Source organism: Lissotriton helveticus, chromosome 12, assembly GCF_964261635.1.
Source record: "Lissotriton helveticus chromosome 12, aLisHel1.1, whole genome shotgun sequence".
Lineage (NCBI taxonomy): Eukaryota > Metazoa > Chordata > Amphibia > Caudata > Salamandridae > Lissotriton > Lissotriton helveticus.
Genome location: NC_136073.1, coordinates 89403597 through 89691954, shown reverse-complemented (window position 1 = coordinate 89691954; position 288358 = coordinate 89403597).

Here is a 288358-nt window from a genome sequence, read left to right as displayed (position 1 = left end):
AGAACCCAGAGCCAAGGAAGCGTTAAGAAGGGCAAGAGGAGGGGCAGGACAGCTGGTGAAAAGAGTTTTGAGGATCCGTGCAGGAGCACAGTCCGCCGGAGAACCAGACTTGACTTTTGTAAGCAGATTAAGGAAACGGTCCATGGAAAAGGGTGGAAAATGATCCAGATAGGAGGAGGGCAGAGGGAGGGAGCAGGAGGCACCAGATTGATGCACCGTAGCCGTAGGAATATTGGCCTTTATGTTGGCGATCTTATCAATAAAATAATCATTGAGTGAAGAGCAGAGGATCTGAGATGGGACAAGACTAGTGCTAGTGAGGTCAGAAGTAGCAAGGTTATGGACCAGGGAGAACATTTCTCGAGGTTTATTAGCAGAGAGGGCAACTCTTTCGGTGAAGTATTTAGTTTTGGCCGCAAGGATCGCTCTTTTGTAGTCGTTAAGGAGAAGTCTGTATTTAGCGCGAAGAATGGGACAGTAGTTCCGTCTCCAGTGGCGTTCCGACCGCCTGAGATCGAGTTTGAGGTCCTTGAGCTCACTGGTGAACCATTTGTGCGCGTCATAGGGGCGGACGGATTTGACCTTCTTGAGCAGGGGGACCTGATCGCAGGAGAAGAGAGCCAGGTACTAGTGGCATCTGTCTGCGAATCCAAAGAGAGGTCAGTAAAATCAGGAGCTGAAGAGGCCAGGAAGAACGAAAGAGAGTTAAGGTCAGTTTGGTTCTAACTGTGAGCCAGAATATTTTTGGGTAGAGGCAGCTTGTCGGCCGAGGCCGAGAAAATGGAAAATGAAATAATGGAATGATCAGACAAAATGCAAGGGAGTATAGAGGGGGATGAAACATCACGGCGCAATAACCAGATTTGGTCCAGGATGTGACCCTGGACATGGGTGGGGGCCAAGATGTGGGACGAGAAGTTCAAACACTGAAGGGTAGCAGAAAAGTCTTTAGAAGACAGGTCCTCCCTGGGGTCACCTGGCCAGAAGTTAAAATCGCCAAGCAGGATAACCGAAGAGTTATTGACCACCAGTTTGGCCAAAAGATCCTGTAGAGCAGCTACAAATAAAGGCATGGCTTGAGGGGGACGGTATATAAGGACAACGGTGAGAGGTACGGAAAGATTAAGAGATCGGGCCACCAAGTAGTCCACGTTAGGTATGGGGGGGTGAGCAAGGAGTTGAAATTTCAAAGTGGAGCGCATAATCATCGCCACACCACCCCCAGCCTTTCCAACTTTCCATGCCATGTGATAGACGCAGGTGCAGAGGCATTGTAGCAATCAGGGGAGGCACTGACTGTGCACTGCAAAGAGGTGGAGCATAGTCAGTTTGTCCACAGTGTGAGTCAGTTGGAAGAAGAGAAAGGAGAGCCTTTTGATCTACCAGGCACCTCCCTGTAGGTGGGTGCAGTGATTTATTGCACCCATCTGCATAGGGATCTCTACCTCCCTTTAAATTGCAGGCCAGGTTGTCACCGGTAAAGTAAAAAGTAGACCGTAAGCTAAAAACACCTTGTCCTATTTTCACAATTGCACTGCCCATGAGCAGGGAGGAATTCTCAGCTGTGCTGGGGGAAGTGCATTCCATGTGATAAGGTTCATTGACCCGGTCTTTGCCCAGTGTACCCTGTTAAATGTGTGCCGCAGGACAGACCAGGACAATGAGCTCTGCTTTTGGTTATCACCTCAATCCAAAACAACACACAACATTTGAACACAGATTCAGAATACAGAGTAATGTGGTTAATGCAAGTAATATTTGTTATGTATGTGATTCAGGGACTTCAGCTGGGCATCTGTAATATATTCAAAAAATATACAGGAGTCTTGTATAGCTGTTCTCTCTGTTTGTGACTAAAGGTATGATTTGAACATTGCAATGGGTCTACAATAGTGGTATTGCTAGCACTCTGGGGAGAACTACCACAAAACAACTAAATATATACAAACAACCCAAGTCTTATTGATGGTGTGGCAGTAATAGGTCATCCTGTAAAAGCCAGCAACTATTCAGCTTCACACTTTTTGCCCCAGAGGCTCAGGAACCACTTGGTTTCTGATGGTGAAGTCTAAGCTGGCTCCCTGCCTGAAACTGCTACCCAGCCCACAATTTGCCAGAGGCTTTCCATTTAGGCTGGGTCTTAGGGTGTTTTTTTCTGCTCATGACCACTAAGAAAGACATAGTAGGCATTACTTTTTTCAAGTTATATAAACATCCCACGGTTTGGGTGTTTGATTCATTCCGACTCAGTTCTGACCAGCATTCGGAAACTGCGATTCGGTCAGAACACATTCGTACAGCTCAATGGACAGTGTTTCTGATCGACCAAATACGATGTTGCATTCGACAGCCTTTCTGACCCGGTTGGACCGACATAAAAAGGCTGTTGGAAACTGACTTTGGGGGCCCCTAGCAGGCCCTTCTTCATCCACAGTGGAGAAGTGTGGCTCACTGGTTAGAGCGATTCAGAAAAGGGGGTGGTGATGGACAGAGCATCTGAATTAAACAGAACACTCATACCCAGTCAAAAGATCAGGGCTTGATCCATCACTGTTTTTTAGCTCACTGGACCATCCCAGCTCAGAACCTGGCTATATGCAAATTAGTCTGACCCTGGCCCAGTGCATCATGGGAACAGGGCAGACCAAACTACCAAGCCAATTCTTTACTGGAAAGGAAACAAGCTTCCGGGGACCGGTTTCTGGCATTGCAGCCGTCTTCGGCCCGGCTTGCTTGAATCCTGATGGTACAGTGAGCAAGGGACTCATGTCTGAGCATACCTTGCCACTCCGATAGTTGCCAAAACAATTCAGAAAAGGGGGTGGTGATGGACAGAGCATCTGAATTAAACAGAACACTCATACCCAGTCAAAAGATCAGGGCTTGATCCATCACCGTTTTTTAGCTCACTGCACCATCCCAGTTCAGAACCTGGCTATATGCAAATTAGTCTGTCCCTGGCCCAGTGCATCATGGGAACAGGGCAGACCAAACTACCAAGCCAATTCTTTCCTGGAAAGGAAACAAGCTTCCGGGGACCGTTTTCTGGAATTGCAGCCGACTTCGGCCCGGCTTGGTTGAATCCTGATGGTACAGTGAGCATGGGACTCATGTCTGAGCATACCCTGCCACTCATATAGTGGCCAAAACGATTCAGAAAAGGGGGTGGTGATGGACAGAGCATCTGAATTAAACAGAACACTCATACCCAGTCAAAAGATCGGGGCTTGATCCATCACCGTTTTTTAGCTCACTGCACCATCCCAGTTCAGAACCTGGCTCTATGCAAATTAGTCTGTCCCTGGCCCAGTGCATCATGGGAACTGGGCAGACCAAACTACCAAGCCAATTCTTTACTGGAAAGGAAAGAAGCTTCCGGGGACCGGTTTCTGGCATTGCAGCCGTCTTCTGCCCGGCTTGCTTGAATCCTGATGGTACAGTGAGCAAGGGACTCATGTCTGAGCATACCCTGCCACTCTTATAGTGGCCAAAACGATTCGGAAAAGGGGGGTGGTGATGGACAGAGCATCTGAATTAAACAGAACACTCATACCCAGTCAAAAGATCAGGGCTTGATCCATCACCGTTTTTTAGCTCACTGCACCATCCCAGTTCAGAACCTGGCTATATGCAAATTAGTCTGTCCCTGGCCCAGTACATCATGGGAACAGGGCAGACCAAACTACCAAGCCAATTCTTTACTGGTCCCCGGAAGCTTGTTTCCTTTCCAGTAAAGAATTGGCTTGGTAGTTTGGTCTGCCCTGTTCCCATGATGCACTGGGCCAGGGACAGACTAATTTGCATGTAGCCAGGTTCTGAACTGGGATGGTGCAGTGAGCTAAAAAACGGCGATGGATCAAGCCCTGATCTGTTGACTGGGTAGGAGTGTTCTGATTAACTCAGATACTCTGTCCATCACCACCCCCTTTTTGAAAATATTTTGGCCACCACAAGTGTGGAAGGGTATGCTCAGATGTGAGTCCCTTGCTCACTGCACCATCAGGATTCAAGCAAGCCGGGCCGAAGACGGCTGTAATGCCAGAAACCGGTCCACAGAAGCTTGTTTCCTTTCCAGTTAAGAATTGGCTTGGTAGTTTGGTCTGCCCTGTTCCCATGATGCACTGGGCCAGGGACAGACTAATTTGCATGTAGCCAGGTTCTGAACTGGGATGGTGCAGTGAGCTAAAAAACGGTGATGGATCAAGCCCTGATCTTTTGACTGGGTAGGAGTGTTCTGCTTAATTCAGATACTCTGTCCAACACCACCCCCTTTTTGAATCGTTTTGGCCACCACAAGTGTGGAAGGGTATGCTCAGATGTGAGTCTCTTGCTCACTGCACCATCAGGATTCAAGCAAGCCGGGCCGAAGACGGCTGTAATGCCAGAAACCGGTCCCCGGAAGCTTGTTTCCTTTCCAGTAAAGAATTGGCTTGGTAGATTGGTCTACCCTGTTCCCATGATGCACTGGGCCAGGGACAGACTAATTTGCATGTAGCCAGGTTCTGAACTGGGATGGTGCAGTGAGCTAAAAAACGGTGATGGATCAAGCCCTGATCTGTTGACTGGGTAGGAGTGTTCTGATGAACTCAGATACTCTGTCCATCACCACCCCCTTTTTGAAATTATTTTGGCCACCGCAAGTGTGGAAGGGTATGCTCAGATGTGAGTCCCTTGCTCACTGCACCATCAGGATTCAAGCAAGCCGGGCCGAAGACGGCTGTAATGCCAGAAACCGGTCCCCGGAAGCTTGTTTCCTTTCCAGTAAAGAATTGGCTTGGTAGTTTGGTCTGCCCTGTTCCCATGATGCACTGGGCCAGGGACAGACTAATTTACATGTAGCCAGGTTCTGAACTGGGATGTTGCATTGAGCTAAAAAAACGGTGATCGATCAAGCCCTGATCTGTTGACTGGGTAGGAGTGTTCGGATTAACTCAGATACTCTGTCCATCACCACCCCCTTTTTGAAATTATTTTGGCCATCACAAGTGTGGAAGGGTATGCTCAGATGTGAGTCCCTTGCTCACTGCACCATCAGGATTCAAGCAAGCCGGGCCGAAGACGGCTGTAATGCCAGAAACCGGTCCCCGGAAGCTTGTTTCCTTTCCAGTAAAGAAATGGCTTGGTAGTTTGGTCTGCCCTGTTCCCATGATGCACTGGGCCAGGGACAGACTAATTTGCATGTAGCCAGGTTCTGAACTGGGATGTTGCAGTGAGCTAAAAAACGGTGATGGATCAAGCCCTGATCTGTTGACTGGGTAGGAGTGTTCTGCTTAATTCAGATACTCTGTCCAACACCACCCCCTTTTTGAATCGTTTTGGCCACCACAAGTGTGGAAGGGTATGCTCAGATGTGAGTCTCTTGCTCACTGCACCATCAGGATTCAAGCAAGCCGGGCCGAAGACGGCTGTAATGCCAGAAACCGGTCCCCGGAAGCTTGTTTCCTTTCCAGTAAAGAATTGGCTTGGTAGATTGGTCTACCCTGTTCCCATGATGCACTGGGCCAGGGACAGACTAATTTGCATGTAGCCAGGTTCTGAACTGGGATGGTGCAGTGAGCTAAAAAACGGTGATGGACCAAGCCCTGATCTGTTGACTGGGTAGGAGTGTTCGGATTAACTCAGATACTCTGTCCATCACCACCCCCTTTTTGAAATTATTTTGGCCATCACAAGTGTGGAAGGGTATGCTCAGATGTGAGTCCCTTGCTCACTGCACCATCAGGATTCAAGCAAGCCGGGCCGAAGACGGCTGTAATGCCAGAAACCGGTCCCCGGAAGCTTGTTTCCTTTCCAGTAAAGAATTGGCTTGGTAGTTTGGTCTGCCCTGTTCCCATGATGCACTGGGCCAGGGACAGACTAATTTGCATGTAGCCAGGTTCTGAACTGGGATGGTGCAGTGAGCTAAAAAACGGTGATGGATCAAGCCCTGATCAGTTGACTGGGTAGGAGTGTTCTGATTAACTCAGATACTCTGTCCATCACCACCCCCTTTTTGAAATAATTTTTGCCACCACAAGTGTGGAAGGGTATGCTCAGATGTGAGTCCCTTGCTCACTGCACCATCAGGATTCAAGCAAGCCGGGCCGAAGACGGCTGTAATGCCAGAAACCGGTCCCCGGAAGCTTGTTTCCTTTCCAGTAAAGAATTGGCTTGGTAGTTTGGTCTGCCCTGTTCCCATGATGCACTGGGCCAGGGACAGACTAATTTGCATGTAGCCAGGTTCTGAACTGGGATGGTGCAGTGAGCTAAAAAACGGTGATGGATCAAGCCCTGATCTGTTGACTGGGTAGGAGTGTTCTGATTAACTCAGATACTCTGTCCATCACCACCCCCTTTTTGAAATTATTTTGGCCACCACAAGTGTGGATGGGTATGCTCAGATGTGAGTCCCTTGCTCACTGCACCATCAGGATTCAAGCAAGCCGGGCCGAAGACGGCTGTAATGCCAGAAACCGGTCCCCGGAAGCTTGTTTCCTTTCCAGTAAAGAATTGGCTTGGTAGTTTGGTCTGCTCTGTTCCCATGATGCACTGGGCCAGGGACAGACTAATTTGCATGTAGCCAGGTTCTGAACTGGGATGGTGCAGTGAGCTAAAAAACGGTGATGGATCAAGCCCTGATAAGTTGACTGGGTAGGAGTGTTCTGATTAACTCAGATACTCTGTCCATCACCACCCCCTTTTTGAAATTATTTTTGCCACCACAAGTGTGGAAGGGTATGCTCAGATGTGAGTCCCTTGCTCACTGCACCATCAGGATTCAAGCAAGCCGGGCCGAAGACGGCTGTAATGCCAGAAACCGGTCCCCGGAAGCTTGTTTCCTTTCCAGTAAAGAATTGGCTGGTAGTTTGGCCTGCCCTGTTCCCATGATGCACTGGGCCAGGGACAGACTAGTTTGCATGAAGCCAGGTTCTGAACTGGGATGGTGCAGTGAACTAAAAAATGGTGATGGATCAAGCCCTGATCTGTTGACTGGGTAGGAGTGTTCTGATTAACTCAGATGCTCTGTCCATCACCACCCCCTTTTTGAAATTATTTTGGCCACCACAAGTGTGGAAGGGTATGCTCAGATGTGAGTCCCTTGCTCACTGCACCATCAGGATTCAAGCAAGCTGGGCCGAAGACGGCTGTAATGCCAGAAACCGGTCCCCGGAAGGTTGTTTCCTTTCCAGTAAAGAATTGGCTTGGTAGTTTGGTCTGCCCTGTTCCCATGATGCACTGGGCCAGGGACAGACTAATTTGCATGTAGCCAGGTTCTGAACTGGGATGGTGCAGTGAGCTAAAAAACGGTGATGGATCAAGCCCTGATCTGTTGACTGGGTAGGAGTGTTCTGATTAACTCAGATACTCTGTCCATCACCACCCCCTTTTTGAAATTATTTTGGCCACCACAAGTGTGGATGGGTATGCTCAGATGTGAGTCCCTTGCTCACTGCACCATCAGGATTCAAGCAAGCCGGGCCGAAGACGGCTGTAATGCCAGAAACCGGTCCCCGGAAGCTTGTTTCCTTTCCAGTAAAGAAATGGCTTGGTAGTTTGGTCTGCCCTGTTCCCATGATGCACTGGGCCAGGGACAGACTAATTTGCATGTAGCCAGGTTCTGAACTGGGATGTTGCAGTGAGCTAAAAAACGGTGATGGATCAAGCCCTGATCTGTTGACTGGGTAGGAGTGTTCTGATTAACTCAGATACTCTGTCCATCACCACCCCTTTTTTAAAATTACACTGGTTAGAGCAGCAGACTCTGAAGCAAAGATCAGGCCCGGGACCAGGGTTCAAGTCTCGACGCGGCAGGGCTTTGGGCCCAATGTCCACGGACTCGATAATTCTCGCATCGGCACCTACTCTAATCATGGGTCCCACGCTGCAACTCTAGGCAATAGCTTGCTTAATCTCCACAACGGCCCCTACAACACTGGGATGCCTGGCTTCACCTTGGGGGCGCCCAAGAGAGGCATCTCACAGGGAGAGCCAGGAAGGGGTCCACAGCGTTATACAGCGCCGGGACGCCCCGTTGGGGCAGCTGTGCGCTTTACAAAATACAATACATTTTACATTTACATTTACATTGTACCAGACTGGTGCTTTCACATCAGCTCATGCACCCAACATACATTTTTCCGTCTACTCTGATCATTGGATGTGGATGTGTGCAGAGTTTACATGATGCATTGAGGTGTGACATGTACAGCAGATGGGAATGATACAGCCATGGCCATTTAAGACAAATTGGCGGATGGTACAGCACCAGGCTTGCACAGGTGAAATGTGTGGTTCAGTATGTGTGCATTCACATTGACCTATGTGTTGTTTGCGGCACTTGTGTATTGTAAGAGGAGAGGTGTGCCCTCTGTGTGTCTCAACTGGCCACCCATGTAACCTGGTGTGCCATGCATCTCTCAGGGCAGTGTTTGTTTTGCCATGACATCGTTGATGGTGAGTCCTGTGGCCATCTCATGATGGTTGTCACTGACATGTGCACATTTACATCTCAACTAGAAGGAGGCCAAATCTCCTACGTCACCTCACAGTACTGGAGGACATGGAGAATGTTGCAATCATTCAGAAATTCCGCCTCAACAGACCAACACTGAAGACCCTGTGTGATCTGTTGGCGCCCCACCTGCAGCCACCACTATCCAACAGCATTCCCACCCACATGCAAGGTGACGGCAGCCCTCCACTTTTTTGCAACTGGTTCCTTCCAGGAGACCATGGCCAGCGCTGGAGGGATATCGCAGCCCATGTTCAGCCAGGTGCTGAGGGATGTTCTTGCAGCCATGATGCGATATAAGAATTGCTACATTCATTTCCCCAGGGTAGCAGAATTAGCCGGTGTGAAGGGTGACTTCTATCCCCTTGGGTGCATCCCCCATGTTGTTGGTGCCATCGATTGCACCCATGTAGGTCTGGTACCCCCACAGGCAACTGAGCACATTTTTAGAAATCGTAAACATTATCATTCTATCAATGTGCAGGTGGTGTGCCTTGCGGACATGACCATTTCGCATGTGTGTGCAAGATTTCCTGACTCTGCACATGATTCGTACATCTTGAGGAACAGCATGGTGCCACGGATGATGGAAAATTTGCATCCCGAGTGTGCTTGGATTGTGGGTGAGTATGCCTACTGATATGGCGTGCTGTGTGTTACCTGCTGCACTCTGGCTGTGCGACATTGCAATGGGTGTTTGTCATTCACAGGTGACTCGGCATATCCCAGTCGGCCATGGCTGTTGAGCCGCTAAGGAATCCCAGGACCCCGGGTGACGTCCGGTACAATGAGGCCCATGGCAGGACCCGACGTGTAATCGAGCGGACTTTTGGCGTGCTGAAGTCAAGATTCCACTGCCTTGACAAAACAGGAGGTGCACTGGCATACTCGCCTGGGAAGGTCTGCAAGATCGTTGTGGCATGCTGTATGCTACACAACCTGGCCATTCACAAGGGGATCCCCCTGCTCATGGACGATGGTGAGGAACCAAGGCCACCGCCTGCTCAAGGACCTGAGTCCAGTGATGAGGACGGTGGAGAGGAGGAAGGAGTTGACCTGCGCCAACAGCTCATCAACCGCTACTTCACTTGAAGGTGGGTGACGAGGTACGACTTGTACATTGTCTGGTATTTTTGCTGTGGTTGTGAAGGGCTATGTGCGGATGTAACAGACAGGCACATGTGGAGTGACCTGTATGCGAAAATGTGTCAGTGACATTTCACATGTGACCATATGCAGGACTCAGTTTGTTGGCACTTGCTGTACATTGTGTTGTCTGCCTGTACAGTTATGTTGATGTTTGGTGTTGTGTTATGTCTGTGATAGCACACTGACACCAGTGACTGTTGTTCTGTTGTGTCTCCCTAGGTGCTATGGAGTCATCCTGGCCTACATAATGTACATCTATTGTATACATCATGGACATTTTGGACACAGTCAAAATAGCACTAAAGACAAGACTGCACACATTGTAGTGTGTAAGGTTTTTATTCACAAAGTTGACATGTGAGGGGTGCGTGTATTTTCACATGTAGGTGGTGATGGAGCAGTGAGTTGACAGTCATAGTAGATGAGATGCAAGAGTAGAGACCACATGGATGTGGTGACCCAGTCCAACAGACATGTGCCATTCATGGATGTACGTTGTTACAACGCATGCTTTTAGCACGCATGCTGTAACAATGCGGTTTTTATAACGCATTCTTTTACTACGCATAACAGAAAGGGGTGTTGGATAGTGAATATTTTAATTTACTATTCCAACACCAGTCCCCGTTGACACTAGGGAAGGTGTTGGATAGTAAATTAAAAGTATTCCCTATCCTTGAGCGCCCCCCAGAGTCATGCGTTGTAATAGAATGCGATTTAAAGACCGCGTTGTAATAGCACTGCGTGCTAAAAGTTGCGTCGTCAACAACGTTCCCCGCCATTCACAAGGCAGTGTGGGGAAAGACAGTTCAAAGAGTCAATGCAGTGGGGAAGAGGGTTGCTATCAGGGCTGGCTCTGTGACTGGCGTGTGGCTGGTGCTTTGCCTCCAGAGACTCCCAGGCTCTTCTTTGGACGCCCCCTTCATCTCTTGGGGTGGGGGGACTGCTGCTTGGCCAGCGGCGTCTGAGGACTCACCCCTCTCTGTGGCCACAGGGGAGGATGTTGCATTGTCATCCTGTGGCACAACAGAGGGGGGTGGAGGTGTTGTTTGGGACGCTGGCCTGTCCCTCAGTAGCGCCATCTGTCCAAGGCGGTTGTCGATGGACCTCATCAGCAGGAAGAGCTCCCGTAATAGTTCATCAGACCTGCCACTTAGTCACTGGACCTGTTGGTATGCCTCCACAACTCTGGTGAAGTGATCCAGGGATGGTGTCCACTCCTCCTGAGGTCTGGTGGTGACCCTGCCCCTCCCACCTCCCCTGCTGCCACGGACCAGTTGCCTCGCCACTCCTGGTCCACGCACACTCTCCCTACCCTCCACAGTTGTTGGTGTGACCTGGTCATCCCCTGGGACAGGGAGGGTGCTGCAGGTGGTACTGGTGGTGGTGGCGGTGGTGGTAGCGGTGGAGGCAGAGGCCGTGACTGCAGGGGTCTGCTGTGCTGTTGTTGTTGCAGCAGACGTGGTGGTGGGGAGGATGGGGTCTTGGGACCTATGGGTCTGTGGCACACCAGATGGGCCGGCCTGCAGCTCATCGTCCAAACTGACCTGGGAGTCAACATCTGAGAGTCCATGTACAGGGGGTGGAGACTGGCTCTGCTCTTCATTGTCGTGGTCCTCAGCAGTAAGTTCTTCATCACCTGTGGATTAGATGGTTAATGGTCAGTGTTGGGAACTGTGCAAGTATTGTGTCATCTGCGTGTCATCAACTGTCTGTATACTACACAATTTTGAAGTCACGACTAGTATTATTCATTGCAACACTGTGTAATTTCATGGTGCAGAGGAACATCATTTACTCATACATGTCAGGTGTCAATGCATTGTATGCAATTGTTGCTGTGTGTAGGGATGCAGGTCTCACACACACACATCAAGAAGAGTGAAGATGGCTACCTACCTGTTAGGTGAGGGAGAACATTGCAATGGCTGACACATGCTCCTGGGTGGGAGGGAGTGCTCCATGCTGCTTGAGTGAGGGACAGGGGGCATGCTGGGAGTAGAGATACAGGCCTCCCACCCCCAAACAGTCCTCCAATACAATATGGCTACCTACCTGTTAGGTGAGGGTGAACATTGCAATGGCTGACACATGCTCCTGGGTGGGAGGGAGTGCTCCATGCTGCTTGAGTGTGGGACAGGGGGCATGCTGGGAGTAGTGCTACAGGCCTCCCACCCCCAAACAGTCCTCCTATTCAAGATGGCTTCCTACTTGTTAGGTGAGGGAGAACATTGCAATGGCTGACACATGCTCCTGGGTGGGAGGGAGTTCTCCATGCGGCTGGAGTGTGGGTCAGGGGGCATGCTGGGAGTTGTGAGACAAACCTCTCTCCCCAAACAGACCTCCCAGTGAAGATGGCTACCTACCTGTTAGGTGAGGGTGGACAGTGCAATGGCTGACACATGCTCCTGGGTGGGTGAGGCCTCCATGCTGCTGGAGTGTGGGACAGGGGGCATGCCGGGAGTAGGGATACAGGCCTCCCACCCCCAAACAGTCCTCCAATACAAGATGGCTACCTACCTGTTAGGTGAGGGAGAACATTGCAATGGCTGACGCATGCTCCTGGGTGGAAGGGAGTGCTCCATGCTGCTTGAGTGTGGGACAGGGGGCATGCTGGGAGTAGTGATACAGGCCTCCCACCCCCAAACAGTCCTCCAATGCAAGATGGCTACCTACCTGTTGGGTGAGGGAGAACATTGCAATGGCTGACACATGCCCCAGGGTGGGTGAGGCCTCCATGCTGCTGGAGTGTGAATTAGTGGCATGCTGGGAGTGGTAGTGCAGGCGTCTCTCCCCAAAACAGGCCTCCCAGTGAAGATGGCTGGCTACCTGTTAGGTGAGGGTGGACAGTGCAACGTTCTTTGGGTTGTGAAAGGAAGTACTTATCAGTGTGATGTTTGGCATTTGTTTGTACTTACCAGCCTCCGTTCCCCCGGGTACTCCTGTGAGACTCTCAAGATGCAGTATGGCAAGCACCTTTTCCTCCCATGGTTTGAATGTTTTCGGTGGGATGGGAGGGCCACTGCCAGTCACGTTCGCCAGCTCCCAGTTCTTGCTCATCTTCTCCTTGCAGTCCCTCTTGAGATCATGCCACCGCTTCATGATCTCCTTCTTGGATCTTGGGGTGGTCCCTACTGCATTGACACTTTGTACTATCCTTTCCCACATTTGTGTCCTTGTGGCTAATGGTGTCTGTTGAACCAGGCTACCAAACAGTTGTGGCTCTACTCTGGCAATCTCATTGACCATGACTGTCAACTCACCCTCTGTGAATTTGGGCATCTTCTATGAGGTCATGGTGTGTGGTGGTTGAAGTGTTTGTGGGTGCAGGTGTGTGGGTGGTGGGTGTGGTGTTGGTGTGTGAGGTGTGTTGTGTGCTGGGGGATTGTTGGTGCTGGTGTGATGGTGGTAGTGAAGGTGGTGGTGGTTTTGCCTCTCCTGTCAGATAAGGTGTATGGCCTTCTCTTCTGGAGTGTTGCAAAGGATTGTGGTCAGTGAAGGGGCTGGTTTTATACTCAGCTATGTGGGTGTGTCCAAGTGGAATTCGGCTGTCAAGTGTGTTGTTGGAGTTCTCCTGTGCTTTTAATTTTTGATTTTGCATTTATTTATTTCATTTGTATGTTTTTATGTATTTGGGGGGCATGGCTACTTTGATTTGAGCAATGTTTGGCATCACTGAGGTGTTTTTGCATCGTCCGCCATTTTTTTCATGTACCTTCCGTTTCGGTGGCTATGCTGCAGCTCTTCCGCTATCTTTCCCATTCACTCCTGTGTGCGACCGCGGTGGTCGGAAACTGCGTTTCGGACCGCGGGACCCGCGGGGATATCCTAATTTCCCGTGAGGTGTCTCCGCATTCCTTGCAGCGGGTTGTTGCTTTCCGCTGCTTTTCTGACCGCCGCGGTCGGTTTTTTGCCATCACCGCCCGCGTCGGGCGGTTTTAGTAGGCCCGCTACCGATGCAGTCGGTATTTTTGGGCGGTTGATCCTAATTTGGCCGCCGGTTTATCCGCGGTCCTGGCGGGCGGGTGTTTCCCACCTCCATGGTGGTCAGGGTGATTTTCCGCCCGCTATCCTAATGGGGCCCTTAATTTTATCTTTTACGTCAGAGAAAGGGAAAAGCAATGTTTGTTTATATGTTTACATACAAACTTATACATCTTTAAAATGCAAAAAAATACAATTCCACAATACATATGAAATAATTTGTTGAAATTAAATCACAATATCAAACCAGTCATCAATTCATAAAATACAGCAACAATTATGATGATTTTTTTTGTCAATGATAGATTTCCTTAAATGCTGTGAAAACTGGGAACTAATATTCGAAATACTAGGGTTGGGAATTTTTCAACCAATCCTCTAACTGAATCCTAATCCTATGTGAATGTTTCCCAGATGCTGAATGATACAGATTTGTTTCATGACTCAATCTTATTCACAGGGTTCTCCTCAGGGCTATGCCTGGGGGTGATCTGTAAACCAAAAATAAAAGGGATGTTATTAATTCCTATGCCCCTTCTGTACTTCATTTAGCTTTATTTTAATCTGCACCTGCCAAATAGTTCACAATACCTGCTCTATCTTCTTATTTGTTATCTCTTTTTACTTGAAGATTGCAGAGAAATTGATTAAATGCTACACCCGTATATTTAATCCCAGTGTTGCACGTTTCTTTATAGCTGTAAGATCTATAATATAAAAATGGGCAGCAATAGTTTATTTTTGGTATAATTATGTGTTCTATTGAAAAAAGCTGTTTTGCTTCAGTGTGAAGTTCCGGTTTCCAGTCAACAGACAATTTGTATCAAGAAAATCATCAGCACAACTTACTTTCAAGCAGTTATATGTTGACATTGTTTTATCGACTCCTTGTCTGTTTTATTTGCACGATCTTTTGATCAATATTCGGTCAATGTGTGCTACAAGTTATGTTCTTTCTAGAATAGAAGGAAAAACACTGAGATTTGTAAAAGTCTATTTGGTGTTTTTGCAGCTACGTTTATTTTAGCAGATTATAGGTTTCTTAGAGAGTTGCGGTCTGACAGGGTGCAAACATTCTTTGAACTTACTTCATGGTGGTTCTGGCTTCGGCGTTGTCTTTACAAGTTTCTCACCAGCTGATTCAATCATGATGTCTTCCAGTTTCTGATTTTTTATATTCTTCCAGAATCCGTGTTATTTACGATGCATCTTGGGAATCGTACTTATGAACAGCATAATTAGCAGACCTGCTGTAAACTTTACTTGCCAAAATCTTCATTGGCTAGATGACTCATATTATCTTATGGTATTCAGCAGTTTGAATTCTTGTAAGCTCACCGGATTACTATTCACTAAATTTCTGTAATCTGACCAGTTTCCTGTAAGGTTAAACTCTACCAACTTTAGACATCTCATTTAAACCCATTGTAGCACTATTACATTTCAAAAATAAATAAGCTTTTCTTTGTAACAGTGTGCTGCCTCTGAGTCTCCCCCTCGTAGGTTTGGTTTAATAACACTTAATATGGTCCATTTTAGTTCTGTCTCACTGTGGTTCCTTTCCATAAAGTGGCTCACCATTGGGGTAGTGGCTACCTTTGTTTTGATTCTTGATCGATGCTGAACAATGGGTCGTTTTACCTCCTGGTTTGTCTTACCAATGTATAGTTTTTGACATGGGCATACAGTTGCATGCATGACATTTTTCATTTTGGAATTTCAAAATTCCATATGTGTTCATTGGAGCTTGTTATGCTAAAACACTGTTCCCTCAATCGTTAAGTCACAGACTGAGCAGTTGCCGCACTCATGGTGGCCTTCGACTGGTTTCAGATTTCATGGTGATCCTCATCATCAATAAATCTTTATTTGGCTTGAGCAGCCATAAAAGAATACAACAAAAAGACGTTCGGTGCATCACCAACAGCTAGATCAAATTCGAACCTAGGTCAGTTTGACCATGCAATTATGTAACATTCTTCACAAAAATTCACTAGCTGAATCGCAAACAATGGTTTCAGATGCCACCATACAATAAAACATGCACTTAAAAACATCACAAAAGGGAACCATGAGACACTTCAATTCGTAGGAAAGGTGCTTTTCTAGTGGGGTTTATAGCAGCTGAAGATCCTCCAGAATGTCCAGGGTAATTCAAATTCAAGCCTTCAAATGAGCACAATTCATAAAATTCAGCATCTGGTACCTGTGATCTTAAATCCTTCATTTTGGTAGACGGGGCAATATTAGCCCATACAATTTGTTTGTCAAAGTTAGCATTTTTCTACAATGCGAATATCGTTGGTTGTAAAGGATGTTCTGAATTATGTATAAGGTGCCAATTTTTTAGAATAATTTGACAGAATTTATTTGTATGTGGACCATAAGTGGAAACATATCCTAATTTCTCCATAGGTTGTGTTGCTCTCTTTGTCAAGAGACATTCCCAGGGTGTGTACCATGCCCTTTTCATTTCATGTTTCAGTGGTTTATTAGGATATATATAGTTGGTCCCGTAATGACCTAGCATGCACTTCATAATCTTTTCAATTTCATAGGTCCAATCTAGCTGCCTACCCAAGGGCCTACTCCCTCTCACATGGTGAACTTTTAGAAAGTTTGCATTTTCCTGCCCTAGCTATTTTATGCCTGCAGCCTGTTCCTGGGTCACATGACAGGGTGTTTGTTCATTCCTCCCAGACAGACACACAATTGAGGGATTAGGTGTGCCTCGAAGGGCCATCACTGGCAGGATAGCGGGGCACAGCTGGGTACAGACCCACTTGCAAAACATTCGGTTGTGCCTTACCTACACACAAACAAGCCAGGTTGGATCTAGGGCATGGGAAACAGGAAACTCTAAGCACTTCAATTGAATTCTGTTGAAACTTCTCCTACTTCAAAGAAGATATCAAGTATCAAAGTAGGAACCTCAAGCCACTCTTCAGTTCACTTTCTGGTCCTGTGGAAGAACTCTCAGCGTACAGCCTGCTCCTGTGTCTTGCTGTGTACTTCCAAAGACTGCGTTGATGCATCTGGAATGACTGCTTTGCTACCTCAAGCCTATCTTGAACTCTCAGAGGCCGTTCCTGCGTCTTGAGCCTTATTCCACTTCTTCCACCCAAGACCATCAGTGTGATTCCATGGGCTAGTTTGTTGGCCTCCTGATCAGACTCTCAGGGACAGAAAAGGATGTAACCAACTTGAAACCCACACTGGGACCCAACTGGAGTGAGTCTCAACCTTCCTAATAGTGCATCCATAGTTTTGGGCCCTTTGAAGTGGTGCTAAAGGTGGCCAGGTAGCCAAAATCCAAAATGTGAGACTTCTAATATTTTTGACTAAACTACTGCTCTAAAACCCAAGAAGAGATGAGGACCAACCTGCCTGTCTAACCACCCAAGGTGCATCACCAGTCGGCCTGACTTTGCAGGAGCTCCAGCTGCATTTTTCTATGCAGCCGAAAATCCTGTACAGCAGTCCTGCACAGAAGGGGTAACTTAGGTGAGCTCTTGTTGGCTACAGCCTCCAGGTTCCTACCCCTAGAGATTTTTAACATTTATCAGACATAGGGTTTGGGGAGGCTTGGCCCAATCAGATTCCGCCATCCAAACAAGATTTAAAAAGTGCATACTGGAAATGGGTACAGGAAGAAGAGATGTGTAATTCCAATATGTGGAATCTCACTGAGCGGTTCATGGAACACAAACCTGTCCGGAAACTTGAACCCTTTTTAGATTTCATCCAAATTCCAAGGGACAGGGCGCTCTACATGAAGTTGAGAATTGGGACCATTCCACTAAACGAAATGACAGCAGCCTGGAAGCGGCGTAATCCATCATCTGCTTCTTGTCCAGGCTGTGCAGCTCCCAATGAGTCTACCACCCACTCTGTCTTCGCGTGTCCAGCGTACAGGACGGCTAGAACCAAATGGCTTAAACCCGTTTGAAAAAAGATTGGTTCCAATAATCACCGGGTGGCACTACGTAATTTAAAAACTGACACCTCCTCCCTCACCTTGGTCTGCAGTGTAGCAAAATATTTGGGCTGCGCATGGCTAATAAGATCTAAGCTTCTAGCGAAAAGTAGCAGCCAGGTAGTGCCCATGTTCGTCTTTTGATGCATTGCTTTTATGGCTATTTAATTTTAATGATTCTGTAGTATATATTTTTAATATAATGTATAATGTTCAGTCGGATTCATTTATAATGTTTTATTGTATAATGATTCTTTCAAAAATATGAATTTAGGATGTACATGCTTTTATGATCATTTTTATCGAATAAAGTACATACAACAACTTTGATTTTCAACTTCCAAAAAAGAGACTAAACCCAACATGAAATGCTTCATCCAGCAGCTTCCTGACAACACTGCCTCCTCCTTGGACACCACCTCCTACCTTGCCCACAGAACTTCTACCTTTTAACACAATTTGAGATTTCTTTTAAGTCTGAAGGTAAATGCTTACTGGGCTAATTTCACTTCTTGTATATGAATTGCGCTCCATATTTTTATGACTTTGGTCCGGTTTTATGCGACTAGATGGCCACAGTTGGTGCCTAGATCTTTTAAGCATTCGTTTTTAACTAATAAAGTAAACATTAATAACTCCAGTTCTACTGATTGGAAGTTTGTTGTTTTGGTGTCAAATAGTTTATTAAAATGTACTCTATTGTTCTTAAAGGGTGTGGAATTTCTGTAGTGTTGCTTTATCACTTTATTACTGTGTGTGTGCTGGGTAAATGATTTACACATTGCCTCTAAGTCAGGCCTGACTGCTTTTATGCCAAGCTACCAGATGGTTAAACACAGGTTCATTTAGTTACTTTTGTGGTTCACCCTGACAGAAGTCAAGGCTGTTGCTTTAGCAGAGCTAATACCCCACTCAAAAAGAACAGCCCAATTTTTAAGAAGTACAAACTGGAATGACATTGTTTGACATATCAGAAATAAACCTGTTAATAAGGGCAGAGAAAGATGACACCAATCACCATTGTGCAATAGTTATTACAGCAGCTGCAGCAATGATAAGCAAGATATAAAAAGAACTAGGAAAGGCAATGTGTGGTCTTGCAGGAAAAATGTTAAATTAAACACTACTTAAACAACTTAATTCATTCTTTTGATTTATTTGGCTTTTTTTCTTTGTAGACACCAGTCTCAGTTTGCACTCCGAGCTGTCCTTTTGGTTTGAGAAAGGCTGCTACAGAAGGACAACCTGCCTGCTGTTTCTCATGCATTCAATGTTCTCCAGGAGAGATAACCATCCAAACTGGTATGTACATAAATGTGCGTCTGACTTCTACATAAAAAAAGAATTCATAGATAACTGAAAAACTCTTCTTGATTTCAGACTCGGTGGAATGTTTCAAATGTCCCTGGAATCAGTGTCCAAATATCAAGCAAAAGCAATGTATCTTGAAGCCTACCAAGTTTTTTTTTGTCCTATGAAGAGTCATTAGGCACCAGCCTGACAGTAATCAGCCTTATTCTCTCAGCAGTCCCTATTGCTATCTTGGTACTCTTCATCTATTACAGGAACACTCCCATCGTGAAAGACAACAACCACAGTTTCAGCTACCTCCTGCTTCTTTCCCTCACGCTGTGCTTTATGTGCTCATTGGCTTTCATTGGTTATCCCACAGAAGTCAAATATCTCATTTGTTAGGTCACCTTTCGAATTTCTTTTGCACTGTGTATTTCCTGTATTTTAGCCAAAACCATCATGGTAGTTGTTGCCTATAATGCAACCTAACCCAACAGTGACTTAAGAAGATGGGTTGGTCCACAACTGTCCTACTAGGTCATTGGTAGTTCTACACTCATTCAGGTTCTCTTGTGTACCTCATGGTTAATAATCTCTCCCCCTGCATCAGAATTCAACATTGAATCTCAACCTGATTTTATCATACTTCAGTGCAATGAGGGGTCTCCCATGGCCTTCTGGTTTATGTTAGGGTATCTTGGACTTCTGGCCTCCATTAGTTTCATAGTAGCCTTTATGGCAAGAAATTTGCCTGACAGTTTTAATGAGGCTACATTCATTACCTTCAGCATGCTTGCCTTCCTCAGTGTTTGGCTCTCTTTTATTCCAGCTTACCTCAGCACTAAGGGAAAGTACATGGTGGCCTTGAAACGTTTTGCAATTTTGTCTTCCAATTTTCCCTTGTTTTTTGCATATTTTTACCCAAGTGCTACAATATTTTGCTGATGCCTGCAATGAACACAAAGGAACTCCTCATGGGCAGAGAAGCAAGACACAGGGACAAAATTAAAGAGACTTAGACATATAATTGTTCCTTTCAGAGTGTGAAGTCCTTATTCTATGGATTTCATAGTTTCATATTTTCATGAATTTCTGACACTAATTTACTTTTTAGCCTTGTGATATCCAATGTGACTTTAGTGTCAAATAACGTCTACAGGAGATTTAAATTTCTAGAGTTCAGGTGAATAAAAACAACATTAATCATTGCCACAGAAATCTAAAATATTCAAGATATGATCTAACTCCTTAACACGCATTGTCTTTTGTTTATAGCAATAATAGCCCATACCATTAGCTATAATGTGTGCTTTATATACCCCATTGTTTTAATCTAGTGGGATTCTTTTATTTGGTGTTATAGAAAGTTGCATTTGATTTTAAGTAATTCATTTGTGATATGTATGCTTATAAAAAATATGTGTGTATATAGTTTGTTAGAAATATGATTAGCTCAAAAATATCAACATATCACAGTCAGTAGTGAATATAAAACAATTACTTCCAACAAATTTTGCTTAACATAAATATCACAGGAGACATACTGGAATGGGCAAATATAAATATACATGAAATATTAAATTTGAAGGTCAAGGAAATGATTTTTTTTTACAATCTTTATTGAGCAGTCGTTTATACACATAGTGAGACTTCTTTCCCTATGAAAAGTCGCATCCCCTGTTGCCCCCTCCTACCCATACCTGGATGTCATCTATTTATGTCTATACAGGTCCCAATGGGCCCACCTCTTTTCCCATCTTTTGGGGACTTTCTCTGCTTTGATAAACAATATTCTCTGCCAGCTGGCACGAGTCTGTGTTCTGTTCCCAGTCCCTCATCCTTGGTGGGGCCCCTACTCCCCATGCCTGAACAATGTTTCTCTTTGCTATCGCTAAAGCCAGTATAAGCCAAATTCAAAGGTATTTGGTCCATGGCTTCTCCCCCTTTATTACCAGTATATGCCTCTGTTCCGTTTCTGGTAGGTGGCAGCGCAGAGCGTGTCACAACTGTAAATATTGGAAGCACTCGGCATCTGCCTTCTGGGATTCGTTCTTTAGATTGTCAAACTAGATCATTGCTTCATCTCGCCAGATAGCCCTCAGGTTATCAAAAGCTATTAGGCTCCAGCAGACAAAACCCTGTAAGTGTCCCTCTTCAAGCAGCCCATCACAGGCCCAGAGAGGGGTCTAAGCTGTCACTTTGTTATCCTATCCCAACAGTTTCTTCACCTCTTGCCACACTCTCACCACTGCCTGCGCATGGGCCGGGAGCTCTTTGTCATGGTTTTCTGATAGAGCGCTGCTGGATAGCCTGTCGATACTGATAAAGCTGATATGTTTGTACCGTGGTGTCTATAAACACCCAGTTGTTGATGTTTATAAATTGGGATGCCAGGTAATAGCACCTGATGTCTGGAACCAATCAACCGCCCTTGTATACTCGAAATCAATCATGTGGAAGACGTCATTTAGAAAGTTGTAGGTGGTGTTCTGGAGCACATGCAGTAAATATGGGAGGGCCATCATCTTGATCTGGACGGCCCGACCCATCAAGGAGATCGGCAGCCACCTCCAGCGGGTAACGTCCTCCCTCACCCTCCTTAGCTGCGGGTATATGTTGAGGGATATAAGTTCCCACTCTAAGTGAGTGATCAATCAATCAATCAATCAATCAAGAAATTTGTATAGCGCGATACTCACCCGGAGGGTCTCAAGGCTCGGGGGGGGGGTCTGCTACTGCTCGAACAGCCAGGTCTTGAGTTGCTTCCTGAAGGAGAGGTGGTCTTGGGTAAGACGGAGGTGGATGGGGAGGGAATTCCAGGTCTTGGCTGCCAGGTAGGAGAAGGATCTTCCTCCCATGGTGGCTCTTCGGATGCGTGGAACGGCGGCGAGTGCGTGGCTGGTCGATCGTAGTTGGCGGGTGGGAGTGTAGAAGGTCAGGCGGTCGTTGAGGTACCTGGGGCCTAGGTTGTGGAGGGCTTTGTGTGCGTGGGTGAGGAGGTGGAAAGTGATTATTTTGCTGACGGGGAGCGAGTGCAGGTCTTTCAGGTGTCCGGAGATGTGGCGTGGCGTGGGAAGTCCAGGATGAGTCGTGCGGAGGCATTCTGGATGCGTTGGAGTCTTTTCTGCAGTTTGGCTGTGGTTCCGGTATAGAGGGTGTTTCCGTAATCTAGTCGGCTGGTGACAAGTGCCTGGGTGACTGTCTTCCTGGTTTCGGTGGGGATCCACCTGAAGATCTTTCGAAGCATGCGTAGGATGTTGAAGCATGAAGCCGAGACAGCGTTGACTTGTCTGGTCATCGACAGGGAGGAGTCCAGGATGAAGCCCCGGTTGCGTGCGTGATCCGTTGGTTTGGGTGCGCTGCCTAGGGCCGGGGGCCACCAGGAGTCGTCCCAGGCCGACGGTGATGGTCCAAGGATGAGGACTTCCGTCTTGTCTGAGTTCAGTTTCAAGCGGCTGTTCTTCATCCATTCGGCTACCTCTTTCATCCCTTCGTGTAGGTTGGATCTGGCGGTGGCGGGGTCGTTGGTGAGGGAGAGGATCAGCTGGGTGTCGTCGGCGTAGGAGATGATGTTGAGGCTGTGTTGGCGTGCGATGGCTGCGAGGGGGCTCTTGTACACGTTGAAGAGGGTGGGGCTGAGTGATGATCCTTGTGGCATGCCGCAGATGACTTCGGAGGCCTCGGATCTGAACGGGGGGAGGCGGACTCTCTGGGTTCTTCCGGCGAGGCTCGAGATGATCCACTCCAGGGCCTTCCCTTGGATTCCGACGTTGCTGAGGCGTTGTACTAGGGTGCGGTGGCAAACAGTATCGATCGCTGCGGAAAGGTCCAGGAGGATGAGGGCCACTGTTTCCCCGTTGTCAAGCAGGGATCGGATGTCGTCAGTGGCTGTGATGAGGGCGGTCTCGGTGCTGTAAATGTACAGGAATTTATATAGCGCAAATCACCGAACGGTTTCTAAGCGCTTGCTTAGGGAACCCGTCCTGGTATTCCCCTGTGAGATAACCCCGGCAGGGTATCCGCAAGGTGAAAGCCAGGCATCCCGCCGCGAGGGGCCGTTGTGGAGATTAAGCAAGCTATTGCCCAGAGTCGCAGAGTGTGAACCCGTGAATCGAGTAGGCACCGGAGCGAGAATTGTCGAGTCCATGGACATTTTAGGACTCAAGACCCCGCCGAGCCGGGAATTGAACCCTGGTCCCGGGCTGACCTCTGCTTCCAGGTCTCCCTCCTCTAACCAGTGAGCCACACTTCTCCACTTGATTGTGATTGGCTCGGAAGCCGGACTGTGAGTGGTCGAGGGATCCGTTCGTTTTGAGGAAGGCAGCCAGCTGTTTTTTGACGGTCTTCTCGATGACTTTGGCAGGAAACGGGAGGAGCGAGATGGGGCGGTAGTTCTTGAGGTCGGTGAGGTCTGCCGATGGTTTTTTCAGGAGGGCGCTGAGTTCGGCGTGCTTCCAGCTCTCCGGGAAGGTGGTGGTGTTGAAGGAGCATTTGATGATGTCCTGGATTTGGGGTGCGATGACGGAGTTGGCCTTGTTGAAGTCGTGGTGAGGGCATGGGTCGGTTGGTGAGCCAGAGTGGATGGTGTTCATCGTCCGGATGGTGTCTTCTGTGTTGACTGGGGTCCAGTCGCGGAGGGTGGTGGTGGGGGGTGTCGGTTCTGTGGTTGGGTTCGTGGACTGTTTGCCGAAGCTGTTGTGTATGTCTGCAATCTTGCTGTGGAAGAACGTATTTGAACTCTTCTTTTCGTATTAATGGCGCACATACTGATTTCAGGTGGGAGTTCACTGAACAGCGGAAAAATCAGGCATTTATCCCACTTTATCGGATATCCTGAGTAGCTCACAATCAGCCAGAAAATGTGTATGAGTGGATGGTTTGACTTCCGGGGCTTATTCACATATAGTAAAACATCATCTGCATATAAAGAAATATGCTCTTCCTAGCCTCCCCATACTCACGAAACAAAGACAAGTGGGTCTTGGTGCACCCCTACTATATGGGGCTGAAGTGCCAGCACGAAAATCATGGGGGAGAGGGGGCATCCCTGCCAGGTACCCCTGTGCAGTATGAATGACCTAGACCTTTACCATAACAGACAACTAACACCCTTTGACACACTAGTGGAAGAGGATGGACTGCCTCGAGGACAGTACCTACTACATGCCTCCCTGCTTGCAGTGCTGATGACACTGTGGGGGGCAACCTGCAACACACCACACTATCCAATACATCCATATTGAATGTATGCGTTTTTCATGCATGTCTTAGGAACTCCGTCATTCAAACAAATGCATCTTTAGCGAACGTTTGTTCTACATACAAGTAGTTCTAAAAACTTGACTTGGGGGGCGATGGATATTGGAATAGTTTAATTTACTTTTCCAACTACAGCCTGCGCAACAGTTGGGAAGGGGTTGGACTTTAATTCAAACACCACTCCACCGTTGTGCCCCATAGGGCAACAGCCTTTAGATTGCATGCTTTACATTGCATGCTGTCACAACGAGATCATTACAACGACTGCATAGGGACACCACAAACCATTATATCGCAAGTCATAACAATGACTTGCTGTGGGGGGCGGAGAGTGTTGGATTTAAAATCCAACACATTTCCTGATGATGCAAAAACTGGAGTAGGAATAGTAAATTATACTATTCCTAGGTCCAGCACGCCCCCTACAGCAATTAGTTGAAATTACTTGCGATGTAATGGATTGCATTGTAACAATGCCGTTCTTGTAACGACTGGGTTGTAATGGCATGCAATGTAAAGCATTGGTAGTTAAGGTAGATATTTGTCCCCCTAATGCAAGTCATTGTAATGACTTGTGTGCAGAACGATTGCGTGCTGAAGATGCATTTCTTCTGCTTGTGGCACTGTGAAGGCACAGCGTGATTGGGGCTTCATCCAAAATGATTTTTCCCCTACATATCATGGGCACAAGGAGGCATCAAATCAAAAGTTTCATTGAAACCCTGCATATGCATGTGACGCACAGACTGACCCTACTCAGAAACCACTGGGATGATGATCTCTGTCGCCATAGCATGGATAAGAATTGGAGGGAATCCTGACAAGGCCTGTACTCATACCCAGGAATGCCAGGTTCCACCTCATATAGCTCTACATAATTTACAGGGCACACCTCACAGCAGAAAAAATAAATAGATACTTTCAGCATGCCAAAGCAAACTTTCTCCATTGAAAACAGGAAAATGCAGACCTAATTTATATGTCATGGGGCTGCACTGCTTACTGGCTAGCAGTCACCACTCACATGGCAAACTGCACCAAACACTCAGTGGAAAACACTTGGGAAGTATGCATCCTGGGCTTATTCCACAGATGTAAGAAATATAATGTGAAGTCCTAGTTCATAGACATTGTCCTAATCACTGCTAATCACCTGATCACCAGACGATGGAAATATCTCGAACAACCAACATGAGAAGCTTGGTATCGCTCACTCACTAAGTGGGTGAAAGCAGAGAGTGTGGCACTGAGGCAAGAAGATGCCCTAGTTCTCCACCAAAATACCACCTGGGGGTCCCATTAGGTGCTATACTTTTCGACCTTCTGAAGGTCTGGTGATGACCCCAGTCCCTGCGTTCTTAGGCTAAAAGGACACTAGAGGCAAGCGGAGATGATGCACAATTGGCGCACTTATCAGATTCAGTGACCAACACGCAAATTTGCACCCCCAACTCTCAGCTCCCCTCACGCAAAACCAACATGGGTGGAACACCAACCAACAGCGTTGAGGCAATGGGTAGATGACAGAGATCAAACAGCCAGGGTATTTTGGCAAGTTCACACATTTAGTACCCCGTTAAACCCCCTTGTTCCCTACCTACCCCTCCCTCTCTCCTTCCTCCCGGCTGGCTCAATCCTACCTGCCCGACATACGCAGTACATGAACACCAAGACTGCTACTATGAACAGTCGTACTCAGTCATCACACGCACAGTAATCTGAAAAAGTGGTCGTAAGGCTTCCATCTCATCAACCTGGGGCACTTCACAACTATAGACATACATTAATCACTGTCAGTAACACTATTTAAACTGCAATTTAACCTGATGTGCTTGTGACAACTGTAACGGCATATTTTATGCCATTGTTAAATTGCAAGAAAAATTAATAATGAAATTTAAACAAAAAAAATGAATGACCTGGATACCACCCCATTGACCCTGACTCCTTCCATTGGGTCCCAGGACAGAAGTCTGACCTAGTCACAAATGTTTCCCCCATATCCCATTCGCATCAGGACTGCAAACAAGTATGGCCAAAAAATTATTTTGAATTCCATACGTGCATCCAGAGTAGCGCCACTGACTCAGTTGGACGGGCCGCCATCATTTGCATGACTCAGTATAGCTACCCGAGATTCAGCCTGGTATTCCGCGGCGGCATAAAACCAGACTGGTTGGGGTGAATAACAGAGGAGATGGCTGAACGACATCTATTATCTAGCACCTTAGCCAGAACTTTGACTTTAAAGTTGAGCAAGGAGATGTGCCTATATGAGCCACATTGGACCAAAAGTTTATCCTTTTTTGCGATGATTACTATGATGGCTAGTCTGACATCTACAGGCAACTGCACGATTTCCCTTGCCTTCTGAAACTTGTTGAGCATCGGTTGTGCCACTTTATCTGCCACACATTTATACAGATCCATGGGCAGCGCTTTCAGACCTGTTGCCTTACTGGACTGTACATCTCGTATTTCGAGCCCTATCTCCTCCACCATCAGGTCCTTGTCTAATTCTTCTCTGTTTCCTACTGTTAACTCCAACAGGGAGATGTCTCTGATTAGGTCCGTAGAGCCGTCCCTGTTGGCAACAGAGTGGACAGCACCTCTTAATACCCTGCAAAAGCCTCAGCAATGCCCCTCCTCATGGTGCATGGAGATTTGCCTGAAATTATTAGCTCCCACATCAGTTTCTACATTGATCTCTCCTCTCTAGCCATTCTATTGGCTTATTTGCATTGTCTACCTGACTAGATATATGCTGCTGCTTAGCGATGATATGCCTTTGAGATGAATTTTCTTCCAGATCTCTCAGCTCTGGCTGCATAAGGCACAATTGGTGTCCCATTAAATGGTCAGGGTCCACCTCCCGCTCCATTTCAGATTCCAGCACTACGACATCTCTTTCCAGGGCCTCACACTGGGAGCATTGTGCTTTCCATGCCCCCCTATCACCACCTGAGTGTGGCTCCTAGACGCTACTTTTTAAGCCTCCCACTGGATAGAGGGTGAGTCAACTGATCCTATGTTCCCCAGGAAATAATGATCTGTCCTGGCCCTTAACTTGTCCCTGAACCCTTGGTCCTTGAAATGCCAGGGATCAATGTGAGGCGAGAGAGTATAGTCACAGGTCAGCCCCAGAAGTTGTACCTCCATCAGGGAATGGTCAGAGATGCCCCTTGCTCTCTGACACAACCCATGAAATCGCTCTGCATTTGTGAATTGTGTAAAGATTTAGTCTAGGCGGGACCCACTACCATGCACCGCCAACTAGTGTGTGTACTGCTGGGCGATAGGATTATAAGCATGAGAAATTGTATAGCTGACAACTTGTTCTCAAATAATTAATTATATAAGAGTTTATATTTCTTTAGTTGATGACAACAATAGCCAATCACTGATACCAAAATACTAAATAATGTTTCAATATATACAAAATGTGTTTATATAAAACTCTATCAATAGTCAAAAGTCCCACCTAAGTGAGCTACTGGGCAGTACCCTCGGTACGGAAGAGTATATAAAATGAGTTTTATGCTACGTAAATCCTAGTAGTTTGCTACGCAAACCTGCATAGAGATAAACAGTTGAGCCAATTGAGTAAATTGCCCAAATCTAAGACTCCAAAATATCATAATGCCAAATTGAATCATGTTTTCATTATAAGCCATTCAAAGTAGAGAGGAAGTGGCCCCTCTATCCAAAAGATTGGGTACCAACTACAACAAGTGTATAAACAAAGATTTCTCTTGGATAACAACTCACAAAGGGTCAATTTACCACATTCAACCATACAAAGGACATGCAAGTATACTTAATCCACAATTGTACGGAGCCCATAAACCAATTATAAGCATAACAAGTGGGTCTTCCTATTGCAGAGCGGTACCGGATGTTCTTTGAATCGGCAGACCTATCTTTCTATAGAATCCAGTGAGGACATATCGTGTGAACGTACAGAGATACAACCTTTATGACTAAGTGAGATTTGAAACCCCTTTATATCAGGTGGAGGACTGATTAGCCTCTGGTTAGAAGTTTGATATCACTGGAAGGCTGCCAAACCCCATTTATATTGGTCAGTCATTCAAAATATTGGCATAGAAATTCCTGCTTTATTAGCGGTTTACGATCCGTAAAAAAAAAAACCCATCAAAGTTCCGGAATCTACACTTTCAAACAAGATGATAAGATGTGCCAATAATATACCACGATTGAGCACTTATTTCTTCTTGGTGGGACAGTGCCATTACGAGGCACATATGACACTGTGCTAACTCTAAGAGAGACACTAAGATTAAGAGTCCTGAAGAAGGTGGCGTAAAAATATATAACTCACCGAAATGTGTCAACACTTTTTTTATATTGATAAATTCGAGGAACGTTTGAGCCTAATTATAAAAGGATTGAAAGACTCCAACGCAACAGATTCAATCGAATTAATGCATTTATGATGATTCTTATTGTGTCACTTGTTTTTGTCTCACATGCATAGGGAAATGTATTCGTCATATTTACAGGTCTGTCAAAATATATTTGTTAACCTTTTAGAAATAATTGGTTGCATTATTGTGTTTTATATTATTGATTGTGGTTTTCATAAATGAATTTTTTTAATAATCACGCAATATTATTGTTATGTTCATAATTGGTTTATGGGTTCTGAAACAATATTGTATTAAGTATACTTGCATGTCCTTTGTATGGTTGAATGTAGTAAATTGACCCTTTGTGAGTTGTAATCCAAGAGAAATGTTTGTTTATACATTCATTATAAGCCAAACACATTACAATATATAGTTTTCTCCCAATTTGTCATGAAGAACATCCTCTCTGTAAAAAGAAAATAATTGTGATACCTAATTGTGGTTTAAAATCATACACTAAATTCATAGAAACAAGATTAACAAAATTAAGAAAGAAAAATAGATAATCAAATAATGGAATACATGTACCAGCAATTCTTCCATTTTATTTAGCCATTCATTATGCATATATCTAACTTCAAAGAAGTACTTTAGTTCTACTCTACTTAATTCTGAATCTATGGTTTTGCTACACAATCTGTCGAACAAAAAGACAACAACTTTGGATCCTTATAGTGAAATTGAGCAAAATGGTGTGCAACAGAGTAGCTTGTGTCATTTGATCTTATTTCCCTTATGTCTTTACATATGGGCTTATATACTTGAAAGATTGTGCTTCTTATGTAGATCTTCATGCATAAACATTTTAGAACATTGACTGCTAAATCTATTGTGCATTATCAATATTAATATTGGGACAAGTCATTTCAGATGCAGAATATCAAATTTCCATATTTCTGAGCTATTTTCACGTGCTGTACATTTCTTACATCTGTTAAAGCCTTTTGGTTTAAGCCAACTGTATTTTAAAGGTTTCTCTAGATAACTGGAATAACAAAAAATATAAACAATGTCTGAATGATGATGTTGATGACTGCTGTTCTTTATTCTATATCTAACATATGGATCACTATCATGTGTGGTTGGGTAAATGGGGCCATTGTGCACTATTGCTTAAGTTATAGAACATTCGGCAGTGAGTTGGTGTTGTTCTCACCACATGCGCTCCACCAAGTGTGTCGATCATTTATGGTGTAAAGTAAGTCACACCTCAAGAAATCACACAGCCTAGGGGATGAGGGCTAGGGGTTTGATGAATAGATGGGAACAGGGACATGGGGAAAGGTTTGACAAAGACAATGCACAAGGACAACATTCATCTGGGCGATGAGCAGTATACCATTTTCATCAATCTGTTGTGGAAGGAAACAAAGGAACGAGTATGCCACAGTACAGTTAAATGAATTGCAAACAGTCTTTCAGCCCCAAAGACCAAGTTATCAGATATCTAAATGTTCTGTCTTCTGGACAAAGTTGGAAAAAATAAAATTATGGAAACGTTTACCCCCACAGTTCTCCAAATATGATTGTTAAAAGAAAAATGATAATGTATTACAAAATTAAGTTTTGCATCTGCATTCTCGTCAGGAATGTCCATCACACTGGGGTGCCTGTCTGAACTGATCTGTTAGGTACACAGGAGTATTGAGCTCAGCTTTTGCCATTCGTTCGTGCAGGAGCCCTGAAGGCCTGGGCATTGTACAACACCCTCCACATGCTCCGCAGGATCTACAAATGGATCCCGACCGAAACAAGAAGAACGGTGACACAGGCCCTCGTCAGCAGCAGACTGGACTACGGCAACGCACTCTATGCAGGAATCCCAGCCAAACACCTACGACGAATATAATGCATCCAAAACGCCTCCATCCGACTGATCGTCAACGTCCCCCGCCACAGCCACATCACCCCCCACTTGAGAGACCTACACTGGCTCCCCGTCGACAAGTGGATCACCTTCAAGCTCCGCACACAAAGCACTCCACATCGCCGGACCAGCCTACCTGAACAGCAGACTCAGCTTCCACACCCCCACCCGCCTGGCACGCCCTCGCCGCTGTCCCCCACATCTAACGAACAACCTACGGTGGCAGATCCTTCTCCTACCTTGCTGCCAAGACCTGGAACACCCTCCCTACCCACATACGGCAGACCCAAGACCTACTCGCCTTCAGAAGACTCCTCAAGACCTGGCTCTTCGAGCTGTAGCAGCACCCCCTCTCCCCTCAGCGCCTTGGGACCCTCATGGGTAAGTAGCGCGTTTTACAAGTACTCTCATTGATTGATTAATTGAAACTGTATTTTAGAGTCAAGGAGAAAGACAGAAGGAAGGTAAGCTTCATGAGCAGTCTACCAAGAAGACTCAGAGGCAGAGCATAAAAACTCACTCAAACACACTCAGTAATATTTCACAAATCAACGCACCTCTCTCCATTCCACATAGCTGAGTACTCGGCCTCAGAGTCATGGTTTCCCTTTGAAGTCGATAAATTCTAGCTTCTAGCTGTTGATGAGGTAGTTAAGCCCTGAGTTCTTCTATCCTCCTCCTGACTCTGAGAAACCCGTCCCAGTCATGACCCAAGCAAGTCTGACGTCTAGTACACTGATGTTCAAGGACAAGTAGAGAAACAGAATTGCGGTATTTAGGAGTGGACCCTGCAAGTAAATCTGGCTAAGTGTGTAAGGGCCAATAATATTCAGGAAAAAAAATATCACCCATCTTTCAGCCCCCAACCATTGCAAACCATCTCAAGCAAGCTCTCAAAATATAGTTCAGCATCCTCCCTCACTGTCTTCCACCACATGAATCATAAATCATCATTCACAGTCACTCAATAATCACTTTTCTAAGCAATGGTCACCTATTCTAATACATGCATGGTGGTAGGCACACTATTTACTCTTTAATGCAAGCAACAGAATAGAATTTGGCAGTCTTTTAAATGAAATGATCATTTGGGGCAGCCATCCTAGGTGATGAAGAAACAAAAAGGATCATAGGATTGACCGTGCAGGTTAATTTTTCTTTAAGTAGATTTGTAAAGGCCAATGTAAAGGCCAATAACCACCAGGAATAAAAAATCATCTATAATTCAGGTCCCAAACATTGCAAATCACCTTAAGCAAGTTTCTAAATTACAGTTCAACATCTTCCCTTACTGTCGGCCTCTACATGATTAATCAATCTTTACTCATACAATCACTCAATAATTACTTTTTGACTCAATGGTTACCTGTTCCAATCCAAGCACTGTGGTAGGTGCAGTATCTCCTCTTTGACACATGTAACACATTTGGGATTGGTGCTCTTATGAATCATCCATCTCCTGGGGCTGCCCTGCTAATTGATGCAAAAAAGATAGGCATGCAAAAATGTAGGCATTATCTCCAATGTCATGAAGGAATTGTGGAGGCTTATTTACTGCACACTGCTCCAACTGCAATCCGGCAACATATAGAACTAAAAAATGGTGGGGTATCAAAAAGCTGATACAAACATAATGTTCCACTTTCTACTTTTTTCGAAGAAAGAAGTTCAAAGAAATAATTTAAAAGTTATATGGTGGCACTGGCATACTCAGTCCAGGAATTAGACTTTGTACTCAAACTAAGGTGGCTGACCCAGAAGTTGGTCAGATAATACACTTAATTCTGACCTATTGTCCTCCTCCTCCTCTGCTGTTTCAGGAATGGTGTAATTGTGTGGTATGGCATGTTGGTTCATTCTGATCATAGTCAGACTTGCCAGGTTTGAGGTGAGAGACTGGTCACCTCACTGTAAAAACTGCACCAGCTACACAAAACACACGCTCAGCAGACACACTGGCTACAGGACAGGCCATATAGATTATAGCCAGCCTGCTTTAGCTCTGGCTATTGGTGCATCTTCCCATACACATACATCAATGGGTTTTGATCCACATAGACCTCTTTTGGATCATCCAGATACTCCTGGAACATCCTCCGGATATGCATTTGTGGTGCCACTTTCTCAAACTCTTTTTTTATTTCCTCTGTACTGGATTTAAGCCCTGCCGCTTGAAACCAATACAATGCAGAAGTTGGGTCTAGTCCTTCTGGTCCTGTTGTTGTAGGTGTTCTGGTTGATGATGCTGTTCGCTGCTGCGACAAGACTGCCCTCTCTGGAAGTTGAAGGTGGCATTTTTCTGTACTGTGAATCAAGTTGTTTGGCACAGATTTACTCTTTTAGACAAGATGATGTCGGGTTACAGCCTTGTAGTACAAGCCGAGAGAAGGATTAAGCTTTCAACCAAGGCATGTGTTTCTGTGTTTTCAATCACACCTTCCTGGGTCAGCATTTCAGACGCCTTCTTTAGCTGGTCCTGTAGCAGATGCAACAATGGGATAGCTTAGCCCATTACACTGTGTTCTTACTAACATCCCATGTGAAAACCTCAACAGGGAGTATCAAATCTGTCAGGCATTTGACTAGGCCCCGTTTGTCTGCATCAATGTTCATAGCTTTCCAAACTGCACCCTCTCTTCTTTGAATGACAAATTCATTGATCTGTTTAAACTACTCAAAGAGACGTTGCAACATGTAATAGGTAGAATTCCATTGTGTTGGCAACTCCCATATCAGGGCTTTAACTGGTGCTCTGTTTGCAAGCTGAAAATTCTGCAAATACTTCTGGTCCTTAAAAGAATGGCAGAAATAAGTGCAGATTCTTCTGAAGGTGGTCAATATGTTGTTTTTTTACAAAGTCCTGCAGCAACAGATTGGTGCAATGGGCCAAGCACGGGTCTCTGAAATAGCCACTGTCTAACATGGCCTTAACTATGTTACTGCCATTGTATGTGAAAACAAATCCAATTCGGAGACCTGTGGGTAATAGCCATTCATCATCTTGCTGTTAAATGTGTCCAATATGTTTACAGCTGTATGTGGTTTCTTCATGGCAAACATGACCACTGTTGCATGCCACCAAACACTCTTAAAGGGCCAATCCCTGTAAATATCTTTTGCTTTACCCCCGCAAAGGAGGTCCATTGTGCAATGATGCACATGTAATCAGTCAACTGACAACTGGTTGACATGTCTGTCATCAGGTGGATAGTGTGAACAACACTTCGTTTTAAAACTTGTCCAACCAAATGCAGCACATCATGATGCAGTGCTGGAACAGCAAGTCTGGCAAAATAGGTCTGACTTGAAATCTTCCATGTCTGTGTCACCTTCCACAATGACTGGCTTGTTGTCATCATCCTCTTCCATAATTATAAGGCTTTCAAGAGCTTTTCTTTTCCCTTACCTGTCCTGGCATCTCCTGTACTCTGCCAGAGTCCACTCCAAGTCCCCATTATCATCATCACAAATGGTGCTTCGAGAAGATGGTGGAGTAGTACCCTTCCTTTTCCTTGCTGGAAATCTGGGAGCCAATGATTCTAAAAGATAACGTTCTTACTCTGAAGGAAGCTCAACCTCCTGTTCAGCCCCAATTTTAAGAAGATGTACTATTGCTGTCTGCTGCCCACTTTGCGTTGATTCCTTATATATTTTAGTGCTACTTTGCAAACGGGACAAATCAAATTCAGTGTCACTGCTTGTCGGCGTTGCCATGATTACAGTGGCTGCCTCACTGACAGACATGGTCTGGGGCTTAGGTTGGGGTGCTACTGTTGATGCAGGAGTGCTGCTCTCAGCTTGCTCCCCTGAGGCTGGTGTGTCAGGCACACACCATGTTCCAAAAAGGTTTTAGGGTGACACACCTCTGGTGGGAAGCTGCTTCTTCTCATTGACCACTTTCTTTGAAGCATGTTTCTTTGGGGCCATCTTAAAACTCTCAGTTGGCAATTGCACTGAGCTGCACGAGTGGAAGAGGTTGGAGGACTGACATGTGAAGTCACTGTACAGGCCTTCTGTGTGTCAGTTGTGCAGGTGATGTCTCTTCTCTGGTGCACCTAAAAGCAAACAAGCAAGAAAAAGATTCAGTGAAACATAGCATTATTCAAGTTGCATTAGTACAGACAAAGGCAATGTTGGTTACTTAGGTAATAACCACTAACCATAAAATGTAAATACCATAAGAATAACACACAATATACAGAATGATAGGGCACTCTCCTTTATTTCCATACATTCCAAAGGAGACTCATGAGCCACTCAGAGAACTGCATTGGTAAATGGAATATTAATCTTTTAAAAAATGGAGGTTAGTGTGCGCATATGGCAGGCAATGTGGTCCAGGGGGAAATGAAATAATCATGATTATACAAATGAATGATGCTGATGTGTCTAAAGTGCACAACAGCCAGGGTGTCCAGGAGGAAATGGAATTATATACCTAAAAAAACCTAAATGCTGTAGCGCGGTTGTGTTCCTATGGTGGACAGAGTGATGGACCACGGTAAAATTGAAAACAATTACAATGAAATGTAAATGAAGATTTTTTTAATGAGTTAAATAAAAAATAATAAAAAGAATAAAAAATAAAATAAAAACAAAAGATAAAATACAAATTATAATAAAAAAGGTTAATTCCTGATGTTTATATGCGAGGATGAGAAGAAACCTACTGGAGACGCAATATGAAAAATAATCTGGAAATGTGCGTAATGCTATATAAGCACTGTTTATCAAAATCATCTTCTTAATATACATATACTACAATGATCCTCAAGCACATTTTTAAATTGAAAGCTAACATCCATCCATACAAGACTATGGCAAAAGCACACTGGCTGGATACACAAAACGGCTGCCAGCCAGTGCCACATGGTAAACTACAACACTGAGCAAAGAGGCATGGGGAAAATAGAACACATGCAAACCTATGGCAAAAGCACACTGCTGGATGCACAAAATGGTTGTCAGCCAGTGCCCCATGGCCATACCTCAACTCTGAGCATGGATGCATGCTGAACAACGAACACATGCAAGCCTATGGTAAAAGCACACTGACTGAACACAGAAAATGGCTGCCAGACAGTGCCACAAGGTCAAATTATAACACTGAGCAAGGAGGCATTGGGAACTGTCACATGGCCGATCGGCTCATTGTTGACATCGCTAAGTTAGCATGAGCCCAGCAACCATGATGCTGCTTTTGTGCACGTTACTACATGGCTTTATTTTTGCAAGACTCTGTTTATGACTTTCACACGAGAACCATCTGCTTGGGTTATTCTCTGCCTGTTCCTGGAGTTTAGTGTGAACACTGTGAGCAAGGTGGATAAACAATGCTCCTGGTTATTCTGTTCTGGTCAGTCCCTAGCACATAGACAAAACATGCTAACACTGCTGCTGTTGTAAACTCGTGTTTTGGTATTATGGGGATGCATGTTTAGGTAACACGCACTAGGAGAGGGAGATTTCCAGGGAGAAGAGCCATGTCATTCCTGTGATGCAGATATACCATCTAGGCACTAAGGTCTGCTGTAAAAGCTCAGAGATCTTCTATTATTTAATAATACTTCTTCTTACCAAGAGGAGGGTGTTTAGGCCTTCTAATCATTTATCCACTGTCCTTATATGATGACATCTCCCTTTATGATATATGGCCTTGTTGCAATGCTAACTGTATTGATATTATGCATTTTGCTGCTATTTGTGGCTTGTGTGCTGCATTTTAGGGCACAATAGTTAAAATAAACATTTTAAACTATAATCGTGTTTCAGTCAATTCCTATTGTGGACATGTACGAGTGAGTGAGGGCAAAGGTGTTTCTTGTTACCGCGATTCCCGAGAGATCCGGGAATGTTGTGTTCTGAGGTGTCTAATCATTTGCTTCTTCATGAGAGCGTAGGAAAGCGAGGGAGACACTATAGCTAGTCTGTCCTGGGTACGTGGTACTCCGGTGGTAGGAAGACTTAGCCCCTATACACCGAGGTCCCATATTCCTGCGCATAGTTCTATGTAAGTGCAGAATCCCAGCAACAGAACAAAGAATAATTGCAAGCCAATGGCCAAAGCACACTGACTGCATGTACAAAATAGCTGCCATCCAGTTTCACATGGTCAAACAACGACAGTGAGCAAGTAGGCATGGGGAACAAAGAACACATGCAAGCCTAAAGCAAAAGCATACTGGCTGGATGCACAATTTGGCCTATGGGCATAGACTTTACAAAATGGCCCCCGGCCAAGTGGCATGGAGAACAAAGACAAATCAATGACTGCCAATGGCAAACACACATACACACACACTGGACAGACAAAGGAAGCATGGTAAAAGTTAAGAAAACCCCATCATTAATTCAGCAATGCCAAAAATGGGAATTAATTGACCTATAAAAATGTAAACACCACACATCCTCCCAAGGCATCAAATATTAACCAACATTTACCCTTTTTGTACACAAATCAGTCAAATACGAGCCCTAAATAACATTTTAAAGGAACATATACCACAGAAACAGTTGTTTCATGTACCCATGACTAGCACTGGCCTGGGCCTACTGGATGGCTCCTTTGCAGACTAGGACAAATAGTAAATAAATAAATATTAAAAATTTAATAAACATGGAGAAAATGTACCAAACTGTGCAACATTGTTCCTTTACAAACAAATAAAAATGTTATTAAAAAATATAACTAGGTTCCTACTGAAAAAATGCAGGCCACTCACCACAATAACTTTGAAAATCAAACAAATACTGGTGCATGCCCTCTATTAAGAAAAATAACACCCTTATACAAGGGTTTTTTAACTTACATGAAATCTAAAATACAAAGTCCTTAAATCCATGCAGCAGACAAGGCGAGTGATCCTCCCAGCTCCAAATGAAAAGAGACGAGGAGATGGACAAAGCACTGGGAGGAGCCTGCTGGACAAGAACATGAAGTTATTCATCCAACTCATAGGGTGATGATGATTCCCTTTCACAGTGGTCTTTGAATATTTAGTGGCTATTTGTTTGCCCGTACTTACCTTATTTTTCATTATTTCTAGGAAAATAAATTGTGCCCACTTATTGCATGTTCCTGTATATTCCTAACTGGTTAATTTTCGCCATTACCAGGCAAGTGTGGCATTCTTTTCAAATAACAGTCTAAAGGCAGGATACTTCTCACATATTTCTGACTGTTGCTTCTCTTTGTTCTCTAGGTACCAGGTGTTCTTGCTCTTGTCCTGAGGAAGACCTTTCATTAAACAAGGGTGAAACGCCACTGACAACAGACTTATATAGACTCCTAGCATAGTGTTAAAATAACCAAAGGAGTCATTTGTCTTTTTAATTGTGATGCACTTTGTCGTTTTACCTTCTCTCTTCCCTGCACTTTTCTTCACCACAAGCATGAGAACTGAATCTTTTAGAAGACTAATTTTACTTTGATACTATAATATGCAATTAATAAATTAATTGCAAAATAAGCCTGCCTACATTGTACTTCTTGGTATTGTATAAAGTAGACATAGTCTCGGTCTTCTACTATGAGAAACAAGTTCTTCTTTGTTTAATATGGAGATCCAAATCTTAGTAAACCATTGTTTTCTAAAGAATGCAAATACAATTGTGCTTGCAGGTGCGAGCCCTTCCCCCTCCCCTCCAAACTCCTGGCCTCATCCAACTCCATTCTTAAATGGAATGGTATTGTATTCCACAGTTTTGGAGAAAGAAAGGAGAAATATCTTCTACTCCATTTAGCCTTTTGAATGCTTGGAACTTTAAGAAGACCAGTGTTGGAGGATCTTAACGTCCTGTTTGGAATGTTCCCCAATACCAGCAGCAGACATAAAGGCCTAAAGTTCCCTGGGAAGGCGGGGTCCAGAATCATTTTATTTACTAGGTTCTTGACAACCGCATGCTTCCATTGCCTTGTAACTATGTCTGTAGAAATTGAGGTATTCAATATCCTGAATATAAGCTGGATTTCTAGGCTCCCTTGTGAAAGAATCTGAGGAGGTGCAGGATCTACCTAGGAATTGGTGGACTCGTATGTATATTTAGGGAGAGTGTTTTCCAAAACAGGTCGAGACTTGGAGCATACTAAACACTGCGTTGGTAAAGCCGTCTCCCAGGCAACTGCATTAAATAGATTCTATAAAACCTGCGGGAGACGCCATTTTAGCCATGTCTTATCTGTTTTCAAGGTTAAAATCCCACCCTCATTAATATATGCTGCCGAGGTGGTGGACATGAGTCATTGGCATATGTTTGATAAGGCAGAAGGACGAATTATGCGCCAAATCTGTAATTTAAATTCTTTGGCTGCCCCACATGTTCTGCGCCTTGAATTTGGATTAGTCTCGTCCTTTATTTTAGCCCAGGCAGCAGTTCTTAGGTGAGGTAACTCTCTCTTCTTGGGGCAAGAGGGTGTTCTTAGGGCTGCTCTGAGAATAGAAATCTTTTGCAATCTAAAAGTACAATCCACCTTTTTTAGGTCTTTTTCATGTGCAATTAATTGACAGTTTCGGTCTTAGTTTAACTCCCGCTTCTCCAATGCCTAAATCTGGTTTGAAACAGTTCTTAAAGAAATTTAGATCCCCTATTAGTTTAGCCAGAGACATTGCTTTAAGTAAATCCAGGCCCAGTAATGTGGCGGTCAGTGGGAGTACATTGGGGAATAAACCACAGCCTTATTTAACTTGGAATATCCCTCATGGGATTAGAACGCTGATACTCCTACTGAGATTTAATCTGCTGCCTTTAAGAGAAGTCACTGGCATCTAGGATAAAACACCTAGAGAAAAGAGTATCTGTGAACTCTGCCAGTTGCAAATCTAAGATCTTAATCATGTTTTATTTGCATGTTCAAAGCTGCAAAGTGCCAGGCGGGTGTTTTTAAAACCAGTATTTATCAAATGTAATATTCACTCTGCTCAGGACGTTGTCTGATTTTGTCACCCCCAAGTGAAATGGTTTGTTTTAAGACATACCAATTTTTTAGAACATTTTTGCCTATTTACTAGAATCTTGTCTAACAGTAGTACCCTGGTTTTGTTTTAATATCTTTGGTTGGCTATTTAATAGTTTCATGTATTCATTGCACCATTTGCACATTACTTAGTATGTATATAAGAAATGTTATTGGCCGGTTATGTGATTGTTTTACGTATCATAGTTTATTTGCACATTTCACACTATGTTTGATATCATGTTATAGTAATGTATAAGGAAGGAAATTTGTACTGTATGCAATGTCTGTCTTTTTAAATTGTCAGTGTGTTTTTGTGGACCTCCGTCGGAGTTCCGAAACAAAATAAATAAATTGAATTGAATACCTAGGTTTTACTTCCCCCAAAAAATCAGAAAACCTTCTTTGGTGATAGGGTGAATGTTCTGTAGATTAACTGTTCCTTGAATCATTGATGTAGTTTCCGTACTGATGACTGGGGAGTCCCTACTCTTTTGTTGTTTGCAGTAGATGACTGCCACCTTATTTTGAAAATAGGCTGCTAATTCATTTTCTCGGAGATTAGGCAATGAAATCCCGCTGTTGGAAGCTGTGAGAGAATTTAAGAAAACTCTTTAGGAGCTTTAGTTGCCTTTCCAAATTGATCTTCATAAAATAAGGCCTGCACCATTTTTATCTCTTGGTGATAATGCCAGGTTAATGCCCGATAGGCAAGTTTTAGATTTTCATGATTATTATGACTCCATTGTCTTTCCAAATGTTTGCTTCCCATTTTCAGGGAAATTAAAGATTTATTAAATCAGGTGGCCAATTTTTCTTTGCATCCCTTTCTTGGGTTACATATAGGGATCATTGAGGGAACTATTAATGCACTCATTCACCCTGACACTAGGACCCTGAGGGTCCTTTCCTAAAGTCGGTCTGGTTTTGGCAAGTATGGATAGCCAGGTCTCATTCCTAGGTTTTGACCATCTCCTGCCTTGTCTGGTGGGAGGTTTATCACCGGACCCTCCAGCATGAATAAAATAACAGCATGATCGGTCCAAGCTATTGGACGAGGTCTTTTAATTGAAATATTAAGCTCATTACTGAAAACTGGGTCTAAGTAATGGCCTTTCCCATGGGTAGGTTTCTCCACCCTTTGTGTGAGGAGCATTAACCAGGCCCTGTGGAAAGTTTGAAATCAATAGGTTAATGGTTTCATCGAGGTGCAGGTTAAAATCCCCTAATATGGTAAAGTTTGATATTTTGTGTTATGTGGCCGGCTACTCGCTCTGGTAGTACTTCCATGTGCCCCTTACATTGACCAAGGGGTCTGTAAATTAAAATTGCAGAGAAGGAGAAGGTAGGGGAGAGGTTTATAGAAAAGCTTATGTTTACACATTCTGGTATATTAAGGGGGCCATAGATACTATAAGACGCAAAGCCTACTTGCCCGTAAAAACACCACAACATTTCCCTAAAACTAAAGGGCATTTATTGTGTACACTACGAACAAAATAGTGGGTGGCAGCCCAAAATGGAGACATATAAATACTTTGGACTACATCCTTTACTGGATGTAGCCCAAACCAGCCCAGTCACCTAGACTGTGTTTGGTTCCACCAATACCCCCGGGAGACAGACCTCTCTTTGGTCAGCTGTCCCCCAAAGTCTTATTGTGAATTTGTTCTTTTGAGAGTTAGCATTTCTTAGGGATTTCACAACCTAATGATAAACAGTTATACATTAAGCCCAAACCCTTGATAACTAATCAAGGGAGGACAAATATGATATTTAATATCCACAACTCTTCTTCCCAGTAATTTAACTCACACCGGCTAACATGATAATGAGATGGAGATTAACTTCACATGCAATAAGGCACTCTTATCCAAACAACACAAACGGAAAACCTCTGCCATATAGAGCAGGAAAAGGAAAAAGGACCTGTCATTTGCATGAGTATGAGTATGGGCATGGGCATCTTAAATGCCCATGACTCTAGAATGTCATCCCATAATGCTTTGCAGGGCTTATGGTTGGGATTGTATTTTTGCCCATAACTGTGCTTGGGGTGGTCCTAGACGGATGGGACCACCACCGAATCGTTCAACAAGATGTGCTATTTCTGTTCAAGGCATCTTGCTTGGTTCTCTCCCTAGGTTAGGGAGGACCCCAATTTTATCACCTCTCTCACTGCTTGCTATATTTTCATTTTCACTTTCATGAGATGACTATATGCATTTTAGCATGTGAAGATAGAGTTACTTGTTGATATACCAAAATGTATGTGTGGTTTCTGTTTTATTAAGTGGGATAAGATGAAACAGAGTTGGGGAGCGGAGTTTCACAGAGTTTTAGTTCAAGTCTACAGAATTCTGCATAGGGTACTCAACATACTTCACCCACCCTTAGTCTAAACATTAATTATGTAGTGCTGCTGATACTGGGAAGAGACACACTGCATTTGCTGGAATCACAATGACTCATAACACTAGGCAAGTGCACAATAAGTGACCCGACACAACAAAACAACCAACTAAGTAGATACAGAATATGTTTCAACGGATGTCCAAGCAAAGGATTTCACTTGATTTCTGGAGAGGGTTTATCTTTTGAATACTTTCCTCAAGATAATTGAAATTACTCAGCACTACATTCATAAACACAAAGTCCAATGTCATTAAATCTTCACATGTAGGATTCTTTTAATTACCCACTCCCGACTCGGGAGGTAGTGACAAAAAAAATCAAAAGAGGACTGGAATGAGATTGGAATGAGTAAACTTTAAATCCTTTTATGAGGAATCTATTGTTGGGCAAATTTGGTGCCAGCAGCAATGGTAATTCCAGCTCCAATGGCATATATTAAAGTTTCTGTAGTTAAAGATCTCATAGTTTGGTCTTAGGATCGAGCTGACAGTTTGCCGCAAGGTAAGCTACCTCCTGTCCTAGCCCCTGCCTCTCGGTGCCCCATTGATGCTCATGACTGAGTGTCCAAAGCGTTTACCTTGAAAAAATTAGAGTGTTCAAAGCAGGTCAGTCACCTGTGTACTTTATCTAGGAACAATGTAACAGGACTTCAATACTATTTTGTTGTTTTTTGGCACTCGGGCCATGATTAAGAGGATGTCTGGGGACATTCGCATTGTGTCATTAATGGTGAAATTCTTGGACCGATGCAAGATGAACCAAAGCAAAAGCATTTTTCAAGAACGTTTTCATTATTTAAGAATGAAAGTTGGGGGCTCTAAGTTGATCAGATATCATCAAAGTTCCGACCATAAACAATGCCAACTAGCAATCCAGCTGCGTTATTCCCATGATTCACCAAGCAGCTTCAGGGAAAACAAAGTCTTTGGGTTCCAGGGAGGGGAAGTATGGTTGGAAAGCTGACACTTAAATGAATTGATGGAATGCCACCACCATGAGTGGCATGGAAAGGATTGAGAGATTGATAGATCTTTATCGAATCCATGAGTGGTGGTGCATGGCTGTTCTTGTCGGTGGAGCAATTGTTCTGGTTAATTCAAATAATGAAAGAGACACATCCATGCTAACTAGTTACACAGGCAACAATCAAATTGTTTAAAATGAAGATTAAAAAAAAAGAATTGGAAATGTAGCATGCTAAGGATCGTCCTTCAATATTTTGAGTGCAAAAGAACAGGAGGATTTGAAAATGTTTAAATAAGCCTACTCGTGAAGATTTAATGACATTTACCTTGGTGTTTATGAATGTTATACAGAGTGCTGAGTATTTTCAACTGATTTCTAATCAGGGTTTTTTTGATAGAGGGTTTGTGGTGTCCAGTAGTTCCTAAAAATACATAGGATTTGTGCGTTTTGACAACATAAACTAAGGGATTGGTGCCTAGACTGATTCCGGACGCCACCGCAGGATATATCAGCCTATAGACCAGCTAGCTCACTGTGCCACTATATGCCGCCTAACCTTACCAATGACTGAATAGTTTCTGGCAACCATTGAACATGACAATCCTTGACCCTTCAGGGATCGTGGAAACAGTTCAGTAGTTTTGGCTCAGTTAATCGTACTCACGTAGTCTCAGTGAGATTCACAGAATAAATGTTGGGGACATCTTCAACAAGCATTTATTCTAGTACAAAACATGTTTGCTGTGACACTCATTAGACAGAAGCAAATGCAAAAGATTACAAGCAACAACAGTGTAAATATAAGGTGGAATTCTACCATGGTGTTATAACAGTGAATGTATGCAGGCATATAAACATGACAGTAATCAAGCGTACTCCTGCTATGCAGACCCTACCTAAGTGTACCTAGCATGTACGTGGGTGTAAAGCCAAAAATACACTAGGAAAGAGTGAACCTCATTACCGGATGGGAGAGAATGAAGGACTCTGTCTTGGTCACGAGTTGGACACCCCCAAGGGATGTCTGACCACTGCATGTGGAAGGTTCAGCCAGCCGGGACCTCGGTTTCTTGTGTCAGCGTGGAAACGTATCCTCTAATTACCTAGTGAAGGTGCGGTTCTTTTATACCACAAAGATATCCTTGGGGTTCTTACCACAATTGATATGTTGAGTATGATTATGTAAATAAGCCCAAATCAATAATTGTAATTATGCAAAGTAGCCTTGTTGCCCTAGGATGAAAGATAACAATGACTTTTGCACAGAGTATGTTAATCCTGTTATATGCGTCATGTACAGGGGATTTTATTAAGAATCCTCATGCATAATATATGAGACTAGATTCAGGGAAACAAATAAATATTTATTCAGCACACAACTAGGTAAAAGGTTGATGCTAGAACAGATATGTAGAGCAAGGTAAGACACATATAGGTAAAAGGTCTCTTTGCTACTTAAGCCTAGGTTGAGGAACATAACACCCACTTCTCTTCTGAAGGCCGATAAGGTCAACTAATACTAAAATATGGCCGTTAAAATCATAAAAACATTGTTATAAAACCAGTGTCTGAAAACATCTAAAAACAGGGTATATGTAAAAAAAGATGTTATTAGAATCCAAAAAGCTCTATAAGTCCACGAAAGAGTCAATATATGATCAGACTGACTGAGCACATCAAAAGCCATGGTGCTCAGTGAGACCAGAAGAAAAATAAAACAAAAACGTTGTTTTACATTCCAATTTGGTTTTGTTTTGGAAAAAGGCTGAATCGTTCCCATCACACGGAGAGCAAAATGTTCATGTGTCCTGTTTGGGAGACAAACCATCACTTTCTCTTGCATTTTCAGATGACAGTCCCTGTAATACCTCCTGTATCATGTCAATGGAGCAAACATGATCTTCTCCTGTTCCCACAGCAGCCGCTAAGGAAGCACTCAACACCTGCGAGCCTGTTGTAGAGTCGTTGTCTAGTCAGCCTGGAGCTGAAGCATCCCATGGAGGCTCTAAGAATGCCTTCATCAACATGGGAATACGCTGAGGACATTGATACACATGGGCCTTTAAGGGGTGCGGTAGAACGCCTATGTCTGGTGGCGCAACTGAGGAATCGGTCCACACAAGTCCAACATGCATTCATATCTGCAAAATAGGCAACGGAACGCAGGCAAGATGTAGTCAAACCAGACTCATCGGAATGATGGGAACCAATGCTCGCTTAGATCCCAAAGCAGAGGTGTGCTCAGATGAAACACCATGGTTCACTACAATGTCACCCCAGCAGTGCTTTTCCCATCTCTCGATGAACTGTGACGTCCATTGCATAGCAGGAAAATTAAAACCAGGATACCCACTACAAGAAGAAGGACCAGCGGAAGCCCTCCAAAAACGCTTCCCAATATAGAGTCTATAACTGCTGGAATAACCCTGAAAGGTGCACAATAGTCTAGAACCTATATGTTTAAATATGTGCACAATCTCTCTCGTATCGGACATGTTAAAGATATGATGACCCATTTCACAGAAAGGGAGTGGGGAGTTTGTATGGACTAGTGCCTGTACCTTAGATGTAGACCTTGAAACCTGGAGATCAAATGTTTCTCGGTCTGAGGTTAATGCCACATTTTTCTGAAAAAGCATGGCTTTCAGTCTGCTCAGGGAATCAAACCATATAAAGGAAGCATTCAATGAAGGCCAGAGCGTTGCCTCCCTAACTGTGTGGGTTGGTGGAAACAATACTTGCATACAATAAGTAACCCTGGAACTTACTGTGCCCGGTACCATGCCACAACAGCCTTGACCATTCAGCATCATATAGCTCTTATTCAAGAGCAGCTAGAAAACTAGATGAATCACGGCAGCTGGGGAACCCTTCAGGTGACAGGACACATTTGCAACCAAACCATTACAGGCCCGTGAAGCGAAATGTCCTTGCAAAGTAGGGATCTACTTAAAGCACTTTCATAGTTTGACCTGCTGAGAAAAATGTCAATATCACCATGCCTGCATCTAAATCTGTACAGTAAATCCCAGTACTCATGTATGTATCCGTCTCCTAGTGCTTCATACCTGCCTACCTTGTGATAATGGTGACAATACTGAAGTTGGAATGTCGTGACTGGCAGTGTAATATAGCCATGGATTAACCATTCTGTGGAAGGTGACGTAGCCAAGGTGAAAGGTAATTGGTCCAATTTTTCAATATGCAATTTGGTATATTTTGCATCTCTTTGTGCCATTACCATCTGTCTTTTCATAAGAATGTACGCAGGAAACAGAGTAGTACTGTTGATGTAACACCAGGGCACGTGGCCAGAGTGCAATGATTGCAGCGTCAAGCTCAATAATACAATGGACCGCAATTGCGATTGTCCATGGTGTAGACTAGACAAATTCTGTTCCATTATATCTATTGCAGAAGACATAATGTTGCCCAGTGAATAAATCCTGGATGATAGTGTGGTCATATCATTGTCGACCATAGCCACGGCCTTTTCAAGGTTAACCCTATCTATTTCACATAGTCTCTCAGCAGCCTCATTTTGAGAGATTTTCCAGAGCTTGTTGTATATAGCATAGAAGTGCTTTTGACGTGGCTTCTAGGGACCTGTTGAAACATCCCTAAGATCCATGTCATCCAAGGGAAGGCATACGTGTTTTTTCACTTGGGACAGTGTTGAGGTCTTTAGCCACTCTAGGCATAACTTTCCAACACTGTAAGATGTCACCATCCTGTGAGTTCTGATTGTAAAAAGTGCTGATCAGGCTTATGGATACTAAAACCTTAAGTGGCACCCCTGAATCTTGAGTGACACCATTTTGAGTGGATAGGCCAAACCAACCATCCCTTAAAAATGGGGTCTGATGAATTGTAAGAACCATTGTGTAGTATGGCATCACATTCATCCTCACTGTGTAGTGTATAGTTTTGCCAACCCTCAAAGTGTGTAAGTGAGGGAATCTGAGGTGTGTACAAGTCCTTGATCTTGGCTAGCCCAAGACAGGTGGGTCTGATGCACTGTGTTGTTCAGGAAAATCATTTAGTGTTGTGTGAGGCATGCTCTAAATAAGGCCTCTGTTCCCTGAACCTGCTATTCTTTAGTCCCAAGACAGATTTTGTGTCTAGAGCACCTTTCCAAAAGTCGAAACCATGTACAGATAGCTGGGCAATAAAGAAAGCAGAGCATATCAGGTTAATGTTAGTGAGCATATTTTTTTCTTAGGTGTAGGTGCATGCCTATAATATTAAGAGGTTGGGTCTGAACTGTTAAACCCAGAAAAATAGGCAAACTTCTATGAAAATGTTGTTGAACTACCTTTCGGCAGTGTTGGCCAATGTTTCCATTGATGGTAAGTAAAAACATTACATGGGATACTTTCTTTATGCAAAACATGGTGACCATTGTGTTGGTAACAAAACATGGTGTCAAAATTAGATGTACCATCATACAATTAATCTTTTGAAAGTGCAGCAGATTGTTTTAAATCAGACAGCATAGTATGCACAGTTCCAATGTCCCAGTCATCAAAGAAAGTAGTAGAGGAGATGTTATCACTAAGAGAAATTTGGATTAAATGAGGATTTCTTAAAAGTTCAGAAGGACCATACACATCATAGTATACTCTTTCCCAAACTATTCCTTCAGGAACTGGAACTGCTGTAATGTTCACTAAGGACAGGTCCCTCTGTTCTCGGTGTGATGACGCATGCGGTTTCATGACCAAGTTCAAATTTTGTACTGCAGAGGGTTTTGGGAGGTAATGTCGATTCAGGAGCAAGAACAAGACAGTCACTATACCAATCCAAAGGACTGAGAACAGTAGACCAATTTCAATCCAGAGCTGTAGCCAGGGAAAAACAAAGTAAGTTGTTTTCAACCAAAGGTAGAAATCAAAAATTCATTGTTTGTGGGGAACAGGGGCTTGTGGTAACTCAGGTTCACTTGGATCCAATGAGAAATTGTCAAAATTGATGAAGTAGCCAGACACAGTCCGATCTATCTTTGGTAGCTCAGCAAGTTTTGTAGAACTGGCAGATGCCTCCTGTCGAGACATATTCACATCGATGTCATTATTAGGCTGAATTGAGATCTGTGTTTCATGTAGTTTGATGTTGTTCAATTTCAACAGGTACAAGTTGCATTCTAATGTTGGTAACTCCTACACCTCGAGGAGTGGAGTCTTTGAAAGGTATTAATCTTTACATCTGAACTTCCTGTATGGTAGCGAGAGGAGATCATTGACTACCCAGGAGCCTACATGGCTTGTCTTTGCAGCTAGCAAGGGGTGGAAGAAGCACTGTTCTTTTTCCTTTGACTACCAGGACAGGTACAGGCGCTCAAGAAAAAAGTGAACAGGATGGGCTTAATGAACTTTTGGAATGGAACAAAATGCATTGAGTATCCCTGAAGGTTTTTTCTTCGTTTATTGGTAACACATAGGCTGCCCTGCTGTACGCCACATATTTCTCGAGGTATTGGTATTAGTGAAGAAGTGTACGGTTGTGCTGATGTTACCTCATTTGCCACTAGTTCTTTGGGATTGTATGCCATGACCAGTCCTTGTTAAAGACCTATCACGGGTGAGGTTTGAGATCATTTTCACCACTAGTGAAGAGTACCTTTCCAAATTTCCAACTACATTCAATAATAGCGAATCGGGTGCTTTCCAGGCAAACCTTTATTAGAAATGCATTGGTCATTTATTCTGGGTATATCCCCGTTTTTGGAAGTGGAATTGAATATGTATATAAGAAAAATCATTCTTTTTTTAAAAAACAGGGAGTGCTGTGAGGACTGAATTTATTTGTGAGTTACTGGCCCGCACAGTGGATCTTTGGTGGTGTGGATGATCCACAATTTGTCGCTATGTAATATAACAACGAGTTAATGTGTGTTATAAATAAAGTTTCATCTGAAGTTTTACCTTGGAGCAAAAGTCGCATCCTCCTGAGAGAATGGACTTGCCAGAGACTTGCCATTGAACTCAATGAGAATATCCCATTTCAAAATGGCGGATGCGTCCTCTTGCGAGAGGATTTGCGTCAACTAAACGAGATTACACACGGAGCCAGAGTGTAAATAAACAGAACAGTGCAAACGGCGGCACACAGGACGAGTTAACGCCGGTGCTTTCTCCCGGAATTGGTAAGGAGAGGGGGCCTGCGAATGCATTTGTTTAACGGCGAGTCCCTGATGGGGGACTTTTATTGTAACAGCGAGCCCACCAATAATTCTGTTTAACACAACGAGGTTAAACATGTATGCATGAGCTAATGCCTTTTTTTTTTCATATGGCAAAGTTATGCGTGCCCTTTACAAAGATTGAATTTGTCCCTTGCAGTTAAAATAAAGACAGGAGATTTGAGACAACTCACGTGTGGGGTTGGTCGCTACGTTTTTATTCCGAACCTCATGGCCGGTAGGAGTCACATTGGCCTCGTGGGGGTAAATATTACAATTTATGATGTTTTCTGTACATTTTTGGTTGTCTGATGGAACACATGTCTCTTGGGCAAGTGGTAAGGATTTTTTATATTTTTATATTTGTGTTTTCGAACAGTCGTGAAGATTGATGTGTCCAGCTTCAATGCAGTGGCTAAATAATTAATGCACTGAAGATATTGCCATCAAGTCGCACGGCAATGAAACATGTTGGTGAGTGGTGTGAGGTTCTATAGGTAATAGCCACACCCAGCTTTTTTATCAGATAAGCTGCACGAAGGAATAGAATAAAGGTCACAGATATCATTTGTTTGTGTGTTACACTGTCTGTATTGTTTGTGTTGTACACAGTTTTTCCACTGCACTTTATTTTCACACACACTTCTATGTTTGATTTGGACACATTTCATTTAAAAGCCTGATGACTGCCGATGATGAGAACAGGGCAACACTGGTGAGTACCTACCAGGTTCCCCGATGGTGGTTGGCCCGTGAGGGGTCATCTCGCTTTCACACACTTTTTTCACAAAGACATTTTGGTGTGTTTTGTCGATGTATCACGACTGTTCAATAAGGGACCGAGGCTTATTTTTATATCTGGCATGTCTAGGATGTACTTTGTACCCCGTGAACCTTTAAGATAGGGGAGTTAGTTGTAAATATTTGCAACGCATAGTTCATCTACTAAAGGAACTAAAAAGAATGCCTCTTTTGGACTAGGTCATTGTAGTTTGAATGACTTTATGAGTGGAGGGCGACCTAGGTCCTTTATTCCCTCTGTGCTCCTTTTTGTTTTTGGTGGTTGATGGCTCTGTAAGATGGCCCAAATTATTTTTTGTCCATTAACTTTTCTCTGACCAGGTCCCCAATCTTCAGGACCCAGGCAGGTCTTGCTGGAATAGCTTTTACTTCTCCAGTGGCAGTGCGTTTTACTTGGACGTTGCTTTGTAATGCCCGGAATTCATTGAGTTTCTGTAAAACAGTCAAACAATATTTGTTGTCAAATGGTTTTTCATCCACCGCTACACTGCCACAGTCTAGGGCTGGTACCCACATTCTTATCTCAAATGGGATTTCATATGGAATATGGCCCTCCCCCAGGGATTTTCTTGGCAGGTTGCTAAGTGCCCTCTGGACCCCTTATAGGTGAATGAACCAACTGCTACCCAAGCCTAATACCCTAGTTGTTAAGGATTGCTTTAAGTTCTGGTTCCTCCTCTCCACAATAGAATTTCCCTCTGGATGATATGGGGAGGAGTACCACAATGTTACACCCAAACTTCCCATGGCACATCCTTTATAATAGTTTGGGTATCAGCCAAGCGCTGAGGCCAAACCCACAGGAATCTAGAGCATGAATCCACAGCTACCAAGATGTACTTGTAAGTACCGTCAAATTGTTAGGGGCCACAGTGGTCCAAATAGACACATGAGAATGGGTGGACGCTCCTTCTCTTGCATTGCCCCTAGGCTGTGGAACTCTCTTCCGGTGACATTGAAACTCAAACCATCTTTGTTGAAATTCCGCAGCGACCTTAAAACCTGGCTCTTCCCTCAATAATAACTGTGATTTGTAAGAACTTTTCTACTGGCGCCGGGAGACCCCCTGTGGGTAGCTGCGCGCCCTACAAATTCAACTACAATACAATACAACAAGGAGAGTGGTCTGTCTGAAACCAGTAGTGGTGTTTGAGGTAGAAGTGCTACGATGGAACCTTTTATCTGCTGACAGATGTCGCACTTGAGGACAAAACCTTTGGTCTGTTTAGTAAGACCTGGCCACCAATAATGGTGCTTCAGTAGTGAAACAGTTGAAGCGAAACCAACGTGTGCTGAACCCACACCCTCATGTGCCTGCTAGACAGAATCCTAATCTGCGATTCGTGTTTGGTATTACTCTATCCGCAACTCCAGGAATTTAAGCATACGGAATGTTTTACACATCTAACTCGTTGGAGTACTTGAGTGGAAAATCTTTTGGCAAGGTTGAGCTGTTTAGTGTAGCATTTACAGCTATTATTATCTGTCCATCCATCCTCATGCTATAATGAGTGATTGGAGCAATTGCAGCAGTTTGTACTGTCGCCTTGGTGGCTTCATCAGCCAATGAATTCCCTTCAATGTGCACACCAACATACATATGACTCAGTATGTGAATCACATGAGCCTGTGGCAAGCATTATTTTAGCTCTGCCAATTGTTCCCAAAGCAGCTTCTGCTTTAATGTGCAAACTTTGGAATCTCTAGACCCATTTTGTTCCCAATAGTGTAGATATTCATTGTATGACTGGACACAATAAAACAAATCACACACAATGAGTGTGGGGAATTCCCGATCTGTATTTTTAGTGCCAGTTTCAGGCCTTTCAGTTCTTCTAGCTGTAAAGTGCAATCTCCCAGAGACTGGGTCTGATTATTTCTAGGATAGAACTTGCCATCCAGCATACATCCCTTCAGAATCGCACATGCTGTGCTGTATTGCTGTTTACTTCCGACAGCAGGCTGGACTGGTTCATCAGTGTAAATGTTGGATTCATACTGGTCTAGAGGCAATATTTAATTCGGGAGAGAATATTCTTGTTCATACTGCAGGAATGCTTGTGTGGTTTCATGTAGAATCAAATTTGTAGTCTCCATCTGTTGCAGTGGGAGAACTAGCCCATTGTATCCATCACAGATGTAGTGTTTTTGTGTTTGAAACTCTTGTTTAGGTAATAGACTCTAAGGTTGGTACTTGAGTCATGACAGTTATGCATTTCCCCTGTGCCAGTTCTCTTTCTCTCACTGCAGCAGTTTGCATGGCTGTCAGCATCTTTTCCATTGATGCAAAACGCATTTCAACATTTGTGTACAAATGTGATTTGTATGCTATGGGCACCTTTTCACCGTGATTAAAGGTGATGTAAGTGTACCCTGATCAACCTGTGACTACCTGGATCACTAAATTGGTAATATTCACATGTGTGCGTAAGTGTTTGGAAGCTTTCATGTCAGCTTGTATGGAACAGAGAATTTCTGTGTGTTCCTGTGTCCAATGTTGGACTGAAAAAATTAGTTCTGATTAGGTCGTTGAAAGGTTTACCCCTTTCTGCCTAATCCAAAATGTATGTTCTGCCAACATTTAGGAATCCTAAAATGGATTGTAAACTTTAAAGAGTCTTTGGAGGTTGGAGGTGCACATATGTTTCTAAAAAAATAGCTGCCAGGCTTTTTCTTACATGTGATAGTTCATATCCCGAAAATATGATATTGGGGTGGGCAATTTTTGAGTTTTGAAAGTTAAATTGTAACCCGCAGTGATAAACCCCAGAATTATGTTGGTCACCCCATTCAACTGTTCCAATAACCCATTGTCCGTCAAATAAATATCATTTATGTAGGACAATGGTTCCTCATCACAATTTTGAAGTAACTCTGTTAGTCTTACAGAGAACAACCCGGGGCTATTCTTATACCCTTTGGGCAGTCTACAGAATTGGCATTGAGAGCCGAGGGCTGAGAATGCTGTCAAATATCTGCTTTCATATGCTTTCTTTTGGCAAAATATTCCATTTGAGATATCTAATTTAGTTTTGTATTTTTTCCGCATTATGTTATTCATTAATGCAGCACTGTGTGCATTTCGTACTGCCAATTTTCAGGTGCACGTGCTCAAATGCATGTTGTCTAAAACTAGACGGTATGAATTGTCGGGTTTCATTGCGGGGGACAAAAGATTATTCATGGAAGAGGTGCAATTTTCAATCATTCATTGGTATTCAAGTTGATCTAGGATCTCTCTGACTTGTTTCATGAGTCATGGTTTATTGGTTACTGTGGAGGAGTAGTAGTTTGTTTTTAATGATATTTCCTGCTGAGGTGGCTCAGCATCCTACCCTACATTATTGCAGAAAGTGCAGTAACTAGCGCTAATACCCACCCCTGCTCATATGAATGTTTAAATGACTCTGGAACATGGTCAGAGAAACCGGTAGAATTATGTATTCCCACTTAGGACACTCCATAATGAACTCAGGGGGCCAATATCTTTTAGCCAAAAGGATGTTGTATCCATATGTCAGGTTCTCCTAAAATAGACATTTCACTTTGCTGGGTATGTCCCCCTCCATTTGAAGAGTAATTTCATATAAACGATGTGGGAAATTTACCCTTGTATCCCGTGTCTCCACCATTCAATGTTGCTGTCACCAGAAATTCCATCAGGTTCAATCAATCAATCAATCAATGAACTTGTAAAGCGTGCTACTTACCCGTGAGGATCTCAAGGCACTGAGGGGGGGGGTGCTGCTACTTTTTGAAGAGCCAGGTCTTGAGGAGCCTTCTGAATGTGAGCAGGTCTTGGGTCTGCCGCAAGTGGGTGGGGAGGGTGTTCCAGGCGTTGGTGGCGAGGAAGGAGAAGGATCTGCCACCGGAGGTTGTTCTTTGGATGCGCGGGATGGCGGCTAGGGTGGCAGGGGTATAGAAGTTGAGTCTGTTGTTCAGGTAGGCTGGTCCGGTGTTGTGGAGTGCTTTGTGCGCGTGGGTGAGAAGCTTGAAGGTGATCCTCTTGTTGACGGGGAGCCAGTGCAGGTCTCTTAGGTGGTTCTGGTAAGCTATTGTTACTTCTACAGTGCTATCCAGCATTGTCAAATTCCATTCCCTCTTCAGTAGTAGAGTCTTCAGTAGCCTGGGCATTTCTTATTTTTAGGCCAGCTACCTTCTTTTTAAATTGAGGTTTAGTTTTGGGTTTATCTTCTTGTTTGATAATGTAGCCTGAAGTGCGATGTGTCTCCCTTGGCAGCATGACTTGCTTTTTTGATTTGTATTCTGACCGTCCTTCCCTCTCTGAATCTTTTGATAAACTCTGAAAGGAACAAGAGGAATGTGTATCAGTATCCTGATACCTGTCAGGTTTTTTAACATTATCATGGTTTCTAAGATTATATCTTTTTTCAGAGGATTTCTGTTGAGGAGACCCACCCCATGATTGTGAAGTATTCTGATTATTATTTTTTTTAATCATTTGTTACCCTGTTTCTTTTTAGAAGAATCTGGTGCTTGCTTCGAGTTATCCTTTTCAGGATTACCCATTATTTGTGGTGTATCAGACCTAGCTCTCCAGTTATCTCTACCCAGCGAAGCATAGGTTTCTTTGATAATGTTTGGTAGTTCTTGCTCCTGTTGTGCAGGAGTGATTTCCCCCAGGCATTGGCATATAGCCACCCCTTCTGCCTCCCCTTTTATGTTACCTAACATAATTGCTAATACCTGCCCATCAGTTTCATCCACAAGTCCAGGGTAGGTTCTGCCTCGTACTCATTCAGTATGTGTTTCAATACATCTGGTCTAACTGCTATTAAGGGGGTACCATGAGTTCTGGTATAAACAGTAGCGAAAACTGTCCACAAGTGGTACATTCCTCTATTGGAGGAGACAGCCCCATTGAGAAGCAAATTGTTATTATTCTGTGTTTTTGCTGCAGGCACATATGGGAAAATACTCCTTCAAGCTGTGCTATTTTCCGTGCTATACAAAGCGGCATTTCGTCACGTTTAGGGGCATACTTCCCATAATCACATTCAGTGTTTGTGGCCTAATATTTGTCCCTCCCGGGACCCGAGAAGCAGAGACAGCACAAGTCGTGCATGACCTGCAAGGAGCAGCCTTCTCTGAGTGCCCGAGGAGGCTATTTTCAGAACTTACAAAGTACTGACAAGACCTTATGAAATTTTGGAACATTTTCCTAGAATTTAACCTACAAGACAAGGTCACCATTTCACTTTTTCTTATTTTTTCATTATAGACTCAGGTCCTGAAGAAAGCCAACCTGACCCCTTATGGGCACTTAATGGCTGAAACATGTCGACCTTTTCACGGACTACAATAAGTGTGGAAGCCCCCTAACTCCAGCTTCCTATGCACGCACAATTCTTTTAATACAGGCTCTCCAGTATTAATAAAATTTGTACCAACTGGTCATAGAAGCCTTTTTAATAAACACCCCATTTCCTCAAATTACTAATCACTACTGCATTAACCAGTGCTTAACCTCCGGGTGGAGGAAGCATACTACTAAAACCCAATGATGATGCTGTCACGTCGCTAACAAGACGGAGAACCAAGATATACCGCCACTCGAGCCCTAGTACGTGCATGAGGGTTTTTTTATCGGAGCAGGAACCAATTCAATTACAAAACCTTGGTTACTCAGGACATGTGACCCTTCCCCCATTGATTATTTAATATTTGTCGTAGTCATTTGACGTTGACCAGCTTAAGTAATCCACGCAGGTTGAATTGTAAGTCTTCGCATTACGAACTGTGTAAGGTTTCTGTGAAGGTTATCTATGTCTCTGTAAAGTGTACATAATTCTGCTGCTGGCAATGTATCAATCTCTGGATGTAGTTTGTAAACAGTTAGGACTGGCCAGGTCGCTCCTTCTCTGCTGAATGGACCAAATCTCACATTTCTTGTGGTGTGGGGGAGGGTGCCTTTAAACCAATGAATATTCTCCGGGTATGTTAACGGAAGTTCTATGTCCATGTATGGGAAATATTCTTCATGTGTGTCATCTTCAATGTAAGCACAAAACAAATGTGAGCGTGTATCTGTAGGCAGGAATTTGACCCAAGATTAGAATACCTCTGTTCTGAATGCCTTTTGTGCCTGAATCATGAAGGTAACACCACCACCTGTTGCCAAGAGACTGTATTCCATTAATTTCATAATAACTTTATGTCTGCAATTTTCTGTAATGTTAAGAGCAACATTCTGAACTTCTTTCACTGCACTCACAATACCATCACCAGCAACAGATATTGTGGTGGGAAGCAGTAAGGAAAAAGAGATAAGGTATTGCACAATGTAGGAAACTTTAATCCTTCAAGCTTGTATAACCTACAGCCAATACATAGGGTATTACCCACTCAGCTAAGGCAGATTTCCCTTCCCACTCCAGACGTCTCTGGTTAAATGTGAGTAGGGATCTCTGAGAAAGCACAACTGAACTACTCGGATGTGACCGTTGAATAAGAAACAAACCGACATTGTGCACCATGTCATGTAGTTCCTAAAAATACATAGGATCTGTGCATTTGGACAACATAAACAAAAGGATAGGTGTCTAGACCGATTCCGGACATCCCAGTATATTGCTGCCCTAGAACAGCTGGCCCACAGTGCCAGTATAAGTCCCCTAACCTTACGAAGTTCCAAATAGTTTCTGGTAACCATTAAATATGACGACCCTTGACCCTTCAGGGATCTTGGAAACAGTACAGTACTTTTTGCTCAGTCAATCATACACACTCAGTCTCAGAGAGATACACAGAATATATGTTGGGTCGTTTTCAATAAGCATTTATTTAAGCAGCGTCATTCTAGTATAAATAGAAGGTACAATTCTACCACGGTGCAAAAAAACAGTGAATATATGCAGGCATGTAAACATGACAGTAATCAAGCGTACTCCTACTACGCAGACCCTACATAAGTATACCTAAGTGTACCTAGCATGTACATGGGTGTAAAGCCTAGAATCCCATAGGAAAGAGCCAACTCCCATTACCTGACAGGAGAGAATCAAGGATCCCGTCTTGGTCACATGTTGGACACCCCGCAAGGAATGACTGATCACTGTGTGTTGAAGCTTCAACAGGCCTGGACCTCAGTGTCTTGTGTTAACGTGGACGCATCTCCTCTAGTTACCTACTCAAGGTGTGGTTCTTTTATACCACAAAGATAGCCTCAGAGTTCTTACTACAATCAATATGTTGTGAGTACGATTATGTAAATGAGCCCAAATCAATAATTGTAATTATGCAAAGTAGTGTTGTGTAGTTCCTCTATATCCTATGCAGGATCTGCGCGTTCGGATAACATAAACTGTGGGTTTGGTGGCAAACTGGTTCCGTGCACCCTCACCGGATATGTTAGCCTGCTTTGCACAAGCTTGCTCACGGTGCCACTAGAGTCTCCTCTTCACGGGGAGAGAATACTTTCTGGCAACCTCAGAACATGTCAACCTTAAACAATATACTACTTTTTGCTCAGTCACTCGTGCTTACTTCGTTTGTCTCAGAGATACACAGAATAAACAGTCTGGGCATTTCAATAAGGATTTATTGAACAGTTGTTATTCTAGTGTAGAATAGATTTGCTGTAACAACCATTAGACAGTAGAAGAGATACATGATTAGCAGTACTACGAAAGTAAAGGGATGGCACAGCTCTACCATCTTGCAGTACCCATAAATATATACACGTACATAAAACACATTATAAGAAAGCGCGTACTGCTACGATGTCTCCCTAACTAGACGTACCTAAATGTCCCAAGCATCGGTGTAGGTGTTATGTGTTAGGCCAAGAATCCCTCTAAGGTCAACCCCATTACCTGAGTAAGGAGAGACTATGGGACCCCATCCTGGTCTCAAGTTTGACACCCCGCGAGGGATGTTAGTCCACTGCTAGCTGGAGTGTCTGGAGTGTCTGCAAGCAGGAACCTCAGCATCTCAGGTCAGTGTGTCAGCCGGGAAGTCACGGTCTCCTCTGTCTGTCTAAGAAAGACATGATGTATATATACCCACAGGCCTCCCAAGGGGTCCTACCTTGCTGTGTTACTGTGTAGGCCTAAAGGATGACGTCAGGCTTGAAATTTAGCATAGATAATATATAGTAGATAATCATCCTGCTCTGAGTCCTGCTGTGCTTCCAAGAAGCCTCATGCATAATGTATGAGTATCGAACCAGGGAAAAACCTGTGTTGTGAATGCAGTGTTGTATCTAGGTAAAAGGTCAGTCCCTATGAACCGTTATGTATGAAATGTAGTGAAGGATATAGGTGAAAGGTTGCAGTGTTTACCTGTACCTTTATAGGGGACCTATATGGAATATAACAGTAGCCTGGTCACCCTAGGATGAAAGATTGTGATGACTTTGTACAGAGTATGTTAATCCTGTTACGTGTGCCATGTACCCGGGATTTTACTAAGAATCCTTATGTATAATAAATTAGGCTAGTTTCAAGGAAACCAATCGACATTTATTTAGCACAAAAATGGGTAAAAGGTCAGTGCTAGTACCATTATGCAGAGCAAGGTAGGGCAAATGTAGGTAAAAGGTTGCTTTGCTAATTAGGCCTGTGACGCTCATTGACCAAACCTGACTGCTCGAAGGATTGTTTCTGGCCGCTTGTTCCCTGCACGCTCCCTGAGGCTGCCTAAAGCTGGTGTGAGCGGTTCCGCAGTCGGCGGATTTCTGACGCGCTCCCAGTGACGGACAGCCCAGGTCGAGGACTACTGCCTGCAAACTTTGCCAGGAGCCTACCGGGGGACTGCGAGGCCCAGCATTCTCCACTTTGCACAGCTGGTGCCTCTTCCCCCGGCGGCCACGCCCCTTTGATTTCAGCTTGTAATATCTTTCGCACCACCCGCTCCGCGGGTGACGCTCATTGACCAAACCTGACTGCTCGAAGGATTGTTTCTGGCCGCTTGTTCCCTGCACGCTCCCTGAGGCTGCCTAAAGCTGGTGTGAGCGGTTCCGCAGTCGGCGGATTTCTGACGCGCTCCCAGTGACGGACAGCCCAGGTCGAGGACTACTGCCTGCAAACTTTGCCAGGAGCCTACCGGGGGACTGCGAGGACCAGCATTCTCCACCTTGCACAGCTGGTGCCTCTTCCGCCGGCGGCCACGCCCCTTTGATTTCAGATTGTAATACCTTTCGGTCTCTTAGGTGGTTCTGGTAAGCTATTGTTACTTCTACAGTGCTATCCAGCATTGTCAAATTCCATTCCCTCTTCAGTAGTAGAGTCTTCAGTAGCCTGGGCATTTCTTATTTTTAGGCCAGCTACCTTCTTTTTAAATTGAGGTTTAGTTTTGGGTTTATCTTCTTGTTTGATAATGTAGCCTGAAGTGCGATGTGTCTCCCTTTGCAGCATGACTTGCTTTTTTGATTTGTATTCTGACCGTCCTTCCCTCTCTGAATCTTTTGATAAACTCTGAAAGGAACAAGAGGAATGTGTATCAGTATCCTGATACCTGTCAGGTTTTTTAACATTATCATGGTTTCTAAAATTATATCTTTTTTCAGAGGATTTCTGTTGAGGAGACCCACCCCATGATTGTGAAGTATTCTGCTTATTATTTGTTTTAATCATTTGTTACCCTGTTTCTTTTTAGAAGAATCTGGTGCTTGCTTCGAGTTATCCTTTTCAGCATTACCCATTATTTCTGGTGTATCAGACCTAGCTCTCCAGTTATCTCTACCCAGCGAAGCATAGGTTTCTTTGATAATCTTTGGTAGTTCTTGCTCCTGTTGTGCAGAAGTGATTTCCCTCAGGCATTGGCATATAGCCACCCCTGCTGCCTCCCCTTTTATGTTACCTAACATAATTACTAATACCTGGGCAAAATTGCCCATCAGTTTCATCCACAAGTCCAGGGTAGGTTCTGCCTCATACTCATTCAGTATGTGTTTCAATACATCTGGTCTAACTGCTATTAAGGGGGTACCATGAGTTCTGGTATAAACAGTAGCGAAAACTGTCCACAAGTGGTACATTCCTCTATTGGAGGAGACAGCCCCATTGAGGAGCAAATTGTTATTATTCTGTGTTTTTGCTGCAGGCACATATGGGAAAATACTCCTTCAAGCTGTGCTATTTTCCGTGCTATACAGAGCGGCATTTCCTCGCGTTTAGGGGCATACTTCCCATAATCACATTCAGTGTTTGTGGGCTAATATTTGTCCCTCCTGGGACCCGCGAAGCAGAGACAGCACAAGTCGTGCATGACCTGCAAGGAGCAGCCTTCTCTGAGTGCCCGAGGAGGCTATTTTCAGAACTTACAAGGTACTTACAAGACCTTACGAAATTTCGGAACATTTTCCTAGAATTTAACCTACAAGACAAGGTCACCATTTCACTTTTTCTTATTTTTTCACTATAGACCCAGGTCCTGAAGAAAGCCAGCCTGACCCCTTATGGGCACTTAATGGCTGAAACATGTCGACCTTTTCACGGACTACAATAAGTGCGGAAGCCCCCTAACTCCAGCTTCCTATGCACGCACAATTCTTTTAATACAGGCTCTCCAGTATTAATAAAATTTGTACCAACTGGTCATAGAAGCCTTTTTAATAAAATTTGTACCAACTGGTCATAGAAGCCTTTTTAATAAACACCCCATTTCCTCAAATCACGAATCACTACTGCATTAACCAGTGCTTAACCTCCGGGTGGAGGAAGCATACTACTAAAACCCAATGATGATGCTGTCACGTCGCTAACAAGGCGGAGAACCAAGATATACCGCCACTCGAGCCCTAGTACGTGCATGAGGGTTTTTTATCGGAGCAGGAACCAATTCAATTACAAAACCTTGGTTACTCAGGACAAGTGACCCTTCCCCCATTGATTATTTAATATTTGTCGTAGTCATTTGACGTTGACCAGCTTAAGTAATCCCCGCAGGTTGAATTGTAAGTCTTCGCATTACGAACTGTGTAAGGTTTCTGTGTAGTTTATCTATGTCTCTGTAAAGTGTACATAATTCTGCTGCTGGCAATGTATCAATCTCTGGATGTAGTTTGTAAACAGTTAGGACTGGCCAGGTCGCTCCTTCTCTGCTGAACGGACCAAATCTCACATTTCTTGTGGTGTGGGGGAGGGTGCCTTTAAACCAATGAATATTCTCCGGGTATGTTAACGGAACTTCTATGTCCATGTATGGGAAATATTCTTCATGTGTGTCATCTTCAATGTAAGCACAAAACAAATGTGAGCGTGTATCTGCAGGCAGGAATTTGACCCAAGATTAGAATACCTCTGTTCTGAATGCCTTTTGTGCCTGAATCATGAAGGTAACACCACCACCCGTTGCCAAGAGACTGTATTCCATTAATTTCATAGTAACTTTATGTCTGCAATTTTCTGTAATGTTAAGAGCAACATTCTGAACTTCTTTCACTGCAATCGCAACACCATCACCAGCAACGGATATTGTGGTGGGAAGCAGTAAGGAAAAAGAGATAAGGTATTGCACAATGTAGGAAACTTTAATCCTTCAAGCTTGTATAACCTACAGCCAATACATATGGTATTACCCACTCAGCTAAGGCAGATTTCCCTTCCCACTCCAGACGTCTCTGGTTAAATGTGAGTAGGGATCTCTGAGAAAGCACAACTGAACTACTCGGCTGTGACCGTTGAATAAGAAACAAACCGACATTGTGCACCATGTCATGTAGTTCCTAAAAATACATAGGATCTGTGCATTTGGACAACATAAAGGAAAGGATAGGTGTCTAGACCGATTCCGGACATCCCAGTATAATGCTGCCCTAGAGCAGCTGGACCACAGTGCCACTATAAGTCCCCTAACCTTACAAAGTTCCAAATAGTTTCTGGTAACCATTAAATATGACAACCCTTGACCCTTCAGGGATCTTGGAAACAGTACAGTACTTTTTGCTCAGTCAATCATACACACTCGGCCTCAGAGAGATACACAGAATATATGTTGGGTCGTTTTCAATAAGCATTTATTTAAGCAGCGTCATTCTAGTATAAAACATGTTAGCTGCGACAATCATTAGAGAGAAGCAAATGTAAAAGATTACAAGCACCAACAGTGTAAATAGAAGGTACAATTCTACCACGGTGCTAAAACAGTGAATATATGCAGGCATGTAAACATGACAGTAATCAAGCGTACTCCTACTACGCAGACCCTATATAAGTATACCTAAGTGTACCTAGCATGTACATGGGTGTAAAGCCTATAATCCCATAGGAAAGAGCCAACTCCCATTACCTGACAGGAGAGAATCAAGGACCCCGTCTTGGTCACATGTTGGACACCCCACAAGGAATGACTGATCACTGTGTGTTGAAGCTTCAGCAGGCCGGGACCTCAGTGTCTTGTGTCAACGTGGACGCATCTCCTCTAGTTACCTACTCAAGGTGTGGTTCTTTTATACCACTAAGATAGCCTCAAAGTTCTTACTACAATCAATATGTTGTGAGTACGATTATGTAAATGAGCCCAAATCAATAATTGTAATTATGCAAAGTAGTGTTGTGTAGTTCCTCTATATCCTATGCAGGATCTGCGCGTTCGGATAACATAAACTGTGGGTTTGGTGGCAAACTGGTTCCGTGCACCCTCACCGGATATGTTAGCCTGCTTTGCACAAGCTTGCTCACGGTGTCACTAGAGTCTCCTCTTCACGGGGATAGAATAGTTTCTGGCAACCTCAGAACATGTCAACCTTAAACAATATACTACTTTTTGCTCAGTCATTCGTGCTTACTTCGTTTGTCTCAGAGATACACAGAATAAACAGTCTGGACATTTCAATAAGGATTTATTGAACAGTTGTTATTCTAGTGTAGAATAGATTTGCTGTAACAACCATTAGACAGTAGAAGAGATACATGATTAGCAGTACTACGAAAGTAAAGGGATGGCACAGCTCTACCATCTTGCAGTACCCATAAATATATACACGTACATAAAACACATTATAAGAAAGCGCGTACTGCTACGATGTCTCCCTAACTAGACGTACCTAAATGTCCCAAGCATCGGTGTAGGTGTTATGTGTTAGGCCAAGAATCCCTCTAAGGTCAACCTCATTACCTGAGTAAGGAGAGAATATGGGACCCCATCCTGGTCTCAAGTTGGACACCCCGCGAGGGATGTTAGTCCTCTGCTAGCTGGAGTGTCTGGAGTGTCTGCAAGCAGGAACCTCAGCATCTCAGGTCAGTGTGTCAGCCGGGAAGTCACGGTCTCCTCTGTCTGTCTAAGAAAGACATGATGTATATATACCCACAGGCCTCCCAAGGGGTCCTACCTTGCTGTGTTACTGTGTAGGCCTAAAGGATGACGTCGGGCTTGAACTTTAGCATAGATAATATACAGTAGATAATCATCCTGCTCTGAGTCCTGCTGTGCTTCCAAGAAGCCTCATGCATAATGTATGAGTATCGAACCAGGGAAAAACCTGTGTTCTGAATGCAGTGTTGTATCTAGGTAAAAGGTCAGTCCCTATGAACCGTTATGTATGAAATGTAGTGAAGGATATAGGTGAAAGGTTGCAGTGTTTACCTGTACCTTTATAGGGGACCTATATGGAATATAACAGTAGCCTGGTCACCCTAGGATGAAAGATTGTGATGACTTTGTACAGAGTATGTTAATCCTGTTACGTGTGCCATGTACCCGGGATTTTACTTAGAATCCTTATGTATAATAAATTAGGCTAGTTTCAAGGAAACCAATCGACATTTATTTAGCACAAAAACGGGTAAAAGGTCAGTGCTAGTACCATTATGCAGAGCAAGGTAGGGCAAATGTAGGTAAAAGGTTGCTTTGCTAATTAGGCCTGTGACGCTCATTGACCAAACCTGACTGCTCGAAGGATTGTTTCTGGCCGCTTGTTCCCTGCACGCTCCCTGGGGCTGCCTAAAGCTGGTGTGAGCGGTTCCGCAGTCGGCGGATTTCTGACGCGCTCCCAGTGACAGACAGCCCAGGTCGAGGACTACTGCCTGCAAACTTTGCCAGGAGCCTACCGGGGGACTGCGAGGACCAGCATTCTCCACTTTGCACAGCTGGTGCCTCTTCCCCCGGCGGCCACGCCCCTTTGATTTCAGCTTGTAATACCTTTCGCGCCACCCGCTCCGCGGGTGACGCTCATTGACCAAACCTGACTGCTCGAAGGATTGTTTCTGGCCGCTTGTTCCCTGCACGCTCCCTGAGGCTGCCTAAAGCTGGTGTGAGCGGTTCCGCAGTCGGCGGATTTCTGACGCGCTCCCAGTGACGGACAGCCCAGGTCGAGGACTACTGCCTGCAAACTTTGCCAGGAGCTGACCGGGGGACTGCGAGGACCAGCATTCTCCACCTTGCACAGCTGGTGCCTCTTCCCCCGGCGGCCACGCCCCTTTGATTTCAGCTTGTAATACCTTTCGCGCCACCCGCTCCGCGGGTGACGCTCATTGACCAAACCTGACTGCTCGAAGGATTGTTTCTGGCCGCTTGTTCCCTGCACGCTCCCTGAGGCTGCCTAAAGCTGGTGTGAGCGGTTCCGCAGTCGGCGGATTTCTGACGCGCTCCCAGTGACGGACAGCCCAGGTCGAGGACTACTGCCTGCAAACTTTGCCAGGAGCCTACCGGGGGACTGCGAGGACCAGCATTCTCCACCTTGCACAGCTGGTGCCTCTTCCCCTGGCGGCCACGCCCCTTTGGTTTCAGCTTGTAATACCTTTCGCGCCACCCTCTCCGCGGGTGATGCTTATTGACCAAACCTGACTGCTCGAAGGATTGTTTCTGGCCGCTTGTTCCCTGCACGCTCCCTGAGGCTGCCTAAAGCTGGTGTGAGCGGTTCCGCAGTCGGCGGATTTCTGACGCGCTCCCAGTGACGGACAGCCCAGGTCGAGGACTACTGCCTGCAAACTTTGCCAGGAGCCTACCGGGGGACTGCGAGGACCAGCATTCTCCACCTTGCACAGCTGGTGCCTCTTCCCCCGGCGGCCACGCCCCTTTGATTTCAGCTTGTAATACCTTTCGCGCCACCCGCTCCGCGGGTGACGCTCATTGACCAAACCTGACTGCTCGAAGGATTGTTTCTGGCCGCTTGTTCCCTGCACGCTCCCTGAGGCTGCCTAAAGCTGGTGTGAGCGGTTCCACAGTCGGCGGATTTCTGACGCGCTCCCAGTGACGGACAGCCCAGGTCGAGGACTACTGCCTGCAAACTTTGCCCGGAGCCTACCGGGGGACTGCGAGGACCAGCATTCTCCACCTTGCACAGCTGGTGCCTCTTCCCCCGGTGGCCACGCCCCTTTGATTTCAGCTTGTAATACCTTTCGCGCCACCCGCTCCGCGGGTGACGCTCATTGACCAAACCTGACTGCTCGAAGGATTGTTTCTGGCCGCTTGTTCCCTGCACGCTCCCTGAGGCTGCCTAAAGCTGGTGTGAGCGGTTCCGCAGTCTGCGGATTTCTGACGCGCTCCCAGTGACGGACAGCCCAGGTCGAGGACTACTGCCTGCAAACTTTGCCAGGAGCCTACCGGGGGACTGCGAGGACCAGCATTCTCCACCTTGCACAGCTGGTGCCTCTTCCCTCGGCGGCCACGCCCCCTTTCATTACGTATTTTATTGGTGTAAGCCCCACCGCGACGCGGGACGCGCGCGGGTCGGAGCTCGGGCGAAGACCGGGCAAAGAGCGGGCCGTTTGAGGCCGTTCGAGGACTATCGAGACTGGACTGGGCTATTCCCTTTGCATTTTTATTTATAAATTATTTCTTGTTCTTTTTTATGTTATCTCAGCAAGATGGTAGTCACCAGAGGGAATAAATCCAAGGCCCCGGGCAGCGTGGGTAAATTGCTTGGTCCTATGGATGAGTTTATAACTAAGGCGAACACATTCATAGACCAAAGCATTTCACTGATAGAAGAGAGAGTATCTCTAGACCTTGCATTTGCCAAGAGATCCTCCCTGGGTAATCTGGCTGATGCAAGAACCCCAGTCGCTGTAGGGAAAAACAAGGAAGGGGAGAGGGAGAGCTGTGGGAGGCAAAGTCTTCCAAATAATGTGGATTTATCCGTCTCTCAACTTGCTGACTCGCAGCTAAGCACCGATCTGGAGAGATCCCCTGACCTACTTCCAAAACCCCCCACTCAAATGACCTCTTTAGAGAAATCTTACGAAAGGGGAAGGCGGGAGGGCGCGATAAGCAAGAGAAAAGACGATGAAATAAATTCTAGCGTGAATATGTTACATCACACATTAAGCGCCCCCCAGAACCCACCCCCCAGAGCAGAACCTTTAGTAGTCACCGCTTTAATACACCATAACGAGCATGAAACCCCCGCCCGTATTGACTTGGAATCCCCAACCCCATTACCTACCAATAGGGGTTTAGGAGATGGCGAAAACAGCCAGCTCTTAAAGAAGATCGCTGATTTATTCAAATCATCCTTTCAACCAATAGAAAAAAGATTAATTCAACTGGAGATGCAGATAGGTAAACTTGTGAAATCTCAACAATATAACCAACCAGTAGGGGCTCAAAATACACCCGGAAAAAATCACATAAATCACCCCCCCATACAGCCTCTAAATGTTCCTCAGAAACCTGTATTAGACCAGAACAAGGTAACCCAAGCTGCAACATCCTCTCGCCCGATCCCTAAGAGTATCTCGAACATAGTGATCAACGCCTCTACCTCCTTGTCACAAGAAAATTCCCAGTCATTAATTTCACCTGCTCCAAATTTAGTGGCTACAAACAAGACTACAACCAAGGTAACATCAAAAACACCGGCCTCTCAATCATCCGCTCTTGATCCTACGGTCCCCAAAGCTCATAGAAATATCCCCAGAGGTGCCGGGGAGGGTAGACCCCAAGTGGATCTACCACCCGAGGCCTCGCCGTATGTAGCAGTCATGACCGGAGTTCCAGTAACCGCAGATCACAATGTGGAACCGGGTTGGTCTCTCAAAAATAAGGTACAACACTGGCTACAGAACAATCGCCCCCTCCCTCCAACTTGGAACGGAAGGATCCTGTCAGTTCGTAGGATTCCATGGGTGGGTAAAGTGAGAAAATCGATCCCCGGGGACTGCATTCTGATTACCTTTGAGGACCTTCGTATTGCAGACTATATCTGCTCCTGGGAAGATATGAATGGAAATGGAGGCATCAGTGTCAAACCACTCTCTTTCTTCTACCCCTCAAGACAACCGAAGGGCTCCTTTCAGGACTACGATCCCTTATGGTCTGCTCCTGTTCCCCGACACTTTGATTTCCATAACACTGGATATCAAGGGCCCCCAAGACATTACGATCAAGATTACCCATGGCAACTAGTGGGACCTCGTCAGCAGGGTGGTGGATGGGGAGAATGGAGGCCCCCTATTCAAAGGATGACATATAGAGAACCGCCCCGATGGGAACCATGGTATAATATCCCGACGACTAACAGATTTAGCGGGCTCGAGATGGTCGATTGACCACCAACTGATATAGAACCTGCTAACCCAAGCTCTCTCCATCAGAGCTCTATAATAAACCCTTCCCCGGCACTAACAGATCAAATAGAATTAAAAGTTGACACATTATCTATACCCATTCTCTTTTGGAATATAGCAGGCCTGCGCACTAAGATTGAGGACGGGTCGGCTCAAAACTTTTTGGAACAATATAATATAATTTGCTTGCAGGAGACATGGTCTGCTACTGAGCTTCACCTTCAAGGATTTAAAACATTTTTTGTCCCTGCGGTCCGTAGCATAAAAGGTAGGCCCAAAGGGGGGCTAACAATGTACATCGCGAATACCTTGAACCAATTAAAAGTGACCACTATCCATACTGATTTTAATTGCCAAATTCTTTTACTTACCTTTGCGAACAAGGAGACTATTCTTCTGATTAATTTCCATAATAATCTAGATGAAGATCAATTTATGACTCTTCTCAGCGACGTTCATGGGAGACTAGCTCAACTCTATTTGTGGAAAGGCACCCATGGGGCAAACCACGTATTATGGGGAGGGGATTTCAACCTGCACCCGTGCCCACTGGCGAATTCACACTGCTGTGGGATTGTGGATGAATTCGACCTCCCATTAGTACATCTTACACATAGCAAGGCGGGGAACGCCTTAAACAACGTGCTTTCCGAACTGGACTTGCAAATTGCAAACCACCCAAGCTCGGATTCATGCTGTTTAGTCCCGACCTATGTGGGCAGAGGTCACCAAACCACAGTGGATTATATCTTCTTGTCACCTGGATTGTTAGAGATGGCTAATGACTTTCAGGTTATTGATAACTCTCTGAGTGACCACTCTGCGTTGAGGCTGTATCTTCAATTATCTAATTATAAGCATCAAAATATAGAAATAGTAAACACTCTCGCTCAGAATAATTTAGAAGTAGGCAAACAGAACGGATATACAATAAAATGGGAAAAAATTAACCCGAGTGAAATCACTAAAAAGTTGGTTAAGCTGGCATATCCTAACATCATCAAATGCCTGGACCTTTCGGTAAAACACGAAGAAGTCCTAGACAACTTTAAGCAAATCTTGGATAAAATCAGGGACTACTTTCGTCTAAACTAACGTCCAAGCAACCCGGCAATAAAGGGTGGTTCAACCACAATTGTACTGTAGCCCTCACTAAATTCAAACTTGCGCTACACAATAAACCTAGAGACATGGGACAAATCCAATCTCTCAGACGTGAATATATTAGGGAACGAAAGCAAAGAACTAAAGAACTGAAGCAGAAACTGTGGGAAGACCTGCATAAGAGTGCGTATTAAAAAATAGCGAGGCTTTCTGGCGCACAGTCAGAGCACCGTATCTCACTGATAATAACATCCCCAAGATTGAAGTAGCCATCGATGAAGAAACTTGGGTGGCTAATTTTTCCAAGATCTTTAAAAACGGCTCAATTATTGACAGCTCTGAGAGCATCCTCTCGAAAGTACAGTACCCTATGCCGCTCCTCCTTGATATACCCGACTTGCTTTTGGCCTTGGAAGCAAGTAAAACGGGGAAAGCCCCGGGCCCGGATGGGGTCCCAGCCAATTTCTTTAAATACACTCTGGACCTCTGGGCGCCCATCCTTACAAGAGTATGCACAGCGGCTGCTAATGAGGGGGTCTTGAATTCTTGGACTAGGTCCATCATGGTCCCAATATTTAAAAAAGGGGACCGCCAAGATGTGAAGTGCTATCACCCCATCTCATTGCTGGACTCGCTTGGTAAGGTCGTGGGAAGAGTAATTCTGGAACGTCTTCAGCAATGGGCCGTGGAGAGAGGCATTATCTCTGCCCTCCAATTCGGCTTTCGGGAGGGGTTCGAAACCGTTGAGCAGGCCCTTAATCTTAGCCTGATAGTGGGCAAATACACACAGGCTAAGGAGAACATGATTTACATGGTCTATGTAGACCTATCCGCACCTTTTGATTGCGTGTCGCGTTCAAAGCTGTGGATGGTCCTAAGTCAAATGGGCGTGGAACCCTCCCTCTTAGACTTTGTAAGGGAACTTTACTCAGGAGCCTCGGCTAGAGTTCGTTTTGGGAAGAATGGTGAGCTGACGGCTCCGTTTGGAGTGGAGCGTGGAGTCAGGCAAGGTTGTGTCCTGGCCCCCTTTCTCTTCTCACTCTACACCAATGGTCTGGAGGGGGAGATGTTGAGAGGGGCCCAGGACCTTCCTCGTATAAAACAGCGCCTGATTCCCGCCCTGCTCTACGCGGACGATGCCGTCATCCTCGCACATACTCCGCACGAGCTACAGAGCTCGCTGAAGAGATATACGACATTCATGGGAGGCTTAGATTTACAAGTAAACATCAAGAAAACGTTTGTCATGATAGCAGGTACTAAGAAAAAAGGAGTAAAAGAGATCTACCTCGATAAACAAAAGCTAGAGGTTACTCCCCAGTATCCGTACCTTGGTATCATGATAGACGGACGATTGACATGGAAGCCAGCAGTGGAAGATGCCACCTATTTAAGGGATCAATAGCGGCTCTGATGAGTTTCTCTCGGAGATTGGGGAGAAGGGCTCCAGTGGAACTATTGAAGATCTATAGTGCCAAATGCCAGGCCATTGCTCTTTATGGAGCGGGTTTTTGGGGACACACGGACACCAGCTCCATTCAAGTAGCGGAAAACGCCTTTTTGAGATCTCTTCTAGTTACCCCCAGAGGCACTTCAACCTATGCCTCACATCTAGAATTAGGAATTCCCTACCTGGAGGATTTGATCAAGATCCAACCGCTGATGTTGTGGTGGCGTATCTGGACATCCGTGAATAACGCCCTGTCCCAGTCCATCATCATAGATACAATGGCTCTTGACAAGTCTTCCAAGGTAAGATGGCTCTCCTATATCAGAAATTTCTTCAAAGATCTTGGCCTCGAGAAATATTATGCCCATCCTCGGTCCATAGTCAACTTTCCGAAGAAAGCACTAAAACAACAAGCTCTTCGGCACCTAGAGACGTTGAGATTGGCTTCGGAATCATTGAAATGCGCTACCATTCACGCGAATATGGTCCAAACAACACACAGCATTGAGCCGTATTTAACTCTGTCGGTGACGACACACGACAGAATGCTGTTGACCAGATTCAGACTGGATACATTCTTTAGATTGGTTGCTTTTCTTATGAATAACGGATGGGTTTCAAGTTTTCCTTGTTGCCCCTGTGATGAGAAATCAATCCAATCTAACCTACACGTTATATTGTTCTGCAAATTCCATCATGCACACAGGAAAATCTTGCTACTGACCATACTGAGGAGTTGGCACCTTAGACAATGTAGGCCGGCATTTCTTAGACTTCAAATGCTCGAATCTGAGTCTGTCTGCTACTTTGTTCTTAATTTCCTAAAATGTATTATGAAGCACAGGAAAAGCTTATAGTAATCATCGTTTAAATAGTATTGTTTAACCACGACTTGAGGAAATGAAATGGACCGAAAAACTTACTTTTTAATGTATTTGTATGAATTCCTATTTATGCTCACAAAACGTAAACTTCACTTTATTTGTTTCTTTTATGGTTTTCACTTGTGAAAAAAACCGAATAAAGAAGTTTATTATTATTATTAATTAGGCCTGTGTTGGGGAACATAACAGTGGTGGCTTTTCCCTCAAAGTTGTGCACCTGGATACCTTTTTCTGGTATTCAGTTATATGCCATACAATTTTTATTTGTTATTTTTGTTTGGTGACGGTGGTAGGTGATTCTTGACCCAGCCATCTATTTTGTTGTTGCCTTCCTCAAGACCTATATCTCCAGGGTTCAATGAGGTTTTGTGTTATTATCTAACAAGATAATGATTATTTAATTATCCTGTTCCATCCTGAGAAGATGTAACAAGGTGTTAGGTACTGTCTGACTAAATAGCACTGTATGACCAGTTTGAAAACCCAGCAAAAGCACTACTCAGTGACAATTTGAATCTCACAGAATCAAGTGAAACTAAGTTTCACAGGTTGAAAGTCCTCACACCTCCCAACCCCTTCCCACCGACCAAGGCATGCATCAATTAAATTGAAGCTGGCACAAAGTCAGTGATACAGGGGCAACCCTGTTTTGAGCTTAGTAGCCATCACATAATTGGCGATGATGACTGCGTCTGCAATCACCAGCGCTTTCAATAGACTAACAGAAGTGCTGATACTCTCCATTTACAGGACCTATTTGCTTATGAGAAGTGTTGGTACTCTCCCTTTAAATATACTGCAGCAGAGCTGAAAAGTGCAAGTACTCTCCCTTTCAAATTAAAGAACTACAGATACACCGTACCGGACAGTGCATTCCCATTTAAAGTACTGACAATCACCCTTTGGTCCAAACACAAGTTAATAATCCTGATTTAACCAGTAGCAAGAGGTGCCAGACAAAATAAGATTACAAATCCTGCAGGGACACCACAGTTCAGAACTGTTTCAACTTGGCAATTTATAAGCAGGTAACATTTCTGCGTGAAATTACATCCAAAAAATGATGTATACCCTGCAGGAACTGACATGCAAATACTGATTCCTGTGTGTTATTTCCCATTCCAATAGAAACACTTGGAATGGCTGGGCAGAGAAATTGGAATAATGCACAGAGATGGTAATACGGCACCTTTTTACTGGGCCATGCATGATCTGCCCAGAGTGAGAATATAGTAGCTTAGAAGGGCATCCTAGGAAAGCTGCAACTCCTTATCTCCTTCCTATGCCACAGAATTAGTAGGGAGCATCGAATTACAATTCCGGGAAGGCACCGGGCCTGGACGGTTTGCCGGGTGACCTTTTCAGACACGAACCGGGAATCTGGGCACCCTATCTCATGATTTTATTCAATGCAGTGCTGGGGGGAATGAACATACCAGATACTTGGCTGGGTGCGGAGGTGGTCCCGATATACAAAAAGGGGCCGCCCCTGCACCCATCCAACTATCGCCCAATCAGCCTCATTGATGTGTCCCAAAAGTTGTTTGGAAGACTAATTCTTAATAGGTTATTGAGCTGGATGGAGGAGACTCAAATTTTAAGCCCCTTGCAGGCGGGATTTAGAAAGGGAGTCTCAACAGTTGACCAAATACTTAGATTGAGCGTCATATATTGGAAGACAGTGTACTTAGAAGCGGGGACACTGTACGCGGTATTTGTGGACCTCCGCGCCGCTTTCGATTTAGTCCTTAGGGCTAGACTATGGGAGGTGCTGTCTGACTTGGGCGTCCCGAAAGATATCCTTCACATCCTAGTCAGGCTGCATTCAAACAACTATGCCCGAGTCAGATATGGAAAGGGAGGTAAGCTGACTGATAGATTCCCAGTTCTTAGAGGGGTGAGGCAGGGCTGTGTACTGGCCCGACCCTGTTTTGCTTATTTGTGAATGGGGTGATAGAGTACCTGAACAGGATCAGTAACATCGACGCTCCAAAATTGAATGGCAGCAGGGTGCCAGCAATTATGTTTGCAGATGACACCCTGCTGCTGTCAAAAACATCAATGGGGCTTCAAAGGGTCCTGAACGGGTTCTTGGGGTTTTGCAATGAGAGAGGTCTAGAAATAAACCCAACTAAGACCAAATTCATGATCCTCAGCCCCAAACCCAAAAGTTGCCCAAACCCTCGTCTGGGATCTACAACTTTAGAGAGAGTCCAATTAATAGAATATCTTGGTATAACACTCAACCAGGATATGACCTGGTTGCCACACAAAATTAAAGCAACAACCAAACTGGTCCAGCGGGCAGGTGCCATTACAAGAATTGCAAAAAATCATCTTTACGTCCATTGACACCTGCCATCCATATCTATAAAACACAAGCCAGGGGGGGAATCATCTATGGGGGTGAGTTATGGGGACATATATCTTTACACACGGTTCATGTTGCAGAAAACAATTTTATCAGACAATTGGCTGCTCTCCCACCGAGTACCCCACTACTCCCCCTAAGAATGGATTTGGCTCTACGACCTATTTCGGAGGAATTGGGCTTAAAACCTCTGGCCTATTGGAGGCGTCTGTGGAGCAGTGAGGACCTGATACACTATAAAAATGAACTGCAGGAACTCCTTAGATCAATCTATGCCACTGAAATTCCGTGGCTAAAGTACATCAGGGATATGTGCTTCCATCTTGGAGTCCCAGAACTATGGTCCAACCCGGACGCAGCGTCTGTAAGGGTTTCTAGGAAAGAACTCTCAAATTTATTCTACAGCGCTATGCTCCAGAAAACTATGACTTCACTCCGGGAAGGATCATTATCTGACTCATTTATTAAAATAAAAGACTCTTACAGCCCTGAATATGTACTGGACAGTATGACACCTGTGTCTGTCCGGAAGATTTATATGCAATGGAGGTACGGTTGTCTCCCACTTAGATCCCTTACTAAATCTTGGGAAGGTAATTTGGAATCTGGGGCATGCCCTGCGTGCAATTACAAACTGGAAAGTGACCTTCATGTGGCCTTGTTCTGCAGAGCCTACAACAGAATTAGGAGGTACTGGTTGGTCCCTTACCTAAGGAATTTGGGCTTTAGAACTTTTGCCCCCGCCTATAGAGTCCTTAAGACAGATCTAGCACCCCCTACTGTGTTTGTAATGGCAAAATTCTTGATGGCAATGTGGCGAACACGTGCATTGATTATTAGGAATACTAAAGCTGTATGAAATATTTCTATTTTCCCTCTCTTTACCCTTTTTGTATTATGAATGTTTTTTAGTAATTAGTTTTAATCATAAGTCTTTCTGTATAAGCCCAAATGTTTTTATGATGGAAATTACTTGTATACTTGCATATCTTTTATGGTCTTTTATGACCGAAATAAAGATTACTGAATTGATTGACAATTATCTACATGCCAGAATACTATAGAAAATGTATAGTGACTCAACTTTTGGGATTTTACGACGAAATTCTGTTGCACCAATATTTGGGATTCGATATTCGCAGCCTACACCAAGACAGAGCATGTTGGCTGAGTCTGTCCAGGCTCAGACACGTGCCTGCCTGGTCTGCTGTCCTTCCACCAGGGGAGGAATCCTACATCTCAAAGGCACAGAAGCAACATCTCGGGTGTTAATGTGGAGATGGAGAGGGAGGTCCCTAGGCGCTCCCTGTGCAGTCATGTGTGTCTCAATGAAGCAGAAGGCTGCAGTCACCTTGTCTGGACATTCCCGAGTGATTTTCTTGAGATGTATAAGAGATCTGTAACGGCACTACAACTCATCTCAGACCTGTCGGTAAGAATACAGAGGCAAACCCAGGGCCAGCTGCTGAGAAGGAGACGAGAGAGACAGACCTAAAGCAGCACCAAATCTACTGCTACAAGAAGACGTGCTCCCGCCACCTAAGCCAATGAGTAGCCAGCTCCGCCTCACACCCACAGCCAACCATGAGCTTCTGGACACCTATCAAAATGGACTCTTCTACAATATCCAAGATCCTCTCATTAAAAAGCCACGTCCTATCTCCAACCAGGTGGCACATGGAGTGGTATCTGCTCCTGCCCTTGCTGATGCCGCCGTGTGTCGGGCAGTTTGCAGCACCAGGGTGCCACTTTAGTGCCCTCGGTACAAGAGGGCTCTACAGAGCCGGAGACATCCAGATTGGAGGGGTCTTTCCGCTCCACGTGGACTGGGTCCACTCCCAAGCCTCCTTTGAGGCAGAACCGGAGCCCATCACCTGTCGAACGTAAGAGGCATGCCAAAAAGCTATCGGGGGCTTTTTAAAATGATGGATTTTCAAAGTAGATGCAAAATCTATCATCCACAAACGGCTAGATCAGGATATAAAATAAACTGCCACCTTATGCACAATGTTTTGACGTAAAAAGATTGGAATAAAGAAAGTTCGTCCTATGGTTTACTCGTAAAAACCTGTCCATTAGCGCCCGTTCCGCATCAGGGACAGAAATGCACAGGTGACGTTTGTTAAATATATGTAGAGCAGAATTTGAATGGAAGGGTCAGTAACTTACTTAGATAAATGCATTTACCAAAGACACCACACCTACATATTAAAACAGCTGAAAGAATAAATCGTGACTGGAAAGAAAAAGAGCAACATTTATATGTAGAATTTGCCCACTGCCCCTACACTTATTTTGTGGTTCACAAACCCTCTCGAATTGTAGGGCTTATTTATTTACAAGCCTCTTGCGCAGCCGGTGCGTCACTTTTTATATAGGAAACAGTGACGCACCAGCGGCGCAAGAGGCTTGGAAATAAGCCCCTGGATGTGTATCTTTCTTCGTGGTGGCGCACCACATGAGAGGACTCATACCCTGGGTGAATGCAAGTGTGGGCTGTAGAGCACCTCGGAGAGGCCGGTGTCTTAAAGGGTCTTTGGAGCATGCGCTTTCCATTAATTTGATCCTCTCTGTCCTGGGGGACTTATTTATGGAGGCCGTGCGCCGCCGGTGCGTCAATTTTTCCCATTTTAAAAGTGACGCACCGTGGCGCAAGGTCTTCATAAATAAGGCCCCGAAACCCTGGAAGTGGGGGTGGCCGGGGTTAAAGCTTTATGCCGCTTTTGTTGCTGGGGCCGATATGCTGCAAAACCGGACTCTGGTAATAGAAAAACCAGCCTCCGCCCTGGCGGCCCACCGGGGAAACGCCCAGTTCGGCTATGGCCAGTCCGGCCCTGCCGTTCCGTCTGAAGCCTATGGATAGATATCTGTAACTTGTAGAGGGCGTGGTTATCCACCCAAAGGTCCATGGACACACACACAACATAACGTTTATGACTGTTTTAATAATTTTACACAATCTTCCTTTGAAAGCCACTCTTTCCCGTCCTAAACCTGGGCCGGTGCATGGCCCGCCACAACGACAGATTTTAAACTGACATTTGCACTTGGTATTTAAAGCTGGGTGCATTTTTGCACTCCTACGTTACAATTCGCGTCCCAAAAATCCCCGAGGTAATTAGGCCAATTATACTCAGCTCTAGCGTAGAGTGTACTTGAGTTGACTTTTCTTGATTATCAGTGCGTGTTTTAATTTACCTTGCGAGTCAGCACAGATGGTTGAGGGCCTGCTGTTGAGTACTGTCCATGTCCCAAGAGTTTGATTTCAGTTAAACCGATTCACTCTTACATATTTTGCTGTTGACAAAATGAGTGTTGTTGGGTTAGACGATTGGATCATCTTTTTATTTTATTTCATTCATTTTGCTCAGGCAGTGCACGTGTTCAACCAGACCCACAGCTAAATCTACCATGGTCAGCGACTAGCTGCCGCCCCCCCCCCAATCCGGCACCCAACACCAAGGAACGTGGACACGAGACGTGTTTACTCTTTGGAAGGCGGGCGCTAGTCGCCCGGCCGTATTTATTAAAGTATGAAATTAAAAAAGGGTTTTAATTGCATAATCAACAATGAAATACAAAAATCAGCTGGACATTCAGTTATACAATCATTATCAACAATTTTGAGAGCCTGACCTTAACAAAACTCTAATACAAATTGTTCCTAGCTTAACTAAACATCCTATCTTGATTTTTGTACATTTCTGGCCATATGGCAGGGTCACTACCGGTGTCAGGTCCTACAAGCTGCGCCTTCCCCTTAGAAGTGCGCATGCGCAGTGTTACCCCGGGAATTGCCCGGTCTACGCCCCAAACTCCATTTACCCACTAAAGGAGGGCCCTTACTCTGCGCCGGTGGCGTCATGAGTCCACGCGCGCGGGGTGGCTACCAGCCTAAGGAAAGCGTGAACTACTCCTACCCGCGCTCCTTTGCATATTAACTTGCCCCTGGAGTACTGGGAGTGGCCCGCAGGCTCCTCCCCCTGGGCGGGAACCTCCATAGGATGATGCCCGCCCCCTCAGACCTCAAATATGTGCTCACCGATAATGACCTTACCGCATGCCCCATACCTAATAAATACGACGACCTATGGAAAAATTCTAAAGGACAACTACACTGGCTAATAAATAACAGTATCCACGCATAGCTAAAGGGGAAAAAAGGCCTAACGACACATGGCATAAATTACAACTCGGTTCACGCATGCTGCCCATAATCACAATAACTACGTATATCTACAAAGGGAAAAAAGGCCTAAAGACACATAACTTCAAATCTAGTTCACTTCACACTTCATTTTTCTATAGAGGGAAAAAGTCCTGACAACAGATCACAAAATACCACAACACCCTACTCTCTCCCGCGGTCTATACCTATGAAACTTACCATTAGACCGGACATAACGCTGCTTAAACTTTGTACCAAGGGATGGTGGGTGGGAAACAAAGAAGCCCCGAACGCGGGGCACAACGTTCCGTGAGGGAGCGTCCAGGGACAAGGGAGTCTCCTGGGCGCTCCCTACCTCTTATTCCCGAGGGGCCGGGTGGCCCCTCCTCACGCCCGCCCCCCCCGACCCGGAACCAGTCCATTGATTCCGGGTCAGGAGGGGCGCCGGCCAATCGGCGGTGGGCCGCGCCCCCAGGGCACGCCCCCACCGTCGAAGGACCCGAGGGGAGAGGGGGTGAGGCGGTCGCCGCGCCGCCATGCGTGCGGGGGGGCCGAGGGCCCCCCCTTTTCACATGGTCAGCGACTAGCTGCCGCCCCCCCCCCAATCCGGCACCCAACACCAAGGAACGTGGACACGAGACGTGTTTACTCTTTGGAAGGCGGGCGCTAGTCGCCCGGCCGTATTTATTAAAGTATGAAATTAAAAAAGGGTTTTAATTGCATAATCAACAATGAAATACAAAAATCAGCTGGACATTCAGTTATACAATCATTATCAACAATTTTGAGAGCCTGACCTTAACAAAACTCTAATACAAATTGTTCCTAGCTTAACTAAACATCCTATCTTGATTTTTGTACATTTCTGGCCATATGGCAGGGTCACTACCGGTGTCAGGTCCTACAAGCTGCGCCTTCCCCTTAGAAGTGCGCATGCGCAGTGTTACCCCGGGAATTGCCCGGTCTACGCCCCAAACTCCATTTACCCACTAAAGGAGGGCCCTTACTCTGCGCCGGTGGCGTCATGAGTCCACGCGCGCGGGGTGGCTACCAGCCTAAGGAAAGCGTGAACTACTCCTACCCGCGCTCCTTTGCATATTAACTTGCCCCTGGAGTACTGGGAGTGGCCCGCAGGCTCCTCCCCCTGGGCGGGAACCTCCATAGGATGATGCCCGCCCCCTCAGACCTCAAATATGTGCTCACCGATAATGACCTTACCGCCACAGGCCAGTATTGTTAACCGACGATCTGGCCTCCCCCTCTAGCCCCTATCTCAGGACACATCCTCCTACCCCAGCCCTCCAGCCAAGCCCAGATATTGTCAGCCCATAGGACATTACCCTCTTCTGTCAGATGAACCCCGTCTTTCAAGTAATACTTTTGACCCCAGATGCACCCGTGAGGTATTGACTGTAACACGGGGGTTCGGAACAACCTATCCAGCCGTGTGTTGATCCTCTTTACCGAGTGATTCAACGCCCTGACTGAATCGCCCCCCCGCCACTGAAGTCGAGGTATTAGTTGTGACCATACTAGTGTGCACCCGGGGCAGGTCCTAGCTATCCAACCCGCTGTTGAGATAATCTCCTCAATCAAGGTGCGCCTGCCCAGTGTTGCCAAATCGTTCTCCCCAAGGTGAAGTATCACCACTGACGGTGGAGCCCGCTGGCGTGCTAACAGCCCTTGGAAGAATCCCCTAAACTCGTGAAGACACAACCCTCCTCTGCCAAAGAACGTGATATTCAACCCTAGTTGTGCCGCCCTTTCCTTCTTGTCACCTGACAGGAAAACACATTCCGCTCGCTTAACATATGAATGACCAACAATCCAGACATTATTCTTTGTTGTTTCCTGGTCGCCGCTCCGTGCCGATGAATATTGGCGGTGCGCGACGACAAATTCCTCCCCTGCGTAACAGGTCTGAGAAACTGTAAGAGAGCGGAAAAGAGACCAAGCGTGAGTGACAGGTAATCATAGCATGTCAATCCGAACATAACGTTTATAGCAGTCTGACGACCACCTCCCAATTGTCTTCACTCTTTCCACTGGGAGGCCCCCCGCCACCGCCTCAGTTGCTGCCCCAATCCTGAAAGAATGAGATCCAAAATCTCTAGGATCAAGACCCGCTTTTGTAACCCCAATTTCGAACACTCTCCTGAATTGATACCTGGTCAAGGGGCTCCCGTCGGCGTGACAGAGCAACGCCCTGCCTACTGAACCGACCAATAATCCCAAGAGTGATTCCACGTGCCTCACCGGGCAGCACGGGTTGGCGGGGGCCCGTTGCAGAACTATGGTGTGACCCCTAGCTTCTTGATCGGTCTTTGATTTCTGGATAATCACCCACATGGTGTCACCCCTTATCGTCACCCCAGCCTTCTGCAAGCCGCCTAGTATGTCAGCCTTAGATCCTGCCACAAGTTCACTAATTCTCAGTGCCCCATAAAATGCCAGGGAGAATGCCGCCCTAAAAAGAAGCACTTCCCACTCTGAGTTACAAACCATCTCCAGCTTGCCCAGTAAGGCTGTTAGCCGGGCCAACCCCATGGGCTTCCTTTTATCCTTCTGGTGTCCTTGAATACGGCGCCATCCCCTTAAAGCCTTGCGTATCATAAAGGTATTGGTGGGATCCCGAAAGCCCCTAGCTTGAGCGAAGAATGACACTGCTGCCCTATGTCTGGTTGCCGCTGCTACCGAGCGCCCCTCTTTGTGCATCCATTCTAAATATGCTGCAAACCCATCCTCCTTTGCCCAAAGCACTTCCCACTTAGGCCCCAAAAAGGAACAATAAGACAGAAACGCCCCTTCGTAAGCCGTCTTGGTCCTGGGGGCTAGGCTAGCGACCACGAGGTCTTGTAATCTGGGGCACCAATCTGCCAAAGTACTGCTGGGAAGTGTGCTGGCGAGGGGTCTGCTGTGGGGAGATGCTCCCTGAAAACCTGCATTTTGAAGCGAGAAAGGGCGTCAGCAGCATTGTTTAAAACACCAGGGACATGTTTGGCTCTAAAATTGGCATTCAGTTTAAGGCAACGCAGAACAATTTCTTTGATCAGACGAAGTATGAAAGGACACCGCGCCCCCTGCTGATTAATACATTCCACCACTGTCATGTTATCTGACCAAAACACCACTGATTGGTTACATAGGTGTTCGGGCCAAACCATCAGTGCCACCCATATTGGAAAAAGTTCCAGGAAGCCAATGTTGCCGAGCAAACCCCATGTGTTCCATTCCTCTGGCCATTGTTGAGCGACCCACCTATTCCCTAGGATGGCACCAAAGCCCACACTACCGGCCGCATCGGTCCATAGTCCTAACTCCGCTGATGTAGTGAGCGGGCCGGGCCAGACCACCCTACCGTTAAAATCCTCCAGGAATGCCATCCAAATAAGCATATCCTGGCGAATTTCAGCCGATAGGCGCGTGCGGTGGTGCTTTTCCCTCAGCCCCTGCATCGCGTGCGCGATGGAGCGAGAGAAGGGGCGAGCCATTGGGATGATTCTTAGTGCGAAATTCAGTTGCCCTACCACCTCCTGTAATTGCTGCAAAGTGACCTTCTCCTTCCGGAGGCATAACTGTAGCGACGTTTTGAATTTGCGCACCTTGTCCTTAGGTAGTCTAAAACATTTCTCACATGAGTCAATCTCAATGCCCAGAAATTCCAAGCAGGTGGTCGGGCCCACTGTCTTCCCAGGCGCAAGCGGGACCCCAAAAGCCCGCATGAGCACGCAAAATTCCTGCAATGCTAGTGCGCACTCCTGAGAACCCGCTGTACCGAGAAAGAGGAAATCATCTAAGTAATGCATGACCCTTTGATGGCCTGTCACCTGTCTCATGGCCCATTCAAGAAATGAACTAAACATCTCAAAGTAGGCGCAAGAAATAGAACAACCCATAGGCATGCATTTGTCCATGTAAAACCTATCCCTAAAGGTGAAACCTAAAAGATGTTGGTCTGCCGGGTGGACTGGGAGGAGGCGGAAGGCGGACTCTATGTCTGATTTCGCCATCAGCGCCCCGGGTCCAGTGGCCTGTAATAAGGTCACAGCCTGATCAAAAGAGGCGTACTTAACACTACAGATACCCTCGTCAATGGCATCATTCAGGGAGGCCCCCTTTGGCGCTGATAGGTTATGAATCAATCTGAATTGCCCCGTCTCTTTCTTGGGGACAACTCCCAGTGGGGAACACACAAAATTGTGTACTGGCACTGTAGAAAAAGGGCCAGATATCCTGCCTAAGGAAAGCTCCTTGTCAATTTTGGCGGCCACAACAGCTGGATTGTGTGTGACTGATAATTGATTCCTACAGTGCGCACTGCCTGTGTATCCCCCGGCCGGGATCCTAAAACCTTTGGAAAAACCTTCCTGAAGTAGGGTGGCCGCTTTGTGGTCAGGGTATCTGTTCAAGAATGGAATCATTGCCACCACATCCACTGGAGTGGGGGGGCGTGACGTGTCTGACTTATAGTGGCCTTCCCCTACCCCTCTGTCCCGTGTTACCTTGCTTGGACCTACAGGTAGATTCTGGGTGAGAGGGGTGCCCACAGGAGGCACATGCATGCCTAAACTTACACGCGGCCCTTGTGCAGGTACGCTTATTAAAATCCCAGCACACCCCTTTCTTTTCTGGCCCACCTGCCCTAAATTTCCCAGGCACTTCACTCGTTTGGGGGGGCCGAAAGGGCTGCTGTGGTCTAGTGAACACCCTGCCCGCACCGAACTGAGGGGGAGGTGCAGTGTCAGAGAACTGTTTGTGCCAGGCCATGGAGTCTACCGTGTCCCATGGTAATGCTCTATTGAATTCCAACGCCTTCCTAAAATTCACATCATAACCCTTCCATGCTTCCCCAGAATACTGTTGACTCCACCCCACAATCCTGCTCGAATAGCAGGCCAATGCAGCCTGCAGATCTGGAGGACGCTCAGCCTTAACTGCAGTGAAAACGGCCCATGCTTGCATCCAATTATTGAGATTTTCTTCAACCCTGAATCTAGTACACTGCGCCCTCCATTCACTCGGGAGCATCCACTCTTTCAGTGCTTTTGCTTGCTCCATTTCCCTATTATCCAATAATAAAGAATAAATGTACACGTATTTATCAGCCCAAATCATTTCTTTGACAGCTAAAGACACATGTTGAGCTAGATTTTCGCTCCTGGAAGGTACTACGCCGTCCCCCAAGAGCGGCAATGCCACTTCCTTACCAAGTGCGGGCACCGGGGGCGGCTGCCCTTGTACTCCGTCCAGCTGGGGAACACTTGAACCTGCAAGGGGAGAAGAAATTGGCAATGCAACACTGTCGGTGATTGGTGCCGATCTGATTTTTTCCATGAACCTTGCCGCCTCTGCCGCATAGTCTGCTGAATTCGGGAAGGCTCCTCCTTTTTGGAGCCATGGCATCATGGCCGTCAAGTGAGCTAAGAATTCGGGTGGCATTGAATCTACGTTACCCCCCGGGACAACAGGTACCACTGGGGTTATGCCCATTGGTCCTGGCACCGCTGGCAGAGCGGGTATCGGGTGTGGCCCGCCTGTACCCGGGATTGTGGGCACCGGTGCGGAAGCAGCCCCAGCGTCTACTGGTTGACCTGTCGGCACCGGCACCACAGGGGCAATGGGTGTAGGCACCTGCGGGGGTGGGACCACCGCGGGCGGTGCGGCGGGTAACACTGGGGTAGGTACCGCCTCCTTGGGTCTTTTGGACCTAGGTTTCCCTTGTGGGGTGACAAATTCACCTCTTGGCACTGGTGCCACCCTCTTGCGGACTGGTCTCCCGGACGGGCCTGGTGCCTCGCCATCTCTATCCTCCAACCGGGCTTCCCGCTCCTTAATTTGACCTAGCTGTTGTTTAATGTCGCTCATCTCCCGCATCATAGCCCGCATCATAGCCTCCATGTTGGACCCCCTTTTTCCACCCCTTGGACCTGGCATGACGCTTAACCTCACAAAACACCCGCTGCCTACTTAGTTCCCAACAGGTCAACTGTGTGTACCTTTCAGATGGAGGGTCACCAGGGGGCTTTCAGCACCATGCAACGGCGACCGCAACACTAGCGGCTTGTCCGCTTATGTAAGGGGTGAGTAAACCTAATGTAGACCCACCCGGCGGCCACCAGGAGCGATGAATGCTAGCCCCCCGTACCCCTCTTACCGACCAGTCCCGTGTACTCGCCGGCGATATTGTTCTATGATCACGTCCCCCACCAGGCTGCGCGTTTAATCTCCTTACGTCCTCTCTGAAGAATGAATTGGACCAATAATGTCGTTAGCAACCTGGAATAGAGAAACGCATTAACACCGTGTGACAAAGCAGGGGCAAGATCAGGAAAAAACTTGGTTCAGATACACTGGAGGTTTGAACCCCCCTTGTTAATAGCAAAAGACCAAGGCCTTACAGAACAGTTATAAAATCTCAATTCACCATCACTCCTTATTAAACAGAACAGTAATTTTCCTTCAGTCCACGATCTTATACCGTTCCCCCAATCCAGGTGGCTCTTATCGAATAATAGTTACACAGGGCACTTCGCTTTATCTCTTTGAACAGTCATGAAAAGAAAACAGTTGTCCAATACTTATTAACTTTCATAAGACAGTTAACTTTTCTATCTGTACAATATTGCACTTTATTCCATTAGAAATATGCCCCACTAACTTCTGGGCTCCCTCCCAGGTCCTGCCCTGGTCGACCCTGCTTAGCTTCAGAAAGTGCTGCTTTTTGTTCCGCCGGAACAACCTCCACGTTCTGCCCTAAAGTGGCGGGAAAAACCTCTCTTTGTACCGCGTTATGAAAACCTCTCTTTGAAATACGCTGTTAAATCAACAGTGAATATCGTCCCCACCAACAGTCGCTCACTTCTGCCCCGCTATGCCCGCCGCTTCTTTCAGCGCGGCTCCTCTCGTTTACCGGCTGCCTGCAGGACCCTAAATCCACCGGCCGACCGGTGCGCCGTTCCTGGACCACCCGCCCTTTACAATACCTTGCGGGACCTCGAACCGGCCCGTACCACGCTCACAACCCGATCCGGCCACCGGCTCCCGTCGAGCCACAGCTCCTCGGAAAGCTCCCCCTCACAAGACGGCTGACTCCACGCGGCGGATATCTGCAATCCAAGGGACTTCGTAACCTGTAACAGGAAAAGACCCGATCCTGCCACCGGCTCCCAGCGAGTCACTGCTTCCCGAAAAAACTCCCCCACACACGACGGCTGACTCCACGCGGCGTCTGTATCCAAGGGGACTCCGGAACCTATAACAAGAAAAGACAAGAAATTAATCAAACAAAGAAGCCCCGAACGCGGGGCACAACGTTCCGTGAGGGAGCGTCCAGGGACAAGGGAGTCTCCTGGGCGCTCCCTACCTCTTATTCCCGAGGGGCCGGGTGGCCCCTCCTCACGCCCGCCCCCCCCCGACCCGGAACCAGTCCATTGATTCCGGGTCAGGAGGGGCGCCGGCCAATCGGCGGTGGGCCGCGCCCCCAGGGCACGCCCCCACCGTCGAAGGACCCGAGGGGAGAGGGGGTGAGGCGGTTGCCGCGCCGCCATGCGTGCGGGGGGGCCGAGGGCCCCCCCTTTTCATTTTCTTGCTTTAAAAGTCAAATCAGAAGCTCGACTTGTCCACTTGCCCTTCCTTTGAGTGTAGCAGCCATCTTTTCAACAAAAGGTATTCTAGATGTGCCTGTGGAGTATTTAATTTTGATGAACCAGGCACCGTCGTTTCTACCTCTCAAACGCTCCCGCCGCAACACTTCAAATGGCGGCTTTATTAAAACGTAATGTAAAAAAACTAAAACAAAAACAAAACATGAATAACCAAAAGGGCCTGTATCAAAATATTTATAATGAAAAACTCCATACCTTATGCAAGTTGCAAGTTACGCATGCATCTATCTGCCAGACATAAAAACAGTAAATTAAGTCGGATTTCTATCCTCTATAGAAACATAGGAAATCAGTGAACCTTTTTACTTCCTTTACCTTTTCCCCCCCATTTTTTGGTCTTAAGTGTACTCCTTCCACACCTACCCTTTACTTTACCTATTATGCTCATGATATGCATGAACCTGTCATGTTCAACTTAGATGTTCTGATAATTGGGGAAACATGATAGTGAATACCTACATATCTGTACTGTCATTCCAAATAGAACACCTTCTAGTCGAAACTATTTGCAAACCTACAAGAGCATAGTGCACATAAGAATGCCTGCACGATGCAGGCCTGCATCACCGAGGAGCTTGACGTCATCTAGGAGCTTGACATCAGATAGGATAGAACTCCAGGCCTTCGGTGTCAGACTGAACCGCCCTCTCTCAACTTAGAATGTGACACATAAGACGTCATCCTGTGACACAATTCACTCAAATCAGCCCAGCTTTGTGACATCAGCCCTCCTGCTGGGAGGAGACATGTTGAGGCCCTTTCATATTGAGATAGGACAAAGCATTGCCTTGCTGTCTCTTGATACCTCCTGATGATGGAGAGGGCTAGGCGCATGATGTCGAATTCTAGTGCGGGGCCCAATACTACAAAATCACAGGGGGCTCCCAGAGACTGCCCCCCCCATGCACTAGCACCCTGAGATCTTGTGGTCCAAGATCGTACCCGTTCTTTATGAAAGCATAGGGTGCTCTTAAAGACTTTGCCCCCCTCACACACAAGCACTTTGAGAATTCATGGACCAAGATTGTATTTGTTGACTTTTGCGATTCTTTTTATTGAGTTTATTAAATGTTTCCGCTGTACTGATTTTATCTAATAATGTCTTTTATAAAGCTGTCTTTTAAACAGGTTTTGCTGCTCTTTTTGGTGTATGCTTGTATGATTTTAATGTTTTTTCAATGCTATATCATGTCTTCTCGTACTTTTGTGGCTTGTGGCCGAAATAAAGATTTGAAATGGAAACAGAATATGCCATCCAATAGAAGCTAAAATGTGACATCACTGACATTTGCCAGTCTCTAGAAAATAAAGACTTCTCTACATGTAAGACGCTGAGGGATGCAAAATGCTTACTAGGATATGCATCCGTTTAGTTACACAGAAAAGCATGCAAAAAACACATAGCAAAACCAACAGCATATCATGATGACACATTGTTGTTCAAAAAGGTAAGGAAGGCATTAACTTTCTGTAATTTCTGCCCTCTAGGTTTGTCTTGCAGAATTACCTCTGGCTCCAGGCATTTGTGTTTGCCATTGAGGAGGTCAATAGGAACCCTGCCCTCCTGCCCAACGTGACCCTGGGCTTCCAGATCTATGACCCCTGTACAAGTCTACTGCTGTCTCTTCTGGGCACCCTCTGGATGCTGACCGGGCAGGAAATTCCCATTGCAAACTACCGGTGTCGGGTCAGCAGCCCCCTAGCGGGAATAGTGGGAGACGCCAGCTCCTCATCCTCGATCCTCATGGCACGAGTGCTGGGAGTGTACAGGCAGCCCCAGGTAAGAGCCAGTAAGTCAGAGGCATAATGAGGCGCGTGTTCATGCACAGTCAGGGTGGCCTGTGGAATCCCAACAATAGCAAATCCTGCATAGCTTATGCAGTTTTCCCCTACCCAGATATCTCTTACAGCATTACTATTTGTAAAACAGAAGCCTAAAACATTTGCCTCTTAGGTCTTTCTTGACAGCGTTCTGCCAGATATTTAAACATATGCAGAGCAGGGTCTTTTGCTCTACGCAGACGAGTATTACTGTCTCACTTTGCGATTTTGTCTATTTGTTGTATCATTTCCCTTTCCTGGAAATGCTTCCTTTGGAATGTGTGAGGGACTATTTTACATCTGTAGAGTACACCCAATCAGCCTGTTGGTCACAATCAGTTATTTGGAAAACAGACATAATATTCAGTTTTTATTTCCGACCTACCAAATTATCGAGTTGGAAATATCGTAGTTAAAGAATATCGGCATCAAGAATATCGGTGACCACAATATCGACATGAAGCTAAGAAATATTTGTTAAAATAAAGTTGTTAATAATATCAATATTTATATTATTATTTTGTATTTTAGTATGTATGTTAAAAGTATGCAATCTAATGTTTTTCATATAAATATATTTGTGTGTGCCATTTTTAGAAATTATTTATTTTATGTATATTACATTTTAGGTATTTTAGTTCTGTTGCAGGTTGTGGGTTTATAGGGGCATAGGGTGGGAAATCATTTCATTTAAAAAAAGTAATCAATCATTTTTATTGATTAGTATTTAAGAAGACATTTTTATTAATTAAATATTAATTGCGTATTAAAATGCATTAATTGATTAATTAATTCATTTAATTGTGTTATTTTTTAGGAGCTGGTTGTGGGTTTATAGGGAAATATGGTGGGAAGTAATTTAATTATAATTCATTAATAAATAAGTTTGATAAATTAATATTTATGTATTTAATATTTTATAATGTTATTTGTGGTAATTAATTATTTATTCATTAGTTATTCATTGGTTGTTAATTATAAATAATGAATGTACAAATATGTTAATTGTGTTTTGTTTTTTAGGAGCAGGTTGTGGGTTTATTGGGGAATAGGGTGGGAAGTGTTTTAATCTAAATTAATTAATAAATAATGTTGAATAATTAGTATGTATGTCTTTAATATTTTATATTGTTAATTGTGGTAATACATCAATTAGTTAATAATTGGAAGTTAATTATTATTAATTAATTAGTAAATATTTAGAAACGAAAAATAGGAGCGGTCTGTGGTTTTATAGGGGAATAGGGTGGGAAGTAATGTAATTATAATTAATTAATTGATATTTAATTTGTTATATTCTTAAAAAAATAATTGTTTTGATATTGAATATTTATTATTTGGTTGGTAATTAATTGGTAAATATCATAATTGTATTACTAGTTTAGGAGTGGGTTGTGGGTTGATAGGGGAGTAGGCTGTGGAATAATTACATTTTTATAAATCTTTAAACATGGTTTATTATGTTTTTTTAATTTAAATTGTTTTGTAGCGTTAATAGTGTAAATGAATTTATTTTTGATTATTTTTCAAATGCTTGTTCATTTTTATCAATTAAATAATCAATTAATTAATTATAAATTAATTATATTAATAGTGTAATATCTTACAATATTGGTAGTGTCCTTTATATGGAAATATGGTGGGAGCCAATTTTTTTATAATTACTTAATATTTTGTTAATTATTTTTACATATTTTGTTTAAGTGGAAATAGTTTATTATTCCCCTCCCCTATCCAATATTTTCCCTACTGTTGCACTTGCTGGAGTGTGAATAGTAATTTTTACCACTCCGCTATCCAACACTTTCCCTACTGTTGCACTTGCTGGAGTGGGAATAATAATTGTTACCCCTCCGCTATCCAACTGTTTCCGTACTGTTGCACTCGTTGGAGTGGGAATAATAATTTTGACACCTACACTATCCAACACTTTCCTTACCGTTGCTCTGTGTGGAGTGGGAATAGTAAATTATTCCCCTCCACTATCCAACACTTTCCTTACTGTTGCCCTAGCTGGAGTGGGAATAGTCATTTTATCCACTCCGCTATCCAACACTTTCTCTACTGTTGCACTCTATGGAGTAGAAATAGTAATTTTTACACCTACGCTATCCAACACTTTCTTCAATGTTGCACTCCTGAAGTGGGAATCGTAAATTATTACTTATGCTATCCAACACTTTCCCTACTGTTTTACTTGCTGGAGTTAGAACAGTAAATTATTTCCCTCCGCTATCCAACATTTTCCCTACTGTTGCTCTCCCTGCAGTGGAAACAGTAACTTTTATCCCTGTGCTATCGATCATTTTCACTACTGTTGCTCTCCCTGGAGTGGGAATGGTCATTTTTACCCCTACTCTATATAACACTTTCCCTATTGTAGCACTCATTCTATGGAGGGGTAATAGTAATTTTTACACCTATACTATCAAACACTTTCTTTAATTTTGCACTTGCTGATGTGGGAATAGTAAATTATTCTTATACGCTATCCAGCACTTTCCCTACTGATATATTTGCTGGCGTGGGAATAGTAAATTATTCCCCTCTGCTATCCAACACTTTCCTTGCTGTTGCATTCTTTGGAGTGGGAATAGTAAATTATTATTCCCATCAGCTATGCAACACTTTCCCACCGTTGCACTGTCTGGAATGGAAATAGTAATTTTATCATCTCCACTATTCAATTTTCTGTTTACTGTTGCTGTTAATGTAGTATGAAATGTAATTGTAAAATATTTAAATATATAAATGTTTTAAATTATTATATATTTGTATATATATATATATAAATTATTTTTATTTTACTGGTATATGCATATGTGTGTGTTTATAATTTTTTATATTTTTCTATTATTTTATAATTTATTATAATATTTTATTTGTAATATTATAAATTAAATGTATACATTATATTTTATGAAGGTAACTCGTCACCGGGACAAGGCTCCTGCCTATTTGAAAATGACGAAAAGCAGACCCAAAGTAAAGTGCTTAATCAGAGTGCTTTATTGTCAGCCAGCCAGCCTGCCGCCATAATGCATTTCGCTTCCAACGAGGCTTGATCACATGGCAAGTTGCGTTTGGCGCAGACCAGTATTTAAAGTGCTAGTACAAGATATGTCAGAGCCAAACAGACAACGACATAGACAAAATACTTTGAAATAGTTATTAGTGACCTTCATATAATCAAAGGATCCACAGGGCTGATATATAAATAATTAATAAATAGTATAAAATCATTCAAAATTCATAATATCACATCAATTGCTAAAAAATCACATGGTAGATTTTTAAAATTTTTTTAAAAAAGTTACTTTTCAAACCAGCAAAGATATGAAGTACACACATGCAGAATACAGATCAATGCTACAGCCCTTTGAACAAAATATGTTCATAAAGTAACCACCTAAAATAGAATTTACAACAACGTCTGTTGAATTTGATGATACTGCCCAATTATATTTTATATATATGTTTTTTTTAATTTGTTTTAACAATTATATTTATTATTTATAAATTTGAACATTTTCTAATAAATCTATCTCTATTTTTTTAATTGTTAGAATCTGGGGTCTCTGGTTGGCACAGGTAGGTACTTGTGACGAGCAGGGCTCTCCTTTCATCAGGGCAAGAGAATTACTCTCTCCAAATAACCTCTGCTCACCCTCTAGGCGATGTGGCGCGAGCAGTCAAGGCTTATTTCAGAGGCGATGTAAGTTAAGCAGTTGTGACCACATACAGTAACCCAGTGACAACACTACAAATGGACACCACACAAGTTTTATCAAAAATAAGTATACTTTATATAGAGTCATCACAAGACCAATAAACAACAAAAAGAATCCACAGTACTATTAAGTTTCAAGAGTTCAGGTTAAAAAGGCTTAATTCAAGGTTCTGTGTGAGTCAGTAGCCTTGTCCAGCTACAGCGTTGCTGAAAAGAACACAGAGTCTAACAAATCCAGCGGACTGCGGCGGTGCGGGCCCACTCAAATGTCGACATACTCAGTCACAGTACCTTTTCTTTGAGGTTGCCGGCACGGATGTGCGAGCCGGTTCCAGGGGTCGTTGCGGTGTAGAGAAAGACAGCGTTGCAGGTCACAGTGTCCTTCCAGTCGCGGTGCAGGCTACGGCTTGTTGACGGTGTTGAGACGGAGTCGGTGAGCTCAGAGCTTGCGTTGTTCAAGGCGGACGTTGCTCGATGCGGTGCTTCTAGCTTTACGGTGCGGCAACAGAGCCGGAGTTCGGGAGCTGGTGTCGGTCAGTTCGGACAGCGGTGCGAGTCGGGCAGTGCGTCGCAAAGTGTGCGAGGCGGTGCCCAACTCCGGTGCTGTCACAGGACTCGAGGTCAGCAGCAGTGACGCGTCGGTCAGACCAGTTAGAGTCGGTGAAGCGGGGCGTTGCACGTTGCGGTGACCTTCCAGTCGTGGTGCAGGCTAAAGCTCGTTGACGGCGTCAAGACGGAGTCGGTGAGCACAGAGCTTGCGTTGTTCAAGGTGGACGTTGCTCAGTGCGGTGCCTACAGGACACCAGGCCGGTCGTGAGAGGCGGTCACAGCTCCCTGCCGCTGTAGCCACTAGTTTCCAGCAGCAATTCACAAAGGCTGGTGAAGTCCACTGGTCCTGGGACTTCGGTCAGGGGGCAAGGTCTCTTTCAAGCCCTTGGAGATCTTTTGCACAAGTTGAAAGTAAAGTCCACAAAGTTCTTTCTCCTCTCTTTGGCAGTCAGGCAACCACTGCAGGCCAATCCCCCAATTAGCACTTCAGCTTGGGAATAGTCTCTCCTCAGTTCCTTCAGGTTCCTTCACCTCAGCAGAGGTTTCGTCTTGTAAGTCCAGAAGTGATCTAATTTCATGGGATCAGGGTCCCAATATTTATACCCCCAAATCCTTTGTTCTCTGAGGGGAGAGGTGCCTGTGCCCAGTTCCAGACAGTTCTGAAGCACTCTGTTTACCGGACTTCTCCTTTCCTTACACAGCGCAGGGCAGGCACATCAGACGCCCCACAGGAGGTGGAGCCAGCATTGTGGAAGGCAAGTACAGTCCTGGAGCACTTTGTTGACAGTCTTCCTCCTCTTGTTTCAGTGTGCAGGGCAGAGACATCCGACGCACCATAGGGGTGGAGCCGGCATTTTAGAGGGAAGGCCCAGCTCTATTCAGGTCCCAGGTGCAACTCCTCCCTCCCATCTAGATGCAGATCTTCCTATTCACCACCGGGCTGCTCCAGCCTGTCTCTTGGAATCCCCCAGCCCTGTCACTCACAGAAACTAAAACGAAGGAATACACAACCTCTCAGAGGCGGGCTCAAATGGTTAGGCAAGCAAATACCTACTTTCTAAAAGTGGCATTTGTAAACACAGAATATTGAAATAAACTTCACTAAAAGATGTATTTTATTATTCTGTTTCCAGGCATACTAAACTTTAATTTCTACCATGTTCTCTGAGTCTGCTAGGATTATAAACATGTAACAATCCAGCAGACCATTCTGACCAATGGAGAACAGGTAGCCTTGCAATAGTGAAAAACGAAAATGGCTGTAATTCACTATTAGGACATGCCACACACATCAGGGCTTGACCTACCTTGTACTTACAATGCACCCTGCCCATGGGCCTACCAGAGGGGTGACTAATATGAAGTCAAGGGAAGGTTCAGGGACTGGCAAGTTGGTGCACACACCCAGTCAGCATGACAGTACCAGACTGCACGCAGGCTCTGCAATGGCAGACCTTAGACACGTTTTACAAGGCTGCTTCAGTGGGTGGCACAACCAGTGATGCAATCCCACCAGCAGCATTTGGATTTACACGCCTTGGGCACACTCAGTGCACTGTACTAGGGACTGACAAGTAAACCAAATATCCAATCATGGAACCACTAATCAATACATCAATTTACAGTAGGGAGCACTCACACTGTGGCACTGGACAGCAGTGGCACAGTGCTCAAAGCATCTAACACCAGCAAAAACACATGAGGCAACAGCAAAAATGGAAGGGAGACCCACTCCAATGATGCCAGGTCTAACATTAATTATATGTATTATTTACTTTATTTTATATGATTTTTTAGACATTTAAAAAAACTATATTTTCAACAACAATATTTTTTCTTGATAATTTTGTACTTACCATTATGTAAATAAGAGTTCGAAATTCTGGACTTCGATATTTTGGGTCTGATATTTTTGTCGTCGATATGCTGATCGTCGATATTCTGTCAGTTATTCCAGTTATGTATCACCTATATGCGTTCTATGCAAGAAGAAATAACTTTTTGCTAGTTTTATACCAGCATTGAAATAGCCAATAGGAATTGTTTGTAGAGTTTGTGTATATAACCCAAATGAACTCCATTTGTGAATAACTGTGTTTATACACATTGCCACATAAAAACGTGACTTATTGGCCTTGCCAATGCTTGCTATGTTTGGGGTTTGCATTTAGTTGCTAGCAGAGCAAGCCAAGCTGGGAACGAGGCCTATTACTTCTCGAAGAACACAGCAAAAAGGGAGTCAAACCTATCACTGTTTGAAGGACACATCATGCGGGGAGATAAACATACCACTGCTCGAAGAGCACACCATGTGGGGTGTTAAACGTAATCACAGCTCGTAGAGCACCCCATATGGAGAGTTAAACATACCGCTGTTTGAAGAACACATAAAAGGCATTCAAATCAATCATCCCTCAATGGGCACATCATGCAGGGAGTCAGACAAATCACTGCAGCAGCTTAGATGTATTTGGTCACTGAAGCACTTAGAGCTCTCTGTTAAAAATACATCTTATTTATTTGACACCTTTTCCCACCAAGTGAACCTGCACCAATCTTATAAACTTATATAGCAGTCTGATTCTGGTCATATGTACTTTGTACCAACTGTAACATGAGGAATCCTGCACCTCTTGACCACATAGTCTTTCTCAACTCTTTTAGTGTTGATGGACAAGCCATGGTTTGCTTTTACCTATGCATTATTAGTCATGGACGGCTCAAGCTTACTTTGCTATTTGCTACATATTTCACTGGAACAACCTGACACCGGTGATCGGCATTAAAGGTCTAGGACTGCAGTGAAGTAGATAATTGTTAGATTGGGAATGTCACCTCGTTGCCGCTGTATCTGCCGGTCCTGAGTGGGGAGACCACATCTCCCAGGAGCCTGCACTCTCCTAGGAGGAACCTGGAGGAACCTGGAGGGAGGAGCGCACCAGCTGTCAGTGCATCTAAGCGCCTCATTACCCCCGTGGCGTGGGATACCTCATTGCTGCCGTTTCTGACGGTCCTGAGTGGGGGAGACAACATCTCCCAGGAACCTGCACTCTCCCTGGAGGGAGGAGCGCTCCAGCTGCCAGCGCATTTCAGGGTCTCAATACCCCAGCTGCGCAGAACGCGGTTGGGCGAAGCCCGGGCCAAGGGCGGGCCCGTCCTTGCTCGTTATTGCCCGCAAGAGGCTGGGCTGGACCACCCCCCTGACTCTGCAGGTTCGGAATCACTGACCATCTTTATTTTTGAATAGGTACTGTCAACGGTGATAGTTTTGGCTTAGTGCTTTTTCTCTTATATTTTCGCAGACTTGGCGGGACTACTTGTGGACCCCTATGGACCTTCAATTGGACTCACACCAAGCTTTGCAACATCTTTTTGTGTACTAGTGCCCTGCTATTGCTGTGTATTGTCCCTATTTTGGTAACACTTCTGTCGACTAACGGCAGCCACAATGGGGAAAAGGAAAGGGATCAAAGTAGAGCTGGGAGGCTCTAGTAAGAAAAAAAAAAAACCAATCCCGGGCAACAGTACAAGAGACTGAGATTATAGAGGGTGAAGGGGGGTCTGGAGAGGAAATTCTTGATCGTATAGAAAACATTGTCACTGATTGCGAAGTGCTTTTGACTTCACCTGCATTAAGCCCCAATGTACCGCCTGTTAAAACTATCCAGACTAAGGGCCATATGTAGGAGGCCCAATCCCGGTCGGTAACAGACGGAATTACCGAATCTCGGCCATTACCGACCGGTATTGGGCATTTGAGATGTAGGGACTAAATTTAAGGATCCTGTAATTTACAGAATCAGTAATTTAAGGAATCAGTAAATTACCGATTCCTTAAAATACTGATTCGGTAAATTACCGAATTCTTAATGTGGCGAGCACTCAAGTGAGTGCATTTCTGAGTTAAGGATTCGGTATTTACCACCAACTAAAAATTGGTGGTAAATATCGAAAACCTTAGAAAAAACAAATTTGTGCTTTTCCAAGAGTGCCATGTGGCAGACATACATGCCCTTAGGGCATGTAAGTGTGCCACATGTGCACCCATCCCATACCCTATTCAGGGGTGCAACAGGGTGTCAATGTGACACCCTGCCACGCTTGTAAGTCTTCCCCCTATTACCGATTCGGTATTTACTGAATCGGTAATTCCCATTCATTCCTATGGGCCTCCAAGCCCATAGGAATGAATGGGAATTACTGAATCGGGAAATACCAAATCGGTAATTACCGAATTTTACCGATTCGGTAAAATTTACTGAATTATTATCTACATCCCATTTGCCGATTCTAAAATACAGAATCGGTAAAATTCGGTATTTTAGAATCGGTAAAAATGGATTACCTACATATGGCCCTAAACCTCTCACTCCCAATAATTCAAGTGTGTCTACTGCTACTGGGTATGGGAATATTCCCAAAATATTTAAGCAAATTGCTAGGAAAAACAAACTGCCCCCAGCAGCAGTCGAGAATAATAAAGCTACCTCTAACACTCGACACCTGCCAAGTATCTCTTACCCCCTGGAAACTGGATTATTAGAAGAAATTTCTTTGAACAATTGCTTTGCTCCCCTTATTGACTATCCATCTAGAGCCACAATTTATACTAATCTGGTTAATACAAAGCTAAAGAGTAACGATCCAAGCCCAAAAACCTCACAGGGGATATGGGAAGGCTGTAGTGACACCATACCCTCATATCTTAATCTTATGAAGGAAATAATAGTTTTAAAGAGTAGTATCGAGGCACGTACCACACTGGTCTCCAAATTTTGTCAAAAATTAGATGAGAGTAAAGGTCCACAGTTATTATTAGCCTCACCATTAACTCTTTTACCTACTCAGACTGGTTCCATAGAGAGGCCTGAAACCTCTCATTGGGAAACAAATAACCAAAATACACTGCCCCTAGACGTAGATAACCAACGGTCCTATAAAACTGGAGTAATTCCCAGGCCTCATTTAGGTCAATATGGGTCAGATGGTGCACAAGGCAGGAAATTTGCGGGTCCGCCACTGGACTGGGTAGGCAATGGACTACTGACAAGGCCAGTTACCCCGGCTTACAATAGCGCACCTCCACATCATAAATCACTACAGGCATTACACCATGTGTCAAACACCCCATCAGTAATACCAATCTTTATGACTAATGTTCCCAAAGTAGATTCCAACTGCCTTGAAAACGAGAATGGGGAAGTCTTAAAAAAAAAGCCATACATTGGCTGAGACATATCAGGGGGTATAGATCAATAATTAGAGAGGACATTATTTATGCCAAAAGTTGTATCCTGGATCAGAGTCCAGTTGTTGCAATTGAGCTGATCTTAGCTACAAATTTCCTTGTGCATGACTTAATCGTTCAACACTGATGCATAAAGTTCCCCTAGGGGATGGGTGTGTGTGAGTAATCGATCCACCTCTCTCCAGGGGTGGTTGTGTGCGGGAGACAGGGACAGTTGCCCCTTATCGGAATTAGGGAAACCTCACACAACAGGTCGGTTCTACGGCTACTGTCATATTACCAACCGATTGTTTCGTGTCATCATCGGCTTCCTGCTCCTACGTCAGGCCGGCGCTGCAATGCCTGACGGGTAGCACTAAGTGCTACTCTTTTGCGGAGATCTTTTATTCCTGGCCGATGTGTGAGTGAGTGTGAGGGGCCCAAGTGTGCAAGTAGTGAGCGTGGGGTGTGGTTTAAAAAAAGTTAGTATAGTCTACTCTGGGCAATTTTATTCTTGTAGCTAACTACTTTCTTTAAAAGTAAGAGGGGTATGGGAAATCAACCAGGCTATGTGTGGGACAACCCGTTCAACCCTCAGAAGTGGTCAGGTCAAGGTTAATCGCCCTTGAACCGAGATCCTCCCTATCTACATCCAAAAAATTAGGTTGGGATTGACTGTTCCCCCCGCACCTGGGCAAGATAATATTGTGAGCCAGGCATGTGTGGATACCTCCACCTCATCACTCTTGCTGAATGACTGACTGTCGACAGTACTATCCAAAATTCAAAAGAGTATTTCCAGTGCAGACTGAAAGATCCCTACTGATTCCCTGCACTCACACCACGATGCTCTTCAGAATGAGCAATAATGCCTGCCTTGCTCTCCAGAGAAGACCCAAAATCCTCACTCCATATTGGTCCAAGTGTAAGCTCCAAGGTCAATGAATTAGTCATAATGATTGACAGTGGAGATGTGCCTATCTTTAATGTTCCACCTCTCCATCAGGCCTTGCCCCAAGAAGGTAGTGGGGAAATGATGAAAATCTTGTCCTGGAGCCTGGCAGGTATAAGTAGGAAGCTCGATCACCCGCACTGGTGGGACCTTGTCACCCAACAAAAAATATGCATGTTCCAGGAAATTTGGTGTCAGACCCCAACTTACATACAAGGGTTCAAGACCTTTTTTAGGCCGGCAGCACCGTCTAAACTAGGCCGGGCTTCAGGGGGGCTGCTCACTTTAGTAAATCTTTCTATAAACTGTGAAGTAAAGGAGCTGGTCACTAACTCTCCAGATATTCTGGGGATTATGCTTGTAGCTGGTAAATGCCAACCTGTTGACATCTATAATGTATATGCCAGGAGCACTAGAGGTGGCAGCTCGTCCACTCTTTCTATCTTGGATAAACTACTGGGAAGTAGGAATGTTAGCCACCCATTAATTATTGGTGGTGATTTTAATGTTACATTTGAGCCATTGGACTGGGTTGAGTCTATCGACGTGATTGAGGAGGACAAAGCCTTGATGCTACCTCCTCTGGAATTATGTCCAATTATAAAATGCTCACACGCCTCCCACCAATTGAATGGAAATCCCTAGAATACAGGTTAAGGGCCGCTAACTGACAAACCAGCTCAGATAGAGGCTGCGGAAAGACTGTTATGGGATGAAACAGGTCAAGTAGGATTGACTATATATTAGTGGATCTGACACTGTGACCCTTAGTATGGGATATGTCTATCACCTCGGCTTGTGACAGTGATCATAATTCCCTACTTTTAACAATTAGCCATCTCTGGGGGAGTATTAGGGAGGACAATAATACATTATTAAGCAAAATGGAGCTAATCCCGACAAACGATAAGAGTCGGCTAAAATGGCCTGCTGTCCTGGCTGATGAATCCAAGACCCAAAAGATTAATGAAACCATCCTCAAGCACTTAACGATGCTAGAAACAATGAGCAGGGACTCGCCCTCACAGACCAGCTGTAGCACTCTACACGGGGATTTTATAGATCGATTGGCTTGCTTCTTTATTGTCCCTATTAACAAGACCAGGCCCCCACAGGGAAGGATTCTGGGAAATACTTCTTGGTTCAATAAAGAATGTAGGGTTGCGAGAGGGAGGCTGACCACAGCTATCAAGAGCAGGGACCCCATTAGCATACGTAAAAATAGAAAGGAATATAATCAGGCCCAGTGCAAAGCAAAAAAAGAATGGGATGAAAGGAGATGGGAAGATCTAGGACAGGCTATTGGACACCCGGACACTAGACTATTTTGGTCCCTTGTGTCAAAAACCAGTTCTGTGCACTCACCTCCCCTGGCAAATAACATTCCTGCAATGGAATGGCAAACACATTTTGGGGAGTTATACTTCTCTGGTAACATCCCTTATAGATTCCAGATGCCCTATGACCTGGGTGCTCAAATATGTACCATCGCATTCACTAGGGAAGAGATCACAAGCTCCTTAGATGCTTTTATTCCTGCAGAAGCACCTGGCCCTGATGGCATTCCTGGTGATCTTTTTCGTGCAGATAGGGCTAACTGGACAACCTATTTCTTGAAATTGGCCAATGATATTGCTGCAGGAGGAAGCATCCCAGATTCTTGGAAGGAGGTTGAAGTGATCCCAATTTTAAAAAAATTGCGACAGGTCCAAGCCTGCCAACTACCGCCCAATAAGCCTGATAGATTGTGCACAAAAGGTCTTCTCCTGCTCGCTCTTAGCCAAATTCCAGACTTGGATGGATGAGAATGATATTCTCTCCCCATTACAGGCGGGCTTTCGGCGGAAGACCGGCACTGTCGATCAGACGTTCCGCCTTGTCCTGCTATATTGGAAGGTAGTTGTGCTGGGCAAAGGCAGTTTATAGCTGGCCTTCATAGACCTTAAAACAGCATTTGACCTAGTCCCCCGGTACCTACTTTGGCAGGTTCTTTTGAATATGGGTATGCGTCTGGAAATTTTAGAACCATTGGTTAGGTTACACAATGATAATTTTTCTCGTGTGAGGTGGGGAAAACAGGGGCAACTCACCGACCCGATTAAGATCTGGCAGGGGGTACGCCAAGGGTGTGTCTTGGCTCCCACCCTATTTTCCTTCTATATAAATCAAATTGCCGATCTCCTGTGCTTTACTGAGGCTGATGCCCCCTCTCTGGCAAACCAGAAAATAGCCACACCATTGTTTGCCGATGATACCCTCCTGGTATCTAAAACCCCTATGGGTCTTCAAAAGCTTCTGAACCAATTTAAGGCCTTTTGCCACATGAGGGGCTTGGTCATCAATACTACGAAAACTAAACTGATGATGATGAACCCCTGTAAATCTTTTAAAAGAAATCTGGTTTTAGACAATGTCTCATTAGAGAGGATCATTTTCTTCAAATATTTGGGCATTAAACTGTCTGAAAGAATGATCTGGAAGAACCATTTAGATAAGCTGTCCCTGAAATTTTCACAGTTAACTGGGGCTTTGCAGCGGGAGCTTTTTCTCTCATATACTAAGCCTGTTGCCACGGCCCTCAAATTATATAGCTCCAAGGCAGTGAGCAGTGTGCTCTATGGGGCAGAACTCTGGGGAACAGGGGATATAAGCTTGCTATCGACAGCGAAAAATAAGTTCCCTAGTAGCCTGGTATCACTTCCCCAAAGCACCCCCCTCCTCCCCTGGAATTTGGACTTGGGTATTAGATCAATGAATGACCAAGTGAGACTGCGCCCTTTGCTCTTCTGGTATAGACTGGTCTCCACTCCCAATCAGGCCCTTTAGGCCGCTGCTTTTAACAAAGTTTTAGCATTGGATGAAAATAAAAAAATTGGGAGGAGCAGCTATTGGTCTCCCAAATGCTCGAAGGATCGAATTAAATCCCAATATTGGACATGGGTTGAGCAGAATATTTACCTGAAAATCCATCAAGGTTGCTTAACTGACGCATTTCTAGATATTAAATCTGGAAAATGCCTTGAGCGTTTCTTTGATATCATCAAGGAGCCGGTAGACAGGAAACTCTATACTCAGTTTAGACATGGTTGTCTACCCGTTAATGCTCACACTAATTTCTGGTTGGCTGATAATATCCAGCCTAAGGGCTGTCCTGCTTGCTCAAAACCACACAAAACCATAGGCCATGTTCTCTTTGCATGTCCCGCATATGATAGAACAAGAAGGACTTGGCTGGCACCAGTATATAGACAGATGGGGACCTATAGTTATAATGAAGCTCTACGTATTTTGAAATCAGACACGAGACCACTCTTTGTATGTGCAGTCGCAACATTTCTTGGTCAGTTTTGGGTAACCAGGCGTAGGTTCTTGACTGCATCCCCGAGTGGCATGGTCCAAACAAATCAGAGTTCTATGAATTGAGAGTCTCCTAATTTTAAATATATCACTGCTAAATCGGGTTTTAATGTATTTTTAATGTGTTTATTATTCTGATTATATTGTATATTGCGGTAAAGGACTTTTCAAAGAATGGTTTATAGTAGAAGGGGTGTACATTGTATCAATTCTGACAATTGCCAGTTAATAATGCATTCGCACTTTGGTCTTATATCACAATATTTTTGATTGAGATGGCAATTAGTGAAATTTGTCTCTTGTCAATCTCCTCTGGTGTTTAGATACTACAATATGAAATATTTGATACTTTAGCATTTGATGTATGGAACATTCCCATTATTTTTATCCATAGTACTTTTGATAAGGCTGTACGTGTTTGTATCTTTTATGGTATTACAAACCAAATTAAAGATTTTATGACTGACATCTTATTTATTTGACACCTTTTCCCACCAGGTGAACGTAGACCACTCTTATAAATTTGTATAGCAGTTTTATTCAGATCATATGTGCTTTGTACCGACTGTAACACAAGGAATCCTGTACCTCTTGACCACGTAGTCTTTCTCAACTGTTTTTATGTTGATGAACAAGCCATGGTTTGCTATTACTTATGCATTATTGGTCATGGACGGCTCAAGCTTACTTTGCTATTTACTACATATTTCACTGGAACAACCTGACACCGGTGATCGGCATCAAAGGTCTAGGACTGTAATGAAGTGGATAATTGTTAGATTGGGAATGGCTTTAGTCCCGATTTAAGAAATATTAGGACAATAAAGGACATAGACCCCGCCGCAGCCACTTGCAAAGACAAGAAAGCTCTGCATTCCACCACAAACTACCCATTGTCCACTTCAGCCCATTCTGACACCTGTCAGGGCAATTAGCATTTATTTCTAATGAGTGTGGTGGAATATTTGTCTTGGCTACTTGATGGACCATTTCAGAATCAAGCTCTTGCTCTGTGGATATGGTGCTTCACTATTCAAAGCAGTTGTGGTATAGACCCTTATAGACACAGATGGCCCTGCATTGGTCTATCCCACCAGCATCTCCTTGAATTGTCTCCAAGCCTCCAGCTGGTGGCATTCCAGAGAGTTCTGTACTGTGGCTCATACAACGACATTGTGTTTCCGTGTACTTCACCTTGGCAGGGCTGTAAAGGTGCTGAGCAGTGGCCAAGTGGTGCTGTGGAGTGAGCCATTCATGCCAGTGATGCTCCTAGACATAGTTTTGGACCAGGACATAACCATCCGAAAGCTCAAACCATGAGAGGAGTTCAGTTGTACTTGACTTTCTATCTTTGAGTATTGAGACCCTGGAGATTGAGCAGGGACACAGAAAGTAACACCGACTGACTGATCTCATAGCTTGGTGGGGTAAGGTAGTCTGAGAAGGTGAAGCTGCCTTACCCATTTCACTTACACAATATCTAAATCAACAATATAGTGTAACAAAAATTTCATGTCAAAAATATGTCCCTATCCTTATAATGGTAAGTGAAACAATATCAACATTTTTTTTCTTCAAATTAATATTATTAGAAAGCATACAAAAATATTCTTTCTTAATATTTATATAGTTCTATCGTGTTCCTTAAGGTGTGTCTCTTACCCTGAGGGCAGCACATTCATATGAAAACAGTGAACAGCCGCTCCGTGTTTTCACAGTCAAGGTGGCACCCGCCTGCACTTTCAAAGGGATTTAGAGATCCCCTTGCAGGTGGGTGCAGTTACAGACTGCACCCGCCTGCAAGGGGATATCTGGGGAGTCCATGGGAACCCATTTTCCCCCTGCAGAGGGCTGCTGTCAGGAGGCACACTGACAGTGCGTCACGTTTTAAATGGCGCACTGTCAGAGCGCCTCCTGAGGGCATCTTTGACTCTGCGCATGCACCTGTAATGTGGCGTGGGCACAGAGTCAAAGGAATTTCCTCATTTGCATCAGGCACGCCCCTATGTAAATGAGGGAACACCCTCTGTTGATAGCGCCGGCGCTTTAAGTGCGCCAGCCCTATCGGTGTTATAGCAGGGGATGCACAAGCTTCTGCGTCCCTTTCTATAATACCAAAGTGCCCTAGGGCATGCTAAGTGGGCGCAAATGCATGTTGCGCCCCCAGGGCACCTTATGTAATACGGCCTCTGATGTGTTTTACCATTGTATGCAGACTGACTTGTTTTGTTTATTGGTCCTGAGGAATGCCTATGAACTCCGACTGGAGTCGAGTGAGGGCAGAAACATATTGACCTCTAGCAGGGGTATATTTCCTCTAACCCCCTAGTCATCTTTGCCTTTAATCCTGTCCAAGGGTACCACTAAATAAAGTTATTGTGTCCCATGGGACCGTTTAAACATGTCACATATTTATTTTGCTCTCTGCCCCTTACTCACTCATGTCATTGATCTCCCCCATTGAAAACACATCAGCTCCCCTCCACAAAATGTATTTCGGTGGCGAGTTGTAGCCCACACCTGGTACCTTGCGGGCCCGGTGTGAGGACGGAGCCCCATGATGAAGCATGTCACCTTTGGATGAGTGAGGGTCTCGCCCTCAAAGATTTTTTTTCTTCCTTTAAGCCCCCCAGCTGTTTGAGAACAAATCTTTTTGTGAGTCTAATGGAGTTTGAGAAAGGGGGGTGTTAGTGACACAAGTTGTGTGTCAAAAATTGATTTTTTTAATCACACGTAATTTCTGACGCCTTTGTGACTGCCAGCACGGCCCCATGAACCATCAAGGAGAAATCGCATCTTTCGCAACGTCTTCACGAACATTTTTGAAAAATATAAATCAATATATATTTATTTGTACACACCTTGCAGGTCACTGTCACAAACTTGTGTACGTACTCTCAAACTCACTCAGACACTTATTAACCCATGCACATACCTATTCACACACTTATACATCCAGTCATATATGCAGTCAGATACTCATGCACCTACTCACATACTGATTCAGGTACTCAGGCACCCACTTCTAGACTCACTCAGAGAGTGACACACCCATGTACCAATCTCACACACATACCTAGAGACCCACTCAGACTTATGTGCACAGTGTCATACCTACTTAGTGACTCTTACAACCACTCACAGACCCACCCGGGCACTCATGCACTCACTCACAGACCCTCTCAGATACTTGTGCACCTACTTACAGTCTTACTCAGAGAGTTACACACCAATGTACAGACTGACTCAGAAAATTGTACCCACTTACAGACCCACTCACACACTAATGTATGTACTCCCTGGTCTGCTAAGGCCTTAACACACCCTCAGACAGACTCAATGAGACACTCATACACCAACTCCTAGATCTACTCAGACACTCTTACACCCACTTACACACCCATGCAGTCACTCACACAGTCAGTCACAGACCTTCTTAGAAACGTATGCACTCATATACTCAAAGACTCACACACCCACTCACAAACTCACTTAGATATACATGCAGCCACTCATTCACTTAAAGTCTCACATATCCATGTACAGATCTACCTAGACATTCGCCGTCCCAGTCACAGATCTACTCAGACACCCATGCATGCACCCATTTACTCACCCACTCTATGCTTGCACTCACAGACCCATTGAGACACTCATGTTTCCACTCACAGATCCACTCAGACATTCATACTCCCACTCAGATACTCACATACCTATTGTCAGGACTCTATGTTTGAGCTGTCACACTATGTTTGAGCTGTCAAGACTTTATTGGTTGAGCATGTACATATTGGCTAGCTCTATGCCTCAACGCCGTATTTCATGTTCTGTGGTATACAATACCTTTAATATCTCTCAATCACTGTTATTCTGAATAATGCTATTTACATCTTTAGTCAATGTTATTCCAGACAACGGAGTAATTATGATGTACACGCTGGAAATGTGTTTGACCGAGGCTTCCGTAGGGCATTCACAGTGCCTTAAAAGTCAAGAGAGCCACACGCATTCGCTCGGTGCAGTTTATTCCGGGTTTACGTCGGAGAGGTTCTTTCGTTCAGAGCTCTCTGATTTTCAGCAGACTTTGCTTGTGGCATCTTCAGTCCAGCGGAGACTGTGCCTGAAGTGTGTAGGTACGATTTCCTGCATAGTTGAAGTTGTGAGCGGGAGAATTGCTTTGTGGAAGCTCGCGCTCATCATCGCTTGAACTGGAATTAGGAACGTGATGGCAGCGTTTAGTTATTTCTTGTAAAGGCGCATTTTGGCACTTAATTCGGATTTAAAGGAGCCTTTTGGAGACAGCTGTATTCCAGAGTAGTAAATTACAACTATTTCTTTTGAATGGTTATTTTTGATGCTAGCACAAGTTTTATGACAATTTCAGAGACCTGTTTTCCAAGATTTAGAACTACTTCAACCCCACGTGCTTTTTGAAAGATTCAAAGTGCATACGCCTCTGGTGAAGTTAACCAAAGAGACCTTGTTAAACTACAGTGTATCAAAGTATTTAAATATACTCAAGTCTGTCAAGACTGGATGTAGAATGTAAAAGGAATATTCCAGAACTGATATACAAGGTAATCTCAAAGAAGGTATAAGAGGCTAATTGTTCACTGCAGCAACGTTTTGTTTCACAGGTAATTATTAGTGTTGTCAAAGACATGTTTTAACGAACTCACCTCACTGTGGTGTGTCGTTACAGATCTCCCTCCCTGCAGTACCCTCCCTAATTCCCTTCCACTCATCTGGCCTTCATGAACCTCTGGAAATAGAAACTCATGGTCGGGGCTGCCAGAAGGTGGGCTATTTGAGGGTACTGCTCCCGAGGAACTTGACAGAAAAATCTGCCCACGGATTATCGTTCCTCCTGAGCAGTACCGCCAAGATGGCGTCATTGGACAATATCTGTAAATTGTTAGGAGAAATGCAAAAGGAGATTGCAGCTTCACAATCAGAATCACAATCAGAAACTGCAGCCTTGGCCAATCAGGTGGCTCAATTGCAATCTCAACGGTTCACTGATCATACCGTACCCCCATCGTCGAAACCCTCGGTTACTGCTTCTTCCACGCCCATGATTTCTGTAACAGTCCCTCAAATAGTGCCTTTAGCTTCTCCTGAGATATATGCTGGAGAACCTAATAAATTCCAAACCTTTCTGAGACAGGTTCAGTTGCACTTTATGGTCAGGCCTGCTGCCTTTCGGAATGCCCAATCCCACATTGTCTTTCTAATTTCTTATTTAAGTGAGGATGCGGCTATGTGGGCAGTTCCTTTAGTGAATTCTGATGATCCTCTTTTATATGATTGGTGGGCTTTCAAAAAGGAATTTGAAAAAGTTTTTGGAAAGACGGACCATTACTGGATCAGTTGTCTGCGAACTCCAAGAGTTACGTCAGGGCAATAAGGAAATATGGCAGTGGTTCCCAAAGTTTTGCGACCCGTGGCTCCCTTTATCTATTGGCAGTTGTCCACGGCTCCCCATTATGTCATTTTATTTTACGGATGGCGGGGATGTAAGCACAGCCTCTGGAGTACTTCCATTTTTCTCCTCTTTTGTCTGGTGGTTGGTCACTTGCTTACAAGACAAGATGCTGAGTTTACTCACATATCTATACTGTTTACTCACATATCTATACTGTACAGTATAGATATGTGAGTAAACTCAGCCTCTGTTCTCTTTTAGCTAACCATACTTTACATTAGCCAAATTGATAAAAGTCTGTGCCATAAAATAAAGATTTAATGAGAATTTTTATGCTTGAAGGGATATTTTATTTTAATCCTTAGCACCACTTTTAGCCACCAACATGTTGAATGTGGGGTCAACATAATGAAGTAATACTATCACAAAATGTGCCACATTCTGTTGCATAATTTGGTGGGCCCCTGCCACAGAATACCAGTGGCCCTGGCTACATCCACAGGTCAGAGGTCATGTAGGCCTCTCACGAAGTCGAAAGAATGGTACACATGTCGCACTAGTTTAAGTGTGCATGTTACATAAAGGTAGTGGAGTAGCTTTAGGTGCCTTATTGTCCTGGACTCAGTTGCTGTTTGTAGTTTTTCAAACCCTCTCATTATCTCAAACAGAAATGGCTATTGTTGCTGCCTTCATCCTTCCTCGAAATGACATGTAATTGTATTTTCCTTTGTACAACCTGATGGGCCACTGAGCCTTCCTGCTGCCTATTAATAACTGTAGTGCACGGTTCTGGGACTACCACAAAGGTGTGTCACAACACATAATACTCACAATTACTAAATTATCAGAAGAGATGCAACTTCACCGGAGTTTCTGAAAAAGTTTGCACTTTTGTCCCAGGATGCTACTTTTTCTGCCCTGCCCAGCCTGTGACTGAAATACTGCTTAACATAGGGAGGAGTGCGTGCCTAAATAACCCTCCCCTGAGTTTGGATTTGGCCCAGAGGCATCGGACCTCATAACTCAAGTGAAGTTGCACTGCCCTCTTGTGGCCCAGGGCAACCACTGCAGGCCTGGAGCAGTGTTGAATTCAGATGCACATACGTGCCGTACTATTTATTCCTGATTCCCAAACTGTGTGCTCATCTGTTCGTGACGCCCCTGGCAAGTTTTCACGGCGCACCAGTGAGCCGCGGCGCACAGTTTGGGAACCGCTGACTTAGTGCATTACTTAACTCAGTTCAACCGACTTATGGCTAAAACAAATTGGCCAGAGGATAAGAAGACCGCCCTATTCTAGCAAGGCTTATGGGATGAATTAAAAGATTTGATAGCACCTATTAATCCTCAACCTTCATCTTGTGAAGATTTAATAGCTCTAACCTTAAGGCTGGATCACCGTATGGCAGACCGTAAAGGAGAAAAAAGACGACCAGAGTTCCGAACATTTTCCAGTACAAAAGAAAGAAATGTCTCAGTAAACTAAGACATAGTTGAACCAATGGACATTGGGGGGGTTAGAAAACCTTTGTCACAAGAAGAGAAGGATCAACGACGGAAAGCAGGACAGTATTTATATTGTGGAAAAAAAGGACATTTTGTGCAAGAATGTCTTAACAAACCCAAAGGTCTTGGAAGCACGTTTACAGGCAAGGAGTCAGAATACACTCAGGGAAATTAATTAGCTCGAGAAAAAGACAGGAGTATTTCTCGAGGCACGCATTTCAATCTCCTGAACAGTCCTTAGCAAATACTTTACAGATTGCGGTTCCCCATTTATCTCTTAATGTTCTGTTTGAAGTTGAAACCATTCATGAAACTCTCACTGTGATGGTGGATTCCGGAGCAACCGGCAACTTTATTGATTCTGCTTTATGTCACAAATTGACTATCCCTACTGTAACAAAAACACGGCCCGCAAATGTGCGGGCTGTTGATGGAACACTACTAACATCGGGTCTCATCACACGATCTACAGTAACTATAACAATGACTTGTTTTGTTCATAATCTTCAAAATAGTGAGTGCATTAGTTTTGATCTTATAGACGCACCTCAATTTGGAATATTTCTAGGGATGCCTTGGTTGAGCCTTCACAACCCGGCTATTGATTGGGCCAAAAGAACAATTGACTTTACCTCGGATTGGCGTAAACACGAATGTTTAACCAGGCAACGATCTTCATAAATTTCTGGGTCACAATGTTTAGCTGAAAGACATGAATCATAATCACTCCCAATGAATAAAATCATAGCTACAGCTGCTGAACAGAATACTCTCCTACCATCAGAATATGAAACCTTTAGAGATGTCTTTAGTGAAAGTCAAGCAGAAATTTTACCTCCTCATCGCACTTATGACTGCGAAATTGACCTAAAACTTGGAGCAAAAGGTCAGTGCAGTCATATATACGCCTTAACTGAACAAGAGCACAACCATTTACGAGAATACTTGGACAGGTATCTACAGAATGGCTTTATCCGGCCATCCAAGTCCCCAGCTGCTTCTCCTCTTTTTATTATCCAAAGAGCAACGGCGAGTTACGTTCTTGTATAGACTACCGCGCACTTAATAACATCACGGTAAAGAATCGTTACCCCTTACCTCTGATATCGATACTTCTTGATCAAGTACGGTCAGCGACCATATACACTAAGCTAAATTTAGGAGGAGCATATCATCTAGTGTGTATTAAGCTGGGGACGAATGGAAAACGGCCTTTCGTACTCGCTATGGCCTTTTCGAGTATTTTGTTATGCAATTCGGGCTTTGCAATGCCCCTGCGGCATTCCAATTTATTTTAAATGATGTTCTGAAAGATTTTTTAGACCGATTTGTCGTCGTATATATTGATGATATTCTGATTTATTCTTCTTAACAGTCTGAACATCACAGACATGTCAAAACTATTCTACAGACCTTGCAATCCAACAGCTTATTTTGTAAACTATTGAAATGCGAATTTCACACTACTAAGATGGAATTTCTATGTTTTATCTTGATTAAGCATGGGCGTAAAATCCGCTCCGCTGGCGGATTTTTCGGATTTTTGGCAAATTCGCAATCCGCGAACTCTCGCGAATTTGTCGAAAATCCGTGAATTCGCTCGCGGCGGATTTTTTGCTTGGTGATACAATATTGCGGCGCGCGGCGTGGTGCACGGCGTTCACTTTCCGTCATTCAGCGTTGGCCGAGTTGTTTTTCTCGATCATATCTTGCGAGTGCTGCGCCATTTTGGATCTTGCTGCGGGATCCCGCGGGAGTTTGGCGCCCGCGAATACGTAATCGCGGCTTGCCACCTTGCACAGCACGCCTCGCGAGAGTTCGCAATTGCGAACACGTAGTTGGGGGGTGAAAGGAACAATCTCGCACTCGCGAAATAGAGATTTAGCAATTCTGCACAAGAAATCCACCAGCAAACAGGATAAACCTTCAGAAAATGATGATTTTTATCAGAATCACTCCTCAGGTTGACATTTGCATGGCCTTTTTTTTTGCAAGGAGTCCATTTTTTGGGGGGGGAGGAAGGAAGTGCCCCACAGTCTCCAACTTCCTGTTCCTGTCCAGCAGGCTCCTCCCAGTGCTTTCTTCATGTGCTGGTCACTTTCATTTGGACCTTGACCTGGAAGGATTACTTTTTGTGGGTGCTGCTGGATATTTGGATTTGAGGCCTTTTTGACTTTCTTTGGATCACTTTTGGATTAGAAATCAACTTTCACAAGTAAGTTTGTTTGGGGCATTACAGTTGCTGCAACTACAATTTTGGAACTTTTTCAGAACATTCAATAAAATATATTGTGGGTAGCCTAGCCACAGTATCCAGTAGGACCAGTGTTGGTTATGGGTGCATGATACAACTGTTTTGTTGAATTTAAACACCATTGAGGCCATGGATGGGCTGGGATTGTGCTGATTTTTGTTGTTTTTGTCGTTTTTTGGGGGCTGCTGGTGGGGCCCTTTGCCCAGGGGTGGTGAGTGTTGCATGGGCCTAGTCTTTCTGTGGGGTGTCTTCTTGAATGTAAACACCATTGAGGCCATGGATGGGCTGGGATTGTGCTGATTTTTGTGTTTTTGTCATTTTTTTGGGGCTGCTGGTGTGGCCTTTTGCCCAGGGGTAGTGGTGTTTGAACTGAGTGTGCCTGTGGTGTGGTCTCATTCTCTTTAATGTAAACATCCTGGATGGCATTGGATTGTGGTGATTTCTGGGTGTTTTTCTGTTTTTTTGGGGTGTACTGTTGATGTGGACTGGCCATGTGGGTGGTGGTGGCCATCTTGAGTGCTGGCTGGTACAGGCAACATGTCCTTGGGGTGCAAGGGGCCATTTTGAAGAGAGGCAGTGTCTGAGGCCTGCACTTATTTAGCCTACTTTTCATCCATTATCCCATGGGGTAGTGAGTGTTGCATGGGCCTAGTCTTTCTGTGGGGTGTCTTCTTGAATTTAAACAACATTGAGGGCATGGATGGGCTAGGATTGTGCTGAATTTTGTGTTTTTTGTCGTTTTTGTGGGGCTGCTGGTGGGGCCCTTTGCCCAGGGGTGGTGAGTGTCGCATGGGCCCAGTCTTTCTGTGGGGTGTCCTCTTGAATTTAAACACCATTGAGGCCATGGATGGGCTGGGATTGTGCTGTTTTTTGTCGTTTTTTTGGGGCTGCTGGTGTGGCCTTTTGCCCAGGGGTAGTGGTGCATGGACTGAGTGTGCCTGTGGGGTCTCACTCTCTTTAAGGTAAACATCCTGGATGGCATTGGATTGTGGTGATTTTTGGGTGTTTTTCTGTTTTTTTGGGGTGTACTGTTGATGTGGACTGGCCATGTGGGTGGTGGTGGTGGCCATCTTGAGTGCTGGCTGGTACAGGCAACATGTGCTTGGGGTGCAAGGGGCCATTTTGAAGAGAGGCAGTGTCTGAGGCCTGCACTTATTTAGCCTACTTTTCATCCATTATCCCCAGGGGTAGTGAGTGTTGCATGGGCCTAGTCTTTCTGTGGGGTGTCTTCTTGAATTTAAACACCATTGAGGGCATGGATGGGCTAGGATTGTGCTGAATATTGTGGTTTTTGTCGTTTTTTTGGGCTGCTGGTGGGGCCCTTTGCCCAGGGGTGGTGAGTGTTGCATGGGCCCAGTCTTTCTGTGGGGTGTCCTCTTGAATTTAAACATCATTGAGGCCATGGATGGGCTGGGATTGTGCTGTTTTTTGTGCTTTTTGTCGTTTTTTTGGGGCTGCTGGTGTGGCCTTTTGCCCAGGGGTAGTGGTGCATGGACTGAGTGTGCCTGTGGGGTCTCACTCTCTTTAAGGTAAACATCCTGGATGGCATTGGATTGTGGTGATTTTTGGGTGTTTTTCTTTTTTTTGGGGTGTACTGTTTATGTGGACTGGCCATGTGGGTGGTGGTGGTGGCCATCTTGAGTGCTGGCTGGTACAGGCAACATGTGCTTGGGGTGCAAGGGGCCATTTTGAAGAGAGGCAGTGTCTGAGGCCTGCACTTATTTAGCCTACTTTTCATCCATTATCCCCAGGGGTAGTGAGTGTTGCATGGGCCTAGTCTTTCTGTGGGGTGTCTTCTTGAATTTAAACACCATTGAGGGCATGGATGGGCTATGATTGTGCTGAATTTTGTGTTTTTTGTCGTTTTTTGGGGCTGCTGGTGGGGCCCTTTGCCCAGGGGTGGTGAGTGTTGCATGGGCCCAGTCTTTCTGTGGGGTGTCCTCTTGAATTTAAACACCATTGAGGCCATGGATGGGCTGGGATTGTGCTGTTTTTTGTGTTTTTTGTCGGTTTTTTTGGTGCTGCTGGTGTGGCCTTTTGCCCAGGGGTAGTGTTGCATGGACTGAGTGTGCCTGTGGGGTCTTACTCTCTTTAACGTAAACATCCTGGATGGCATTGGATTGTGGTGATTTTTGGGTGTTTTTCTGTTTTTTTGGGGTGTACTGTTGATGTGGACTGGCCATGTGGGTGGTGGTGGTGGCCATCTTGAGTGCTGGCTGGTACAGGCAACATGTGCTTGGGGTGCAAGGGGCCATTTTGAAGAGAGGCAGTGTCTGAGGCCTGCACTTATTTAGCCTACTTTTCATCCATTATCCCCAGGGGTAGTGAGTGTTGCATGGGCCTAGTCTTTCTGTGGGGTGTCTTCTTGAATTTAAACACCATTGAGGGCATGGATGGGCTAGGATTGTGCTGAATTTTGTGGTTTTTGTCGTTTTTTGGGGCTGCTGGTGGGGCCCTTTGCCCAGGGGTGGTGGGTGTTGCATGGGCCCAGTCTTTCTGTGGGGTGTCCTCTTGAATTTAAACACCATTGAGGCCATGGATGGGCTGGGATTGTGCTGTTTTTTGTGTTTTTGTCGTTTTTTTGGGGCTGCTGGTGTGGCCTTTTGCCCAGGGGTAGTGTTGCATGGACTGAGTGTGCCTGTGGGGTCTCACTCTCTTTAATGTAAACATCCTGGATGGCATTGGATTGTGGTGATTTTTGGGTGTTTTTCTGTTTTTTAGGGTGTACTGTTGATGTGGACTGGCCATGTGGGTGGTGGTGGTGGCCATCTTGAGTGCTGGCTGGTACAGGCAAAATGTGCTTGGGGTGCAAGGGGCCATTTTGAAGAGAGGCAGTGTCTGAGGCCTGCACTTATTTAGCCTACTTTTCATCCATTATCCCCAGGGGTAGTGAGTGTTGCATGGGCCTAGTCTTTCTGTGGGGTGTCTTCTTGAATTTAAACACCATTGAGGGCATGGATGGGCTAGGATTGTGCTGAATTTTGTGGTTTTTGTCGTTTTTTGGGGCTGCTGGTGGGGCCCTTTGCCCAGGGGTGGTGAGTGGTGCATGGGCCCAGTCTTTCTGTGGGGTGTCCTCTTGAATTTAAACACCATTGAGGCCATGGATGGGCTGGGATTGTGCTGTTTTTTGTGTTTTTTGTCGGTTTTTTGGGGCTGCTGGTGTGGCCTTTTGCCCAGGGGTAGTGTTGCATGGACTGAGTGTGCCTGTGGGGTCTCACTCTCTTTAATGTAAACATCCTGGATGGCATTGGATTGTGGTGATTTTTGGGTGTTTTTCTGTTTTTTTGGGGTGTACTGTTGATGTGGACTGGCCATGTGGGTGGTGGTGGTGGCCATCTTGAGTGCTGGCTGGTACAGGCAACATGTGCTTGGGGTGCAAGGGGCCATTTTGAAGAGAGGCAGTGTCTGAGGCCTGCACTTATTTAGCCTACTTTTCATCCATTATCCCCAGGGGTAGTGAGTGTTGCATGGGCCTAGTCGTTCTGTGGGGTGTCTTCTTGAATTTAAACACCATTGAGGGCATGGATGGGCTAGGATTGTGCTGAATTTTGTGGTTTTTGTCGTTTTTTGGGGCTGCTGGTGGGGCCCTTTGCCCAGGGGTGGTGCGTGTTGCATGGGCCCAGTCTTTCTGTGGGGTGTCCTCTTGAATGTAAACACCATTGAGGCCATGGATGGGCTGGGATTGTGCTGTTTTTTGTGTTTTTTGTCGTTTTTTTGGGGCTGCTGGTGTGGCCTTTTGCCCAGGGGTAGTGGTGCATGGACTGAGTGTGCCTGTGGGGTCTCACTCTCTTTAAGGTAAACATCCTGGATGGCATTGGATTGTGGTGATTTTGGGGTGTTTTTCGGTCTTTTTTGGGGTGTACTGTTGATGTGGACTGGCCATGTGGGTGGTGGTGGTGGCCATCTTGAGTGCTGGCTGGTACAGGCAACATGTGCTTGGGGTGCAAGGGGCCATTTTGAAGAGAGGCAGTGTCTGAGGCCTGCACTTATTTAGCCTACTTTTCATCCATTATCCCCAGGGGTAGTGAGTGTTGCATGGGCCTAGTCTTTCTGTGGGGTGTCTTCTTGAATTTAAACACCATTGAGGGCATGGATGGGCTATGATTGTGCTGAATTTTGTGTTTTTTGTTGTTTTTTGGGGCTGCTGGTGGGGCCCTTTGCCCAGGGGTGGTGAGTGTTGCATGGGCCCAGTCTTTCTGTGGGGTGTCCTCTTGAATTTAAACACCATTGAGGCCATGGATGGGCTGGGATTGTGCTGTTTTTTGTGTTTTTTGTCGTTTTTTGGGGCTGCTGGTGTGGCCTTTTGCCCAGGGGTAGTGGTGTATGGACTGAGTGTGCCTGTGGGGTCTCACTCTCTTTAATGTAAACATCCTGGATGGCATTGGATTGTGGTGATTTTTGGGTGTTTTTCTGTTTTTTTGGGGTGTACTGTTGATGTGGACTGGCCATGTGGGTGGTGGTGGTGGCCATCTTGAGTGCTGGCTGGTACAGGCAACATGTGCTTGGGGTGCAAGGGGCCATTTTGAAGAGAGGCAGTGTCTGAGGCCTGCACTTATTTAGCCTACTTTTCATCCATTATCCCCAGGGGTAGTGACTCAGTGTTGCATGGGCCTAGTCTTTCTGTGTGGTGTCTTGAATGTAAACATCATGGATGGCATGGGATTGTGCTTATTTTTTTGTGTTTTTCCATTTTTTGGGGTGTATAACTGAACTGATGTTCCTCTGTCTTCCATTGCTTTTAGGTGCACAAGACTCTAGAGAACCACCAGTGCCAGGAAGAAGTCCTGCAGCGGTGTGTGTGTGCAGCATAACGTCACGCGACGTCACGTCTGGACACAGACAACTCTGTAACTCGTGCAACTGCTGCCTGCTGTTCTGAAGAAGATGGCCCCAAAAAAAGTTACCCGTAGCTCCCCTAGCAAGAAAGTTGCCAGTAAGGAGCAGAAGATGCAAGTTACCAAGGAGACTGGTGTGCCGGCCGCCCCTTTTTTTGGGAGTAAAAAAAAAGTATGCCTGTAGCAGCAGCTGGATCTGCTGGGGACCAAGCTGGGAGCAGCACCCCCGCTCCATTGGGCTCAGTGCCACCACCACCACCACGCCAACTTAAGTCCAAGCCCTTCAGTGCTGCAGAGGCACTTAGTCTAGTTGTTAAATCACCATCGACCAGTGATGTTGGCTCATCGCAAGAAAGTAGCAGCAATGTCCCTCAATCAACACAGGTTGTTGTAACTCATCTGACGAGTGTTGAACAACCACAGCCGCAACCAAAACCACATGTGCAAGTACAAGCCCAAGTACATGTGGAAGGAGAGGCAGCGCAAGGAGATGCGCAAGCAGAGGTGCATGGAGGGTCACAAGTGCCCACAATAGTTGTTCCTCCCGAAGTAGGGGCACATCAGGAAATCGACAATCAAGGCGAGGTATCATTTGAGGAAGACACTCCTCCTGATGATCATTCATTGTCTTCCACACCCCTAGCAAGGAAGAGATCAAGGGTGGTGTCTACATCTTCTTCAAGCACACCTCCTTCTGATGATACGGATCAAAATTGGGAACCAGCACCACTGCCGTCTGAGAGTGAGGCACATGATCTGACAAAGGTAGTTAAGCGTAAAAGGAAGCTCGTCCAAAGTCTCAGAGTTATGGAGTGTGATGATGAGGCTCAACAAGAAGTGGCGGATACTGCTGCTGATGAAGACTCTGACAACGACGACCCAGCCATCATAAAGGTCACTGCAGCCCCAGCGGGCATGCAGCAAACAGACATTTTGACCCTAGCCCGAAAAGCTGCTGAGCGTGATGATGATAATGTTGTCGACGAGGAGGCAGTGGAAACACCACAATCATTGGAGTTAAGTACACCAACTCGTACCGCTTCCATATTTCTTTCTCAAAAGAAGGGACCTCCATCCACCTCGACCTTAATTAGTGGCGGTGAAAGTGCACAACGTACAAAAGTTGGGCAATCCAGATCCTCCACTTCATCTGGCATTAGCAGCATGACCACCACCACCAGTATCGCCGCCTCCTCCAGGCCCCACAGACACGTCAAGTCCCCAGTTTGGGACTTCTTTACTGTTTGCCCAAAAAGGGAAAAGTTCGCCATTTGTACCCTTTGTAAGCTTGCAGTAGTCGTGGTAAGTCAGGTACCAACTATGGTACCGGAGGCCAGAGAGGTCATCTTGAGAGACAGCACACTGTCCAATGGTTTGCGCACCTAGATGCGATCAAGGAAGCCCGAATTGGAAGTCAAGAAAATGTTGATGTTGCATCTGATGATGACGAGGAGGAAGAAGACGTGTCAAACACTTCACTTACACCCAGTACCCCTGTCAGCAGCACACCCCGTGTGAGGCACACTAAGAGTGTTGGAGCGAGTGAGACACCAACGCGCAAAAGTTCACCAGCGAGCATAATTGGGTCAACGAAGTCATTATCATCCCGTAAATGCTTGGTCCAGGGCAACATTAGAACCATGTTTTCTTCAGACGCGCCATATGAACGCAACCACCCACTGACGCGTCTGTATAACACTAAGCTGGCTAAAATGCTAGCTGTGGACCTTCTCCCTTTTTCTTTTGTAGAAGCGGTAGGTTTTCTAGAATTAGTGGCAACGCTCTGCCCTAAATGGAAGGTTCCTAGCCGGTTCTATTTTGCCAGAGTTGCGGTTCCAGCACTACATGAAGATGTGCTGGAGGCGATTGGGGCAGCTTTGCAGAAGAGTGCTGTTCACACTATACATCTGACAACAGACATGTGGACCAGTGGCGCAGGCGCTGATTACATGTGCATCACTGCACACTGGGTCTCTTTTTCAGGGGTTAAAGCAAAGCTAAATGCAGGTGTTGACCCGGACCAAGTTTTTAAAGCTGCTCGGAAACATGCAACACTAGCCATGTTTGGCTTGGAGAAAAGTCACACAGCACGAAACATTTTGGACGAGTTTAACAAAAAGGTCTTTCACTGGCTGTCCCCAAAAAAACGCAAGATTGGTTATGTTTCCACATATAATGGCACCAATGTAGTTAAGCCCATGGCGCTGGGTGAGTATTTCAGAGTGCCGTGTTTGGCGCACTGTATCAACCTGGTAGTTCAAAAATTCTTGAGTGATAAAGACATTCCAGCGTTCGAGGTAATGGCCACCTGCCGCAAAATGTGCAACCATTTCAGCCATTCTTTTAAGGCCCGGAAGCATCTGAGGAGCCTGCTACTTGAACGTCGAATGCCAGTGAAAGCACTCATCCAGGAGGTGGCAACACGTTGGAACTCAACCTTCTACATGCTTGAGCGTCTGTATGAGCAGTATACGGTACTCGATCACTATTTCTTAAAAGAGGGTACAGCTCAGAAGGACCTGCGGATGGGTGCGGCGCAATGGGACATAGTTAAAAGCCTGACAGACATGCTTCGTCCTTTTGAGTTCTTCACGCGTGCAGTCAGCCAGGAGGACTGTAATTTGGGAAAAGCTATCCCATTGTTGTGCATGCTGTAGCACCAACTGAAGGCGGTGTCTTCTGAGTTAGAAAAAGATGAAAAAAAAGACCCTTTTCTTTTGTGGGAGAAATTATTAGAGCGCCTACGTGGTGATGAACGTCTTAAAAAGATCAACTCAGAACAGCATTACATTTGTGCTACTATTCTGGATCCACGCTACAAAAAGGCGCTGGCAGGCAAAGCATCTTTCCTTTTGCTGATGAAGATGTTAAAAAGTACAAACGTTGGCTAGCCTGGTCAGCCAAGAGGTTTGAAAAAGAACTGCAGGATATTGAAGGAGAAGGCAGTACATCAGCATCAGCAGGCCATCCCCAGTCAAAAGAATCCACTTCTGCACCTGTGGCTGTGGCACAAGTGACCTCTCAGCCGTTAAAGACACCGGCAACCGGATCATCTGCACCACACACAAGAGTAACAGTGGCTGCTGAAGAGGATTGGCTAACTTTGCTTTGGTATGGTTCTCGAAAAAAGGTCACAGGCACAGCAAAAAGTAAGCAAAGTCGAGGAACCGTTGAGGACCTTGAGTCGATGGTGCAGGACTATCTGAATGACTCAACAGAGGTCTTTCTTAATGATGAGCCATTGCAGTATTGGCATGGGAAAAAACTATTGTGGCCACAGCTCTCCAACCTGGCTATAAACTATTTGTCTTGCCCACTCGCAAGTGTGTCTTCTGAACGTGTTTTCAGGGCTGCTGGTGGCATTGTAACTCCCAAACGGAGCCACCTCTCGCCCAAAAATGTGGAGAGGCTAACAATGATCAAGATGAATCAGCACCTCATACCACCAGATTACAAAGTACGAGAAAGCATGCCGCATGAAGACGAGGAGGACGGCAACGTAGATGAGGGAATTTGTTCTCTGTTCGGTGACGCTGACCTCATCCTGCCTGAATTCGCAGAGTATGATGACGAAATCTTCTACTTATTCCCTGACACCGAGCCCTGAAAATGAGACAATGAATCAATAACTTTCTTTTTCGTCCTTATTCACTTTTATTCCTGTGTGTCTGTCTTTCTTTGTTTTGCACAGTTAATTTAATTCAAACTTTAATCACCTAATCCCAAAAACAAGCCCATCAGCAGAACTGTCTTCACTTGTTTGCTTATTGATTTGAAGGTGCCGCAGTCTACATTCCTCAGGTTCACAAGTTCAGAAGAACATGCTCCTCTATCCTCCTCCTCCAATTATCCTCAAAGCAGAGGGCTGGATTACGCCCAATGAAGAAAGACCCAGCACTTGTGGGGGTGTTCTACTTCTTTGCGGGTGAGTTGACGGCTTTGGGCCCATTGCTGTGAAGCTCTAATAACGGATAAAAGTGTTTTGGACCAAATATGAGGCGGAAATTTCTTGCCGTTTTTGCTGACTTGCTTGCCTTTGAGGTGCTCTTTGGCGGGGTTCCGGGTGTTTGTGGGTGAGTTTTGGGGTCTGGGAGCACTGCTGCGACAGTCTAATCTTGATTGCATTTGCTTTTCGGGAAATCCGTGGTGGAAAACAGGCGTTATGATGATGATGACCTAGCTGCACAGCGCGTTTGGACCATAGGCCGAGAGATATTGTAAGTATGAGATTTTGCTTTTTGGCTGTTTGGGGGTGTTGTCGCGTGCTTTTTTGCGGGTGGGTTGGCGGGTCTCTTGGGGCATTCCTGGGAAGGTCTAATACCGGATAGAAGTGGTTTGGACAAAATCCATAAGGAAAAGCCTTTTTTTTGCTATTTCTTCTGACATCTTGCTCAATGTAGCGTTTTCGGGGGCCTGTTTGGGGGGCTTCCTGGTGTTTGTGGGTGGGTTGCGGGGTCTCTGTCGAGGCACTGCTGCGACAGTCTAATCTTGATTGCATTTGCTTTTCAGGAAATCCGTGGTGGAAAACAGGAGTTATGATGAAAATGAGCTAGCTGCACAGCGCGTTTGGACCGAAGGCCGAGAGATATTGTAAGTATGAGATTTTGCTTTTTGGCTGTTTGGGGGTGTTGTCGCGTGCTTTTTTGCGGGTGGGTTGGCGGGTCTCTTGGGGCATTCCTGGGAAGGTCTAATACCGGATAGAAGTGGTTTGGACAAAATCCGTAAGGAAAAGCCTTTTTTTTGCTATTTCTTCTGACATCTTGCTCAATGTAGCGTTTTCGGGGGCCTGTTTGGGGGGCTTCCTGGTGTTTGTGGGTGGGTTGCGGGGTCTCTGTCGAAGCACTGCTGCGACAGTCTAATCTTGATTGCATTTGCTTTTCAGGAAATCCGTGGTGGAAAACAGGAGTTATGATGATGATGACCTAGCTGCACAGCGCGTTTGGACCGAAGGCCGAGAGATATTGTAAGTATGAGATTTTGCTTTTTGACTGTTTGGGGGTGTTGTCGCGTGCTTTTTTGCGGGTGGGTTGGCGGGTCTCTTGGGGCATTCCTGGGAAGGTCTAATACCGGATAGAAGTGGTTTGGACAAAATCCATAAGGAAAAGCCTTTTGGCACTTTTTGTAACTTAGGGTTCATTAGGGTTAGCCCTAGCAGCAGGATTGCATGTGTTTCGGGGTGTTCTAGATTTTTGCAACTGAGTTCTGGGGTCTTAGAGCACTCTTGGAGCGATGCTGGCTATGGATACTTTTGCTTGCTTGCAAGTGGTTTGAATACAATCCACGGTGGGTAAGGGTGTATTTGGGCCTACTTTTACTTTCAAAGTACGTTTTGTCACCATTTTTCTGCTAGGCCTCGTTTTTTGAGATCTGATTGGGGGTCTTCTACATTTTTGGGACTGGCTTTAGTAAGGGTCTTGGTGGGAGCATTGCTGGGAAGGTCTAATTTTGTTCTAAAACACAGTTTACAGTACACCTAGCTTGAAGGGAAAGATCCGCTAAATTAATTTGGCCATACTTATTTATCCTTAAAAAGGTGACTCAGACAGATTACGCAATTTCAAAAATATTGTACTGTCTATTAGGAAAATCAAAGTGTGACTTTTTGCACCACACAGCGTACATACCTTATATTTATTTATCAGTGGTATTGTAATAGCACTTCCTGTTTTCCGTATAATAATTACAGGCCGGGTTTCAGTCAACATCCGCCAGGCAGGCAGTGGACAGGGTGTCTTCAGTCAGTGGTCACTGGTCACCAACATTGATGGACGAAGCGTCAGCTGGAATGGAGGAGTGCGGCTAATAAGAGTAATTGTTTGCTGCATGCAACTTACTTACCAAATTCAACAGGACAACTCCAACAACATACAGAATACAGATACAGTATCCATTGTTTTCTTCTATGAGTGTGACTGCATGTGGTTAGCTTTAGTTTGTACCCAAAGATTTCTTTATCTTCAATTATTGTTTGTCCATGCTGTGCTTTTTTTTTCTTCTCTCAACAAAACCTACCCAAAAAGAAACCCCCATTCCCATCCATTTTCCAAACCCTAACCCTCTCCCCCCGGGCTGTGTGGTTTTGCTTGATGTCTGACTAAATGACATCAATAATTCCACACACTTGCTGGGGAGGATAAGGTCATAGCAACAGGCTGGTGAAGGAATACGAGGATATATTCTAGACTTACTCAGCTTCAGTACTATTTCTTGTAGTAGTAGGAGCCAATGTCAAATAAATTCAACGCAAGTACTAGTTATACTTGCAATACTTTACCATTTGTTAGGCTACATTGTGGCACTGTTCTAGTGTACTGTCACCTGCTATATTCTCTATCGTACCGTAACCGTTGTAATGCTACAGTAAGGACAAACCAGGTTTCGTTTTCTTTTTTTCCATAGGCATGCAACTGCCACTGTGTCACTCCACTAGTACCACCGCAACGAGGAAATTTCATCCGCCCAGGATTGCCAACCTTAATCCCCATTTCCCGTGGAGCCAGCCCTGGGCCTAGCCCTAATTTCTAACACAAATTACAGGTAAGATAAGCGTTTGGTGGGAGGTAGTATAATGGAGTATTAGGAGTAGACAAGAGATTGACGGTAGTACTACTAAAGTCCTAGGACTCTTCAGGAAAACAAACGTACTGTTAAACCCCCACCCACCAGACTGAAAAGCAGTAAAAAACAGGTATGGTCAGATAAAGTTAAAAAAAGTATATTTATGTAGCCCTAACAAAATAATCTCCCTCAAGACCCTCCCTAACCCCAACGATTGTCTTTGAAAAGTCCCAAAAAGAACCCAACTCCCAAATCCCACCCCCCAAAAGTCTCTAAAAAAGGGCAAGGGACACTCCACTACTGGAGGGTGCTGGTGAATTTTGCGGCCAGGGCATCATACTCCTTGCGGAGGGTGGCATGGTCGAAGCGGAGGCCCTCCACCAAGTTCTTGTACCTAAGGACCTCCTGCTCCAGGTAGGACATTCTGACTCCTAGGCGGCGCTGGCGTGCCTTGCAACTCCTGTGGGGGGCAGCTGGTCTTTTTGCTGCTTGGCGGTGGCGGTTGGCTTTGTTAGCCCGGCTCCGTACCGCTGGAGCACTGCGCTGGCTGGCAGCCCGTGGGGGCACGGAGGAGGATGCAGCTGTCCCAGTGGAGGATGTTGTGGTTCCACCGGTTGACTGCGTGTCCTCCTCCTCCAGGGCCACCAGCCGCCGATATTCAGCGACAGTGGCATCCAGCCTCCGTTGCCGGGCCATTCGAGCCTGCTCCCTCCGTGATGTCGATTTGGAAGGAGCAACTATATGAAGAAAGAAAGACATAGTCTGTAACCAATGCTCCTTAACATTAATAACACAAAGTGATTGAGCCGAAAGTTGTCACAGTACAAGTAGCAAATTGAAAGCACAGTACATAACTATTGAGGACAGTATCTATCTAACCTCCCACTTCTGCATCCTTGCTCTAAGATTAGTGGGAGTTTAATGAACAAATTCTACGACCACTATGGACTTCCATTACAGTCGATTATGACAGTACACCAGTCTTATTCTTCTTCTTCTCTCTTGTTTAGGAAAATTGGTACGTTATCTTATGCAAGCCGGCAGAATGCCAGCGCAGTAAACTTGCACCCGAGAAAAACAGACGCACACCATGATGAGTGAGACAGACTTGCGTTACTGTACCGGTCCAGTACATGCAGGTGGTGAAGCTATTACTTTTCTATTAGGGGTGGCACGGAGAATACTCTGTTACAAGGGCTACTGCTTAATTAATTTACCTTTCACCCTACAGTGCAAATGAGTACTAGAAAAGGAAAATGAAGAAGCTAAATAATTTGATTATCTATCACTTCACATGGGATGTATTTGATGACATATGGGATGACTTTAGGTGCTTTGCTTATTATTGAGTGAACAGTGATACACCCACACATGAATGACGTACTACTACTAAAGTTAAGTTATTAAGAGAGGTACGGAGTGTCCACCGTAATAACCGGATATATGCTGTGCTTGATGTTGCAATACAAACTACTGCTACTATTCATGGTAGTATTGGACAAATTTACAATTTATTTTCCTTGCCTTCCCTACACTGGAACGGACGTGCGCGTGCGGTGTTACATGCTCTTCAAGGTAACACTTAGTTCATCCAGTGACCATCTATTCTCTCTAGATACACATGTGCTATCTAAGAGTCAGATAATACCATGCTCCAGGCATCCATCCATTCAAAGTAGATGCACACATACAGTTTCTGTTTCACCCACCCAGGCTGTTGTCCTTCCACCCATCCTTGCTTCATCATTGACCCAGCCATGCACCATACCATATTCTTTCCTTCCCAGCCACCTCGGGGGCCAAGCAAACACATATCATTCTTCTTTGCCAGCCATCATAAAATTTCTCGTCCTTCCACACTTACTTACACCCTTCTTTCGCTTTTCGTTCATCTCATCCATCAAGTTCATCTAAGATCTTATTGGGATTCTTCTCACCAAAAACTTCACAGCTAAGTCGAAGTACATTTAGAGGAGGCTACTACCTGGTTGATTTATAATACACCCGTGCAGAAAGCACACTATGCAGTCTTCAATCTCAATAAGTAAGGAATATATAGCTTACCTCTTCGCGCCACCACCGTGCGAACCCTCACAGGAACGTCCGGCACTTGCACCGCCTCCTCCCCAGAGTCCTCGCCCAACACCACCACCTCCGCGCTGGCCCCGCCACCAGATGTTCCACCTACAAAGTACATTTAAGAATGTTAGAATACACCACTCACTACTATATACTATTTGGTCTAGGAGGAATAAACAAATGTTAAAAAAACGAAATACAATGTAATAATTTGTAACTGTCTACTCTAAAGTAAAAATGTCCCTTTTTCCATAAGAAATGTATCCAGAGGAGGAGCTTGGCGGGCATCCGTGATGGCCGCGTGAGCACAGCGCTCTCCGGACCCCCGCCACTCCCGGCATGATATCCTGAACATATCCTGATTCTTCACGAGGATTTATGTAGAGGACGCTGGGCTGATCTTCCTGTGATATTTGGAAGTCGATTTGGACCCAGGGCGCCGAAGATACGGCGATTCGAACTTTCGGGGTCCGCCCTCGGGGTGCGCCCGGGACTGGGTGAGGCTCTCTGGCCGTCTTGGAGTTGAACAACAACGGCAGGGGGATTGGACGTGTGGGTCCCCCTCTTAAGTTTCGGTTTCGATTCTGCCTCAGACTGAGACATCTGGCCGGGGAGTCTGGCCTGGGCTGGTGCTGGCGCACGGTGCGGCTGTTGGGCCTTTGGCTGGCTTATACTCCTTTCAGGCTGGTCCTCTCCTAGTGATACCCTTGCAGCGGCCTTTCGGTCCCGACGCCCTGTTTTCCTGTGGCCACTTCCATCGGGTCGAGTGAGTCTCCTGGCGACGCGGTTTCCGTCATGGCGGGCAGAGGGGACCGAGAGACACGAAAGACCAAGACGCCCCTGCGTGGGGGCCCGGTCCAGTCTAACGTTATGGACCGTTACACCCATGCGAAGGGGTCCCCCGGAACCGCCCTGCCTGGCTCAAGTGCGGTGGACCACATCGTGGACGCATCACCGGAACCGTCCCTGCAGGACATCATGGAAGCCATTTCTGGCATGAAGGAAACGATAGGTCAACAATATGAAGCTTTGGCCCACAAAATCGACACCGTGGCCATTGATGTAAACTTGATTCGGGCCGACCTATCTAAAACCAATGAGAAGGTGAAGTCATTGGATCTCAAGTCATCCAGCCTCACGGCAGACGTCTCGGAGATACAGACAGAGATTGGCAATCTCCGTAGGGTGAACGATTTCATGACCCGGCGCTTGGAGGACTTTGAGAACAGGGCACGTCGCTGTAATGTACGTGTGGTTGGCGTTCCGGAGAATCCAGAACCGCACTCTGTTGATCTCCTGGTTGAGGACCTGATGCAGAACTACCTCTCTCCGTCTGGGCTGAGTAAGTTCTTTGCAGTGGAGCGTGCCCATCGAGTTCCGGGAGGCCAGGGTAAGCCTGGCGCCCCGCCGAGGCCTATTGTTGCGAAACTCTTCCACTATAGGGATCGGGACGCTATCCTGCAGGCATCACGCGTGAAGGGCCCGGTGGCCTTTGAGAATGCCACGGTGAACTTTTATCCGGACTTTTCCCAACAGGTGCAGAAACAGCGTATGGGTTTCCGTGGAGTCAAGAAGCGTCTCCGGGACATGGGACTGCGCTACGCTATGCTTTTTCCGACCAGGCTGCGAGTTGAGTACAATGAACGAACCCTTTTCTTTGATCGGCCTGATTCTGTGAATGACTGGCTGGACTCCCTGCCGGACCGACCTCCTGCTGCTGAGTCCGCCGCCCACCCGGGTGGTGCTGAGGGTGGTGTAGAGAGCTGAACTATTTGTTTATGCCCGGGTCCTCGTGTACAGTAACTTTTTCTGGGATTCTTTGCCTAAGTGCCTCTGCTGTCTGAGTGTTTTCTTTGTTATTTTTCTTGTTGGGGTGGCGGGTGGGTCAGAGCCTTTCCTCCTCCGGGGTCTTTTTGTAGAATGGGGGTTCTTGGGCGACAGGCACACTGCATGTTGGGGTGGCTTTTTGGCTTCTTGCAGGGGTGCAGGGTGGGGGGTGTTTTCTTGATTGTTGGGGGGTGGGTGGATGGGAAGTTTGATGTTTGTGTGTTGTGTTCTCAAGGCGATTTTATCTTGCTAATGATGTTTTTGATGTCATGCTCATTGGAGGGGGGTTGCGGCGTTGATGTGTGGGATTGGGGGTAGCGGGTTGAGGTTTATTTCGTGGAATGTTAATGGTCTGGGGGATCGTATTAAGTGGGGTGTGGTGATGCGCTGTATACGACGTTTGTCTCCGGATATTGTTTTTCTACAGGAGACTCATTTGGTTGGTAATACATGTCGTGCACTGAATAGGTGGGGCTACCGCCTCGCCGCACATTCGGGGTTTACCACGGGTTCCAGGGGGGTGGGTATCCTTGTTCGGGCTTCCCTCCCCCTAGCTATTGATGATGTGATCCTTGATGATCGGGGGCGCTACGCCGTCCTTGTGGGTCGCTATGAGGGCCGAACCCTTTCATTGTTTGCCGTTTATGTGCCCCCCGGTCTACAGACCTCTACCTTTTCCGATTTGGGCCGTGTGTTGTTGGACCTCCCTGATAGTATTCTCTTCATAGCAGGTGACTTTAATTCTGTGCTCTCCGGTCTACATGATCGTCACCACCCTAGGGACACCCCATTGGCCCAACAGTGGCTGGGTGGGTTTCCGGATACGTTTGGCTTGGTGGATTGCTGGAGACTTATGCATCCTACTCAGCTTCAATACACTTTCCACTCTGGGGCCCACGGGAGTCTGTCTAGACTGGATTACTTCCTGATGCCTGCCGCGCAGTCGCCAGCGGTTCGTGAGATTAGACACCTCCCCCGGGGCATCTCTGATCATTCCCCGCTCTGGCTTTGTTTTGAGGTGGGGGTGGAGGCGGCGGGCCGGGTGGCTCCTATCAACCCATGGTACCTCACCTCCCACGAGACCCGCACTCTCTTGATTACGTCTTTGGACGATTATTTTTTAGACAACGAGGGGTCCGTCTCCTCTGCAGTGTCCCTGTGGGAGGCCTTTAAGACAGTGATTCGCGGGCAGGCCCTTTCCCTTATTGCTGAATCCAAAAAGGCGAGGAATCGGGAGGTGGTGGTCCTTGAGGGGGAGATTGCTGACATAGAGGCTGACCTAGAATCGGGTGTTACATCTGGTAAACTCCACGCCCTGGGTCTGAAACAATTTGCTTACAGGTCTTTGGTCACTGATGCAGCTAAATTGATGTTTCGGGAGCAACAGGGTCGTTTGTACGATGTGGGGGACAAAGCGGGTAAATTATTGGCATGGTTGGATAAGAAGGAGAGGGCGAATCGTGTGGTGCCTGTGATCCAGACTTCGAATGGTGTGGGAGTGACAGACCCGATTGGAATAGTTGAATGTTTTGCGGATTATTTTCGTGTGGTTTATACCCCTGTGTCTGAACGGGATGTTGATGACTCTCGCTTTTTGTTGCGTGATATAGCTCTGCCCAGTGTTTCCGATTTAGACCGCATCTCTTTAGAGTCCCCTTTCACTACGGACGAGATAGCGACGGCCATTCGCTCGCTCCGTTCGGGCAAAGCTTTGGGCCCGAATGGATTGCCAGTTGAATTGTACAAGCTACGTCCTGATAAGGTGGCGCCTTATCTTCGCACCATGTTTTTGGAATCCCGGGAGCGGGGTATTCTCCCATATGATCAGCGTCTGGCTACGATAGTTGTTATTCCCAAAGACGGTAAACCTCGAGACCTTTGTTCGTCTTACAGGCCCATTTCCCTGTTGAATGTTGAACCCAAGGTCCCGGCTAAGCTCCTGGCAACCCGCCTCTTGACGGTCATTGGTGGCTTGGTTCATCCGGATCAGTCTGGATTTATCCCGCATCGCAACACGGCTCTTAACCTACGTCGTCTCCACGGAGCAGTTGCGAGGGCGGGGCTTCTGACAGAGCCGGCCATTTTGGCTTCGCTAGACGCCTCGATGGCCTTTGACACGGTGGAGTGGCCCTATCTTTGGGCAACTCTTGAGAAGTTCGGTTTTGGCCCTGAGTTTATCGGTTGGGTGCAGTTGTTATACACTGAACCCTTGGCACAGGTGGTGGTAAACGGTCGGGTCTCTGTCCCCTTCTGTCTTGGTAGGGGGACCCGTCAGGGGTGCCCCCTGTCCCCGTTGCTCTTCGCGCTTGCTTTGGAACCGTTGGCTGCGTGGCTTCGCTGGGAACCTTCACTCAAAGGGATCCGTTGGTCACCAGATTTTGAAGACCGGGTTTCGCTTTACGCGGATGACATTCTTTTATATCTTACTTCCCCACGTAAATCTTTAAATGTCTTATTTGACGTTCTTACTTCGTTTGGCGCTAATTCGGGTCTGGTTATTAATTGGGCTAAGTCCTGTGTATATGTTCTCTCGGGTGTTTTGCCCCCATTACCGGACAGGTTTCCTATCCAGGTTGTCCTCTCTGGCTTCAAGTATTTGGGGATCTTTATTACGCTGGACTCCTCACTCAGGTTCGAGCGTAACCTCCTCCCCCCGCTTCTTCGACTGCGACTGGATGTGGCCCGTTGGCGTAAGCTACCCCTGTCTCCTCTGGTCCGGGCTGCCCTTTTTAAAATGATGTCTTTGCCGCGATTCTTATACGCGCTTCAACATTTTTATGACGACATTCCCGCTACCTATTTCCGGGAGATCGAGAGTCTTCAACGGCAACTGATCTGGGACGGACGTCCACGTATCGCCCTTGCGAAACTTACCATCCCTTGGTATGACGGGGGCATGGCGCTCCCCGATATCAAGAGATATTATTGGGCTGCCCAGCTGTCTGCCATTAACCACGCAATGTATTCCCCGGGTCGAGATCCGGCCTTTGAGATGGATAGACTCCAGCTGCCGGGAGGGAATTTTCATAGAGCGCTTTATTCCAGATCGGATGGGCGCCTTCTTGCGGGCCCGTCCAGGATCGCAGTCAATGTGTGGCGCGCCGCGAATGTGAGTTTGGGATGGGAGAATCGATTGACAATGGCGACCCCGCTATTTGCTTCCGAACGATTGGGGTGTCTCTGGTCTACTAAGGGCTTTGACCGCTGGGATATGATTGGGATATGTAAAGTGGGTGATGTCTGTGTGAAGGGTAGAGTGAAGTCTTTCCAGGCCCTTAAGGCAGAATATGACTTGAGTGATAGGGAGTTTTTTCGGTATTTGCAGGTCCGGCATGCCCTGGCCTCAGTTCTGACTCCTGATGAGACCCTGCCCGAGTCCTCCCCCCATGAGGATCGTATACTGGATGGACACTTGCCCGATAGCACAATCTCCCTTATTTACAAGAAATTGATTAATAATCGCGCTGACTTATTGGTCCGACTTAGGGAGGTTTGGGTCGGCGACGGATTGGACTTGGACGACGAGGATTGGCAGTCGGCGCTCTCTTCTCCGAAAGAGGTCACCATCCCCGCCCGTCTCTGTTTGGTCCAACTTAAGATCCTCCACCGGGTGTATGTGACTGGTCCGCGTCTGGTTGTGATGGGTTTCTCCCCGGATGGCTTATGCAAGCGTGGTTGCGGGATGAGTGCTACATTTCTACATATTCTTTGGGAATGCCCGGTGGTAGCAGCCTACTGGATTGATGTGCTTGCGGTGATGACTGTCGTTACTGGTATTACCCTGCGGCCTGAGGCCCGACGATGCCTATTGAACGTGTGGGAACCCACCGACTATTCTGTAGTCCAGACCAGATGGGCGACCTTGGGATACATGGTCGCGAAGCGTGACATTGCGCAACTCTGGGGCGCATCCAGACCTCCCGCAGTTTCGGTGTGGGAGGATAATATGGACTGGTCCATGTTCCGAGAGAAGACTGTTTATGTGGCTAGGGGCAGACCCAGGGCGTGGACGAAGGTCTGGGGTCAGTGGAATGCATATCGTGGAGATATTTGTACCCCTCCCTTGGTTGACACTCCCGATGTTACCCTGTCTCCCTAGGCTGACATTCCCGAATAATTTTTCATATTGTTTTAGGATTTCCTGTCCTCCCCGCTGGCCCCCCCCGGCCATGCCGAATTTCATTGATCTGTTTTTGTCCTCCTGATTAGTTGCTTTCCCCTCCGCCTTCTGGGCTGACTTGACTAATGTGCATTCGCCTTGTTTAGTGTTTGTTGTTTTTTATGATTAATATAAAATTGTTCTGTCCTGTCCTATGCTTCGAGCGATAATTGGTATATGTTCTGTGCCTAGCCACGGGAATGATCGTTTGCTATTTCTGTTGTGCGTTGCAATTAGCGGCCAGCCCGTGTGGTTGTACGCCCATATCTGTAACTCTTATTTTATTGCTCAATAAAAGTCTTTAACCAAAAAAAAAAAAAAAAAAAATAAAAGAAATGTATCCAATTAATCGTTAGCACTAAGCACTTTTCCATTTTCAGTTAAACGTTTACTTTTATGACAAATTTGATTTTAATAAATGTGTTTACTTTTAATAAAGCTTTTAAACTTAAATAGACTCTGTGGTTTTTGGTCCTCCAGACTAGAGTGGATGAGCTAAAGGTTTTGGAATTTTTGCAAGCATGAGTGCCTCTGGCACTTCCTGACTCTGACTCCGTACTCTTGTCCTGCGTTGGATAATCTAATGATCATTGGGGATCAATCATCGGTGACTTTGGGAGCTAAATGACTCTGCCACACTATCTAGTCATTAAGGAGATTGGGGGGTTCTTCAAAGTCTGATATCACTGAGGTATGTGGAAAGAAAGTCTACCTGTGCCTATTATAATTGATAAACAATGCACTATTTAGTGTTCATAGTTTGGTTTGTGCAGATTTGTCCCTGCAACAGTAGTAGAATGGATTGTCTTCCTATCCGAACCAAAAGTAAAGTAGTATCTTATTCTTTCTTGGTGGTCATTCACCTTTTTATTGTTGGCAATTGTCAAAGCATAAACATTTAGAAGACTTGAAAAGACATTATGGACAATCCCAGAGGACTGCACTCAGTGCATAGAGCTATTGCTGACTAGAATGGGAGTCCAATGGAATTGACAAATGTGCAATCTTAGTTAGCTACACAGACAGACTAATAAGAATAATCTAGTAATACCACAGGGAGTCATAGTCGAGGCAGGATAAGAATTTAGATCCAGTCTACAAGATCAAAGACGATTTAGAAAAAATCGAATGAGGAACGCTAGGAACAAATAGGTACTCTATATTAAAATTAAAACTTACTGGGGCCAGCAAAGGAGCCCTCGCCTGCCCGATCCTGGCCTGCATCCTCCTGAACAGCACCCTCCTCCTCCTCCTCCTGTGTCCTCTTGCCCTTGGGGGGAGCTGATGTACAACATGAAAGAAAGAAAGACCAGAAAACATGGATGAGATTTGTCAACCATATCAAACATTTCAAAAGAACAATAACAAAATATTTTGGAGAAATAGCAAATAGATAGACAACTATTCCACGGGATATATTGACCTATCTCATGTGGTATACTACGTTATTCGTATTGCCTGATTTGCGGACCTTTGACTTTGAAAGTTCCTATGTAACTCACTAAACAGACTACTAAAAAGGTTTGCCTAGGCCTGGCAGGCAGCAGTCCGCAGCACGCGAAGTGACAGACAAAGTCCATCCTGCTTGCAGATCAGTGAATACTCAAACTATCAATCCACCGACCACCACCACTATTTCTTCTTATAGCCATGTGTCTAAAAGGAAGTACTGGACTTCAGTCTGTTGGGGCTGATTTAGAAGTCCCTTGCGGCTCACATTCCTCCATTCCTCCGGCGCAAGGGAGGGCGTTCCTGCGCAGGAACGAATCCTAAAAGTGGCTGAGGGAAATCTACAAGATGTCAATCAGTCACTTTTAGGACAATGATGCGTGATTGAAACCCTGCGCCTGCTTGAAGCCGACGTACGGCTTGATGCAGCATTGGGGAGATAGGGCACCCCAGAGCATTGCTGGAGCTGCGCCATCGTTGGCACGCAACTCCAGCAATGCGCCGCCTTTACGGCACAGATGCGTAAGGCTTCTGTGACGTTTTGGGCCCATGGGTGGAGGTGGTGGCATGGCGCACAATTACTGCTGCATCTCTGCTACTTTGCAGGGATGCACCGGTAATTGAAAATATGACCCTTAGTGTCTAGCATTATGCAGTTCTTTACACTACACTCATACATAATTTCTCAGGCCAATGAAATGAACACAAAATACAAAACAAATAAGCATAGTAGCAAGCAAGGCTACTGAGAAGGAGAGCAGTGCACCTGAAATGCATAGAAGATTTTGAAATATATTTTACCTACAATGTAATCGGCAGCATTATTGCTCTTGGTAAAGAACAAAGATTTGCAAATAACAGAGCCGGATAAAACAGAGTAGTGATGAAATAGCTAGAAATAGCTACTACTACTCACCAAGCCCGGGGACCTCTACGCCGAGCGCGTCCAGCAAGTCCTGTTCCCGGTCCATGACATCCGTCCAGCGGTGGGTGGCCTGGTTATAGGTGCGCCGGACCCCAGAGAGCTTAAATATGGCCCGGCACACCTTCTCCCACCGCTTCCGGCGCTCCCGGATGCCATAGCCGGTTGCGATCTTGCCGCCTCCCAGGATGGTCTTGGGGAGGCGGCGCTGGACGTAGAAGATTAGTGCGCCCACCTCCTCCGCGCTAAAGATCTCCTGTGGCATCACTTGCTCCCCCCTCAAACGCCCGCACGGGAACCGGGCACGGGATGCGGGACCCTTCCCCTTCTCAGGGTGCTTCCCGGCTCCCTTTACCATGGTCTGGGCAGAAATGAAGTTAAATGATAAAGAAGAAATAGAATAGGGAAGAAGAAAAGAAAAGAGTTTAAAAAAGTAGTTTAAAATTAACTAAAAGTAGCAGAAAACACAAAAATATAGAGCTAGAAAAATAGAGGGATAGATAATAAGTAAAATAGATCAAATAAACTTCAAACAAGCAAAGGATGGCAGAGATTCAGGGAGGATACAGAAAGCATGCCCAGAACCATAGCAATGAATGAGAAACAAGATGGCCGCGCCCATTCACGACCGCGTGGGTAAGTTCGCGTGAGATTTTCCTCGCGAGCACGCGCGAAATTGTACTAGCGAGCAGCACACTTTGCGAGATTACACATAGCGTCCGGAAACAGAATTACGTCACGCAAACAAGATGGCCGCGCCCGTGTACGACCGTGTGGGTAAGTTCGCAAACGTATCACTACAAGCGCCTTGCGAACACGCAAAAAATCACGCGAACATACACGCCGCAAAAAAAAAAATAGTGTATTCGCGGCTTCCGAAATCGATCTCGCACTGATTCGCGCCCCGCAAATTGCGCGAAATTGCAGAAAAACGATTTTTGCTAAACTGAAAGCAATCACCAGGTGCAAAAGTTCAAACTTAACATTAGTAACCATTCACTCTAGTGCTTCCTGAGGGGCCCCTCCAGAGTTCAGTTGCCTATTTGCAACTATTCTATGACCCTGCTATGACCCAAACAGAAGGCTCATAGAATAGGTACAAGTAGACCATAAAGGTCCTCTGAAAAAAAATTGCACTGCAACAGAAAGCAAATTACAAATAAGGAAGGAAGCAGGTGCCAGCCAGACTGGAAGTTTCTAAATCACTGACACATTAATCAACCCCAAATTAATTCATGGCAGTTGAAGAAGGGCAGGTGTGCTTGCTTTTTTCACCCCTATAATCTACAGTGATAAACAAACCTAATGGGTGGCAGTGAGGATGTACCAGAGGGTGGCATGGGTGTACCAGAGGGTGGCAGTGGTGAAACAGAGGGTGCTGTGAACCTGTGATGATAAACCAGACGTAGAAACAACATAGTCGCGGCCGTTGCGAGCCGAAAAGTAAGTTCGCAATTGCGAAATGGTCCACAAATCCTCGCCAACGCTCGCCAACACAAAAACCGTAAAAATCCGCAAATCCGCGAGAGTTCGCGTATTTTTGCGAATTGCGAATCCGTAAATTCGCAAATTCGCGTACGCGAGATCCGCTAGATCCGCCCATGCTTAATCTTGATTCCAGAAGGCATTACAATGGCTGATCAAAAGATACAAGCCATTCAGGAATGGCCTCTCCCTACATGTGTAAAGGACATTCAGAGGTTCTTAGGATTCACAAATTTTTATCGTTGCTTTATCCTTCATTTTTCCACCATGGCAAGTCCCTTGACTAAATTACAGCAAAAGAAGGTAATCTTCTACTGGACCTCAGAAGCTCAACAGGCTTTTGAAGACCTTAAAAAGGCTTTTACATCTGCCCCAGATTTACAACATCCCGATCCAGGTCCACCATCCATAGTAGAAGCGGATGCTTCTGAAACAGCTATTGGGGCCATTCTTTCACAACATGATCATGATTCCCAGGAACTTCATCTTGTGGCATATTTATCCAAAAAGTTCCTTCCTGCAGAACTTAACTATACAGTTGCGGAAAAGGAACTGTTGGCCATTTGCTTGGCCTTCAAAAAATGGTGCCAATATCTCTTGGGAGCCAAGTTTCCAATTACCGTATTCACAGATTATCGTAATTTACAGTTCTTAGGATGTGCCATGGCTTTGACCCCAAGACAATTACGTTGGACTCTTTTTTTTGCGGAATTCTCTTTTTTTTTGTTAGGAATTCCATTTTATCATTACCTTTCATCCAGGAAGTTCAAATACAAAAGTTGATACTTTGTCTCGTTATAACGCTGCTGACCATACTAAGCCTAAAACAAAAAATTCGGTGCCTATGATTGATCCACATCATGTGATATGAGCAACTAAGTCCCTTCATTTTTAGGAAGAAGTACAGAAACATATGCCTTTAAAAATGTTGATCATTTGGCAAAAACAAGATTCTGGACGAACAATTAAAGACACTTTGCCTTTTCAAAACAAAAGACTGTATCTACCTACCATACGATTACGACAACAGGTTTTGAGATGGAGTAATGATAACCCCTTAGTTGGTCATCCAGGTCAAACGAAAACAGTAGAACTTGTTCAACGTAATTTCTGGTGGCCACAGTGGAAAAAAGATACCATTGCCTATGTCAAAGACTGTGAGGTGTGTGTTCGAGCCAAATCAGATCATACCAAAAAAGCGGAATATTTGTTACCTCTACCTACTCCACATCAATTGTGGGAAGACATCTCAATGGATTTTATCACAGATCTCCCAAAAGACCAAGGTAATTCTACTATTCTAGTTGTTGTGGACAGACTATAGAAAATGGCTAATTTCGTAGCCTGTTCTGGTTTACCAACGGCATCCGAACTAGTCTCTTGTTTTCTGCAACATGTTGTAAGATTACATGGAATTCCAAGATCCATCACTTCTGATTGAGGGACCCAATTCACTTAACGTCTTTGGAAAGCTTGGTGTTTAGCTCTTCTCATTCAAAGCAATTTTCCACCAGCTTCCATCCAGAGTCGGATGGTCAGACTGAATGAGTAAACCAAATCACAAAGCAATATCTACGGTGTTACCTATCAAAGACACAAGGGGGCATATTACCAACGTTAAGCGATATTTATCGCTAACGATGCTTAGTAACAAATTTTTTACCGCTAAGCATCGTCAGAAATTATCGCAGATAAACCTTGCTATTATCAAGGTTTATCGCAAATGCGATAAAAAACAGCCGCAATGCATGAATATCGCTGAAAAGTCCGCGATATTCATGCATTACCCAGCTAATGCTCTTAGCCATGTTATCCACCTCCCATTGGATAACATGGCTAAGAACTGCTCAGGGCAGGTGTTAGTTTTTGGAGATATTCGCGCTTAGCGCGAATATCTCCAAAAGTTGGTAATAGGAGATAGCGATGTTAGCGACTGTTTCCAGTCGCTAACATCTTGGCACGCCCACTTTGCATGTCATTAGTGATAAATATCACTGACATGCAAAGTGGGGCCCAAGATGGTCGCTATCTCCTACTAGCGGTCGCTAACTGGTGTTAGCGACAGCTAGGTAATAGGGAGATAATTTTATCTCCGCTTTCTTGGCTTTTAAAGCCAAAAAAGCGGAGATAAACCCCCTTGATAATATGCCCCAAGATTCCTGGGTGAATTTGTTATGGGAGGCTGAATTCGCTTATAACAATCTTAGTCATTCATCGACAAAAATGTCCCCGTTTTTTGCTAATCATGCATATCACCCTTGGTTTTTACCTTGTATAACACCAGATCCTGAGGAAGGTATGCCAGCAGTAACCTCCAATGTAAAGGACATGACTCAGTTGATACGGTATTTGAGAACAAATATAATGAAAGCAAAAGCAGTTTATAAACAAAATGCAGATCGAAAAAGAAAACCAGCTCCTGTGTTTGAACCTGGGGACAAAGCATGGTTGTTCACAAAGAATCTGAAGTTCAGGAACAAATACAAATTTCATCCTCGTTTTATTGTACCATTTGAAATTCTAAAAAAAATCTATCCAGTGGCCTATAAATTGAAACTACCAAAAACTATGTCAGTACACCCAGTGTTTCATACTTCCCTGTTAAAAAAGGAGTCCAAGAAAGTTCCTTACCGTCCATCCCCAATATTAGTAGATAATCAAGAAGAATACGAGGTACAAAGAATTCTAAGCAGCAAACGTAAAAAAGGGAAACTTTGGTATTTAATCGCTTGCAAAGGGTATGGACCTGAGGAAAACGTTTGGGAACCAAGCGATTCAGTACATGCTCCACGTCTTGTACGCCACTTCTACAGACTACACCGTAATGCTCCTGTTTAGAGAAGGGAGCTTATTTTGGTGGGAAGGGCTGTCAGGACTCTATGTTTGAGCTGTCACTCTATGTTCTAGCTGTCAAGACTTTATTGTTTGAGCATGTACGTATTGGCTCTGTTTAAACTAAACCTAACTGTTAATATGATGGGCCATGTTCTGCGTTATAATGCCTCTGAGTTATAATGCCTCAACGCCTTATTTCATGTTCTGTGGTATACAGTACCTTTAATATCTCTCAGTCACTGTTATTCTGAATAATGCTATTTACATTTTTTTTTTTTTTTTTTGGAGTTTTATATAGCGCTGGCCAGACCTGTGGGTATCGGAGTGCTTTTCAACATAGTTTCAGGAAAGATAAACAAATTAGAACAGTCCTCAGCTAAGAAGTTTGGTAGTCCAAAGAGTGCTGAGGTTTCTAGAGGTAGGGTAGAGTCCAGAGGTAGTCTTCTTGTATGCTAAATTTCAGTAGACTGAAGAAGTTCAGCAGTCCAAGAGTGTCAAGTCTTCAAGAGGTAGTGGTAGAGTCCTGAGGTGGTCTAGTTGAATGCTGAAATTGTGGTAGACCAAAGGCGTCATTAATAAAGTGTGCAATTAGTCCTGAGGCGGGTTGAGGGGGATGGTAGCAGTGAGATTGGAGAGCACCGGCATCATGGATAGCGTGGCTATCCATTCGGGTAGGCGCGGTTCAGCAGGCAGGTTTTAAGGTGTTTTTTGAAGTTTTGGAAGGAAGGGATAGTTCTGATGTCTGCTGGGATGGAGTTTCAAATTTTGGGGGCGGTTCCAGCAAATGATCTCATAGCTGTTTTGTGTTTGCGTGTTCTCAAGGGGATGAGATGGAGGAAAGTCGAGATCCTGAGGTTTCTCGTTTGCCCGGCCCTTTTAAGTTTGGCAGCTAGATAGTCCGGTTTTCCAGTGTGGAGGGCTTTGTGCGTGAGGCATGCTGTTATTCCAGACTGCTGAGTAATTATGTTGTACAAACAACGGTGTTATACTAATGTCATATGAGGAACACTATTTGCTAACCCGTTTTGTTCCGTAGCATCATTGGCAGAAACACGGTAAAAACACATGCTGGAATTGTGTTTGACCGCGTCTTCCATAGGGCGTTCACAGCGTCTTAAAAGAGAGCCACACCCATTCGCTCGATGCGGATTTTTCTGGGCTTACGTCGGAGAGGTTCTTTTGTTCGGAGCTCTCTGATTTTCGGCGGAGTTTGCTTGTGGCGTCTTCAGTCCAGCGGAGACCGTACCTGAAGTGTGCAGGTAAGATTTCCTGCATAGTTGTAGTTGAGAGCAGGCGAATTGCTTTGTGGAAGCCCCCGCTTGTCATCGCTCGAACTGGAATTAGGAGGGTGATGGCAGCGTTTAGTTATGTCTTGTAAAGGCGCATTTGAACACTTAATTGGGATTTAAAGGGGCCTTCTGGGGACAGCTGTATTTCAGAGGAGTAAATTACAGCTACTTCTTTTGAATGGTTGTTTTTGATGCTAGCACAATTTTTGTGACAAATTCAGAGATTTGTTTTCAAAGATTTAGAAACTACTTCAACCCCATGTGTTTAAGCCTCTGGTGAAGTTAACCAAAGAGACCTTGTTAAACTACAGTGTATCAAGTATTTAAATATACTCAAGACTGTCACGACTGGATGTATAATGTAAAAGGAATATTCCAGAACTGATCTACAAGGTATTCTCAAAGAAGGTATAAGAGGCTAATTATTCATTGCAGCAAAGTTTCTTTTCACAGGTAATGATAGGTGTTGTCAAAGACATGTTTTAACTGAGTTTCAATTTGTCAAACAAAAGGTTGTGAACTCGCCTCACTGTGGTGTATCATTACATATCTCCCTCCCCGCAATACCCTCCCTAATTCCCTTCCCCTCATCTTGCCATCCTGAATCTCTGGAAATACAAACTCAGAGTCGGGGCTGCCAGAAGGTGGGCCATTTGAGGGTACTGCTCCTGAGGAACTTGGAGTCTTGACACCTATACAGTCGCTCACACACCTACTCTCAGACCCACTTAGAGAATTATGAACCTAGTCACTGATATACTTAGAAACTCAGCCCCCGTCATTGACCCACTAAGAGACTCATGCACACACTCACTCACTCACCCACTCATATACCCACTTAGGCACTCAATTATTCATTCACAGATCCAGTCAGACAGTCATATATTTACTTTCAAATGCACAATGGTACACATGCACCTACTCACAGATCAATTAAGAGACTCACGCAACCAATCACAGAACCATCGGGAAAGTGATGCACCCAGTCATTAACACACTTAGACAGTCGTCCAGTTTGTTACAGAACCAATTATAGACTGATGCACTATCTCAAAGATCCACTCAAATACTTATACAGTGAATGAGAGATGTACTGATATAGTGATGCATGCAGTCACAGATTCCACTGAAAGAGTTATACACTGTGTTATAGAGATATTAAGGGAGTTATACATTCTAATATGGAGTTATTTAGATACTAATTTGTAGTGTGTTGGTTATAATCCATTTTGTAGTTATACGTCCCAGTAACCTTTGTTTTCTTTAGGAATTCCTACTTTTTTTTGTTCTATTTGCTAACTATAACGTCCTTGTAACCTTTTCTTTTTCTCAGTTAATTTCTAAGGTTTATTAAATGCCAATTCCTAACTATAATTTTCCCGTAACTTTAGTTTTTTTGTGAATTTTGAAGGATTTTTTCACTAGCAGTCACATTAGCAGAGTGGTGGAGAAAGGGGGCCGGGCCTCTGAGCAGCTCTTAGGCATTCTACTTTGTAGGATTTACAGGAGGTACCAGGAGGGCTTTATAGCCCCCAAGTTCTCGCTGGAGGCAATGGAACTTTATCCCTCAACTAGTAGTGCACCTGGTACCATGTTTACAGAGTGGTAGAGAAAGGGGGGGTAGTTGGCCCCCACAGACATCTGTGGGCACCAACTACCACTCATTTTACCTCCAGTAAGTCCCATACAGCAAGATTGCTGACATCTTATAGCCATATTGGCCCCTAGAACCCCATCCCCCATCCCCCATTTTGGACCCCTGAGACCCCATCCACCAGGACCTAACACATAAAAAAAAAAAAAAAAAGTGAGAGGTGCCCCACTACCAGGCTGATTTTGGCCCCAGGGACCCCATCCCCCAGGGCCTGGCCTTTCATTTTTTTTTTTCAAATAAAGGCTTCCTTGGACCATTTTTGGTGCCATTGACCCACCCCCCAGGCCCTGCCATATTTTCATTTTTTTGTTGTTTAAAGGAAAGTGACCAGGCGGCCCCCTCATCAAGCCAATTTCGACCCCGGGGACCCCATCCCATTGGGCCAGGCAATTATATATTTTGTTATAAAAAGGAAGGGGCGGCCATGTGGCCCCCCTCCCCAGGCCTCTTTTAAGCCCGGTAACCCCATTCCCTGGGGCCATGTCTTCACCAGGGCGATATGCCCTTTGGACCTCATCCCCCAGGGCTTGGGCTCTTGTTGGGGACCACGGGGGGAGTCTCCAGCCCCCCGTCTGCCCGAAAACAATACTGCTTCACTTCATGGAAGCCAGGGGGCCCACGCTTCCATGAAGTGGAGCAGAGTTTGCTATGGACAAGCCATAGCAAACTGCAATGTCCCAGGGTGGGCACCCTGGGACATTGATGGAGCCGGCCCTCAGAGGTGGTGGTCTCCTGGGCCATGGAGGTCTAGGGGCTTGCAACACACCCCTGCTAATACTTCATTTGTGCCACAGGGAGGTGGTGGTCCCCTGGGCTGCATGGGGTGGGGCTGCAGCTTCCCAAGCATTATTTTAGATATAGAACCAGGGAGGTGTAATGATTCGCTCCATGCACTCTCGTGCCCACTACTGGAGGGGTGCATAGTGTGACTTTCCTGTGTTCTAATAAGCTTCTAGATACTCCCCTGCATGCATATCATGTCTTCCATCCATTTGGTCACTATTTGGGAATTTAAATCCATTCCCAATCCATGCCGGGTTTTGTGAAAGCAAACCTGATCATGCTTGAAGCGAGCCTGCTAATGTTTGACACTCTGTTACCTAGAATTCCATGCTCACTGCTTTGTCTCCACCCCTGCAGGCCTAGGGTGGGTGGAGGAATTCAGTTCACCTGTGGCTGGCTTCTGCTAGCCTGTTCAGACCTGATGCATATGATTACAGCAAGCTCTTTTAAGCCCCAGCTTCCTTCAGTCGAAGGTTGGTCATTGTAGCTGTGTACCGGTGAGACCGACTCTTGTTTCCAGTGTTTCCTGAGCTTCAGCATTCCTTGTATCTGAGCTGCAGCCGTTTCCCTTGGTCCTGTACTAGCACTGCGTGCAGTGCTACCTTGACTTTTGAGCTTTTGCTCAATTCTTGTTCCTGCTCCAGCACAGCCTTCTGTGCTATTTTGTTTTCTTGACTCCTGATTCAATACTATTCTAGTTTACCCTTGTAGCCTCCCCTTCTGTATATTCTTTTTCAGTCCCTGCTTTTCTTCCCATTTCCTTGGTTCCAGTTCCTAGTTTGCTGTCTTTCTATGCCTGCTGTCTTGCTTCAATTACCTTGTATGTTTGTTACTTGCTTTCTTCCCAGTGTGCCCTGTGATTTCATTCCTTTCCTCCTAAGCACTCCTCCTTGCTATCTCCTTGTCTATTGTGCTTGTATTTAGTTCTACTCCCTTGTTGTTACTGCCATGCGTGTTCCTGTTTGATTGCCAGGATCCGTGGGCACAGCTGACAACCTAGGTGGTGTTTCTTGTTCACTGTTAGTATTGTCTTTGAGTTACACTTGAAACATCACAATAAGTATCAGCTCCACAGACCCTGCCTTTGCATGCATATCCTATATGTGGGTATTTGCAGTCAGTATCTGTAACAGCAATTGTGGATGAGGAACTTACTGAGCTTCAATCTTAGTGTGTGGAACTCCTGAGTGCTTTACCCCATATTCCCTTTATTGTTAATGTTGTTGTGTGTGTGTGTATATATATATGTATATATGTCAGCACGCCCATTCTTGGTGTAGTTATTCTGAGTGCTAAATCACTTCATGAGTGCCTGTCCTTTCTGAGTCTTAGCCATCTTGATCCTTCATGCAGGGTTCCCCTTTGGACTTCTGTATGATCCTGTGCATTCTACAGCAGTTGTCAGACTGTTAGGATAACACTTTACTCAAAGCCAGTCAAGACTTTGATGAAGGGTGCCAAAGCCCATTAAAGGTATAGAAATTGAGATTTTGGTGGTCCAGAGTGTGGACATGCCCCCTAGGCCTGAATTGCCATTGTGTTTTCTCTTCGCATTGAGCCGGGGATAGAGATGTGTGGCAGGGTTGTGAAACGGGGCTGTGCTTGAGTGTACACTCCCCTCTAGGGTCTTTGAAGGGCTCTAAAGAAAGAACTTTAAAAAGTGAATCTCTTCCTCTGCCACAAATCCTCGGACATAATGGCACTTTTAATCACTTGAAGAATTTTAAGTATTTAAAGGGAAAGCTGTTTTTAAGTGCTACTCATCACAGAAGGCTTCAATTGACTCCGTTGATTCCTAAATGACATAATAACTTAATGACTGTGTAAGGGCTGTATAATACGTGGAAAAGCCCACTGGTTATATTTCATTATGGATTATGACATAGAGTGTTCTAACCTACCCCAGGGAAGGAACTCACCACCTAAAATAAAAGTGAGTTGAATAGTCCCTAGTCAACCTGATGGCTTTTCTTCGTTATGATCCCCAGCTCCCCAGCCTCCAGTGGGGAGAGTGAAAGGTGGATTGGCAGTTCTCATTTCAATGAAATTACCTAGTTCAAAGTTATTAAGAATACTCCATTGTACCAAATGGTATACTGTGTATGTTATAATCATTGCACATTTTCACAGATTAATTACTACTATAATATATTTGATACCAGACATACTGAGGTTGTGGACCAACTTGCTTATTCTTTAACTAACTTCGTAGAAGTCCTTCGATCTCAAAAATGCATTGTATAGGTGGGTGATTTAAATATATTGTCATGCAAATTCTCCTATCAAAGGATATGGGGTCTGACAAATCGGAGCAAGGAAGAGTTATTACACATCAATCACTTCCCCAATAGGGATGTACTTGACAAAATACTTTTAAAATACAATTTTATAATGAAGCAAGAAATGCATTTCTTTAAAGCCCAAACAATACCCACATATAGAGAACATGGTTCTGATAGCACAATTGATTTGTATGTTAATATTGAGAGTCCTGAAGCCTGTGTTCATAGAATTTAAGCCAATTGCACATTGTTCAATCAACCATAACCCTTTGTGCATAGTTATGGACTTTTATCTCATGATCTACAAATGCCCCCCCCCCCTTGAGTAGAACCATCATGTTTTCAAATATTATTATATTCAAGTATGTGAGACCTATCTTGGAAGCCTTCTCCCTACTGTGTCAGAGCATCTCGGGGATGCCAGTACTAAAAAGGGGAGTAACACCTTCTCATCCTCGTAGGTGGTTTGAAAAGGCATGCTTAGCAGCCTATAACCTCCTGATAAAAGCTTTCAAAGCCTCTCCAGGTGTGCTATTGATGTAAGGAGAGCCTGCCAGGCATATAAAATAGCTTTGAAACCTAGGAAGAAGGAAATCCGCATTAGGCTTTGGCTGATTTGATAAATGCAGGAAATTTAAAGAACAGAACAGGAGGAGCTTTTGGCCAGTTGTGAGCAGAACGTTTTTTAAAATGATGATGAACACAAACTTGTTTGTCACATTAGTGCGGATACTTGAAAGGACCACTTTAGAACAGTGTACCATGCTGCTGTGAGAAATGCTTCATTGGAAGAGGGTGTTTACCACTTTGTGTGTATTGTATCTGTTCATTTTTACAGCTAGTCACTTAGTCTTAATGAGGTATAAGAAGGCATTACCAGGACCGCCCCAGGGAAAACTCCTGGACCTGCCGATATTTGTAAGGCCTCTATTGACCAATGTGCTCCATGCAGTGATTGTTGACCCCATTCCATATACCTGGAAAGAGTCAATCTTTGTCCCCATATTCAAAAAGGTGGACAGAAACCATCCCTCGTATTTCCGTTCCACATCTTTACTCAATACTTGTTCTAAAATATTGGGTCATGTTTTAATGTTTAGATTGGAGAAACGGGCAGAGGACAATAACAATGTTTCAAATGTGCAATATGTTTTTGGTGAGGAAAGGGAATGACTGAGCAGGGCCTTAATCTATCCTTGGATTTAGGGAGGTATGTGAAGGCAAAGGGAGATGCCATTCACATGGCCTTTGTTGACATCTTCTGTGCCTTTGAAACTGTAAACTGCAGTTTTTTTGTGCATTCCTTCAACTGCAACACAAAGTGACAGGATATAATATTGTCAGGAGTCCCTAATTTGATACAGTAGAGAAGTCTGAAAAATTATTTTGAAGTTTAATCAAATTTGTACCACAAGTGGTCCATTGCGAGTTACCTGATGTATTGAGTGAGATATGTATATACTAAAATTAATGCTCAGGATTTTGGTCAGGAAAAATGTGGCCAGGTTGTTACGGAGGAAGCCCTGAGATGTTCAGACCAGTTTGCTGGAACACTCATAAATCAGGAAGAATTCAAACATTTTGAGAAAACCTTGCTATGAACTTGTTGTGTGGATTGTGTTTAAGCCAGTGCATATTTTTATTATAAGGATGTAATCCTCTCAAATTTACAAATTTAGCTTTAGCCATAATGTTTGAAAGGTATGCTAATGCCAATAAAGAAATATTTGCATGATTATTCTTAACAGGAGAATAATTTGACCAGAAAGTGTCTCACTGAGACATCACATTAGATATTTGGCCAAATCTTTTAGGCACCCTGGCATTATTTTGCATAACGTAACATAATTTTCTCAAATTTATGTGAAATTTCAGGGAACAAATATTATATAAATTGCACTAGGGCTAGTTTTGTTCTCAGTGAGAAATCTAGAATGATAAATTATTGGAAGACTGTATTTGTAAGATCCACATTTGATCATCTTCTGGAACTACATAGTAGAAGAGGGGTGTTAGACCTGGAATCATTGGCGTGGGTTTCTTCCCCTGTATTTTTGCCTTTGCCTCCTGTTATTTTGCTGTGTGTTGGACTTCATTTTGCTGGTCTTAATGCTTTGGGCACTTTGACACTGCTGTTCAGTGGCAAATTGCAATTGCTCCCTTTGTCAACTGTTGTTATGGAATGGTGATTCCATGATTGGCATATCCGACTTACTAGTCAGTCCCTAGTACAGTGTACTATGTGTGCCAAGGGCCTGTAACTCAAATGCTGCTAGTGGGCCTGCAGCACTGATTGTGCCACCCACATAAGCAGCTTGTAATGTAACTCAGGCCTGCCAATGCAGTGCATGTGTGCAGTCTAGTACTGCCATGTTGACCTGGCCAGTGCACCCACTTGCTAGGCCCCAACCTTCCCTTTCTCACATTTTAGTCACCCCTAAGGTAGGCCCAAGATAGCCCTATGGGAAGGGTGCAGTGCATGTGAAAGGTAGACACCAACTAACAAGTAACACTCAGTCAAAAACCTGCTCAGAAATGAGGGTTGGAAGATTGCGTGTGCTGTTTGCAAAATCAATGACGGGACACCCTTCCGATAGTTACAGTGTTCCCATCAGAGTTCCATCCTGTACCGCCCTTCATCATTTGGGAAGACCACCATAAGTACACAGGGAAACCCCATATACGATTAGGCACAGCATGGTGGAAAACAATGCCCAATGAAGTTATGACAGGTCGGTGGCAGGATGTAACCAATAAGCAGTGCTAAATAATGAAAATAAAATTTTTCAAAAAAGTGGTGATGTTAAAAAGGGGTAGTAGAAGGAAAATAGATTTATTAGCAACCTTCAACTCCCACTCTCTAAAAACAGTGCAAAAAGGTAGTGTAAGCAAATTACTACCTCGACAGTTTATAAAGTCACGGTCGACATGTTTCTGCAGCTTTTACCTGTGCCCCGGGGTCACTTGCTGCTTCTTCAGGACCTATCCTGCTACTGCTTAATTAGTGCATAATAAACAAGGAAACTTAAATGAAATAAATGTCACCTTTGATTCTCCTGATGGAGGAACCAGTGGATTTCGCAAGACAGCACACACACATAAAAAGGAAAAAGAAAACGAGAACAAGCCTATTAGCAAAAGCTCTCTGGGCGAGACTCGAATACAAAGCATGGTCTCGCAATTAATGGTTTATAATCCATTTCTTTCCACACGTATTTTGAGATAACAGCTATTCCCAAAAGAGCCAGATTGCCACTTGAGTACAAAAACACACTCACCCCATATTATGGAGAATGCTGCCCCACCTCACCCGGCATTAGCTCAGGTACTGCGGAGCCCCGCTCTGTATGAATCACAAACACATATAAAACAAGAATCAATTAAAGGAAGTACTGTAAGGTCAAGGCAGGCCACTCGATATAGCGTGGCTTACAGAGGCGCCTGTTCTGTCTGTTGACTCACCTATCCGTCGGTACTCCAGACGTCCAACTGGGCTGTCTGTGGGAGGTACCGGCGGTAGGAGTCCTGTTACTTAAATAGGCTATAGATCTTATGAGCCTACCGGCACATACCGTGAAACGCGGACGCGCTGCCCCGCTCCTTGCTGCTAGCGTCAGTCTGTCCTCTTCCGGGTATGCCAGAGGAGTATTACGATTGGTTGGCGCGGAGCGTGACGCGGACGCGTCACGCGAGGAACTATGGGCTTAGTGGTTTGAAACCCTCGTGTGTACTCTGTTTAAACCTATCTCTTGTATAGGGACTTAAAGGTCTCATAGACTCCTCAGATTTTCTACACACAAAACCGGCGTCAGCACGCAAATTATCGTGACGCCCTCGCAATGATGCAAAAAAATTTTTTTAACAATTTATACAGCGTATAAAACAGCCTGGCGGCAACTCCTAGTTGACAAGAAAGGGGGAGTACCAAAAATAAGGCCCCGTGTGTCTTTATGGCAAGGTCAATGACCATATCATGTATAGGCTATTGGCGCATCTGGGTAAGACCTGGACAGATCTCGCCTCAAAAGGCCATTATAACCGCGCTACTCCTGCGCTGTATCCATTGTGCTGGACAACAAAACTCCTGAGCATCCATGCACCCAGGCAGAGAAATGTTCTATCTCCCTTAATCAGCAGGCTGGCGGTGCTCTATCTACAGCCTCTCCACCAGTCTCATTAATCTGAACACAACATGTGTTACACGCATCTTTCCTGATATCTACTGTCGAGAGGGCCCATCTGTTACCCTATCGCGATATGGGAGTGATACTCACAGCCCACATGCCACACATACCATATGATCATCAGGTACTCATACTCATGGGAAGTAACAGATATACCTCTTTCCGGGCATATCATTCATTAATGTAAAAGCACTGATTATCTTGTGCCTCTAACTCTTGAGTGACATCCAAGGAATATCCTCATTCATTAAAGGCTAAGCCTAAATTCATTGCCATTTCTCTTAAAGGCCACGTTGTCTCAAGGCCTACAGCCTCAACCAATGTTGTACCTCAACTTCAATCTCGTCTAGCTACGTGTATGTATGACTAGTGATCATGAACTATACATGTACACACTGTCTACTAAAAAAGAAGAAAATTAATAATGACCCGCAGCCATGCGGCTGCTCAAACTACAAACTTCACTAGGGAGGGTCAGAGGGAAAGTTTAATGACCAGGAGTGCTACGTCCCTCATAAGTACTAGACACCAACTAACAAGTAACACTCAGTCAAAAACCTGCTCAGAAATGAGGGTTGGAAGATTGCGTGTGCTGTTTGCAAAATCAATGACGGGACACCCTTCCGATAGTTACAGTGTTCCCATCAGAGTTCCATCCTGTACCGCCCTTCATCATTTGGGAAGACCACCATAAGTACACAGGGAAACCCCATATACGATTAGGCACAGCATGGTGGAAAACAATGCCCAATGAAGTTATGACAGGTCGGTGGCAGGATGTAACCAATAAGCAGTGCTAAATAATGAAAATAAAATTTTTCAAAAAAGTGGTGATGTTAAAAAGGGGTAGTAGAAGGAAAATAGATTTATTAGCAACCTTCAACTCCCACTCTCTAAAAACAGTGCAAAAAGGTAGTGTAAGCAAATTACTACCTCGACAGTTTATAAAGTCACGGTCGACATGTTTCTGCAGCTTTTACCTGTGCCCCGGGGTCACTTGCTGCTTCTTCAGGACCTATCCTGCTACTGCTTAATTAGTGCATAATAAACAAGGAAACTTAAATGAAATAAATGTCACCTTAGATTCTCCTGATGGAGGAACCAGTGGATTTCGCAAGACAGCACACACACATAAAAAGGAAAAAGAAAACGAGAACAAGCCTATTAGCAAAAGCTCTCTGGGCGAGACTCGAATACAAAGCATGGTCTCGCAATTAATTGGTTGAGGCTGTAGGCCTTGAGACAACGTGGCCTTTAAGAGAAATGGCAATGAATTTAGGCTTAGCCTTTAATGAATGAGGATATTCCTTGGATGTCACTCAAGAGTTAGAGGCACAAGATAATCAGTGCTTTTACATTAATGAATGATATGCCCGGAAAGAGGTATATCTGTTACTTCCCATGAGTATGAGTACCTGATGATCATATGGTATGTGTGGCATGTGGGCTGTGAGTATCACTCCCATATCGCGATAGGGTAACAGATGGGCCCTCTCGACAGTAGATATCAGGAAAGATGCGTGTAACACATGTTGTGTTCAGATTAATGAGACTGGTGGAGAGGCTGTAGATAGAGCACCGCCAGCCTGCTGATTAAGGGAGATAGAACATTTCTCTGCCTGGGTGCATGGATGCTCAGGAGTTTTGTTGTCCAGCACAATGGATACAGCGCAGGAGTAGCGCGGTTATAATGGCCTTTTGAGGCGAGATCTGTCCAGGTCTTACCCAGATGCGCCAATAGCCTATACATGATATGGTCATTGACCTTGCCATAAAGACACACGGGGCCTTATTTTTGGTACTCCCCCTTTCTTGTCAACTAGGAGTTGCCGCCAGGCTGTTTTATACGCTGTATAAACTGTTAAAAAAAATTTTTTTGCATCATTGCGAGGGCGTCACGATAATTTGCGTGCTGACGCCGGTTTTGTGTGTAGAAAATCTGAGGAGTCTATGAGACCTTTAAGTCCCTATACAAGAGATAGGTTTAAACAGAGTACACACGAGGGTTTCAAACCACTAAGCCCATAGTTCCTCGCGTGACGCGTCCGCGTCACGCTCCGCGCCAACCAATCGTAATACTCCTCTGGCATACCCGGAAGAGGACAGACTGACGCTAGCAGCAAGGAGCGGGGCAGCGCGTCCGCGTTTCACGGTATGTGCCGGTAGGCTCATAAGATCTATAGCCTATTTAAGTAACAGGACTCCTACCGCCGGTACCTCCCACAGACAGCCCAGTTGGACGTCTGGAGTACCGACGGATAGGTGAGTCAACAGACAGAACAGGCGCCTCTGTAAGCCACGCTATATCGAGTGGCCTGCCTTGACCTTACAGTACTTCCTTTAATTGATTCTTGTTTTATATGTGTTTGTGATTCATACAGAGCGGGGCTCCGCAGTACCTGAGCTAATGCCGGGTGAGGTGGGGCAGCATTCTCCATAATATGGGGTGAGTGTGTTTTTGTACTCAAGTGGCAATCTGGCTCTTTTGGGAATAGCTGTTATCTCAAAATACGTGTGGAAAGAAATGGATTATAAACCATTAATTGCGAGACCATGCTTTGTATTCGAGTCTCGCCCAGAGAGCTTTTGCTAATAGGCTTGTTCTCGTTTTCTTTTTCCTTTTTATGTGTGTGTGCTGTCTTGCGAAATCCACTGGTTCCTCCATCAGGAGAATCTAAGGTGACATTTATTTCATTTAAGTTTCCTTGTTTATTATGCACTAATTAAGCAGTAGCAGGATAGGTCCTGAAGAAGCAGCAAGTGACCCCGGGGCACAGGTAAAAGCTGCAGAAACATGTCGACCGTGACTTTATAAACTGTCGAGGTAGTAATTTGCTTACACTACCTTTTTGCACTGTTTTTAGAGAGTGGGAGTTGAAGGTTGCTAATAAATCTATTTTCCTTCTACTACCCCTTTTTAACATCACCACTTTTTTGAAAAATTTTATTTTCATTATTTAGCACTGCTTATTGGTTACATCCTGCCACCGACCTGTCATAACTTCATTGGGCATTGTTTTCCACCATGCTGTGCCTAATCGTATATGGGGTTTCCCTGTGTACTTATGGTGGTCTTCCCAAATGATGAAGGGCGGTACAGGATGGAACTCTGATGGGAACACTGTAACTATCGGAAGGGTGTCCCGTCATTGATTTTGCAAACAGCACACGCAATCTTCCAACCCTCATTTCTGAGCAGGTTTTTGACTGAGTGTTACTTGTTAGTTGGTGTCTAGTACTTATGAGGGACGTAGCACTCCTGGTCATTAAACTTTCCCTCTGACCCTCCCTAGTGAAGTTTGTAGTTTGAGCAGCCGCATGGCTGCGGGTCATTATTAATTTTCTTCTTTTTTAGTAGACAGTGTGTACATGTATAGTTCATGATCACTAGTCATACATACACGTAGCTAGACGAGATTGAAGTTGAGGTACAACATTGGTTGAGGCTGTAGGCCTTGAGACAACGTGGCCTTTAAGAGAAATGGCAATGAATTTAGGCTTAGCCTTTAATGAATGAGGATATTCCTTGGATGTCACTCAAGAGTTAGAGGCACAAGATAATCAGTGCTTTTACATTAATGAATGATATGCCCGGAAAGAGGTATATCTGTTACTTCCCATGAGTATGAGTACCTGATGATCATATGGTATGTGTGGCATGTGGGCTGTGAGTATCACTCCCATATCGCGATAGGGTAACAGATGGGCCCTCTCGACAGTAGATATCAGGAAAGATGCGTGTAACACATGTTGTGTTCAGATTAATGAGACTGGTGGAGAGGCTGTAGATAGAGCACCGCCAGCCTGCTGATTAAGGGAGATAGAACATTTCTCTGCCTGGGTGCATGGATGCTCAGGAGTTTTGTTGTCCAGCACAATGGATACAGCGCAGGAGTAGCGCGGTTATAATGGCCTTTTGAGGCGAGATCTGTCCAGGTCTTACCCAGATGCGCCAATAGCCTATACATGATATGGTCATTGACCTTGCCATAAAGACACACGGGGCCTTATTTTTGGTACTCCCCCTTTCTTGTCAACTAGGAGTTGCCGCCAGGCTGTTTTATACGCTGTATAAATTGTTAAAAAAAAATTTTTGCATCATTGCGAGGGCGTCACGATAATTTGCGTGCTGACGCCGGTTTTGTGTGTAGAAAATCTGAGGAGTCTATGAGACCTTTAAGTCCCTATACAAGAGATAGGTTTAAACAGAGTACACACGAGGGTTTCAAACCACTAAGCCCATAGTTCCTCGCGTGACGCGTCCGCGTCACGCTCCGCGCCAACCAATCGTAATACTCCTCTGGCATACCCGGAAGAGGACAGACTGACGCTAGCAGCAAGGAGCGGGGCAGCGCGTCCGCGTTTCACGGTATGTGCCGGTAGGCTCATAAGATCTATAGCCTATTTAAGTAACAGGACTCCTACCGCCGGTACCTCCCACAGACAGCCCAGTTGGACGTCTGGAGTACCGACGGATAGGTGAGTCAACAGACAGAACAGGCGCCTCTGTAAGCCACGCTATATCGAGTGGCCTGCCTTGACCTTACAGTACTTCCTTTAATTGATTCTTGTTTTATATGTGTTTGTGATTCATACAGAGCGGGGCTCCGCAGTACCTGAGCTAATGCCGGGTGAGGTGGGGCAGCATTCTCCATAATATGGGGTGAGTGTGTTTTTGTACTCAAGTGGCAATCTGGCTCTTTTGGGAATAGCTGTTATCTCAAAATACGTGTGGAAAGAAATGGATTATAAACCATTAATTGCGAGACCATGCTTTGTATTCGAGTCTCGCCCAGAGAGCTTTTGCTAATAGGCTTGTTCTCGTTTTCTTTTTCCTTTTTATGTGTGTGTGCTGTCTTGCGAAATCCACTGGTTCCTCCATCAGGAGAATCTAAGGTGACATTTATTTCATTTAAGTTTCCTTGTTTATTATGCACTAATTAAGCAGTAGCAGGATAGGTCCTGAAGAAGCAGCAAGTGACCCCGGGGCACAGGTAAAAGCTGCAGAAACATGTCGACCGTGACTTTATAAACTGTCGAGGTAGTAATTTGCTTACACTACCTTTTTGCACTGTTTTTAGAGAGTGGGAGTTGAAGGTTGCTAATAAATCTATTTTCCTTCTACTACCCCTTTTTAACATCACCACTTTTTTGAAAAATTTTATTTTCATTATTTAGCACTGCTTATTGGTTACATCCTGCCACCGACCTGTCATAACTTCATTGGGCATTGTTTTCCACCATGCTGTGCCTAATCGTATATGGGGTTTCCCTGTGTACTTATGGTGGTCTTCCCAAATGATGAAGGGCGGTACAGGATGGAACTCTGATGGGAACACTGTAACTATCGGAAGGGTGTCCCGTCATTGATTTTGCAAACAGCACACGCAATCTTCCAACCCTCATTTCTGAGCAGGTTTTTGACTGAGTGTTACTTGTTAGTTGGTGTCTAGTACTTATGAGGGACGTAGCACTCCTGGTCATTAAACTTTCCCTCTGACCCTCCCTAGTGAAGTTTGTAGTTTGAGCAGCCGCATGGCTGCGGGTCATTATTAATTTTCTTCTTTTTTAGTAGACAGTGTGTACATGTATAGTTCATGATCACTAGTCATACATACACGTAGCTAGACGAGATTGAAGTTGAGGTACAACATTGGTTGAGGCTGTAGGCCTTGAGACAACGTGGCCTTTAAGAGAAATGGCAATGAATTTAGGCTTAGCCTTTAATGAATGAGGATATTCCTTGGATGTCACTCAAGAGTTAGAGGCACAAGATAATCAGTGCTTTTACATTAATGAATGATATGCCCGGAAAGAGGTATATCTGTTACTTCCCATGAGTATGAGTACCTGATGATCATATGGTATGTGTGGCATGTGGGCTGTGAGTATCACTCCCATATCGCGATAGGGTAACAGATGGGCCCTCTCGACAGTAGATATCAGGAAAGATGCGTGTAACACATGTTGTGTTCAGATTAATGAGACTGGTGGAGAGGCTGTAGATAGAGCACCGCCAGCCTGCTGATTAAGGGAGATAGAACATTTCTCTGCCTGGGTGCATGGATGCTCAGGAGTTTTGTTGTCCAGCACAATGGATACAGCGCAGGAGTAGCGCGGTTATAATGGCCTTTTGAGGCGAGATCTGTCCAGGTCTTACCCAGATGCGCCAATAGCCTATACATGATATGGTCATTGACCTTGCCATAAAGACACACGGGGCCTTATTTTTGGTACTCCCCCTTTCTTGTCAACTAGGAGTTGCCGCCAGGCTGTTTTATACGCTGTATAAATTGTTAAAAAAAATTTTTTGCATCATTGCGAGGGCGTCACGATAATTTGCGTGCTGACGCCGGTTTTGTGTGTAGAAAATCTGAGGAGTCTATGAGACCTTTAAGTCCCTATACAAGAGATAGGTTTAAACAGAGTACACACGAGGGTTTCAAACCACTAAGCCCATAGTTCCTCGCGTGACGCGTCCGCGTCACGCTCCGCGCCAACCAATCGTAATACTCCTCTGGCATACCCGGAAGAGGACAGACTGACGCTAGCAGCAAGGAGCGGGGCAGCGCGTCCGCGTTTCACGGTATGTGCCGGTAGGCTCATAAGATCTATAGCCTATTTAAGTAACAGGACTCCTACCGCCGGTACCTCCCACAGACAGCCCAGTTGGACGTCTGGAGTACCGACGGATAGGTGAGTCAACAGACAGAACAGGCGCCTCTGTAAGCCACGCTATATCGAGTGGCCTGCCTTGACCTTACAGTACTTCCTTTAATTGATTCTTGTTTTATATGTGTTTGTGATTCATACAGAGCGGGGCTCCGCAGTACCTGAGCTAATGCCGGGTGAGGTGGGGCAGCATTCTCCATAATATGGGGTGAGTGTGTTTTTGTACTCAAGTGGCAATCTGGCTCTTTTGGGAATAGCTGTTATCTCAAAATACGTGTGGAAAGAAATGGATTATAAACCATTAATTGCGAGACCATGCTTTGTATTCGAGTCTCGCCCAGAGAGCTTTTGCTAATAGGCTTGTTCTCGTTTTCTTTTTCCTTTTTATGTGTGTGTGCTGTCTTGCGAAATCCACTGGTTCCTCCATCAGGAGAATCTAAGGTGACATTTATTTCATTTAAGTTTCCTTGTTTATTATGCACTAATTAAGCAGTAGCAGGATAGGTCCTGAAGAAGCAGCAAGTGACCCCGGGGCACAGGTAAAAGCTGCAGAAACATGTCGACCGTGACTTTATAAACTGTCGAGGTAGTAATTTGCTTACACTACCTTTTTGCACTGTTTTTAGAGAGTGGGAGTTGAAGGTTGCTAATAAATCTATTTTCCTTCTACTACCCCTTTTTAACATCACCACTTTTTTGAAAAATTTTATTTTCATTATTTAGCACTGCTTATTGGTTACATCCTGCCACCGACCTGTCATAACTTCATTGGGCATTGTTTTCCACCATGCTGTGCCTAATCGTATATGGGGTTTCCCTGTGTACTTATGGTGGTCTTCCCAAATGATGAAGGGCGGTACAGGATGGAACTCTGATGGGAACACTGTAACTATCGGAAGGGTGTCCCGTCATTGATTTTGCAAACAGCACACGCAATCTTCCAACCCTCATTTCTGAGCAGGTTTTTGACTGAGTGTTACTTGTTAGTTGGTGTCTAGTACTTATGAGGGACGTAGCACTCCTGGTCATTAAACTTTCCCTCTGACCCTCCCTAGTGAAGTTTGTCATGTGAAAGGTAGGACATGCCCTGGAGTGTGTGGCATGTCCTGATAATGAAATACTGTCAATATTGTTTTTCACTTTTGTAAGGCTAAATTTCCCCATAGAATAGAATGTAGAGTTTTTTTTATAACATCTTATAAACATAAATAACCCTGGGAACAAGATAGGTAAATAACGTTTAGTATGCCTGGACTCTGAATGTTAAAATGCATCTTTTAGTGACCGTGATTTTTGCATTCTGGGTTTGAAAATACCACTTTTAGAAAGTAGGTATTTTCTTGCATGACCTTCCAGTGTGCCTCTGCTAGGATGTGGATTGACTGTTTGGCTTTGCTGGGGAGGTGCAATGACTCCATAGAGTCTGGATGAGTCAGGGCTGGGCTGAGCAGACCTGCGCTGCATTTAGAGTAGGGGAAGGAGATTTACTTTCACCTTAATGGGCCTGGCCTGCCTCCCACAATGCTATCTCCACCTCCTGCGAGGAAGCTGCACCAGTGAGGACGGAACTGGTTTTGGCTGAGCACAGACACACTCTGCCTTCAGAGAACAAAGAGATTTAATGTATAAAAAGAGGGGCCCAGACCCCAGACTTTTAGATCACTTCTGGGAAATCAAGAGTAACCTTTGCCAATGAGAAGATCTGGAGAAACTGAGGAGGAATACTGCCCCTGTCCTGTTTGCTGTCTAGGGTTGACCTACAGTGGCTACTTTCTACCAAGGAAAGTGAAAAGGACTTTGCTGTTTGATGTGTCCCCTGCTTGAGGAAGATCTCCATGGGCTTGAAGAAGTGCTTGCCTCCTGTTCTGATGTCTCAGGGACACAAATACTCCACTACCAGCTCCCGTGAACTTCCTTGCTGGGTAGCTGACCTGCTAAGAGGTGCCTACTGTAGTTTTGGACCTCCAGAGGTTGTTTGCCGCTGGGAGCAATAAAAGTAATGTGACTTTGAGAAGCGTGATGCATTCGCACCTGTTTCAGATGCATCGCCAAAGAAATCGTTGCAGCGCCTGCCAGCGGCTTGAGGAATCGCAGCACGCCACATCAAGTGCACCGATCTCCGAAGTCTGAGATCACTGCACCGATCCCAATGCAAGCCCTGCTGTTTGGATGCAAGAACGCATGTATCTTCTCGGATCGTCTCATCGCCTCAAGGCGCCAAGTCTGTAGCATTGTTGGGAGAAGCAGTAAGAAACCGATGCATCACCTCCTCCCTGGTAAGGAACCAACACATCACCTCCCCTGCACAGCAGTAAGGAACTGAAGCATCACCTCCCCCCGAGCAAGGAACTGACGCAACAACTCAACTCAGTGTAAGGAACCAACGCCTCACCTTCCCTGCAACCCTTTTTGTTTACGTTCACAATGCATCCAAGGTACTTTGTGTCCAATGTGTTGTATCTGCAATTTAAATTGAACTGAACTATTTCTACCATTTGAAAATCATATTTTTAATACTGTATTAAAGATTTTTGTTGTTTTGGTCTTGTTGGGTTTAGATAAAGATTACTTATTTTTCTAAACTGGTGTGATGTCCATTTGCAATGTTTTCACTGTATTACTGTAAGTGTTCACAAATGCTTTACACACTGCTTCTGAGATAAGCCTGTCTGCTTGTTCCAAGCTACCAAGGGCGTGAGCAGGGTCCCCCTTACCATGACTAGGAACAAAGGTACCTACCTCTACCAACTAGAGACCCCTTTTTCTAATAAGGGGAAAATCTGTTTTTGTAACACATCCTAAGTATGGGGAGGATTCTTGTGCATTGCAATCTTTATTCTACGGAATCAATGGATCAGTTTTAGGAGCAGTATGATCATGTTTTGTGTCTTTGAATAAATGCAAAATCAGCAACCTAATTTTATAAACTAAGTACATTTGTGTAGAAACTTGTATAATTTGTTTCAGTAATGCAGTAATAAGTATGTATCATCATGACTTGAGATCTTGACAGCTCCGCCCACTGGAGACCAGCAATTATGTTATGAGAAAGCACATTTGGGAATTAAATTCATCGACAAATAATGAGGCAAAGAATATGTTTGACTTGAATGTTAGACGAGGTACTACTCTTTTCTGCAAGGTTTAGGTAATTTTAATCTTAGGCTGATTATTACAGTATCATTCCTTAATCAGGCCTTAAGTCAAGGTGACATTCTCTTTTCTTCTACAGTCTATCCCTGGCGCCGGGAAACCCATTGTGGGTAGCTGTGCGCGGTACAAGCTTAAATAAATAAATAAAATAAATCATTCAATTTCGGTGCCAGTTATAATTTTGGATAAACACAGATGCATTTAATTTGACCATGAGTAACTATAACCACAGCTTTCTGTAATCATGGGATGGTTCATAGTCAGGTGACTTTGATATTTAATGTGTGTATTTCTGAAAAATGTTGGGGTGGTACATTTACCCTAAAACAGTGTTTCCACTAAAAGAGTAATCTGGATGATTTAGTCCTGCCCTTCATAGGAGTAAATCTCTGAATATTTCAGAGTAGAAGTTTGTGAATACCCAGCCTCATGGACTTTGGATTGGAAATGCTCAAGCTTTGAAAGCAAACACTCTAAAATGCCCTCTCAGTACCCTAAATGGGATAATCCTCAAACACAAGTTTGCATAATGATAAGGTAAGATTGCACATGAACAAAACAAGTTGATGAGTTCAAAAAAACTTTTCTGAATTCCATGGAATTGTAAATGTGAGCCTTTCAGCAAATAGAAGTGGTTTTATGAATAGGCACTTCACTAGTCAATACGAATGTATGGGTTTAAGGCTTAAAAATCTATTTGGTTGTTTTTTTATGAAAAACCAAAAAGCATTTTCAAGCATGTAGACAATATTATTGAGAATTACTTACACACCCTGAGCCCTTTGCTCACTGTTTACTCTGTTAGGGAACAGTGTTGCGTGCATTGGACAGGATTATACCTGAGAAGCTTTCTTTTATTTATTTACAGATTAGCTACTTTTCAACAAACTCACTTCTGAGTGACCGGAACCAGTTCCCTTCCTTCTTCCGGACCATCCCCAGCGATGATGTTCAGTTTCGTGGGCTGGCCCAGTTGGTCTTACACTTTCATTGGACCTGGGTGGGTCTCCTTGCTGAGGACAATGATTATGGCCAACACGGCATCCAGGTACTACAGGAAGAGCTCCACAGGGCAGGGGCGTGCGTGGCCTACTTGGAGTACATTGTCCTCAGCCGACCAGACAGGAATACAAACCATATTGTACAGGTGATACAAAACTCAACTGCCAATGCCATTGTCATATTTAGTCTTGATTCTCAAATGATGCTATTGCTGGATGAGCTTGTGAAACAGAATTTAATTGGAAAGGTCTTCATCGCCAGTGAAGCATGGTCATCATCAGCACTTTTGTCTGTAGAGAAGTATCTGAACATCCTCTCTGGCACAATTGGTTTTACAATTTATAGTGGTGAGATGCCAGGCTTTACAGAACATTTCAACAGGGTATATCCTACAAATTTCTCCAATGACATTTACCTGCAGGAGTTTTGGGAAGCAGCTTTTCACTGTGAGTGGCAAGATCATGAAGTTTTGCTAGGCTCGTGGAACGGGCAAACTAAACGTTGCACTGGTGCTGAGAGAGTGGAGAGCATCCCTGGGATCTACAGTGACATTATCAGTCCAAGAGTCACCTATGCTGTCTACAGGGCAGTGTATGCCATTGTTTTGGCTCTGAAGAATATGCATTCATGCCAGACAGGAAGAGGTCCCTTCAACCATCAAAACTGTTCCAGTATTTTAGATTTCCAACCTTGGCAAGTAAGATTTTATTTGGTGCCTTTCTATAGGTAGAAGAGAAAAATGCACTTTCAGGGGCATCAAGTACTTTCTTAAATTATGCGCAGCTTGCTTTTTTCGGTCTTGATGGAGAATGCCCCAACTGTCTGTCACAAGAAGCACTGTATTCAATACTCCAAGAAATCAACAGTGCTCAAGATTCAATGACTTTCCTATACCTCTCAGTTCCCCCGCTTTTTCTTGGTGTCTTTGCTCCATATTCTGCATTATCGCTCATCTGGAACAAAGCTGTATCACCCTTGCATTCAGCCTACGGTGTGTAGCCTTCCATTGTTTTGTTTTTTCCCTAATGTCATAATTTATCATTCCATGTTCTATCCTTCTCTATGTTGTCTTCCACTGTCCCTTTTTTGTCCCAGAATAGTTTTCTCCTAACCCCTCCTGACTGTTCTCAACTCCTTCTGATGATCTCAGCCCCACCCCTTCCTCATCAAGCCCTTCCCCACTTTCCTAGCCATTTCCAACAGCTCAATATTTCTCATTTATTTATTTATTTTAGTTTTGCCAGTAAGTGGCAAGATTCAAATTTGGGTGGCCACACTCAGGCAGACGCAAAAGAGTCTCAGTTTTTTTCTCCTATGGCTGTAGCAAATAATGAGAGCAGAGGGGGTTGGTTATTTTTCACTTTGAGAGAGGAATACTTTTGTCCACTAAATAATCTGTTTCATTTGTTTAATCTTGCTCTTACTGGTCTTTGACTTTGTGTTTGATTGAGGATTTATATTGTAATAAATCATGAAGGCAGAATTGGAAGGAGTTTGTTTATTATCACACCATCAGCTCTTTAGCCAGAGCAACTGTCACCATCTGAATGTTCACTGAGCAGCGGTGCTCACAACTATAAGGAAGATTCCATAGAAACAGAGGAAGGAGGAGGAAACGTGACAGGAAGGATAAAGCAGAATCTTGTGAGTTGGAACAATCCAAAACTGAAGTCAGGTGAATCACAACACATCTGCTTATCAATAATTCAAAAGTTGAGAAAACTAATAATACTCATAAGAACTATACACAAACAATTATGCTATAATACATTTTAAGGAGTACTGTAGACTTCTAGCCTAAGAGGAAAAAAAATATTGTAAAAGACAGAGTAAGCTAAATTTTACATAGTATATGAAAGGTTTTTAAAACATTTTGAAATCCTTGTACTACATAGATATCTTTCTTACTCTTTTAATTGTATGTGTTTCTTGGTCGTTGTTATTTGCCGTATGCCGTTTAGGCTTCGATGATATGGAGTTTTTTTTTCCATACCCTATGTCTCGCCATTTTCTAATTTGTTCATACACACTTTATTCTCATGGGTTTGGACAATTGACTGCCCTCCATTATTCTGTTTTCTGATAGTTTGATTTTCACCCAATCACGCTTCTTAAAGGTGAAACTCACAGTGCAGTTTTTCTTATCATATCTTCTTTTATGTTTATTTGAATGACTTTGAATTCTATCCATCACATGTTCTCTTGGGCTGAAACTTGTTTCTCATTTTTATGTCAATTAGCAGATAGTTTGATTTTCGGTCTATTCCTTTAAACGATACAAAAATTGATGCAACAGTGATCGTGTTAGGGGTGGTACAGTATGCCCAATTGGTTTCATGGAGTGCTTTGACAATGGGAACATGATTTATTTCTGCTTTTTGCATACTTTCTTTAATCATGAAGCTCATTCATTCTACCATGCCATTTGCTCTGGGACAACAGAGGGAAGTTTTCTTGTGTTGCAAGGAAAATTTTTCTAAGAATTACTGCATTTGCTGCTAAGTATATTGCATACCATTGTCAGTTATAAGAACATCCGAGGTTCATTCTTAAAAAAAGAAATTGTTCAAAAACCTTATTCGTGTATTAGTTGTATTTTGGTAAACACACTTGGTTAAAACCCAACGTGTATGGTAGTCAATTAGAACTAATATGCATCGTTGAGTGATTTGCAGTTAAGGGGATCAATTATATCCAGGGCTATCTCAGACCATGACTTGTTTGGAATTTTTCCAGGAGAGTGGGGTTGCATGTACTTAAGACCTTGTCACTGATAGCACATTCTCTGCAATTCTTTATTAGATTTTCTACCTTGTGACTTGGAACAATCTCAAATCAGGAGATCTACAACATTTTCATCATCGACTCCATGGCCAAACCCAGTCCCCTACTTGTTTGTTGCAAGCCACCAAGTCCCTGCTGCACTCAAAATGTAATTATTCGTCAACCTGAATCAGCAGTGATTCCAAAATTACACATATAAAAGTGTTTTTTGTTTTGCCAATAACATTGACGCTGCTTGAAGAATCTTCAGAAATATTACACAAAACTACTATTTTTGGGGGTTCAGCTGATATGTTGTAATTTTCGGGGTGATTTGTCAAGCAGGCCCGAGAAAAAAGGGGGGTCCCAAAACACGTTTTCACTATGTTATGTCTATCGGGTTTTTCATTTCTTGAACATGACTACAGCTCGAACCGCTTAACAGAATTACATCAAATTTAGCAGAAAGCTAGATGTTGGTTCAGAAAGCGTGGATTTTTTGATTTAGTGTAAATCCGTTCAGTAATTTCAGAGATATTTTAGTTTAAAAAACTTAGATATCTGGGAGGCCAAAATCCTATTGAAATCCTACTGAAATTTGATTGGCTGACAACACTTTAACCAGGAAGTATTGGGACCAATATATATGATTGAACCCAATTGAAATGCATTGTAGTGCATGGCAGGTTTTGAGAGTCGCAAAAAGGAGAACATATAAAGGGTGATAACGGATTTTAGTTACTGAGTGAATCCTTTGTTGATAGAACAATGCTAATTGTGTTGTGTTCTAAGGTAATTTTACCCTGTGGAAAAAAAAGCCTTCTGCTGGGATTTAATGAATCATGTTTGAGCGAAAACTGTTTTCATGATTTCCCCATAGAGGTTATGGAAGGTGCTCCAGAATCTAAAATGATAGCATATTTTCTGTAAATTCACACTATCTTTCTCAGCCATTTGAAAATGAAGTCTGACAGTTAATTCCCTTGTGTTTTAAAGAACAACTAGAGCACTAACGGTGTTACTTTTGACAAAAGTATGGCACACGTGGAGCCATGTTGAATGAATTAAATATGTAAATCTTAAAACATTTCATTTAGAAAGGAACTAAAAGAGAGGGTTCCGCTTGGGATAGAAAGTATAGTTAGTGCTGTAAAAGAAAAATTAGGACACATTTTAAGTAAGTTTAAAATATCTTCCTCTTCTATTTCAATAAAAAATTCTGAAATGCAGACTAAAACATGCAGATTGAAACATGCACTTTCCACACATGCACTCATGCAGACTGAAAGATGCACTTTCAACACCAGCAGCAGACTGCAGAGACCGATTAGCTTTAAAACCAACAAACAGCTCTCCAAAGGTGCTCCCGGCCTCAACCGATCTGCTAGAGCAAAAACATCACACAAGCATTCTAAAAAGTAAACTAAATAAGTTGCAACGATCCAATGCGAAAAATGAAAGTGAATATAAGGCTCTGAAGAGTGACATATCAGCCACTAGAAAAGACTATAGGAAGGCAAGGTTCACCTTAAAGAAACTGAAAGAAGAGCACCACTGGGCAATAGCCTTCGACATCATAAAATCCAAAGATCATAGAAAATTCTGGAACTGGGTAAATAAGGCCACAAAAGCGACTAAACCTTCCACCGCAACCAATATCTCTTCTGCCGAATGGGAGGCTTACGTCAAAACTCTCTACACTGCACCACTCGCTTCCACCAGCAGCAGCCTCCCCATCCTCGACCAATTAATCCCCCAGGATGACACAAGCCTCCCTGTCATGATAACCACAGAAGAAATAACGGGAATAATAAAGAAAATGCACTCAGGTGGGGCCCCCGGACCTAATGGATTCCCCACCCAAATATTTAAAGTCTCTGCCCAGAAATGGGCTTCGATGCTGACTCCCCTTTTCAAGGCCGCAACATTGGGTGGCCCTATCCCGGTTTCCTGGCAAGGATCACTACTCGTTCCTTTCCATAAAAAAGGCTCGCGCTCCAATCCTGACAATTACCGGTTGATAGCCCTCCTTGACGTGGACGGGAAGGCATACGCCAGCGTCCTTTTATCAGCGCTTACAAAGTGGGTGGAAAATAACAACTTGATTCCCTTCACCCAAACCGGATTCCTAAGAGGCTGTCACATCGAAGATAATTTGATCTGTTTAGCCCACTTGATGGAAACCACACTAGCCGCAAAAGGCAAATCGCTATACTTGGGGTTTATAGACTTTCGTAAAGCCTTTGACAGTGTGATCCGAGCAAAACTCTGGGAAAAACTGGCAAGATGGGGCATCCCTTGGAAGCTATTGAAAGCATTAATATCCCTATATTCAGACACCTGGGTAAAAGTGAGAGTTACATCGAAATGGTCTACTTCTAACAAAATCTACACTAGCAGAGGTCTAAAACAGGGTTGCACCCTGGCCCCTTTACTTTTCAATCTGTACCTCGCAGACCTCCCTGAATGGCTGTCCCTCTCTTGTGCCTTTCCGCCAGGTATCGACCAAAGAAAAATCCAAACCCTGCAATACGCAGACGATACCATTCTCTTAGACCAAACCCCGTTGGGCCTCCTAAGACTGTTCGACTCCCTTGCCCAGTACTGTAATACCAACATGTTAGAGATAAATGCCACTAAGACCAAAGTAATGGCAATTTCCTCCGTGAAACCCAAAAAGACCACGTGGTTTATTGAAGGGAAGCCATTGGAAACAGTCACAGCATACAAGTATCTGGGCGTCTGGATCGATCATAAAGGGAGACCTTCTGTGCACACAACAGAAATGCAGGCAGTTGCACGTAGCCTGGAGGGGGCTTTTATAAGAACAAAGAGAGCTCTCCACTCCCAGGACTTTGTCCCGCTAACAAAATTGATTGCTGCTAAATTGCTTCCTACAATTTCCTTTGGTGCAATAATCTTCAGAGACAAAATGAACAATTGGCTAGACAGAGCACAATCATCGTGCTACCGTAGGGTTTTCCAACTGCCAAATTCGAAAGGAATTTTCTTTATCTTCCCAGCGATGGACCATGAGCACAAGATTCATCGCCTACTCCCTAAAAACGAAGGAAGCCAGACCTCAGACACTAAAAAGCTGTATATGGTCTCTGCTCAGTAACCCCAAAACATCGTGGAATAAATACTTGATCTTCTGCCTCGAATTCCCCCAAGCACAGGACATATGGTCTACCTCGCTGCCTATTGAGGTGAAATCGAAACTTCTTTCTAAACAGGCAAAAATCCTATCAAATGACCATGATTTGCAACATGTAGTACAGCTCTTCCATGGCTCTTGGGCCTCCAAGCTATACGCCCCGAAAACTTTACCGCCCTACCTCGCATCCTCTATGAAATCTCATGTAAAACTCCAACTAATGAGATTTCGTTTTGGCTTAATTCCGCTGAAGGCATATAAGTTTGGCCAAGGATACAAGAAAGAAGCTTCCTCCCAATGTCGCTTCTGTAACCAGGAAGAGGAAAATCTCACTCACATTTTGTGTATTTGTCAACGTTTATATGCCCAAAGAATCTTCTGGCTTCGCCCAATTTGGGTTTCTCTTAACATCAGGACATGCCAAGAAGCACTTGATGCATGCATGAGGGGCGACTCACCTCAGATGGCGACGCACTTTGTCAAATTCATTACAGAAATTAATTCCTTGATTTTACCATCCGATTAAGAATGAGTCTAGCCCCCCAAAAGTGACATTTCTCTTTACCTTTTCATTTCACAAATTTCCAGACTTTTTTTCGATTCTGAAAATCGTCTTTTGTTAATGGTCAATCATGAGTGTGTAGATTGCAATGATTTTAATTAATTGTGCAAATAAATTTTACTTACTCCTTGGTGATCAGTAGTTTTACTATAGTGTTCTAATGAGCAACTAGATTGCTAACATTCTAAATTCATGTGAATTCATGTGGCACATATGAACACCATCTTGATGTATTGAAATTAGAAAACTGAAAGCATTTCCTACTGAGTATTCTGCAGTAAAAGATTAAATAAGGAAGCTTCATAACAAATAAGTCTCCTAAGGTGGCCACCAAAGAAAAAAAAGCCCATAATATAGCAAAATATCACCCAATTGTAGCCCAAGTATAGTCCAAAGACAAAAGTATGCAAAACACTAAGTTATTTTGTTTGTTTGCAGCTAAATACAGCACAGACTTGACCCAAAGGTATATGAGTGCTTTACATGAGCATCAGTTACATTACACAAGGACAAAGTCATTATGTTTTTAGGCGTGGGTAGGTTAAGTGATTTGCCCAGAATCACAGGATGTCGAGCTGATGCTGAAACTCGATCCTGGTTCCCCAGTTGCAAAGTCGGCAGCTCTGGCTGTAATGCCACTTCCTCTCCCTTAAGAGTATCATATAATCAAGTGATCAACAGAATACAAAAAAATAAAGATAGCAAATTATTTGAAAGTGCTTTGTTGCTATTTGAGAACTCAGAAAATATGTCCTCATTTTAGTTGCTTGGAGCACTAACCATAATGTCCATGGGAATAAGACCTTCTCATGAAGGGGGCTGCAAAGTCAGCAAGTCGAGCACACTGAGCCTGTGGGGGGGCAGTGGCAGCACTACTAACCATGGAGGGCAGGGGCAATAAACCAACCATGCAGTACAGACCAGAGAGGCTGTGGCAATATAAAAGATCATTGAGGTCAGAAGGAAGAGGCAGTGGCAGTACAACCATACCTGACAAAAGAACAGATTCAGACAGGAGACTCCCGATGCTTTTACGCCCAAAAGGCCTTTATTTTATTTGTCTCCTGCCTAAAATCTCTTCTTTTTCAATGTAATTCAATGAGAAAAATCAATTCCCCAGGTTTTATTTTCAAAATCTCCCTCTTACAAGTTAAAAATGTTTACAAGTTTGGTACATTGGATCATGGAGGGCAGGAGGGTAGATGGGCAGGGGCACCAAACAGACCATACAGGGTATGCATCAGGGGTTGCAGCAGTCCATACATCACACAGGGCAAGTAGGACGGCAGTGCAGCAAATGGACAATAGAACACAATAGGGAAGGAACAGGGCTGTGCACATGGACAACAGAGAGCAGAGGGGAAGACGGGAGGGCAATTGCAGCATAACAGAGCATAGAGGGCAGGAGGGAGGGGGCAGGTGAATGAGAGTGGACCAACCAATGCAGGAGGGAGAGGATAGAGATCAGCTCATGGAAAACGGAAGGCATGAGACAAGGGGGCAAAGCTGGAGAAGGAAGCTGACCATGGGTTGGTGGGATGGGTACTGGAAGCACAGCACTTGAGGGTAACAGTTAGACTATAATGGCATAGGGGTGTGCAGTTCCTAGTGGAAAGGGAGGGGAAAGGGAGGATTTTCTTCATGATGCCCTCCCACACCCCGAAGGATGTCATGCTTCATGATTGGGCCAAGCTCCTCATTGGGCTAGCGTTGCAATGCCCAACGGGCTCCTGTAACCGGGTTTTTTTGTGGAGATCTTTTGAAGAAGCTATAGGGTGCGTGTGGGTGTGAGGGCAGGGTAGTGCACAGGAAGTGAGTTAAAATAAGTCTAGAATTGTCCTACTGTCATATGTTTTATTCCTGTGGTAGCTCAGCCTTGATTAAAATATGAGGGAGCCCAACAAGGATGTCATGTTACTATAGGGCTGAGGTGGTGTAGTGGGTCAACATGTTTTGTGCCTGCTTAGCCCCTAAAGGGTCTGGTGGCACTTCATCAGGACCAAGTAAAACAAAAAGTGAGTGGTGCACTACCGCTGGTCTGGTTCTCGAATTTGTATCTGATGGCCAGGTGCAGTAGTGTGACGCCTAGTAGACTTATACCGGGATAGGAGACCTAGGGAAAGAGATAAAAAGGGGGGAGAGAGACAACCAATGTAGGGTGAAAACAAGCGAAATACACCTTTAAAACTGTGCTCTTTTTGCAGGCTTACAAATAATTAGTGATGTGAAAAGGTGCTACAGGGAGGGTGCGTGAGCATTCATTCTTAACTTGGTAACAGACTTAGAAACTCAGGATTTACTATGGCAAGGCGTTTTGTTGTGCCAAGAGATGTGGTAGCACATATCCACGAAGAAAGACCTCCCGTTCCCCTCCCCTCCCAATAGGAACTGCACACCTCTTTAATAAACAATTCGGCCCGGAGCTTGTGTGCAGGATCTGCTTAAATATAGCTCCTAGTCCCCCTTGTTTTTTATATACTATTATGACATACACAGAGACAATGGAGGGAAGGTGGGAGGGGGTCAGGGTAGCAAGCTGACCACACTAGGTAGGTAGGGGAGCAGTGGCAGCACAGAAGACCATTAATGGCAAGTGAAAGCGTTAGTGCAGCCCAATGGCCATGTTGGGCAAGCGAACGGGGGCAGGGGCATGCACAAAAGAGCATAGAGGGTAGAAGGGAGTGGTAGGGGCTGGACACAGACAAAGAAGGGCAGTGGAATGGACTTAACAACAGACCAGGCAAGGCAGACAGGGGGAGCAGTTGTAGCACAACACAGCATGGAGGGCAGAATAGACTGGCAGCAAATCAATGGAAGACAGGTGAGAAGGGATAGGGACATGGAACTTGGACAGGCAGGGTGGGAGTGGGAGGCACAAGTGGCAGCCATCTGACCATCATGTGCTGGTGGGAGGTGCAGTGGCAGCTCAACAAAATATTCGGATTAGAAAGGAGGGTTGCAGGTTCATGGAATATGGTGTGGAGAAAGGAGGGGGCCAAGGCATAAACACAGACATCGTAGGGCAGAGGGAAGGAGAGTAGGGACAGGAAGCTAAACACAGAAGCTAAGCTGGAGGACAATGACACTGCCTATAATTGGGGAACAGAGTGCAGGTGAAGTGGGCAGGCACATCGAACTAAATGAAAGGCAGTAGCAGCACATCAGGCCAAGCAGGGCAGGAGGAAGGGGCTGGTGCATGGACAACAGAGGGTAGAGTGGAGGTAGAAGGGGCAGCAAGTAGACTGTTTAGGGCAGTGGCAGAACAATAGCTACACATGGCTGTAATGAGGGAGAAGGGTCATGGTCATGGACATGGAGAAAGGATTGCAAGGAGGAGTGGGGCAGGAACAGCAAGCTTGGGTGGGGACCGATAAATGACAGGCCAGGTCTGGCGTTCAACCCAACCCCAACCATGCATTGCGCATCCTACTTCATATTAAAAAACCCTTAGGAGTTTACTGATAACTTTAGAAATTCACTGAAAAGACCAAAGCTTACAGGAACATTACAAGTAGGCTTAGATTTCACTCATACAAAACCAGTGAAATTCAGCAGATATATTTAGCTTTGCTATTTGGAATTCGCACACTGAAATGCACTACATATGATCTCAAATATCACTCATGATTAGGTCAATGACATCACTAATGACAACTCAAGACTAAAGTCCAATAATGGCCCAGAAAGGGGGCCTTAGGACCCCCCTGTGGTCCCTGTGGGCTCTCCACCTCCTGCAGGAGCCGAAATTGCTTTTACACATCGGGAGCTGCTGACATGCAGCTTCCTGTGTGTAAAAACAAAGTGCTCCGCGTTAAGCAAAATGCTCTTGCTTGCTCAAAGCAGAGCACACTGTTTACTATGGTATGGCTCAGGCCAAGCCACATAAAACTGCAATGTCCTGGGGTAGTCACCCCAGGACTTGCTGGAGCCGGCCCTGGGGGGTGGTGGTTCCCTGGGCCATGTAGGGTTCCTGGAGGGGAGCCACACAGCCCACCTCCTCTGTTCACATTTGCCCCGGGAATGTACTTACATGAGTGCATGAGTAGAGCCTGAGTGTTTCTTCAGTGCACACATGTGCCTCAGTATTTCAATGATTGCATGGGTTGTATGTGGGTGTTTAGATGGCTGCATAGGTTGTGCACAAATGTTATAATAATTGCATATTTACAGCCTTGTTAATTGCATAAGTCAATAGTTAATAAACAAGGTGATTAAATGAATGTATACGTAGTGCCTGCATAATTCAATGACTACATAATTTCTGCCTGCCTGATTGTAAGAGTACATGTGTAGTTTCTGGATAAATTAATAACTCCATAGATAGTGAAGCACTGATTTGTTGACTGTCTGAGTAGTGGTTGGGTGATTCCATGAGTTCCTGATCACTTCCTAGCTGACTGAGAAAGTACCTTTATTGGTGTTAGATACATAACAGTTGTCTCTATAGCTCTGACTTATTAGTTATCTCCTTCTGTCAATATCCCACTACCTATTTTACTGTATACATGCTTTTCTATTGAGCTATGTGTGAGCGAAATCTAGGTATCACACTTGATATGTGATTGCATACATGACCCTCTAGAAAGATATACTGATTTGTTATTGAGCATACACATGCATCAGTATGTTTCTAAAACGGAAAACAACATTTTGAAAAATTTCAAAGCACAAAATGTCTTTGAATGGCATACCTACTTAGTTTTTGTGTGGAGTTTTATATAGTGCGAACTAGTCCAAGAGATATCAGAGCACTTTACATGAGCACCATTTACGTTACATTTATACTTAATTTCTTAAATACTTCTTCTGCTTCTAAAACATATTTCATGATATCTGAAACAAAAGTTACACTCGAAATGAAGGTAGCACAGCAGTCTTGAGGCATTCTCCGCTATTAATCTTTCTCAATTTTAAACAATTCTTGTTTAAAGAAAAATACTATCCTCACCATATACATGAAGTTTTCATCAGCCTTACTGAACATAGATCACCATGTAAACATATATGTGATTTCCTCATAGATGTACACCTTCAAGCCACAGTTCCCAAAATATATACCTCTATGCATCTTTAAGCAAACTCAAAAGTCCCACTGTATATATAACTAGGTGTGAGCACAAAAAACATATCTCACCATTGGAGCCTATGCAGTGTGGTTAAATAAGTTAAAAACACATTGATAAACACTTCACAATACATACCAAGCAAGTATTACTTCTTTCTAAGTCACATACTGGCAATATGTTCTCATCTTTTATTTCTAAATACACTATTCCTGTATTATAATGTTACTAAAAGTACTACAACCTATAGAATGCAAATAACAGATGTATTGATTCTGCACATGTTGATTAGAGATTTAAAACATCCTTAGTTCCTCATTGCAACTTTCAACAAGACTTTAATCTTATTTTTCAATAAAATACACAATGTAATTAAGGCACTAATTCATTTTTGTGTTACTTTCCAAAACATTCACAACTAGCCTCTTAAACACACACCCTCTAATACATACAGTCCATCTGATATATTGTTCTCATCACTGTGATACTCCTTTTAATCAAACTCCCATATACATCTTCATTTATAATGTACATTTTTAAAATAATTACAAAGTTATATACATACCACTAAATTCAGTTTGTAGATGATATTGTTGTTTTAGCTCCTTCTGCATAGCTTTGACACTGTTAAGATTTGTAAAACTAAGCACAAGAATGGTACACCATTCTCATTCAAAGCAACTATAAAATGGCATGCTCTTCAATCTACTGCTCTATTGTCATGAGAAAAGCAGCAAATGAAACCATGTATTTCAATTTAGACTACTGCATCTCTAGTTGTGAATGGTTAGCATCTGTTAACATTTCCCTCGCTTTCAAAATGAGGTTCCTGTCAGCGCATTTTCGCAATGTTTCTGCGATCATCATGGAATAATCGCAGAAATTAACGGGCGTTGAAACCTATATCTAGCTTCAGTTTTATGAAATTTAAACACAATACAACAATTTATTACATAGTCCTGGGTTAGAAATTAGAAATTGCCATTACTTACATTGTGTCATCACTCCTCAACTTTAAAAAAAAATGTTCTGTCTCTTTAATACCCTTTCCCCCCATACAGTCTTAACTCAGTGTACCTACCAACCCAGTGGAACCAGTAGGTCACAAGTTCACAGCACATTCTAGAAGGGACATTTCAATGTCTGCTTTACATCTCTTTTTTAAACAACAACCAATAATAAGACTTCTTTCTAAGCCACCCAACACACTACCTAATTGTATTCACTTTCATGCTGACAGCATCCAATGAGAGGTATTGACAGGAACTTGGGTTTGCCAAATGTGCTGATTACTTGGTTTGTCCAGAAAGGGTTAAAGTTTTATCAGTCACTGGCTTTGGTTAAAACCATTTTGGATTCCCAAGCTCATCGCCTCATCATCGTGCACTGTGGTGGCAATGACATTGGTACATTGACTGGGATACAGCTGGGAATCCTAGTGATGGAAACCTTTGCAGAACTGATGTCACTTTTCGCTCACACTGTCTTTGTGTACTCTAATATATGCCAATTACAGAAAGGGAAGTGCTCAAATCAATTTTGTTCACAGATTGACAAAGCCAGGAAACATGTATTTCTCTGTCGAGGCAGAGCGGGTCCGGGTGAGACTGTCCCGAGAAAGAGGCCAGTTATCGGTCTCTTCGATGAACTCGACGCTGCTGTCGATTGCGCCTGCTCCCAGGCAGGTCGCTCCCCACACCGCAACAGCACCACCTGTTGTGCCTGTGTCTCAGCTTGCTGCGGCTCCCTGTGTCACGAGTTCGAGGCCTGGGTTTCCTCCCTTTTTTCTGGATTGCTTGTCTTGTTTTTTGCACTGCTTTGTCTTGTTGTCTTGCCTTCATTTCCTGTTTTTCCTACTAGTATTGTCTGTGCCCCTTTTAGCCTTCTGTTCCCTCCGCCGTCCTCGCCCGTTTTTTCCCACTGCTGTGTCCCTGTAGCCCTGCCCTCCTGCTTGCCCATTCGCTGCCCGCTCCCACCTCCCAGCTGCTCCTCCCTCCCACATTCCCTTATATGGCGGCCGCTGCACGGTGAAAGGAACGACCCTTGACCCTGCTCCCAGGCAGTTTGCTCCCCACGCCGCAACAGCACAACCTGCTGTGCCTGTTTCTGAGCTTGTTGCGGCTGCCTGTGTCACAAGTTAAAGGCCTGGGTTTGCTCCCTTGTTTCTGAATTGTTTGTATTGATTTTTTGCACTGCTTTTTCTTGTTGTTTTGCGTAATTTCTTGTTTTTCCTCTGAGTATTTTCTGTGCCCCTTTTTGCCTTCTGTTCCCTCCACTGTTCCTCGCCTGTTTTTTCCCACCGCTGCGTCCCTGTGGCCCCGCCCCATGCTCGCCCATTTGCCGCCCCGCTCCCATCTCCCAGCTGCTCCTCCCGCCCACCTTCCCTTAATTGGCGGCCTCGGCGCGGTGAAAGGAGTGATCCTTGACCCTGCTCCCAGGCAGGTCGTTTCCCACGGTGCAAGAGCACCACCTGTTGTGCCCGTGTCTCAGCTCGCTGCGGCTGCCTCTGTCGCGAGTTTGAGGCCTAGGTTTGCTCCCTTGGTAATGAATTGCTTCTTGTTTTTTGTACGGTTTTGTCTTGTTATTTTGCCTTAATTTTCTGTTTTTCCTCCTAGTATTGTCTGTGCCCATTTTTGCCTTCTGTTCCCTCCACCGTTCCTTGCCCGGTTTTTCCCGCTGTCGCGTCCCTGCAGCCCGCCCCTCTGCTCACCCACTACCGCCCTACTCCCACCTCCCAGCTGCTCCTCCCTCCCACCTTCCCTTATATAGCGGCCGCTGGCGCGCCGAAGGGGTGCCGATGGCACTCCTAAGGCAAGCCCATCTGTGCCAGAACCCCTGGCCCCCGCAAACACCAAGACTACTGTGTCCGCAATGAAGCCAGCAACCTCCACCTACTCAACGCCGGACAAACTCACACCTGCTTCCTGGCCGCACCGAAGCGCACCCATGGACCGTTCACCTGCCAGAACTGCAACTTCACCAGCATCCAACCCGCCATTCCACCCCACAAGACAGATTGCAACCACCTCAGATGCATACTCCTGAACACCCGCTCTGCACACAAACACACCGTCGAACCCTGCTCAACACATACTCCCCGGAAGTCGCCTTCCTGACTGAGACCTGGATGAACGATTCCTCAGCACCCAACATCGCCATAGCCATCCTGGATGGCTACAAGATCACCCGCAGAGACTGCACCAATGAAGTAGGATGGGGGATCGCCATCATCCACAAGTCCACCCTCAAGGTCTCGACCAACTCCTACGACACCCTCCGCACCGCCAAACACCTGCACTCTCTGATCCACACCGATCTCAACACCACCCTCATAGGAACTCTGATTTCCAGACCCCCCGGACCCTGACCACATTTCAGCAACGCCATCCCTTCCTCAGACTAAATCCTCCTCGGAGACCTGAACTTTTTTCTTGAGAACAACAACGATACCAACTCCACCACCTTGATCAACAACCTCACCACTGAACCCTCGCTGCATCCACTTCACTTTCCGGAAACCCACAATGCACAACTCTACCAAACAGATCCCCTACCACAGCTGGAGCAAAATCACTGAAGACCAGCTAAACACCACCCTCGCCAGGAGCTCGCCCTCTGATGCCACCAACCCAGACGCCGCCTCCAACAACCTCAAAAGCTGGATCAATGACAGCGCCAACACCCTCGACCGATCAAGAATCCCTCCAACAGATGCACCAACAAGAATGCCAGATGGTTCACCGCAGACCTCCAGACCTCCAAACAAAACTGCCAAAACTGGAGAGGAAATGGCGCCACAAACAGACACCAGAGAACCAAACAGCCCACAAGAACGCAATGCACCAACACCATCACCACATCAGATCCGCCAAAAAGACCTCCTTCAAGGACCGCCTAGACAACAATGCACACAACAGCAAATAGCTCTTCAACATTGTGAAGGAACTCTCCAACACCAGCTCCAACACCAACAACATCCCAAAATCGCAAGACCTGTGCAACTCCCTCGCCTCCTTCTACCACCGCAAGATCGCAGACATCCACGAAAGCCAGACCAACAGGGCACCCAACGACACCTCAGACCCGAACCACCACCTACAGCGACCGCCTGCTCACCTGGACTAACATCAACAACGACGACACCATCAAGATCATGAGCACCATCCACTCCGGCTCACCGTAAGACCAGTGGCCCCACTACATTTTTGGTACAAAAGGGGGTGATGATGGACGGAGCATTTGAACCAATCAAACACTCACACCCAGTAAAAAGATCTGGGTTTGATCCATCACCGTTCTTTAGCCCACTCGGCCACCCCAGTTCAGACATGGCTATATGCAAATCAGTCTGACCCTGTGCCTCATGGGAACAGTCCAGCCCGAACTGCCAAGCCATGCCTTCCCTGGACCGGAAACAAGCTTCCGAGGACCGGTTTCTAGCATTACAGCCGTCGTCAGCCCGGCTTGCTTGAATCCAGTGGCAAAGTGAGCAAGGGACTCACGTCTGAGCATACCCTGCCACACTTATGGCGGCCAAAGCGGTACAAAAGGGGGTGGTGATGGACGGAGCATCTGACCCAATAAAACACTCACACCCAGTCAAAAGATCTGGGTTTGATCCATCACCGTTCTTTAGCCCACTCTGCACCCCAGTTCAGACATGGCTATATGCAAATCAGTGTGACCCTGTGCCTCATGGGAACAGTCCAGCCCGAACTGCCAAGCCATGCCTTCCCTGGACCGGAAACAAGTTTCCAAGGACCAGTTTCTGGCATTACAGCCGTCGTCAGACCGGCTTGCTTGAATCCAGTGGCAAAGTGAGCAAGGGACTCACGTCTGAGCATACCCTGCCACACTTATGGCGGCCAAAGCGGTACAAAAGGGGGTGGTGATAGACGGAGCATCTTAACCAATCAAACACTCACACCCAGTCAAAAGATCTGGGTTAGATCCATCACCGTTCTTTAGCCCACTCTTCCACCCCAGTTCAGACATGGCTATATGCAAATCTGTCTGACCCTGTGCCTCATGGGAACAGTCCAGCCCGAACTGCCAAGCCAGGCCTTCCCTGGACCGGAAACAAGCTTCCGAGGACCGGTTTCTGTCATTACAGCCGTTGTCAGCCCAGCTTGCTTGAATCCAGTGGCAAAGTGAACAAGGGACTCACGTCTGAGCATACCCTGCCACACTTATGGCGGCCAAAGGGTACAACAGGGCCAGCGCCACCATTGCACCCCATCTCCGCAAGGCCATCAACATCTCCTTCAAGACCATGAACTTCCCAGACAGCTGGACGCACGCCGAGATCAACACCTTACTGAAGAAACCCAAGGCGGATCTGAGGAACCTCAAGAACTTCCGACCCATCTCCCTGCTTCCGTTCCCGGTGAAGGTCATCTAGAAGAACGTCAACAGACAGCTGACCCGCTACTTCGAGGAGATGAACATCATGGATCCATCCCAGTCTGGGCTCCGCAGCAACTACAGCACCAAAACGGCCCACATCGCCACCACCGATGACATCAGTGCCCTGCTGGACAATGGGGAAACCACGGCACTCATCCTCCTGGACCTGTCAGCAGGCTTCGATACTGTCTGCCCCCGCATCCTACGCACTCGATTCCATGATACAGGAGTCTGAAGAAAAGCACTGGACTGGACCACCTCCTTCCTCTGCGGCAGATCACAGTGCATCCGCCTCCTCCCTTCTGATCCAAAGCCTCAAGATCATCTGCGGCGTACCCCAAGGATCATCACTCAGCCCGGCACTGTTCAACATCTACTTAGCCCCACTCACCCACGTCACCAGACTACACAACCTCAACATCATCTCCTACGCCGACGACACACCGCTGATCCTCTCCCTCACCAAGGACCCACTCACTGTCAAAACCAACTTCCACGGAGGAATGAAAGCCGTCGCAGAAAGGATGAAGAACAGCTGTCTCAAGCTGAACTAAGACAAGACAGAGGTCCTCATCCTCAGCTCCACCTCCTCAGCCTGGGACGATTCCTGGTGGCCGACTTCCCCGTGAGCCGCACCGATGCCCATGACCACGCACTCAACATGGGATTCATCCTCGACTCAACACTCTCCATGACCAAGCAAGTCAACCCCATCTCGTCCTCCTGTTTCAACATACTCCGCATGCTCTGAAAGATCTACAGGTGGATCCCCACGACACAAGAAAAACGGTCACCCCGGCCCTCATCCGCAGCAGGCTGGACTACGAAAACGCCCTCTACGCGGGAGCCCCGGCCAAACTGCTGAAACAATTGCAATGCATACAGACCGCCTCTGCGCATTTGATCCTCGAAATCCCTCGCCAAAGCCACATCACACCCCACCTGAGAGACCTACACTGGCTTCCCGTCAACAAGAGCATCCCCTTCAAGCACCTCACCCCCGCACAAAAGGCACTCTACGACACCAGACCAGCATACCTCAATAGATGACTCACCTTTTGCACCCCAAACCGCTAGCTCCGCTCCACCGACCACGCCCTGGCTACCGTTCCCCGCTTCTGAAGAGCAACCACCGGGGTCAGATCCTTCTCCTACCTCGCCGCCAAATCCTGGAACACCCTCCTCATCCTCCTACGGCAGACCGAAGACCTATTAACCTTCAGGAGGTTACTCAAGACCTAGCTCGTCGAGCAGAAGCAGCACCCCCTCCACCAGCGCCTTTAGACCCTCACGGGTGAGTGGCGCGCTCTACAGATGTAATGATTGATTGATTGATTGAATAAAACTATTTCTGCATTCCTCACAGACCATAGCATAGACTATATCTGTGACAGCAATCTGCGTTTTAGAAATGATGGATTGCACTTTTCAGATGACGGCAACAGGGTGTTTCTAAGTAACCTGAAACTCTGCATACGATCTCATGAATAGCAGCCAAACACACATAACCAACGCAATGGCTCTTGTCAGAGCCACTAGTACCTGAAATATTGTGAAGTTTTTCTTCTAAAGACTTTTTTTTTTTTAGTTTTTGGGGATCCTTGCAATGACATCAGGATCCCCGCCGACACGTCACAAAAACAGAAAGCAAAAGCAGACATTGAATGGCTACCAACACATTCAAAAATAATATGTAAAAAAATCCATTCTGAACATTGCCCTACACACATTACTATATACATGCTTCTATCAAAGCATTGTCAATCTCATATTTTTGTACTAAGTTTCTTTAAAAACCATTTTCAGACCTATTTCCTGTTTTCAAGATTATTCGGGACTTCGTGATGGCGTTGTTAACCGTGACGATTGCGCTTTCCCATAAAGTGAAAACACATATATTGCCACACATTACAGTATTCTACACACTAGAGGCTTATTACTGTATCCTTCAAACTCATTTTTTTACTGTATATATGAAACAACCATCTCTAAAGCCCATTTTCCATTTTGGTAGTGAGGCCGAAGATCGCAATGACGTCGGTCATCGTGATCCCCGCAGGCACGTTGCAAAAACGGGAAGCAATAGCAGGAATTTAATAGCCACCACCACATAATGAAATTAGAACTATATAATTAATTCTAACCATCACAGTAGATAACTCACCATATAAATAAAACTATAAAAACATTTAGAAATATCTCTATAGCAATGCATACTAATGATTAATTTATATATTTTTAAAATATTTCCACCAATATTCATGATGAAGTTGATAGTCTCGGTGTCCCCTCGATGGTACGGGGGAGTTCGCTGGGGGTCACGTCATCATCATTGCAAACACTGAGCATGATTAAAAAATCAACTCTTGTCATATAAATACTGCCACTAACACCTCCATTTCTCAACCATGGGGTCAGATTATCCCCACCTTGAGCCCTTAGGTGAGCTTTCACACAGATTTTAAGCCCTGAGAACCATTCATGAGCAATAAAATGGCAGCTGCAACTTTCTGTCCAGGTTTCATGCAGTCAATCAGAGTATTTCCATTGGTGCGTGCATTTGCGAATCATCAGGAATCCTTCACGAAATATCCACTACCAGAGATATCACTATAATTTTAAACTCAACTTTTTCAAAATCTACTGAATGGATTCACACCACATGAGCAAAAGGGACTTCCTAGAACAAACATCTACCCCCTGCCAAATTTGTTGTAAGTCTGTTCAGCAGTTTGGGCTGTAGAGATGGCTAAAGGTTACTTTCAAAATTACCATTACAAATGCAACCATATTTTGCACCCCAAATTCTCAGTCCCCTCTACACGGATCAACCCCAAACTTTCCCACTCAATAGTACCCGCTGTGACACTTTTTTGGCAAAGTTTCATGCAGATGGGTTAAACAGCTCCAAGGTTATAGCCAAGTCAAAAAAAGCTTTTCATATGGAAACTAGGTCCTAACTATAACTACCTACTGGTGTCTGCCAGTAGGTTATATATACATATGTGTGTGTGTGTGTGTGTGTGTGTATGTGTGTGTTGTGGATTCGGTTGTTGTGTACATAGACCTTTAAGTCTAGAAACTAGACCTCACTTTTACTAATGTTACTAGTAAATGCTAAATTCAGGTTTTAACATTAAGCCGATCCACAAAGGCCCTAGCTGATTCAAAGGACCCTTTCCAGAGCACAAAGAGGTAATCGATATACCATGACCAGAGGACCATGTTCTCAGTCCATTCTTCTGAAAATTCTGAGGTGAGCACCAGCCTATGTCCAAGATTGCATAGCAGGGGGCAATGCAGGTGCCCATCGCAGTTCCTTGTATCTGTTTGATACAGAGGCTTATCAAACAGAAAACAATTGTGGTCCAAACACCACTCCATCATTTGAAGCAGCATGATGGTGTATTGATATGAACTGATGAATCTGGCACCTAGAAAATGTTTAGTGGCTCTTAGTCCTTGTGCATGTCTTATACTGGTGTACAAAGATGAAACATCTAAGGCCATGAAGACATAGGAATCAGTTAGGCCTGGGCAGTAAAATCCGTTCTGCCGCGGAATTTGCGAAATTTGGGTAATTTCGCGCTCCGCGGAGAACGCGAAATTGCCCAAAATTCTGCGTTCCACGACTTCGCAAAATTTTTGCTTGTTCGTGTTCCCAAAATGTGTGTTCGCGAGATATTTTCCCCCAGCACGCAAGCAGTGATTGCAAACATTAAAAAAGCATTGCGAACAAGCAATTCAGCGTGTTCGAGGAATTTTTGCTTGTTCACGGAGATTTTTTACCATTTCGCAGAGATTTGCGTAACGCGATTAAGCAAATTCCACCCACCCCTAGAATCAGTATCATAAATCTTTTTAAGGAAATCACCATGTCAAGTATGAAAGATGGTAGGTTCCTGACAGAGTGCTGAAGGAAATGGTCAATATAAATTGAAGGTTGTTTCAAACAACCCTCCTATGGCTGATATAATGGGTCTCCCGGGGGTTTGGTAGCATGTTTGTGTATTTTAGGAATTCGGTATAGCACATGGATAACTGAATGTGTAATTGTAAGATATTTCAAATCATCATTTAGCAACCCCTTGCTACAGCACCTCAACAACTGATTATGAAACCTCTCCTTGATCAAGTTGTAGCTATTGGGGGACATTTTGCTGTAGAACTGTTTGTCATTCTGTTGTGAATATGCTTGAGCCTTGTACATAGACAAGGGCCACAATGCAATATTTCCCCTTTTGTCGGACTTCTGGACCACAATATCATTTCTAGGGGAAATCTTCCGCATGACAGCATTATACTCAAGCAACCGGCCTGCATTGTCAATACTAAATTGTTTGCTAGAATCAATTGGTAGTCTCTTTAGGTCAATGGTTACCAGTTCAGAAACTACGACCAAGCCATCTCTAGGCATAGCTGGTGTGAACACCGAATTGGGCTTAAAAGGTGAATGAACCCTGCACCCAAGATCAACCCCCCAGTTAATTTCAAGATGTCTGTTGTCAGTGTGGCTCTCTCTTTCTAGTTGGTCTAAATCTTGGAGAAGTTCCAAATCCGCCACTTGCAAATTTGCTGACAGATTTGTGGCCTCATTACGGACCTCAGTTCCTGGGATATGAGAATGGAAATATTTCTGTAATTTAAGCTTCCTTACATATTTTAACAATTCTATTTTTTTCTGCACCAAGACCCACGTCAAACCAACAGCCATAAACCCGCCCAAGACCACTGTGCAAAAATCTGCCCTTTGGTCAGTATCGACATCTACGGTGGAACTACAGTGACATCACTAACTATAAACAACAAGCAGTTTCACTCTTTTCTAAACTGAAGGAGCGGTGATATCCTGACAAAGTCATCCGTGTGGCAAATAAACACGCATGAAGTTAAAAAAGAGAGAGTTTGTTGGAAGTAACAAGGTAGTCATCTACATCCATGCCGCTCATATGTGTGACCAATTACATTACAATCTCTAATCTCTGTCTCTACTAGGTGTGTTTCTCGGAGAATACAAATTTTGTTCTGGAACATCTTTTAAATACTGAAATATCCTTTCCATCTTCTGTTTTACCCTCAACTCATTTAGGTTCCATGTCAACACCTTCAAAAGTTTCGCAAAATCAGCTGGAGTTTATGTAACAGTAAAAGCTGGATTAAGGAGGTTATTTGCACCACACAGCAAACAACAACGAAGGGTGTAGCAATAATCATAAAGAAACATCCTGCCGTATCAGTAGAGTGGGTTAAAGTGGACAAGATGGGGAGATGGGCCATAGCAAACATAAGGTTTTACTCGCACAAATTTACGATAGCAGGCTATTATGGTCCCACTTTAGACGATCCGGCCCCATTAAAAAATCTGTGTGCTGAGCTACTGCCATTTCGAGACCCCTTAATACTCGCAGGACACTTTAGCCAAGTTTTGGATCCTGTGTTGGACCGGTCTCTAAAAAGTAAAACTCCACAGAATTATAAAATAAGATCTCTATTGAAAAATACGATGAAGCTACTAGGTTGGACGGATATATGGAGAGAAAGAGAGGGAGGAAGAAGAGGCTACACGTTCCATAATAAGAAACACAGCCACAGGTCCAGGTTAGATTCTTTTTTAATTAGTGGGACGTTGAGGTTATGGGTAATAGAAACAAAACATCTTGGGGGACACTTATCGGACCATGGGGCTGTAACGCTAATGTTGAAGCTTTCCAATAGTCTAATAAATTTAAGATGGACATTAGGTCGAGCCATCTTGACAGAGGAAGAGACAATAGCAAGATTCGCCGCAGAAACTGAGGCCTATTTTTTAACTAATCTTGACAGTGCTTCTATAGAAATAGTTTAGGACTCTAACAAAGATTTCGTAGGGGATGTATAACGTCCATTCAAATTGCTAGACAGAAGTACAAAAAAGAGATACAAGAAATAGAGGGCAACATTCAAGAGTTAGAACAACACCTCATGGTGCAAGAAGATGATACAGAAGAAAATATTACTAACAGATTACTTTCTCTTAGAAGGGATTTGGCAGCGATATTAGATGCAAGGTTGCAAAAGAGGTGGGAGATGAGCAAGATGGCACATTTTGAATATTGGGAAGGTTCTGGCAAGCTTCTTGCCTGGAAAACTAAACAAGAAGTAGCAAGAAATAACATACAGGAAGTAGTATGCCACTGTACCGGAAAAATATGCCTGACTCCGGTAGACATTGAAGAAGCTTTTTGAAAACATTTTGAAGCAGTCTACAGGGAAGAATTAACCCACAGGGAAGCACAATAGAATCTTGGTTTCAGCGTTATCCCTCAAAAACACTGAGTGATGAGACCTCCAGTAACTTCAAAAAACCTATATCTCAGTATGAGATTAAGAAAGCAATAGAATCTGGCAAGAAAGGCAAAGCACAAGGAGCAGACGGCCTACCGGCCGAGCTACATAAATCTTTAGATGAAGTTTTGATCCCAGTAATGGATAAACGGTTCTCCCATATTTTAGAAAAAGTTGGGACTATGCCTCCCTCTTGGGGTCAGGCTATGGTGGCCTTGATATTATAACCATATAAGCCTGCAAATCAGTGTGATTCGTACAGATAGATCTTTCTGCTTAACCTTGATAATAAAATCTTTGTTAAGGTCTTAGCTGAGAGGTTGAATGGTATTATGAGTGGTTTGTTACTTCAGAACCAAAATGGCTTTGTGAGAGGGAGAGGGATTAAAGATTTAATTTAAAATCTGATTGGCGCTATTGATCTTGCAACTCTACATAAACTACCATTAGCTATTATTACGCTGGACGCCACAAAAGCATTTAATCGGGTTAATTGGGCATATTTAAATAAGGTATTAGAGAAATATAATTTTGGGGAAAACTTTTCTAGAGTTATCTCAGCAATCTATAAAGCTCCAACAGTCAGAATATTCATAAATGGTAACCTCTCTTCTCCTATGCAAGTGCAAAGAGGCGCAAGGCAGGGATGCCCCCTGTCGTCAATGCTTTTTAATTTATAGATAGAGTATTTTGCAGAAAGTATCAGCACACACGAGGATATACTTCATTTGAGATTTGGTATTTGGGAGAAGAAAGTTCCACTGTAGGCCGATGACATCATGGTATATACATCAGATCCTGAAAAAACTATCCCATTTTATATAGCCTAGCTCAACAATTTGTTAATATCTCAGGATATGAGATTAATCAGTCAAAAACTGAGTGCATGGCTTGGAATGCCACTGTTTGCTCCCTTCAACTAAAAAGAGAAATGAGATATTTGGGAATAAAAATGACTCAGGACATCAATGACATACCTAACATAAATTTGCGTAAAATCAACAAGGACATTTCTGATTCCCTAAAAAGCTGGTCTTATTTACCCTTCACACTAATAGGAAGGGTTAATTTGGTTAAAATTATTCTATTACCTAAACTGATTTTGTTATTCCAAAATATACCACTAGCTTTTAAAGAAGAAAGCTTGAGGAAAATTCAGTCAAAAAAATGAATTCATTTATATGGGCTTCCAAGGGCACTAGAAAAGAAACTTCGAAGAAGAAAGAACAAAGGAGGCTTCTGTGCACCTGATATATCTATTTATGCATGGGTCTTCCTAATGAAGGCAGGAAAAATGCTCATGAATGAACCCAACTTCTCAGAAAATGTTTAGGAAAAAGCTGAAAGACACAAAAGGAGACAAATATGCTTATCTATACAAGTTTGGAGATCCACGCTTCTTCAAGAAAGTCCGATTGACAGTTTTAAAGGACCTAGCAATCACCAGGAGTAAAATCAGAAAGTTGTCAAAAATCAGCTATCATAGCGCTACACCTGGTTCACCTGAGTGGACTAAATATTCCTTAGTGATACCTTTAAAATCTGCTGGTGTAAATTGTTGGGCCTAACTTTTTCCAGAGGGATGTTTGATATCTTGGGAAGACCTGAAGCTTATGGTGGACATCCAGTTATCTAAATTTAAGTATTTACAAATAAAAAGTTGGTCTCAAAGGGTTGGTATACCAATTGGCTTTACAAATGATCTAGAGACAGCTTTGAGAATCAGACAACAAAACAAGAAGGAAGTGACAAATCTTTACTGGCTCCTGATTGATTCGGCACACGAGGACTTTACACTTCCAGCACGGCTGTGGGCCGAGTACTTGCCAGGTGTCAAGACAGAAACATTATGGCAAGTATCTTTTGACTTACTATATGTCACAGTCCAAGCTGCCAATTTTAGGAGAAATCATCTCTTCTCTCTTCACAGAGTTTATTGGTCTCCTTTAAAATGATCTAAGTTTGCAAAGGGTACTATTCCATGTTGTCCAAAGTGCCGGAAGGAAAAAGCTAATAACAAGCATATGTTTGTAAGCTGCCCGATAATACAGAAATGTTGGGTATTAAAAGGAATGGAAGGAATATTTGGGTATGATATACAGGTGAGCATTTCTCTATTCTTTTTTGGTCTCTTCCCTAATTATGAACTGTTACCTTTAGATTCCAATGAGTTGTGTTTTTATCTTATTCTACTAACTCGTAGAGAAATCTGTAAATGTTGCATTAAATGTAACCCCGACCTTTTTAGATTGGGTAAATGAGATTAAATATGTAATGACATTCAATGTAGCTACAAGAAGAGAGAATAGCGAGAAGAGGGCCTTTTGGACACCAGGTATAGATTGGCTGGACAATCACTAAACTAAATTGGGGGTATATGAGTCCAATGATTATGCCTCTGCATGGAATTACTTCACCACTTGGGTCAGTTCCTGGGCCTCACAGATAGAAGAGTGGAACAAACCAATTTTGAGAGGTTCTGTGTAAAGCGCAAACCAGTAAGATCAGAGTTATCTTGCTGGTGCCAACAAGAAGGGGGACAGCAGAGGAAATCAATATAGCATTGGGAAGTTCGAATAGTGTATGACAAAAAATAAAAATACAATCTCTAATCAAGTGTCTAAAATCATACAAACAAACTGGAGGATCCTGGGAACCAGAAAACTTTAATGGGATAAACCCTTGTTCTCTTATAAAAGAGCACAGAACCTCAAGGACAATCTGGTGACTACACGTCCAGGAACACAGGAACCCCCTACCTGCACTGTTCTTAATGCATGCAGTTTACCCAGCGTGCTGGGCCATTTTCCTTGTCGTAACTGCAGTGTTTGTCATCTCACTAAGCCAAAAAAATCTCCAAACCTGGAACCTGAAAAGTCTTGACAGATTACCAGACATACCAACAGCAGTTCCTGCAACGTGATTTACCTGATCTCTTGCCATTGAGGTCTCTGTGATGTCGGTATGACAGTCGCAAAATAAAAGTTTGCATTTGCTAACATAGGAGCAACAACAGATGCAAACAGAGTATAACCAGTATGACCAACCATTTTTTAGAGGCAGGACACTCCACTAACGATATGAATTGGTTGGCCATTGAACAACTAGATACCAATACCCCCAATCTCCAGAATTGTCTCTTCGAGAAAGAGCAATATTGGGTCTATCGCCTGCCTACCAACAAAAATGGCCTCAATGACAACATTCCTTGGAATGTACTTAACTAACTTCTGAATTAGTCAGTTTCATCCTATTGGTGGCAACACTTGATTACCATCATCTTTGTACACATTTTGTCACCAATAGCAAGATGGCCTATGCAAGCCTGTCCAGCAATACGCTGCCCCCATTTTTGACACCCAGATGGTTTTTGCAACTACTCATGTCAGCTTATACATTTTGGGGTCTCCTGACTACATTTCCCTTCACATAGCCGTTTCCTTACTGAGTGTTCCGGTATGACCTTTTTCCCTTCACATAGCTGTTTCTTTACCGAGTGTTCCAGTATGATTAATTTCATTTTCTTTCAAGCAAAACACTCTGGCCTCATGATCCCCTTTTTTAATTTTCAAATCCACACAGGCTTCATGAGCTTTTGTCATCCTGCAGCTAGACACTGCCTCACTTACGCTGCGCACACTGGTAATACCTGTCTCGCACTAGTGCTCCATCAAGGAACACGATCTCACGCAACCGCGTCACCTGACCTTACGCAGGGCTTGACCACACCCCCAGCCTCCAAGGAAGCGACTTTTAAAACCGGAACACTGCCAGTCTTCGATACCACCGAGATCTGATGCAGGACCACACTAGGGGCCTCATTTATGAGAAATGACGCATCGCTGCGTGAAAGCAGCGATGCGTCACTTCTCAGCGTGCACTCCTTGCGACATACCTGATGCATCATATTTAATGTATGACACATCATGTCGCAAGGAGTTACAGATACGTCAGTATTTCTGACGTATCTGTAAGCGCAAAAGGGACGCATTGCTGGAGACGCAACTCCAGCAATGCTTCCTTTCACATGGGGCAAGCCCCATGTAAAAGGGCTTGCGTCAGTCTTACGCCTGCTGTGAGGCAGGCACAAGATTTTGACGCAACAGTGTCCTAGAAGTGACGCAGTGAAATCGCATAGATTTCACTGCGTCACTTCTACAAAGCTTTTTGCGGGGAAACGCCCCCCCTGCATGCATTATACCTGACGCAGGTATAATGTAGCGCAGGGGTTTACAAAGTGACGCATCTGCTTAGATGCGTCACTTTGTAAATAGAGCGCAACAGGAGGCATGCTTTACGCCGCCGATGCGTCACAAAAAGTGACGCATCGGAAGCGCAAAATTGAAGCAAGGCCTCACAAATGAGGCCCCCGGTATCATAGGCAGACGCCCATCCTTGACAAAGTGAGTGTCTTCAGGCAGCATTTTAGGGCTACTCTTAACCCCGGCCCGCTGAACATTTTTTTGTCCCAAAGGCTTACTCGTCTCCACCTTTCTCCCGCAGTGTGTGAGTACAGGAGTCCACCCCCTCCAGGATCATTAATGGCTACATATCCCCTGTAGCTCTCGTAAGCCCTTTTTCTCTTGCTATTCGGTGATGTATATATGCCAACTTCTGCAGCATAATTTTCTTTTACAACTGCCCCAACCAACATGTTTAAATTTAGGCTAGATTTTATTAATAGACAGATAGATTAATCAAAAGATGGAATAACTTCTCTTGTCATCTTTACTAGCTCCTCCAGTACCTCAAGGATGTAAGCTTCAATGATTCAGTTGACACAAGGGCTTTTTTTAATAGTTTTGGAAGTCCCCAGCCTCAATATGATGTTGTACAGTGGCAGCTTGGGACAGACAGAACAATCCAGCACAGGACAGTGGGTTACTATGATTCGAGTGCTTACTCAGCAGAAAGCCTCAAAATACAGCCTGGTGCAGTGAAATGGGAAAGAACCCAACAGGTAGGTGAGGATGTTATATTTCCAAAGCCTACATCTTCTCCATGCTATGTATGTATCTAGTTATGTATGTGTGTGTAATACAAATATATTTACTAAGCAATGAACTAAAGAATATGTTTGGGATGCACATGGGTCATGTATGTAGCTTGTGATTAGGCAAGGAAGAAAGTAAAGGCTAAGGTAGGTAAAGCTAAAGTACGCAATTTAGAGTAAGAAGATCCTTATTTGAGCAATGATAGGTGGGTATTGCAATCTGGATACAGGGAGTAAAGTAAAACAATAGGAGTCAGGATTGGATACAGGAATTGTAATTGTGGGACGTTTGAGTGAAGATGTGGAGAAAAATGGTGGTTAGAGACTGCTGTGTAGGATGTTTATTTTTGAAGCACCATTTATTGAAAAACTCTTTTTTGGATATTGAGAAATAATGGCACATGTCAAATCTAAACTAGGATGGAATTTATAAATCTGATAATAGCAAAAGTCTATTTGCTTATCTTCTCCTTTCAGGCTGTTCCCATTCTACATCCATTATTGTCCTATGTGCTTGTTGTAAATATTCCACAGGAGATCTTTGCCTGGGTTTCTAAGTATGTGGGGTGTATAATTTAACTTACCAAATGGCTGCAGCTGGTTATGCATCTGATATGGACAGGGTGTGGCTGTTTGTGGAGTTTTCTGAATGAGAAAACAATTTATCATAAAAAGATGTTTGATGTGCAATCTAATGCATGGTCAGCAAGGCCCGGATTATATTCCATGCAGACTGTTGGATGACATGATGACTGGTACCATATCATTTCCTCTAACAAGATGGAATAGTGCCAGTAACTGGATAGCTATTATGAAGTTAGTTTGTGTTAGGGATTACCTTATTCTTTGCAGTTAGGTCCCCCTAGTGGCTGGTGATCATTGTCTAGTGGGAAGTGTGTTTCTTAAATCTAAGGTTGCTATTTCTGGAAGCCCATAGACATTGCACTGTCAACAAGGTTTAGAGTGAAGCCACATACACTGATCTCAGAAAGACAGTCTGCCACCTGATAGCAGGGGGGTAATGGTTAAAACCCCTACAATGGTGATCAGCTCTAAGAAGGCATTAGACCTCCTTGCTTGGATAGTGATGAGGTAGTCACCCAAAGCTTACTGTTATGGCCACAGGAGACTCAGGTTCATCTGGGGTCATCCATGTATTAGTAAAATTAATATTTCCACCAGCAAGTTGAGCTCTCAGTGCTTCCATATAGTGGTTGAATATCACTCCTAAGAGAATGATGGGTGCCAAAGGTGGCAGAGGTGGCTTTGCCTCTTGAGGATAGAATCTAGGCAAGATAATGTCTGTTCAGGTAAAACATTGTGAAACAATTGATTGGCAGCATATTTGAAGTGAAAAGGGGCTGTGTAGTACTTGGTGAGGAATGGTGTTCAATGCTGCTGTAAATTAGAATAGGACAACGAGACATTGATTGATCACTGCTGTCAGAAATCAGAAAAGCATCACCAATCGTTTAGATGGTGGCAATCTCTCTACTGCATTGTAGGTTGATTGCCAACTGGTATTATTACAGCAGGGCCTTGCTTTTCTCCTTCTTGTGCACCCTAAATGCAACATCCATCTCAATAATTTGCCCAAGAAATGGCAGGGTCTTCTTTAGACTGTCTGGATGATGGATGTTAAGGAAGGCACCTTGAGCAATTGATGCATTGATGTAGCAATGACAAGGCTTATACACACATCTTTCTAATTTTCATTAACAGGATGACATTGCCTTTCAGTGTGGTCAACTAAATGAGTGCCAAAACATACTCTAAGGTCGAATAATAAAAATCCCTTTACACGATGGGAGTGAATATGTGTCTTCTAAATTCAGAGTATTGTCCCCTCAGCATAGGAACTAACAATTATTGGGGACCTACTGGTCACTACCTTAGAAATGCATTATTACCAGTTAACGTTTTGCATGTAGACCCATTTTAATGACATTTTAGTCTGCTTCAGCGCTCATTACATACTGAACTGCAAAATCTTTTATGCAAATTGAATACCCTCTAAATGCCAATGCCATGACGAAATGGTAATTTACAGGTACACAATGTGGACATCACGTTTGCATGAGGTTTGAATCACAAAATGAAGCTAATGTGCAAATTGCACGCTTCTCCCTCTCAAAAGTGCACAGTTTTGTGTAATTTGCCAAACAAGATGTTTGTCATGTAGAACCCAGCAAAATGCTTGTGAGCAAATAGTGCACAGTTCTCAACGTGCATCCAGCTTGAAATGCCATTTTGGATTTAAAGGTTGCATCAGAAACTGGATTAGTGTGAGGGCTTGAGTGAAGTGTGTCTTGATTGAGATGATATTGAAAAAGTTCAGTTTACAGTGTTCTACGAGATCCATATATATATAGCTTTATATTCATGTGCAAAACGTTGCATTCCTTGGATGTCATTGGTTTAAACGGCTTAAAAAATGTAAGTATCAATATGAGACGAATAATTTCTTGACAGAAAGAACATAGATTGGCCTTCTGACAATCCACATATTAGGAAAGAGGGGCTGAAAATAGTAAAATATTATGACAACACCTAGAGGCTAACATGATGCAGTCTCCTTTATTACTCACAGCAGCCTCTTTAGAGAATTATGAGCACTGTAAAGATTCTATTCATTCAATAAAAGGAGAGAGCCCCCAGCCAGCTTCATTCTTTTTTGCTGCTGCTTGCTCAATATACTGGGCCTCATTAATGAGGCCTTGCGTCAGTTTTGCGCTTCCAATGCGTCACTTTTTGTGACGCATCGGTGGCGTAAAACATGCCTCCTGTTGCGCACTATTTACAAAGTGGCGCATCTAAGCAGATGCTTCACTTTGGGAGAGGTGTGGCGCCGCGGCCAGGGCGACTGACGCTGGAATCTGGGGACCACGGTTCGATCCCCGGCTCCGGCTGCAGGTTAGCCCAGCACCATGTGACTCTGGGCAATAGCTCGCTTAATCTTCCCGACGGCCCCCCAGCGCCTAGAGACCCTTACGGGTGATTGTGCGCTTTACAAATGTGGACTTTACTTTACTTTACTTTTTGTAAACCCCTGCACTCCATTATACCTGCGTCAGGTATAATGTATGCAGGGGGGGCGATCCCCCGCAAAAAGCCTTGTAATAGTGACGCAGTGAAACCTATGAGATTTCACTGCGTCACTTTTAGGATGCTGTTGCGTCAAACTATTGCGCCTGCCTCACAGCAGGCGTAAGACTGACGCAAGCCCTTTCACATGGGGCTTTCCCTACGTGAAAAGACGCATTGCTGGAGTTGCGTCACTTTTGTGACACATCCCAGATACGTCAGAAATACTGACGTATCTGCAACTCCTTACAACATGATGCGTCATACATTAAATATTACGCATCAGGTATGCCGCAAGGAGTGCGCACTGAGAAGTCACGCATCGCTGCTTTCACGCAGCGATGCGTCATTTCTCATAAATGAGGCCCACAGTTTTTAGGCTGTATATTTGGTGTGAATGTAGGTTAGGGAGATGTGATCAAATATAACGATTTTAATGTGAGTAAAGATATATTATCAAAAATTACTTTGCTTTTTGAAAGGTTTAGTGTGTTTATTTGTCTTTATATTAGCGTGAAATGTATGGGTGTTTGTATTTCAAAGCTTTATTTAAGAGTAGTATTTGAACTGAATTAGAGTGCTACCTGCTTTTGTTTCGTTTCTACATTTATATAGCTTTTTGGCTTGAATAACGAACTACCTGCTTGCGAGTCTTGAGCAGGGGCTATTAGCTCCTTATGATGAATGTATACACCAGAGTTCTCGCGTGTTCTTTTGCAAGGAGCACCATGCGAGGCGAATCGTGCGGGTGTCCCTTACCGAAGTCGAATACTACATTTAGTGGTTAACCTGTCTTTTCATAGCATTCGAAGACTAATTTATGCCAATTTTAGTATTCAATAGTGTTCTTTTTGGGAAGGCTAGTGCATGAAGACTACTGATATGTGAGTGGTACTTCTCGAATACTAACAGAATACTAAGCACATACTTATTTGTAATCCCATAGTCTTCAGGTACAATGCAGAACATTTAGTGAATACAAACAATTTGAATACTACTGCACTTTACCCAGACTAATATTAACATTCTATTCAATCTGCGTGCTGAATGGTATATCAGTGCCTTGTTTATTATACTGTTTTATGCCTTATTTATTATACTATTGTGGTGTTTGTGTAGTGTAGGGTAGTGTTTTAGGGTTTAGGGTAGTGTTGTGGGATCGTGCAGGGTAGTGATTGAGTGTAGGGACCGGACTGGGGGTAGGGGGAGGGTCGTGCTGGGGGAAGTGTTTCATGGTTTAGGGTAGTGTTGTGGTGTTTATGTAGTGTAGGGTAGTGTTTTAGGTTTTAGGGTAGTGCTTGGGGTTCGTGCAGGGCAGTGTTTGAGTGTGGTGACTGGACTGGAGGTCTGGGGAGGGTTGTGCTGAGGTAGTGTTTTAGGGTATAGGGTAGTGTTGTGGTGTTTGCGTAGTGTAGGGTAGTGTTTTAGGGTTTAGGGTAGTGCTGGGGCGTCATGCAGGGTAGTGTTTGAGTGTGGGGACCGGACTGGAGGTCGGGGGAGGGTCGTGCTGGGGGTAGTGTTTTAGGGTTTAGGGTAGTGTTGTGGTGTTTGTGTAGTGTAGATTAGTGTTTTAGGGTTTAGGGTAGTGCTGGGGGGGTCGTGCAGGGTAGTGTTTGCTTGTAGGGACCAGACTGGGGTCGTGCTGGGGGTAGTGTTTTAGAGTTTAGGGTAGTGTTGTGGTGTTTGTGTAGTGTAGGTTAGTGTTTTAGGGTTTAGGGTAGTGTTGGGGGGTCGTGCAGGGTAGTGTTTGAGTGTAGGGACCGGACTGGGGGTCGGGGTGTCATGCTGGGGGGTAGTGTTTTAGGGTGTAGGGTAGTGTTGTGGTGTTTGTGCAGTGTCGGGGAGGGTCCACTGGGGGTAGTATTTGAGGTTTTAGGGTAGTGCTGGGGGTCATGCAGGGTACTGTTTGAGTGTGGGGACCGGACTAGGGGTTGGGTGAGGGTCGTGCTGGGGGTAGTGTTTTAGGGTTTATGGTAGTGTTGTGGTGTTTGTGTAGTGTAGGATAGTGTTTTAGGGTTTAGGGCAGTGCTGGGCGGTCGTGCAGGGTAGTGTTTGAGTGTGGGGACCGGACTGAGGGTCGAGGGAGGGTCGTGCTGGGGGTAGTGTTTTAGGGTTTAGGATAGTGTTGTGGTATTTGTGTAGTGTAGGGTAGTGTTTTAGGGTTTAGGGTAGTGCTGAGGGGTTGTGCAGGGTAGTGCTTGAGTGTGGGGCCCGGACTGGGGTCTGGGGGAGGGCTGAGCTTGGGGAAGTATTTTAGGGTGTTTTCAACTCTGCAATTAAACCTCCAGTGGGAACCCCCCTCCATCCCCGACGCGCGAACCCCCCCCCAATCCCCGGCACCCAAACCCACCCCCCAATCCCAGTCGCATGAACCCCCCCTGCGAACCACCCCAGCGCGTGAAGGAGCTGGCACAGCCTACCTGTCTAGCTCGCTTGCTTCCTCTGACTGAGGCTTTCTGCAAAGAATTGAGGAGTTTCTTCACAGATTAAATAACCAAGACTTATTGTTCTTTTGAGACCCAACCTTTTCAGAGGAAGTTCCCAGAGTTACTACTGGCCCTCCTCCTCCACATGCCATGGAGCATATAGGAGCATTTCAATACTTCATGGAAAAACAGTACTCAAAGTTGATGACAGAGAGAGATGGCTGCTACTCTCTGCAATTTTACTCAGATTTGTAATCATTCCCTTGATCAGGATAATTTTCCAGAGGTTTGGAAGCAAGCAATACTCTTATGTCTGGCCAGAAAAACAGGACTCGAGCCCTCCATCCTCTCCAACTTTCGACCTATATCATTCTACACTTTTATTTTAAAAATCCTGTAAAAATTGGTGAACAGGAAAATGACACATGTTCTAATAAGCAATATTCTCTTAGACACATCTCATACTGGTTTTCGAGCCAACAACAGTACTGAGTCCACGTTGCTAGGTGTTCTGGATGACATCAGGCTTATGGTTGACCAGAACAAGGCAGTGACCCGGATCCTATTAGAGGTATGTGCAGTGCTTGACAAGTTGTCACATAACTTGTTGATTAGTAAACTTTACAATATCAGTGAACACTCTAAAGACCTTAAATGTTTGGGCTCTTTTCTGGAGAAGAGGTCATTTTCAATCCAACTTGGCACTTTCAGATCCTGATCTCACAATTCTGAATGCAAAGTTCCACAGGGCTTGTCTTTGAGTCCTACTTTTTTAAAATGTTTATGTGGCTCCACTATAAAACATTTTAAGGAAATGTCGCTATGATGGCTGTTCATATGCCGATGATACCCAGTTGATCATTTCGGTGAGCAAGAAATCAAATGAAACCCAGTGAGATCTATGTGAGTGAGTCAGTGCCATAAATTGCTTGGGACTTTCCCTTTTCGTCTTCATGGCATGCTCTCTAAAGTTACTAGGGATGTATTTGGGGTATGCAGCATAAGCGATATGAATGAATGAATAATGAATGAATAACTTTATTGTGTGGTTACTTAAAACCATTACATTAAGACCAAAGTATAAAATTACAAAGGTTAAAATCGAGAATATTTCTGCAGGCAGACATTTATGAAAAGTTCACAGGGTTCCGAAGGGCGCACACAGTCGCGAACCTGGGAGGGCCACCCAGTGTCCTGCCGCAAAGTCTCTAGTCCTGAGCACCCTTGGCTGCCATCAACTCAGTCCGGGTCTGTTGTATAAACTTTCCGAACAAGGCCATCTGTTTTACTGTACTCAGGGTGTATAATTGATGGATTGCCTCCTTGGCTGTGCGTGACCCCACATCCCTAAGGATAGGCCTGAGGCAGAGGGTGCGGGGTGCACGTAGGGCAGGGCAGCAGAATAGTAAATGGGCCAATGACTCACGTTTGTATTTGCAGAGTCTACATTCCCGAACTCCCGTGCCAGCATTTCCCGGATGATATAGTTCTTTGAGGGGGAGAGGGTGCAGTCTGTAGGCTAGGATCTTGTGGAGGTCTGGAAGGCCCACGGCCTGCATAAGATGGTTTCGAGGGTTATACGCGGTGTGTGGCAAGCATAGGGACTCATGAAAGGCTCTTTTCGCAAGAGACTCAAGGTCCAAGTCTCGGGAGCGAGCACGCACTTGCTTTTTGATCGCATATTTTATGGTCGTGTAGTTGACAAGATCTGGGTTCCACGACTCGATCGCAAGGTTAAGTTGGGTCTTAGCTGATTCAATGGTAGCTGACCAAGGGTTCCCGGGTTCCATGAAGATGTGTTTCAGAACGGCCTTCAGTGTGTTATCACGTGCCGCTGTTGTAAGGAAATAAAATTTGCTTAGGGCTGCCATCTCTTCCAGAATATGTTGGTTAAGTGAAAATTCCAGGCGTATTAAAGTGTTTCTTATACATTTTGGTAGATGGTACAGTCTCTTATATGCCCCGCATTGAATTTTTTCCAACGCCTTGTTCAGTTTACCCGGGTACGCCTGTTGTGCGTAATTGAGGGCCGGCATTAACTTGGCCTTGAGGACTCTTTGAATAGCCATTGTTGATGGGCTGTGTAAGGAGGCTTGTAGTTTGCATAGGGCGAAGGTGATGGTCTTCCCTTTACCCTGAATTTTCTTTAGGTGGGTGCCACACAACCCCGATTCATGGTAGCAGACCCCCAGATACGTGTATTTCTGTGTGCTGTCCAAGGTCAAATGGCCGAGTCTCCATTTTGCTCTTTTTTTTTAGGGTTGTGTCCGAAGATGACTATTTTTGACTTGGTCGGGTTAGCTACCAGCTTGTTTTTGTTGTTGTATATTGCCAGGGCGGTAAGTACCTTTTGAAGCCCTGTTTTTGTATGATCCAGGATTACAAGGTCATCCGCGTATTGCATGAAGTGGATTTTGGTTGCCCCGATCTTTGGCGTTGCTAAGGCGGCCCCCAACAGGGCTATCTCCATGTCTGCTGTGTATAAATTAAACAGCAGGGGCGCCAACACGCACCCTTGTTTTAAGCCACGGTTCGTGTCAATCTTGTCAGTTGCAGAGTCACTTGAGAGTTTAATTCTTACCCAGGTGTTTTGATACAAAGATTGTATCGCTCTTAGCAAAGAGGGGTCGATGTTCCAATGGACCAGTTTTCTCCATAGGATTGTGCGATCTACTCCATCGAACGCAGCTGAGTAATCGATGAAACAGGCGAACAATGGGAGACTTTTACGCAGCCGAGCACGATTAGCTAGGTAAGAAAGTGCAGTGATATTGTCTACAGTCGAAGACCCTGGTCTAAAGCCAGTTTGACAGAAAGGCAGGAGGTTTTCTTCGCTTGCCCAGTTCGAAAGGTCCGTCAAGATGGCACTGGCGTAGGCTTTGCCCTCGATGTCCAAGAGGGCGATCATGCGGTAGTTCGTTGGGTCCGATTTGGTCCCTTTCTTGTGGATTGGGTGCAGGAGCGATCCTCGCCATGAGTCAGGCACATCCCCCGTTGACCAGCAATCAGTGTATAAATAGGTCAGATTTTCGGACCAAAATTCAATGTTTGATTTGAACAGATGCGATATGATTGACAGACGAATTTGGAGGTGATCCCCTTTCCTTCTCCTGCCCTTCTGGGCTAATACAAGGAGGTGCCAGGTGGACAACAATCAATGGCTGACCAGTTCTTACCACCTGAAGAGATAGTCTATGTTTTGTGATCTCAATCTCTTTGTTCGGGACATGAGCTCCCCTCACCAGGAAGGAATTGAGGGTATTTATGATTTCCCCCTCATTACTTATTCGCTTGTCCCTTTTCTTTCCCATCTTTCTTGTTGGTGGCATTTGTCATGCAATGGACGTTAGGGAGATGGCCCAGCCATCCTCTTCTGAGCAATGATTGACACGGGAACTAGCTTAAGAGCGCAACAGATAAATAGCACATTCAGGGGCTGATGGGTAATGTAGTCCCCCAGCAGTGCAATGCAGGAGTTTTGGCACGGGTCGCCTTCCGTGATGCTGATGGGCTTGCAGCTTTTATTTATTTTCACACATAGTATCCTGGGTTACTGATGTCAAAATGTCTAATTTCCTCCTTTCTTCTTGAAGGTTCTGCAGGGAATCTTGACAACCTGGAGCACTAACTTTAAATTGCCCTCAAGAACAAATAGTAGCACAGGTAAATGTTTGCTTCACACTTAAACACCTTTTGGGTATAGGCTGCATGGGGCAATCACCATGTTTAATTCAACCTTCACCCAGTGTTTATTCATTGACATGGTTCCCATGTAAGAAATCTCTGGGAATGCGTCTTGGTGGGTGCTATTATTCAATAATACCAGCGCAATGTCGGCTTGTCTCACACTCTCTCCCACCCCCGGCTAAGGCCCATTTACGGGCATATACCTGCAAATGCCACACCAGAGTGTGAGGGGAGTCTTTTTCTGGTCGTTGATGACCTGGCATCCTCCTGCTTGACTAGGATCATCTGGCTCCTGTGGTCTTTTGGCATTTCTACTTCTCTTGCTATGTAAATGGACACTTCTGTCTCATATCCTTGTTCTCCTTATGGCAATCTGCTTGTCTTCTCCTCGACACGTTTTTCAACTCTGGCTTCACTAACTGATTTCCAGCATGCATAACTGAAGCTCAGTGTCGTTAGGGCTGTGGACACTGACAAACTAGCAACACTGTCTAGAGGACTGCGCTTACCAAGCTGCGGTCGGCGATAGGGGCAGGGCTTGTTCGGCTCACTGGTACTTTAGTTTCACAATGTACCTGTAAGTTCTTAACCATAAGGCTCCATAGCAAAGAGAAACTGTCTCTGATTTGTCCCCTCGCATTCCACTGAGATTGCAGGATGGATTGACCAATCAGTGTCTAAAATTAAACTCAGATAAAACAGAGATCCTGTTTTGCTGAGTCTCCGTCTATCTAGGATGTATCTTGGTGTCCAGACTCTTTAGGGGTAAATTACCACTAAGAAATTGTCCAAGAATTTAGGGATAATGATGGACGATGGTCTATCCATGCAAGAACAGGTCAAAGTCACTTGTGGTAAGTCCTTTGGCATTCTTAAGCTTCTTAGAAGGTTGTTTAAGTGGATATCGATTGCATAGCGCAAAACCAGGCTTCAATTACCAGAGTTTGGACTATGACAATGCCCATTTTGTGGGCATGGCCGATAACATTTTTACCAACCTTCAGATAATTCATAACTCCGCTGCTAAGATAATCTGCAATGTGGACAGGTTAGTTCTGCTTCAGACTTTTAGACATCTTCTCATTGTATTCCTGTGTGGAAAAGACTAGTCTTAAACGTTTATGCCATGCTCACAAGGCCTTGTATAACACTGGACCCAAAATCTTACGAACCAGAATCCAAATTTACAAAACTTGATCTGACTTAAGATCCAGCCGCCTAGCCCTAGACAAGACCATACGTATTAGGAGTACAAGGACTGGTGTATGTTCTTTTTCGTATTTGGTGTTAGGTATGCCGTAGTCAGGAATTTAACAGACGCTAAATTCCTGAGTTAAGGCAGAGTTAGCGTGATTTAAATAATCGCTACGCCTTGTTGTTAATATTGCGAAGCTGCCTTCGCGATATTTTCCCATGTTGTTTTCACAGCCACGCCTACTTTGCATCTTATTATCGATGCGAGGCATGTGACAAACAGGAGCTAAGTCAAGGAAACACGCGCTAGCGTGTCCTTGTAAATAATGCAATATAATTATCGCCGCTTTGCACCCGAAAACTGGACGCTAAAGCGTTGATAATTGTATCGCTGGCCCTTGGTAATATGCCCCTAAGTATTTTGTAGTAATTATGAGATATTCGGTGACAAGAAATTGTGTGAAATTGGGCTCTCATAAAATAATTTACATCACTTTATATTCCTTCAAATGTATGTTTTCATAATGGATTTCATAGTATATTTGACACCACCTATCAAATTAAAGCAACTTACCATTATCATTTAAAATAATGTTGTCTGAACTGATTGTCCTACTCCTTGTATATTTCAATAAGAATATTCTAACTTTAATTAATTCTCTGAAGAAAATAAAAAGGTTTGAGTACATATATCATTACTTTTCTTGCGCCGAAGTCCTCTATGAAACTGAACATAGAAAGGAATGAAGGCAATTCATGAGTTAGACAAATCATACCCATAACCATAAATTTAAAAGGTTTCAGTTCAATGTGAGGCACTCTATCATCACATCAACTCCTGAATATCCATCTGTTTTTTTAGACCCTTCTAAGATTTTCCAAATACAAAACTTCATGTATAAGCTTCCATGCTGATTTTACTCATATTTTTTTCTTACTTAGATTCAATTGTGCTGTATTGCTCTGTACTTAGGTAACACATATTCTAAGGGTCTACTGTACAGGCTAAAAACGACAAATGCATATTGCAAAACAGCTGGTCACGTTCTGCACTCACATTTATACTGCTCTCTGTGAAATTGCCCAACAGATTTTCTTAGAAAGAGATCCCATGGAGGACGGGTACAGTGTGGGAAAACAACCGCGTGTTCCCTTCAATTATATGTGGAAGTCGCGGTTGAAGTTTTAAAGTTTGAGGGCCCTTCCCATTGGACTTCGAAGAAACCCTTTGGGAGTTATGAGGTTGGAGAGCCACCCCACCCGTGGATACCATAGTACCAGAGTAATCCAGTGGAGCCGGGTGCATAGTTCTGAAGTGGTGTCAGAAACCGCTGTTGATCTCAGTGGAGTACTTTGGAGAAGAGCCACTGCTGGAAGGAAGAACAGTGTCCATTGGAATCCAAAGGTGGATTCTAGTCGAAGAGTACCTGAAAGCAGAGGGGACAGAGTCTGGGTCACTACAGAGTGACCAGGGGCTCAGTAGATGAATGTCCACCGATGCGGGGTGCTTCAGGTGTGTTGAGGGGGTTCTTGACTCTGTAGCCAGGGGGACCAGGAGACATCGAGGATGACCAGGAGCTGGATACGAGCTGTCCCACAAAGGTTGTTGCGTGCTCAGGGGTTGGTGTCCAGTGGGAGAACCAACAAGCCATGGCAATGGCAACCCATGCAGAAGGTCAGGGAAGGTTACGGTTCAGACCGGAAACATCCAGGAGACTCTCCAAAGCAAGGGAAGTCAGGGCAGGCCTAGAGCAAACAGGGGAGACCACAAAAAGCAAGGTTGACCCTCACGTGGACTCACAGGCTGGAGGCACAGGAGCCAGAAGAGGACCGTGAGCGATTTCACCAAACATCAGCCCACAGAGCACTTTTTGTGAGGAGGTTGGAGTTCTTGGTAGGAAATAGTGCCAGAGGTTTTGGCTACTCAGCAATAGCAAGAAATTGGGACCCCCTCTATTGAATTCTTTTGGCAAGGGAAAAGAGAGGACAATATAAACAAAACCAAGAGAAATTCCTTTATGACCTTATACTTTCATATCCGACATAGTTCAAAATATATTTCACAGTAAAAGAGTCCTTCTAATCACCACAGATAACATAGATGTATATCTTTTTCATTATTTTCTTTTATTTTTTTATATACAAACAGACTTATTTCTTTTTTCTTTTTTGTTGGATACTTTCATCATATCATGGGTTATTTTTCAAATTTTATAAACATTTAAAAATTCAATACATTATTCATATATCAAAAAACCAAGCAAGTCCTTTGAAAAGACCCTGCTAACCACACAAACAACAACTAACACTACCTATTCATATATACTCCATAACATCCTACACTCAACATCCAATACATCCATTCATTTCTGTGTTTGAGGTAGTCCAGATGATGTAGGTGACTAAATACGCGAGGTCCACGCGTTTCTGTAATAATAAATGTAAATTCATGTATCTGTGGCTAATTATTGAATAAACAGGACAATAAATACACTACACAATATTTTTGTTTAAAATTATTTTCGATTGCCCAGAATGCACAGAATGCACCCGCTTATCACTCAGCCGAGGAAGTAGTAGCATGCATCAACTTTATACTTATACTTAGAGCCAATTGAGCCTAATAAGTACTATCCCTATAGTTTACCAACTTAACTTATCTTTTAGTCGAATTACCAGAAGAACAAGATAGGAAGATTAAAACTGAAAGAACGCTTTATTATCTAAAAAGGTTCGTATAGTGGTTTCTAATTAAAATAAGTTCATCTGAAATGGGATTTTTCACGAGTATGACTGTTATATTTAAACATTGCAGTACTGCAGCCATAACCAAGGATACCATCCTGTAAAAGCCACAACGCCCCCGCTACCTTGCCAAGATATCTAAATGATCTCTAGATAAGGTTAGTATGAACAGGAAATCGTCATAATAGTACGCAATTAGATTCGAATTAAAGACTTATTTAATTAAACGTACTACTATACTTAATTTTATGTAATAAGGACTTATCCTTGTACAAAGAAAACTTAATAAAAGTGGTTGAATCCGAAAGTCCTTGCATCAGCTGTTCTCATACAAGGTAATATCCCTACTTTTTTTGACTGACCAGGAAAACCTATAATGCAATATGTAGTTAACTGATATGATAAAACATATGTTTCCTAGGATGCAGCCGACAAACAACTTACTAATCTGACTGATGTCCTTGAGCTATGCCTGTCATGATTCGATTTCTGGAGCGCCTGTTGAGTTAGTTTTGGTTCCATAAGAAGTTATGCACTACAAGGACCAGAATGCTCAGCAAGCTGGGAGGGGTTATCATCTATATATGTCTCCACCTGCTGGGGCGCTGTGTACATGATTTTGCACCTTGAACTTGTTTGTGCTGGTTCCCATGTTTGAACCGCGTTTGGCAGAGAGCCGACAAAAAGCGGAGTTCTTTGAACTACTCAGCGGCGTTGCTGTAGCTGTTGTTTGCCCGTGAGAGTGATTATTCCAGGATTGGTGTTAGCTGGCCAAGGGGAGCCCTCTTCGAGGAAGAACGGCGAGAGGCGCCCGCCGTGAGAGTGAGTGACCTGTTCTTGGAATATTCCCCCTCTACGTCCCGGCCGGGGCTGGAGGTTGCGCATTGCTTCGTGAAGCATAGAGGGGGAAGTGGCTGCAATCCAGGCGGCCGCTTTGGAAGGTTTTGATTCTCTCGGCTGAGAGGGACAAACAAGCAGGGAGCGGCGGCTTCCTGTTCAGGCGTTCAGCGGCTGCTGAACGCGGGTCAAGCATCGTCTGGTGTTTGTTCCTTTGGGGACACTGAAGGTAAGCGTCTTCGAGGAGGCGCCTATTTGTACTTTTATGTGCGCACTGAACTTCGGAGAATCTCCTACGTACATTTTTGGGTGCGCATTGAACTTTGTAAAACTCTGCTACTATTGGGAGTTCCTTTGAAACCACGGATATCTGGATTGTGGAACTGTGTATTATTTTGGCGAATACCTTTTTGGGAATCCTGAATGACTATGTTAGTCCTCGTTATGGGACTTTAATCCTCTGATGGTTAAGAGGAAATACCCAATGGATTTAGTTGAATAATTTCTACCCAGGAAGGCTGGAAGGTATGCAATGCATGGTAGGTGGTGTCCTAGCGAGAAATACTAAGAGTAGTCAGCATTGTGTACCTATTAACATTTGTGTGTCTTTGCTTTTCTCGTTTCAGCCTCCCTTCCCGTTCCAGTCCCTTCCTGACCTTTCCCTCGCCTGATTTCCTTAGGCTCTGTGTGGTTTGATATTCAGAGCTTAGGGCAGTCTGGAGGTGGACCCCTATATAGCATCGCCCTGATCCTGAGGATACACGGTCGTGACAGAATCACGTACCCAAGAAAAGGTTTCCTCCCGGTTAGGGGGTGCTGTATAGATGGCCTCTCTGGATGATGTGCTGCATGCGTTGAGTGTGGTTCAACATGAGTTAGAGGCATCTAGAGCTGAAACAGCGGCATTGAAAGAACGGTTCGATAGACAAACACGCAATCCGTTCGATGCGAATGTCAGCGGTTCCCCTATACAGGTTACTGTGTCCCCTCCTATACCTTTGGCTACCCCGGAAAGGTACTCGGGGGATCCGGATAAAATACAGACCTTCTTGACTCAGATCACTCTACACTTCTCGTGTAGACCAGCCTCCTTTCCTTCCAATCTGTCTCGGGTGGCTTTTGCAATTTCGTATTTGACAGGTGATGCAGCTAATTGGGCTGTGCCTCTAGTGCGAACTGACGATGCTCCTTTGTCTGACTGGGACGAATTCCGTACGGAGTTCGAAAGAGTGTTTGATAGACGTGCCACAACGCTTAGTGCTGATAAGGAGTTGTTAGGGTTGCGTCAGGGTAGGAAGGATCTCATTACCTACATGACTGCTTTCAATAGGTTAGTGGTGGAGACGTCCTGGCCTGAGGATAAACGGATGGCTTTGTATTATCAAGGTTTGAACGAGAAACTCAAGGATGTATTAGCACAGATAGACCCCCAACCTAAGACCTGCATTGACTTGATCAATCTCACCTTACGATTGGATCACCGTATGACAGATAGAGGTGGTGATAATAAGAGAGGTGAAAGAGATGGGAGCGGGCAGTCTTTAGTGGAGCATTCTAGTGGGAAGGACACGGACCCAGAACCTATGGAAATAGGGGCGATCCGACCTCCTCTAACGAAGGCAGAAAGAGAGAGCAGAAGGTCTTTGGGTCTCTGCATGTACTGCGGAAAAAAGGGGCATTATGTCCGGGAATGCAGTATGAGGCCGAGAAAAATGAATGGTTATTCTCCAGCTAAACAGTTAGCAGTTACTAACGTAGGAGCTAGTCAAGTAGGTCTTCCTAGTGGTAGAGATACCTTATTCGAGTATAAACCTCCTCTGGAGTGGAAAGTGCCTTTATTGGAGGTGTCCACGTGTAAGAACACCGAATCCCACCTGGAGTTGTCCATGATTCTGAACACTGACCATCAAAGCCACCCTGTGGTGTCCATAATTGATTCTGGAGCTACAGGCAATTTTATAGATCAGGGGTTGGTAGAGAGATGAGGTTTGGTGAGGGTGCCCATCGGGAAACCAGAACTTGTTAGGGCAGTAGATGGCACACAATCAATGTCTGGCCCGGTTACAGCCCATACTGAGGAGGTAGAATTAGTCATACCTGGGGTGGTGTGTAATCATCGAGAAAGGATTGTGTTTAACATCATTGAGGCTCCCCATCATGAGATAATACTTGGGATGCCGTGGTTGAGGCAACACAACCCCTCTATTAATTGGAGAGCGAGAACCGTGGGATTTGAGACTGAAGAGTGTATGAATTGTTGCTTGTTTTCCCCTGAACCCTGTGTGTCTTCTGTAGCCCAGGGGTGCATGTCAGCCTCTGTAGTAAAAGAAAAGGATGGATTGCTACAGGAGGTTGCTTGTTGTTCTAATCTGAGGAGGGTGGGTGAGGAGGTAAAGTTACCCTCGCTCAGGGAGAATGAGGTATGTTGTATTTTGGATTCACGATTCCGACGGAGGAAGCTATGGTTTCTGGTTTCCTGGAGGGGGTATGCTACGGATGCAGATTCATGGGAGCAGAGTTCTGAGGTTCATGATCCTGTTGCGATACGCCGCTTTTTTGCTAGTCAGCCGGGTAAGCCTGGGGCTGGTAGGCGCTGGTAAGGAGGGATATACTGTCATGATTCGATTTCTGGAGCGCCTGTTGAGTTAGTTTTGGTTCCATAAGAAGTTATGCACTACAAGGACCAGAATGCTCAGCAAGCTGGGAGGGGTTATCATCTATATATGTCTCCACCTGCTGGGGCGCTGTGTACGTGATTTTGCACCTTGAACCTGTTTGTGCTGGTTCCCATGTTTGAACCGCGTTTGGCAGAGAGCCGACAAAAAGCGGAGTTCTTTGAACTACTCAGCGGCGTTGCTGTAGCTGTTGTTTGCCCGTGAGAGTGATTATTCCAGGATTGGTGTTAGCTGGCCAAGGGGAGCCCTCTTCGAGGAAGAACGGCGAGAGGCGCCCGCCGTGAGAGTGAGTGACCTGTTCTTGGAATATTCCCCCTCTACGTCCCGGCCGGGGCTGGAGGTTGCGCATTGCTTCGTGAAGCATAGAGGGGGAAGTGGCTGCAATCCAGGCGGCCGCTTTGGAAGGTTTTGATTCTCTCGGCTGAGAGGGACAAACAAGCAGGGAGCGGCGGCTTCCTGTTCAGGCGTTCAGCGGCTGCTGAACGCGGGTCAAGCACCGGCTGGTGTTTGTTCCTTTGGGGACACTGAAGGTAAGCGTCTTCGAGGAGGCGCCTATTTGTACTTTTATGTGCGCACTGAACTTCGGAGAATCTCCTACGTACATTTTTGGGTGCGCATTGAACTTTGTAAAACTCTGCTACTATTGGGAGTTCCTTTGAAACCACGGATATCTGGATTGTGGAACTGTGTATTATTTTGGCGAATACCTTTTTGGGAATCCTGAATGACTATGTTAGTCCTCGTTATGGGACTTTAATCCTCTGATGGTTAAGAGGAAATACCCAATGGATTTAGTTGAATAATTTCTACCCAGGAAGGCTGGAAGGTATGCATGGTAGGTGGTGTCCTAGCGAGAAATACTAAGAGTAGTCAGCATTGTGTACCTATTAACATTTGTGTGTCTTTGCTTTTCTCGTTTCAGCCTCCCTTCCCGTTCCAGTCCCTTCCTGACCTTTCCCTCGCCTGATTTCCTTAGGCTCTGTGTGGTTTGATATTCAGAGCTTAGGGCAGTCTGGAGGTGGACCCCTATATAGCATCGCCCTGATCCTGAGGATACACGGTCGTGACAATGCCCGTATCTCTGTTCATTATCAGTTTTCAAACAATAAAGGTATATAACAATGTCTGTGTAACACCTAAAATGTGCGTATTCACTAAGAAATCCCTTTACTAGGCTCTTTTGCTGTTGAAATCCGGATATTCTGTTAAGTAACTCCACTTCACTGTGAAGAAACAAACCTTCTTTTATATAACGCTCCGGGGTTTGCATCTTTGGTAAATGATCCCTTGTAAATCTCTTAGTCAACACTCAACAGAAATCGGCTCTAAGTATAAGTATAAAGTTAATGCATGCTGCTACTTCCTCGGCTGAGTGATAAGCGGGTGCATTCTGTGCATTCTGGGCAATCGAAAATAATTTTAAACAAAAATATTGTGTAGTGTATTTATTGTCCTGTTTATTCAATAATTAGCCACAGATACATAAATTTACATTTTTTATTACAGATACCCTGTACCCACAAGAATTAGAGGAAAAATTCTGTTGGTCCTGAGGAAGGTGGTACTAACCCACCGAAACGCATTGACCTGGCGTATTTAGTCACCTACATCATCTGGACTACCTCAAACACAGAAATGAATGGATGTATTGGATGTTGAGTGTAGGATGTTATGGAGTATGTATGAATAGGGAGCGTTAGTTTTTGTTTGTGTGGTTAGCAGGGTCTTTTCAAAGGACTTGCTTGGTTTTTTGATATATGAATAATGTATTGAATTTTTAAATGTTTATAAAATTTGAAAAATAACCCATGATATGATGAAAGTATCCAACAAAAAAGAAAAAAGAAATAAGTCTGTTTGTATATAAAAAAATAAAAGAAAATAATGAAAAAGATATAAATCTATGTTATCTGTGGTGATTAGAAGGACTCTTTTACTGTGAAATATATTTTGAACTATGTCTGATATGAAAGTATAAGCTCATAGGGGAATTTCTCTTGGTTTTGTGGCTACTCAGCATCCAGTGCACTTCTTTGGGAAACGCCAATAAACATGCACTTGCAAATGTTCGCGGAGCACAGGGGTTAGGGGTTCGGGGTTTGCAGCCCCCACGAGGGATTCTGACCTCAACCTTGGTGAGAGGGCAGCTTGGACCTCAAGGGACATAGAAACCCAACTGCTGTGTTGCTGGAGCCTTGAGTTTAAAGGAGCTCAGGATCAGCAGACCTGACCATTGTGATGTGATGCCTGCAGATGCAGGGGAGTGACTCCTTCACCCCAAGGTAGATATCTTCAGTTGTCCTTGTTGCATTACATGTCTTGCACAGAGCCTGTATGGTGCATAGGCACAGACGATGCTTTGGACTGAGAGGGAGACAAAGTTGGGCCCTAACGATATCCAGCAAATTCCAGAGTGTCCAGACGGTCGCAGTTCAGTGGTTTCTGGTGCAGAATCTTTTCCACGTCAAATCTAGGATCCATCAGCCAGGTAAGCCCTTTTGTACTCACGTGAGAGAGTAGGATAGATTCAGGGGACCCTCCCAGGGGCGGGTATGGGCAGTGGGGAGATTACTCCTATGTCCTTTGTCCAGTTCCGCACCAGAGCAGGAGTTAACAGCTCCCTGGACTGGTTTGAACTGGACTATGCATACTGACAGCAAATGTGCCCTTCATGCAGACTTTCAGTCACTGGCAAGCGCACCCACCAAGGTCTAATACTCTAAATCCTGTCTGCGAGGTGGTCACACCTCCCTGTGACAGGATGCCTATTGTACCCCCTTCCCCTGCTTGAGCTTGGCTCAGCAGCAGGAGGGAGGAAATGTGTCTCTGGTTGGCAGCAACCATTTTGTGCTGTCCAGGACTAGAAGGCTGGAACAGGGAACACCAAGGGACCCTCCGAAGCTCACGTCTGATGGGTGGAATCATACCTCCCACACCAGTTGTGAGTGGCATGATTCCAACATGATTCACATCAAACACCATAGGGTTTGTTTCATCCATTTTAGAGTTAGTCATCACACGGTGCATAATGCAACTCTATATGTCGTAAATGGCTGCTTCACTAACAACCTGGGAAAATGGACTCCGTAGGCTGCAGGGGTGTCCTGCTCATGCAGGGGCACCCTCTCACTTAGAACCAATCACCCTGCTTTCAGAATTCTCAAGACATGCTATAGGGGTGACTGATAGGTTTTAAGTGTAGTGACCCTTAGATAGAGTAAACCTATATCTTAAGTAAGTGGTGCATGCAAGAACATACACAGGCTACTATGGCAGGCCAATAGTTCCATTTTGCATGGCCTCCCATCGGTGGCATAATGTATAATTTAGTCCACGGGAGGCCTCTGGGGTAGCTATGCCCTGGGTACATGGGTACCATATACTAGGGACTGACAAGGGTACCCCACCATCCAATCTGGAGTGTACCTAAGTATATACATTAACAGTTTAGGAGGAAAGTAGATAGACTGGTGTCCTGATTAGCATGATCCCAATCAGACTAGTCAAAAACAGTATCACATTTAGCAAAAAGTGGGGTAACCATAAGAAGCAGATCCTACTTTTCTATAAAAATCCTGTGGATTACATTAAGGTGTTGCTGAATGGAATCAGGAGATGTCCACTTTTTTACTCTCTACAAAAATATCTCACCATATCCATCTCGAAAGTCTCACTTACGAGTTTGGTAGTAAATAACACCAAACTTGCAGGTAGGGTAAATACAGATTCTGAAGGGTTTGCTGAATAATGCATGTTAAATTACACTGATTCCGACTTATTAAAATGTACATCAAATCGTTATTTAGTGCATGTGTTAAAAACTGAATGTGTGTTATTTGGTGCATGCCGTACATTTCACACCCAATAAATAGCACGTGTCAAAACATTAGCACGTGCAGGTTGTCAGGCATAGGAAGTTATCAATTTATTTCCTAGTGAACACAAATATATCAGCATTTCCTAGTGAACACAAATAAATCAACATATACAAGAACCTAGGACACCCCATAATATAGCAATAATGTCTTCCAGCAAGCATTCCTTTTGTGTGTACAAAAAACCTTGGAACAAGACAACCAGAACCCACTCCCATTCTCTGATCGCACTCAATCATCGCAAACAGAAATCTTTCAGACTGTTCCATTATCAACCCAGGCAGGGAAAGGAATGTGTTGGATATTGAGCTGGAGGTCATGTCAAAGGAGGCGGTAAGACACCATGACCATCTAATGTAGCATCTTACACTGAGGATGCCACCAAAGCAAACAAAAACATTCCTGTGAAAGGAGATGACAGACACAATGTAATACTGGATCAGCATATTCACATGATGTTGAGAACATTAAAAATAGATTCCATATTTTGAAATTCCCTGTACTTAAGTGAGTTTCTAAGCATTAGCACTAAAGCATGGCAACTGGTGGTAGTTCTACACCTCATCTCTACTTCAAGCTGTGGAAAGAAATATTTATGACCATCTTCAACATGTTTTGAATGGAAGACATGAAAAAAAGTCTTGAGGATAGTGGAATCCGAGGTAAGAGTCAAAAGAGTTGTAATGGAAGTACATATGGTTGTTAAAAAGTTAGCCTTGCTTGAGAATCATCATGATTGTATAGAATGACTGATGTAATTTGTTACACATATTGACATTGATCCATGTACGTGATGTCACAGATGCTAGAAACTCTATAATGGTACTGCTGACATTTATTGAGATTGGACTGCAACAATCATAATGCATTGTAATCTTCATGATGAAAACTTGATTTGTCTCCCCAGTAGCTTACTGGTGAAGTGTCTCTGCAGTATGACTAATGGTGTTAATTAAAGGAGCATCAGAACATCCTCACTGGGATGTTGAAGAAAGCCCTCACTCACCACCTAGTGATGACATGCTTCATCATCGGGCCCCACCAAAGAGACCGAATGTCTCTTTGGTGTGCTGCAACGCCAGAATTACTGCGGAGCGGGATGGTGAGTAGAGGGCGTGTTGTGTGCAAAATTATACTAGTGAGTGATGGAGGATAAAAAATGTCAGTAGTGTATCAAAGAAAAACTTTATTAAATGATCACTAAAGACAATAAAATTAAAAAATATGTGAGGGACCAGTCCACTTTAATTGAGTGGTGGGTTCCTACAATGTTGTCGACATGTTTCTTGCCATTGAAACGGTGTTAATTTACCCGGCAATTCTTCAGGACTGGGTGTGTGATAAACCCCGGCGGTATGAGCACGCTAAGGCCCACCCTAACCTAGGGACGTGAAAGTGAAAAAATTAAATCAAATGGTGTCAAAAAGTGCAAAAAATTAGGAATAGAGACTTATCCCTAATTACTCCTGGTTTAGGAGGCTTCTACTGATCGTTTCTGCACCTAGAAGAAAGAAGGACAGAGACAAACACATAGAAAAAGACAGACACTTAGAATTACTTATGACTGTCATAAGTTCAGTGGTGAAAAAAGTGCTCCAAAAGGTGAAGGCATTCTAGCTGTGGTCGAATAGCGCTATGGTTAACACCACCTGATAGCCCCGGGTTCGTAGGAACTAGGAGAAGTGGGGTGTACTATTCGTGGTACGAACTAGAGGTGACTAAGGATTAAAATAAGTGAAAACCTTCATAGAAGATCGTCAATATCGCGATCAATACATAAATCTATGGAGATCGCCATCAGTTAAAAATTGTCTCACTTTCTGGGTGTTATGAATAAACACCATGGGTCTCAGGAGGGGGGTGGAAGCGTATTCGGCACACCCTAGAACATGGCAAGGTAAGGGAAAACAAACACGGAGTTAATGCTCACCATCCCGCTCCGCAGTAATTCTGGCGTTGCAGCACACCAAAGAGACATTCGGTCTCTTTGGTGGGGCCCGATGATGAAGCATGTCATCACTAGGTGGTGAGTGAGGGCTTTCTTCAACATCCCAGTGAGGATGTTCTGATGCTCCTGGGATTGGCTCAGTCCTCTCTTCATGGACACTCTTCTTTTGTTTATGAAATATTGACCGGGGAACAAGAGTGTCCGCATACTCTCCCTGTCTCTCTTTTTGTAATACGTAATGGTGTTAATTGTCAGGATCATGGCATTATTGTTTTGTACAAATCACTTAACACAGCAGTTCAGTATTGTTACAGTGTGAAAAAACTCCCAATACTGGAACAAACAGGCAGACTCTTCTTGGCAATACAAAGGCAACATTTACCAAATGTTGCCACAGGGAGAAAGCACTATGGACTGCTCCACAGCAATGCTCAAGTGAACTCGGAGTTTTTCCTCAAATGCTTGTTCGCAGACATTAACACAGTACTGTATTGCACACAGTAAATAAAAGTTGACTCATAAGTTGCAGATTTAAGATGGGAAACCACTTGAAAACATGTGATGTCATACTCCTTAATTCTGTACTTCACCAGAGCATCTTTTTTCTGCATCTAAAATGTTCTAATAGAGTGTTTTCTATGTGTGAAAGTAAGATGAGTAAGAGTGTCAAACAGTCTTTCATACTTTCATTGTCTATTGTGAGCCTTCTATTTTTGTGGGCTTGCTGTCTCTGTTGTGGGCCACGTTGTGGCTGCCTGCCTTAGTAACTTAGCACACAATCCCAGTAACTCTTATTCTATTGATACTGTAAATAAATTGCCATAGTATGTACTTGTTGTGTACTGTTTTATTAGATATCATTAGGCCTGGGCGGTAAATTCCGTTCTGCTTGCGGATTCTGGGTAATTTGCGTTCCGTGGATAACGCAAAATTGCCCAAAATTCTGCGTTCCGCGACTTTGCAACCTTTTTAGCTTGTTCGCGTTCTCAAAATGCGTGTTCGCGAGATATTCCCCCCCCCGAGCACGCAAACAGCGATTGCAAACAGTAAAAAAGCATTGCGAACAAGCAATCCTGCGCGTTGGCGGAATTTCTGCGTATTCGCAGAGATTTTTTACCGTTTCGCAGAGATTTGCGTAATGCGATTACGCAAATTCCGCCAGATTTTCACCCTTTACAATCATTCAAATTAATGAATACTAAGGCATGCAAAGTAGTCCGTTTTGGAGGGGAAGATTATGATCCTCTATAAAAAATGGTGAATACCCTAAATATCGATTCCAAAATATTGAATGGACAGAATATTGAATCATTAATACAGAATGGACAGAATATCAAATAGGAATTTTTGTTTATATGTATTGATAATTAATTTGTTGATAATTATTTATTAATTGGTAATTAAATGTATAAATTGGTGAATCATTTTTATGCATTTATTAATTGATAATTCTGTTAATTGTATTTTTTATTATTAGGAGCGGGTTGTGGGTTTATAGGGGAATAGGGTGGGAAGTAATTTAATTATAGTAAAGTAAATATTACATTTTATTTATATGTATTAATAATAATTAATTGATAATTAATTATTAATTGGTAATGACGTTTTATAAATTGGTAATTAATTTTTATTAATTGATTAGTTGATAATTATGCTAATTGTATTTTTAATATTAGGAGCGGGTTGTGGGTTTACAGGGGAATTGGGTGGGAAGTAATTTAATTGTAATAAAGTTAATATGTATTTTTATTTATATGTATCGATAATTAATTGATAATTAATTATGTTTTGGTAATTAATTTATTATTTGGTCATAATGTTCTTTAATTGGTAACTAATGGTTATTATTGGTCATTATTTTAACTAAGGTTTTATTGGTATGGATAATTAATGTAATCATATTTTAATATTAAATCATTTCTTTCCCTACTGTTGCGCTCTCTGGAGTGGGAATAGCAATGTTTACCCCTACGCTATCCAATGCTTTCCCTACTGTTGCACTCTCTGGAGTGGGAATAGTAATTGTTGCCCCTATGCTTTCCAACGCTTTCTCTACTGTTGCACTCACTGGAGTGGGAATAGTAAATTTTTACCCCTACGCTATCCAACGCTTTACCTACTGTTGCACTCGCTGGAGTGGGAATAGTAATTTTTGCCCCTATGCTTTCCAACGCTTTCCCTACTGTTGCACTCACTGGAGTGGGAGTAGTAATTTTTACCCCTACGCTATCCAATGCTTTCCCTACTGTTGCACTCACTGCAGTGGGAATAGTAATTTTTACCCCTATGCTATCCAACGCTTTCCCTACTGTTGTAATCTCTGGAGTGGGAATAGTAATTTATGCCCCTATGCTTTCCAACGCTTTCCCTACTGTTGCACTCACTGGAGTGGGAGTAGTAATTTTTACCCCTACGCTATCCAATGCTTTCCCTACTGTTGCACTCACTGCAGTGGGAATAGTAATTTTTACCCCTATGCTATCCAACGCTTTCCCTACTGTTGTAATCTCTGGAGTGGGAATAGTAATTTATGCCCCTATGCTTTCCAACGCTTTCCCTACTGTTGCACTCACTGGAGTGGGAATAGAAATTTTTACCCCTACCCTATCCAATGCTTTCCCTACTGTTGCACCCGCTGGAGTGGGAATAGTAATGTTTACCCCTGAAGTATCCAACGCTTTCCCTACTGTTGCACTCTCTGGAGTGGGAATAGTAATTTTTGCCCTCCCGCTATCCAATGCTTTCCCTACTGCTGCACTCTCTGAAGTAGGAATAGTAATTTTTTCCCCTACGCTATCCAACATTTTCACTACTGTTGCACTCATTATTAATTACCATAACATTTTTTATTTTAATTAATTTAATTATTATATTTTATTTATTTGTATATTTATATAATATGTTTATTTATATATTTATGTTGATGTATGTGTATTAATGTTCTAAATATGTTATAATGAAGATTAATAATTATTTTATAATTTCATTAAGTACATTTATGTTAAAAAATGTTTTACATTTCATTTATTATTTTTACATTTTACGTTTTTTTACATTATTTTAATTATGTTTCATTTAATTATGTTCATTATTTAATTACATTTCTATTATTTTTAATACATTGAAAAAAATTGATATTTTAGTTAACTATATTTTGACATTCTATATTTTGGAATCGATATTTTAGTGCTTACCTGTTTGTAGATAGGCATTCTATATTCTGTCCCTTGATATTTTGGCGTCGATATTTTGATAATACCATATTTTGTCCCTCGATATTTCAATACTGATCCATAAAAAATATTGTATATTTTTCATAGTTCACAATATTTACACTATACCACCTCCATTTGGCTTGTCCACATCTACCCAGAGTGTCAGAGAGACTTATCGATGTCTTCATTTGACTGTTGAGTCAGGTAACCACAGCACTGGTTCCTAGGGCCTGCAGCATGCTTGGTGTTGGAATTAGCCCTTCTGGCAGGATCACCCCCAGATGTTTACCTTCACTCCTCCCATTTTGGCTGAATTCGTTTATTTATTGGCTTTAGGACTCTGTACATTTTACCAGTTCTAACAAAAGCTAACGTGCTTGTGCTCTCTCCTCTAAACAGGGTAACATTGGCTCATACTGGATTGGCATATTTAATTTATTTATGGGTCCCAAGTAAAGTCGTACTACATGTACCCAGGGCCTGAAAATTAAATGCAGCATTAAATGTGAGATTTTGACCTGGCAAAATAAAACTTTTGCCAGGAACAACCCTGCTCTTTTTACACATATAATTTAATTATAGTAAATTAAATATTACATTTTATTTATATGTATTAATAATAATTAATTGATAATTAATTATTAATTGGTAATGACGTTTTATAAATTGGTAATTAATTTTTATTAATTGATTAGTTGATAATTATGCTAATTGTATTTTTAATATTAGGAGCGGGTTGTGGGTTTATAGGGGAATTGGGTGGGAAGTAATTTAATTGTAATAAAGTTAATATGTATTTTTATTTATATGTATCGATAATTAATTGATAATTAATTATGTTTTGGTAATTAATTTATTATTTGGTCATAATGTTCTTTAATTGGTAACTAATGGTTATTATTGGTCATTATTTTAACTAAGGTTTTATTGGTAGTTCTAGCAACAAGGAAGAACTTTGGATACAACAAAAGCAACAAGGTCCCTGTAGGTTCCAAATCAAAAAGATAGCCAACTAGCTTCAAAGAAGCACCAGCATATATTTTGAACACCAGGCAGCTGGGTACCTGTAACTGCAAGTGTCCAATTTAAAATGGTCAGGCAAGTAGGCTGTGTCAGTCTTTACCTCCTCAGGTTTGGAATCAAGGGAGAAAAAGGGGCTTTGGGGGTTCTCCCCCAAAGAAAATTCAAGAAGTAGTGCCAATTTTATGCATTCTACAGCACAATTGTCATTATATATTCAATTGTATTAGCTTTTAAATCATTGGAAATGATGACCTTACAGTGCACCTGGATACACAAATCTTTTTATGGGCAATTGAATGATTCCCTCACTGTCACTCTCCAACAGTGTCCCTCATCTCTACATAGGCCTTCTCTCACATATATTTAATTTGTTTTGTAATATCCTTAATACCAGTGGAGGGTGTTGGAAAACTTTACATGACACATGGGCATACAGAGACAATGAATCACACGTGTAATCAGTGTATAGAAAATGCTACGTAAGGCAAAGGGGACTGCAAGGAGTAGGGCTCAGATGTCATCCATACTGGTAGAGGTCTTTTAAGAGTGATTGATCTGTAGAAGCTGGAACTCCATATTCAGAACATAACACTACCAAAACAAAACCTTTTTAGCATCATTAGAATAATGGAAGACTGGGAAAAACATAATATTCTAAAATGCACCATACACTTTGAATGCAACATTTTGATGGCAGTTCATAGTTCACTATGCTAGATTACGATCATAATTCATGAATAGCATAGGAACAAAAATGATCTCTTTAACAAAAGCAGTAGCCCACTGATCTAAGCACATACATTACTGTTCTGTGATCTGCATGGTACCTGTTCTTTGCAGAAGGCATATTAACTCTATGAGCTACCTTTGATGAGTCAAACTGCTACTAGACAAAACTTCAATCTCTCTCCAGCAGGTACATTAATCACCTACATTATTTTTTAATGTTGCCTGAATACTGCTGGATACAATAGGAACTCTGCAGCGAGTGCTTTTAAAACTGCTGTACTGCTACAAAACCGGGCCCCAGTAGCAAAAAAGACCCCTCCACTTTTTCAGCCTCATGGGGAAACATGCTATGCCCAGTGTGGCCAGTCAGTCCTTGATGAGCCCTCTAGTCTGCATTGGCCTCATTTTTGTATCTTACTCTAAAGTATATATGTTTGTGAATACTCATGTCTAACCTTACCAATTGCTACACCATAAATGTATGCAAATAATCTCACCATAGCTCACTTGTTCTATTGTTTTCAAAGGTTAGTCACATCAGCAAGGACACAATGTCCACCAACATAGATTTTGTTTAAAAATTATCAAAATACCACTATATGCTCCAAAATATTGGAAATAATTTAAACAAGGAAGCCAGGAACCAACTCCTGTAGGCGCCACTAGGCATTTTACACTCTGCTTGTATACTGCCAACAGCTATGCACTGTGAAAATATCCTTGTGGCAGAGACCCCCTTGAGATACAAGGGGAGTCAATTGAACGCTGTCCTCATTCTTGGGTTCATCATGGGGGTTCCTTAGAAGCACCATGTCTGAATTTTGTGAAGTTCCTAGGGAACAAAGGCCTCACAAACTAGCCAATGAAGCTAAATCTAGGGCAACATTAAATGGTAAAGACAAAGTGGCATTGATGTTACAGCTGCAGGATTGATCTAGACACTCTTCAGAATTGGCCACCCGTCCAATTATTGCCTCTCATCCTAGGGGTGCCCGGGTTTTTGAAAGCCTCATCCAAAATCCTTAGTGAGAATCAGGTCCCTGTACTATGGAGCTAGCCACACAGTACCACAAGGCACCAATACAACTTCTAATGCCAGGTACATCCACTATGAACGGCATTGGCCTTCTGAGCAGTGTTAAGACACTGGAGAGCAAGGTACTTAGGCCAATACCCATTTTGAACACTTCTTGCTTTGTGATCTTGATGATTGACTCATCTCAGGAACAGTACATGTTTGAAGAAGTGAGGTTACCGGGTGTATGGTGGCAGAATGGGTCATGGATACATGATTCCCAGCAATTGCTCTGGGGCTGGTTCTCAATGCATTTAATAATGAGGTTGATTTCATTTCAAGACTGGAGACTACCATTATGCATTTCTTTCTTTAATGCCACTCCTGCAGCACTTTCAAAGAACCTTACAATAAAATAAGTCTAGAAGTAGGCCCATGTAGTCCATAAATATCCCCTTCTCTGAACATTCCTCCTCTTTTAAATGATGCTCCTGGAAAGATAAGTACCTTTATTTTTATATGTGAGTGTTGTATATAAGATCATTAGTTACAGTAATAAATCCGGTATTTGTAAGGCGCAAAGTAAGTAGAGAAATTTTATATGATTGTTGGTGGTGAATGTGGTTATAGAAGTTAAGCTTCTAATTTATGGACACAGGTTCACATAATTTGAGCTTTATGTAATACAAGGAACACCAAGCTTTGCATCTGGAGCAAGTGTTGACTGTTTGTGACAGATTGATAAGAAGAATGGTGCAGATAGGCATAGCACAAAATAAGGGATAGTTTTCAGGAAATACAATGAGGCTCAATGAAGATTTCTTAAAACCAGTACATAGGTTACCAGTGACTTGAAGAGCTTTTTGGGATGTTAATCATGACTTGCGGCTGACACGCAGAGACATTCTGTGTTCCGATGCGGGGTACTGCAGCAGGAGTGCACAAGTCTGTATGAGCGCTGTAATCGCTCGTGGATCATGTCAGTTCCTCATGGCAGCTTGTGCTGTGGCAGCGCAAACAAACAGATTATCGCAGGAGCTCTTGCAAGATAAAGGCACCATTTTGGAAAGGGCAGATGCATGTAGCAATAAAAGGGAAATATGCTAGTGCAGGTTTGGAATTGTGGATTCGTTAAATTTAACAAACTCTATGGACATTTTTGTTTACATGGAGGAAGGTTGGTAGCCAATAATATTAGACTTGTGAGTTTGTTATTTTGGGGCAGTTTGGTGAGCAAAGTAGAAAATTCTGTCAGTTTGGTCTAATATGGATCCTGACCAAGGAAGTAGTTTGGAGATTACTGGCACATTGATTAATGAGGAAGTGGTAAAAAGGTTAATTCAAAATGAGATGAGAAATCAAGTTTAGGAGACAATAGAAAGTATTTTGAAAAGCTAGAAAAGAAAGTATTTGGAGTCTTGAGAGGAATTTCATTCATTATCTGAGAAAGAGGGTAGGAGTGGTGAATTAGGAAGGAAATAAACAAGGAAGACAAGTCATGTGTAAGACATTTTGATGTCTAAAAAAGGGAAAAGATGCCTGAATGCCATTACTAAGAAAGATGTCCTTAGCGTCATACAAAAAAATGTTGTCCCTGGCACACAAGAGGAAGAAGACTTCGAAGGAGACATGGGTCATATGCCTTTCATAGGAAATGAAAAGGAATATGATGAACACTTACTGCAAGATGATGAATTCTATGATGAGTTTAACAATTACGTTTTGGCTTACTCATCAGAGGCAATTCAAGATCCATTTGGAGAAGAAATGTATCTCCTTTAAACATTAGACATCCTAGAAGTGGTCACTGGTGGCCTATGGACCATGTGGAAAAATTCATAAAACAATGGATGAGTGATGAGGGCACAGTCAGTGCAGTTCGCCTGGGCAATCTAGTGGGCACCAAGCAAGCCGTCACATGCGGTGTACCCCAGGGCTCGTCCCTATCACCACACCTGTTTAACCTCTACATCTCCCCTCTAATCCAGGCTCTTAGAAAGAAACAGGTTACGGTGCTGAACTATGCGGACGACTTACAGCTCCTATTTACAATTGACAACTCAGAAACGTCCATCTCCTTTTTCCAGTCAACAATGAGGTTCATCCAAGCTTGGATGAACCAAAATCATCTGAAACTGAACCCAGGGAAAACCGAGCTGGTCCTGACTGGGGACAGTGTTAAATACTGGGGCCCACACTATTGGCCAACAAACATGGGTCAAGCCCCGACTCCCTCACCATCGGCAAAGACGCTTGGCATCACCTTAAACAGCGGCCTCTCACTTAAAACGCAAGTAGGTCAGGTGGTCTCCGAATGTCTTTTCCAATTGAGGAAAATCCGGAAGGTTCGTCGCCTTCTGACTCGCGAAGCCCTGACACAGGCTGTGATCGCTACTGTGTTTTCCCACATAGATTACGCCAACTCGATCTATTTGGGTCTCCCTCAGTTCCTATTGAAACGACTTCAGATGGTGCAGAATCATGCAGCAAGACTGATTCTAAGCCAGCCTAGATGGCACCCAGCCACCCCTCCTCTGGAAACACTTCACTGGCTCCCGGTGGCCCAGCGCTGCACCTTCAAGGTCAGCTGCGTGATCTTTAAAGCACTCTATTGTAAAAGTCTCAAATTTACTTCCAAACTTATCATAAAATATGCCCCATCCCGAAGCCTACGTTCGGCACATCACTGTCTCCTACAAACACCCTCCTTCAAACGTAAGCGCACGGGCTGATGCAGATTTGGCACCCTGGCACCTCGCTTATGGAATGCCCTTCCCCTCGAGATCAGGCTATGTCCTGACCTCATGTCATTCAGGAAATCCCTAAAGACCTGGCTTTACCAATAAGCATACCACTAACTCCATAAGCTTTCAACTCTGACCACTCTCTGTCTTTTACAGCGCCAGGAAACCAACCGGTGACAGTGCGCTATACAAATCATTGTTAACATAACATAACATAACATAACATGAGGGCACAGTCCTCCAGGCCAGTCTTTGAGGAGAAGGAGTGCAAATCCCAAATTAATCCATTTTCTGTTCCTTGAATGCAGGAATCCTAGAAAGGGTCAGGAACACTCCTTGAAAGTTTGCCAAGACAATGCTTTGGATGCCTTGGACCCCTTGGCCAGGATTTTGGGCATGGGAGAGGAAGTAAATGTCAACGAAGAGCCAGTTGAAATAGATTTCTCAGAGGATGGGTCTAGAGGGCTCTGGTCATGTTAGGGAATGCTAATGCCGGGGTGCACAGAGGAGAAAGGCAATCCTGATGAAGGTAAGGCCCAAATTGGTGGACATGGCACAGAAGGAGATTAGTAAGGTTGCTGTTACGTAATGGCCTGGTTAAGAGTTCTGAATAGTATGTTTCTACTTTTACGGGCTTGAATAAGCCAGAAAGAGGAGACCAATTACTGGCTGAGGGAATCAAAGGTTCCAGTACAATAATCAATACAGGAACTAATATAGAGGAAGATGATTTTAGTCTACTTCAGGTTTCTACCCAAACAGAGGAAGGATGGCCAGACCAGGGAGAGGGAGCCAGTGGTTGAAGCCATTCTCAACCCAGTGGTCAAAGTGAGTACAGAGATTATTTTTGGTTCTACCCTACAAAAAGTAGGTGGACTTTTGAGACATTTAAAAAAAGAATGGGAAACATTATCACAAGATCCCTGGGTGATAGAAACAATACAAGGTTTTACAATAGAGTCTGCAGATTTTCTTCAACACAAGAGATCAAAGGAAGATAAAGGTTTTAGAGGAATAGAAGCTAATAGCGAATTCGGAAATAGAATAATTGATATAGAAAGGTGTTGTAGTGCACATAGAAGAAACAGCAAAGTGCTTTGTAAGCAATATATTTTTAGTGCAAAAGATGGAGGCCAGTCATAAATCTCAGAAAGTCCAAAAGATAGAGGCAAGTCATAAATATCAGAAAGCTGAACACATATGTGATATACAGACATTTCAAGATGGATGGAATCCATTGTTTGATGGATTTATTGATGGAGAAGGATTGCATAGTGAAATTGCCCTGCAACTCTAATTACTGGGGCGCGCAGTATTGTAGCTCTAATGTGTGTCCTGTATGCAAGTCAGGGGAAGGAACTCTGCATCACCTTGCCTTTTTTTGCCCAGCCTACAATAGACCATGAAAACATTTGATTAGGCCACTGTGTAACATTTAAGGCTTTCCCCACTATGCCCACGCACTACGCACTTTAAGATCAGACACGAGAGAGGTAATTGTTGTTGGGGTGACAAAATATGTGCAAGCTGACTTGCTTACTTGCATGTACACGGCCAAGTTCTCAAGCAAAGATACCTAATAGCATACCTTCCTACATTAATTACACTCCAGGTGCCGCTTTTTCTCTCTTAAAATCTCGTCTTTTATTTTCTATCATACTTTTCCTTTATTTTCTTTTTTTCTCAAATGTTATTGTAAGACAAGGTTTTATGAGATTGGTGTTTTATGAGAAGTTGAACATATTGATGTTTTTTTATGTGTTGTTATCTATTTACTTGATGTACTGTGTTTTATGGAGGTTTGCATCTGAAATAAACATTTTATACAAGACAATACAAATTTGGATATAAAGGATACTTACTTCACAGAACCTATGGGGAAGGAGAGTCAAACATTTTTGCAATTCAGATGGAAGGAATGTTTATACCCATTTCAGTGCCTTCCATTTGGCCTATATACAGCACCTTAGTGTTTTACGAAGGTGATGAGAGTGGTCATAGTTTATTTCTGAAAGTGGGGAAGATGTATGTTAGTTTATTTAGACACCATTTTAATAATGTGACAGGATTTGGAAGAGTTGAGGAAGGATTTGACACAGGTGTTGAAGATTTTAAAAGATTTTGGTATTTTTTGTGAACAAGGAGAAATCAGTATTTGTACCTTCACAAATCATGGAGTTTTTACTATTCCAGGTCGATACAGTAGAGAGTATGTTAGAGCTACCAGAGAGGAAGATAAAGATGATAAAGAAGGAGTTCCTTCATGTTCTGAAAAGAGAGTCTCTAACACTGAGAGAACTTGCATAGATAGTAGGTTTGCTCACGTCTTCAATACAGGCCATATTTCCAAGAATCCTTCAATACTGTGCAAACGAGAGGTTGAAGGGAGATGCTCTGAGGAAAGGGTTATGATATGAAGAGAAAATATTGTTGGATTGGTGGATGTACAATATGGAGGCCTGGAATAGTAAAGCAATGTTTGGATGTGCTCCACAATTTGTGCTGGAGACACATGCAAGTGGGGAGCACATCTAGGAGAACAGCAGACAGGTGGAGTTTGGACAAGGAATGAGACGTTAAATCACATGAACTGTTTAGAGTTGACAGCTGGGTTGTATGCCCTGGAGAGTTTCAGGAGGAATGTAGAAGGTCGATCGGTGCTGATGAAGTTGGACAATGTTTCAGCTGTTGTTTATATAAACAGATTAGGGGTATGAGATCCTGTTGATTGACAGAGCTAGTGAAGGAGTTTTGGGATTTTGGCCTAGAACAGAGGATAGCAGTGAAAGAACAATTCTTACCAGGGGTTATGAAATTGGCAGCGGATTGGTGTTTGGGACATTTATGATTACAGTGACTGGAAGTTGGATCAGATTTGTTTATGGAGGAAAGATGAAACTTGGGGTCTATTGGAGTTGGCTAACCTATCAGCTACTGAATGCAATGATTCAAAGAGTGCTTTTGAAGTTGAGACAATAGAGATGTCAAATACTGTTGGTAACACCATCTTGGGTTTCACAGATTTGGTTCCCAACCGTGATGGAGTTAGCATGTGTGGTACCTTTGTTAATTCCAGCAAGGGAAGGTCTAATAAAGAATAAAGAAAGTGAAGAACATCCTTTGACTCAGAACAAGGTGCTGAGCCTTCTTGTTTGGATGGTGTCAGGAGATCTAGCTGTTTCAAGGGACTTTTGAGTAGGGCTTCAGAGTTGCTGGAGGAGTCCTGGGCTCCAGGAATTAGAAGAATATGTAAGGGGATATGGAGAGTTTGGGCATGCTGGAGCATGGAAATGAGTCTGGATCTCATAGAGGTTCCTATAGTAGAAGTGATAGGTGTTTTGGGTTGAAGAAATTGAGAAAGGTTTGGGATATAGGACTATGACTATATATTGTTACAGGTCAGCAATTTCCTCAGGTCATGCGCATGTGGAAGGTAGATTGGTAGGTAGAAATATTTTTGTGTGCTAGCTTGTAAAAAGTATGGGATTAAGAAGTCTACCAAATACACAATAAAGTGAGTTATGGTATGTCAACACAGTGTTGTCATTTGTTTTTAAATGGCCTGTAAGTAAGAACATGGACTAAAAGAGACTTTCTGGAAAATTAGCATCTTTATTATGTTTAATTTCATGCAGAGAGTTTAGTATGTGAAGGTGTTAGAGGATGGTAACAAGGTTATTGGTCCAGATTGAGTGTATTTTGAAGTTGTGTGTGGTGGATTATATGAATGAATGTGGGAATAGATTATTGGAATTTAGAAAACATGGACCGCTCTGAAACGAACTGCACCTGGCACTTTACCACAGTCCCTGACCCCTAACAAGTACTCCTGCACTTTTGACCCGCTCCCTGGAGGACGCTACAAAGGAATAGAGCCGGTCCCGCAATGCGGTAGACCGCTCTATAACGAACGGCACCTGGCACTTTACCGCAGTCCCTGACCCCTAACAAGTACTCCTGCACTTTTGGCCCACTCCCTGGAGGACGCTACATAGGAACAGAGCCGGTCCCGCAACGCGGGACGCGCGCGGGCTCAGCACAGGTGAACACCGGGCCAAGACGGGCCCGTCTTAGCCCGTCAGAGTCCGGAGGAGGCTGGGCTGGGCCAGGTCCCTTAGCTCGAACTGTATGTATGCTTTTTGAGCCCCTGAAATTACCAGAGAGAACAACAAACGTTTAATTGTTTGATTCTGCTTGACTTTGTCCTCTTTTAGTAATCAAAACGGAAGGGGGTGCAATCTCTGCTGCTGTAGATTAGATTAATCCTGTTAATAGTAGACAGTTATTGTGCACCGAGTAGCGGAAAGTGTATATCTGTAGTTTAACCATAAGAGGCAGCATAATGGGAAGAGAAAGCTACAAAACGCGAGCTCTGGGCAACCTGGTGGCAAATCAGCAGATGTGAATAAGTCCATTTTGAACTATCTTAAAGGGGCGGTCGGAGCACTAGATAAGCAAATATCTACGGTCGAGGAGTCCCTAAAAGGGAACCCCCAGGACGTAGTTACTACATATAAGACTATTATTTCACAACAGACGCAGATCGAGGAGGTTATGGAGAAGGGGCTTTTAGGAAACCCTAACGGGGAGCACCATAAATGGTTGCATCCAGGTTACTGGTGAAGAGATCATCGATCCACCAGCGATCTGGATGCGGAGTCATCCCCCCCACCCAAAAGGTGTTGTATGCCGAAACCAAAAGAAGGGCCTAGTAGCCCACAGGTCTTGATTCATAATGCTCCACCTGAGCCCACCCTGCAGATACCTGCAGCAAAAAATAAACAGGGGAATGGTAATTTGATACAATCTAAAAATAAAGGTCCGGCCAGGAAAACTAAAAGAAGGGGGCAAGGGAATCATGACGCAGAAACAAATAGTATAGGGAACGAACTAGCTGATTTAAGTAAATACGTCAAACAAACGTTTTCCGCCGTAGAATCAAGATTAGTTAAGATAGAGCTGAGCTTGGCATCCTTGGCAGAGAATCGAGATAGGCTCCCTTCAGTGGACAACAAGGGTAATCAAAAAGAAGTAGAGAAAAAGGGAGACACTCTTAACCGACGTCGCCTGAATACAATAGATAACACTGTGTCTCCAGAGGAATATGGAAGAAAAAAGGACCACATTACAATGGCTATAGGCCCCAAAAAATTACTTAACCCCTTCACTGCGGCGGCTATTCCGCCGCAGTGCTAAGGGGGCGGTGCGGCCGCGCGGCGGCCGCATGCTAGTGACGGAACTGCTCCGTCACCAGCGTCGGTTGAGCTGTGCTCGTGATGGAGCGGTTCCGTCACGGCCCGCCCCGCTCAATAGAACGCTCAGCGCAGGCGTGGAATTCGCGCCGCGCATGAGCATTCTATCGAGCTGGGCGGGCCATGACGGAACCGCTCCGTCATCAGCACAGCTCAACCGCGGCTGATGAAGGAGCGGTTCCGTCATCAGCATGGGAGGGGTTAATGTCGATTATACCAGAGATTTTGGGAATGTTAGTGAATTGCCAGAAAAGAGCACTGATAGGATGGACAATCACCAGGATAATAGACATCAGAGGGAATTGGGCCCAAATATAGGGAATGATGAGATTAATTAACCTGAGCAGTTAGAGAAATGTCAAATCTTAAACTTACCCCCTGCGGCGCTACCATATACAGTGGTGCTGACAAACGTTCCCCCACTACTCGAAGGGGGAAACGAAACATGGGACACACTGAGGAATAGGACAATTCATTGCTTGGGAACTAGAACATGTCTAACCGGGGATATGTTTTTAGCCTTTAAGATGGTTAGACGGGTCCCCTGAATGGGGACAATTGGAAAATGTGCGCAAGGGGACTGCGTAGTCCTCTCTCTATTAAGCCCAACTTTGGTCTGGGAAATTTTCAGAAGGACGGGTAATAACAGATGCAACTTGGAAGTAGGCATAAAGGTTTTTTCCTTAAGTTACTTCTATGAATCAGGCCCTGTTAAATGGATTAGGGATAGGTATTCCCATTCACAGGCATATAGTATAGAGGTTTCCAATAGTGTTATGCCGCTTAAATCCTTGGACGAGAACGATTGACTCCCCGTTAATGGAAATGAGCATAACAGTGTTGATAAAGTAGCACCCACAGAATCGAGTGCGATTATACTAGAGAGTGATACTGGGTGGTGTAACTTTGCCCCCAGCGTGATAAAGGATAATAGTGAGGAAGCGAATAATGTAGTGAAGGTTGATATCAGTGTTGGACGTCCAACAAACGTCATTGATGGTAGCGGGACCAATGCACATACCAAAGGAACCATCACCCCTGATAGCCCAAATGTTTATGTTTCTGACGGAATACGCGTGCTCTTTTGGAATATTGCTGGTCTAAATTCAAAAGTACATAATTCCATCTGGATAGATTTTACATATAGTTTTGACATCCTGGGGCAGATTTACAAGCCCCTTGCACCACTTTTGTGTCACTTTTTCCATGTTAAAAATTACTCAAAAGTGGTGCAAGGGCCTTGTACATCTGCTCCCCGTGTTTTCAGGAGACCTGGTTACTGAAGGATATCAATCTAGATGGCTATAAGACCTTTCGTATACCTGCTGTTAGATCTATGCATGGAAGACATAAAGGAGGTTTGTGTGTATATATCTCGAATTTGATCAAGGTTAGAAAAATAGAAAAGCTTTGTTCTACGAGTTACTATCAAATGCTGGGCATCCATTTGAACTCTTCTGTAGTACTATGTATAGTGAATTTTTATAATAACATGGAACAGTGTGAATTGGGCAAAATCATAAACTCACTTAGTGATGAAATGTACAAAATAAGGGTACCAAATGACATTGATGTGATCTTTCTAAGAGGTGGGGATTTCAATACTGGTATTTGCGGTAATATTGAAAATGGGCAGTGTGGGGTACTTGACAAACTAAATGCACATACCCCACAATTTACACACAATGCAAGGGGAGAAATGTTTAATGATTTTATGGCAGGGCATGATTTGGGTTTGGTACATTTTCTGTGTTTTCCTTGTGTTGATTTTACACTTACGTTCATTGGTAGAGGTTTAGCCTCATTGATAGATTTTATAATCATTCCCAATTGATACGCAACTTGGTTTGATAATTTTAAAACTCACTCCAACACCCTTAGCGAACATTTGCCCCTGAGCATCAGCTTAATTATCCACAAATTAGTTGAACAACTAAATAGTAGCTATCTGGCATTGTCATAAAACATTACTTTAACACACCAGAACAGCTATTCCTAACGTTGGGTCAAAATAAAGGCCGAAGAAGTGACGAAACAAATTATAGTTAATGCAAATGATCATCTGGCGGGATGTCTCCAAGAGAGTGCAGACTATAACGATATTTTGAGGGCCTATTTATCTATTACAATTGAGATTCAACACTCACTAAGAGCCCGATAAGAAGGTATCCCCAATAAGGACTAATGGATGGTTCAATGCTAAATGTACGAAAGCATATAACCTGCTGAAGGTCGCCCTCCATAAAACCGTGAGAAACCAGGAGGAAATTAGTACATGTAGAAAGAATTAAAAAATGGTCGGAAAAAATAGAAAAAAGAACAAAAAGAACAGGCCTGGGATTTACTTCAGGAGGCCTTACAAATAAAGGATTTTACTATGTTTTGGAGGGCAGTAAATGCCCCTTTCTTTGCATACAATGAGGGACCTAGGATTGAAGTTGGTATAGACGAGTCTTGGATTACATTTTTCTCAAGCGTTTATAGCGCTAATGGAGCTGAAGAACTCATAACTGACACTTATCACCAGGTACAAGGCAGGGCGGATAGCTTTGTGTCTTTAGGGCTAAATGCCACACTAGACGAAGTTACGGCAGCTATTAATGAAAGCAAGGGTGGTAAGGTTCCTGGGCCATATGGCGTGCCCATGGATCCATTTAAGAACATTCCTGCACTCTGGTCCCCTTTGCTGACACAGGTATTGAAGGTCTGCTGTGAGAAGGACTTTATCAAGATGTGGTCTGAATCTGTGATTATTCCAATTTTTAAAAAGGGAGAACGCGACAACCCCGCGTGTTATCGCCCGATCTCTCTTTTGGACTCCCTGGTTAAGGTAGTAGGCAGAATAGTCCTGAACAGACTACAAACCTGGGCCGAGGTTAATAACATTTTATGTAAAGTGCAGTATGGTTTTAGACAGGGGCTAGGGACTATTGAGCAGGTGTTGAATTTTATAATGATATAAGGGAAATATACCCAAGCTGAAGAAGGGAAAATATACGTAGCGTTTGTGGACCTTACAACCACTTTTGACTGCGTTAATCATAATGGAATTCGGGATATTTTGCGAGACTTAAAAGTAGACCCAATTTTAGTCCAGTTTTTGAGGCAACTGTATACTGGGGCTTCAGCAAAAGTGAGACACGGAATAGGGGGCGAATGCACTGCGTCGCTGGCGGTGGAGAAGGGTGTAAGGCAGGGGTGTGTCCTGGCTCCGTTTCTCTTCTCCCTATATACCAACGCTCTAGAAGAAGAATTAACGGCCAGGACAAAAGACCCTCCCTACTATAACAACAAGCCCATAGTATCACTTCTCTATGCGGATGACACAGAGCTTATGGCTAGAACTTAGCTGGGTCTCCAGAGTGCCCTTAAAACATACACTGACTTCATGGACAGCCGGGGTCTAAAACTCAATGTCAAGAATACATATTAGATGACATGTGGGAAGGGGAGAAATAGCTGCAAAAGCCTTCCCCTAGGGAAGGTTAGGATTGATGCGACCAACACATTCTCCTATTTGGGTGTCTTACTTGATCATTCTGGGTCATGGATCGCAGCGGTTAAGAGTAGAACTCTTCTTTTCAAAAGGTCAATTAGGGCACTGATGAATTTTTCTAATAAACTGGGCAAAAGACCCCCGGGGATCCTCCTTAAAATTTATAAAGCAAAATGCTTGAGTGTAGCGATGTATGGGGCTGGTGTCTGGAGATACGAGGATGTAGCCATATTACAAAAAGAGGAAAATACGTTTTTACGGTTTATACTAGCAGTACCACAGAGCACATCCATTTACAACTGCCACAACGAATTGGGGATTCCTTATATCTCCGATTTGATTAAGATGCAGCCTCTGTTGTTATGGCATAGAGTTTGTATGTCTAATAATACAGAGCTAAACAGAGACATTATTAGAGATGCCATGAGTTTAACCCACCCAAACAAGATTATCTTGCTAAAGTACATTAGAAGATTTTTACCAGACGTGGGTAAACCAGTTATTGATTTCTTACGGTGCAGTAAGCACAGTGACAATATCAAGATGGGTGAAGAAGGAGGTATTGGTGTAAGCATGTTTAAGCCACAGTGATTATGAGGGGCTATGTTGAGTAAGTTGTATTTGTCTGGTGGCCGTTTGGAAGAAATTAAAAAAGCATCTGACTGGACAAATGCTAGTACTTTTGCAAAGCATTATATTAGACCATGAAGCATGTATCAAATGTGGTGTTGAAGGGTTTACAACATTCATAATAGTAGAGAAAGGAACAGGGTCGGATGGCTGGGTGATAGTTTGCGCTAGGTGGTGAAGAGAGAGTCCTTATGTATGCAAACAGGTAAGCTCTAAGGATAAGGAGATGGCCATCCACCATCAACCAAAAACCTGTATTGATAAATCAATACCGTTTATGCAACAAAATCACAGTATATCCTGAGCTAAGACACAAATAATAAGTACATTCAAGCACAACACTTTTAGAATTCTTTGTTTCTTCTTTTATTCACAAATGTGTAATCTTCCAAAACACAGTCTAGTCGCCAACACTTGTTTCGTCTATTGTGGTTCTCGCCACAGACTTCTTCAGGGCTATAGCTTGTCTACCAATATATTGTCATCCTATGGAAGTTGTTACGTAATTGAAGTTGCTCTTCTTTTCGATTTAAAATAATTATCAAGCCAGGTTCCAACACTAAATTTCTTAATTTCTTGACTGAGCATCAATATCATGGAATAGCCCAAAAATGACCTCTGACCGAGTACGGCTCAACAGAATATGCACGAGAAAACGCCGGTATCTCGTGCATACTCTGTTGATCTGTACTCGGTCAGAGGTCATTTTTGGGCTAATCCATGATATTGAAGCTCAGTGAAGAAATTAAGAAATTCAGTGTTGGAACCTGGCTTAATAATTATTTTAAATCAAAAAGAAGAGCAACTTCAATTATGTAACAACTTCCATAAGATGACAATATAACGGTAGACTAGCTATAGCCCTGAAGAATTCTGTGGCGAGAACCACAATAGACTAAACACGTGTTGGCGGCTAGACTGTGTTTTGGAAGATTACACATTTGTGAATAAAAGAAGAAACAAAGAATTCTAACATTTTTTAGCTTGAATGTACTTAATATTTGTGTCTTAGCTCAGGATATACTGTGATTTCATTCATAATAGTAGCCTGCAGTCTTGAAATGGATTGGTGATTCTACTAATAAAATGAATAGAGAATCAAGTTTTCATTAAAGATACAGAGTCTAACATTATCCTGCTATGCGAAACCCTCAAGAAGTCAACAATATGAATAATATGAATGTATGCATTTTATATGTATGTAGATATTGTGTATGCCAAAGGATGGTTCACAGGAAAGTATTTGTGTTGGTACAAGGTATAATTTAGAAAATATAATGTTGGTGATCGGTTCGGTGTTTTTTCCCACAGAATAACCAGGAAGGAAAAGGATGTCAAGGAGGACATGGCAGATAGCAGGAAGAAAATGTTGCATAGGAGGAATGATGATTTGTTGCATTAAAAGAGGTGGAATTGTCATTGAAGGACATATTTATGGACCACATGGTTCTAGAGCTATTTTTATGTTGTAATGTTGTTTGAAGGTGCCGCATAAGTGGTATTAAAGAAAGTAATGCATAATGTTAGCCTCCATTTCATTATTTAAATCTCTATGCTCTATTCATTTCATTGGGAGAATCGTTATTCCAGTATATATAACAACATCATCTAATGACTAAATAAAATGCACTTTATCTTTTAAGGTCCCTGTCTCTGTGTGCAACCCCAGTTGTAGTCCTGGATTTAGACAAGCTGCCAAAGAAGGAGAGCCAGTCTGCTGCTTTCTATGTGTGACATGTCCTCAGGGAGAAATATCGAACCAAACTGGTGAGTGTATTATCTGGACAGGAATGTATCTCATAATATAATCTACGGAAATATTGTCTGTAATGAACATTGTTCACAAAAATATCATCCCTTTGGGTGTAAGTTTTTTATTATTAACTCCAATAGGACTATAGTTTTGTACACCATATCAGATTATGTCAGTCAGTATTGTGACAACAATATTCTGTTATTACAAACTGTAAAGATGTCGGGCCACCATGAGACCGGTGATATAAATTACTTCATAATGTTTCCTTATTTTATGTTTCAGATTCTACTGAATGTTTCAAGTGTCCTTGGGATCAATGGCCCAATTTAAAACTAGACCGATGTGTCCTGAAGCCCATTGAGTTTCTTTCCTATGAAGATCCTTTAGGTGCCACATTAGCAAGCATCAGCATTTTTTTCTCAGCAATTCCAGCAGCCATCCTGGGACTTTTCATTCATTCAAGGGATACACCCATTGTCAAAGCCAACAATTGCTCACTCAGCTACCTCCTGCTCCTTTCTCTCACTCTCAGCTTCCTCTGTGTCATGCCTCGAGGTCCGCAGACGGGCGGTCCCTTTAAGAAACCCCTACATAAGCAGTTAGAGCCCTTGGAGCGACGCTTTACGTCCTTGCGTCAAGCTCCCGTTTCTGCGTTTCCTGTCCTGTTTCCTGATTTCCGGTTATTCTTGTTGTGAACTGGCTCGCCTCGGTTCCTTTGCATTGAGGCGTTCTCCTTGTTCCTGCTGTGGTTCCGTATTCTGGAACTTATTCCTTGAGCCTCGTTTGTTTACAGACTGCTCCGCCCGACGGCCGGGTTTTCCTCCGTCGTCTGGCCGGGCAGAGTGTCAGTGTCCCCCTTGGTCTTGCTGGCTCCGCCCGACGGCCGGGTCTTGCTCCGTCGTCTGGCCGGGCAGTGTGCTGACCTCTCCTCTTTTCCCTTGGCTCCGCCCGACGGCCGGGTTTATACTCCGCCGTCTGGCCGGGCTGCTGCTTCCCCTTCATTTCCATTACCTGCTCCGCATTACAGCCGGGCTTGTTTTCCCCGCTGCCTTGCAGTGGATGCTTTAGGTATTTAGCCGTATCAATTCATCCCTCCACCCGGCGGCCAGGCTTAGTCTCCGCCATCCGGTGGTTCCCTTTACCCGTCATTTGTTTTCTTCTTGGTCCTATCATCTTCCCTTACCTCGTGAGTTCCTGGCCATACTCTGTGTGTGGGTACTGCACTTGCGTGGACTCGCTAAAGATACATCTCCACATCTCTCAGAAGCACGGTAACAGCGCAGTGCGCTATTCTTATGTTATTATCTCTAAGGCCATTCTTGAACTTAATGTATGTTTGTTTTGCATCTCAAACAGTTAGTTCTACGTGAATGTTCTGATTCTGGGGTGCTCTACTGCGATACAGATGTTGGTTTAAGAGTCTTCTACATGTCATCAAGTAAGACTAACATAATCTTGAACAGTGTTATACAATTGCACAGTACACCTTGAGTAATCACTATTGTGTTTCTTGTTTGTACCTCCACCTTAGCTCAACCAAACCCCTGTCAAGTATCCACAGTTATATGCCAGCACAGTATAATTACTCTTGGTATGTAGTACACATAGCTTGTAGAGGTTACTGTTGTTATTTTGTGTATGATATTGAAGTTTAGTAATTCCTGTTTTGGTTTTAGCCCCTACACCCATCAGAGGTCCAGGCCAGGTGCATGTCCATCCACTCAGAAGTCTACAACCAAGAAGAATATTTTTTCCCCGCCTTTCCTTGTTTTGTCTCCCTGTTTTCCCCTGGCGAGCCTCTCGGTACTCTAGTGCTTGATAGAGTCGGAAGGCCGTAGGGGAAGGCTGTGGAATATACATCGGATCCTTGGCGCTCCTGTGGAACCTGCCTGAGAACCATTACACTCTGCTCCTTGGCTTTCATTGGTTTTCCAATCCCAGGAAAATGCCTACTCCAGCAGACAGTCTTTGGAATTACTTTTGCTTTTTGTGTCTCTTGTATCTTGGCGAAAACCATTATGGTGGTGATTGCATTCAATGCCACCAAACCCAATAGTGAACTGAAGAGATGGATTGGACCGAAATTGTCCTATTTAGTTGTGAGTGTCTGTACGCTTATTCAGTTTTTTCTATGTGCCTGCTGGTTGTCTCCCTCTCCTCCCTTCTCAGAACATAATATTGATACTCAACCTGGTATAATCATAGTTCAATGCAATGAGGGTTCTCCCATTGCTTTCTGGAGCATGTTGGGATATCTTGGCCTTCTGGCCTCCATCAGTTTCATTATGGCCTTCCTAGCCAGAAAACTGCCCGACAGTTTCAATGAGGCTAAATTTATCACTTTTAGCATGCTTGCATTCATTAGTGTTTGGATTTCATTTTTTCCAGCCTACCTTAGCACAAAAGGAAAGTACATGGTGGCCATGGAAATATTTGGTTTCCTGTATTTTTTTCCGAAAGTGTTACATCATCCTGCTCAGACCACAAATGAATTCAAAGGAATATCTGATGGGAAAATAACCTGGCAAGAAGTGCCCAATTATAGCAGCTTAAACACATAAATCAGATTCTTCTACCAGAATATTACTTATGTTATTAAATGTATAATTATCTGGCCATACTGGTAATACTGGCAATACGGGTTGGAAATGAATTGTTTGGTGCAAACCGGGGTTTATGTTCTTATGTGTTTGCAGTTTCTGAGGTGTTGTTTTAACCTTTTGAGATTTTAAAAATATTTAGAAAATTATTCCAGTCTTTTGCTTGGAGTAGGACTGTTGGGTAGGTTAGTTGATGGTTATTACTTTCTCTCTCCCGCTCTTGTTACACCTAGAGGCAACATTTTGTTAGGGCTGACTCTTCAATGAGATGAGCTTCTCCTATAAACAGATGCTCATTGTGCGGATGTGCATTTGTCGGCTGCAGTGGAGGTGCAGCAGACACGTGCAGTGGGCGTGCCATTGGTGTGCCAAGGGTAAGCCTGTCTGCGTAAGTCTGCATCCCATCCATGGCCAGCAGCAGCCACCATGCCAGTTTTAATTCAAAGGGCAGCACATGGGTTGCTTATTCCGCAGCAGAGCTTTTGGAACTTAGGGATTTTAATGTTTAAGTGTATGTAATTTGGTCCTATTAAAATACATGTACTAGATGTAAGCATTCACTAAAAATCTAGAATACCTGTGTAAAGAGGTATATTGATTCTATAGGATGCCAGATTACATTAAAAGCAGCCTTCTTAAATATCTACCCTTTCACAAACATGCATTAGATATTTTTAACCTTTAAGGTGAGTCTCAACTTGATGTTCCACTTATGACTGAAACATGAATAAGAGAGGATTCATGCCCTGACTTACAACTTCAGGAGAACTATGTGTGTGTGGATAGAGCTGGAAAATGAGGTGGGGTATTGGCTATTATGTTCAGTAACACTACTACATGTTCCACATTTCAGTAGGAAGATTTGAAAGGTATGGAAGGTTCGGGCATCTGTATGTCCTCCTCTGCACAATATTCATCCTCTATGGTTTTACTCTTTCGGCCCCCTGGCTATGCAGGAGAACGTATTAACTCCCCAGGCCAGGCTTTAATACCTGCAATAGTGAATGATGCTAATGCTATGGACTTAGGAGACCCAATGTTGATGACACTGATGATTTTTTTGGCCAATGTTTTCATGGAGATTTTGGCTGATCTCAAATTAACACTGATACCTTCTGAATCTACCCACATGGTGGGACAAATGATTGATTTAGTATTGTCAAACATCCATATTCTTATGGAAGACCCTCTGAAGGTAATCTGGTCTGACCATTGTCTAATGTCTTTCTCTTGGCCTCGTCCAAGGCAGAGGGGGGGAAATCTATTGCACCCGTCTTTTCAGTCCAATCCTGGAACACGGTTGTGACATCTGATCTGCAGGAGGTCTTAAAATCCTCTAGCCCTATATTATCGGGAGAGTGCAGTGAGTCAGTGGCTCTGCCGTGGCAAATGTCATGTCCCGGAGAAAACCTAATGACACAGAGACACACTCCATGCGTTTTTCCATGAGCTCTGCTTAGAAAAGAAAAATTGTGAAAGGTTAGAAAGAACCTCGAAAAGAAATTATAAGGATTACTATTAGCTGTCTCACAAACAAGATTTAAGAAAATAATGTAAGGATCTAAAACGTGCTACGAGTAAATTCTGCTCTTAGAAGATAAATGAGGCAAGCAATATTCCTGAATTGATATTTAAAATTGTATCACACTTCATGGAAGCTAATTTATTCGTCTGCCTCTTGATGATAACTTGAACTTATGCTCTAGGTTGGGTGACTTTTTGGAGACAAAATTATTAGGATACAGAGGAATCTATTGTAATAAAGCTCTGGTTCTACCATCAAGCCATCCCCTAATTCTATGACACTGTACAGAAGGTAACCTTTTACAACCTTAGCCACCTGACGAGGAGGAGCTAAAAGCTTGTTTACTGAATTGTAAATCAGATGCCCTGTAAAATCCATGTCCCTCATACATTTTGAGACAGGTTGTTCATACTATCTGCCCAGTTTATCTCAATTTGATTAGTTACTCCTTGCAGATGGGCCATGTTCTGAAAGCCTGGAAGAGGGCAAGTGTTATTCCGCTCTTTAACCAAAAAAACAACTTCAGATATTTCAGTTCTGTCTTTCTATCAATTTTTCTCCTACCAGCTGCATCAAAAATTCTACAAAAAATTGTTAATACTCATTTCTCAGAGTTCTTAGAGACTTTCAAACCTTTAAATCCCTCTAAATCCGGGGTTTCAGTCATGCCATAGTACAGAATATGCCCTGTTAGAAATAACAGAATCAATTCAATTAATATGACCTTAGATCTTAGTCATAATGCTACCTTGATCTTATTAGATGTTTCAGTGGTTTTTGACCCTGTATCCCAAGATATCTAACTCCAAAGCTTCGCAGCAATCGAGATGGGATGATCGGCTTTGATGTGATTTAGGGCCAGATGTAGGTTCGTCCAATACCAGTCGGTAACGGCCGAAATTACCAAATTTCGGCTGTTACCGACCGGTATTGGGCATTTGGGATGTAGGTGGCCTAAATTGCAAATTAGGTAATTTACCGATTCTGTATTTTAAGGAATCTGTAAATTACCGATTCCTTAAAATACCGAATCGGTAAATTACCGAATTTGCAATGTAGGGAGCACTCAAATGAGTGCTTTTCCCATTTTAGGATTCGTTATTTTCCACCAACTATAAGTTGGTGGTAAATAAGGAATACCTTTGAAAATGCAAATCTGTGCATTTTCAACTGTCCCATGTGGCAGATATACATGCACGTAGGGCATGTATGTGTGCCACATCTGCACACAAGCACGATTCAGGGGTGCAACAGGGTGTCAAAGTAACACCCTGGCACCCTTGAATGTTTCCCCCATTCTACCGAATCGGTATTTACCGATTCGGTAATTGCCATTCATTCCTATGGGCCTCCAGGCCCTTAGGAATGTATGGCAATTACAGAATCAGTAAATACCGATTCGGTAATTTTTACCGAAAATGTATCTACATCCCATTTACCTATTCTTAAATGCCGAATCGGTAAAATTCGGTATTTAAGAATAGGTAAATTGGGATTGCCTACATCTGGCCCTAATAAGTTCCTTTTTGAATCTCACAGAGCAGACAGTTTGGATGAACCCCTATCTTTCGGATGTCAAGATTCTAAAGTGTGGAGGGCTTCAGGGGTTGGCACTAAGTATCATCCTATTCCACACCTATATGTCCCGATTTGCTTTTTTAGTGGAACCTTATGGCACTAAAATCATCTCTTATGCAGATGATACTCAATTGCTGCTCTCTTATGAGGGAAATTCTGCCTCAGAATGGGAGACTTTATCAGTCGGTATGGTAGCAGTGATGAATTGGCTGAGAAAGAACAATCTGCAATGTAATCTGGACAAGACAGAAATTCAACTTTTTTTCTCCAATTCATTACCTGGATGGACTGGATGTTGTTTGTGGGAAAATTCGTCTCTCACTTCTCAAACAAATGTCACTAGGAATTTTAGGGGTGCTGTTTGATGGTCATCTTTCGTTTAAGGCTGCAGTTTCTTCGGTAGTGAAGATGTGTTTTTGGACAATGAAAGCACTGAAAACGTTTTTTGCCTTGCTCCCTTGGGAGGCACAGAAATAATTGTCCAAGCAATAATTTTATCTAGATTGTATTTTTCTAGTATTTTGCATCTGGGTCTACCCGACTACTTAATTCAGTGATTGCAAATTGTGCAAAATGCAGAAGACTGTCTACAATTTAAAATTACTTTGCAGAACCCCACGTTCTAGTACTTAGGACAGCTTTACTGGCTTCCGGTTGGCAAGAGAATTGTATTCAAGGCTTTAGTTTCAGCTTACTGAACCTTTCACGGAAAGGGACCACAGTAAATCAATATGAGGATACAGCAACAATGTCCTCTCAGGGCACGTGGGGGGATGCACGATTGATAATGGTCTCTCATTTTAAAATGCTGAGATGAGGAGGATCCTGCATCTCTGTCCATGTCACCTCTATTTGGAATCATTTTCCATTTCAATCGAGAAATGTATCTATTAAGACTTTGTTTCGCATATCGTTAAAAACCCATCTGTTAGAAATTGGGTTTCTGCTTGGCAGAGATATGCACACTGTCCAAGAAGGTAACACACTCCTAGTCATGGTAGGCTACAACACAACCAATTATCCTTGCTCACCTTGTAGTAGCCTGGCACAGAGCAGTCAGGCTTAACTTAAGAGGCAAAGTGTAAAGTAATTGTGAAATACTTCATAGAACAACACAGTGAAAATGCTACAAGAAAACTCCACGCTAGGTTAGAAGAAAAGTTTATCATTTTATAAATAAAACAAAACCAAAAAAACACAAATCCATCCAGTTGAAGTGAGGATATGAAGGTTTAACTATTAAATACAAAATATCGCCCATAGAAGCAAGCAGTGCATAAGGTGTTAATTGGTTGCACAAAGTCATGAGTTCAGGCCAACCACAATAGAGCAGGGGTCAGATATAGGACCCAAGCACGCCCCGGAGCAAATGTATTTTGATCCTAGTCTCAACAGCAGCATAAGTTGGTGATTCCCATGCAGTTGAGGTGTTGCACAGATTTTCCCAATGCAACTGTGGTGAGGCGGTGGATCTATGAACAAAGCATAATTTCTGAAGTATGACTATTCCGAATGTGATGTGCTTGGTTTTCCAACACAGTGGCGGTGATGCGCTGGTTCCGAAGCAGTGGCTCCGAGTGTGATGTGCTGTTCCTGTTACTGCAACAGTGTTGATGTATTGATTCTGCTCTTGAAGTAGAAAATGTGTCGATTCCACTCGAGCAAACACCTGGGTCCACTCCAACAGACCAGGACTGGGGTGGCACCTCCTGGACTGACAAACTCACAAGCAGATCAGCTGAAGGGTTGGAACAGGAAGTTTCTAAGTCTTTTGTGTCCCTGAGCCTTAGGCAACAGGAGGCAACCCAGCAAGTCCTTGGAGTCATTCTGGGTTCAAGTGATGCAGGTCAAGTCCGTCTTACCCAAGCAGAGAACGCAGCAGGCAGCAGGGCAACAGAGCAAAGCAGGAGTACAGTAAACAGCAGTTCCAGCAAAGTGGCAGTTTTTTGGCATCCCAGCAGATCTTCTTCTTCCTAGCAAAGTGGTCATAGATCCAGAAGTGTACTGATTCGGCAGTGCCAGAGGTCCAGTACTTATACCCAGTGGTGCCTTTGATCTGGAACAGACTTGAAAGAAAGCTTTCAAGTACACAGAGGCTATATCTTCCAACTATGAATCCAGACATACTACAGGGGGGTAACAAATCCTTTATGTGGGAACAGGACATTGCGCTTTTAGGTGTAAGTGTCAGCTCCTCCATCCCATTCTGCTCAGGATGGTCCATCTGCATACAAATGACAACTCAGGCATAACTACCCTTCCTTTGTGTGTGACTGTCTAGAGGGTATGCAGGAAGCCAGCTGTCACCCACACAAGATGTGTATTCCCGAGACAGGAAGAAGGCACCAAATGGCTAAAGTAAGTTAATGCCAGCTTTGTCAAAGTTACGTTTGCTAAACTGGAATGTAAAACCCAACTTCACCATAAGTAGTGATTTTAAATTGTGAACTTCAATTTCTTCACAAGTGGGAGTTATACTTAAAGGATGTAATAAGGTAATCTCAATATTATCCTGCTGGCTCAGTGGGTGCAGAGCAGGAATATCGACGGAGAAATATCGTCTGACATAAATATCCCCGCAGAAATATCGATTTGAAGAAATATCGACAACAAAAATATAGTTTCACCAGAATATCGACTGACAGGTAAGTAATATCGATAACAATAATATAGTTATAATAAATATCGTTTAGAAAAATATAGTTTACAAAAATATCGATTTTTAATAATGTTATGTATTTTAGTGTTTTTAAGGAGAATTGTTTGTCATTTTATTATATGTTCTAGAATTTTATTAGTTATTAATGTATATTATGTTGAATTTTGTGTTATTAGTTCCGTAGCGGGTTGTGGGTTTATAGGGGAATAGGGTGGGAAGTAATTTAAATATATAAAAGAGATTGATTAATTAATGTGTTAATTTATTAATAAATGTTTAATAATTATTTGTTAATTAATTTCAATTAGTCAATTATTAATTATTGATGTTAATTAATTAATTATGTTAATTAATTATGTTAATTGTTTAATTAATTTTAGGTGTGTGTAGTGGAGTTTATATGTGTAAATGGTGTGAAGTAATTAAATTGTTACTGAATAATTATTAAATACTTTATAAATTAATTACCATTAATTAATTAGTAATTATTAATTGTAAATGTGTAATTAATTTTAGGTTTGTGTTGTGGTGTTTATAAGTGTATATGGTGTGAAAGCTGTCAAATAATTAATTAATTAATTAATTAAAAAAATAATGTGTAATTAAATATTTTTTTATTATATTTGTTAATATTAATATATTTAAATGTATATATTAATTATGTTTATATTGGAAATTAAATTGAATAAAAAATGTGATAGTTTCTTTTTTTATTGTTTTGGGTTCCAGCGCTTTCCCTACTGTTGTACCCTGTGGAGTGGGAATAGTAATTTTCACCCCTACGCTATCCAACGCTTTCCCTACTGTTGCACTCTCTGGAGTGGGAATAGTAATTTTTACCCCTATGCTATCCAACGCTTTCCCTACTGTTGCACTCACTGGAGTGGGAATAGTAATTTTTACCCCTACGCTATCCAATGCTTTCCCTACTGTTGCACCCTCTGGAGTGGGAATAGTAATTTTTACTCCTATGCTATCCAACGCTTTCTCTACTGTTGCACCCTCTGGAGTGGGAATAGTATTTTTTACCCCTACGCTATCCAGCGCTTTCCCTACTGTTGCACCCTTTGGAGTGGGAATAGTAATTTTTACCTCTACGCTATCCAACGATTTCCCTACTGTTGCACTCACTGGAGTTGGAATAGTAATTTTTACCCCTACGCTATCCAACGCATTCCCTACTGTTGCACTCCCTGGAGTCGGAATAGTAATTTTTACCCCTACCCTATCCAACGCTTTCCCTACTGTTGCACCCTCTGGAGTGGGAATAGTAATTTTTATCCCTACGCTATCCAACGCTTTCCCTACTGTTTCACCCTCTGGAGTGGGAATAGTAATTTTTACCCCTACACTATCCAACGCTTTCTCTACTGTTGAACCCTCTGGAGTGGGAATAGTAATTTTTACCCCTACGCTATCCAGAGCTTTCCCTACTTTGCACCCTTTGGAGTGGGAATAGTAATTTTTACCCCTTCGCTATAAAATGTTTTAACTACTAATGTTTTAATTTTGTTATTAAATGTATGTATTATTATTTTTAAATACTTTTATGTGTTAATTAAATATAGAAAATGTTATTTTATTCAAAATGTTTTATATATGTTTTTATTTTATTTTTATATCATTATTAAAGTTTATAAATTAAATAAAGATAATAATAAAATGTATTTAAGAAAATATATGTATATGTACACATTTATTACGTTTATATTGATTAAATTAAGTTTATTTGTTATAAATAGTTAAAATATAAATGTAATGTAATTTATTTTGTTAATAATATTAATATTATTTAAATATTTAATTTAAGTTATAATATTTTTAAAGTATATATTTCTTACATCTATATTTTTTACATCTATATTTTTGAGTCAATATTATTGTACTTACCTGTTTAAGTATAGGGAGTTGATATTTTTGAAAACGATATTTTTACATCTATATTTTTGTAAACTATATTTTTTTAATCGATATTTAAACATGGAACCGGCTCAGTGGACTAATTGCGTCCATTGCAGGGGCCTGTGTTCGACCTCATGGTCACAGGTTAAAATCCCGGTGGGTCCACTCAGCCTTTCGTCCATCTAAGGTCTATAAAATGAGTACCATTGAGTTGGGTAACAATGAACATCTGTTATACAGCGCCAAGAGACCTCTGGGGGAATGTGCCCTTTACAAATACACATGTTATGTTATGTTGGAGAGATAGGCCTTGCGGTAGTGAGTAATGAAATTGGGAGGTGTTCACTACCACAGCATGTAAAGTTTTAGATTACATACCCTGCCTTTTAAATACAGGGCACCCATGCCCTATGGGTTATACAGGGTCAACCTAAGGGGTGACTTGTATGTATAAATGGAAACTTCGGATCTAGCATGAGGGTTTACTGGCCAGGTGTATGCGGCAGTTCAAAACTGTGGCACTGTTGTGCTTTGCCGTTCGTGGGACAGCCGGTCAGAGAACAGAGAGAGGGCCTCAAAGCACCTCCTCTCCTAGGTACTTCTATTGCATCAGATTTGCAGATTGTTTGGTGCTTTGCATCTTCACCTGCATTGCCTCTCAGGAAGCCTAACACAGTCTATGGATGCAGGACACAGAGCAGAGCTGCAGAGCAGTGGCGAAGCGGAGCAGTGGCAGAGGAGCGGTAGAGCTAAGCACAGGGAAATAGAGGGGGGAGCCCACGATGGCTGACAACAGGGGTCGGGCTTCAAACAAAGAAGGAGCAAGCATGCCCGGGAGAAAGGAACACACCAGCAACAGCAATCCCAGAGTTTGTGAATCAGCTTTGGAGGGCTGGCTCAGCCCCCACCACCACATAAAGGGGAGTCGACCTGAGGAGGCGATCTCCAACAAGACAAGGTTTGTGAGCTGCAGCTGTTGTAGCAGCCACTGAGTGAAAACATGGGCCCCTGGTTAAGTGGCCCCGCCAGAACTTGTTGCAGCTTGCCGGCGGCCTGGAGTATGCCTGCTTAGGGCCTCTGCGCAGGCGTGGGAAGCTTTGCTTTCGGAGTCAGTGGCCTGAACCAAATCTGCAATGTGAGCCCTGACCCCACCTTCTGCCATTGGGGAAACCAGCCTCAGTCTCCGGTCTTTGGCGGCTCGGGCCCAACAACCAGGCAATGCCTGTACTCAACCAACAATGTGTGACAAGACAAGGTATCCGAGCTGCGGCAGTAGTAACTGCCAGCCACAGAGTGTGAACCCGGGCCCCGTCAGAGGTGATGCAGCTAGGCCTGGGGGCAGCTTGTGAGTGGACCAGAGAGTTCCAGCTCAGGACTTTCGTCAATCTGAGGATTAGACTACTGAATGTTATCAAGCTGCCACACCCTTGACTCCTCATCACTGCATCTGTAAATGAGCGCACCTGCTCAGCCATTATTAAACAAAGTCAAATTCACTATTCCAGGGTGTGGGAGTGACTTGGCACCAGCTTTAACCCACACTCTCCAGTGACATCCTAGCTAGTCTAAACGAGCAATCAAACTAGCCGCCCAGCAGCTGCAAACTAGCAAAAGCACAGGTAACCATTCCCGCTATCCCCAGCCCGCAGTGGCACTTCAGATATTATAAGATCGGGCTAGAATAGAGTAGGAGCTAAAATGACAAAAATACCTGTCTCAAAGAACAAAGCCAAGGCACTCAAAGCACCAGAAAATGATAATCATATTTCATACATCCACAGAGGTCTTGTTGGGCCACAGACGCAACATATCAAAAAAAATTCTGTAACCTTACCGCTAGAGCGGTCAACCTTGCAGCTGGGGTACCAGGTTTGAGTCTCCACAGCAACGCTCATTATCATGTGATTCTGGGCAAATCACTGGGGGCAGATTCACAATCACCATGCATAACTTTTGCGCCGCTGTTGTGTCACTTTTGTGACGCAACAGTTGCGTATATGTTGCGCCCCATTTTCAACGTGACACATCTAGGGAGATGCGTCACGTTGTAAGGCCCTTGTGTCACATTATACCTGCGCCAGGTATAATGTATGCAGGATGGGCTTTCCCAAGCAAAAGCCATGTAGAACTGATGCAGTGAAATCTACAAGATTTCATTGTGTCACTCTAAGCCTTCACAGGGTCAAAATCCCTACGCATGTTAAGACCAGGCGTAAGGAATGACGCAGGGCTTTTTGAATGGGACTCACCCATCTATTGTGGCGCTTTGTTGGAGTTGCGTCATTTTTATGAGCAACTCCAGCAATGCGTCACTTTGGCGCCAACAGAATTTCTGATTCATCTGTTAATCTTTGCGCCATGGAGCACTGTATTGTAAATACAGCACAACCATAGTGGCACAAGGACATTCGGCGCTGACGCAGGGAAACTGACGCATCTATGCAGATGCGACAGTTCCTTGTAAATCTACCCCTTAATCTTCCTGTGCCCAACAACATTTTTTTTAAAAGAATGTGTCATCTGTAAAGAAACTGGTGCTCATGTAAAGCGCTCTGATACCTGATGTCTTGGGTCTAGTTTGCGCTATATAAAACTAAAAAAATATATAAATCATGTAGGAGGGCAAAAACTATCTAATACCTCCAAGACCTCACGGTGCAGTTTCAGCAAGATTTTGTCCTCCTTTCCCTTTGTCAGACAAGTCCATTGATAACACTAACTATCTATCAGTAGTCAACGTGCAAGTTCATGACCTAGAATCAGACCAGCAAACTGGGGAGTTGCCACTCTGTCGCCTCTCAGACAACACAGCAGAAGGACTACGACACAGCTCCCAAAGGGTTGCTTCTCACCGACCTACACCACACAAGATTCCCTACTGGAGATTCAAGTTGACTTATTCAATCAAGCAATCAATCAATCAATCAGTCTTTATTGTGCAATGTTTCTACAGCATATAAAGTACAGAAATATAGAAATACATATCTAACAAAATGCCACATGTGGCCACATTAAAAAAAGGCTAATACAATCCAAAGAGAAAAAGCAAAGCAATCACCACAAAAGTTTGAAGTGCATTACACCTTTGCTCATGGTCACCCCATGGAATATAAAGCACACTGTGCCTTCGGACGTTAGTCATCACAATAATATAAAGTGCAATCTATCCTCAAACTAGGTAGTGATAATTCCCATTGTGCTTCACCAATCCAATCTGACAAGTCTATCTTGTAATCAAATATTAAAAACTAAATAGATATACAAAGCATTGTTTAAAATTAAGTTTTCACAGACTGGGAGGATGAACCTTTTCCTGTGTGAGATAGAAAACCCAAAAAACAATAATATGTGGAGATCAGACTAAGCAAATATTTCATCACATGGACATTCTGGGAGATTATTTAATGTGTAAATATCCTTGGGAAAACCCATCATTAATGGGATATAATTCATGCAAAATGTAGTAACTGTGTTTGGTGGTTTGTCACAAATATCAAATAGGACTCATCTGCCTGGGTGCGGAGGGGGCAAGTGAGGTATAACATTACTGACTTTTTAGTGCAACTAGCCTCTGCTCTGCTGCTTGCTGACTTCTCCAGAGATATTTGTTTGATTCTTTCTTTAGACATGGTTCTACAACTGGGAGGGTTAGCAAATAGACCGCTCACTACAGGCTCCCCAGTTCTGCTTTCAGATATTGCAACCAGGCAACCTGATGTACATTGTCGAGGGCCAGGCAGTCCTTAATAATATTTTGAGTAACACTTACAATGTCTCTCTTCGAGATCGAGGGCCAAAACATAATTGGTGCAAGTCTCACTACATATGAAATGTACAAGGTGTCTAGTTCAGTGTGGCAGATATAATGTACACTGATACTTGGGTGGGCAAACAGTCTTTACAAAAATCTGTCCTTTAGTCTTTGAGATGATCAATTTCCACCATTCCCCAGACCCTTCCTCCCAAAGATGCTACAGTGACAGATTTTGCAATTTACACCTTTTTTATTACATCAATCCTCTTAGAACCTAGCTTCTTTGTGAAGCTAAAAATGGCACTAACACTTTTCTCCATGGCTTGGACCCTATTTCCCACCATGTTTGACCAGGAGTATTTCCTATCAAATACAACCCCCAAGTATGTAAAGCATAACCATCTTACCAGATGTAAAACCTCCGACCTTTCCACTCCCACCCAGTATACCATCCTAGAAAGGTTGACTAAGTCAGCTTCCTTAACGCTAATTCCACTGCCCGAGAATGGAAGACATGGCACACAGGGCAGTGAGGTGAAACAAATTATCATTATCATTAGAAGACATGCAATTAGCAATAACACCACCCAAATAGTCAACCCCGGATGGACTCACACCATTAGTACACCAGCAGTGACATTCCTTAACCCAAAGGTAGCTCAAGAGTCTCAGGAACGCGAGGAAACAAAAAGTCAACAAGACGAACAGTCCAGAAACAAACCTTGTTCCACAATTCTCCAAATATCTAAGAGCACACCAAAAACTCAAAGGAAACCATACCCCAGCAGGGGGCAGAGGTCTACCCCCTATTTAAAAAAAAGGGAGTGCCTCCCATCAAGATAAAGCACAAGGATGATAAACTTTCTAACCATAGGAAAAAGGGACCAGATATCTCATACAGAACAGATCCTTCACTCCCCTTTGTTAGACCGTTTTCTGAGAAGAGTTGCACATCAGCTGGTTTATATCCACTAATCACTCGCGATTGTTGCCCCCAGAATATAGGGATTGTGAAGAAGGTTACAACTGCTCCGGCATTTACTCGCTGAGACGGGCCAATTCAAGTCACACCCAATGGCACCCGCCCTGAGCCAAATCTCACTGACATTCCTACAAAACAATTGAGGTCAGGCAGCCCAGCCCTTTCATTGAGGGCACCAAGCAGTAATCCAAGGCTACCCAAACAAACAAAGTTACTCTAAACTAGTGAGAAAGGCCAAACGTGGACACAAGAGCAATCCTCCCCATGACAACAAATTCACACAATCTCGCCAAGTTCAAAGACCAGGCTACTCTCGACTCAAAGTCAGCTAGACCAAGCAAAGCAATTCAAAGTAAAGAGAAGGGTCACATGTGGACACAATATCAACCCCTTTTATGACCATTGAACCACTTATTCTCACCAAAACCAACCAGTACATTTCTCCCAACCTACCAAAACCAAACAGCAAGAGACATGTAATACACTCAAATGGTCCCAAATGTAACAGGCTGTGCACCGCCACCCATAACAGATCCAACCCAATTCCAGTCAACTTCCAAAATTCAAAAACGGGCAGAGTTTTCTTTTGGCCAAGAGGCTCATCCATATACTGAAGTCCCCACCTGGAAAGAACAAGCAAAACATGAACTGATTCCATGCTACACGTTCAGAGGGCAACACAATATGTTAAACAGAAGCATCATATTAACACAATTGTTACATTAGGACACTTGAATACCCACCACATTGAAGGCATTGAGTTCAAACTCAATCCTGAAGTGATGGGTAGAGAAGCAATGTGGTGTCCTGGGCCAATTAAAAAATAGGTTTAATGATCAAAGGAGAGAGAGAGGAACCGGAGAGGCTAGTTTGTTTCCCCATGGATATCGTAGCTAAACAACAAGAACTAGCTTTGTAGGTGTGCTATGTGTCTTTGTGGAAAACCATATGGTTTTTTATGAAGACCCTCACTCACCAACCTAGTTGGTGGCATGCTTCATCATCGGGCCCCACCCGAGGCACCGGGTGTGCCTCAGGTGTGCTGCGACGCCAGATTACTGCAGAATGGGTTTTATTAAAATTGAAAAATAGCCATGGAGGTATGGCACCACAGGGAATGCTTCATAAAATGGGACATAGAATTAAAAAGAACAGAATTTGAGCATTATCCCATCTTTTATGCCCCAGTCTGAATATTCTATCAATCAACACAGTGGCCTCGGGTGGAGTACTCAGGAGAGCGATAGGCCCTGAAGAAAAATTACTTAATTCCCAACAAAATTTAAGCATTCATCACACTAGCCCCAGGAGCTTCGAGCTATTGAGGCAGGTTTCTCTACCATCACAGTGGGGTCCAACTGAAGAGCGGCATGATTGCAACAGTAGACAGCTCAAAAAAATAGCCCATTAAAATTGTGCTCATGGATTATCAATGACCTTAGTAGCAAGGTGGGGGAGACTGACTATATCTCCTTTCAGGAAGGTTTCGACATCTTACTACTCCAGGAAACATGGTCCAAGCAACCGCTGCTAATCACAGGCTTCAAGGAGTACCAGCAGGGCACGTTAAAAAGAAAAAAGCGCAGACGCTCTGACTGTCTTTCATTATTCATAGCATCCCATCTAAGATGGCAACAAGAACAGGTGGATCTGGATCTAACATTGACACAATGTATTAAACGGTTAGCTTGGCATGAACAAACAATGCATAGATACAGCTGTAAAGACAGTCTCATAATTTGTAACATGTATATCTACCCATGCCAGAAGACCAAAGCAGAAAAATAGTCATTAATATCAATCTTAAAATCTCTATAATACATCTTTCCTCAAGCAGGTATAATACTGTCAGGAGATTTTAATATGCACTTACTACAAACTAAAAATGATACCGCAAATGAAGACCACAAGCAAGCAATACAATACATATCCCCAGTTATAGCCAATTATCACAGAACAGACTGCCAAAGGAAGGAATTAATTGCAGCCCCCACATTCATAGGCAGGTTTACGCTTAATGGCCTTCCTCCAAAAGACCAACTGGCAGCTACCACAAGAACATCCAACACAGCTCACATCTTCTGGAGTATACATTAGTAGATACAGAAATGTTCCAATTGATCACAAGCTACCATATAACACCCAGAGTAGAGAGTGACTACTTCCAGCAGCTTGCCGAACTCCAAATATGTCCGACAAGAGCACCAAAAAAAACGTCTTGATTGTTTCACCCAGTGTCTGCAAATTGAAATGGCTCTCTTGGAATGGAATGGTGGCAGTAACCATAATTAATTTCATAATTAGTTTTTCCACCAAAACGTTTGATACTCACCAGTGTCTATTGTAAAAATGGTAGATGCCCTTAACTACGACACTGATAACCAACTTCTCACCAAACCAATTACCAAATTTCAATACATCCAGTACACAAGCAACCTTGTTTACCAAATCCCTTTTATGGAAAAAAAGAGAACTAATAAGGAGATCATGAAACTGTGTTAAGGGACCCATTGCTTAATTTTTCAACTAAGCAACAAATTATCAACCTAAGGAAAAAATACAAAAAGGTAATTTGGTTGGCCAAAAAAACTTACCAAATAACTATTTGGACAAAGCTTCTGCACACAGGTAAAATAAATAACAATTAGCAGTTCTGGGCAGAAATAAATACTCTGGCCAATGGCAGCTATCGACAATGCAATGCTGATATATGAGAAGCATACTGAATAAACAATATTGAAGTGGCTAATGCACAAGCTATGAATACCTCAAATGAGACATATACAATCACAATGATTCTAATGTCTCAGGACATCCCCTGAAGGTCAGTGGTATTAAGAAACCAAAGTCTGGAAATTTCTAAAGAGACTAAGATCAGATGGGATGCCTGGACTAAATAGCTTGCAAACTCTCTGTTTAAGTATGATCAACCGTTTTGGGCAAGGCATCTCACCCCGCTTTCAATCATGTGTTTACCACCAATATCCTTCCAACTTCCTGGAGAGGCAGTGTGCTCCACCCTATATTCAAATTATGAAAAGACAGGAGACCCAAATAAAGTCAGTCGGGGACCTTTGGGTAATTGAACTATTTCTAAAGACAGTGTTCCCTAGACAGAAAATAAGTTGTGAGCAATGAGTATAGACCCAGTCAGTACTAAATTGCAGGGATCTGTGCAGCTGGGCAGATATTTAATATGCAGTCAGGTACAATAGTTACAAACAATGAACACAAAACAATTACAGGGGGACACAAGCCAGCATCCAACTTGGCACGAAAAACGTACAACATGGAGAAAGGGGTTCAGGCAAGGCAAGTTTTTTGTTTCAAACTCATTTCTTATAGAACAAACAAAATACAATATGAAAGCAGGCACGTGAAAATAATTTGCAGTGAAAATCTCTAAACAGAGTGATGTGAAATGATAGAAAAATGAAGAAGGATTGAAGCGAAATCTGATGAAAGTGTTGGAGGAGTGAAACTACCTCTCCTACTAATACACAATTCACGGGCTTGTGTATTATAGTCAGTTTTTTGGCTGCAGTTTCTTTTGATTCTTAAAAACTGGCTATACGGCAGGTTGTCTCTAAGAGAAAGGAAGTCTAGCTTCAATCCTCCCAATGCTCTCATACCAGTTGAGATCCAAACATTTGAACAGGCTATTATGAAGGGCATAGATGAAATGAATTTGGATCCCAGTAAGACTTTCCAAAATCTCACAAGGAACGAACAGAGAGCCCTGGAATCATTGCGAGGGAATGACAAGATTGTCATAAAACCCGCGTACAAGGGTGGAGGAATCGTCGTTTTGGGAAAAGAAGGTTACAAACAACAGTGCCTGAGCCTTCTAGCAGATGAAAGGTTCTACACCAAAATAATTATCGATCCCACACCACGGCTCCAGAACACGATCGCTATGATGGTTTATGAAGCAGAATCACATATGTGGATATCAAAGAAGGAGGCAGACTACTTGATCATAAAAGAACCAAAGACCCCGTTTTTCTACTCATTACCCAAAACGCATAAGAATAAGTCACCACCCCCTGGACGACCGATAGTATCGGGGATAGGCTCGGTGCTTGAGCCTTTGTCTCAATTTGCAGATCACTTTCTGAAACCTATTGTTCAAGGTACTCCCACGTACCTAAAAGACACAAGGGATCTTTTGAATCAGATTTTAGAAATGCCATTTGATGAGACCACGATGTTACTAGTGGGACTAGACGTCGAATCATTATATACCAGCTTACCGCAGAAAGAGACTCTACAAATGCTTGAAGACACTTTATTCATTAAGGAATGGAACTACCAAACACCTCGCCACTTTGTGCTTGAATGCTGTCGGTTGGCTCTAACTGAGAACTATTTTGAATTTGATGGAAGCCTATACTTACAAAAACATGGAACATCTATGGGCAGTGCATTTGCTCCATCGGTGGCAGGCCTGTATGTCAGCCAATTGGAAGCAGACAAAATTTTTGTGGACATCAACCCTTTCGTTTCCAGTATTCTTTACTGGAAACGATATATTGATGATGTCCTTATGATTTGGAATAAAGGAAAAGATCTCAATCTTTTTGTAGAATGGTTGAACACAAAAGATGAGTGCCTGAAGTTTACATTTACAGCAGATGAGACAAGCATAGACTTCCTAGACCTCACAATTTTTGTGAAGAACGGGCAGTTGGAAACAAAGACCTTCACAAAGCCGACAGCAAAAAACAGCTTGCTGTCGTATAAGAGTTTCCACCCACAGCCTCTTAGAGACAACCTGCCGTATAGCCAGTTTTTAAGAATCAAAAGAAACTGCAGCCAAAAAACTGACTATAATACACAAGCCCGTGAATTGAGCCAACAACTCTTATATCGGGATTACAAGAAAACAACGATTTCAAAATGTCAAAAAAGAGCCAAAAATCAACCAAGGCTATCCCTACTTGAAACCAATCATAAAGCACCTGTTCCAAACTTGGTAACTTGTGTAACCACATACTGCCCAGCTACCTACATGGTCCAGAAAATAGTGAATAAAAATTGGCGTATATTGAACTCAGGTAATCTAGAATGGCCCAAGCCAAGATTTGCCAATCGGAGAACACGAAATCTGAAGGATTTATTAGTCCATACACGCCCCAAGAAACATCTAACAAATAGGATAGAAAGAAACATCAACATGACATCTATCAGAGGACATTATCCTTGTGGCAACTGCCGAGTATGTAACTCCACAACTATGACGAGAACATTGCAATTAACTGAGACACTGCTGTGGACCCAGAGACAGCATACAAATTGCAACTCATCACATGTGATCTATATGATCACATGTCCATGTGGAAGCAGATACATAGGGATGACTTGCAGAAAGATAAAACTAAGGATTGGAGAACACAAAAGTAATATACGACTAAAGTAGAACAATACAAAACTATGTACTCATTTCGTGGAAACAGGCCATACGGCAGAAGAACTGAAATGGACTGTTATAGAAATGTTGACGGATAAAACTGGCAATGCAGAGAGAGTTCTATATGAACGAGAACAGAGGTGGGTCGACCGTTTGAAAACCCACATTACTGGTTTGAATGATGTTGTCCCCTGGCACCAGTTTGCATAAAGTTCGATCCCATAAGTCTGTAAATCTCTCAGGTAATTGCTTTGTAATTAACTATAAGTGTGTTGTCTTAAGAGTTGAAGGTGATATATCTGCACCTATAACACTATCCTATATTAGAAAGATAACGCTGCAAGATGTTTACGAACAGAGAGATAAAATATCAAAATATCATTGTCCAACGAGACAATAGGCTAACTCCCTGTATCTCCGCTCTAAAGTCTGTTTTCTATTTCTATCTCTACTTTTATTCCTTTTTTTTTTCAAACGATGAAAAATAGAATTAATTAAAAACCGTGGTAATGAATGTACAATACAACACTCTTGGAGGCCGCCAGGTCTCCAATAGACATTCTACCGTTCAAAAGAGTGAATGTCTTCACGTTACGAGGTAGTCTTAAGATTAAATTCCTAGTCCGTTATTTATTTTCATTAGGGAAGTACTTGGAGAATACAAAAACGGGATTCAAATGTGTTTCCGCGTCCGGGGGCAGTGCCAGCACCAGACGCGGAACACGTGTATCATTGCGGGTAAGAACTCGTAATGGGCAGTGTGAAACTCTTACCGCCTGCTTGTTTATTGCCTAGAAAACTCTCACCCTTTGTTTGTTTAGTCAGTTTGAGTGACGTGAAACCATTTGTTTCCCCCTTTTTCACTCCAGCCTGAGACTAGTAGTCTTTTTACCCCCGAAGCGGCAATCCTTCGTTTCAGACCGAGGTAAATGTAAAGATCTTTTCACTACTAACTAGCAGGATTTTGAAAACGTTGCAGTTACTTTTTTACTATCTCTTATGACAAACGCTGATGACAATGTGATGAAATGTAAAGCGATATCGTAAATAATGTATAGTTTACTCGTTTTCCAACGTGCCACCATCTCTTACACTGTATTGACTCCTTAAGAGTAATTCGCCTTTTACTGTTTACCCATTTTTGCTTAACCCAAAAATCTTGGATGAATTGTTTATGATGCAAAAAATGCGATATTAATTGTGCATATATGCTGAGGTATAACACTATTCCAGTACTAATCTGTGATTCTTTACAGGTAACTTAAACCTCAAACTAACAATTTGGTGGGTAAGAAATACCACTACAAAATACTACACAAGAGGTGTGAGTATATTTTAAATTGTTTTGTCCTGACGAAAGCCCCACAGACCCGGCTGGGCCAGAGGGGGCTGAAACATGTTGACTGTATGTATGTTCTAATTGATATACTGAGATCCAGTAACGTGATCAAAGAGTATACCTAATTGGTGTTTTTAATAACAAATCACACCTTTTCAGAATAAAAATACAAAATGGGTGAGGTTTGTTTCTTATCATAACCAAACCTTCAGTGTGGTGATACATATACCTCATCTCTGGACACTGCTACGTTGTTCCAGAGTAGTCCTCAGGATTGAGGCTGGCATAAAGCACTATAGATCACCCGATGATACATGCCACAAACGTTTATGTGGGGCGGAGAACATAATACACCGCATTTACGAACAAACATAACGTTTATGAGGGTTTTTCTATACTACTTGGCGGAACGTAGTTACAAGTGTCCTAGTCTATTTTGATTTTGCACACCATGTGTGTAGCCAGTCACAGCACTGGGCGAGCCGGGAGAAGGCAGTTTTTAAGGATTCATTCTATTGGGAACAGTGGGTCAGGTGACCAGGATTAGTAGAGATGGAAGAAAGACTAGTAATTGCCAAAAACGTGGCCATCTTGGAATATGAAGAGGTTCATGTGTATGATAGAGAGTGGTTGAGAGGAGAGTGATCAGAAGTGGCAAATCTAGCCACCGTAAATTACAAATACAGCAAAATGAAACTCAGTAGATTCCGACAGAAGCAAAATCTGTGATAAAATTAAGAGACATAAATGAAAAGAAACACATAAAACAATAAAAACGGGAGCAGAGCAGGGCAATTAAAATAGTAATCGTCTGTGTTGAGGACCAAAGTTTTTTTTCTTTTCCCGATAACTTTGGCGCCGGTTGATGGAACTTCGCGAAATTTTCAAAACTTATGGCCAGCTCCCGTCAGCTCGTATTTTGCATGTTTTGGGGTGATTTGGCAAGCGGGGGCAGAGAAAAAAAGGGATCCCAAAACGCGTTTTTTCCATGGTATTTTCCATAGGAAACATTAGACACGGCTACAGCCGAAACTGCTGAACGGAATTACACCAAATTTGGCAAAAAGGTAGCGCTTTTTTCAGATAGAACTTTTTTTGTTAAATAGTTTCAATCAATCAATCAATCATGCCATTTGTATAGCGCACTACTCACCTGGGAGGGTCTCAAGGCGCTTGGGGGAGGGGTATGCTACTGCTCGAACAGCCAGGTCTTGAGTTGTTTCCTGAAGGCGAGATGGTCCTGGGTCAGCCGAAGGTGGATGGGGAGGGAGTTCCAAGTCTTGGCAGCCAGGTAAGAGAAGGATCTTCTGCGTGGTACGGCTGCAAGGGCGAGGCTGGTGGACCGTAGCTGGCGGGTGGCCGTGTAGAAGGTCAGGCGGTCGTTGAGGTACTTGGGGCCCAGGTCGAGGAGAGACTTGTGTGCATGGGTGAGGAGCCGGAACATGATCCTCTTGTCGACGGGGAGCCAGTGCAGGTTCCTCAGGTGGCTGAAGATGTGGCTGCGTCGGGGGACATCCAGGATGAGTCGGGCGGAGGCGTTCTGGATGCGCTGGAGTCTTTTCTTTAGCTTGGCTGTGGTTCCGGCGTAGAGGGCGTTTCCATAGTCCAGTCGGCTGGTGACGAGTGCCTGGGTGACAGTCTTCCTGGTCTCGGTAGGGATCCAGCGGAAGATCTTGCGAAGCATACGCAGGGTGTTGAAGCACGATGAGGAGACGGCGTTGACTTGTCTGGTCATCGAGAGGGAGGGGTCCAGGATGAAGCCCAGGTTGCGTGCGTGGTCGGTTGGCTTGGGTGCGTTGCCCAGGGCTGGGGGCCACCAGGAGTCGTCCCAGGTGGAGGAGAGTTTAAATCTGTTCAGTAGTTCCTGAGAAATTAAAAAAAAGAGGTCAAAAAAAGCATTTCCCATAGGAAACTTTAGACACGGCTACAGCTTGAACTGCTGAACGGAACAGGTGGATCTGGGTCTAACATTGACACAATGTATTAAACGGTTATCTTGGCATGAACAAACAATGCATAGAAACAGCTGTGAAGACAGTCACATCATTTGTAACATGTATATGTACCCATGCCAGAAGACCAAAGCAGAAAAATAGTCATTAATGTCAATCTTAAAAGAGTAATCGTCTGTGTTGAGGACCAAAGAATGCGAAATTACTCAAAAGAAAATTGGATTCAGATTAATGAAGTCCAGTCCTCCAGAAGGTTGAGGCCTGTATGAATACTTTCAGTCCTCAATATCCATTTTAGTTCTTCCTTTTTAAGGAGCTGTGCAATATCAGCACCCCTTGGTGGTGGCTTTATCACGCTGATGATTGTCCAACGTATGGCATCTTCAGTGTGACCCGCTGCCTGAAAGTGTTCCACAAGAGGTGCATTTGGGGTATTGCAGCGTTTTCTGCTGCAGTGCTGGCAAATCCATATCTGAGCCTTTTGCATGGGCTGTCTGATGTTTATTTTGTTGCAAGGGCACAGAATGGCATAAATCACGCTGTTGGTGTTACAATTTGAAAAGATTTTTAATTCAATCTTTATTTTATCAAAGATAAATTCTTTACCTTCAATTGTGAACTGGCAAACAATACAATCACCTAATATGGCATGTCCTGTTAGGGCCGGTAAGCCCCAAAGCTCGTTGAGGATTCCTGTACTTTTGGTAGATGGTAGTGCCGCCCGTACTATATGATGTTTTATGCTTTTGCTTTGCAGAATGTGAACAGGGGGCGCTCTAAATTCAGTGTACCTGCATTTAAAATCTCCCAGTCTTTGATGCCATGTCAGAATGTCAGAAGCCGAGGAACGGGTCTCTGCCTTAGAGGATACAGTGGAGACCTTTCAACAGGAGATTAAGCAGAGAAAGCAAAGTAAAGGGGCTTTGTAGTCTAAGCTTCAAGACTTGGAGAAATACAATAGACACTCAAATCTCTGCTTGGTGGTGGTTACAGAATCACTTGAAGGATCCCAAGTACAGAATTAGGTAAAATCCCTCCTGGAAAAAGCTACCCCAGAGCTAACAGGGGATATAACGGTTACAAGAGCACATAGGGTACCCTCTCAGCATCTCACTAATGCAAAATACACTCAAACAATTTTAGTTAATTTTGCCGATTTTCGAGTGCGAGAGAAAATATTGACTAGAACCATTTAAAAAGATCCTTCACAACACAAACAGTTTCTCAATTTAAATTTTTTTCAGATATGACTGCATTAGCTGAAAAAAGGAGCAGAGATTTTGTGCGGATGATTGACTCTTTCAAAACAAAGGGGGGGCATGCAACCATTGTGCAGCAATCAAAGTTGTAAGTTCTTGCCAATGGCAAATTGCATATATTTGATGATGTAGGGAAAGCACAGGGTCTCCTACAGCAGCTTTTGATCTCATTATAAAATCGATATATGTTGGCTGTAAAGTATTGCTGTCTGTAGCCTTCAGTGGCATCTATGGGTGTGTTTGGTGATGGGGCTTCTTCAGAACACATTTGAGGTAGTTGTTCCACAAAAGCACAGAGGTGGCGGTGCGAATGCACATCTATATTACAAATTAGCCAGAAAGACGTATGAGTGTCTATGCAGTACAATGTGGTGCTCTCAAAGCAATAAGTTTCCATCCACCCTCAAATGCACATTTGCAGAGGCACACATAATTTAGTCCATATTGTAATATAGGCAGTAACCAATGCATTAATCACAGGGAGTCCATTAAGGGATATCTTTCTCTTTAGTCTTGTATTCTCTTATTCTTTTCTTCTTCTAGGTCCATATAAAAAAACACTGGCAGTAAACATGTGTTTTGTCCAATGGATGTTATCAAGGCTAGGAGACATAGGCAAAGAAATCCGGCAAACCCAATGCACAGCATACCGGTAGTAAATGCAAAGATGCTGAATATCTGTAAACAGATGTCGAATTTTGAAACAGTTATGCGTTCCTTCACTATCTATGCCGGATCTCACAATTTGTGTTTTGTCAAAGTCTCCAACCGCAGTTTCAACAACGAATACATGAACCTGCAGATACACACAATGTAACGTGAAACTTGAACGTTGAGTCAATCTCTGGCTTGTAGCTCCAACAAAAGACAGACCACACCTGCAGGAAATCCCAATATAACGTAGAGGTATGTCACAAAATAAAGTACTGTCAGTTCCACCTGTGAATTGTCATGGTGACAGACTAAACACAGAGCCCTGATAAGCCTGGAAGGAAAGAGAACCGGCATGCATCCAGCCTTCAATGAGAGAGTGGCCTGGAGCCAAAGGATAGTGTGTTTCTTCAGCAGCCAGGGTCACATAATCATAGGTGCAAAGCCATGGCACCGAGGGCACTTAGTGGGATTTGGGAGAAGGTGTGGGCTAATCTCCTAAAGGGCACATGGGGAAGCAATAGGGTGCATGAGATGAGTATGGGTAAGTTGGGGCACCGGGTGTTTCTATGGGATAAAAAGTGGAGAGTGCATCAGGAGAGGCATCTTCCTTTAAATATTTATTCATAGTAATAGGTGTCTACGCACTATGGTTAGGCTCAGGTTTTGCTCTTAAAAAACAAGTGAAATTCAGCAGCTAATTGTAGCTCGTGCCCCCCACAATGCCCCGATTATGACCTCATATATTACATCACTCTTGACATGGTTAGTGACATGACTGATGTATCTCAAATGAAATCACTGATGGCATCACTGATTACATCATCCATTGACTGTGAATATTTGTAAAAGGTTTATGAGTGTTAAATATATATATGAAGGAGTATTGGTGAATCAGCGGGTATATGAGTGCCTGTATTGATGATTCAGTGCATGTGTGACTCTATAAGTGGGTAATTAGGTGTCTCAGTGGATGTATGGGTGAGTGACTGGTTGTGTGAATGTCTATGTGTCTGTCAGTCAGTGTATATGTGGTTGCATAGGTGTGTGAGTGGGTATGTGTGTGGCTGTATTGGTGAGTGTTCGTTTGTCTGAGTACCTGTATGGTTGTCCGAGTGACTGTGTGAGTGGGTGTGTGACTGCCTGTATGGATGAGTGAGTCAGTGGCTGTATGAGTAAACTTGGATTTTAATAACCATACTCAGCTGTGAGCAAGGCTTGACGCCGAAACACATAATGGAGTTAAGGAGTTGGTGTGATGCTGCCACGCAAAAGGAGACAAAAAAAATTGCCAGCCTGTCAGTAAGTAGGATTGTGGGCTCTCTGTTTTCTTCGTCTTTAATCAACAGGATTCTCCGTTCTTGTTTTAAATAGCCTTCCCTGCAGAGTTGGGGCCCCCGGTAAAATGAAGCATCTGTGAGAGGATCAAATGGAGGGGGAATGACTCACTTGTCGAACGCACCAGCCAAAGGACTGCCATGGCTATTCGGTGTTGGGAGAGAGAAAGGGAAATGAGAGAGGTTACACTCTTTCTCTGGTAATTCCGCAGTTCAGGCAAACAACGAATGTGTGGCTGCTTCAATATGTACTTTTCTGCAAATTTATGTTTACCAGTAAGCACCCTGAAGGATGACAGAAATGATTGTGACATTGGCCATTTGAAACGCTATTGTAGCAGAAAGGAACAGTGCGCTGTGACACGTTGCATTATTTGAATAAAGGTGCATTCTGGGGCCAGTAGTTGGAACTGCTGGTCACATGACCTCTTGGATTTTAATAAACATACTCACCTATGAGCAAGGCTTGACGCTGAAAGGCATACGGGATTTAAGGAGTTAGTGTGATGCTGTCGCGCAAAAGAAGACAGATAAAATTGCCAGTCGGATTGTGGGCTCTCTGTTTTCTTCATATATGTATATATATATATATATATATTCACTGAAAAAACCATAGGTTTCACACCAGTAATAGTTAGGAATTAGCATTTAAAAAACCTATTAAATTCACTGAAAAAACCATAGGTTTCACTCCAGTTATAGTTAGCTGGAAATTTTACTTGCATAAAACCATTGAAATTCCCACGTTATAGTTAGTTGGACTCACTAAACTTGCGCGTGCAATGCACTGCTGATGATGTCACATATTACATCACTCATGACATGGTCAGTGACATCACTCATGACATCACTGATGACACCATCCAGTGAATGTGTGTCTTTTTAAAAAATAAATATGCGTTATATATGTATATGTAAAAGTTGATGGAAGAATAAATGTTTAAATAAGTGTTTACATGGATGTTTTCTTTTAAAAAAATTGATTGGTTAACTGGTTTATTAAGTGTACCTTAGTGAATATATATATATATTAGAGAGTAATGTGTAAATATTTAAATATATGTATTAGTGTTTCACTTTGTGTGTAAGTGGCTGCATGGGTTGGTGAGTAGCTACATGTGTATGTACATGGGTAATTTGATGTTTTTTTAGTTTCAGTATGAGTGTTTGTATGGTTTGGTGGGGATATTACTTAGCACATATATGCATGAATGACTGACTCTCTCTTTGTATGTGTTTTGAAGACAGCATATGTGCAGGACTTTATGGGTGGATGAGTGTCTATATGTGTGTGTTAGTGAGTGAATGACTGTCTCACTAGTGTCTTTATCAGTAACTACATATGTTGTAATCTAGTATGTGTGAATATTGATGTATATAAGTGAGTATATGTGAGAGTGAGGGATTGTAAGAGTTCCTGTTTAAATTAGTATGTGTTTTATAAGTGATTGTTTAAGAGAATAAGGAAGTGTAAGTTTCCTTAGAAGTAAAGTGGTAGTGTGTGTATAGCTGTATATGCAAATAAATGGATGTTTAATAGTTTATTTGCATGTGTGAGTATGTGTGAGAGTATCTTTTGGATGACTGTTGGTGTGTAACAGGATGTATAGGTGTATCACTACATATGATGAGTGAGTATATGTATGAGTGACTATATAGAACTGTTGGTGAATGAGTGGATGTGTATATAGATGGTGGAATTATTGAATTGGTTGTTGTAACTGGTATGGGTATCTCCATTTTTTTTTAAATTGTAGTTTCTATTTTTGAATATGTGTTTCAAGGGTTACATTACAGTGAAAGGAGGTCTGTCACTCTGTCACAAGGATGGTGTCATCAGTGATGTCATGAGTGATGTCACTGACCATGTCATGAGTGATGTAATATGTGACGTCATCAGCAGTGCATTGCACGCGCAAGTTATATTGAGTCCAACTAACTATAACGTGGGAATTTCAATGGTTTTATGCGAGTAAAATTTCCAGCTAACTATAACTGGTGTAAAACCTATGGTTTTTTTCAGTGAATTTAATAGGTTTTTTAAATGCTAATTCCTAACTATAACTGGTGTGAAACCTATGGTTTTTTCAGTGAATTTCAAAGGTTTTTTAATAGCACATCTCTATAGGTATGAAATGTAATATTTTTTTATAACAAATGTTATATTGTATAATTATGTAATAGTTTTTCTTTTTTTAAATTTATTTATTTATTTTTTTTGCCCTGGAGCGCTCCCGGGGCGCGTACCGATGCGCTCACCGGTAAGCGCAGTGTTACGGCGCGCCCCGGGGCGTGTACGGGTGAGCGTCCAGTTAGCGCTATTGCCGCGAACGAAAACAACATCGTGACGTATCGCGTAGCCGCGTGATGCGTCATATGACACACTGCGTAAGCGCACCCGGAAGCACGTGAGCGCATATGATTGCGCCACGTCCAGACGCGCTTACGCAACAACACCCCGGGGCGCGCACCGGGGCGCGACTACGGGCGCGCCCCGGGGCGCGTAGCGTAAGCGCGTCTGGTCATGTGATCTGAAAATAACACTTTTCATTGGTGCAGATCAGTTTTGGTTTCCAAATGATGAAAGCCCGGATCATGTGACTTGAAAATAACACTTTTCATTGGTCCAGAACACTTTTGTTTTCCAAATGATGAAAGCCCCCACCTTTTTTCCTTATTCTGACTTTGTCCTTTGACTGAGGAAGACCTGTTTGGAGATCTGTCTCTAATCTTTTCTACTTTAAAATGGTTACAGTAGCAGCAGCACCTGGAGCATCTGCACCACCACCAACACCACCACCATCAAAAAGACCACCAGAAGATTACATTGGTAGTCAAGAAGAAGAGGAGGAGGATGATGAAGAGGAGGAACAGACCAGGCATTTCCTGCCTGAAGAAAATCACCCCTACAAACCTAAAGAGCACTTCATATGGGAATTTTACAAAATCCGAAGGGGTTTCAAAAAAGTCAACGCTGCGAAGGTGACTTGTCTGATTTGTGGTGCTGTGCTGTCCAGGGGGAACCCTAACAAAAAATATTCCTTTGGGAATCATACTATGATTCGGCACATGATGCGTTTGCACCCAAACAACTATTCTGCTGCAGAGGTAAGGGACCTCTGCAGTAACCTACCCCATCAACATCTAGACCCTCAACATGGAAAGAAAGAACCCACTCCATCGGGTCCAGAGGCAAGAGAGGCGATGCCTACTATTCAACCCAAGTTTGCCGATCATGTGCAAATATTGTGGAAAGACACTTTGCTATGGTGAGCAAAGTATAAAACTTATCATCTGTGCTGGTGATAACCACAAGTGTCCAAAAAAAAACTAATTTTTTCCTGCTTTTTTTTGCTCCAGTTGAGCCATTTACAATTCCCTGTTTTTTGTTTCTCCCCATAAAAAATAAAAAAATAAAAATAAAACTGTTCAGAAAAGCCAAAAAAAGTAAAAAATGTTCTCAAAAACAATAAAAAAATAAAACAACAAAAAGAATAAAAAAAAAAAAAAAATAATGTAGGAGTGAGCATGAGGGAAGAACACAGAGATAGTAATGTTAGGAGAAAGAGAGCTAGAGGGAGCAACACAGAGGGATTGTTTATTACATAGTAAAAAACAGAGAAGGTGTGATAGGGTGTAATTGAGAAAAGGAAAATGAATAAGGGAGCGAAAGAAGGGAAGAAAGTGGAAGAAGACTAAAGTAGAGGTACTGGGAGAATGTGAGTGGGTGTTGAAAGTAAAAGGAAGGACATGCCTCACCTCATCTGCACAATCCACTTCCTAATTTGAGGAAACACAGGTAACATACATTCCTACCAAGCATTACCAAAAAATGACACAAACCAACAGCAAAGAAGCTCAGTGTCCTTCCTAATCTGATGTAACACAGGTGACATGATTGTGAAAGGTTCAAATACTTTTATTTAATCATGCACACACTATTTATTCCTTCTCAAAAATATAAAAGCCATTGATTTGCCCGCAAATTGTATTTTGAAAAACATTTTAGAAACAGAGCGCAGGTCCTATGTACAAGCATACCATTTCACTACTGAAACCTCACTATTTTACAAAATACATTTCGTCTCTCTTGCAAACATTCCTACCAAGCATTATCAAAAAGCATGACACAAACCAACAGCAAAGAAGCTCAGTCTGCTTCCTATTCTGAGGTAACACAGGTGACATGATTGTGAAAGGTTCTAATATTTTTATGTAATCATGCACACACTATTTATTCCTTCTTAAAAATGTAAAAGCCATTCATTTGCCCCAAAATCGTTTTTTCAATAACATTTTAGAAACCGAACGCAGGTCCTATCTACAAGCATTCAATTTCACTACTGAAACTCATTCATTTGACCTAAAATCGTTTTTTAAATAACATTTTAGAAACAGAGCGCAGGTCCTATGTACAAGCATACGATTTCACTACTGAAACCCATTGATTTGCCCTAAAATCGTTTTTTAATTGACATTTTAGAAACAGAGCGCAGGTCCTATGTACAAACATTCAATTTCACTACTATAACCTCACTATTTCACAAAATATAAATCCTCTATCTTGCAAATATTAAAACCATGCATTTTCAAAAAGCATCACACAAACCAACAGCAAACAAGCTCAATGTGCTTCTTAATCTGAACTCTCTATCTATATTGCATGAATCATAACTCACCTTTACAAATGCTTTGGGAGACTGAGAACAGTGTCAGATACACACACCAATATTTCTTTAGCAGAGCAAAAGGTATGTTCTCCAGGCACTGCAACCATTAATGGCACAGAAAACCTCTAATTCTACACACATATCCCATTTTTGTTAACCAATTAAAACTCTTCCCTCTCTATTTTCAAACCAACACCCTCCCCCCCTCAGCCCTTTCTACCTGTTACCATAGCAACTCCCTCCTCACTGAGCTCTCAGGGTTAAAAGTTTATTCTACAATGTTGCAAATGAACTCAGCAAGGATGTTTGACCTCTCAATACACCAGCTTATGAGGTGCAATGTTTCTTTAAATGACTTTTTCTTAACCATTCAAATAACTTCTTTCACAGAACAGAACCATGCACCCTAACTTTCAGTTTTCAACTTTCTGAATCCACCAATCATTGCTTGTGATTCAAGAGCACTGAAATTCCACAGTTTTTTTTTTTGCAAACTCCTACTGTTCCAACTGCCATTTTATTCCTACACTTCATCTGACTGCACCAGAACCTCCTCTCACCATGTATTCTGTCTGGATTATTGGACATAGCTACATCCACTGGGCTCAAAGGTATGCAGCTCTCAGAAATGTTCACAAATTTGATTTACCAAATGTGCACATCAAATGGATTGGCCAAAGAGGATTGAGATGTCATCAATTGATATCATTGGTGAAAACCTTTCACCATCTGCCACACCCTGACCTTATACTTTTGCACTGTGGTGGAAATGACCTAGGCACTTTGACTGGGGTAGGTCTGGAAATGGTTTTAAAGGACACCTTTGGGCAATTGATGACACTTTTTCCACAAACTGCCTTGGTATATTCCAATATATGCCAAAGACAGAAATGGAAGTGGTCCAACCAATTTTGTCCACAATTTGAGAAAGCACGGAAACATGTGAATAAATCTGTTTCTGCTTACATGAGAGACTATGGAATGGGTTCAATATACAACAATAACTTGCGTTACAACATATCTACAGAGGAGATGGTGTGCACTTCTCAGATGAGGGGAATAGAATAGTCCTCCTGAATTAAAGACTGTGCATTGGTATTATGTTTTTCTAACTTTTTTCACTATTTTTCACCAAAGTACGCTCCCCAGTACGCTCCCCGGTGCGCGTACCGGGCGCTCCCCCCGCGAAAAATATATATATTTTTTTGGGGCGATATATGTACCTCCTAAGACCCCCTCAGAAAACCTAGGGGGCCAGGGGGTGTCTACCATGCCCCCTTTTACCCATTCCCAACGTTGTTTATCCTCCATCTTGTGTCTCAATTCTTCCGAAACACAAGATGGAGGACTCCCGTTGCACTTACCGGTACGCGTACCGGGGCGCTCACCGGTAAGCGCTCCCAAAAAAATGTAAAAGTTAATTTATATAAAAACCTTTGTAGAGATGTTCACCAAATATAGAAAAGGCCATACTACATACAAGTCCCTACCATTTTCCCAAATTTGAAGGAATTCCATTGAGCCATTTGGCCTGTAGCCCTGTCTAAATATCCTGAGATAAATTACATGACAAAAACACATCTGAAGTGTTAGAATTTACAACCAATTAAAATGTTACTTTCATTTTCTACTATTATTTCCTGACATTTGATTGGTTATGTACATGAGTATATATATAAAAAAAAGAGAGGGAAACACAGCCATTTTGACTACTACTTCCTGAAGTACATTTGAAAAGGATTTTCACTGAGAACTTCAACTTCTTTCACAAAGGTAAGTTGTTATTTTGGAAAGTAAAGTATGTTGTGCACTTTAAGTTAATTTGGGAAAACATTTTCTGATAGTTATATACTATCCCTATGTAATAGTTATAGATTGAGATAGGTTTCTCTGTTATAGTTATGGATTGAGTTAGGCTTCTCCTGTATAATTATGAATTTACTTAGGCTTCATCACATGCTCTTTTTAATAGTTCTACTTCCTACCTGAAACCATACACTGCCGAAAATGTACTTCACTGTTAAAAACTCAGAAATACCTGTCTGAAGTTAAACCCCAAAGTACCCTAACTCAACTGATAAAGTTATTTTATATGCAATTTACAGAAAGAAAATGGAACAAAATCAACAATCAAATGTTATTTCTTTCGAAGTAAAGATTGAAAACAATCCAGATGAAAACAAAGATGTTTTGAATTTTATGGATGACTCTTTAGACCAACAATTAATTGACTGTTTGGAACAAATTGAATCATGCAATGATAATTATGAGGAAATTCCAGACAATATAATGTTAGAAGTTTTATTAAATTTTGAAAAAGAATCACAAGAATACATTTATATATATTAATCAAAAATTGTTTGAGACATTATTCATTTATATATGTAATTCATGAAGTAGTACCAAAATGATTATATTTATATTATAATATAAAGTGAGACTTACAGTATACTGTGCAATTTTAAAACATCATAAGGGAGCAGGATAGACTACACATGATCCCCTAGGTCTTCTCAGGCAGTGCTTAAAGTATCTATTTCTGTTTTCCTGACAGACTATGATATGGATTCCATATACCACAATAACTTCTGTAACAACATGCAAGATATCTACAGAGGAAACGGTGTACATTAAATTTAAGACTCAGCATTGGTACCTACATGTTGGTACTTAATACACCCAAACAACACAACAACTCTATTCAGAGCTACCCTACCTCTAAGCACTTTAAATTATTATTTTACTGTTTCACTGGGTTTTCCCCATGGTACGCTCCCCGGTACGCTCCCCGGTGCGCGTACCGGGCGCTTCCCCCGCGAAAATCGAATTTTTTTTTTTTTTTTTTGTCCCGCGGGACCCTTTTATGGCCCCCACATCAAACCTAGGGGGTCAGGGGGAGTCTACTCTACCCCCTTATGGTCATTTCCCCCTTTGTTTTTGCCACCTCTTGTGTCTCAATCCTACCGAGACACAAGATGGCGGCTGCTCCGGACTGTTTGGAATGTTTACAGACACCCAAGAGCCAATCAGCTTTCCACGCGCGAACTCGCGTAGCGCGCTGGTAAGCGCCCCGATGCGCGTACCGGGGCGCGCTTATAGATATATATATTTTTTTGAACCTAAATTACTCAAAATCCACTGGAGCACATACCTTGAGACATAGCAAAGGCACATCGGGCTACCAGTCCCTACAATTTTGCCAAGTTTGGTGGAAATCCATTCAGCCGTTCGGGCTAAAAGTGAGTCCAAACGCCCTATGGAAATTAACATGGGGAAAACACATTTTGGGACCCCGCTTTTATCTCGGCCCCCACTTAACGAATCCCCCCAAAACTTTCAGGAAAGGAGCGGAGCAGAGCGGGCCATCTTCTTTGAGAAATTCACGAAGATTCGTCCACCGGCGCCAAAGTTATTCCCAATAGAATGTTGCGGATTTCCTATGGAAAGTAGATCCTAACTATCCCTACCTACTGGCGACCGCCAGTAGGTAATATATATATATATATATATATATCATTCAATGTTCGTCCCGATCTCGGGGAAGCACTCCATCACAGGCGAACTCTCAAAATCCTTTTCATTAGGGGAACCGGCAGTTGCATTGCTGAGTTCGTTCACGGCCTAACATGTTTCAGAGCCCCCAGCTCCTTTCTCAAAGGCAAGCCTCAACATCGCGCAAACAATCAATGTGCACACGTTTTTTCGCTCATTTAAATACGTTTAATAGGTTGCAGGTGGATCATTTCACTAAGGATTCTGGTATCCGTAGTGCACAATGAATTAGTTTCAACCCTCCAGTGGGTGTTGCACGACTGAGGATATTTTCAAAAGTATTTCAACCCTCCAGTGGGCCCCAGTAACTCAATTGCACGGTTCAAATTAAAGCACTGTGATGTCGCATGCAGGCAAAGTCCAGTCTTCACCATGCGCCCCATTCCCTTTCTGGGCGGTGCTGTCCCCCACGGCCTGGACTGCCGTGGACGAACTCAGTAATGCAACTGCCGGTTCCCCTAATGAAAAGGATTTTGAGAGTTCGCCTGTGATGGAGTGCTTCCCCGAGATCGGGACGAACTTTGAATGATGTTTTACACGGCGGTCCAGGCCGTGGGGGACAGCACCGCCCAGAAAGGGAATGGGGCGCATGGTGAAGACTGGACTTTGCCTGCATGCGACATCACAGTGCTTTAATTTGAACCGTGCAATTGAGTTACTGGGGCCCACTGGAGGGTTGAAATACTTTTGAAAATATCCTTAGTCGTGCAACACCCACTGGAGGGTTGAAACTAATTCATTGTGCACTACGGATACCAGAATCCTTAGTGAAATGATCCACCTGCAACCTATTAAAGGTATTTAAATGAGCGAAAAAACGTGTGCACATTGATTGTTTGCGCGATGTTGAGGCTTGCCTTTGAGAAAGGAGCTGGGGGCTCTGAAACATGTTAGGCCGTGAACGAACTCGGCAATGCAACTGCCGGTTCCCCTAATGAAAAGGATTTTGAGAGTTCGCCTGTGATGGAGTGCTTCCCCGAGATCGGGACGAACTTTGAATGATGTTTTACACGGCGGTCCAGGCCGTGGGGGACAGCACCGCCCAGAAAGGGAATGGGGCGCATGGTGAAGACTGGACTTTGCCTGCATGCGACATCACAGTGCTTTAATTTGAACCGTGCAATTGAGTTACTGGGGCCCACTGGAGGGTTGAAATACTTTTGAAAATATCCTCAGTCGTGCAACACCCACTGGAGGGTTGAAACTAATTCATTGTGCACTACGGATACCAGAATCCTTAGTGAAATGATCCACCTGCAACCTATTAAAGGTATTTAAATGAGCGAAAAAACGTGTGCACATTGATTGTTTGCGCGATGTTGAGGCTTGCCTTTGAGAAAGGAGCTGGGGGCTCTGAAACATGTTGGGCCGTGAACGAACTCAGCAATGCAACTGCCGGTTCCCCTAATGAAAAGGATTTTGAGAGTTCGCCTGTGATGGAGTGCTTCCCCGAGATCGGGACGAACTTTGAATGATATATATATATATATATATATATATATATATTCTTCCCACCACCGCTGGTTAGGAGTAAACTGGCATGGGCGGTCTCGTTGCAGCCACCAGCTGGCTGTATGAATTCACTCCGATACCATCGTAATATTTACCGATGAAAAACGAGACACCCAGGGCTGCAATCCTCAAGGAGTTTATTAGGCAAGTGAAGAAAGTTCAGCGACGCGTTTCGCCATTACGGCTTTGTCACGCTCGTCTAGTAGCATTCAATCACGTTATTTAAACACCACCCTAGTGCACATAGAAAATATTCGTGAAATGGCGGCGGCCATTTTGTAATATGCAAACAACCAATATATCAATGCAATTTTAGATTCAATCAACTTTAGTCTGTTACTAGGTCATAAGTCCTTATACCTAATCAAAGTGAATGTTGCGGGAACACATATATTGTATTGCCTTATCGTTCACCACCCTAATCCATCTTACGCGATTCTTAGTTTGCAGGGTGTCATTTAAAGCTAGTAATTTAAGCATATTATTGTATTTGCGGTTAACGTGTACAGATCCTGATATCCTGTAACATGCTCTCGACAAATATTACAAAACCGGCAAGGGACTCCGCCCCTACACACGTCATGGTTTGTTTACTTCCTCATGCGCAAATGTCATATGATACAAGCTGGGAGCACAATCATGTTTTACCGATCTGCCACTTATGTACAGTAATGCCCCAGTGGGCCCGCAAAAAAGAAATACATAATTTAGACAACCCAACCAAATGTAGTCTGAGCATATTATGAGCATTTTTCTCCCCGTCTGCAGACGTTGATTACCCTTATGCCCGACGAGAATATTATTGTCATATTCTCCTACATATAACGCCCCAGTGGGCACTATTTTACAGATAAATCATCTCAATCAATGTCATCATGAATCCGATTCAAATTCACTGAAGAAAGGGGTGGTTTAAAGTCTCACTGTGAAATCAATGTTCAAAGTTCAGTATATTGACCCATAAGTTCAGAAGTGCATATTGGTTGGATCAAATCCATACTGGTCCGCCACCACGTGAAGTGTCAATTCCTGAAAATAAAATACATAATATTAAAATCAAAGAAGCTGCGGAAAGTTGTCAGAACTTATTCATACAGGTGGACTCCTAATTCTTCAGTCACATTCAATCCCTTAGGAATTAAACATTCAAAATCCACAATGTACTTGGACTCAAGTTTTCTGAGTGATAATTCTTGGTTGCCACCCCTTGGCCCCAACTCAACACTGTCAATCACAACCAATTGCACCAATTGTTCATTTTGCATGTGCATTTCAAAAAAGTGTCTGGCCACCGGATAAAGTTTGTTATTGTTGTGAATAGCTCGTAGGTGTTCCAGTACTCTTTTTTTCGCCGTATGTTTGGTACTGCCCACATACCATTTGTTACATGGGCAGATCAAGATGTATACACTGTAAGTGGTATTGCATGTTAAATGTTTCCGAATCGTAAATATCCTTTTACTATTTGGTACCATCAGTGTTTTAACATCTTTACTGAATTTGCAAGCCTTGCATTTTCTACAACACTTGAACCCCACATCCATATTATTCAAAACAGTTTTAGAAGTCACATTGTTGTGACTAAGTTCATCTCTGAGCGATTTGCCTTTTCTAAAAGTGATTTGTGGGTTATCAGAGAGATATTTCTTCAAGTGATCATCCGTTTGTAGAACATGCCAGTGTTTTTGGAGAATCTTACGCACATTATACGATTGTTCAGAATATGTGGTAATAAATCTGATTTTCTCAGTCTCTTCTCTATTGGTCCGTGGGATCAGTAACTCTTCTCTTTTCTTAATGGCTACTCTGTCTATGGCAGCATTGATTACTTTAGAGCTGTACCCTCTTTTACGAAATCTTTCACACATGGTGTTTTCTTCCTCCTGGTATGTGTCAGTGTCACTGCAGTTGCGTTTGGCACGCAGTAGTTCCCCATAGGGTATACTATTAATTAGACTGCGTGGATGGCAGCTCGTCACATTCAAGATGCTGTTACCTGCTGTTTTTTTGCGGTATAGTTTGGTGTTCAGTAAGTTGTTCTTCACCGCCACCCGCACATCCAGAAATTCCACCTCTGTGGTACTGTAATTACCAGTAAGTGCAAGGTTCAAATCATTCACATTCAATTTATCAATGAATGATTGTAATGAGACAGTGTCCCCACGCCAAATAAAAAAGATGTCGTCTATGTATCGCAGCCACAGGGCCACTTGATCGAATTCTGCCATTTCCCTGACGACCTGCTCCTCCCACCAGCCCATGAAAAGATTAGCATAGCTGGGAGCGAAGCAGGTCCCCATGGCCGTGCCCTGTGACTGACGATACAAGACTTCATCAAAATAAAAGAAATTGTTGGCAAGACAGAATTCGATCATCTCCACCAACATTACTGAATGTTGAAAAAAGGAGGCAGATCTAGTTCTGAAAAAGTGTCTTACAGCATCTAATCCATCCCGGTGTACTATGCTAGTATATAGGCTGCTAACATCCAGTGTAGCAAGCATGAAGTCTTCTTCCCAAAAAATGTCGTTTATAGCTGTGAGGAAGTGGGTTGTATCCTTAATATAAGAAGGAAGAGCCATTACATACGGCCTCAAAAAATAGTCAATATATTTCGAGGTACATTCCATCAGTGAGCCTATTGAGGACACAATAGGACGACCCGGGGGATTTTTGGGGTCTTTGTGCAACTTTGGAAGTAGATAAAGTACTGGTGTTCTCGGATGTGCACAGTAGAGGTATTGATATTCCTCTTGTTCAATTAAACCTTTATCCTTCCAATCAAAGAGTAATTCCCTATATTTGGTAATAGAGCTCAATAATTCCTCCTTGTTGCTCTTACAGTAACACTTCTCATCACTCAATTGGCGATAGCCTTCCTCTAGATATTTTATTTTATCCAGTATGACCACGTTGCCTCCCTTGTCACTTTCTCTAATAACAATAGTGTTATCATTCTTCAATTGTTCAAGGGCAACAATTTGGTCTGGAGTTAAGTTTTTTTTGGATTGTGCGATTTTTTGATATCTCATTTTGATTAGATCTTTCCCAACTCCTCTTTCAAAAACATCGATTGCATCACATTGTACATTAGGTAGGAAGATCGATTTAGGTTTGAAATGGGATCCTGGATTGATTCCCAAATCCGTCCCCAGTACATCCAGGTCTGTAACATTGGTGGGATCAGAGCTTAATACATTAATAAACGCAGCATCATTCACGTCAAGATTGCAAATAGTTGTGGAAGTACTCACAGTTTTTTGTGTCTTCGGTTTGGTCGCAAACCATTTCTTAATTTTCAGTTTTCGTGAGAACAGGAATAGATCAATCCTAGTTTCAGCGAAATTCATGTTGTTCGAGGGGCAGAACGATAATCCTAGGGCCAGTGTTTTCTCTTCTTCTTCACTCATTGGCCTTTGTGAGAGGTTGACAACTGTCATATTCATTTTTGATTCTTTGCGCTCCTCGTCATCATTCCCATGGAAGCTTTGTTGCCGTTTGCGCCACCTCTTTTTGGCTTGTTTGTTCCGCCGGTTCCGCCTCTGTGCCCGCGACCTCGACCTCTTGCTGGACTTCCGGTCTGATATGTGTCGTTTCGTGTCTTGCTGATCATCTGAAACTGGAGTAAAAAATTGGGGTTTTTTGAGGGGCCCTCAATGGCTTCCTGAATGGTTTCCACAGTCGAAGCATCCGAGATGTTCCCATCGGAGATATCGCTTTCTGTTATATCTTGATTGGTTCGGGTATGACCTACTGTTGTTATAGCTGCTCCTGTTTTCTTGTCAAATAGATGGTCATATTTCTTGTGGAAGGTTAGTGTTCTACCCGCCTGATAGTCTCTGTAGTCTCTTAAAAACTTCCTCTGTTTTTTGGCGGTAATTTCTTCTTCTAATTTTTCCATTCTTACGTTTAGTTTCTTAAGAAATTCTTCCAGCGCCTCCTTAGTCATGAGTTGACCAATTTCTCCTGTTAGCTTATCGATCTCAGCCAGTATTTTCGCCCTATCCTTAAAGGCATATTTCACCAGGATTCGCATCATTATGCTGGAGCACGCAGCGGAATTATCCGACCATTCCTGGAGCATCTCCAAATCCGGGTCCTCATATGTGGGAACTGTAAACACCCGCAGTCCCCTCGGGACTCTCTTGACATCAATGTAGCGTTGTAGTGACTCTGCTTCCCACCATTTGCCTAATTCCTTTTTATATAGTTTCTCCAAAGTCACTAGTTTGGCTTGCAAGCTTGTATCTCTACTGCTGATGGTAGCTACTATGGTTTCACCGACAGCGTTGTTGGGGTCAGTCATAAACAGCTTGTCCGCAGCTTTCTTTCGACGAGCATCTAATTCACCCGCCATGTTGTTAAAAATGAAATAAACTCCTGTGCAGCTCTGTGCGCACCGTGTAAATTTTGCACAGATATTTGTTTAGCAAACAGTGCGCTCCCCGCCTCTGGAATATGCGCAATCAATTTCGCAGTAAGTGAGGGTTACCGTCAGTATTCCGTGACCGTCGGCTCCACACCGCTCCCGATGGGTCCCGCGGTCCTTTTCCTGCTGGTCACTCCTCAGTCATGTACCTGCGCAGATTTGCAAGTATTCGTCCGTCCCTGATCTTGACATGAAAGTCGCCAGATCATACAATGTCCGGGGTATTTAAAGTTCGCTTCCCCTGATAAACGGAACGGCGTGTCTTTGAATCCAGTGGGTCAGCTTACTCCTCTGACTTAAATTCTTCCCACCACCGCTGGTTAGGAGTAAACTGGCATGGGCGGTCTCGTTGCAGCCACCAGCTGGCTGTATGAATTCACTCCGATACCATCGTAATATTTACCGATGAAAAACGAGACACCCAGGGCTGCAATCCTCAAGGAGTTTATTAGGCAAGTGAAGAAAGTTCAGCGACGCGTTTCGCCATTACGGCTTTGTCACGCTCGTCTAGTAGCATTCAATCACGTTATTTAAACACCACCCTAGTGCACATAGAAAATATTCGTGAAATGGCGGCGGCCATTTTGTAATATGCAAAATATATATGTGTGTATATATATATATATATGTGTGTATGTATATATATATATATATATATATATATATATATATATATATATATATTCACTGAAAAAACCATAGGTTATAGACCATATATAGTTAGGAATTAGCATTTAAAAAACCTTATTTTACTCACACAAAACCATTGAAATTCCATATATAGTTAGTTGCACTAACTATATATGGCGCACCCGCAATCCACTGCTGATCATGTCACATATTACATCATTCATGACATGGTCAGTGACATCACTGATGACATCACTGATGACATCTCAAATGACATCACTGATGACATCACTGATGACAACATCCAGTGACTGTATTTTTCTGTAAAGTTAAAATATGTCTTGAGTGGATGTATAAGTGTCTGGATGAAGGATTTAGTAGGTGCATGACTGACTGTATGAGTGAGTGATTAAATGTGTCTCACTGAATGCATGGGTTAGTGACTAAACTGTCTTAATTTGTGCATCATTATGTCTGTTGTTCTGTAAACTGCTGCATGTGTTGATCATTAGCTATACGAGAGGCTATATGTGTTATTAATTGGTTGCCCAAGTATTTCTATGGGAGATTGAGTTTGTGTGGGGGTGGCTGGAAGGTGTGAGACTCTATGCATAGATGTGTGAGCAGTTTATTCACTAGGTGTATGAGTTCAAGAGTGCATGTGGAAACAGCTACATGGGCAGTTGACTGTGTGCATGAGTGTATTGATGAGTGAATGGATATCTCAATGCTACATGTCATAGTAAGTACATATGTAAAACACAGTACATGTGAGAGTTGGCATATATAAATAACTGTGCATGAGAGCCACTGAATGAGTGAGTGGTTGTATCGATCATTGTGAACTTGTATCAGGGATTGTATAAGAGAGTAAATATGTGTTAGTATATGTTTCAATAAGTAAGGTGTGTTTAACTGTATAGTTGAAGAAATGGAGGTGAGATTGTTTCTTTGCATGACTGACTGGGTGTGTGAGTAACTCCATGGATGAGTGGCAGTGTGTGAGTGTCTGTATACACTGAGTGTATCTAAGGTTATATTAGAGTCTGAAGAGGTTTATCGTATTAGCACAAGAATGATGTCAAATGAGATGTCATCAGTGATGTCATCAGTGATGTCATTTGAGATGTCATCAGTGATGTCATCAGTGATGTCACTGACCATGTCATGAATGATGTAATATGTGACATGATCAGCAGTGGATTGCGGGTGCGCCATATATAGTTAGTGCAACTAACTATATATGGAATTTCAATGGTTTTGTGTGAGTAAAATAAGGTTTTTTAAATGCTAATTCCTAACTATATATGGTCTATAACCTATGGTTTTTTCAGTGAATTTTCAAGGTTTTGTAAATGCTAATTCCTAACTATATATGGTCTATAACCTATGGTTTTTTCAGTGAATTTCAATGGTTTTTTAATAGCAAATATCATAAGCTGTCGAATGTCAAGTACGTGGTAAGTAAAAACATTTTCGTGTTTATGCACACTGATCTGCTTTGAATGCTGCCCCCCACCCCTCATTTCTATTAGGAGTACTCTCTCTTTGCAGATAGTGAAGGGTAGTTAACGCAGCCCTTTGCCCCCTTTGTAATCCGTCGTGCCTGCTTCTCTCTCCATTTGATTGATTGTTCTCTTTGGTTCATTCTCTATTTACAAACAAGCACAGAGTCGCAATACTCTGTTTAGTCTTTGCAGATAGCGAAAAATCGTGTAAAAAAACAAAAGGAATCGAGCAAAATCAGTAGGCCACTAATGGGATCTCTTTTTGACCTCGCTAAAATAGAAACATTAGGAACAACCTGTTGAAAATAGCAATGCGTATGTACATAAGCGGCGTTCATTTGTGTTCACAGTACCCCTTGTTGATTGTTTCAATCGAGCATTGAATTGTTCGATGTTAATTCTCTTAAGGATCTTCTCTACCTGCAAACGAGGAAGAATAGGAATATTCTCTCTCCCTTTGCAGATAGTGAAGGGTAGGTAACGCAAGCCTTTAACACGTCGTACCTATTTCATTCCTCATTGATTGATTGATTGTCCGAACATTGACTGTTTGGGAATTAGTTCTTTTTGGAGGTATTCCCTGTTTGCAAATAAACGTAGGAAAATCTTTGCAAGTAGTGAAAGGGTACGTAATGCGGACCTTTCTCCCCCGTTGTAATCTGTCATGCCTATCTACTCCCCACTGATTGATGCACCTGTTTCACCCGGACCATTTACTAGACATACGTCATCTGGCCCGACCAGAGAGCACCCCTAGTGAAAAGGACATATGCAATAATAACGAAGTGATCACTGTATCCTGTTAACAGAAACTTTAGCATGAAACAACCTGGAAAGAAAAGAATAGGAAAACGAAAATCAGTAGGCCACTGATGAACATGAACTTTTATTAAACAACGAACAAAGAAACGATAACATAACGTAATGATAAAACCTATTAATGTCCTAGAAACAAGAAAACGTTAAAATATGCCAGTGGTGAGAGACCAGAAAAACAGTAAGAGAAACCAAATCACCCCTCGCTGTCCCACCGCCTGCCACGCCAAAAAAATCGATAGACTAGGGAAAATGCAAGTCAGTAGAACATCCGCCCCCACTCTGGAAACTTCCAAGGTGGGGCAGGGTTCCGGCTACGCCCAGCCGGGAGCAGCCCATATAAGGCAGGTCCTGCTGCCACGCCTCGGCCAGGAGATCCTAACGTAGGGTGTAGCCGGAGGAGAGGCCGAGACCAACGGGACCCGGCCAGGGGATTGCCTTTACAACGCTGAACAGTTGCAGGGGGGGGGAATGTCTCCTCGACCCTCCCCTCTCTCTCCCAGTCCGGCCGCGGTGGCCCTTGAGAGTTGCAGGTAGTCCCGCCACATGCTCTTCCGGTCCGGCCACCAACGGTCGGGGGGCCGAGGCCGACGGAATCCGGCTGCAGCCGATAAACCAAGAAACCCGTTCATGGGGCCAGAGCCAGGGGCGTCCGGCCGACATCTACCGGAAGCCCGGCCCGAAGACGGACGGGACACTTCTTCTTTCTTGTATAATTGCTGCAACAACCCTGGGGGGGGATGTCTTGCACATGCCTCCGACCCCCCCCCCTCGTCCTCATCGCCTGGTCCGGCCATAACAAATCTCAAGCGAGACGCCGTGGGGTGCACTGGGAGGGAGAGACGGTGCGAACAGGCCTCTCCCGCCTCCCCAGTGGAGGCTTCCCAGCTGCACCCTCAGCGGTCCAGGCGCCCGGAAAAGAGTTCTTCCACTGTGGCCATGCTGCAACGTCTCGCCCGGCAGGGTGGAGCCCGTCCGCTCATTTGACCCCGCGATCGCCAGTAGCTACCGAACTCTCAAAATGGCGGTCGACCTGGCAAGAGCGGGCCCAGCATAAAGAAATGGCCCGGTCACTGGTTGACTCCACCACCGTAGTCCTCCACGACCTTGAAGATTCTAGAGGAGCCGCGGGAGTCTCCGACCCCCGATGGGGAATGACTGCCATGATCACCCGTGGAGTGACGAAACTGTATCCGCGGGACGTCGGCGCCAGCCTCACTTTGAATTACTAGAATCCTGCAGACCTCACTTCCGGTGAAAGCACAGTGTGACCCGGTAGGAAAAATTGTTGCACCCCCTCCCCTTTTTGACTGATAGTTCAAACCACCGATCCTTTCCTTTGCCCTTTTAACGGAACTTTGGACTGCCTCCCCCTCTTTTACATTTTCTAGAGAAAACAAAACATTAACCACTACATTAGCATAGCAGTTGACACCAGAACTGTTTTCAAATTGAAAACCAACAACATCTTCAACAGAATCCTTTTTGTTTCTGCTGTGACCCTGCTCCAGCACAGGCATTGTCCCCAGCAGTAATTCTGCAATGCCGGTAAGAATAGCTGTGGTGCCTACTGGACTCACTCACCCCCGCGGCGCCCCACGCCGTTATTTGCTGGGCGGCAACTTGCTAGACATCACCTTCGTGACATCCAGATTTCAGCGCGTTCTGCTGCCTTGGAACTATTCGCACAACAGACCGCTACTGACAAGAATATTTCATTATTGGTGCTGTCAATTTCAATAAATCTATTGGATAATTCAAAAGAAATTGCCACGGTCTCTTCGTTGTTTAAATGTTTTTACTGTTTTTGTTTTGTTGTATATATTTATATGTTATTAAAGTTTTATATTCCTACTACTTTGTTGGAGTGCTATATATTTTTTATGTGACACATAATTGTAAAAACTTTGATGTACAAAGAGTCATTCCTGGAATCTTCCGCTTCAGGCTCGGTCCCCTCCCCTCCCCAATCACAATACAGGATAGTTTTCAGATAGTAGGAACACGTGTGGTGTGACGGATCTCATCGGGTGTGGGCCTTGATCTACTATAACTCCTTTGAAGAGGGGTGATTCTTTACAGCTGGGGCCATAAACTACATCTGCAGGGCTAGCTGATAGCCTGGACAATCGGACACAGAGGAAGAGGAGTGTCACAGGGTGCGGTAGTGAATAGGGCGAAAGGGAGGTGTCGGGCGGGCACAGTGTGATTCTCAGGGAAGAGCAGCGCAGATGGGGGGAGGTTTATTGCCCATGCATAAGACAGAGAGCGGGGGTGACCAGTGCCTGGGGAAGATGCTTGCGAGGGTGAGGAGCCATGCTACGAATCGACAGCGTGCAGAGAGTGGGTCTGGTCAAGACATCTAAAATGGCTGCCGTGCACGACAAAAGTGTGGCATTTCAAAAAAGGCAAGATGGCGCAGACAATGTTTTTCAACACTTCCTCATTTCCTTCGAATCGAACGTTAACAGACGTTGGGGCATATTACCAAAGTTAAGCGATATTTATCGCTAACGATGCTTACCAACCAATTTTTTACCACTAAGCATCGTCAGAAATTATCGAAGATAAACCTTACTATTATCAAGGTTTATCGCAAATGCGATAATAAACGGCCGCAATGCATGAATATCGCTAAAAACTCAGCGATATTCATGCATTACCGAGCTAATACTCTTAGCCATGTTATCCACCTCCCATTGGATAACATGGCTAAGAACTGCTCAGGGCAGGTGTTACTTTTTGGAGATATTCGCGCTTAGCGCGAATATCTCCAAAAGTTGGTAATAGGAGATAGATATCTTGCATGTTGTAATGCAAGTTATTGTGGTATATGGAACTCATACCATAATCTCTCAGGAAAGCAGAAACTGATCCTTTTGGGACCGCCTAAAAAGGCCTAGGGGGTGAGGAGTACTCTACTTTGCCCCCTTTTCACGTTCCGAACTATTTTATTTTACTCTCTTCTGTAATTACACAAAATACCAGCGATAAGATGCATCGGAGACACACAGTGAGAGAAAGGAGGCCGGAGATGAAGAAGACATGTCAAATACACATTGGAGATAATATAGTGGCAGAAGGGAAGTAAATATGAGTAAACTTACCATGTAACATAAAAATGTTGCACTCTATACTATAAGTCTCATTTTATACTACAATCACTTCGCTACAACCTCATAAATTAAAAATAAAAATAAATAATGTCTCAAACAATTTTTGATTTCTAAATATAAATTTATTCTTCAGAATTTTCTAAATTTGAAACAACTAGTAACATGTCCTCATCAGTAATTTCCTCTTCAATCATCTCATCTGGAATCTCCTCATTAAAAGTCTGCAATGATGATTCTTGTAACTCTATGGTCTCCAAACACTCGATAAATTCGCCATCAAGAGATTGATCAAAAAAATCATTCAAGTCATCTCCTCCTTCTGACAATATTTCATTATTGGTGCTGTCCATTTCAATCAATGTAGTGGAATCATTCAAGTCATCTCCTCGTGACAATATTTCATTATTGGTGCTCTCAATTTCAATCAATGTAGTGGAATCATTCAAGTCATCTCCTCCTTGTGACAATATTTCATTATTGGTGCTGTCCATTTCAATCAATCTAATGGAATCATACAAGCCATCTCCTCCTTGTGACAATATTTCATTATTGGTGCTCTCAATTTCAATCAATGTAGTGGAATCATTCAAGTCATCTCCTTGTGACAATATTTCATTCTTGGTGCTGTCCATTTCAATCAATCTAATGGAATCATACAAGTCATGTCCTCCTTGTGACAATATTTCATTATTGGTGCTCTCAATTTCAATCAATGTAGTGGACAATTCAAAAGAAATTGCCACGGTCTCTTCATTGTGAGCCATTTTATTTTGAAATTGCTTGCTGTAAATTGCAGAAAAAAATAATCACTTTCATTTATCGTTTTTAGTAATACATAATATAAAACTAACTTCATCAAGTATTTAGTATAACAGAAGGACTGCAAATAAATAACAGAAAACATTTTTCAAATTATCTTCAAGTGTACAACATAGTTCCCCTTACAAATTAACAACTCACCTTTTTAAAAGTAGCAGAAGTGTTAGTACTGTGTAAATCAAACACCAGAAATTCACCACCAAAAATTCCTCACAAATGTACCTCAGACAGTAGTATCACAAAATGGCTGTGGTTTCCTCTCATTTGACATATATACATAACCAATTAACTTTCATCACACACAAATACAAAACCAAAGTAACATTTTAATTGGTTCTAAATTTCAACACTTTCAAATGTGTTTTCCCCATGCAATTTTCCATAGGACATTTACATACGTCTACAGCCTGAATGGCTGAACGGAATTACACCAAACTTGGCAAAATGGTACATCAAACCTAAGAGGTCAGGAAGGATCTACTATGCCCCCTTATGGTCATTTCCCCCTTCGCTTTGGCCTCCTCTTGTCTCTCAATCCTACCGAGAGACAAGATGGCGGCCGCTACGGACTGTTTGGAATGTTGACAGACGCCGGAGAACCAATCAGCTTCGCAAAGCTCCGTAACGCGAAAAGTACGCGAAGCGGAGCGCTGTTACAGATATATATCTTTTTTTGAACGTTAATTTCTCAAAATCCACTGGAGCACATATATTGAGACCTAGCAAAGGCACATCGGGCTACCAGTCCCTAATATTTTACCAAGTTTCGTGCAAATCCATTCAGCCGTTCGATTATTATTATTATTATTTTTTTTTGCCCCGCGGGGCCCTTTTAAAACCTCCACATCAAACCTAGGGGGTCAGCGAGGATCTACTATTCCCCCTTATGGTCATTTGCCCCTTCGCTTTCGCCTCCTCTTGTCTCTCGATCCTACCGAGAGACAAGATGGCGGCCGCTACGGACTGTTTGGAATGTTGACAGACGCCGGAGAACCAATCAGCTTCGCTTCACAAAGCTCCGTTGCGCGAAAAGTACGCGTCCTGGGACGCTGCCCGGTCCGCTGTTACAGATATATATCTTTTTTTAAACGTTAATTTCTCAAAATCCACTGGAGCACATATATTGAGACCTACAAAAGGCACATCGGGCTACCAGTCCCTACAATTTTGCCAAGTTTCGTGCAAATCCATTCAGCCGTTCGGGCTAAAAGTGAGGCCAACCGCCCTATGGAAAACTCAATGTTAAAAACACGTTTTGGGACCCCCCTTTTTTCTCGGCCCCCACTGGACGAACCCCCCCCAAATTTTCAAGGGCTGCTCAGAAACAAAATGTGCCATTTTCCTGAAAATTTCAGCCAATTCCGTCCACAAACGCCAAAGTTATTAGACATAGAATTTTCAAAAAACCCATAGAGAAAAAATCCTAACTATATATACCTACTGGCGACCGCCAGTAGGTAATATGTATATATATATATATATATATATTCACTGAAAAAACCATAGGTTATACACCATATATAGTTAGGAATTAGCATTTACAAAACCTTATTTTACTCACACAAAACCATTGAAATTCGCATATATATTACCAGACACTTAGAAATCCACTCATTCTTCAATATGTAAGACATATTTTAACTTTACAGAAACATACAGTCACTGGATGTTGTCATCAGTGATGTCATCAGTGATGTCATTTGAGATGTCATCAGTGATGTCATCAGTGATGTCATTTGAGATGTCATCAGTGATGTCATCAGTGATGTCACTGACCATGTCATGAATGATGTAATATGTGACATGATCAGCAGTGGATTGCGGGTGCGCGATATATAGTTAGTGCAACTAACTATATATGCGAATTTCAATGGTTTTGTGTGAGTAAAATAAGGTTTTGTAAATGCTAATTCCTAACTATATATGGTGTATAACCTATGGTTTTTTCAGTGAATTTTCAAGGTTTTGTAAATGCTAATTCCTAACTATATATGGTCTATAACCTATGGTTTTTTCAGTGAATTTCAATGGTTTTTTAATAGCAAATATCAAAAGCTTTAAAATGTATTCTTCTTTAAATCGAAAAATATATTTTATATGTTTTTAATACAATTTTTTATGTATATATATTTTTTTTTTAATTTTTTGTTTCGCTACCGGGTAGCTTCCCGTTAGCTCAATTTGGTGCCGCGACCCGGTCCGCAAACCGGTAAACGTTCCGTTTGCGCAACTGCCGCGTTAGAAAACAACATCGTGACGCGTCGCGTAAGCGCAACGTATCGTGTTGTCGCGTAATGCTTCTTATGACGCGCCGCGTTAGCGCACCCGGAAGTGTACCGCGCGAAAATTTGAAATTTTTATTTTTTTGGGGACATATATGGGTCCCCTCATCCACCCTCACAAAACCTAGGGGGTCAGGATATGTCTCCCTTGCCCCCTTTTACACAATCCCAGCATTGTTTAGCATCCATCTTGTGTCCAAATTAGACCTTAACGCAAGATGGCGGACTCCCGTTACGCTACCGGTAAGCTACCCGGTTCGCGTACCGGGTAGCGCTTCAACCGCGAAAAATCGAAAACATGTTTTGTTTTTTTTTGCCCCGCGGGGCCCTTCAATAGGCCCCACATCAATCCTAGGGGTCAGGAGGGGTCTACCTTGCCCCCTTTTATTCATTTCCCCCTTCGTTTATTTCCACCTCTTGTCTCTCGATCCTACCGAGAGACAAGATGGCGGCCGCACCGGACTGTTTAGAATGTTGACAGTCACCAGAGAGCCAATACACTTCTCCTCGCAAAGTTCCGTTACGCGTCAGGTACGCGAACCGGGGCGCTAAATGGGACGCTGTCACAGATATATATATTTTTTTGAACGTTAATTTCTCAAAATCCACTGGAGCACATATCTTGAGACCTAGCAAAGGCACATCGGGCAAACAGTCTCTACAATTTTACCAAGTTTCATAGAAATCCATTCAGCCGTTCGAGCTAAAAGTGAGTCCAACCTCCCTATGGATATCTCAATGTTAAAAACACGTTATGGGACCCCCCTTTTTTCTCGGCCCCTGCTTGACGAAACGCCCCCAAACTTTCAAGGGACGCTCAGGAACAAAATGTGCCATGTTCCTGAATATTACAGCCAATTCCGTCCATCAACGCCAAAGTTATTCAACATAGAATTTTCAGAAATCCCTATTCAAAAAAATCCTAACTATATATACCTACTGGCGACCGCCAGTAGGTAATATATATGTATATATATATAATTTGCCACAAAGGACCAGCACTTCGGAGATCACACAACTTCCAAACTTTTGTTGCACACTGGCTCAAATTCCCTCGGGTAGATTAACTGTTGCCTTACGCGTTTCGGAGCCCTTGTGCTCCTTGGTCACAGGCTGTCACGGAGGCACGGAAATGAGGAAGGCACCCATTGGACACGTGAATTTATTTGTGTCATTAATTAGAAACCCCTTCTGTTGCATTTTGGTATTTTAAGTTCGTTTTCTTCCTTTAGTAGGCTGGGGCGACCTCTCTTTTCCAATTCTCGTGGCATTTAATTAATTTTCCATCGCCATTAGTGGGCCCCCAGGGCAAAGTGAACCGGCAAGGATGCTGTTTGAAAGTTCCAAAAGGAAAACGTGGCATAGTCCAGTTGTTTTCATGGCCCTATTTTCAGGTGGTGCTTCTACACGACACGGACTGCCGTTAATTAATTTTCTCACAAAGGACCAGCACTTCGGAGATCACACAACTTCCAAACTTTTGTTGCACACTGGCTCAAATTCCCTCAGGTAGATTAACTGTTGCCTTACGCGTTTCAGAGCCCTTGTGCTCCTTGGTCACAGGCTGTCACGGAGGCACGGAAATGAGGAAGGCACCCATTGGACACGTGAATTTATTTGTGTCATTAATTAGAAACCACGTGGCCCCACTCCACTCCCAAAAAAAAAAAGAAAAATAAAAGAGGCACAGTCCCAGGGGATGGGGTCCCCGGGGCTAATAATAGAGGCCTCAGGAGAGGGGGCCACGCAGCCACCCCTCCTAGATTTAAAAAAAATAGAACAATTATGGCCATGCCGCAGGAGATGGAGTCTGCTGGACGAAATTGGCCTCAGGAAGGGGGCCACACGGCCCCCTTCCCATTTCATTTTTTTTCATTTTTTTTTAAAAAAGCGGCAAGGCCCTCGGTGGTGGGGTCCCCAGAGCCCAAAAATGGGAAGAGGAGGGGAGCCACACAGACCCCCTTCTTAAAAAAATAAATGTAAAAAATAGCTGTATCTCTGCTAGGTCCCGCCCCCTCCCTGCAACACTCAGCAAACACGCCCCCTGGTGCATTGTAGGTTGGGGGAATAATTCCCCTTGAATACTGAGGGCCCCTGGGGGCCAACTAGCCAACCAGGTACCTCCAGTATGCGCCAGGGAGCAGTGTTGCAGAGAGGTGTTGAGAGGCCACGCCCCATTTTACACCTCTCTGCAAGGCAGCTCTTTGGAGCTTACTGGAGGTACCTGGTGGGCTAGTTGTACCCCAGGTACCCTCAGGATTCAAGGGGACTCAATCCCCCAACTTAAAATGCAGCACGGGGCGCGCTTGTACATTAGTGAAGGGAGGGTGCGGTGCCTGAGGTAACATGTCTGCAAACACGCCCGGTGGCATATTTTAAGTTGGGGGATTAAGTCACCTTGAATCCTGAGGGTCCCTGGTGTCCAACTTTTACAGGAGGTGAGTCGAAGACAGTAGGCCCAGCCCGTCCTCTTCTTGTCGATGACAGGCGAAGACGGCACCACTCTTGGCCCGGTCTTCACTGGGGTACGTCCCGCGTGCTGTGGAAAGTTCACACCCCTAATAAGCACCTCTGGGCATGGAAAGGTTGCAGCTGTTGGTGCTAGATTACCTTGGGCTTGAAGTCCTGCCGCCAGCAAGACGGGCGTGTCCCATGCTGCGGGAAGCCCCCATGCCTAATAAGCATCTGTGGGGGTGGAAATTATGTGGGTGTTGGTGCTAGGTTCCCTGGGGCTTGAAATTCTGCCACCAGCATGAGAGAGTATCATCAGCAAGACCCAGGCAGGGATTATGGCTCGAATGTAGATTACATCTGTTGTGAGAGGCGGGGGCCCCGGGACATACAGAATTCACAGCCACTTGGGGGAGGCACACCAAAGGGGGGAGAATGATCAGCATAGATGTCTTCACCTAACAGTGTGCAGCATTGCATTGGGGAAACCTCCCCTGCAAAGACTGATGGGCCCACATCAGGCAGGCAATCACACAAGTCCACTCAGTTAATCCAGGTGTTATGGGCCCCAGTGAAGCTATAACAGCACACTACCAATTTTATTCTCTGATGTTGTCTTGAAGTGGGTCAACAGGGCAGGAATTTCCTCCGTCAGACCCTCAGAGGGGTCAGCGGATGCAGGGTACCTGTGCCTACATACAGGCATCACAGGATGCGGAGCTAGGCAGAAGTGGGCCATTCCGGGTATACCAAACCCAGTTGTGGTCTTCCCTAGTTCTCTGATAGCCCCAGGGGTGGGGGGTAATGGGCAGGCACATAGGTAAGTGCTGAGGCCCAGTAGATAACTACGCGCCATGTACAGGGACTTTATACTTAGGCTTAAATATCACATGCACAAAACTAGAGAAATTCAGCAGTTATAGTTAGGTGAGCTTACTATAACTCGCTCCCATGCAAAGTACTGCTTACAACCTCACATATTACATCACTCATGACACTCATGAAACAGTTTAGGAATGCCTCTTCTTCGTCCTCACTGTTCTGCTGGCTCCCGGTAGCACCCAGGCTCCCTTAAGCCAATCACAACGCTGCTGTCACGATGATAGCAGCCTTGTGATTGATCTGAGCACCATGGTTTGGCACTCAGATGGGAACTGACAGCCTGTGCATGTTCTCCACCCAGGCTGTGCATTACAGCCCGGAGGAGAACATGAAAAGTGCACATGACGGTTTGGCCAATATAAGAAAGACGGCCAAACCATTATGCGCACCTAAGTTACAGCAACCACTACCCTACCCAACCTAGATCCAACATACTAAAAATACATTTATACTAACGTCTGTTATTATCATTTTATTTTTCCTTTTAAACTGCTCCGAGAGCATTGAAGCGACACTCCTCTGCCTCAGCGGAGCAGTTACCACTGACAGCCACACACTACAACTGTTTATAAAATATTGGAAAGACAATATCTTTGGCATAGGTGAAACCTATTGGATTTGCCAATGCTTTATTTAAAAAGCAAAGAAAATGTTGACTTCATGAAGTTCCTGAAGTTGATGGGCTTTAACAAAATTATCACAAAGTGGACAGAAGCAAAGTTTCACAAATTCTCACATCCTGAATTGCAATTACACACCTAAAAAAAACCCTGCAGGCCTATTGGCGTACCTACACTTGTGGTTTTGGGAGGATTTGTGGGATGCTTGTAATTGACCTTGTCAGACTTGAAAAGCAGGAGCATAGCTAGCATTAGTGTGTGGTGTGCAGTTGCACCAGGAATCAGTGGTGTGATGGCCCAGTGCACCAATTTATGGCTGCCTTTCTACTCATCTGGGGCATAAGGAAGCTCATTTGCGTTGTTTGCAGTAAGGCCTATGGCATCTTTGACATGCTCACCTGTACTCTTTCTCAATTGGGTACAAGGACACAGTGATCTTAGGAGTACACTGATGATGTCTCATTAAATGTAAAGATCTCTGCACCTGTGCTAACACTCTCTGTTGCTGCCTGCTAAGTCGGGATGAATGCAGATAGTACTGAAGAATGGATGGAATTTGCTGTTCGTTGATCTCTAAGAGTCCATCTTGACATTTAAGATGGGCCTCTGAAGGCCATCTTGAATGTGAGTGTTGTATCTGGTTGCATCCATCATTAACCCCTTCCATGCTCATGACGAGCTGGGCTCGTCATGAGGTAGCCTCCTCGCACGCTCATGACGAGCCCAGCTCGTCATGTAAAGTGCGGTTTTGAAAATCTCAGCGTGCGAGCGGAATTCCGCCCGCACGCATGCGGTTAAGAAGGGACCACAGGATACCCTTATTGGGTCTTGTGCAGGGTGCCTGTGCACATCAGGAGTACAGTACTGGCACAGGTGCACCCCTGTCTGGTAGGGGGCCAGTTGAAATGTCCTTGAGGGCAGATTGAGCAGTACAGAAGGAGTCTTGCACCCTTACCCGAAGGCCCAGCCGCTGGGACAGTGTGCTGTAACATAAACCACCACAATCTGTGCGGTGCGGGTTGGGGCACTGAGCATGAGATGGTCCCCTGGAGCACTGTGCACAGAGGGAAGACCTCTGGCCTAAGAGTTATTGACTGGATTCGCAAGGATGGGCTCCATGTACTTTGCAGGGGAGCCCCGTCAAGTTTCATTATGCCACCGAGGGAGGCACTTAGAACAGCAGAATACGCCCATAGGGAGTTAAACTAATGGCTCTCTCTCTGGGCTCCTAGCTGGGGGAAAGAGTCACAATAATCTTAATGGGACCTCTTTGCACAACTCTTTCCATGCTGTAAGTAAAATGATATAATCATGTTAATTTAAATTCCCTTGTGTGCCTGGGTAATAAGGTAAAAGGGTTACAACTGCTTTACTGCTCATCAGAGCTCTTTTATAAGCAAGATAGCATCAGAGTGACTGCAGCTGGCTGGAGGATGAGAAAGACACAAAGTAGTCCATCCGCAGACGCAGAGGTGTACCAGTATCTGATGCAAGAACACACTAAGGCTCCTCCAGTTCAGCTGAGGACCAGCCAATCCTAACCCAAAGCTAAAAACTATGATGAGGTTCTGCCTAGTGATTGGAAGGGTCGTTGTCCATGTGATCAAAGACATCTGGTTAAGAAACCACGTCAAACCTCCTCTGCGGGGTCATGTGATCTGGTTCCTGCTGCTGCCCTGTTTGATGCCCGAGTGTGTTGGACTGTGGTCCACATCTCAGTGCAGTCTTCAGAGCCCAGAGGTGACCGGGCTGGTTATGGCTGGAGATGTTCTGATTGGAGGGCTCTTCCCACTCCACGTCGACCGAGCTACGTCACAAACTTCTTTCGATGTAAAGCCGCCACCAATATCCTGTCGAACGTAAGACATGCTTCTTGGTTGATGTTTCTATTTTTTGTCCTTTGATTTAAATTTGACGTCAACCTTTATCTATGACAGAGTAGTAGGAAATATAAAATCATAGCGTTTACCCTGGAACAAAGTGAGCAATATTTTCGATCTCAGTTGAACTGCATAAAAAAAAATCGTTTTCCGATTAACCCCTGAAAAACAGAACAACTACGTGCTATTTTGGTTTAACCTTTAACCTTGAAGGAAAAAGAGCAGGCAGTCCAGGTTTGAAAATTATATTTAATCACAAAACTAAAGTGTCAATGTTTCATGGAATATTTTATTCACCACAAATTATGAAACTCTGGTTCAAAATGTACATTTACTTCTAAGATATTTGGACTATTTATTGTATTTCATTTGATGTATGTTTGGTATTGTCCTATAGTCCTACTCATCTCTGTGACCTCTGAGGTCACCAGAAAGCCAGGCGATATCATGAGCCAATCAAAGTAATCTGAAGTAGTCGCATGGTCACATCTAGGTGTCTAGACAAAATAAACAAACACACACAATAATTAATGGACCGTCTTTCACCTTTGGGTGCAAAATAAATCTGGGTCAATTTTGACTTGAGAAAGATTTGATAGAATGTTTCGAATTTGAATGGTAGAAACACAAGCATCTCATCTCTTTAGTTTCTATGAAAATGTAACTTCCAAGAATCCTGTACTCCACTGGTCTCTAAAGTAATATCGGGTTTAAATGATAGATTTGTATGCATGGTGTGGGCGAAGGGCAGGGCGTTTTTAATCTTTGTCAGGCAGTCCTGCAGAGACAGAGGACTGAAATGGATGAAAACTCACATCTTCGAGAGTGATTTCTGTCACAATAAAGCATTGCAGCCTACAGCCCAGATGTATCAAAAAGAACCGAAAGTTGCAGCGCTAGGTAGCATGAAAAGGAGCGAGCAGAAGAGCGCTATATCTACTAAAATGTAAAGATGTTTTCTTGCTCCTTGCACCGGTGCAACGTATAACATTACTATATAAACCTCAGGCTCTGCCCTCACTCCGCAGAGAGTTCACCATTGCTGAATTCCCAGTCTCCAGAAAACAAACATTAGACATTCTAACCAGGGAGTCAGGTTCACAAGAATACATGCACTAGTATAGTAGTACACATGAATGTTGACTATTTTTTGTTGTTTGTATAAAAGGGAATGGAACAAACAGAAGCTTCTCCAGTTCACATTCCCTAATCATTTTCGCATCAGGGTGAAAATATTGAGAAATGATTCTGCATGATTTTTGCATATTTATACGTTGAGAACCAAGCAGTATATTTATCCCCAATTTTGAAAATGATGAAAATAAAACTATGCTCAATACATATTCAGTTTTAAGCAACAACAAAAAATGCAAAATCAGTTAGCTTAACTTTTTCAAAATAATTGTGGACTAAACTTTTATTTTACAACCTTTGTTATGCATGGATCTCATAAAGAGCCTCTATCGTTTATTTCTTTTTCTGAATCTCATAACTGGCTGCTATGAACCAGCAACTGCTGTCCCTACTGGTGTTAAGTCATAACGGCCTTCCATCCCAGACTGACAGAGATCCCTGAGAGTCATTGCAGCTCTGCTTTAGTGTCTGGTTTGCCTGTATGCAGGAATCACAGCTGCAGGAGGGGGAGGGAAAGTGGAGAAAGTGCTGGGGGTGCTTAAGGATAGCAGGTAAGGTATTTATTTTGTACACTTGGGTCAGCGAGGGAAGGCTATCTTATGTATTGTTCCTTGTTATACCTCTTACTCTGCACAACAGATGAAAGCAGGGGCCTATGATTTCTGGGGCCATATATCACTTCGGGTTCTGATTGACATCTCAAGCTTCACTCTTGACTATTGGAAGTCACTCAGAACCCCTCAGTGTACAACATCCTTGTAGTTCACTGCTACACTTCTATAATGATATTTAGAACATTGGAATGTTGGGAGCTCCATTGAAAACAATGGAGTGCTCGGGGCTTATAGTGGCTGGTATAAGCCTGGAGCTCCAGCATTCCAATGTTTCTTTGTTCACAGCTCTGGCTGTGAACAAAGGCTTCAGGGAGCCTGAGGGGATTTCAATCCCCTCACGCTTCCAAAAGGCTTTGTTTTTTTGTTAGAACATTCTGTCCTCTAGTGACAGAATGTTCTAATAGCCTTATAGCCCTTCGTAGATGGGCTATACCGCTATTAAAGTCCCTCTCCCTTGTTAAAGGCCCTCGCCTTTGGCTCGGGGCCTTTAACGCTGGAGAGGGCCTTTAATAGCCGGTATAGCTCTCTACGGCGGGCTATAAGGCTATAATATATTGCCCCAATAAAATTACCAGTACGTAGTGATGGTGAACTCTAATGTGAATTCACTGAAAACCACACACACAACTGCTTGCATTTGTATGTAACGAGTGTGCATTATTGGATTAGAAGCCAATGGCTGTTGCTGGAGGAACCGTCCTGTGGCACTCTTGTCCCTTCTGCTCAACCTCCTAGTCCCCTTCACTAATTGCCTTGACTTTGTGTGAATGTTGGTAATTGGCCAGTGTGGGACTGTAGTCAGAAGCTGGGTTACTCACTGTGAGTGCTGGAGGAGCCTCCCAGTGAAATACATGAGATAAAAACGTCAACATCACCTGTGTGGACAAAGAAGTTCCAAGACATGTATTTACCTAGAGGAAGGATGATTATGTGCTGGTGGTCTATTGGAATCTCACCATTGCATTCATGGCTTGTATGTTTTTTTGTGTGTGTTTGGTTGCTCTTGCATGCATGTGTGTGTGCACATGCATGAGTGTGTGTGTGTCTGTGTGCATGTATGTGTGTGTGTGTGTGTGTGTGTGTGTGTGTGTGTATGACTGCACACACAAAAATGTTGACATCATTGTGATTGTGTGAATAGTGGCTGCTCCAGGAATTATGAAGTGACTTGTTGAAGCAAATCTTCCCAGAATCTCCTTTGGCTACCCATGAAGGTCTCAAACCCAAATGAAAAACCTGAGTGAGAAATCCTAAGCATCTCCTTTTGTGAAACATTACTAGCTAGGAGGTCACTGGTTGAATTTAACAAAGCTCATCCACTGTTTTTTGTTGTTGTTTTTTTTACATATCTTTATTGGTCTTTTTTTCTCCATAGTATTCCATTCTCTTACAATACATGGCAAAATAAAATGAAAGCTCATCCACTGTTGACCCTGAATACAGACAAAACTAAATCTCATGGAGCAGTGCAAAACAGTTATTTGTTTTTGAAATGTCGAAGTTTCTAATAAAGCAATTTAAAAGATATCAATCTTCTTTTTGTTACTGTGGGCCTGATTTGGAGTTTGGCAGACAGGATACCTCACCACAACCTTGGTCTGCTCACCGAATTGTGAGATGGGCAGATCACTAGGTTTACTGTGACAGAGTATAATTTATTCCATTGGCATACTAAGGGATTACGGGCCACCAGAGGCAAGTTGTCTGATTAAAAGTGGGTGAAGAGATGTGTTTTATTTATTTATTTTTAATTTTAGGTTACCATCAGAAATATCCTGGTGGTAAGGGACAAAAAAATGCCCTCACACCATTGGATAAACTTTGCACTGTGGTGGGGCCATTGTTTTTCACTTTTCCAAAATCATGCTTGCACTTTGGGTGTTTGTTTTTGAAAAAGTAAAAACATCTAAAAGGGTGATTTAAGTATTCATCACCAATGACGGGGACCCAGTATACTTTTAATTGATTTTGCATGAGAAGCAGTCACGTCCCATTGCGTTCACCGCAAACCCGTCTGTGAACTTTGCATTTGGTGGGTGGAGTAAAGGGAGGTTGGTGGACATAAGTCCTCCATCTCCCTAGCTGCGTTTATTATGTCGGACAAACTCTAAGGGCTCCATTACGATGGCAGGCGGACAAAGTCTGCCGCCACCGCAACGGAATGCGGGACCATCCGCAAGGGGTGTGGCGGTCCCGCACCTGAAATTAGGATGCTACCGTGGTGGTGGGAAACCCTATTCCTAGCATTGTGGTGGGCAGTCCTCACAGCACCGCCCACCAGAATGCTGAGAATGCACATAGTTTTTCGAATTTTGATTGTGATTTAAAATTCTATTTCACCATTAAAGAGAGGCTTACATTACAATTCTTTAGAGACACAACTTGACTTTCCTACTGTCTAATTGAAAGTTATCATTTATTATTAAATGTAATAAGGTAACCCATTGTTATCTCATGGGAGAGGTAGGTCTTGCAGTAGTAAAATAAAAATTAAGTGTTGTTCACTACCAGGAAAAATAAAAGGTCAAAGTAAATGTTCAACCTTTCAAATTCACTGCACCCTGCCCTTTGGGCTGTTTAGTAGTTAGGTAACTGTAATGGGTGGAGAAATATGGCTTTTTGTGCTACAGTTGTCAGAGCCCAATCTTAGCGGTGGCACGTTCTTCACAAATGGCTACACCCAAGAGCCATTATAGGGTAAGTTTAGAGAAGGATGGAGGTTTGTGCCTTTTCAATTTGTATGTAGTTATGTAGAATGATTTCCAAGAATTATATGGTGATTTTCAACTGCGTTTTATTTATTTATTTTCTAATTTTCTCTTCTTGGAAATCATTCCACATAACTACATACAAATTGAAAAGGCACAAACCTCCATCCTTCTATACGTTTAGTAGTTAGGGCCTACCCTAGAATCAAGTCAAGTCAAAGTCAAAAGATCTTTATTCGGAATAAAATACATCCATAAAAGTACATAACAAATGCAAATGGCAAGTAATGCAGTACAAGAATGATCAACCAGAAATGTAGTC